The sequence below is a fragment of the Lissotriton helveticus genome, chromosome 7 (assembly GCF_964261635.1).
Source record: "Lissotriton helveticus chromosome 7, aLisHel1.1, whole genome shotgun sequence".
Taxonomy (NCBI): domain Eukaryota; kingdom Metazoa; phylum Chordata; class Amphibia; order Caudata; family Salamandridae; genus Lissotriton; species Lissotriton helveticus.
The window spans coordinates 524,498,874-524,787,231 of NC_136068.1; the positions used below are offsets into that span (position 1 = coordinate 524,498,874).

General features: G+C 44.8%; 1 protein-coding gene across 1 annotated transcript; it reads left to right on the forward strand.

Moving 5' to 3' along the window:
• The first annotated feature begins 106,033 nt into the window (after positions 1-106,033).
• Positions 106,034-241,037, forward strand: LOC144769140 (serine protease 33-like). The gene is made up of 5 exons (XM_078653149.1): positions 106,034-106,112; positions 125,553-125,718; positions 201,192-201,463; positions 236,557-236,726; positions 237,707-241,037. The coding sequence occupies exons 1-5, from the start codon at positions 106,034-106,036 to the stop codon at positions 238,037-238,039; spliced, it is 1,020 nt and encodes a 339-aa protein (XP_078509275.1). The 3' UTR covers positions 238,040-241,037.
• The last annotated feature ends 47,321 nt before the right edge of the window (positions 241,038-288,358 follow it).

Consider the following 288,358-nt stretch of genomic DNA (forward strand, 5'->3'; position numbering starts at 1 on the left):
TTTGCCCTGTTCCCATCATGCACTGGGACAGGAGCAGACTAATTTGCATACAGCCAGGTTCTGAAACTGGGATGATGCAGTGAGCTAAAAAACGGTGTTGGATCTAGCCCTGATCTCTTGACTGGGTGAGAGTTTTCTGCTTAATTCAGAGACTCTGTCCATCACCACCCCTTGTTGTAAATTATTTTGTCCACCCTAAGCGTGGAAGGGTATGCTCAGACATGAGTCCCTTGCTCACTGCACCATCAGGATTCAAGCAAGCCGGGCCGAAGAGGCTGAAATGCCAGAAACCGGTCCCCGGTAGCTTGTTTCCTTTCCAGTGTAAGAATTGGCTTTGTAGTTTGGTTTGCCCTGTTCCCATCATGCACTGGGACAGGAGCAGACTAATTTGCATACAGCCAGGTTCTGAAACTGGGATGATGCAGTGAGCTAAAAAACGGTGTTGGATCTAGCCCTGATCTCTTGACTGGGTGAGAGTTTTCTGCTCAATTCAGAGACTCTGTCCATCACCACCCCTTGTTGTAAATTATTTTGTCCACCCTAAGCGTGGAAGGGTATGCTCAGACATGAGTCCCTTGCTCACTGCACCATCAGGATTCAAGCAAGCCGGGCCGAAGAGGCTGAAATGCCAGAAACCGGTCCCCGGTAGCTTGTTTCCTTTCCAGTGTAAGAATTGGCTTTGTAGTTTGGTTTGCCCTGTTCCCATCATGCACTGGGACAGGAGCAGACTAATTTGCATACAGCCAGGTTCTGAAACTGGGATGATGCAGTGAGCTAAAAAACGGTGTTGGATCTAGCCCTGATCTCTTGACTGGGTGAGAGTTTTCTGCTTAATTCAGAGACTCTGTCCATCACCACCCCTTGTTGTAAATTATTTTGTCCACCCTAAGCGTGGAAGGGTATGCTCAGACATGAGTCCCTTGCTCACTGCACCATCAGGATTCAAGCAAGCCGGGCCGAAGAGGCTGAAATGCCAGAAACCGGTCCCCGGTAGCTTGTTTCCTTTCCAGTGTAAGAATTGGCTTTGTAGTTTGGTTTGCCCTGTTCCCATCATGCACTGGGACAGGAGCAGACTAATTTGCATACAGCCAGGTTCTGAAACTGGGATGATGCAGTGAGCTAAAAAACGGTGTTGGATCTAGCCCTGATCTCTTGACTGGGTGAGAGTTTTCTGCTTAATTCAGAGACTCTGTCCATCACCACCCCTTGTTGTAAATTATTTTGTCCACCCTAAGCGTGGAAGGGTATGCTCAGACATGAGTCCCTTGCTCACTGCACCATCAGGATTCAAGCAAGCCGGGCCGAAGAGGCTGAAATGCCAGAAACCGGTCCCCGGTAGCTTGTTTCCTTTCCAGTGTAAGAATTGGCTTTGTAGTTTGGTTTGCCCTGTTCCCATCATGCACTGGGACAGGAGCAGACTAATTTGCATACAGCCAGGTTCTGAAACTGGGATGATGCAGTGAGCTAAAAAACGGTGTTGGATCTAGCCCTGATCTCTTGACTGGGTGAGAGTTTTCTGCTTAATTCAGAGACTCTGTCCATCACCACCCCTTGTTGTAAATTATTTTGTCCACCCTAAGCGTGGAAGGGTATGCTCAGACATGAGTCCCTTGCTCACTGCACCATCAGGATTCAAGCAAGCCGGGCCGAAGAGGCTGAAATGCCAGAAACCGGTCCCCGGTAGCTTGTTTCCTTTCCAGTGTAAGAATTGGCTTTGTAGTTTGGTTTGCCCTGTTCCCATCATGCACTGGGACAGGAGCAGACTAATTTGCATACAGCCAGGTTCTGAAACTGGGATGATGCAGTGAGCTAAAAAACGGTGTTGGATCTAGCCCTGATCTCTTGACTGGGTGAGAGTTTTCTGCTTAATTCAGAGACTCTGTCCATCACCACCCCTTGTTGTAAATTATTTTGTCCACCCTAAGCGTGGAAGGGTATGCTCAGACATGAGTCCCTTGCTCACTGCACCATCAGGATTCAAGCAAGCCGGGCCGAAGAGGCTGAAATGCCAGAAACCGGTCCCCGGTAGCTTGTTTCCTTTCCAGTGTAAGAATTGGCTTTGTAGTTTGGTTTGCCCTGTTCCCATCATGCACTGGGACAGGAGCAGACTAATTTGCATACAGCCAGGTTCTGAAACTGGGATGATGCAGTGAGCTAAAAAACGGTGTTGGATCTAGCCCTGATCTCTTGACTGGGTGAGAGTTTTCTGCTTAATTCAGAGACTCTGTCCATCACCACCCCTTGTTGTAAATTATTTTGTCCACCCTAAGCGTGGAAGGGTATGCTCAGACATGAGTCCCTTGCTCACTGCACCATCAGGATTCAAGCAAGCCGGGCCGAAGAGGCTGAAATGCCAGAAACCGGTCCCCGGTAGCTTGTTTCCTTTCCAGTGTAAGAATTGGCTTTGTAGTTTGGTTTGCCCTGTTCCCATCATGCACTGGGACAGGAGCAGACTAATTTGCATACAGCCAGGTTCTGAAACTGGGATGATGCAGTGAGCTAAAAAACGGTGTTGGATCTAGCCCTGATCTCTTGACTGGGTGAGAGTTTTCTGCTTAATTCAGAGACTCTGTCCATCACCACCCCTTGTTGTAAATTATTTTGTCCACCCTAAGCGTGGAAGGGTATGCTCAGACATGAGTCCCTTGCTCACTGCACCATCAGGATTCAAGCAAGCCGGGCCGAAGAGGCTGAAATGCCAGAAACCGGTCCCCGGTAGCTTGTTTCCTTTCCAGTGTAAGAATTGGCTTTGTAGTTTGGTTTGCCCTGTTCCCATCATGCACTGGGACAGGAGCAGACTAATTTGCATACAGCCAGGTTCTGAAACTGGGATGATGCAGTGAGCTAAAAAACGGTGTTGGATCTAGCCCTGATCTCTTGACTGGGTGAGAGTTTTCTGCTTAATTCAGAGACTCTGTCCATCACCACCCCTTGTTGTAAATTATTTTGTCCACCCTAAGCGTGGAAGGGTATGCTCAGACATGAGTCCCTTGCTCACTGCACCATCAGGATTCAAGCAAGCCGGGCCGAAGAGGCTGAAATGCCAGAAACCGGTCCCCGGTAGCTTGTTTCCTTTCCAGTGTAAGAATTGGCTTTGTAGTTTGGTTTGCCCTGTTCCCATCATGCACTGGGACAGGAGCAGACTAATTTGCATACAGCCAGGTTCTGAAACTGGGATGATGCAGTGAGCTAAAAAACGGTGTTGGATCTAGCCCTGATCTCTTGACTGGGTGAGAGTTTTCTGCTTAATTCAGAGACTCTGTCCATCACCACCCCTTGTTGTAAATTATTCGGATTAATTAAAGGCAATGTTATGCCAGTAAGTATTGATTTTGTAACACACTGATAGTGTAAATTAATGGAGCGTAAACATTACCACGACTATTTTTGTGAGACCACACGGCAACGTGGGTCATGCTCAGAGTTTCAAACTCGTTAAAATGACATTCTCATTTGTGTGGGAAAAAGCAGTAACAGTGTGCGCGCCTGCCGCGCCGCAAACTTTCAAAAATTAAATGCCTCTCCCCTTATCATGAGGCACACACACAAACTGCCTGTAACCAACCTGCCCCATCGCACAGCCCGGTGTCTAGTGCCGGGCTCTGGTGTCTCAGGCGTCTGGCAGTTTGCAGTCAAGGCTCTGCCCTCTCGTAACCTCCCGGCTTCGGCCTCCAGTCCAGCAAAGGAGTCGCGCCACGCCAGTGACTGCAGTCCGGGCTCTGGTCTCACACAGCCGCCAGGGCGGCTTGACTCATACATCCGCCCTATGTCTGATGTAGGGCTCTGCATTTTCTCAAATATATGATGCAGTTAAAAGCACCTGCTACAGTGTTCCTTGCCGCCAGCAATTTTCTGGCAAAAATAAAAATGTCAATATAACTGGTGATTAATGGGGCTGATAAACAGAGAATGGACCTTTGTATAGTGGAAGTTTACTTTTGACTCATCAGGTAGCGCAGTTTATGCTTCAAAGCACTTGCACCATGCAGATCACAATGCGCGTGTAACAAAAAGTTCAGTGGGATACTGATTTGGGGGGGGGGGACTTTTATTACTTGCAGTTAATAACTTAAAATACTAATATAGAATATTGAGCTACTACGTCTAACTGTCACCTGGAGCTGCATGTGAGAGGGTGCATTAAGTAGATGTGGGTGGGGAACAATAGAGTAAGTGGGTGGAGCCAGAGGTGGAAGTGGGTGTGGCCTCCCACAAAAATTAGAGCACCTGCACTTCATATTTTACAAATTAAGCAGTTATTCGGGTAGAGACAGGACAGGAGTAAATCGGTGAACATGCGATAATACATATCAAAACTGGACAGACATGTTATTAACAGCAGGGCACAAGTCATAAAAAAAGAAGTGGGGGGACTAACCTAGATAGGCAGCACGCAAGTGACATCACCTCACGTGACATCTTGGCGTGCAACATCACGGCGCACGACATAACAGAGCATGACATCACAGGGATTGACATCATGGGAAGTTGCATCAGATCTTAAGCCCTCACATATATGTTTAGCAGGTTAATCATTAGTACATTTGAGCATAATTCTAGTATACATGCAAACCCTCCTGATTATAAAACAAGATTCAGACGTTTCTAAGCTACACATAAAACAATGTTGCCTTTTGTCAGCGTAAAGCTTCCTCTACCCGAGGATTTGAAGAAACTAACTCTACCACCAGCCTACTGAACCAGGAATAATATTCCATATGCAGCACTTCTCCATGTGGATCTGATTGCTTCAGCTGCATGTGCTCTGCAGAGGTGAGAACGCTCTACTAGCAAAGTATTCTTTCTCAGCCATACCTACCTGCACTAATTTTAGGAGATTGGGGCTAATTTTTCACCATCATACCATGACTCAAAGCAAGAGAGAAAGACAGAAAGGTAAGTTAGAAGACAGATAAGAAAAAAATGATGAATGCATAAAAAGGGCTGAAAAAAGAGCCTGAAAGTATAAACAATTTGAGGGTAGTAAAATAAAAAGGTTATTGCAACCTTGGCATTTAGCAATAGGACCCTAAGAAAAAGTTTGTGTATTTTCTTTCTTCTCAAACCATGCAAAAACTATTCTATGGGGCTATTTCCTTTATATGTGTGCTGCAGAATGCAGCATACATGCAAAGAGGAAATAATGAGGAGAAATTGATATATTTCTTCTTGCTACTCCAGCCTCTGGTTGATTCACCAGTTTGGTGCAAACCTATATTTACAAGTCTTTGTAAATATGGTCCTGCATCAAAATACATCGATGGATGCACAGGGCCGCCCTAGCACCTGCATATAATGCTTACCTGACACAAGGTAATGCAAGGCAGGGTAATGTGTGGTACTGTAAATCCCAAAACAGATTTTACGTCAGGGTTGTGCCAGAAAAGTGACTTAATCCTTACACAAAATCTGGGCCTTAACATATACATTTATTTTTATTTAAACTCTGCCACAACGAAAGTGAAAAACACCACAATTGATGGACGGAATGCAGAACAAATCAAAACATTCACCCAGAGTCAAGAGATCTGGGTTAAATCCATAGTTCTTTTGCTCACCATGAACTGGCAACAAGAAGAAAACTGACAGTAAATCTGTTCTGGTTAATTGGTTGCATAGACTGAATTTTAAAATATCTTATGGAGTTAAGTCTCCTGCTGCAGAGAACTATGTGTTCCAGTAAATATGAATGAATAATAATTGAAATATAACTCTGGATGGAGGTTAATGCAATTTCCGGAAAAATCTCAGTTTTGTCTAGCCTCAGTTTTAACTCAAAGTACCATTGAGTGTTAATGCAAAGCACATGTAACATGCAAATGACAGATTCTATTTTATGTAGCTATGTAAGTGGATTAATTGCAGTTGTATTGTATTGTATTTAATAGAGCAAAGTGAGCTATGCAAGATGATATGTGACTTCTACACCTTGTAATCCCCCTTGTTTTATGTAACACATCCTGTACAATGATTTACAAATACATATGATTTATTGTAAATCTAATATGTATGTGTGATGTAAAGAGTTCTGACACCATATATTAGGATAAGTAGCGCTAAACAAGAAAACATAGTGGTACTTAAATTATTTCAACGCCTCCCCAGGGGTAGTAAGCCCTATATACATTACATTTATTTTGTGTAAGTACTGGGAAAGACCAACATATCTGACATTCTTACAATGCATGCATATCTTGTGTTTTTGTATTTATCTCATAAACAGAGCCTGAACAATGTGAAAAGCTGCCTCTTTTAAGTATGTGTGAAATGCTACCAAGGTGTGAGCCTTTGTTTCTTCTCTGCTGGAGTTGCTTCTAGGTGTGAGGCTCCTGACTGCTCCCAGCCAGGAGACTCGAACAAAACGAGTCAGGATGACCCCCTCAGATTGGGCCTTTGTTGTGGGCCCAGCTGGAGTCTAAAATATGAACGCCCGTCCCCGCCTGCACATTGTTGCTGATCAAAGGCTGACAATGTGCAGACAATGCTGAAAGTGTCCCGGTGTTTGGAAATTACACCGGGATAAATTAAGCACATTATTCAGTGGGGCCTAACTTCTAAGCAGGGTATACAGAGTCCACCCTGTGAAAATAGTGGGTGGACGCCGTCCACCTGGGTGTACCCCTGACTTGTGCCCTGTTTAACAGGTTAAGCATATTGAAGGGTCTGTGCCTACCTAGTAGGATCAAAAAGTTATTTTGGTAATGGGGAACGCATGGTATGGATGCGAAAACCATTGTAGCATGTGTGTTGAGCAGCTATTAAATTCATGCTTTCAACATTCAAATGTGCATACATCTTGGACACTGCTAATGGACAGCGCAAATGTTATTGGCCGTTTATGTTATGGTACCGCAGATGTCTAAAGCGCTGCATTGCCAACAGTGGCCTGCAGTGCTTAATTTGTGCCGGTGCTTTCCAGTGCTTAGCACCGGCACTTATTACACAGGGCCAGGTCTATTGAATCTAACAACACATTGTGACTGCCAATGCTTGATGGCTGCATTCCTCAGTATTGTCTCTGCCTCGGAAGGGAAACAAGAGGGAAAGAGTAGTTCTGCTGCCCGGTCACGGCACTGTGCATATTTGGACAGAGCTCACTGACGGAGAGAAGAGAGCATTGCAACATAAGGCCCCACAGTGCGGGGAGGGGGTGGGGGTCAGGTCACCTAGCCCCTCTCAGCCTGTAGTGTGCATGGCAACATTTATTTATTTATTTGGCTCCTTTATAAAGCGCATGAATCGCCCCACATGGGGTATCTCCGCGCTAAAGACTATTTAGGTAAAGTCGACTAGCTCAGAACAGGAATGTCTTCAACTTCTTCCTGAAACTGAGGTAATTATGGGTTAATCGCAGCGTCTCCGGGAGTTGGTTCCTATTTATTTTACAATTGATATGATATGATACAATTTGCATCCGCTGCTGCCGGGCTGGATCCTGTTTTTTCAGGAACTGAAATGTATCTATTTCGTGAGGCAGGAGGCCCGGGCTTTTCTTTCCAGGAGTGTCTTTTCTTGATTTCTATCAAGCCCTGAGCATGAAATGGTGAGTATCATGTCTTTTGTGCATTTCTGTGAGAGATCAGTGGCAAGTCTGCAAAGGCTCGAGTTCAACTATATGTCTGTGTGCCAACAAGAATCATAGTACGCCAAAGGGATGTTGCCCTGGAGCAAGTCTTGTTTTCAGAATGATTCTAGTTGCTGTGTCCCTTTTGTCGTTCCCAATACAGACACCCCTTCTGTATGGTAGCTTTTTTTGTTTTTTTGTCTGAGAGTGTCATTGCTTTTGTTGCTGGCATGGTTCTTCTAGCATATGGGCTGATAAATATTATGCCTTTTGTACGTTTCAGTACGAGAACAGTTACTGCATAATGGCAAGGTTTGTAGGATGCCATGATGGTATTTTCTTGGGACATGTCTTTCGTTTCCTGTATTTCCTCTACTTATTGTGACACCTGTATCCATTTTGCCTGTTTTTTTATATAATTCCTTAAGGATTAAGTAATGGTTGCAAGGTGGAGAATGAAACAGCCACAGTAGTGTGGCAAACTAATGACACATCTCATTTTAGAGGCATTTGCGGTGGATTGACATTCCTGATAGCTTTTACATGTCGAGAATCAGCTTCAATTTCTTCAATTTAGTTGCATGTTTTGGAAAAGAAAGAACACTTGTTATTGGTCAGCCTGTGTTCTCAGATTCTGCATCCTTCCTGCTTTTAAAACAGGTTAATCAAAGTAGGACAACTCCGTCCTGCTGGCCTCATTTTTTCAGTTCATGTTTCTTGACTGCATTGCCAACGTTATCAGAGAAAAGTACTGATCATCTCTTCATGTTTTAAAATTCTGCAAGGGCCTGGACAGGATTCTTACGGAAAAACTTATATAAAAAGGTCTCTACTAAGTCTAACATGGTCTTTCTGTCTTCTTTTTACGTGAATTGCTAGTCTGGGTCAGTAGAACACATTTCTGCTTCTGGAGAAGTAGATGTTCAGGCCACACTGTTTTTTTCCACTTTTGGTGGTATTTGGTTTCCAGCTCACTAGTACTCACATTGAAATCAATGAAAGCTTGACGTAGCACCCAACGATTAAACTGTATTGTATGTCTTGTGTTATGAAAGCTATGCATGATTCACAGCAGCAAGAACATGAACTTGCTAAACTATGATACTTGGATGATGGCGCGTGGGATTTTCTTACTCACTGCTCATCTGCAGCAAGGGCATTAGGAAGGGCATTAGCCACCCTAGCTATCTTACCAGAAGAGCAAAGACCTGCTTCATGCAGACCAGTTGCTGCAAAGGGCACTTTAACCCTTTGAGCTAGTCAGCTACAGATTTATTTATGTTCCACATTGTACTGCTTGAAGAGGACAGCCGAAAGGTCGCACGTTTAAGTCTCGTTGTGGTAGCACAGCCTTTCATGCTTCTAGGATTGATAGTTGTGATTTTGGCAGTTGGATAATAATTTAAAAAACGATCATTTACACTGACATTCAACGGTGGTACTGCTTGCTATGTAAAAGAAAAAGTAGTGCCAGTGTGTGACTCACTTATAAATATTTGTATTATGATTGGTTTGTTTTAGCCCATTCGCAGCTTTGAAATTTACGAACCTAGGAACTAATGCTGGCTCTTGATCCAACTTTAATACATTCTGTTTTCCTGCCCTGGTCAGCTGTGTCACTGTATCTATGATCTAATTCTAACTAAGGTTGTAGTGCTAGAAAATGGCTAACCTCAGAAGTACTATATTAAGTCACATTGTGTTGCCAATAGTGTAGACTTTTTTATATTTCCAACTTATAACAGATAGAAGTACATGGGTGTTAGTAATAGATGATTTTGTTCTTCATATAATGCAGCACCACTGATGCTGCCCATTGAATGATCGAATTATCAGTTAGTGAAGCCTAGTAAATATCTCATCACTATACAAAGGATAATTCACTGCCACATTAAGGGGCCCATTAGGATGTCGGGCGGATTGCCTCTGCCAGGCTGGCGGTAGCCAACGCCGGCCTGGCGGAGGCAATCCGCCCAACATCGTGGCCAGAATTCCCCCCTCCCGCCATATTAGTATGGCGGGGGAAACCACGGCGGATGGAAAGACCGTCCGCCGCTTTTCCGCCCCGGTCACCTTGCGGCCGGGCGGAAAAGAATAATATGGTGGCGGTGTCTATCAGACACCGCCAGCCATATTATGATGGGGTGTAAGTGATGCCTTACCGTGGCGGCATTGCCACCACGTAGAGGCATGCGGTCTTCGCTTTGGGGGCCCCCTGCAAGACCCCAAAGTGAAGATGGGGTGGGGGGTGCACACAGATGGTACCTGCGGTACCCCCCTGCATTTGCATATGCAATGCGGTAGGCACCGCGCGGTGCCTACCGCATTGTGTATGCAAATGCGTGCATGCATTCATGGCATTGTGGCAGGCGGTGCAGAGTGCACCGCCCGCCACAATGTTATGAATGCAGGATGCATCCGCCACTGTGGTGACCGCATTCTTATGCCACACACGGGACCCCCGCCTTTATGGCGGGCGGCCCCTGGTCCCGATAGGATGGCGGGCGGACTAAGTCCGCCCGTCATCCTAATGGACCCCTAAGTGTGTGGACTGGGGTCTGGAGTGGGGTCGACTCAGGAGCAGTTCAGGGTGTGGGGAGGATGGACCTGTACAGGGTCCAAAGGAGATGAAAGGTAAAGCAGCTCAGGCTCAAACATGCAGCACAGGAGAGGAGCAGAGAGGGCAGAGAGTGGTAGAGAAGAGCAGAGAGGTTGGCACAGAGCGCAGAGAGAAGTGAGGGGCAGAGCAGAGCAGAGAGTGACAGAGAGGAGCAGAGAGCAGCGCAGAGGGGAAGAGAGAAGTAAACAGGAGCAGAGTGCGACAGAGAGAAGCAAAGAAGGCAGGGAGGAGTAGAGACTGCTGAAGGGTGCCAAGAGAGCTCAGAGGGCCGACACTAGCATGCTGCACAGATAACTACAGGGTCTAAAGGGGATAGAGAACATGGCCAGGTCTAGGGTGGTGGAGGGGAGAGAATACTGCATTGTCCAGAGGAGTGGGAGAGTAGCACAGGGTATAAAGGGAGATAGCGGACAGTGCCTGGCCTAAGACAGTGGAGGGGCGAGACCACTGAAGGGTTCTAAGGGGTGGGAGACCAGCACAGGTTGGATACGGGGTCAACGAGCAACGCAGGATAAAGGAGGGTTGGAGAGCAGTGTGTTTACAAGACAGGTGTTGGAGTGCTTACCATGTGTGCTCATGATGGGCCTTTGTAACTCTACTTTGAGCTCAGGGTCATAAATCTAAATCTAGGTGTGACCACCCAGTCTTTCATCTTTCTGAGGTCGCTAAGATTAGTGCAATTGAGTTGGATAAGAACATTTTTAATGTGATGTCAAGACCCTCTCTGGTGAATATGTGCTTTACAACATACATAGTGTTGTAAGGACACAGAAATGTATTTTGATATTTTGTTTATCAAAGTCTTTGCAATATTAAACTGTCATTATTCCCTCTGTCCCTCTTTGACCCAGTACCTTTCATACATGTATCCATTACCTTTACCGCCTTTCTTTCCTTCGTACCATCTTTTTCCTTTCCTTTTTCTCTTCCTCAGCACCTCACGCCATGCCTCCATTCTTCTTTCCATTCTTGCTTTCTTACATCCTCATTCTTTCCCCATTCTTCCTCCCTCATTATTTCCATCTTCCTTCATTCGTTCCTTACTTTCTTTTTTCCTGATCCTTCCTTAATCCTTTCTTTAATTTCTTAATTTCATATCCTCAACCCTTCCTTCTGATTTTCTTCCTCCTTTCTTCTCTCAATTCATCCAACACTCATCATTCACTGCCTTTCTCCCTCTATCCCTTCATTTCTTCCTGCCTTCATTTGTTTCTACCTTCTGTAATGTATTCCTTCCTTTCTTTTACACAGCACTGTACAAGAACATTTTCTTCAGTTTGCAAACTTGCCTCAGGTCCTCAAATTACCTTTCCAAAAGCTGCATTTTGAGATGTACACACATTCTCTAACTTGAGTTCACTTTTGATTTGTTGTCCATATGTTATATTATGTTATTTTATATTGATTCATATAGTACTAATCACCCAAGAGGGTATCCAGGGGCTTGGGCAGGTGTGTAGGTGTGAGGTTCCAGAGGCGCTTGTAGCGGGAATTATGCTCTCCTACAGAACTGTGAATAGAGATTCCGAACCTCGGTGAATCAGGGTGCCCCAAAACTCACCTCAGTACCCAAAATCCCCTTACCGAGCTAGCTACAGTGTCTCATTGGTCAGTATGACTTCCCAATGATTAGACAGACCAGAAAATGAACTTAGAATACTTCAGGCATCATGGAACACATGAACACTCTTTAGTTATGCAATCATTACAAACCAGAACGTGGAGTAAAAGAGGACACGTGCACGTTTGAAATATTTATTTACTAATTCAGGGTTCTCAAGCGCAGTATCTTAAATAATACTAGCAAACATATTATCACAAGCAAAGTTATCAGCATAGTTAACAGTCCATAAAATGCAAATGGTGATAGCATGCTAATTAGCTTAAAGGAATAGGTTTTAGCAACACCTGTATCTCACCCTCCCTAACTAGCATAGAATATTATTATTATCTATGAAGGTCTCATTGGGTTTTAGCAGGGCGGGCCCATACCTCAAAATCTCAGTGGCAGAGGATCACATCATCTTCCACCAGCTCTCTGTAAGCGAAGCACCATCAAGTGTGTTACGTGTGCTCCCAGCAAAGCAATATAAAACGCGCGTAAAGCCAGATCTTGGCAGCAGCTGCATTCATGTTATGTCTAGAAAGGTGCGAAGATCAGACCTTACAACAACACTGTGTCGAGTTATCCTGGGAAACTTCAGCACTAACTGTGCAGACATGTTTTACCAAACAAAGCTGATATCAGAGCAATAACATATTATTCTCATCTAAATCACACCGCTCTTCTAGGTTGAAAGCTAAAATAACAATTATGTGTTGTGTGCAAAAGCAGCTAAAGGAAAAAATAGCGTTTAAACACTTTAATAAGCTCATGCTAACTTATTATGGTGTATAGGTAAGCAGTATCTATATGACACCCCCCCAATGATCCGAGCACGGACAAAATAAAGAATGTAGCCTATGTAACTGGAAGTCATTCGACCAGAATAGGGCACTTAATGAAAACAGAGTTCAATATTAACTAGTCAGGTTAATTTGTAAAAAAAAAAAATCAAAAAGTAAAAGTTTTATTATCACTTAAGCCAATAGGTCTGGGTGTGTAATAAAACATTTTGGAAATATGAAAGGGACTCCAGCCAAAGTCTCGAACGTTTTTCAGTACAGGACTGAATATGCAAAATATGCAGCAACAGTCTCCATGAAATCATTGTCATCATCCGAAAACAGTTCAGCCACCCAATTCAATAGTGGGAAAGAACATACATGCTCCTCCAGCACCGGAGCCTCTAGCAACATCAGAGGACAACTCGGTGGGTTCTCCATATAGCTCTGTGCCAAGAAGTCTTGCGCCGCTGCAAGTACGTTCCATTGACCCATTAGTCCATGCATCGCTGCCAAGGCCATAATCCTTTCGCCAGGACAAACCAACTCGTGAGTAACTACGGGACCCATCAGGTGATTAAAGTCGACGTCAGGAGATACCATCTTGCAGAGACACAAATCAATGGCCCAGTCGAAATCGCAGCTCAGGCAATGTAACACAGGCTGGACACATGTGAAATAGGAAAATCGAAAAGACAATCCAAATGCCGTGCTTAAAGTCGCAAGCGGCAGTGTGCCATAGTATTCAAGCATCCGGTTGCGAAACAGCGCCAAGTGGGGCTGTGCGTTTTCTAACACATGAGGGGCATCCATTTTTAATAAAACAAAATATCACCAGGACGCCTGCAGCCAGCGCCAGCGCCAGCAAAACAGGAAACCCTCCAAACAAGCTTGAAAAGATACTGTGAAAGAAAGCAGGGATGACCCCCAAAATCTTTTCAAAAGAAGTCACGAGACCACTGCTAACTAATTTAAAAAAATGTGGCAGGGCACATAGGGTCCCGGGAGGAAAGCCTAAACCTGGAGGACCGCCGAGACCGATCCTTGCAAGGCTGTTCAACTTCAGAGACCGCGACGCCATCCTGCAGGCGGCGAGAGTGGCACCTGCAATTCAGATCCAGAACTCACGGATTGCCTTCTTTCCAGACTATACGGCCGAAGTGTCCAGAAAGAGGAGAACGTTCCTTGAGGTTAAAAAGACGCTGAGAGACAAGGAGCTGCCCTACTCGATGCTCTTCCCGGCCCGACTGCGAGTAGTGGCAGACAAGAAAGTGTGGTTTTTTGATTCCCCGGAGGCGGCTCGCGACTGGCTTGAGGGTTGGCGCACGGACGACCGCTCGAAGAGACGACAACGGTCCAACAACAGCCAAGGAGACGACATTGGAACTGGTTCCCAAACATCGGGCCGGGGGGGTGCGGGAGGCTCCCCGCCTCGCGGCCGTACCGGCAAAGGCGGAATAGAATGACTTGCTCTCATGGTCCTGGAACTGCTTTACTTGCTGAACAATGGTTGATCTATGCGATAGCCGCGAGAAGACTCTGACGCGGGCGGACCCCGGAAGCACGCGGGGATGCCGCCTGATCGGGGAGACACTCTCCCCCCACACGCAAGTACACTGGTTAAGGGGAGGTTTAAGCACTCTGCTCAGTTGGGGGGGCGGGCAGTTGTAAGTCCGTTAGGCAGGGGTGCAGGGAGGGGGGAACAGGGGTGGGGGTGTTTTGTTACAGTTAGGAATTCACATGTATGGTCAACACAAAAGCGTTGCTTTCACCTTAATTTTCAGATGCTTGGTGGGATGTACGACGACTGGCCCCCTTGGCCGAACCCCTCCTACGTCCTACTGCAGGTCCACGTACCACACGCTCGAGACTCCCACTCCCTCTGTCACGCATTAGAACTCACACCCCCAAATGGCTGGGAGCCAGATCCCTGAGGCAGAGGGCGTAGCCTCGGAGTCTCAGCACTCATCCCTGAGATTACTGTCTTGGAACGTGCGGGGGCTGGGGGACAAGGTGAAGCGGGGTCTGGTGTTAACCGCACTTAAACGACAGAGACCCACCATAGTGCTGCTGCAGGAAACACACCTGACGGGGGGGGCCACCAAAGCGATGGATAGGAAAGGATACAAAATGGTGGTGCATTCGAGTTTTACGTCTGGGTCGAGGGGTACTGGCATTTTGATACGGAGGGCCTCGCAATTCATCACTTTACAAACCAGGAAAGACGATCAGGGCTGCTTTGCCGCGCTACAGGGACAATGGGAAGGTAGGCTTCTTAATATAGTATCCGTCTATGTCCCACCGGCACTACACTCGGTGCAGCTTCCAAGGCTGGGTGATTTTCTGCTATCCCTGCCCGAGGGTGAGGTTATCCTAGGGGGGGACTTTAATGCCATAGTGGACGCACAACTTGACAGGTTCCCGGCAACATTTCACACGACAGGGACCCCCCGCCTACAGCGTTTCATTACGGCTATGGGCCTAACAGACGTGTGGAGATTCCTTCACCCTTCTCTACAACGGTACACGTTTCACTCCGCCGTTCACGGCAGTATGACGAGAATAGATCACTTTTTCACCCTGGGTGATGCGCTCCGACTTGTGGACGCAATAGAGATCCACCCCCGGGGTATTTCAGACCACTCACCAATCTCTCTCACACTCTCCTCCCAGGAAAGGTCCCGTAAACGCATTTACCCCATACACGCCACCTACCTAAAGATTCCCCAGGTCCGCAAGGCCCTGAAGAGGGCGACTACACATTACTTTACTGAGAATGAGGGTTCAGTACGCTCACCGGGGGTGCTTTGGGAAGCCTACAAGGCGGTCTTGAGGGGTCAAGCCATAAGCTCCATCACGAGACATAAACGGGACCAGGCACAAGAGTTGGATAAATTGGAACTGACACTCCAAACCTTGCAGACAGCACACGAACGCCACCCGTCCCCAGCCTCCTCGCATGCACTTGACATACAGCAGCGGCTATACAGCGATCATTTGCGCATTCAGGTACGGAAACAGATTACTGACACTCAGGATCGGGTTTATGAGGTAGGGGACAAGGCTGGGAGAATGTTAGCTTGGCTAGACAAAAGGGAAGGGAATTCCAAGGGTATCCCACGCTTAAAGGATGGTCAGGGACAGGTGTACACGAACCCACGGCATATAGTGGATCAGCTCGCAAGTTACTTTGAAGGGGTCTACACGCCAGCAACTGTGATCGCCCCTGAGACGGCTAGGGAGGCATTGGCGCCAATTGAGATCCGAACTCTATCGCCGGAAATGTCCAACGAATTGGAGGCGGACATTACCGCTGACGAAATCCAAATGGCGATAGCGGCTCTGAAATCAGGCAAGGCTCTGGGGCCCAACGGCATACCTATAGAATGGTATCAGGCGGCACCGGAAACTCTTAGCGTGCATTTGCTAAGAATGTATAAGGACTGTCTAGAAAAGGGCACGCTTCCTCCGGATCAGAGGTTGGCGACGATAGTGGCCATCCCCAAGCCAGGGAAACCACCTGAGGACTGTTCATCCTATCGTCCCATATCACTGCTTAATGCAGAGGCTAAAATCCTCGCCAAACTCCTAGCGACTAGGCTCTTACCGCATCTTGCGTCCCTTGTCCACCCGGACCAGTCCGGATTCATGCCCCACAGAAACACGGCGCTGAACTTGCGTCGGCTGCATGGGGTACTGGCCAGGGCAGATTCCATTCCGTCCCCGGCAGTGGTGTTGGCTCTTGATGCCAGGATGGCATTTGACCTAGTGGAATGGAACTACTTGTTTGAGGTACTGTCGCGGTTGGGGTTTGGTCCCAGCTTCATAGCATGGGTTAGACTGCTGTACACGGAACCAGTTGCTCAGGTGGTGGCGAACGGGCACATTTCGAGAACATTTTCCTTGGGGAGAGGTACGAGACAGGGATGCCCCCTCTCGCCATTGCTGTTTGCGTTATCCTTGGAACCGCTTGCCACTCTCATTAGGACCTCGCCCTTACTGAAGGGAATAAGTTGGAAGGAGGGTCAGGAGGATCGTCTGTCGCTTTATGCCGACGATATGTTGGTATATCTCATGGATCCGGATGAGGGGGTGCCGGCCCTGCTACGCCTCTGCGATGATCATGGGAGGGTCTCCGGGTACACGATAAACTGGAACAAGTCGGAACTGTATGTCGTGAAGGGACAGCTCCCCGTGCTGGCGGCGGACTGCCCTTTGAAGGTGGCAGGCTCCTCCTTTAAATACCTGGGTATTCACGTGACTAGAGACCCCGCTGAATTTCTGGACAAAAACTTGTATCCCCATTTGGATAGATTCAAACAGGATGTCAAATTCTGGGCGGGACTCCCACTAACGCTTTTGGGCAGGGCCGCATTATATAAAATGATGTCCTTACCCAGATTTTTGTATGTTCTTGATAACACGCCCTACCAAGTACCTCCCAGATTCTTTCAAAGAGTGGCAGCACTGGTCTCCAATCTCTTATGGGGTAATTTGCCGGCTCGTATTGCACAGCCCAAGTTACACAGGGGATGGTACGATGGGGGCATCGCATTGCCCAACCTGAAACTGTACTATTGGGCAGCGCACCTTAAACCCATCAACCACTGGCTCCACGCCCCCCAAACTGACCCAGCCTTTCAGGCCGACAGGGAACAACTGGGTACTGATACCATGCTGGCCCCATTATATGACCAACGCCGAGTCCGTAAATTAGTGGGCCCCACCAAACTAACAGTGACGCTCTGGCATGCCTCGACAGCGGCTTTGGGCTGGAAGGGGAAAATAACGAAACTCACTCCGTTATGGGATTCCCGAGCTTTGGGCAATATGAGAAATAGCCGGGGCTTTTCCCAATGGGATGCTATAGGGATCTCCACGGTGGGGGACCTTTGGGAGAGAGGGGAGGTGATACCTTTTACAAGATTGAGAGAACTGTACACCCTGAATGAACGGGAGCTCTATAGGTACATGCAGATAAAACATGCACTGCTCACTGTCCTACCCCCTCACGCGGAACTACCGGAATCTTCCCCGCTGGAAGACCGCTTGCTTACAGAATTCATGCCCGAACGGGCGACGTCCCTCACATATCGTAAATTACTCAACAACCTGCCAGACCCACTGATGTCTCTGAAGGAGAAATGGGAGGGGGACACTTGTGAAATGGACGAACAGGAGTGGAATGCAGCCGTAGCGTCGCCTAAAGAGGTGGGAATCTCGGCCCGGATGCGACTTGTACAGCTGAAGATATTACACAGGGTCTACTACACCAGAACTATGCTACACCGCATACGCAGATCACAACACCCTTATTGTCTTCGCGGTTGTGGGGAGGAGGGCACATTTTTTCATACCTTATGGGAATGCCCCCGGATCAGGGAATATTGGGCACGGATCCTACGCACCATATCACAGACACTGGAGATATCGTTGTTGCCCGAGCCACGGCGGTGTTTACTTAATGTATGGGAACCTAACGATCTATCCAGACACAGCCGAATCTGGGCAACGGTGGGTCTAATGGTAGCCAAGCGAGATATTGCACAGCGATGGGGGGCTGCTGAGGTACCGACTAAGAACCATTGGTGCTTAAATATGGACAGGGTGATGATAACGGAGAGGGCAGTTTACTCAAGTAGGGCCTGCCCGGGGAAGTGGAACAAAATCTGGACTAAGTGGAATGCCTACAGAGGGGATATTTGTGAGCCCTTAGCAGAGGAGGAACAGGAAGACTCTGAAGGGGAGGAGGACGATAGCTAGTACTCCCGCGAAACAGCATTAAGGGGTGCATACCAGTCGACAGGGACTCACTGGACAGCGTACTGCCACAGGGGGATGACAGGGGGGTGGTGTGAGGTCACGGGCCAGTTGAGAACACATTCTTAGGGACACTCGCACCGGATGGGACAGCGGGCGTGGGGGGGGGTACCAAGGGACTACATTACATGGGAAAGCTGTTAAAGCTTAACACTACTCACCATATGATCGGATTGTGATTCCGATGTTTTGGTTTTATCTGTTTCATTGTTGTCTTCGTGAGAGGAAAAAACCCAAAAACCTGTATATTCTTTGATTTAAATTGCATAACGCTGTACCTTTCATTGTGGCATAGCCATCTTTATCCTCCAATGCCAATTGTGACTACGCGACAAGTTGCATGCTACATACTGCCTATTGAACTGTTATAGCGGCCAGCCCGTTGGGTTGTAGGCATTCCGCTGTGTAACTTGGACGGTACAATAAAGGTTTTTGAGAAAAAAAAAAAAAAAAAAAAAAAAAAAAAAAAAAATGTGGCAGGCCAGACGTGGAGGAGGCATTAAAGATTTGATGGCCTAACTCGCTGAAATGCAATGGCAAATCAGTATTCAATAGCGCTTGCACCTCTGTGCGCATGTTAGCTATGTGAAGGACGAATGTTTCTCGAGCCGAACTCAGGGCCACTTCTTTTTGAGACAAAAGGGCTCTTATTCTACTCATACCATTGAACTCTGTTTTCAAGGTTGGGATACGCGCCAGATGGAAACATCCGGGTTCCCGTGTGTAGGAGGATACAGAACGTTTTTGCAACACACCACACGTTCAGATACGGTTACCACATAACCGACACCTTTAATTAACCCACAACATTCTTCGTTATTTAAAATTAAATAACTCCCATTCGCCAGCAATGTGAATGTAAGAACAACTGTGGGAACAGGAGTGCCTTTCAAAACACAGGCTAAATTAGGCCGGTCCTGGTTACAGGAGCCGTGCAATTGAATGTGTCTACAGATCAATGAGTGATCAGGTGATTCCGTGCACTCCTCCCCATTAAGATAAACCTCTTTCTCGCCCTTGAGGCAACGGTATGTGAATGGAAAGGACCATACCTCATGGAGGAAAGAACTGCCCAATGGTTCATATCTACCTATGGCAATATAACGCATACAATTTGTAAATTTATATAACGCAAACGGCAATGTAATTAAACCGTGGATAAGCCACGTCGCAGCAGTTGCTTCTGCCACAGAAAATGGCAAAGACTCCAACCTCTCAATGTGTAACATGGAAAAAAATGCATCCTGCATGGAAAGCAAGCGCTGCTTGTCAGTTAAATTAAAAGGGGCAAAAAGAGAGGAAACATTCATGTAACACCAAGGCACACGTCCAGCCTTCAGTGTTTGCAGGGTCCAGGCAAATTGCATAATTGAACGCAACTGATTTTGACCATGGTATAATACAGATACCCCATCCTGCACAATATCAACAACAGAAGAAACAATGTTATTCAACGTGTAAATGCGGGATGAAAGCATGTTAATACTATTATCCACAACTGCAAGCACTTTTTCCAAATTTGCTTGATCAATAGCTCTAAGTTGTGTAGCAGCCTCAATTTGAGAAGTCTTCCAGATTTCATCATATATTGCATATATCATCCTTTTAGATCTACCACCTGCTGGGCCTTTAATGAAATCGTTTAAATCCACATCCTCAGTGAGTTTGGACAGATGCTGCTTAACCGCAGTCAAGGTAGAATGTTTCGGCCAATTCTGGCATAATTTTCCTACAGAATAAGTGGTGACAGAATGGTCAGTACTAAATCGGGGGTCAAGCCTGACATGAGTAAACCCATCAGCTAAACCCAGAAAATGACGTTGGCACGAGTCCGAACTCCTGTGCCACATCAGCCAACCTTTTGGATCTAAACTGGAAATGTTAAAGGACTCATTTTGAAATAAGGCCTGTAACTCATCAATAGCAAAGCGCGTAACATTATACCAACCTGAATATTCCTCCAAATTAGGGATAGTCGGTGTATTTAATTTTTTAGAAGTAGCCAATCCAAAGCATGTAGTCTGTGAAATAGTAGAATTCAAAAACAACATATGATTTGGGATGAGCATTCGCTCTGTGCAAAGCCTCACTGCCTTGTACCTGCCAACTTTTAGAACCCCAAACTGATTTAATGTCAATGGTTTCCTTCCATAGCTCGTAGCCTTCTACAGCCAAATCGTCTAGAAAGGATTTCGAATACAACAATTTGGTATCGGTAAGTCTAACCTTGGACATGGGCTTCCGTGTCATTTTGAAATAAAAAGACTCGGGATTGGACTGATTAAAGTCGGTAAAATAAGTGTACTTTTTTAAAAAAGTACTTGAACTTCCTTGTATAGGGGCCGGGCAATGTTCCCACTGAGTGTAATTTACAGTATCCCTTCTGGAATTTGCTTTATGTAGAAAGTGGTTGCCAAAATGTTGGAAGCAAAACAATTCACCATAATTAGCAGAATCTAAGTATAAATCTTCAGCATCAAAGGCAGCATAATATTTCAAATCAGAAAATAACGTTTCAACGGCCCGAACAACCCAATCATCAGACCGTATGTTTTGTTTCACTACATCCCCCATGTTAACCCTCAGTACATTGGGGACATTAACCACTTCAGTAGGGCCATGAATCTGAAATTTAACCACATCCCACACAATCCCATCAAGAACAGGCCAAGCTGTGATGTTAACAAAATGTAAGTCTCTCTTCAGTCGATGTGCTGCATGGGACGAGGAAAGGGGGGCCAAAGTTCCATTAAGATGTCGAATGCATGATCTTTCTTCAACATAGTGTCCCTCAATAAGGCGGAAAAAATAAAACACAAAACCAACTGACATAAAAAGGTATACACCAAAAAGCACCAGCCAAATATATGTCCAAGGGGGGATCAAAAAGTGTTTTTTAAATAAAGTGGCATAAACTGCAAAACGTGAGGGCTTTACCGAAGTATGTGAAACAGAGTCAAAAGAGAACCTGGATTCTGTGGCCAAACGTGTTTGCAAATCCGGCATCGATAAGTCAGTAGGGTAAGTGTAATCCAGTTCATCAATGGAATCAATTGGTAAAGTACTTAATAAAGGACTGGAAACGGCAGGCATCTCAAGGGCCACCTCAGGCAAAGGATTAGAAAAAGAGGCCATAACAGAATGTCTCGCAATCGAAGGACAGGAGACTGTCGGAATTATACTATGAAGTATCGGCCACTCTGTGTTTCTTGACATTATCAATAGAGATAAACCTGTTTTCCTTACGACCAGGTAATGGTGGTAAAATGACTGTTCTTGTGCCCTTCACTCCAAGCACACGAACTGGAGCTCGATAGGAAGGACCAAATTCTTTCTTGTTATCGATCTTCTCTCGAACCAGTTCTCCAACTTGGGGTAGCCAGCCAACTACCGGGATCTGCAACGCATCATCCGATGTGGAGGGCAAATGTTCCTTTGCAAGACTGTCTCTGGTCTTTTGTAGATCCTGTAAAACATGGAAATGTTCATCTACGTCAAAGGTTGTGGCGCGGGACACGCCGTCTAGACCGTCAAAGTCCAGAACAAACATCTTCATACCAAAGAGCATTTCGTACGGGGTCCGCCCACCCAGAGACCTTATAGGGAGATTATTAAGAGCACGCTGCACACCATTGAGGTTGGCTAGCCAGTTTCTGCCAGTGCCTATAACTCGTGCTGTCAAAGATTGCTTTAAGTCACGGTTCATTCGCTCCACTACACTATTACCCTCAGGTCTGTAGGGAGACGAAAACTTGACTTGGACCTCCATCGAAGTCATGGCATCCTTATGCGCCTTAGAGGCGAAAGCCGGACCCTGATCCGAATGGAAGGTACCACAGGCAAAAATCCCTACAAAGACACGCAAATCTCTTATGACTGTACGTGAATCAGCGCTGCGATGGGGCCATACCCAACACAAAGCGTGTGCATGAATCAACTGCTACTAAGATGTACTTATACGCAGTATCAGAAGAAAAAGGACCGCAGTGATCTAAAAAAACACAGCCTAGCGGTTTATTAGATATGTACAACTGCGTCTGTGGCGGACGCGCAGCAGTTGAAGGTTTAATCTGCTGGCAGATGTCACATTGAAGGACATAGTCGCGCGTCTGTTTTGTACAGTCCCCGCCACCAGAATCGTAGTTGTAATTTTTCAACTCAAGTAATCTTTATTTCGATCATAACAGATCATAAAAGATATACAAATTGATTTTCATCATTAAGCAGTTAAAACCATTATAGAATGTACTATACATTTGAAAAAATTTCCCAACTCATGGTTAGGGTCTGATTACTAAAATAACACTTTGCTTAAAAAGAGGACGAAACGATCTCAAAACTGATGTGCAAGACAATTTAAAAAAAGAGAGAAAAAAAAAAAGAAAAAAGGTATTCACGCAGCTATGGTGTCCTTGATTATTTTTGTGCGTAATCGCCACATTGCCGTAAAAAATTTGGCCATTACGAACACTGTTGGTGCCGATAGGTCTGTCTTGAGCACTCTGTAGGCCGGAGCATATGTTCGAAAGCCCAAGTTCTTTAAATGAGGGACCAACCAATAACTCCTGATTCTGCTATAAGCTCTACAGAACAGGACCACGTGAAGATCACTTTCCAGTTTGTAGTTGCAGGCTGGACACACCCCTGAGTCCAGATGGCCGGCCCAGGATTTAGTAAGGGACCTCAGGGGGAGAGATCCATACCTCCATTGCATGTAGATCTTCCGTGAGAACACAGGTGTCATGCCATCTAGTACATGTTCATGACTATATGAGTCTTTTGCCTTGATGAATGTGTCGGTTAGGGATCCTTCCCGGATAGAATTCAAAGATTTCTGGAGCATAACGCTATAGAATAAATTTGAAAGTGCTTTTCTAGAAAGCCTTGCGAACGCAATCTCTGGCTCGGACCATAGCTCTGGGACTCCGAGGGTCGTACACATGTCCCTGATGTACTTTATTCAGGGGATTTTGGTGGCGTAGGTTGATCTAAGAAGTTCCAGCAGTTCGTTTCTGTAATTTACCAGATCCGGACTGCTCCACAAACGCCTCCAGTAGGTCAGGGGTTTTAGGCCCAATTCCTCAGTAATTGGTCGTAATGCCAAATCCATTCTTAGGGGGAGAGGCGGAGTGCTCGGGGGAAGTGCAGCTAATTGTCTTATAAAGTTATTTTCTGCAACCTGTATGGTATATAACGGAATGTGTCCCCAGAGCTCACCCCCATAAGTAATGCCCCCCCGGGCTTGAGCTTTGTAGATATGGATGGCAGGTACCAATGCGCGAAGAGGAGATTTTTTTAGCAATTCTTGTTATGGCGCCTGCCCTCTGAACTAATTTTGTTGTTGCTTTTGTTTTGTGTGGCAGCCATGTCAGGTTCTGTTTAAGGGTTATGCCAAGATATTCTATTACATGAACCCTTTCCAGGGTTGTAGATCCTAGGCGCGGGTTTGGGCAATTTTTGGGTTTGGGGTTGAGAATCATGAATTTTGTCTTTGAGGGGTTTATTTCCAGACCCCTTTCGTTGCAGAACCCCAAAAACCCATTCAGGACCCTCTGAAGCCGCATAGGCGTTTTTGACAGCAGCAGGGTATCGTCCGCGAACATGATCGCTGGTACCCTGCTGCTGTTCAATTGTGGCGCATCAATATTAGGGATCCTGTTCAGGTACTCTATCACCCCGTTCACAAATAGGCAAAACAGGGTCGGCGCCAATACGCAACCCTGCCTTACCCCTCTGCGAACGGGGAACCTGTCCGTCAGCCTGCCCCCCTTTCCATATCTAACTCGGGCATAGTTGTCAGTGTGCAATCTAATTAGGATATGGAGAATATCTCCTGGAACACCCAACTCAGCCAGGACCTCCCACAGTTTGGCCCGCGGGACCAAATCGAAGGCGGCACGAAGGTCCACAAAGACCGCGTACAATGTCCCGCCTTCGATAAGTACCGTCTTCCAGTAAATAATATTCAGTCTGAGTATTTGGTCGACTGTGGAGACTCCTTTTCTAAATCCCGCCTGGAGAGGGCTTAAAATGTCAGTCTCCTCTATCCAGCATTGCAGCCTGTTAAGTATTAGTCTTCCAAATAGCTTCTGGGAGACATCAATAAGGCTGATTGGGCGGTAATTGACTGGGAGCAGGGGCGATCCCTTTTTAAAAATCGGGACCACCTCCGCCCCCAGCCAAGTGTCTGGTATTTTCATTCCCCCCAGCACCGCAGTAAATAACACTAGGTAGTAGTTGTAATTGAGTTACAGTGGCCGAAACTCCCGCATGCGCAGACGCTACACCTTCATGCGCCGCTGTAATCAAGCTTGCCCTGCGATCAGAGTTGGGAATCAAACGTTCTCCAACATCAGGAATTCTCACGGAACCTTATCGGGACTTAAGTGGTATGTGTACTTCGAAGGGAATCCCACAGGATGTTTACTTCCCTTCTCAGTGGCAGCTACTGCCGCCAAGATGTCATTATCAATCTTTCTTCTGGACCATGTAACCGCTGCAACCAAATATGTAGATACCGCTGATTTCGCCGCTTCATCAGCAAGCGAGTTACCGACAGCGTGAACTCCCACACGCTGCTGGCCGAGAGTATGAATCACAAACACGAGTGGCAACTGCTCTTTGAGCTCAGCCACTCGAACCCAGATCATTTGATGTTTTATTGTGCTACCTTTGGAATCACGAAAGTCATTCTGAACCCAAAAGAACAAGTTCTCATTGTAAGACTGGACACAGTAAAAGGAATCACTCACAATAAGAGTAGTCACACCTGGATCTGCGTACTCCAATGCTAGCAAAAGAGCACGAAGCTCTGCTAATTGTGCGGTGCAGTCCTCTAGAGTCTGCGTGTGCACGACCCTGGACTTGAACTCATCGTTCACCATGGCACCGACCACAATGGCGCATGCGGAAACGTAGGCGTGTTTAGAGCCATGCGCAACCTGCACCGAACCATCAGTGTAAATGATGCAATGGAAACCCTCCAAAGGTCGTATTGCTAAAGGAGCCGGATGAACAAATTCATACTGTAAGTACTCCTGCGACCGTAATGTGGCGTCAAAAATAAACATGACATCTTGAGATGTCAAGGATGCAGCCCATTGAATCCACCGAGGGTGCAAAGCTTTTGAGTTTGGTACACTGGCTTTCGCAACTGCCTCCAGGGCAGGACACGGTGTTACAACCAACATGCGTTTTCCCTGCGCCAGGGCTCGTTCTTTAAGAATTGCCATCTGCACAGCCGTTAAAACTTTCTCCACAGTGGAAAATCGCATTTCAGCCGAAGTGTACAAGTGTGATTTGTAAGCAATAGGTACTGTGTCTCCTTCATTAAAAGTAAGGTACGTGTAACCCACCGTCCCAGGGATGATTCTTATCACCAGGTTGGTGTGGTTATCACGAGTCAGTAAGAATTTAGAAGCGAGCAGATCAGCCTGCAAGGATTGCAAAATGGCGGAGGGCTCAGGCAGCCAGCATGATTTGGAAAAAGGTTTTATTTATTTTTTGTTGCAGAGTTTTATATAGCGCGAACTAGAACCGAACTGAATCAGTTATCAGAGCGCTTTACATAGCACCAGTTACGTTACATGAGGACACACTTTCATTTTAGGCACGGGGAGATTAAGTGATTCACAGGGGGTTTTTGGCGTTGTTACCGAGACTCCAACCAAGTTCCCAAGGTCCGAGGTCGAGCGCCTTAGCCGTTAGGCCAACCCCTCTCCCCAAGATTGGTTGTATCAAAGCATACAAAGGCTTGATACGCTGGGCATAATCCAGAATGTATGTCCTTCCGAAATTCAAGAAACCCAGTAAAGACTGTAATTTTTTCAGTGTCGTTGTAGCGCGCAATTGTGCGCATTTCTCCAGGAAGTGAGGAGCCAAACCTCTACCTTCATTGTTGAGCTCATAGCCCAGGAACAACACTGTGTACTCTGCAATGTGCGATTTTGCAAAGTTAAACTAGTAACCCATGTCTGCAAAGGCACAAATTATACTGTTTACTTGACACAGATGCTCCCAAATTTTGTCGTCTGTGAGATAAATGTCATCCACATACGAGCATGCATCTGGGTCGATCCTCTCTAAAAGAGAGACAATGCGGGCAGTAAAAATTCCTGGACTATTCTTATAGCCCATCGGAAGACGCCGAAATTGTTTTTGGACCCCAGCGCAAGTGAAGCTGGTCCATTGGGAACTAAGACTATCCAATCTGTGGGCTTAAAAAATGTTAGAAATGTCAAGCGTGGTTTTAAAACGCTTACGCACAAGACTATTTACTAAACCAGAGCCGTGAGTATTCTATACTGCACAGTTACGACAATGTGAGTTTAAATGCCGGTAATCCAATACCAAACGATATGAACTGTCGGGCTTGGTCACAGTAAAAAGAGGGTTATTCATCGGAGATACACACGCTTCAATCACTCCTTGATATTCTAATTGTTCAAGGATGGCCGCGACGGAAGATTTTGCTTCACGCCGTATGGGATATTGAGGTTGAGGCTGCGGCTGAGTCCGTAACGGAATTTCGTGGCTTGGAGACAATTTATCTCAACCACATTGTTTGCGGTACAGAGCCGGTGCTAGAGACTTAGCCCACTCTTCTGCAAAATGCTGCGCATGCTCACTCGAGACTGTGTTCGCGAAACTGGGGAGGATTACCTCCTCCCCTCGCGGCGCTGCGAGCACAAAAGGTGGGGGCCAGTCAGCCTCCGAAAGCAAAATGTCATACGTAGATGAAAGATTTTCCCAAAATACCCCTTTAACGGTTAGTTGTATGTCACCTTCGATTAACAGGACAATTTCATAGAGTCTATCAGGGGGAGCAACTCTAGTATCAGCTGTTTCGATCACAACATAAATGTCAGTCGCTGTCACCTTCAGTAGTGGACGCAGGGCCTCTCTCACTATGGTAATCTCCACCGCGCTGTCCAGCAAGGTCAGAGCCCAAGTCAGATTCCGAAGCCGCGTTCTCACTATCTGTGGCATATCGGTGCGCTGTTAAAGCCGCGACTTTCTTTTTGGCAAACTGCGGTCTCTTAGGCGTTGAGCCGTCTTGTTTTCCTGCACCTTCTTTTGGGCAGGGCTAGTCACGTCCCTGCTGACCACCTCGACCCCTTCCGCCTCCTCCACCACCGGTCGTCGCGGCCGATGATTCCTGAAAGGAACGAGGAGGGCGTTGATCAGAAACCTGAAATCGATCAGGTGATTTAATCGTCGCGCGATCGCGCAAGTCATAAACACGCTCTGTTTGCGCAGGCAATTGAGACCCAGGACCAGAATCCTGCGTTTGTGGTTGTTGCTGCTTCCCCTGTTTCTGTTTTTTAGGCCAATTTTGTTTCTTGGACTTGGGCTGAACTTCCGTTTGCCCCTGTGGTTGCTTCTTCTCTTTGACAGCAAACGGTTTTAGACCCTTGCTATTGCGACCCACTGTTTTATACGCAGCCACAACAATCCTCGTTAACTGTTGGGGTTTATCCGCATCGGGAATAGCTGCCAAGGCATTGGCCACTTGAAAGTTCACTGCATCCCCCTTGACATTAGCAAGAATGAGATCGCAAACTATCTCAAAGGAGCCACACAGGCGCATACCCAATTCAACGGCTGCCTCCGGTCCGTGATCATCCTGAACACGTTTAATGATCGTCGGCAGGACAGCCATAGACGGAGTGCCATAACACCTCACGTAGACTGCCGCAAATGTTCTACCCCAGGTCACACAGTCAGCGAGTTCAGGAGCCAAATCCTTCGGTAAACTAATTGTTAAAATCCTGTGCTTGTCACCAGGAGTTGTGTTAGGAAATACTGCTTCCATCTGGTCAAACTGCTCGGCAAGCCAGAAAGGGAAATCATCTTTTTCCTGGGGACTCTTACCAAATACAGCATTGACCATTACGGGACTGAGCTTCAATCCGCCCTGTATGGCCGGAAGTGCCGCACCACCCGGGGGCCCACCCGGAAGATGACGACCTATGTATTGTACTAAGGCACGAATCACGGCAATAGAGACTACATGTAGTCTACGAACTTCCGCCAGGGTACAATTGCCTTGCTGAGGATGAGGAGTAAATCCACCAAAAATAGGCAATTTGCGCCAGGAATGGATAAAGGACCTAACCTCGGGGCGGTTAAATAATGGGGTAGGGCGCCACCAAACCAAACTCGATGATGCCAATGATCAATAGGAACTTCCTGTGCCCTGTACGGCGTATATTCAGCTGGCACCGGCGAGGGAGTGTAATTGTGGAACAAACCAGAGTTTGCGTCCACAGCCGGAAACGTCACCCACGAATAAAACAGTTCGTACGGGTAAGCAGCATCCGCACTCACCACCATTATCACAGCCAAGCCCTCCAAGGGAACCTGGTATGTCTGTAAATGATTGCGCACCGCAACTCGACTATCCTGCGGAATGTCAACTGGTTGAGTCATGACGGCACAGGAATTTAGAAAAGCAAAGCAAACTTTGTAGCACAACTGGGTAGGATTCAAGGAAACCGTTTAAGAAAGATTCAAGCTTGAAAAGACCTATTTCAATAATAGGTAGGTTTTTCCAACACCGCCGTTTTCCGGAAACGACCATGAAGGGGTTAAGGATTGAATGATAAAACTACTCGAGTGTCATGATATAAGACCGACAACGTTGGGCGCCATGTAGCGGGAATTCTGTTCTCCTACAGAACTGTGCATAGAGATTCGGAACCTCGGTGAATCAGATTGCCCCAAAACTCACCTCAGTACCCAAAATCCCCTTACCGAGCGAGCTACAGTGTCTCATTGGTCAGTATGACTTCCCAATGATTAGACAGACCAGAACATGAACTTAGAATACCTCAGGCATCGTGGAATACATGAACACTCTTTCGTTATGCAATCATTACAAACCAGAACGTGGAGTAAAAGAGGACACGTGTACGTTTGAAATATTTATTTACTAATGCAGGGTTCTCAAGCGCAGTATCTTAGATAATACTAGCAAACATATTATCACAAGCAAAGTTATCAGCATAGTTAACAGTCCATAAAATGCAAATGGTGATAGCATGCTAATTAGCTTAAATGAATAGGCTTTAGCAACACCTGTATCTCACCCTCCCTAACTAGCATAGAATATTATTATTATCTATGAACGTCTCATTGAGTTTTAGCAGGGCGGGCCCATACCTCAAAATCTCAGTGGTAGAGGATCACATTATCTTCCACCAGCTCTCTGTAAGCGAAGCACCATCAAGTGTGTTACGTGTGCTCCCAGCAAAGCAATATAAAACGCGCGTAGAGCCAGATCTTGGCAGCAGCTGCATTCATGTTATGTCTAGAAAGGTGCGAAGATCAGACCTTACAACAACACTGTGTCGAGTTATCCTGGGAAACTTCAGCACTCACTGTGCAGACATGTTTTACCAAACAAAGCTGATATCAGAGCAATAACATAATATTCTCATCTAAATCACACCGCTCTTCTAGGTTGAAAGCTAAAATAACAATTATGTGTTGTGTGCAAAAGCAGCTAAAGGAAAAAATGGCGTTAAAACACGTTAATAAGCTGAGGTACTGGGTTTTTCCGAACCGGTACTGAACCGGTAACCCAGCGGTGCCAGGGACAACCCCCAAAGACCTCGAGTACTTTCCTGATTCAGACACAGAAACTCAGAGTCTTCTAGGTGAAGTCAAAGCTCGAATTTATTGTCTGCAACCAAGTAACAGGCGTCCTAGAAGTACAACACGTGTATATTCTCAGGAGACTGCTCAAACTTACAAAGCCAGTCTTCTCTTTTTATACAAAATATTATGCTTCAGGCAAACATTCATAGATTTACAGTAGACCATTCACATATTTTCACTATAAAGAAAAAGCAGAGTCATGATGACAAACCCACATTTCAGTTCGTCCAGCCCACAACAAATTACCCGGCAAGGCCCAACATTTTCATCAGATATCGGTGGACCCCCAATAAAAACGGGCACCTCCTACCGTTAAAGCAAGTTGTAGAGAAAGAAACAGGGACAGGTGTGAGCAAGATTAGGCAGGGTGTGTGTGCGATGAAAAGGTTTATGGCATGTTGTGCCTTGATGCTTTCTCGCTCGGCCACTGGGAAAGGAACTGGCCGGGCAGGTTCGGCCAGGGGCAATGGTTTCATGTTGCCCAGGTCACAGAGAAGTCAATTAAGGTGTTTGTGTCCTTTGGAATCGAATTTGGCTGTAGTTATAAGCCTATGTGAGGGTAACTCACAAAATGGCTGTCGTACACAAAATAGAAGCCAAGGGTTCAGGACGAAAATGACGATTTCGAGGTGAAATCGTTACTGGAATATGACGAAAATGCTTGTACATAGTCTACTAGCCATTCTCGGTCTTTTAATATACAAATCGTCATGCTACGACAAAGTTTATTACACGAGTCCAGAATTTTCAGAACCACAAACCCTCCTTTTGCCCTTATATAGGCAATTAACCTATCCTCATGCTAATCTGAGTCCAGGTCTATATTCCTAAAGTCATTGAGTAGTTGCTGTAACATCATCCTAGTACTTAGCTCGTCTCTTGATACAGGTTTCCTTACACATGATGTAGCACAGAGGCCACATATTGCAGGAGCACACTGCACGCACAGACAGAACAGGAAAAGAATGGCTAAGACCATCCCAATGACCATCAGAATTTTCCACCCCCAGGCGGATATCAGTTCCCAGAACCATCCCATCAACGACCAATCTCCTTTATCCACATGAATAGATTCGGAAATCTTATGCAGTTTGGAGATGGTCTGGTACACTGTTGGAGCGTTATCTGGAATGAAAACACAGCAACTCGATTGGATCAATTTACATACCCCACCTCGGTCTGCAAGTATGACGTCTAATGCAACCCTGTTCTGAAGTGTCATGAGACGATCCGACTGGAGCTCAGGAGTCAAGTTACTAAGGGCACCGGCAGTTTCAACTACTGTGGACTCAACCTCCCTTGTCAATTGCCTTATGTTCCTGCTATTAAAAATTGGTCCCCAGAACGGCAGAAAACCCTTTACGAAGTCCCCAAATTCTCGTCCTGCAGTGTCTTCTTTACTCAAGACACCTCAAACTATCCTTGTCTTGTGGTAATCTGCCGCTGCTGTGTAGGTGGGAGGCAACAGGAACGAAACAAAACATGTGCCCGAGAAGTCAGGGGGCAACCATGTATAGGCTCTATCATGGCAGATGAAATAGGTACCCTTAGCTGCTAAAAACGAAGGGGAAGTCTGAGATGCAAAAACATATGTTTCAGTACAGATACTCTTCCCTAACTGAGCTCTGGGATTCTTGCCAGTACCTTGCAGACACAGGTGACCCTGATGGGGTACAATCCAAATCGGGGAAGATCTCTTAGCTTGCTGTTTCTCACTCAGAGTAGCTCCATATCCGGTCACGTTCCATCCTATGTATACTAGTGTTTCATCTCTCGGGATAGTCTCATAGGAAATATCTTCCTTAATCATATCTACTATACCCTTAACTAGAGCACTAGTCTTAGGATTGTCTGTTACAGAACGTAGGGGGTAGACTTCATGTGCATAGATGAACATTGTTCTGTATGCCCACACAGAACCATTGTGGCTGAAAGGCAGGACCAGATAAGGGATACCTTTATCCGTTGTGTGAGGCATAAGACCACACACCCAACAGTTAGTCATGTTCATTACTGGTTGGTGTTGGTGCAAAAGCTGAACGAAGGAGTTATTAATAAACTCTAATCTTCTGGCGGATTCATGTTCAGGAAGGGGCTGAAAAGAATGAGAGGAAACAGTAGAAAGAGGAGGTGTAGGCAATGTAGTGGGTGCAAATGTTACTCGAAAAGAGAATAAAACATATCCTATTAAAAAACATCATCACACTGAATAACATGAAAATGCACAATATCAAAAAGCTTTTCTTGGTCATCATTTTACATATTCTGCTTTTAAAGTTTGTTTCCTTGGCAGATCTCTCCATCTCGAAAAACTCCATCCTCTATAATATGCTGCTCGCGATGGTTGGGTGTTCTATGCTAAGGAATGCTTCTGTCAGTCCAGGGCAACTCCCTTAGACCAACCAGAACTGTCGACCTAACGTCTTCAGCTGCACCCCAAAGACTTTGGGCAACCGCGACCCTACAGCGGAACCCGGATGGTGGTTCGAAAAACAAAAAAAAAAAGTTTCTCAGATGAGAGAGCTGCACTTTCAAAAATAGTTCTTAGAAAGACAATTTTATTAGTCCATAGTTCTCGGCCTCAGATTGTATCTTTGCTTTCCAGGTATTGTTTGGTCTTGAAACAAGAGTTCAGGCTCAGTAGTGTTCAATCGAATTGACGGCGGCACAGCTACTTGCAAGAGCTTGTCACTTTCTTTCTCAGAAATTGTTCCTTTTATACGTGTATCACTGAAAGGCAGAAAACGAGGCACAGTTTCAGTCTCTGGTCGGCGACACCCTCCTGGACCCACCGGTCGTACGGCAGAGGCAAAGGCACCCTCTTGCAATGTACACCGTGGACCCAGTGCTTCTTTCCTTCCACTCGAACAGCTGATCTCGTTGAAAGAAGGACGAGGTGTGGGCCGGTCCACCTGGGCTGGTCGTTCTTTGTTCGCTGAAAGTTTTTCACTAGAACCCAGGATCCAGGATCGATCTGATGTCCTGGAGCTTTAGAGACCTGAGGCAGTGTATCATGCACCTGTTGGTGTAAAACACGCAATTTAGCCGTCAATTCGTACAAATAGTCAAGCAAAACAGGGTATTCGATTTCACTGAACTTTGTAGGCCTTGGCACTCCCCATATGTTGGCCGGGCGGCCAAAAACAATCTCATAAGGACTAAGTCCCACTCGCGAATGCACAGTCATTCTGGTTGATAGGAGTGCTAAAGGTAGAGCATCAGGCCATTTAAGACCAGAGCTCGCTTGAATTTTGGCCAGTTTAAGTTTTAACGTGCCATTGTAGCATTCTACTAGTCCAGCTGATTGGGGGTGATTTGCAGCGTGGAACTTCTGTTGGATGCCTAGCCCTTCACATACTTTCTTCATCACTCGACCCACAAATTCACTCCCATTGTCACTCCAGACCATTCTCGGCATTCCAAACCTAGGGAAGAACTCTTTCACAAGGGCTTTAGCTGTGGATAAGGCAGTGTTGTCCTTTAGGGCGTAGGCTTCCACCCATCGTGAAAAGGCACAAACAACAACGAGTACGTATTTTAAATTGTTGCACCTCTCCATGTGGATGAAATCTAGCTGCAAAACCTCGAACGGATACGTAGGAGGTGCAAAATGACCAGCTGGAGTTGGGGTTCCCCTACCAGGATTCTATTTTAGACACACCATGCAATTCTTGACCACATTCTCTGTACACTTAGGAATTCCAGCATTTTGCCATACTGGAGCCAACAACTTACAAATCCCTTTCACACTGATGTGAGCCATTCCATGAGCCATCGTAACCACTGAAAGCACGTACGCATCGGGTAACAACCATCTCTGATGCTCTGACAATTCAATCCAACAACCATTGGTATCCAATTTACCCATACTCTCTCTCCACACACTCAATTCTTTCTCTGTAGCTTCAGCTTGAATCGATTTCACACTCTCTATCGTGTCTTCACACATTCCAACGTCACCAATCCATCTTGCAGGGCCTGCAACATACATTCGGCTCATCACATTCCTCGCTGTTTCTTTTGCGATTTCGTCAGCAAATGCATTTCCACGACCAACATCATCAGTCACCTTCTTGTGAGCACTACATTTCACAATCGCAACTTGCAACGGCAAAGTAAGTGACTCGAGAAGCTCATTTACCAACTGACCATGCTGTATCTTAGCTCCATGCGAAGTCAGGAACCCACGTTCTTTCCACAATCGTCCAAAACTGTGAGCCACACCAAATGCATACTGGCTGTCGGTATAGATGGTCACTTTCATTCCTTTCGGCAACACACATGCTCTTGTAAGTGCAATCAACTCTGCTGCTTGAGCTGAATTATGTGGGATACGTGCAGCTTCAACAATTGTATGCAAAGTCGTGACAGCATATGCTGCAGTCGTATCACCATTCGGAAGCTTGAAGCATGAACCATCCACCCATAAGGTACCATCACACTTTGCAAGAGGAGTGTCCTTGAGGTCTATTCTCCCTTTTGTTTCTTCTTCTGTTCTAAGAAAACAATCATGCTGTTCAGAAGCATCTAATTCCTCTACAATCGGCAACAACGTAGCTGGGTTGAGAGTGTTGCATCTTTTTATGTGCACATGACTCGCTAACAATGTCAACTCGTAACCTGACAATCGAGCACTAGTCAAGTGCTGTGTCTTGGTTCTGTTTAACAACGTGTCCACTGCATGTGGAACCATCACAATTAACGTGTTATTCATCACTAAACCAGCAGACTGTCGAATAGAAACAGCTGCTGCCGCTGTTGCTCTTAAACAACTCGGCAATGCTTTAGCTACCGGATCCAAAGACGACGAAAAATACGAGCATGGACGCTGCTTGTCTCTAAACAACTGTGTCAACACCGACAATGCACAACCTTCTTTCTCATGGACATACAATGTAAACGGCTTTTTGTAGTCGGGGGTACCCAACACAGTAGCCGAACATAATGCACTGCGCAATTCAGTAAACTTTTCTGACACTTTTCAGACCATGGGACGGGATTCGGTGTATCTTTACAAGTTAATGCCACCAAAGGTTTGGCCAATAACGAAAAATTTGGTATCCATTGTCTACAGTACGATGTAATACCCAAGAAAGCACGCACTTCTCTCTGTGTTCTTGGCACACTCAATTTTGCTATTGCCTGAATTCTTTCTGGGGTCAGTTTCCTTCCCTCCTTCGATAAGAGATGACCTAAGTAGGTCACTTCTTGTCGACAATATTGCAATTTTGAGAGAGACACTTTGTGATGCAAATCACACAGATGACGCAACAAAGACAACGTGGCTTCTTTACAGATTTCCTCAGTATCTGCAGCAATAAGCAAATCATCAACATACTGAATGAGGGTAGCGCCATCAGGTAAAACAATCTTATCAAGCTGTGTTTTTAAGGCTTGACTATATATCGATGGGCTTTCACAGTAGCCCTGGGGAGCGCGTTTAAAGCGGAAGCTTCGACCTCCTAAACTGAAGCCAAAAATATCCCTACTCTCCTCAGCAATCAGGATGCTGAAGAAAGCATTCTTTAAGTCAATCACCGAAAACCAGGTGGCAGAAGCTGGAATCATAGTCAATAGGGCAGTAATGTCAGGAACAACTGGAAATTGTGGCACAACTATTTTATTCACCTCTCTAAGATCAATCACAAATCTGTAAACAGGTGGCTGGGAAGGGTCAGTTCGCTTCAAAACAGGCAGAACAAGACTATTGCAAACGTTGCCTCTTGTCTCTTCAATTACATCTTTTTCAATCAAATCGTAAATGATCGCTAAGAACGCTTTTTCACCTTCACTAGAGATTTTGTATTGGGGAATTCGTGGCAATTTAACATTGGCTTTCAATGTCACAACATATGGTGGTATTTCCAAAAGACCCACATCATTAGGACCAGTAGCCCAAAGAATATCATGAAGAAACGACAATTCTGTCGGAAGTTTATCCCTTGACAAATACATTGGAGAAACCACTTTCTTACCCAATGTAAGTTGTACTCCCGAAGGAGAACAATACAAAGTCGCATACAATCTTTTTAAAAGGTCCAATCCCAACAAGTTTTCCCCACAACTTGTTGTCAGAATTAGGGGTGCTTCGAATTCACAAGGATCAACAGAAAGAGACATAGGGTCAGAAATCGGGTTTCTAACTGGGGCGCCAGAAAAACCTACTGAAACATTCATTTCGCCAGACAAAGGTGCGCCAGGGAGTTTGGATTGCATAATGGAACTCTTTGTAGCACCAGTATCCAACAGAAAAGGTTCTGACACACCTGATGTAATCACCTCAACGTAAGGTCCACTCTGATCTACTGAAACTGAAACAACTCCCTCTCTTTATCTATGGCTGTCCTAGCAATCATTACCTTCCATATGCTCATCCTCTGCATAGTAATCATCAGCATAGTACTGAGCTGTCCTACCAGACACGTTATTCTGCTGGTCAAAACTATTCATTGAATTTTGGGGCGGAAGGGAACGTGCGTTCTGGGGGAAATTTCCACGTCCTCTACCTCTGGGAGCTTGCTGAACACCTCGACCTCTTGCTCCAGAAACACCATTTCCACGCTGTAACAGAATAGGGCAACTGTACTTAAAGTGACCCTCTTCCTTACAATATGAACACTGATTGGGACCTACAGGGACACGTGGTTGAGTATACTCGACTCTTTGCGAGTTCCTCTGAAACTGTTGAGGCTGCTGATAGTTATTCTGATAGTTACTCTGAGCACCACTATTTTGACCACCACGTGGCGGGTACGCTTGCTGTAACAGAACCTTCGTTTTCAACTCTTTCGTTTTCTTTTCTGCTCTATCTTTCTCATCTTTGTCTCGATTTTCGTAGTACTGTGCAGTAGCCAATATCTGTGCTGAAGAGGAAATTGCCCAAGAACTTTCTGAATCCTTTAACTTCTTACACAACTCGGGAAGCAAATTATGCACAAATTTATCGACGAACAACCGTTGACCACCTTCTGTACTCATATCTTGACCACTGTGGTCGACAAACGTTTCTTCAAACCTGGTGAAGAAATCCGACACCGTTTCATCTTTCTTCTGCTTACACGCAGACAACTTGTCCCAATTCACACGCATCGCAGGCATTAAAGTTTTCATGTAATTTATGATCCTACCAGGGAGATCTGCTACTAAAGGTTCGGGTTTAGCACCACCAACTTGTCGGGCATCTGCAGCAGTAATATTAGCCCATGAAATACCTAACTCTTGATCATGATCTGCATGACGAATCTTTCCCCATAAAGGCTGTGGAACAACATTCCCAAACAACATGTCTATATCGGCTAAATTCATAATGCAAGAGCCTGCAGTCCGTGACAGTTCCTTGTAATACCCTGCAGGATTCTTACGGGGATCAGGCAATGTCTGCTTAAGGGCTAAAACTTCAGCTCGCTTCCATGGAACATGTACCCAGACACGCTGAAAATGTGCTGGTACAGCATCAACGTGATTAGCTACATCAGCCGCAATGGCGTCCTTCCATACAGGAGGAACTTCTCTCATGGGATATTGTCTTCCCTTCTTCTTAACAGAGGAATCAGACTCAAACAATGACTTAGAAACACCTTCAGTCCAAAGCGACAACAACGTCGCAACTGCTTTCTCAACATCTGAACCTACAATTGCGCCTTTTGAAAACTCGAACCGTACATGGCTCAACTCGGGCGGATTAGATTCCAAACCATTGTCCTCTAAATCTTCACATAGAAAACCACACATTTTCTCAAAAACGTATCTCTGCTTCGATGCTTTCCACTGATGGAAGACATCCATAACAGACTCTAGCCCGTACCTCATCGGGTCGGTAACCAATTTATGTGCTAAATAATTCAACGTTTCCTTCTCCCTAGAATCAGGCAGTTGACTACGCAACTGCTTACGCTCAGAGGCAGGGGTTGCACTTGTTGCTCCAAAGAGAGGATACAGAAGACTAGTGACAGTACTAGCCACTCTCTGACGAACAGAAGGAGAAGTCGATGAAAAGACAAGCGGAAAAGCAGGGTGAGGCAAGGCAGACGCAGAGGCAGTGTAAGGAGGAGTACCAGGAGTGGTAGTCGTTATAGTAGTCAAAGTTGTAGGAAGTAAAGGCAGAGCAGATGTCAAAGCCGGTGGCCCTTGAGGAGGCTGCACCGGAGGAACAGGTGCCAACTGGAGAAAAGCTGGTGGCTGCGGAGGAGGAGCAGGAGGCAATACAACCAAAGGTTGCGCAGCTAAAGGTTGCGGAGGTGCCGTAGCATTCTGCGCATAAGGGGGTGGCAAACTTAACAAATGCGACATTAGGGGATCTTTTTCAAGTTCTTTTGCTGCATCTTGCTGAAGAGGCGGCAAAACTGGATAGCATTTATCTATTACCATTTTACGTTGCCTGTGCAACTGCTCACTCATCTGTTCCTCTTCGTTATCTTTAAACTGCATAGCAGCTTGCATTATCGAAATACCCCTTTGTCTCTTATTTTTCTTCACTAATTTAATTTCCTTCTGTTTGGCTTCCTTATGCCATAGGCGGAAAGAGTCAAACATCGCCGGCCGGGCTTTCTTCTTAAAAAGTTTAACTTCGAGGTTATCTAAGATTTCCGTATCAAAGCTACCATATTGGGTAAAACACCATCCTTTCTGGTGTATTTGATCCACACTTCATTATATGTGATGGGGCCTACTCCATGTTTCACATACAGTTCATAGGTTGGAGTTCCAATCGGAGGAACCGGACACGAGTCCTCCAATCGGGAATCCCTATTATTACAACCAAGACAAAACAAATTTCCAAGTCTGCTAAGACCAGGCATCTTCGCTCTCTAGTCTAGCTTCAAACTTCAAAGGAGTATCGATTACGATATTCTCGTGAATACACGAGTCCTTCGGCTTTGGTACTTGCAAGTTCCAAATCAAAGATCCCAAGGGGATACCCAAACTAAGACCAACTAAGGACTGGGAGACGCTCCACTTATACTTAACTGAGATATCAATGACGTCACTAGAAGACTCGTCTATCGTTTCGCTCTACCAAACATCAAGGGTCCAAATCAGGGCGATAGCCAGGGCAGCAGTCCTTCGTAGCCGTCGGGAAGCAGGGAACCTCGCAGCAAAGACTTTCGGACCACGTCGACATGCAGGGGTCGATGAAGTGGCGGCCTTCCTCCAGAATTTTCACACGAAGCTCCTCACGAACCTCTGGCTTGGACCGGTACCGTTGGTATCGCCCCACATTGGGCGCCAGCTGAGGTACTGGGTTTTTCAGAACCGGTACTGAACCGGTAACCCAGAGGTGCCAGGGACAACACCCAAAGACCTCGAGTACTTTCCTGATTCAGACACAGAAACTCAGAGTCTTCTAGGTGAAGTCAAAGATCGAATTTATTGGCTGCAACCAAGTAACAGGCGTCCTAGAAGTACAACACGTGTATATTCTCAGGAGACTGCTCAAACTTACAAAGCCAGTCTTCTCATTTTATACAAAATATTATGCTTCAGGCAAACATTCTTAGATTTACAGTAGACCATTCACATATTTTCACTATAAAGAAAAAGCAGAGTCATGATGACAAACCCACATTTCAGTTCGTCCAGCCCACAACAAATTACCCGGTAAGGCCCAACATTTTCATCAGATATCGGTGGACCCCCAATAAAAACGGGCACCTCCTCCTCGTAAAGCAAGTTGTAGAGAAAGAAACAGGGACAGGTGTGAGCAAGATTAGGCAGGGTGTGTGTGCGATGAAAAGGTTTATGGCATGTTGTGCCTTGATGCTATCTCGCTCGGCCACTGGGAAAGGAACTGGCCGGGCAGGTTCGGCCTGGGGCAATGGTTTCAGCTTGCCCAGGTCACAGAGAAGTCAATTAAGGTGTACGTGTCCTTTGGAATCGAATTTGGCTGTAGTTATAAGCCTATGTGAGGGTAACTCACAAAATGGCTGCCGTACACAAAATGGAAGCCAAGGGTTCAGGACGAAAATGACGATTTCGAGGTGAAATCGTTACTGGAATATGACGAAAATGCTTGTACATAGTGTACTAGCCATTCTCGGTCTTTTTTTTTTTTTTGAAAACCTTTATTGAGCCTTCACAGTTAGTACACAGCTTGTCGCCTACAACCCAACTGGGCCGGCCGCTAGGGAAGCGTTAATCAATAAAATACCTAGTACTACAATACAAGTGCACCCGCGGTCGCGAGGACGTGAAAGTAACGATCCAGAAAGAATTTGTGAAGAAAAATTGCGAATGTTCCATGCTGAATTAAGAGGTTTTCATTTTCAGTTTTACACCTAAAGAAAGAACATTCAAAACTTCGGGAAATTACATTACAATCGATACAAGAAACTTAATGCCAGGTAGGTGGAAGCGTACTTCAGAATCAGAGTTAACAGCACTTTGCTCCTCATGCTAGGTAAGGTGTGAGCCGTCCCTTTCCGTTATTCCGCCCCCTCCCGGTGCTGCCCCCCCCATCACTCAGCCCCCCCCCGCACATTCATTCTTCTTCGTCTGATTCTAGTGTGTCACCTTCAGGAAGTGGATCACAAATCTCGCCTCGGTACATGTTCCATGGGGACCATACTTTGTTCCACTTGGCCGGGCACCCCCTGTTCAAATACACTGCCCGTTCTGTGACCATGGCCCTGTCCATATTAACACACCATTGTGAGGCCGTCGGTAGATCCGCCACCCCCCAGCGCTGCGCGATATCCCTCTTGGCCATCATCATTCCTAGCGTCACCCAGAGGCGGCCATGCCGAGACAAGTCAGTTGGCTCCCACACATTGAGAAGGCAGCGACGAGGTTCTGGGAGCACTGAGACCTCCAGCACCTGTGATACAGTGTGCATGACCTGACGCCAATATGTTTGTATGAGTGAGCAGTCCCAGAATGTGTGGAAGAGTGTGCCCTCCTCCCCGCAGCCCCGCAAGCAGAAGGGGTCAGGGGCTCGCTGTATGCGGTGAAGCAATGCCCTGGTGTAATATGTTCTGTGCAGAACTTTGAGTTGGATGAGTCTCATTCTGGAGGATATGCCCGCTTCCTTAGGGGATGCCAGTGCCTCATCCCATTCATGTTCATCCATCTCCCCCACGTCCTGCTCCCACTTCCCCTTAAGAGGCACTAGCGGGTCGGGGGAATTATTAAGGAGTTTCCGGTAGGTGAGGGAGGGGGCCTTTTCCACCATGTAGTCGGTTAAGAGGCGATCCTCTAGCGGGGACGACTCGGGGAGCGTCGACCCCACCGGAATAACCGCCAGTAGAGCATGACGGATTTGGACATATCGGTAGGTTTCACGTGGCCCCATGTCATAGAGTTCTTTCAGGCGGTCAAACGTAATGATAGCCCCACGGTCCCACATGTCCCCCACTGTTGAGATGCCAATGTCGTCCCAGCGGGAGAACCCCTTGCTGGTCCGAAGGTTGCCCAGAGCACGCGAGTCCCAGAGTGGGGTGAGCTTGGTGATAGTATCTTTCCATCCTAGCGCAGCAGTGGCTGCATGCCAGGTAGCTACTGTGATCTTAGTGGGCCCCTTCAGCGACCTGAGTTTTCGTTTATCGTAAAGCGGGGCCAGCAGGGTACCAGCCCCCAGCTGGGCCCGATCCGCCTGGAATGCTGGGTCCGATTGCGATGCGTGCAACCATTGATTGATCGGTCGAAGCTGGGCCGCCCAATAGTAAAGGTGGAGGTTAGGAAGTGCAATGCCACCCTCGTACCAGCCCTTACAGAGCTTGGCGTGAGCTATCCGCGCCGGGCGGTTACTCCATAACAGACCAGAGACCACCGCCGCCACCTTCTTGAAGTACCTAGGGGGCACAGCAAAAGGGGTATTGTCCAGAATATATAGAAAGCGGGGCAGGGATTTCATCTTGAACAGGGCTGCTTTCCCCAGCATCGTCAGCGGTAAGCCTGCCCAGAAGCTTGCATCACGCCTGAGGCGGTCCAGCGGTGGCGTCAGGTTCAATTTTTCGTATTCAGCCGGGTCACCCGTGACGTGAATACCGAGATACTTAAATGATGAACCGGCCAGTCGCAGAGGGCAGGTGGAACCAACCGTTGGGTGGCTGCCCGTCAGGGTATACAGTTCGGATTTACTCCAATTGATGGTGTAGCCCGACACCTCTCCGTGGGCATTACAAATGCGCAAGAGAGCCGGAATGCCGTGGTCAGGATCCGTCAGATAGACCAGCATATCATCCGCATAGAGCGATATGCGGTCCTCCCAGCCCTCCCTCCATTTAATCCCTTGAAGCAAGGGGGCGGTCCTGATGCGGATCGCCAAGGGCTCTAGCGACAACGCAAACAGCAGGGGGGAAAGGGGGCAACCCTGTCGGGTGCCGCGCCTGAGCGGGAAGGAGCGTGAAATGTGGCCGTTCGCCACCACATGTGCTACCGGCATGGTGTAGAGCAGTTTGATCCAGGAGATGAAGACAGGACCAAAACCCATGTACTGGAGAACCTCAAAGAGATACGCCCACTCCACCATGTCAAAGGCCATCTTTGCATCAAGGGCCAAGATGGCCGCGGATTCGCCTATCTCATCCGCTTTAGCCAACACCCCATGTACCCGTCGTAGATTGAGTGAGGTGTTCCTGTGGGGCATGAACCCCGACTGGTCTGGGTGAATAAGGTCAGATAGGTGGGGCATGAGACGATTTGCCAGAAGCTTTGCTAGAATTTTGCTTTCCGCGTTAAGTAAGGATATAGGGCGGTACGAGGAGCATTCCTCCGGGGGCTTACCAGGCTTAGGAATAGCCACTATCGTGGCCGTTCGTTGGTCCAGCGGGAGCACCCCCGTAGCACGGCATTCCTCGTACATTCGGAGCAAATATGGGCTAAGAACATCAGTGAGGTCTTGAAACCACTCGATCGGAATGCCATTCGGTCCAAGCGCTTTGCCCGTATGGAGGGCCCCAATGGCGATCCGCAATTCGTCAGCAGTAATGGGCGCCTCAAGCTCAGCTGCCGCCTCCGGCAGCAGTGCCGGGATGGTCAAGTCATACAGTGCGCTTTGGGCCGCAATCGCAGTGACGTCCCGTTCCGGGGTGTAGACTTTCTCAAAGTGGGCAGCCAGTGCCTCCACTATTCGAGCTGGGTCAGTTTGGGTAATTCCCTTTTCGTCCTTAACCTGTTGGATCCCCTTGACGCTACCCCCTCTCTTGTCGAGCCAAGCCAACATTTTCCCTGCCTTGTCCCCCATATCATATATTCGATTTTGTGTGTCTGTGATGTGACCTTGTGTAATGTGCCGAGCGTGGTCTGTATATAGGCGCTGGGCCAGCACGAGCGCATGCAATGTGTCATCAGTGGGGTCTGCTTCGTGGGCAGCAGTTGTTTCGCGCAGTCGGAGCTCGAGCGCCGAGTGTTCTGCCGCCTGTTCTCGCCTATGTGATGTAATAGAGCTTATGGCTTGCCCCCTCAGGACGGTCTTATAGGCCTCCCAAAGTACCTCAGCCGAGGCTGTGGTAGGCTCATTCTCCATGAAGTAATGTGTCGTGGCAGTTTGCAGGGCCTTCCTGACCTTAGGGACCTTAAGATAAGAGGCGTGCAGCGGAAAGACTCGGTGGCGGGTTCGTGTTCGTGAAGTAATGGTGAGAGTTAGTGGGGAGTGATCCGAGATGCCCCTAGGGTGTATGAGCACCTCTTCGACGCGCTGTAACCCATCCCCCAACGCCAGGAAGTGGTCAATGCGGGACAGACTATTATGGACGGTGGAGTGGAACGTGTACTGTCGCAGTGTTGGGTGGACGTGTCGCCATACGTCTAACAGCCCCAGTGCCTCAAGGAAGCGCTGAAATCTGGAAGGACCCCTGGGGAGGGCGGTCGCCGGGAACCTGTCGAGTTGTGGGTCGGCAGGGGCATTGAAATCCCCCCCTAGCAGGGTGTCACTCTCAGGGAGGGACAGCAAGAATTCGCCCAGGGCAGGCAGCATCACCGAATGCAATGAAGGCGGGATGTAAACTGAAACTATAGTCAGGGGGCGCCCTTCTCATTGACCACTCACTGCCGCAAAACATCCCTGCGTATCCGTTTTTGTGCTAAGGGTGATAAAAGTGGAGGACTTCTTGAGCAGGATGCCCGTACCCCGGGATCCAGTGGAGAATTCTGAGTGGGTCAACATTGTATACCCCCGTCTATCCAGGGCCTTAGTGGCGGTACCCGTTAGATGGGTCTCTTGGAGGAGTACGAGGTCAGGTTTATGACGCTTAACCTCTGACAAAACAAGGCCGCGCTTCACTCTATCACCCAGACCGCGCACATTCCAGGCCAGAAGTTTGAGGGAGGAGCCGCCCAGTCGCGTCTCCCCTGCCAGCATCACGTTAGGTTGTTCGTCCACCACCATCGAAACTCAGAGACAGAAACCATCGGTACAGACCCCACCTCCCCAGCTTCGTTCCAGTGAATAGCACAGTACATGTTACATTTTGTGATCGATACCATGAATCTCCCGTAAAACCTAACAAATCCCCCCCCAACTCCCCCCACCCTGCCTCCCTGCCAAACGGACTCAAAACTGCCCGCCACCCCAACTTAGCAGAGCGCTTATCCCATGTCAGAAACAGAGTACTTGCACGTCAGGGGACAGCGTCCCCCAAAGCAGGCGGTCCCTTTGCAGTCCTCGGGTCACCCGAGCCAGCGTCCATGAACGACTCGGAGAAGAATCAGAGTGGGAGTAGAGTTCAGGTTTAACTTGGTAGCCCCTCTTGGCCGTATCATTCGCCTCCAGCAGCACCCAAGTGGTCCCGTGAAGGCGATCCAGTCGCGCTGTTCCTGGTTGGAGAACGCGAGCCCCGCCGGCTCCCGTCTCCCGTCCTGTTGCGTCGGCGGTTGGAGGTGCGGTCCACAGTGCGCCAGCCATCCAGCCATTCCCTGGCATTCTCCGCTGAGTCATAAAACCAGACCTTCTTGTCCGCCACCACTCTCAGCCGGGCCGGGAACAACATGGAGTACGGCAGGTCTTGGTCGCGTAGTGACTTCTTGACTTCTAGGAATGTTTTCCTCTTACGGGTGACTTCCGCCGTGTAGTCAGGAAAGAAAGAAATCCGTGAGTTTTGGATTTGCATGGGCGGTGCCACCCTGGCTGCTTGGAGGACCGCATCGCGGTCCCTAAAGTTGAAGAGTCTCGCCAGGATGGGGCGCGGGGCGGCCCCCGGGGTAGGCGTCCCTCCCGGGACCCGGTGGGCCCGTTCCACTGTAAAAAAGTTGGACAGTCCCTTCGGGGCCAGTTTAGACTTTATAAGATCTTCAACGTATAGGTCCATGGCCCCCTTCGTTTCAGACTCCGGAACCCCCAAGATACGGACGTTGTTGCGTCTAGAACGCCCCTCCTGGTCATCCAGCTTACTTTTTAGAAGTTTATTGTCTGCCTGTAGCCTCTCCATTGCCACTTGTAGGTCAGAGACGTCTTCTATTAAAGATTTATTCACCACCTCCACCTGCTTCACTCGTTCGCTCATTTTCTGGAGGTCGGCTCTGATAAGGGTAACCTCCGCCGCGGTCGAGCCCACCGTGGCCTGTACCTGCTCCAGCGCTCTTAGTACATCGTCCAGCGTGGCTTTTTTAGCACCGTCGGTATCAGCGCCCTTCCCCAGTGATTTGCGCTGCTCAGGTTGGGTGGAAGTCTGGTTATCATAGGCGTATTTCCCTAGCTTCGCCTGAGCAGCGGTCTGCCGCTGTCCCTTCCCCGCCATTGCCGTCCAGTGGGACAAAGTTTATAATGGAGCGGGCCGGACGCCCGTAAATGTCCGCTGGAGGGAAGGGTACGCAGGGGGGGCCCAGAATGGACGCGGGCCAGAGGCCGCTGGCGCCGGTAGAGCGCCGCCGGCCGCCGCTGAGCAGTGGCGGCCTCGGCTAAGTCAAGCAAAATGGCGACTGGTGCTGCACAGGTCCTCCGGCTTGTGTCGAGCGCAGCCAAGGGGCACAGCTGCCTAGCGTCACCGGGTACACAGCGTGAAGGATGGAGCGGTCGGCGGGGAGGATTGCCAGCAAAGCACCTCGAGTGATGGTGTCGTCGGCTGCTTCCGGATGGTTGCGCCGGGGAGGGTGAACTTCCGCCCGGCCCTAGGATTCACTCGACACCGATGCTCGCCTCGCGTCACCAGGCCCGTCCTCCGCGAGGGACGTAGATGAAGTTTTGCCCCGATACCGGGGTCCAATCGCTCCCAAATTTTCTGTGCCAGCGCCGTTCGGTCACCGCACCCAGGACACCCGCTTCGGACTGAGCAGTGAGCGGATAGGCATGCGGATTGATGCGAGAAACCGCCTCGCTACGGGAGCCTCTCTAGGTCGCTGCCGCCATCATCGGCTGCTCCATTCTCGGTCTTTTGATATAAAAATCGTCATGCTACGACAAAGTTTATTACACGAGTCCAGAATTTTCAGAACCACAAAGCTCATGCTAACTTAACATGGTGTATAGGTAAGCAGTATCTATATGACACGCTTTTATGAAGCGCCAGGTCTTCAGCTTCTTGAAGAACCCAAGGAGTGACGAGGTGGCTCTGATGTGCTGAAGCTTGTGGATGTGGGTGGAGCCATTAAAGGAGGTGGGAGGAGCCAGTGGAGGAAGTAGGTGTAGCCCGGGAGGTGGGTATGGCCTCCAAAAAATGTGAGCACCTGCACTTAATATTTTACAAATTAAGCACTGGTGGCCTGCACACATTCACCGAGTAGTTTCACATGACTCACAATAAAAATACGTGAATTCATCAGGTTACTCCACGGGGCTGCCCAACACCTAAGGCCAAAACCTGATGCAAATCGTGCATGTTAGCGCAGGGGCGCCATCGTTTCTATGTCTAATTCCCGGTTTATTTTAAAGGGAGACTCACTCCTGAGAGAGTCTCTAAAACAGCAACCTTTGACCTCAGACACCTACAATGTACTCATCTAGCTCCTGGAAAACTGTTGCAGAGTGCCAACAGTGCCAAGGTAAGCATGTCCATTTTAACAAAACTAACCCCCCATCGGACCCCTCAGAAACAGCAACAGTGGGGGGGGGGGGGGGACATTAATCAGTGCACTGCCCCCAGCTTCCAAAAGTAACCAATGCTGGGGTGGGGGTGCTAATATAACCCCCAATTGTCCCCTCCTGGTATGCGGTGGCATCTCCCCATTGGGGATTTTTTTTAAACGTCTCCTGGCTACCGATTTGCCAGGTATTTTTTACCACCTTTGGTGTACACTCTTTCCCGGTTGATAGGTAGAATCTCCCTTTGTTGCTGGGCAACCTGCAGCTGCCCAAACCATTTAGTTTTTCCAGGGACCTGGCGGCCTTTACGGCTCCTGGGCCGCAAGGCCACTTTCGGGGGCAGCCTCTGCTATCCACCATAGGTTTTACATTCACCTTTCCGTCTTCCACAGTATAGCAACAATATTTACTGTCTGCCACACCACTTTTATTATCCCCATTGTTTGTCAAAACCACTGTCTCTGTAACTAGCCACTTTCTCACTTCATCTGTCTCCCCTTTATATCTGCTAACCGGGTGCACTTTCTTTCTCAGCCCTCAGTTCCTGTCACAGCAACTGTGTCAGACATTTATCGTGTCTGTTAGGCTTAGCTGCATCTGTTCATTATTTACTCCATCATCTCGGTATTACGTGCACACCACTGGATATCACCATAGCCAAATTCCTTCACCCGCACTTCCTCTTACTTCAACCGTATCTGTTCCCATCCTGGGACTACCACAACATCTGGGTCTCTCATTTCATACTGTGTCTCTTGCCTCACAATGTTACCATTGTATTGTTAGGTCAATCCTGGGCAGCGAATGAGCTGCTCTGCGAGTCATGCTGTATTTGAGTATGGACTTGAAGCTCCGCTCACTCTCCGCCCATATTTTTTTAGGTTTGTGTCATTGGCCTTTGTAAATGGTGTCTTCAGATTCGTTAATAGACTTGATAGTCCCTCCTTACTACTACTGCCTTGTCTTCATTTGTAACCTCCCAAGAGGACAGGTCCTTTTACTTCTGCTGTTACATAGTCATAGTCATAGTCATAGATTCTTATATAGCGCGCAAATCACCAAAAAGGTCTCGAGGTGCTTAGCAGAGAAAGACAACGACCTTGAGTTAGGAAAGTGGCGCTGGTTAATGAGGGAAGAGCCAAGTTTTCAGACCCTTACGAAAGGCCTGATGGTTAGAGATGGATGACAAGTGAAGGGGCAGTCTATTCCAGAGAAGTGGGGCTATATAAGAAAAGGCCCGACAGCCATTTCTCGTGGTTCTGGCCCTTGGTTGAACCAGGAGACACTTGGAACTGGATCTAAGAACTCTGGAGGGATTATATAGGGCCAGTTTCTTAGCTAGATAAGAAGGACCAGTTCCTGTTAGAAGCTTGTGGACAATGCTGAGTATCTTAAAGGGGCTTCTTTGGCGCACAGGGAGCCAGTGTAATTCCCTGAGGCTAGGTAGAGCTGATGATCTAGGGGGCAAGCCAAGCACCAAGCGTGCTGCGGTATTCTGGACTGTTTGTAACTTAGTATGTTTTGTTTAGTCTGTAAGCACTATTTGCTTTAATGAGTTTCTCCTACTGCAGGCATGACCTGCTTTCCTACACCATTCAGATGCCATGCGAGCTTTCACTTTCCAATCTGAACGGTACAATGGCAGCTGCTTCTTGGAAATGAAATTGGTCTCGCATTTACAAGATTTTGAGCTATTGGCATTGTAAATGACAAAGTCTTTTATTTATGTGTTAATTATCAAAACAGATAAATGAAAGACATTGTCATTTACAACGCCAATAAGCTTAAACTCTTGAAAATGCAAGACCGATTGGATTGCAAATGCTTGTTTTTTGTCCTGCTGTTGTGAAATATAACTCTGCACTTAATGATGACTCTGGCCCTGTTTTTCTTTGGCTTGACTGAGACCAGCTATAATCTCTCAAATTCAAGATTACCACAGATTACACACACAATTCTTTAAAAAAGTGTAGTAACTGTATAGCTCTTTAGTCCCCGGTGGCACAGCATCCAGGATAATGTTCTATATGGCTACACACTTATAAGGTCCAAACAATCTCCCTCTCTAGACCAACTGTTGATGCTCATTTTTAAAGGAGGCCCGTGCTTTGTTTCTATAGGTGTTTAACAATCCCTGGAGTAATTGGAATGTGCTCTATGACAGGCATGGGTCGTTCATTATCATTATCCATTTTACAAAACCTGACTTTTGCCAAACTGACCGCACATCTGGCTAGACATAGTAAACAGACAGAATTTCCCAGGCTGATGTTATCTGGAAATTCAAGTGTGGTTAGAAAACATGCATAGATACAGTAGGAACATGTATTCATTAAGGACACTTAAAACGCGAGAGCTGCTGTCTTTGGAGCTGGGGAAGCAGGTTTGAATCTAAACTTTGCCAAACATTGTGTGATTATGGGTAAATCACTTTATCTCCCTGTACCTAAAAAAAAATATTTATATCCTTGTGTAATGAACCTGGTGCTCGTGTGTTCTAATACCTTCGGTTGACTTCGCTCTATATAAACAAGCATTTGCAATGCAATAGGTCTCGCATTTACGCAAGTTTGAGCTATTGCTATTGCAAATGAGAATGCCTTTTATTTTTGTTTGTTTTTAAAACATAAATAAAAGGCATTGTCATTTACAATGCCATTGCTTAAATTGCGTTAATACGAGACCTATATTGCAAATGCTTGTTTTATTCTGTTTTCAAGCACTCCATATGAGTGCTTGTGTTTTCAGACCCATCTGTGACTTCTCATACCCCCAAATTCTCCCTCATCCCTGTTTCATCTCCAAGCTGCCCTCGTTCTGGTTTTGTCTCCCACCTCCACCTGCCCGTTTCACCTCTCTCCACCAAGCAATAAGCTTCTTTTAAAAGTGTTTCAAGCTGCCCTTTCCTGGCATGCAGCCAAAGCATCGAGATACAAACAGTTAACAATAACATAGATAAGATGCTAGCCCGGTCAGAGCAGGAATCTGCGTCCCGACTCGTAGTGCCACTAGCCTGGAAGGCATTTTAAACAAGACCAGTTCTAGTTTTCGGCTACAGCATTCAGAGCATAAAATGAATTCATGGTGATTATTATAAGTGCTACAATAAACCAGTGAATATTAACATGGATATCATGCATAATGCATTAAACCCAATGGAAGCACAGTAAAAGGGAAGTTAGAAGTTACCCGCATTGTCTTTATCCAATGTACGCCAAATATGAACAGAATGTAGCAGTGCCATTTGTACTCTATTATAAACTTTAGACATAAACGTGTAGCACAAGTTGATCTACGAAATTGTCGTGCCCCACAGTCGAAAATATCACCCCTCGAAAAAGAACATTTTTGAATTATATTACTTAGCGAATTAATCAGTGTTACATGCAAGATGCACAGAATTACTCATCTATCCTTTTATGTCTGCGAATGTTAAATAGTACACATTAGAAGTCTACGGCTGGCTAGAAACTTGCCAAATGTGGGGAATCTTCTCTAATTACTGGTATTGACACTGATTTAATTTAGAGGGAACTCGAACGCCTACAATTCTCCAATGACGGTCCCTTTCACAAGCGTCGGCCATGGTCTATTCGCACTAGTGTTGTCAACGCAGATTTTCCGTCCTTTATAAAATCAAAATAAAGGATAATAATTGAAATAAAGGAGGATTACCGTGCTGTGAGGGTCAGCTGAAGGTTTCACTCCTGAGCCTCTCGAGGGTCGCTTCCGCACGTTTGCTGTTACATGTGGGCAGTAATCTGAACTCCTTTTGAGCCCAGTTGGAAGTCAGGCAGGCCCGCCCGGGACGTGGGCAGGGCCTTGAACCAAGCAGGAAGAGGCAGGCTTGAGCTGTGAGGCAGGGCTCCCATGCTCGAGGGAGAGCCCCGCGGTGGCAGCCGCCAGATGGAGGAGAGCGCCGGGTCCCAGGAGGGGGCCCGGGGCGCAGAAAAACAACTTTAAGGTACACTTCGGTGCGCGTTGACGGGCCGTGGAGCCGACGGCGGAGAGGGGAGGGAAAGTGAAAGTAACTGCATGAGGCTAGCAAGGGAGACAGGAGATGAACAGCGTGTGACTGTACGTGGTGAACGCACGCATTCACATTTCCAGTCCGGCCGGCCTGCAGCCTGCGCGTGCCCATCTCCTGTCTCCATTGCAAGCCCTTGAAAGCATAGTCGACGACAATAGGTCTCGCTGGCAATAGCGCTTCGCGCTGCATCCCCAGGTGCGAGACCTAAAAAGGAAAAATTACAGCAGAAAGCCTTGTTCCTTTCTAGTGTGCTTTAGCCAACTAATGCAACCCTGATGATCGCCGTACTTGATTTCACATGCACACTATGTTGGCTTTGGTTGGAATATGGGCCTGCGAGGTTCAGGACAACTTTTTATTATGAGTTTTATATCTTTTTTGTGAAATGTTTCTCCCCCTGAGACTGGCTCCAGTGGAAAATGTTGTGCCAAAACCATGAAATTGTTTACGAGATACATTTTCTGATTCAATCTGGTATATCCTGTGGCGTCACTAAAAGTAATATTATGGGGTGGGTACAGATAAAAGTGGTGGCGACCACTGATAAAGGACTATTGTAAGCAGTGTGTGCACATATATATGTGAATACTTACTTACATTTGCTTAAAATTATGAAATCTGAGTTTGAAAGCACCTGAGTCTGTACACAGCTATATACAGACATACTCGGGCACAGACAGAGTCCGAATTAAACATTTTAACCAAATATGGGTACATGTATTGCATCAAAATATCAGTCGCTGATTAGCAGGGAAAGGTAGTTGTACTTATTGTGCGTGGCAAGGAGCAGTAATATTTCCCCCCCCCCCCTAGCAAATCCGATAACTGTGGTGGTGAGGCCCATGGGCCATGGGGAAGGGTAGGGCTGGGCAAACAAAGTTGGGACATGCCACTCCCACCAACCCTGTCACCTTACGCTCACACTCTCATTGCCACTTCTCATCTCTCCCTCTCTCTTCCTCTGATCCTGTCATCTCTCACTCGCAATTCCAATGCCCCTCTAATCTCTCTATTGCTGTACCCCCTCTCGTCCCTTCTTCACACTCCCTATCTCCTATCTGGACTGCCTTCTCACACATGCTGCCTTCATGTACCTCCTCGCACTGTGTACTCATCCACCTCTCAGCCCCCCAGGTTGCTCCTCCTACTTGTCTTGGTACTGCTCTTAGTTATACTCAGATACTTGAAGTTGTGCAGAGCCTGTCTCTTTCCTTGCTCCTCTATTGGTTCACACACCTCTCTTGGTCTGGTGCCCATCCACGGTGGCCCACCAGCAGCTGGTGGGTGGTCATTGCCTCTTTGAACACCAGCCTTACTTTGAGGTTAATAAGGTGTCTTTCAGAAGAGCAACCAGTCCCCTTCTCTCTCTCTCATACTTTCTCTCACCACTCTCTCTCGATCTCTCATGCACTATTCCCACCTCTCTCATGTGGTTTACTTCAGGTCTTTGAGCATAGTTTCTTTCCCAAGGTTTCCATCCCTCAATTTTACGCCCTTCTCGTCTTCTTGGGGTGTCTTCTGTGTACACAGGCACGCCCTCTCTATGCTCTCCCCTTCTTTCCCAATTTCCCACACACTCTGCTCCTCTGTATGGAGTTCATTCAGCACTTCGTGCACAAACCACCTATTACTCTCTGTCTATCTAATTTGTGCAGCTCTCACCACTATCTATCCACCATGCCACAAAATTCACTACAAAAATCCATTCCATACCCCACAATTCTGTCCCCAAAAACAATTTCAATCCAACCCACATAATTCCACAAAACACCACATACATCCACTCAACTCCAAACCTAAAAACACGGGTCGAAGACATTGTCAATTATAACACCAATAGCTCTAAATCTCAGAAATAAGAGACCTATTGGCATTGCCAATGCTTCTATTACTACGCTTTCATTTTGTTGTAGATCTGCCAGTGCTTCCCATTCTTCCTTTTGTCATGTTATTCCAAGATTTAATCTTTTGATTTATTTCTTTGGATACTATTTTGGTTAATCTTCCCACCATGACTTCAAATTAATCTTGTATATATAAATTAGGCATGGGAGATATATATATATACATCCACAACAAATAGCGCTCCCTTTTTAGCTGGATATCATTGGCGCATCTATGGCGGTACGAGTCCGTTACAATGGCATAGCCACGCTGTATCTACATCAGCCACAATACTTCAAAAAGAAGTTGGATCTCACTTACAAGTGAAGGTAAGTAATTTTCTTTATTCCATTACTCCGTAATATCAAACAGTCATCTTGCAGAGACCAACAAATTCCCCATGTGTATTGGTCTTACTAAGACAGATAACAACCTACTAGATGAGGAGGAACATAAATATCTAACAAATGATTATCCCACAATACCTACTTTGTACTTTCTGCCAAAAATTCAACAATATCCTGCAAAAGACATGAGAAGACCTATATTCTCAGCCAAATGTGCCCTTCTGGAACCAGTCTCCAATTATAATGATTTCTTCCTGATGCCCTTTGTGCAAGACTTCAATTCATATCTTAAGGACACTAGGGATTTTCTGAGACATATTTAAGAAATTCCACGGCAAGATACCTTCAAACTAATAACAATGGATGTGATCTCATTGTACACAAACATTGAAAATGAAATAAGCATCACAGCATGTAAATATTTTTTAAACAAAAGAAACATTCAATATGCCTATCAAAATGAAATGCTACTCAAAATGATTCAACTTCACATGACCCAAAATATATTCTTGTTCGGGAATAATCCATTCCAACAAGTAAAGGGGACGGCTATTTGTCTTTCATTTGGGGACCAGACAGTGGCTAATATCATGGGTGATCACCCCAACATAACTTTCAGACGGACTAAAAACTTGAAAGACAAATTGGTATATAGCCATTTCCGAAAAGAAGGGTGTTTCAAATTAGTTGAAATAAACCATTTTTTTTCAAATGTAGTAACAAAGTGGGCCAAATCACAAAACATCAAAAACAGATTTCATTTGCTAATTATCAGGAATGGACAATAAACCAAACATCACATGCAAAAGTCAATATGTGGTGTACGTCATTGAAAGTCCTTGTGGCTTGAAATACGTGGGAAGTACTATATGCGAACTTAAAAATCGTGTTTTGGAACATGTGCCAACAACGACAAATAAAGATCGGAGCAACGCATGGGGCCAAGCACATGGGGTCCCATCATGACAGTGATTGGAAGAAACTAACATTCTTTTTAATTGAACAATTAGAAAGAACATTATGAGCAGGGAGGTAACAGTGAACACAAAGTAAGACAATGTGAATCACGGCACTTCTTAAACCTACGAACTCTGAACCCACATGGTCTGAATCAGAATGAAGAACTGTACATACATTTGTAATATATTGATTATGTTCTGACGTCTTTCACGAAAAAGACCACATGAACTGGCTGTTTTTATGATTCACCTTGCACATGTCGCTTTTAAATAAATGCGGCGGGGTTAACAAAACTTGACCGTATACATATATATGTAATATTATGAATATGATCCAATAATTAAGGCACTAGCTGAAATCTTATCCCTGCTACTAAAATGAATTGTGAAATACCTAGCAGTACGATCTAGCAGAGAGCGCTATCCACATATATATTTAATAATGTGAATGCGATCCAATAAATGGGCACTATCTTTTTCTAAGTTTAAAAAGCTTTATTGAGTATGATGAACATAGTAAAACATCAGTACAAGGAAAATATGGTATTAAAAGAAGATTGAAATGGTAATGAGAAAAACCATCTATATCTAACTATCCCGAAAAGGGAGGTATAAAGTGTACCTAAGCCAAAAAGCTTTTAAGGGTTTTTCAGTTTAAAGGGAGGAAAGGAAAGATAAAGGGAGGAAAGAGAAGAGGAAAAATAAAGGAGGAGAGAGAGAAAGACAAAAGAGAAAGAGAACGAGAGGGCAACAGACTAAATAGATAAGAGAATAGAAATTCAGACAGTATGTCTGGAGAGAAAATCGGTTAAGGCTAACCATGAAAGGTCCTTTTTGATTAATAAAAGGTACAGAGGTGACAAAAGCACGATCAAGTCTATGATGGTGACATACCAAGTTCCACCAGGAAGTATATGATATATTTGAGGTGTCCTTCCAATTAGATGTAATAATCTGAAAAGAAATAGCAATATACAAATCTATGAACTTACGTACATTACATGAAACATTCTAAAGAGGTGAAGACCCACCCATAAAGACATGTACAATTTCAAAAGGGAAATTAGTATTTAAGATATTATTAAGTTTGGACCAGATGTGAGACCAAAGAGATTTAACTAATGGACAGTGAAAAAACATGTGGAGGAGGTCACTATCAATGTGCGGGCAGGACCAGCATTTCTTGGAGTCAAGCAGTTTAAATTTATAGAGATCGGAAGGGGTGAGAAAAAGTCTATTATAAAAAAAAGATAACGTCTGTGTAGTGCTTGTAGAGCGGGAAGCAGTATGTAATTTTGACCATATAGAGTCCCAGACTTGAAAAGAGAACTCCTGAGCTAGGTCTTTTTCCCATAAGAGTTCTATTTTACACTTAGACCTTTCAACTAATGGGTGGGATAGTAATTTGTAGATAGCAGCATCTTTGAGAGGAATGGAGAAGTCCGGTGGAGGGAAAAGGGACGGAGTGTTGGTAAATGAAGGATTGTATTGAGAAGTAATTGAGGCCAGTGTGTTTGACAACAAGGGGTATTGGAAAGAATGTGTGTTTGAAATATGATAGGAGTCGCAAATGTCTGAGAAGTCTTTCAGGGAGTTATCTTTAAGTAAATGGTCATAAGTGATAATACTTTTATCAATCCATTCCTTCCAAAATAGTGCTTTATTATTGATTTTTACAAGTTTATTATACCATATCGGGGTTTGATGGTAGGAGTCAATCTGTGAGGTATAGAAATGAGACAGTGAATGGGTAAGTGTTTTAGAAAATTTAAGTATGCAAATGCTGAAGCGCTTTGGGGGTTGGGATAAGCGAGTAGCTGTAAGAAATGAAAAGGGCGAACTTTTTGCAAGCTCAATTGAGCTCCATGCTGTTGAAGGAGGGCAGGAAGAAATTGATAAGAACGGCCAAATTTGTTTTAACTTAAAAGCTGAATGATAATGGTTAAGATTTGGAAAGTTTACCCCACCAAGGTCCTTGGGTAGTTGAAGACGGGAGAGAGAAATCCTAGGTTTGAGATTATTCCATAAATTTTTCATTAAAATGCAGTTAATAGTTCTGAAGAAGAAGAGCGGGAGAGAGATGGGAAGCATTGAAAGATAAAAGTTGACTATAGGGAGGAACATCATTTTAATAGAAGCAAGTCTACCCCACCAGGAAAGGAAAAGAGGGGACCAACTTTCAATAACATAGATTCTTCTTGAGACGCTTGCCAGAATTAACTGTCATATCTTTACGACCTCCGGAGACAGCCCCAACAGCAGCCTGAAACTTTGGCGATTGCAGAGGATCCATGGTATACAGCCAGAGGCAAACTCAGAGCACAAGTCGTGAAAAAACACCAAAAAAGACAAGAAAGGTGTTTTGAGTATAATGAGCAGAGCGTGAAAGTATACAAAGATGGTAGTCCAAACAGGTATTGTATAAAAAAAATGAAAACAGACGTCCGTCATAAAAAGCACCACTAAATGACATACAATCATCAGGTTAAAGCAGCCAGCAGGCGTATATATCCTTTAAGATATTAATACAGTAGAAAATATATAGTGCTATTTATTACATTGATGGACTAGACTGCAGACTCCCCCACAAATAGTATAAACCAGGCATGTGCAGAGTGCGTCAGACCATGATTACGTGATGAGGCAAAAATGCACCAAGTATCAGAAAATGCTGCAGAAAGGAAAGCAATGCTGACATGGTGCGGAGGAAAAATATTTCCACAAAGCAGAGGATAAAACAGGCCCTCCAGTCTGTTAAGACAGAACATCCATTGGCAAGAAAACGACAAGCAGTCGCACAAATGAGGTGGCAGGAGGATCGAATTCCCAACAAATCCACCAACAGTCATTGAATCAATGGTGCTGAGGAGAAATATCCTCGATGTGCACAGGAGAGAACAGGACCTGCAACAGCCAAGAAGGAGCAACCATTGGCAAGAAAACGATGAGTAAATATACCGGTGAAACAGCAGGAGGGTTACATTCCTCTTTAACACAAGAACACATGGTCTTGGACTGCCGGCCACCTCCCCCCTTGAACACCGACTGAATTACCCAATTCAACCAGTCAACACATGGGGGTCTTTGGAAGTCAAGGGGGGGTACGGGGCCCCCCCCCCGGCCGTATTTATTAAAATATAAAAACAAATCAAAAATTTTAATCAAATAAACATTTCTGACAATTATTAAAATGCACACTTTTCAGAATATTAGATTGACATCCGTTTCGACATGGTATGATGGGCTAACCTTAACAAATAGCTAGTACAGCGTGTTTCCTAACGTAATCTAATCATCCTGAAAATTAAACTGCATTCTAATATTTTTAATAAAGTCCTACGGCAAGGTCGCCAACCGGTGTCAGATCCTTTTACAGCTGCGCTCTCACGTTGAAGATGCGCATGCGCAACCCAGGGCACGTTACACCCACGTGCGCTCCCTGAACTCCATTTAACCATAACAGGAGGGCCCAGACACTCGCGCACCTTAGTGACGTCATCGTGTTGTGAGGGGTGGCTACCAGCCTGAGGAAAGCGTAGACTCCCTCCCCCGCACCCTTTAAAACGGGATATCATATCCTGCCCCTGAAGTTCTGAGAGAGACCAATGGCCCCTCCCGCGGGCGGCCCCTTTCGTGAATGGGTCCGCCCCCCCGTAAGGACCTTAAAATGCTGCTCACCGATTAATGACCTTACCGCCAGACACACATAATAAATACGACATTGCTATTCTAAAAGGAAAAAAGGCCTAAGGATAAAATTGTTAATACACAGCAAAGCACAAAACATCTACATATACAGATACTCCTGTAAGCGGGAAAAAGGGCCTAAGGAAAGAATTAGTTAAATATCACGGTACTGCCCAAAAAGTTTAAATCTGTTCTACCGTCCAGTAAACGGGAAATTCAAGGCCTACTGGATCAAGCCCCCCTACACCTATATTCCGGCACATTGACAAACCTGATACTTACCATTTGCCAAGCCCCAAGGTCTGCTAATAAGGGATGGAGGGTGGGGAAAATTACACGGCCCCACGGTGGGGCGAGGAGCGAGCCTGGGAGCGCGGGCACAAAGAGGCCGCTTCCCGCGCTCCCCAGGCTTTTAACCCTTTCGCCGCCGCGACCCCGCCCCCTCGCCCCGGAAGCACACCAGTACTTCCGGGGCGAGGGCGCGGGGCAAGCGGCCCCGAAAGGGACGGGGTGTGGGAGGGGCCGGGCCCCGCCATGCTTGCGTGGGGGCCTATTGGCCCCCCCTTGTATCATGGTCTTGGACTGCCGGCCACCTCCCCCCTTGAACACCGACTGAATTACCCAATTCAACCAGTCAACACATGGGGGTCTTTGGAAGTCAAGGGGGGGTACGGGGCCCCCCCCGGCCGTATTTATTAAAATATAAAAACAAATCAAAAATTTTAATCAAATAAACATTTCTGACAATTATTAAAATGCACACTTTTCAGAATATTAGATTGACATCCGTTTCGACATGGTATGATGGGCTAACCTTAACAAATAGCTAGTACAGCGTGTTTCCTAACGTAATCTAATCATCCTGAAAATTAAACTGCATTCTAATATTTTTAATAAAGTCCTACGGCAAGGTCGCCAACCGGTGTCAGATCCTTTTACAGCTGCGCTCTCACGTTGAAGATGCGCATGCGCAACCCAGGGCACGTTACACCCACGTGCGCTCCCTGAACTCCATTTAACCATAACAGGAGGGCCCAGACACTCGCGCACCTTAGTGACGTCATCGTGTTGTGAGGGGTGGCTACCAGCCTGAGGAAAGCGTAGACTCCCTCCCCCGCACCCTTTAAAACGGGATATCATATCCTGCCCCTGAAGTTCTGAGAGAGACCAATGGCCCCTCCCGCGGGCGGCCCCTTTCGTGAATGGGTCCGCCCCCCCGTAAGGACCTTAAAATGCTGCTCACCGATTAATGACCTTACCGCCACAGGCCAGGTAGTTAACCGACTATCTGGCCCCCCCCCAACCGCCTACACTGAAAGGTCATAACTTCCTAAACCAAAACCCTCTACCCCTGCTATTTTGTTCCCTACCCCTATGGCATCCCTGACTCTGTCCACTGGACCCCCCACCCTGTGAGTAGAGCCTCTAATAAACGTCAACTCCTCATTATCAGCCGACTGTTAAACTACTTGGTCCTGAGATGACCCCTTGTGGGATATTCTGTCATTAATGTGTATGAAATAGTTTCTCCAACCAAGTGTAGATCCTCTTTATCGAGTGATTCTTCACCGAGTGACTCCGTGCACTCGCCTAATTCCCCCCCCCCCTTTTACGTGCAGCCGGGGGAAAATGCAGCCCCCCATGGTGCAATCTGGGTCCTATCATCGTTACCCCATGTGCTAAAATGAACGAGGGTGTGGGGGCACGCCTCTCGAGGGTCCCTGCAGATGCTGTGACCGGGGGTATCCTGGTACTCCCATTCTACTCTTCCCACTGGCCTACTGTACAGTCTGCTAACCATCCACACCTAGCCACTACGCTCTGGAAAGTGTTCAGTGTATGGTACTACTTTTACCATGGAAGTCCCCACTTCCTGAACCGGGGAAATGAGGCGTTGCATAGGCCTATCATTCCTGGGGTTGCCGAGGCTAGGAATGCACACCCTTGTGTACTGTCCCATCTCTACCGTTGTCACTTACCATTTGATGATCTATGCATATCATGCTGACACTGGTGGCCCTGCGTGCACAGGCGCGTTACTGTAGGTATACATTTTCCAGTTACGGCAAATACTGCCATTTTGTGAAACCACATCCTGCTACATTACTGCCGCCAGCCCAATATAAGGGCTTACACACCGAAACAGTCAACTCTGTGTTGGCACCTCCTGCGTCTTTTGATCGCTCGCCCATCACACTTGCGTTGTTGTTTGCCATCCTCTACCTGACGTCAGCATCCCTTGGGCTGTCCACCTGTAGCAGCTTTTGTGATGCGGAGCACTCCAGATATCCACCATGGACCCGGCCATACATAAATGAAAAAGATAAACACAAACCATTAGTGTTTCTGGCGATAACTGCAGTACATGTGCTAGTCTTACATTGCCATCCCTTGCCACGTTTGAGATACGATTAGCGTCAGATGCATACTCCTAAACACTTCCGCCTAAGTGTTGAGCATAGCCTCAGTTTGTGTCCCCTGTAGCGTGACTGTATTAGTGTTACGAAGAGTGCCCTGTAAAAATGGCCTTCATTAACAAATACTACCCAGTGTGCAGTGCAGTGACACAAAGCATGGAGTCCCCAGTGCATACCATAACGCCCTCATGACTCCTTAAGGATGATTAGGATATCAGTTAAAAAGGAACAGTCCGTTTGTATTGGCACCCACCCAATCACAACTTGATGAGATATACGTGTTCTAAGTATCGAACCCCTTGCGCCTGACTGTTGACTTGGATCGTGGCTGACAGTGGTAACGCGTTGTATAACTAAGGGGCAACCATAACCTATATATATTATTCTCATGATCCCAGCCTGAGCATCATTTCCTTAACAAGTTGCAAGTAGCAGGTGGCCCTCCCGCTGCCACACATGATTGTCCAATCAATTCATAGTATACCGCCACCTATTGTAAATCATGATGCAACCTTAGTTTCCACAGATCAGGGTTTAATGTGTTACCGTTCATCAACCCATTCTGCCTCCCACAGTTCAGCCCTGTTCATATGCAAATCTGTCTGACCCTCCTGCCCATTTAAGAGCACCAGCAGTATCAGAGATGGGACTTAGGCATTGTTACGACCATCCTCTTTCGATCCACTCTACTATAGTGAGTCCTTTGCGTGCTCTATGTCCTCTGATAAATTACCTGAAACAGGCCTACTATGGAATGGCAATTTCCTGGCTGATATTTGATACGGCTGACTTACTTAGGCAATAAAACAGGAGGGGAAGAATTAAGTGCCCAATGCTGTTAAGTAAACACGCAAGTGCACACAGGTGACCCAGAACTAGTATTGTCAATATTCCCGATAGATATATCCCTTACGTAGCCACTTTATCATGTTACCTGTGGTAAGTAGAATTACCTTGGTCCGGGGGCGTCAAAGGTTTTATACCCGGGGTCAGTGCAAGGAGGGTGTTAGACAGGGATCAGATTGCAGTGCCCGCCCAGCCAATATGGTAACATTGTCTAATTACCACATAAATTGCTACCACGACTGTCTTGTTGCTGAGTCATAAAGGAACAAGGGCACAGTAATTGTCATCCTAATTGCACAGCATTTAACCTCAAGTGGCCAGCTTTTCATGTTCCTTGCACTCAACCAATCTGACTTATGATCGTTTGAAGTGTTCTTGCCTCAATGCAGGTATACAATGGGCGGCATCTCTGAGATTTAGAATTAACATATTAAATGCCTTTAGATACAGAGCCTCTAAATATACCATATTTTAAAGCGTGTCGGTTATCCTGCAAATCTGTCAGCCCTCCTGTGCCTATATTGGACCTTCTTGATTTAAAGAAAGAGATAAAGATCTTCCCATTTCCGCAGGCAATTATTTATGGCCCTGACCCATCCTTTTGAGTAACTGGTGAGCTAAAGTGCCCCATTGCCATATTGTTATCCCCAGTAGCAGGTGGTCACCCTGGCCAACTATGTACTGCACCAACTTGTTTGTAAGCAGGTGTGGTAGGATGTGGGATAGTGCGTTGAGTACTGCATGAAGTCCAAAGAGAAGAGTTGTATGTTCAAGAGATAACCACGTGCCGCACCCCACATGCTAATTAGGGTATTTGAATGACGGTCCATCAACATCATAGTATATATCTGCCCTACCTCCTAACACCCGCATGAGGAAGGCGGGGAACTTCACATTTCAATGGTCCTCCTTGACTCAGTCTATTATAATCTCGGTGATATCACATACCAAAGCGCTACAGGATTTCAATAGTTAAAGGGAAAGAAACCTGGAAATGTAAGGACACCGCTAAAAAAGATGACATTAAACGTAACACTGTGCATTTCTCATCAGGGCTATAGGCAGTGCTTTTGCGTCACCCTCTATGCGCATTATGTGGATGCAGGATGTTTATCATTGGCCTACCAGTTGACACTCTACAGGCTAAGCCTAACCATTGTTTTATTTTGTATAACCCACTGTGGTAGCCACTCGCGTCTTAAGAGAGCAAAAAAGGCACACTCTTGTCTTATTATTTTAAATTGCGTATTTTTGTACCGGATCCTGTTCTGTAATTTATACGCCCGCATAGGAACACCACTACCTATGTAACAGCAATATTAACTGTTCAGAGGGATTCTGACAACTTTTTTGACTTGGCGCCACTGCACCATTCAACTCAGGACACTATCGTCTGCAAGATACCCGTACTTGTAACTGCATGTTCAGTAGCCAACTAAAGCAATATTAGGTGTTTAGAGGGGTTCCTAGAACTTTGGGCCCCTGTGTCACTGCACCTGTTGCACCATTTGCCATTAAAAACCTTTGTCTCCGTCAGCAAGTGCAGCACAGCCAATTAGAGTTCACTCTTTCCCATTTTAGTGTTTGTTTACTCATTCCTCTGCTCACTTGGCAGTGTGCTTTCCCCGCATGGCGCTCTCTAATAAACTGCCCATGAAATCCGTATTACCACATTATCTCTAAATACACCGTCTGTCACGTCCCTGCTTTTGCCACCATGTGTCCCTGCATCATCATTTCTGTTCAAAAAATTCCTCCCCCTGGCGGATGTGCTAGTTATATATTCACGGCATCATGGACAATTGGCAAAGCATGTGCAGTCTATTCCAACGGTTTCATTCTTAATGTCTTTTAGATAATTAAAACAAATATGCAGGCAAGCGGATTGCTCCAAGTCTAAATGCGGATGACATTAGGATGAGAGGAATGACTAGTGATAATGCATGGGCTAAACTTATTAATTCTCCACCGCTCTGCAAACATTCAGCCTAGATAATTAAAATAAATATGCAAACGACAAGCACTTTGCTTTGAGTCATCGTGGTGTAATTATTAGAAATCACTACAGTTATATGGAGGTATTCTGCACGTAGCAAGGGCACTACGGTATTCCCTGCAGTCTGAAATTAACATGAAGCCCTTTCCTAAGCAGGGCGAATATAAAACTGCTGTTTAGGTAAACTGTACATATTAACATGGAAAAACACAAACTGAAGAAGTTGGGATCGAACCCTGAATCCCTGGGCTGAGATGCATACAAACTGTACAGGAAGACTGCACACGATAGACAAACGTCTTTACTGAGTTACCTAAGCACGAGTCCGTTTTCCCCGCAAAGCAGCACCTCCCCTTCGTACAATTTCAATGCATCACGTCCCCTTCAGCGCGCGCCTCCGCAGCTGGACGCAAAGGCTGAAAACATATCCAGAGTGACCGAGGGGAGAAACCACTCCGTCCGCCCTCCCACCTACCCATCCGTGAATATGGAATCAATCAATCAATCAAGACATTTATAGAGCGCACTACTCACCCGTAGGGTCTCAAGGCGCTGGGAGGGGGGGGGGGTGCCGTTACTGCTCGAACAGCCAGGTCTTGAGCTTCTTCCTGAAGGAGAGGTGGTCTTGGGTCATGCGCAGGTCGGACGGGAGTGAGTTCCAGGTCTTGGCAGCCAGGTAGGAGAAGGATCTTCCTCCTGTTGTCGCTCTTCGGATGCGGGGGACGGCGGCGAGGGCGTGGCTGGTTGATCTGAGGAGGCGCGTGGGAGTGTAGAAGTTGATCCGGTTGTTGAGGTAGCTCGGGCCTTGGTCGTGTAGGGCTTTGTGCGCGTGGGTGAGGAGGCGGAAGGTGATTCTCTTGTTGACCGGGAGCCAGTGCAGGTCTCTCAAGTGTCCGGAGATGTGGCTGTGTCGGGGGATGTCGAGGATGAGTCTTGCTGAGGCGTTCTGGATCCGCTGGAGTCTTTTCTGGAGCTTGGCGGTGGTTCCGGCGTAGAGGGCGTTGCCGTAGTCCAGTCGGCTGGTGACGAGGGCCTGGGTGACCGTCTTCCTCGTCTCGGTGGGGATCCACCGGAAGATCTTCCGTAGCATGCGCAGGATGTTGAAGCATGACGAGGAGACGGCGTTGACTTGTCTGGTCATGGAGAGGGAGGAGTCCAGGATGAAGCCCAGGTTGCGCGCGTGGTCCGTCGGCTTGGGTGCGGTGCCCAGGGCGGGGGGCCACCAGGAGTCGTCCCAGGCGGAGGGCGTGGAGCCCAGGATGAGGACTTCCGTCTTGTCCGAGTTCAGCTTCAGGCGGCTGGTCGACATCCATTCGGCTACCTCTCTCATCCCTTCGTGCAGGTTGGCTCTGGCGGCGTCGGGGTCGTTGGTCAGGGAGAGGATCAGCTGGGTGTCATCGGCGTAGGAGATGATGTTCAGGTTGTGTTGGCGTGCGATGGTCGCGAGGGGGCTCATGTAGACGTTGAAGAGGGTGGGGCTCAGCGAGGATCCTTGGGGTACGCCGCAGATGACTTCGGTGGCCTCTGACTTGTACGGTGGTAGACGGACTCTCTGCGTTCTGCCGTCGAGGAAGGAGGTGATCCATTCCAGTGCCTTCTCCTGGATTCCGATGTTGCTGAGGCGCTGTACAAGGGTGCGGTGGCAGACAGTGTCGAAGGCCGCGGAGAGGTCCAGGAGGATGAGGGCCGCTGTTTCTCCGTTGTCCATCAGAGTTCGTATGTCATCGGTGGCAGCGATGAGGGCGGTCTCGGTGCTGTGGTTCGCTCTGAAGCCAGACTGTGAGGGGTCGAGGGATCCATTCGTCTCGAGGAAGGCGGCCAGTTGTTTGTTGACGGTCTTCTCGATGACTTTGGCCGGGAACGGGAGGAGCGAGATGGGTCGGTAGTTCTTGAGGTCGGTGGGGTCTGCTGTGGGTTTCTTGAGAAGGGCGCTGAGTTCGGCGTGCTTCCAGCTCTCAGGGAAGGTGGCGGTGTCGAAGGAGGTGTTGATGATGTCCCGCAGGTGGGGTGCGATGACAGCGTCGGCCTTGTTGAAGACGTGGTGAGGGCAGGGGTCGGTCGGAGATCCGGAGTGGATGGAGTTCATTGTGCGGATGGTGTCTTCGGTGCTGATCGGCGTCCAGGTGCGGAGGGTGGTGGTGGGTGGCGTTGTTGCGGTTGTGGCTTCCGTTGGTTGGTTGCTGAAGCTGTTGTGTATGTCCGCGATCTTGTTGTGGAAGTAGGACGCGAGGGAGTTGCAGAGGTCTTGCGACGGGGTGATGTCGTTGTTAGCGGCGTTGGGGTTGGAGAGCTCTTTCACGATGTCGAAGAGTTCCTTGCAGTTGTGTGCGTTGTTGTCCAGCCGGTCCTTGTAAGTATTTTTCTTGGTGGCGCGGATCAGTTGGTGGTGTTTCCGGGTGGCGTGCTTGAGGGTGGTCATGTTGTTCGTAGTTGGATCCCTCCTCCAGACTTTCTCGAGGGCTCGACAGTTCTTCTTGGAGCTCCTGAGTTCGTCGGTGAACCATGGTGTTTTTCTGCTGCAGGGTCCGTGGGGTGGGGTTCTCAGAGGGGCGAGTTCGTCTGCGCAGTTGTTGATCCACATCGTGAGGTTGTCTGCGGCCTGGCTGGGGTTCGCTGAGCTGGCGGGAGGGTGCTGGCTCAGGGAGGTGGTGAGCTGGTCGGCTGTGATCTTGTTCCAGCTTCTTCGGGCAACCTGTTGCTGGTGGTGGTGGATCGTCGTTCTTTTGAAGGTGAAGTGGACACAGCTGTGGTCCGTCCAGTGGAGTCCTGTCGCGTGGCTGAAGGTGACGTCTTTGCTGGATGAGAAGACGGCGTCGAGTGTGTGTCCGGCGAGGTGGGTGGGGGAGGTCACCAGTTGCTTGAGTCCGAGGTTGGCGAGGTTGTCGAGCAGGCTGATGGTGTTGCGGTCGCTGTTGTTCTCCAGGTGGAAGTTGAGGTCCCCCAGGAGGATGTAGTCGGCGGAGGGGAGGGCATGCGGGCTGACGAAGTCGGTGATGTCCTCGCTGAAGCGTGTGCGTGGTCCCGGGGGTCGGTAGATCAGGGTGCCTCTGAGGGTGGTCTTCGGGTCGGTGTGGATCTGGAAGTGCAGGTGTTCAGCGGTTGTCAGGGTGTCGTCGGTGTTGGTCGTGATGCGGATGGTGTCTCTGTGGATGATGGCAATGCCTCCTCCCGTCAGGTTGGCGGTGCGGTCCCTCCGGATGATCTTGTAGCCCTCTGGGATGGCGATGGCGATGTCGGGGGCTGAGGAGGCGTTCATCCAGGTCTCGGTGAGGAAGGCAATGTCAGGGGCGGTGGTGTCGGAATGACATTAGGGATGGTTTTGTTTAGCCCGCCCTTCTGCCGCCGCTTCAGTGAAGCCCCGATGGAATTTACAGTGGCTTCGGATTCCACGCACCAACTTATGGGCCGTTTTAAACCGCATGGTGTGTATTCAATGTCTGGTTACTTAACATATATTTTACACAAAAAATTGCCTAATCCACACCACACCTTCACTCTGTAAAACATTTTATGTATCACGTCCCCCTCAGCGGACAAAGCTTGTAGTCTTCCTTGTACTGCCCATTCACGCCATTCATGAGTATAGATAAGCTGCGGTGTGAACTATATTTATGCTAGTAAAAAGCACATTAATTTTTGAAAGAAAGTGCAACACGTATTAATCTGCACTCAATCCCCGCTTAAGATGCTATGCGCCCGACCAAGGACTTGAACCCTGGACCCCTAGCTTCAAAGGCTGATGCTCTACCGACGGAGCTATCAGGGCTTCGAGCACCGACCACTCCAATTAACTCAGACACACAATATCTTGTTAAACGGTAGGCAGATATCCAGTCATTTGTGAGTAGTTGTGAACAAGCGTAATTCCGGGCAAAAGCATAAATTATTTCTAAAACAAACACGCCAATAAGGTGTTATTTTAAATACCATCTCATATATGAATGTACATGCAAATTGGATATAGTTTTCCATGATTTCGAGTTACTGGCCCGTAGGTGGATCGAACCCACGACCTTGGCGGTATGAGCACCCTGCTCTAACGACTGAGCTAACCGGCCAGGCCACATGAAAAACACTCGAAATGACCAAAACAATGCAACATAAATTACGCTGCCAACCAGGCGCACGCTCACCATCAATAAAGGGGAGAGTTGGGTGGAGGCAGCCGCTCGCACCGCCGCCGACCGACGCAGCTCTTCCTCCAGGCGAGTTGCTTTCTCCGCCGACAGGCACATCAACTGTATTGGTCGCACGCCAGGCCCAGCTGCTCTCGTTATACCGCAGGTCGGGTCACTGCAAAAACGGGGGGGCAACCTCCACGCTCGTCCATCGAAGCAGGGATAAAGCACTTTAAAGGAGATCCGCGATCCGCCGGACGTCCAAACGTTCTCACGCCGCCCTCATAACCTGCAAAACGAAACAAGAAAAGAAAATTACACGGCCGCACGGTGGGGCGAGGAGCGAGCCTGGGAGCGCGGGCACAAAGAGGCCGCTTCCCGCGCTCCCCAGGCTTTTAACCCTTTCGCCGCCGCGACCCCGCCCCCTCGCCCCGGAAGCACACCAGTACTTCCGGGGCGAGGGCGCGGGGCAAGCGGCCCCGAAAGGGACGGGGTGTGGGAGGGGCCGGGCCCCGCCATGCTTGCGTGGGGGCCTATTGGCCCCCCCTTGTATTTCGCCAGGTTAAATGCGCGTTATATTGGGAGCACACAAAATGGCGGTCACCATTTATGAGGAGAGAAAATTGCGGGAGATAACAGAGAGTTATTTGTAGAAGAAATCCATCAGAAACTTGCCCGAGTGCTCCTGGCAGATTCGGAGGCACTTGCAGCCGTCCGCAGACATCAGCGATGCGGAAAAACGGCTCCTTCAGCAGAAAGTGAAGCTCAGTGTGTCAGAGCTTCTCAGGTTGCGGCCATCTTGTCGCCGCGCTCCTCATAAATGGGCACTATCTTAAACTTAATTTCAGCCCTAAATACCATGAATTCTGAGATACCTAGTAATACAATCCAGCAGAGGATGCTTAAAATCATTGAAAGATTAATGTCAAATTAACTAGTAATGTTGCGCCAATGAGAGCCTTCCATTGGTGTCAAAGCGTTTTGATCTCGCAATATCAATATGATAACATACCCTTACATTAAAGTAAAATGTATTGGTATTCTCTAATATAATTAATGGATTTTAAGTAAATCTTTCATCATAATAGATCCAGACCTCGGTTTAGGCAAAAGGCGCAAGGAACACCAGAGTATTTCAATGATCACAAAACCGCAGTTAATATTCATGCAGGGATTCACATTTCAATCGTCAAATTTTTTGTATAAACTTGAGAAATAATATCCTCGCCTAACTTTTTAGTATTGCATTGTTTGAATGTACACTTCATTTTGCATATTCAATACTGATTACCTTTGCGCACTACACATACCAGAATCCTGCATGAGTAGCGAACAGGAAATTATGTTATCTGAATTGGTACTTAACAGCTGTTCCAAATTATGTTGAATCTACCTGTGACCAAGGTCTTAGTAAGGGAAATTTTGATATTACGGAGTAAAGGAATGGAGAAAATTACATAAATATATATTTTATAAGCATGTGTGTCTTGAACTGTACAGGGAGTCGAGCCTTTGAAAAAGAAGCATTTGGCTTCGAAACGCATCGGCAGAATCGACTCAAGCTGTGGAAGCGGTTGACTGACTGTTGGCTGTGGAAACATATCTGTCTATGGAGAACATTTTACCAATAAAGGATTAAGCTCCAGTCAGAGGTCTGAGTGCATTCCTGCCTATGGGCACTTTGAGCTAAATATTTAATGCGGCCTCCCCTGTCGCGAGGAACTGCACCAGCCTGAAGTCAAGGGCGTCACGAGGCTCTGGATTTTCCGGCCTTAGATGTGAGGCCCCAACATGGAATGTAAATGTGACCCATGGACAGAGGCCAATCTATGGGCTCTGAATTATGCCAGCAACAGCGGGAAGAAGTGTGCACCCATTCAGGGTTCGATTTTCCAAACACACTACACAGACCATAATTCTTAGCTCATCTATGGCCGGGACTTTGTTTATAAGCAGGTGTGTCTTGAACTGCACAGGGAGTTGAGCCTTTGAAAAAGAAACATTTGGCTTTGAAACTCATTGGCAGAATCGACTCAAGCTGCCGAAGTGGTTGACTGACTGTTGGCATTTTACCCTATAAAGGATTAGGCTCCAGTCAAAGGTCTGAGTGCTTTCCTGCCTATGGGCACTTTGCGCTAGATATGTATATATATATATATATCTTCACCCAAATTGCCCGAAGCAGACAAAGACGCACTCCTCCAGCTGGTAAGTATACAACTTAATTCTTCACAAGAGCAGGGTTCCAGCTCCGCTTTGCTGTCTATTAGCCTTATGTGTTTCAGAGCGTTCACGCTCTTTCATCAGAGGCATTTAAAAACACTAGTATTTTCAGGCTCCCACAGTTCCCTGCGTGCTATCTTCAGTATTTATGGCCTCCGGTGTGCCATTTTAGATGACTTCTATTCTGATCCAAGCTGGAACTTGTAGTTTGATTCACGCCTAATTTCAAACCTCCAGTGGCTTAAGTGCATTTTAATTAGTTTCTTGGATCATTTACAGCCCTCCAGTGGGCCCCAGAGCTGCAAACCTGTTCCTTTAATTTCGGAACCTGCTGCTCCGTATTCAGAGTACTGATGTGTTCAGCTCTGACGATCCCTCTCTGTATTGAAGGGCGGTGCGACCTTTCACGGCTGGACCTGCCGTGTAACATATCTTCACCCAAATTTCCCAAAGCAGACAAAGACGCACTCCTCCAGCTAGTAGGTATACAACTTTATTCTTCACAAGAGCAGGGTTCCAGCTCCGCTTTGCTGTCTATTAGCCTTACGTGTTTCAGAGCGTTCACGCTCTTTCATCAGAAGAGCTCCTCTTTGCTGTCCATTAGCCGTACCCGTTTCAGAGCGTTCACGCTCTTTTATCAGTGGCATTTAAAAGCACTTGTATTGGGGCGTGGCTAGCAGCCAACAATGGCGGCCGCAGCTTAGAGAGGCTCCCGAGCAGAGGTGGCTTCCCGCATTATTCCGATATATTTATCCTGTATTTGAAGGGGCTAGAAGGGGTGGACCGGACCCGGAGTCCTTGCAGCATCCAGCGCTGCAATTTTGGGACGGGGACGGCGAGTCTGCAGACCCAGAGCGCCTGACGAAGCCTGAGAAGAGGTGGGGCCTAACGACAGCCTGCAAGCGGCGGAGTGGCAGACAACTTTTTGGCCGACCGGAAGTTGACCCTCGGCGGCAGCAATTGGCCGGAAGTGCCGGCTCATCGGGCGTATTGCCCAGGCATCCGTGACCTACTCCCCGAGAACCCGGTGGCACGGGCGGAATTCCGCAACCTCCAGCAGCGGCCGAAGGGGCCGTGGGGACGGACCCGAAGGTGCAGCCAACGCCGCAAGTCACAAATGCGGAGCCGCCATTTTAAGCGCTGGTCGCGCGTCGCCTCCCTGCAGCGGCGGCCCCCGTTTGGCGGCGGTCGGGCCGGAGTCCCGGGTGCTCGCAGGAGGCTCCGCGAACTAGACTACCTCACCCTCGACGGCGGACGGCCGGCGGCGGCCGCAAAAGGCGGGGGCTGGACAACTGCCACCCCCCCCTCCTAATAAGATTCTGTCCAGGGCGGAGGGACCGTTAACGATACACACGCCGAAGGGGCACCTCATGTCAGTGGAGCACGGGGACACAATCGGGAACTTCTCCGGACCCGCAGCACCCCGCCGAATATAGGATCTGTGGGCAGCATGTGTTGATAAACGGTAGGGGGAGGAACCGCACCAATTACCACTCGTGAGCGCAACGCCCGGCCTGACCCCGCATTGTACTTGTAGACAGACCCAGCAATCACAGGCACAAGAGGAATCACTGTCTCCCCTCACGGAGGACCTTGCAAGTCGGCGGGTGTCCAGCCCGCCCTGACCCGAGCACCGCTCCCCGGTGACTGGCTACTACGCCGGTGAATCGGTACGCACTGAATCATGGCACACAGAGGCCCCCGACAAAACACCACCCAGGCCAAACTGGACAAATTCGCCTATGAAAGGCACTCTCCTCCCCAGGAACAACGCAAGACGGCGGGGAAGACGGCGGAGACGGAGGGGACCAAAAAGGCCACTATCGAGGATGTCTTGGCAGCATTGGCGCAGGTACAAGCGACAGTGGGAGCTACAGCTACCGAGGTCACCTTGATCCGGGCAGACCTCCAAAAAATGTCTGAAAGGGTCAAACAAGTGGAGGTTGTCACCAAATCCTTGGTCGAAGATGTGTCCGAACTGCAGACGGCAATGGAGCGACTGCAGACGGACAACAAACTGCTTTGTGACAAACTGGATGACCAGGAAGGGCGCTCTCGGTGCAACAATGTCCGAATTTTGAGGGGTACCAGAATCGGAAGACACGGGGGCAATGGACCTCTATGTAGAGGACATGATCAAAACCAGGCTCCAGCCTAAGGGACTGTCGAATTTCTTCTCGGTGGAGCGGGCCCACCGGGTGCCGGGGGGGGAAGCCTAAGACAGGAGGACCAGCTCGGCCAATACTGGCAAGGCTATTCAATTTCAGGGACCGCGACGCCATCCTGCAGGCCGCAAGAGTGGCGCCGGCCATCCAGATCCAAAACTCAAGAATAGCATTCTTTCCGGACTACACGGCGGAGGTATCCAGGAGGAGGAGGACGTTTTTGGAAGTTAAAAAAACATTGCGGGAAAAGGAACTGCAATACTCGATGTAATTTCCGGCCCGATTGCGAGTTGTGGCGGACAAAAAGGTGTGGTTCTTCGACACCCCGGACGCTGCCCGGGACGGGCTGGAGGGATGGCGTACCGTGGACCGGCAGCGGAAACCTCACAGACAGAATCACGACCGAGGAGGGACCAGCGGGACAGGCTCACAAACATCCGGTCGAGGAGGAGCGGAGGGCTCGCCCTCACATGGATTTGCAGGAGCTGGCATGAGGAATGACCCCTACTCAGAAAATGGCTTCAGTGAAGATTGCTGACCGTCGACGCATCATTTACAAGCTGCTCTTGGACTCTGGCGAGACTACCCCGGAAGCGCGCAGGGATGCCGCCTGCTCGGGGAGACACTCTCCCCCATACACGCAAGTACTCTGGTTGTGGGATGGGTAAAGCGCTCTGCTCAGTTGGGGAGGCGGGCAGTTGAAAGTCCGTTAGGCAGGGATGCAGGGAGGGGGAGTTGGGGAAGGGATGGTTTTTTTAAAGTTAGGAACACACTTACACGGTCCAAGACAGAAACTAGACTTCCATATGAGTCGAGAAAAGGCGGGAGGAGCGAGCGGGGGTGTACAGCTCCCAGCAGTACCTTCGGCACTTGCATAAACAACTACACACCTGGCGCCAATACCGCACTTGCCCATAGATGCACTATGGACCCCATAATACCCAATGGCTGGCGTTCCAATTCTTGATGGGAGTGGAGTGGGCATTGAGACACGGTGCCCCTCATTGCGCCTCATGACCTGGAACGTGAGAGGACTGGGGGACAAGGTGAAACGGGGGCTGGTACTAACCGCGCTTAAAAGGCTAAAACCCACCATAGCACTGCTGCAGGAAACTCACTTAACTGGGGGAGCCACCAAAGCCATGGATAGGCGAGGCTACAAGATGATAGTCCACTCGGGCTTCACGTCGGGCTCCAGAGGGACCGGCATCCTGATACGCAAAAACACTCAATTTATCCCCCTACTTACTAAAACCGATGATCAAGGCTGTTTTGCAGCCCTACAGGGGCAGTGGGAGGGGAAACTTCTTAACCTAGTTTCGGTATACATTCCACCGGCACTACACTCGGTCCACCTCCCAAAACTGGGTGACTTTACTCTGACTCTCCCCGAGGGGGAGGTTATCCTTGGGGGGGATTTCAACGCTATCTTAGATGCACAACTTGACCGGTTTCCGACGCCAATACCCACAGGAGGGATCCCCCGCCTCCAACGATTCCTGACAGCCATGGGCCTGATTGATATCTGGAGACACCTCCACCCCAGTGCGAAACAATATACCTTCCATTCTGCGGTACATGGGAGTCTATCGAGGATAGACCACTTTCTGACCCTGGGGGAAGGTCTCCGACACGTAGATACTATGACGATTCACCCTCGAGGAATCTCGGACCACTCCCCACTTACTCTCACGCTCTCTTCCCAGACACGAACGCACAATCGCATATATCCCATACAGGCTACTTATCTCAAGATCCCCCAGGTCCGCAAGGCTCTTAAACAGGCAACAACACAATATTTCACTGAAAATGTCCACTCCGTGCGCTCCTCAGAGGTACTCTGGGAGGCATATAAAACAGTATTGCGGGGACAAGCCATAAACACCATCACAGGTTACAAGCGGGCACGTTCTCAGGAGCTAGATGGTCTGGACTTAACTCTGCAGAAATTGACGACGGAGCACGAACAACGCCCCACTCGATCCACCCTACACGCACTGGCATTGCAACAACAGCTATATAATGATCACTTACGCATCTACGTAAAAGGGCAACTAACGGACACTCAAAATAGGATCTACGAGGTAGGCGACAAGGCGGGGAAACTCCTGGCCTGGCTAGACAAACGGGAGGGGAGCTCGAGGGGGATCCAACGTTTGAGGGATGAAAATGGAGGGATGCATACTAGCCCGTAACAAATTGTAGAACTGCTTGCGTCCCACTTTGAAAGGGTGTACACCCCTGAGCATGTAATTACTTCTGAAATGGCCAGGGAGGTACTGGCGCCGATCGAGGTTCGGACGCTGCCCTCGGAAGTGTCGTGTGAGTTGGAAGCGGACATCACCGCTGATGAAATACAACTAGCTATTCACGCCTTGAACCCAGGAAAGGCTATGGGGCCTAACGGGATACCGGTGGAATGGTATCAAGCGATGCCTGAAACCCTCAGCTCACATTTGCTGGAAATGTTTAAGGAATGTCTGGAGAAGGGTTCACTCCCGCCAGACCAGAGAGCAGTGACTATAGTGGCTATCTCCAAGCCAGGCAAACCTCCTGATGAATGCTCCTCATATCGCCCCATCTCGCTGCTAAACGCGGAAGCTAAAATACTTGCCAAACTCTTAGCAATGAGAATCTTGCCCCATTTGTCATCTCTCATACACCCGGATCAGTCCGGATTTATGCCGCACAGAAATACGGCGTTAAATCTGCGCAGACTGCACCGAGTACTGGCCAAGGCAGACTCGGTCACGTCACAAGCAGTGATATTAGCCCTCGATGCCAAAATGTCTTTTGACCTTGTGGAATGGTCATATTTGTTTGAGGCGCTGTCTCGCCTGGGTTTTGGTCCCCGCTTTGTTGCATGGGTCAAACTGTTGTACACTGACCCGGTTGCCCGGGTGGTGGCAAATGGCCATATCTCGCGGAAGTTCCCATTAGGGCGAGGAACGAGACAGGGTTGTCCCCTTTCACCGTTGTTGTTCGCGATCTCACTGGAACCCCTTGCCACTCTTATTAGAACCTCGCCCCTATTAAGGGGCATCTGCTGGAGAGAGGGTTGGGAGGACCGGTTGTCCCTATATGCGGACGACATGCTGATCTACTTAACTAATCCTGACAGCGGGATACCGGCCCTATTACATCTCTGTGATACTCACGGCAGGATATCCGGCTATACACTCAATTGGAGCAAATCGGAACTATTGGTACTGAAGGGACAGGTACCGGCCCTAGACGCGGGCTGTCCCCTGAGGATAGCGGGCTCGTCGTTTAAGTATTTGGGCATCCACGTCACTAGAGACCCCACAGAATTCATGGATAAAAACTTGAAACCCCACCTAGAGAGGCTCAAGCAAGACGTTAAATTCTGGTCGGGACTCCTGCTGACGCTCTTGGGTCGAGCTGCACTTTACAAAATGATGGCCCTGCCAAGATTTTTATATGTCCTTGAGAACACACCTTACCCGGTAGCCCCTAAATTCTTTCAAACGGTTGCTGCATTGGTCTTTGGCCTTTTGTGGGGTACCCTCCCCGCTCGCATCGCCCAATCCAAACTGCATAGGGGCTGGTTTGACGGTGGTATTGCGCTACCCAACCTCAAACTGTATTACTGGGCGGCGCACCTTAAACCCATCAACCAATGGCTTCACACTTCCCAAGCGGAACCAGCGTTCCAGGCGGACAGGGGGCAGCTGGGCGCTGACAGCTTGTTGGCTCCATTATATGACCACCGTAAAATTCGCGCCTTAATAGGACCCACCAGACTAACAGTGACACTCTGGCATAAAGCGACGGCTGCTCTGGGCTGGAAAGGGAAAATCACCAAACTAACTCCACTGTGGGACTCTCGAGTCCTTGGTCACTTGAGGAACAGCAAGGGATTTTCACACTGGGACACTATAGGAATATCAACGGTGGGCGATCTGTGGGACAGGGGGGAGGTGGTGCCCTTCAATAGGCTGAGAGAACTGTATGAACTCAGCGAGAGGGAACTCTACAGATACATCCAGATACGGCACGCGTTATTAGCGGCTTTGCCCATGGATACAGACTTGCCCGAATCTTCCCCGCTGGAGGATCGCCTCCTCACAGAATTTATGGTGGAGCGTGCAACATCTCTTACCTACCGCAAATTACTCAACAACTTGCCAGACCCAACACTGACCTTAAAGGCAAAATGGGAGGGGGACACTACAGACATGGTTGAACATGAATGGAATGGGGCACTAGCGTCACCCAGGGAAGTAGGCATCTCCGCAAGACTACGACTAGTACAACTCAAAATACTACACAGGGTATATTACACAAGGACAATGCTACACCGTATTAACAGGATAGAGCACCCTTACTGCCTACGAGGGTGCGGGGAGGAGGGCTCATTCTATCACACCATATGGGATTTCCCCCGAATCCAGGAATATTGGAAACAGGTACTGCGAACAATCTCACAGACACTAGAAACTGCACTATTACCTGAACCGAAGAGATGCCTTCTAAATGTATGGGAACCTACAGACCTTTCCAGATATGGGCAACTCTGGGTTACAATAGGATTGATGGTAGCAAAGCGAGATATCGCTCAGCGCTGGGGGGTTCCGGAAGTGCCGACCAAATCACTGTGGTGTTTAAACATGGATAGGGTAATGCTGACAGAGAGGGCGGTGTACTCTAACCGTGCCTGCCCGAAAAAATGGAATAAAATCTGGACCAAATGGAATGAATATAGAGGGGAGATTTGCGACCCCTTACCGGAGGATGACCAAGATGAGTCGGATGACGAAGAGATAGTGGGCTAACGGAGGGTGCGCTTTAGGATGGGGGAGAGACCAGGGGATGGGAGAAGGGAATTTTTACGCATTGTTACGCAAGCTTGAGGGGCAGGGAATATGGGGGGCGCCACACCGAGGGCTTCCATACCGGCACATGTACACGACCCTTAGGGAAGGTACCGAGACTGGGGGGGAATCTACCATGAGAAGTCTGGAAGAGATGTCTAAACGCAATTAGTATTGATATATAAATGACCATATGATTGTTCCTAACAGTTCTTTTGTTTGTTTTTTGTTATAAACACTGGAAAAACCAAAGACCGTTAACTTCTGAGAAACTGATGCGGGTGCCACACCTCATTATTGTTGCACCGTATTACAATGTACACTATTGATAATTTCATCAAAGATTTTACAATGCGGTATTGAGAATGAACATATGCTATAGCGGCCAGCCCGTTGGGATGTTGGCATTACGCTGTGTAAACAATTGACGCAATAAAGGTCTTTGAAAAAAAAAAAAAAAAAAAAAGCACTTGTATTTTCAGGCTCCCACAGTTCCCTGCGTGCTATCTTCAGTATTTATGGCCTTCGGTGTGCCATTTTAGATTACTTCTATTCCGATGCATGCTGGAACTTGTAGTTTCATTCACGCCTAATTTCAAACCTCCAGTGGCTTAAGTGAATTTTAATTAATTCCTTGGACCATTTACAGCTCTCCAATGGGCCCCAGAGCTGCAAACCTATTCCTTTAATTTCAGAACCTGCTGCGCCGTACTTAGAGTCCTGATGTGTTCAGCTCTGACGATGCCTCTCTGTATTGAAGGGTGGTGCAACCTTGCACGGCTGGACGTGCCGTGTAACATAGCTTCACCCAAATTGCCCAAAGCAGACAAAGACGCACTCCTCCAGCTGGTAAGTATACAACTTTATTCTTCTCCTTAAGAGCAGGGTTCCAGCTCCGCTTTGCTGTCCATTAGCCTTACGCGTTTCAGAGCGTTCACGCTCTTTCATCAGAGGCATTTAAAAGCACTTGTATTTTCAGGCTCCCACAGTTCCCTGCGTGCTATCTTAAGTATTTATGACCTCCGGTGTGCCATTTTAGATGACTTCTACTCCGATGCACGCTGGAACTTGTAGTTTCATTCACACCTAATTTCAAACCTCCAGTGGCTTAAGTGCATTTTAATTAGTTTCATGGACCATTTACAGCCCTTCAGTTTTCCCCAGAGCTGCAAACTTGTTCCTTTAATTTCGGAAGCTGCTGCGCCGTACTCAGAGTCCTGATGTGTTCAGCTCTGATGATCCCTCTCTGTATTCAAGGGCGGTGCGACCTTTCACGGCTGTACCTGCCGTGTAACATATCTTCAGCCAAATTGCCAAAAGCAGACAAAGACGCACTCCTCCAGCTGGTAAGTATACAACTTTATTATTCACAAAAGCAGAGTTCCAGCTCTGCTTTGCTGTCCATTAGCCTTACGCGTTTCAGAGCGTTCACGCTCTTTCATCAGAGGAATTTAAAAGCACTTGTATTTTCAGGCTCCCACAGTTCCCTGTGTGCTATCTTTAATATTTATGGCCTCTGGTGTGCCTTTTTAGATGACTTCTATTCAGATGCACGCTGGAACTTTTAGTTTCATTCACGCCTAATTTTAAACCTCCAGTGGCTTAAGTGCATTTTAATTAGTTCCTTGGACCATTTACAGCCCTTCAGTGGGCTCCAGAGCTGCAAACCTGTTCCTTTAATTTCGGAACCTGCTGCACCGTACTCAGAGTCCTGATGTGTTCAGCTCTGTCGATCACTCACTGTATTGAAGGGCGGTGCGACCTTTCACGGCTGGACCTGCCGTGTAACATATCTTCACCCAAATTGCCCAAAGCAGACAAAGGCGCACTCCTTCAGCTGGTGAGTATACAACTTTATTCTTCACAAGAGCAGGGTTCCAGCTCCGCTTTGCTGTCCATTAGCCTTACGCGTATCAGAGCGTTCACGCTCTTTCATCAGAGGCATTTAAAAGCACTTGTATTTTCAGGCTCCCACAGTTCCCTACTTGCTATCTTCAGTATTTATGGCCTCCAGTGTGCCATTTTAGATCACTTCTATTCCGATGCACGCTGGAACTTGTAGTTTCATTCACGCCTAATTTCAAACCTCCCGTGGCTTAAGAGCATTTTGATTAGTTCCTTGGACCATTTACAGCCCTCCTGTGGGCTCCAGAGCTGCAAACCTGTTCCTTTAATTTCGGAACCTGCTGCGCCGTACTCAGAGTCTTGATGTGTTCAGCTCTGACGATCCCTCTCTGTATTGAGGGGCGGTGCGACCTTTCACGGCTGGACCTCTGGATTGAAGAGGAATTAATTCCCCAACTTAAAACGTGCCACAGGGCATGTTTGCACACATATCACCTCAAGCCCTGCCCCCTATCTTCACCACTGTGCAAACGCGCCCCGTAGCGCGTTCTAAGTTGGGGGATTAAGTCCCCTTGCATACTGGGGTCCCTGGGGGTCAACTAGCCCACCAGGAACCTCCAGTATGCGCCAGGGGACTGCATTGCAGAGAGGTGTGAAAAGGGGCATGGCCTCATTACACCCCTCTGCAATGCAGCCCCCTGGCGCGTTTGCAGAGGGGGAGCTAATTCCCCTTGCATACTGGGGGTCCCTGGGGGCCAACTAGACCACCAGGAACCTCCAGATTGCACCAGGGGGCTGCGTTGCAGAGAGTTATAGTTAGCTGAACTAATTATAACGGGGGAATTTCAATGGTGTTGCATGAGTGAAATGTCCAGCTAACTATAACATGTCTGAAACCTATGTTTTTTTTCAGTGAATTTCTAAGTTTTTTAAAATGCTAATTCCTAACTATAGCGTGGCTAAAACCTAGGTTTTTTCAGTGAAAATATATATTACCTACTGGCGATAGCCAGTAGGTATATATAGTTAGGATTGTTTTCTATAGGGAAATCGCAACATTCTATTGGGAATAACTTTGGCGCCGGTTGAGGAATCTTCCTGAAATTTTCCTTAACTTTGCCTCGCGGCGCTCCGGTCCTTCCCTGAAAGTTTGCGGGGGATTCTTCAAGCGGGGGCCGAGATAAAAGGGGGTCCCACAATGTGTTTTCCCCATGTTAATTTCCATAGGGCGGTTGGACAAACTTTTAGCCCGAAGGGCTGAATGGTTTTCCACCAAACTTGGCAAAATTGTAGGGACTGGTAGACCAATGTGCCTTTGCTATGTCTCAAGATATGTGCTCCAGTGGTTTTTACGAAAATTAACTTTGAAAAAATATATATTGGGCTACATTGGGTTATATATATGTTAGAGCCCAAATGTAGCCCAATGTAGCCCAAAGATGGCCACCAGAGAAAAAAAAACAAATGTAGCCCAAATATCAGCCAGATGTAGCCCAACTATAGCCCAATGACAGAATGTCCCAGAGTGTTCTAAAGAACAACTAGAGCGCTAACAGTCTTACTTATGACAAAAGTATGGCACACCTGAAGTCATCTTGATTGGAATAAAGTGTTAACACTTAAAACATTTAATTTGCAAAGGAACAAAATGAGGGGGTTCATTTTGCCATAGAAATTATGATTAGCGCTGAAGAAAGACAAATTAGGGCACATTTTGAGTGACTTCTCAAATCCTCTTATATTTCATTAAAAACATTCTGATATGGAGTCTCCTAAGATGGCCACCAGAGACAAAAGAGCCTGTGCTTAAAAACTCTGTTAGCAAAGCAGGCATTTGAGATTTAAAAAACGTTTTAATATATAAAAACATTATCCGCTAATAGAATTAGCATTTAAAAAACCTTGTGAATTCAATGAAAAAACCATAGGTTTCAGGCCTTATATAGTTAGGAATTAGCATTTAAAAAACCTTGCGAATTCACTGAAAAAACCATAGGTTTCAGGACTTATATAGTTAGGAATTAGCATTTAAAAAACCTTTGAAATTCACTGAAAAAAACCATAGGTTTCAGGCCTTATATAGTTAGGAATTAGCATTTAAAAAAACCTTGTGAATTCAATGAAAAAAACCATAGGTTTCAGGCCTTATATAGTTAGGAATTAGCATTTAAAAAACCTTGCAAATTCACTGAAAAAACCATAGGTTTCAGGCCTTATATAGTTAGGAATTAGCATTTAAAAAACCTTTGAAATTCACTGAAAAAACCATAGGTTTCAGGAGTTATATAGTTAGGAATTAGCTTTTAAAAAACCTTTGAATTTCACTCAAAAAACTATAAGTTTTAGTGTGATATAGTTAGCTGGACATTTTACTCATACAAAACCATTGAAATTGCTCCTATATAGTTAGTTATACTAACTATATTTCGCGCACCCGCAATCCACTTGATGATGTCACATATTAGATCATTCATGACATGGTCAGTGACATCACTGATGACATCTCAAATGACATCACTGATGACATCACTGGTGACATCATCCACGTGACAATCACATACACCTTTTCATACACTATTACAATTTTTCATCACTCTTTGTAAAATACAGAGTATCATATTTAAATCCATTGTCACAGCAATACAAGTATCTAAAAATCCACTCAGTGATTCATAGATGTATACACACATCTAATCACTTACCTATGGATTCACTCATACATGCTGTCAATGAACAATAGAACACTATCAAAAATACTTATACATCTATATCGACATTAAACAACAGCACGCATCCTATTCACATATGAAGTCATCCTACTCACTTATGCAAACAATGGATCATACTTACATATTTACATAGCAAAACACTTATACAAACACCACTTCTTCTATTAATTTAGATTGTAAGTCATACTTAGTGAATTATAAAATCATTATTACAAGTATACAGTTATCCATACAGTCACTCACACAATCATTGTGTCTTATGTATACTTATTTATATACAACAACTGACACATACACTGCCTTTTATTTTTCTAGTTTGTTGGACCTGTACCATTGAGAAATATATTTGCTCATCACCACACCCATAAAGATATTCACTCACCCAAACAACTGTTAGAACATGTAGTTTTAACTTCATATATCTACTGAATCAACTATTCACACATCTTTGGACAGTCACACCCCCCCCACCGAACCACACACACTTTCACACTCCCATACAAATACTCAGTTAACTAATCAATAACTAATATAGACTTTCACATAGCTAGTAACCAACTGTAGAATCAGTTTACACAACAACTGACAAAGTGATACAGATATTCACACAGTTTAGTCACTATCCACTATATTTAGTGAGACATTATAAATTGGTCAAGTAAACAGTCAATTACACTGCTACTAAATCCTCCATCCAAATATTTATTTATATATATCCACTTATTCTTCAATGCAAATTGCTATATATATAATGCATATTTAAGTAACGAAGCAAACCACATTCACTGGATGATGTCATCAGTGATGTCATCAGTGATGTCATTTGAGATGTCATCAGTGATGTCACTGATCATGTCATGAATGATCTAATATGTGACATCATCAGCAGTGGATTGCGGGTGCGCGAAATATAGTTAGTACAACTAACTATATTGGAGCAATTTCAATGGTTTTGTATGAGTAAAATGTCCAGCTAACTATAACACCACTAAAACGTATAGTTTTTTGAGTGAATTTCAAAGGTTTTTCAAAAGCTAATTCCTAACTATATAACTCCTGAAACCTATGTTTTTTTCAGTGAATATATATATGCATACATATATATATATTTGTATGGAGTCCTCCAAGAACCACAATTGTGGAAAGCAGGATGCAGCACACCAGAAGCAAGCACAATTATTTTATTGTTCACCAAAATAAATTCCTTTATTTTGGTTCACAATAAATTATTCGTGCTGTCTTGAGACCCTCACGGGTGAGTAGTGCGCTTTACAAACCCACTGGTTGATTGATTGATTGACTGTCTTCTGGTTTGCCGCTTCCTGCTTTCTACAATTGTGGTTTTTGGAAGACACCATACTCCTCTTTAACATGGCTGCTGTCCCCGTCAAGTTGGCACCTACGCCCCAGGCTGGGAATCGCTAAGTACAGCGACCGTTGAAATCCAAAATATATATATATATATATATATATCAATATATAACTGGCACAATCATTTTCTCTAGCTTAACTATGTGTAATGACCACAAAATTATTCATAGTTATGTATAATTGTGTAAGAAGCATAATCAAGCGTTTAGCGATATTTTCTTAGTAAAAATGCATCCTCACATTCAAAATGAACCGAAGGGTGCATTTTGGCCTAACAAAATATCACTAAATGCTACAGGACACAAACAGCAGAATTCAGCATCACTCGCTCGATCTTAGGTCCTGTGCAGGTTAGGCCCAAAAAACTCTTAATTACTCAAGCTAGCATAATAGCATAAAATGAGCAATTTCACATCACAAATGTAATGCATAATTACTAAAACTACACCAATTACACTGGTGTAATTATAATTTCTCCCATGCCTACTGAACACATGCTGACAATAGTTAAATGTTAATGTAAAAATCACTCATTATGGTTAACCTAAATTTAAAATCACATTGAAATGTAAATGAACAAAGATTATATGTAAAATGCAATAATGTGTGCTCAAATGAAAATAAAAAATAGTGACAACACATCACCAATTCTCCCCTCTGATGGCTCTCCAAGCTATCACACAAAACCTTCATAATTTCCCTTCATGACAGATTCAAATACCAATTGTTGACCTTTATGTTTAGACTCCTCTAATTCCTTCTACTCATCATAACAACGTTGCTGCCTCTCCTCTACTTCTTTCTCCTCTTGTTTCTTATCGAGTCCCTTCCTTTACTATGATCTCTCTCCTCCTCTCTATCCTGACTGCTTGTTTTCCTTCCTCAGCTTGAATCTCTTCACCATTAAAAACAAACATATCACATAAATTGCAGGGGTCAAGATGAGCCTTAATATAGCACCTAAAAGACCACTACCAATACTACTAAGCCAGTTCCCTACTACAGGAAATCCTTCCGCAGTTGCTTCCCAGGCTCCTGTCTCCTCCATCTTCTTTAAGTGCTTGGATATCTCTGTAATAAACTTTAAATACTTGTTGATCTTCTAGCTCATATCTGACACATATGTGCAATATTGCTGGATGTTTATCATTTTACAAACTCCAACTTCTTTAACAAGCAAAATGCCCAAAGCCAGACTATTTTACAAAACCATGGCCCTAATGGTTACTAATTTCTGTATTAACGGCTAAAAGTGCACCAGCAGTATTGTTCACACGTTTATACACAGCTTTCTAATCTTCACAACATTCAAAACTACACCTACAGGAGAGATTATAGTCCCCAAACCATCAGCTATTATTTGTGCAGCACTTTGCTTAGCTCTTCTATGAAGTTCAATTCCCTAGTCACCCATATCATGTACATGATACCTTGGGGAACACTAAGGCTAAATACCAGTCTCCAAGCTTGAAATATTAATACTTTTAATACACATAGACTCCAGGAATAACAGGATAATTCCTTCCTAATATCTGATTTGTGTATCATAAAACCTCAAATCTGTGAATGTATTCATCCAACCTATCATCTGAGCATTCCAAATATTTTTATTTCCCCCAAAAACATAATTTCCCATCCTGGCTGGGGTAAAATAAAGATTAAACACGGTCTTGTGTTTAATCTTTATTATACCCAGCCAGGCAGGCAAAATGGGGTGGGACAAATGATGGAAGATGTTTTAGTTGTGGAACAGAGGGCGCCGACATTGTGCATATCTTTTTTACATGTAGGCATTTAACTAACCTCTTTGGGCATTTAGAGAAGTTTTTAGCGGAAATTTTGGGAGGTCCAGTCAGACTATCAGCTGCTCAAGTATTGTTGGGTGTAGCTGTGAGAGATGGATCTGATCAGTTGGCTTATAAATACCGGTATCTGATTTTTCTGGCTACAGCCGTAGCCAGGCTATGTATTGCCTCAATGTGGCATCAGAAGGATGCACCATCTTTTGAATTATGCAGGGCTAGATTTCTATCCATTTTTAACCTAGAATATAGTTTATATGTGCTGAAAGATGTTCAAAAAAGGAAACTAGGCATGGAGATTTGGGGGCCGGTGATGTCCTATATGGATGAATGATGTATTAGGTTGGGGATATATCTACATGGTCCTATGCGCTTGCACTTTAAGGAACTGTCATGTATTGTAGATCAGCAATGTAATTGTATGTACCACTAACTGCTTTTCAAGTCTCTGTATTGTTTTAAACCATTGAATATTTTGATACATCTTAATGTATTGTAACTATCATGGATTAATAAAAATAATTAAAAAAATAAAATTTAAAAAAACATAATTTCCCAAGCTGCTGACAAGGCAAACTCAGTTTTGGTTGTATACCGTTTCATTTATATTTATCTTCTGCCTTTCCTCAAACATCTTTCGATTCAACCTTTCCATTCTTTGCTTTCAACACAAGTTCTTCAATGAAATCCTTCTCAACCAATTTAAAAGTAAAATTCTGCCTTTTGGCTCAAACAGTGTTAAGCTTACCTTGGGACCTAAAGAAGTGTTCCACGTTGTCCCTATATGGAGCATTGTAATGAGGCACCTCTGAGAAGTCAAAGGACTTGATTTTCATATTGGTGGAGAGGGTACTCCGGTACAACAGTGACAGAGTTGACAGAGTTACCGTCCAGGCAAAATAGTGGTCAGCCCATTATATTTAAATGCGAATGGACCTTAGGGTTAATCACGGTGGAGACTACTTTGTCCTGACTATGAATATTTCACTCAGATGGCCCTGGGGAGTAATGGCCATTGGACAAATGGCTGCCTGCCAGCTGACACAATTTAGATGGGTGAACATGTAGTCCATTAGACATCCATGAAAGCATCAGATTTAAGAACACTACATCACAGAATCATATTTCACATTTAATTTTAAACATTGCTGCATAAATACATAGGCGCCGGGAAACCTCCGGGTAGCTGTTTCACCATTTAAATGTAACAAATAAATAAATAATAAAAAATACTATCTGACAAATGCATCAAAAACATCATTTGCGATTCCTTATTAGCAAAAAATAAGGATGCGCTAATAAGGAATCGCAAATGCCTATGCATGTAGGAATCCCTAAAAAAATTGCGATTCCTAAACATTTCCTAATTGCAACTCGCAAATTGCGAGTTGGAATTAAGGAATTGCTACCCATTCAATTCATTCATTTTAAATTTTATTCGGTTATCAGATAAAAACAACCATAAAAGTACAGATAAATCATTACATTTCAAATATCCATAAAAACACCATAAGTTAAGATAGAGAATAAAATATGCTCATCTTATTTCCTTAGGTATCGATTTTCAAGATCTAAAAACAGATTTAAAATAGACAGAGAGGGATGCAACGGTTAATATATTGTCGAATCTTTGGATTACTAAGAAAGCAGGGCGACACTGATCACAATCCATAATCTTCAATAAAGGCACAATCCATCTTTTCCTAGGAACTGTGTAAAATCTACAGAAAAAAAGAATATGAATGTCTGGCTGCTCAGACAAATCATCACAAGGGCACTTAATAAGTTGTTTAGACCAAGTATTCATAATCGGGAAGCTAAGGGATCTAAATAACAAATTTAGCCTAAAACGCGTTAATAAAAACCTTTCAAAGTCACTCATTCTTAATCTCATATATGGTTGCATATGATCTGAGGTCATAATTAATTGATGCGCGACCACAGGTTTTTTTTACATTTCTGCGTTAGTTCTGAGGTCGCCCAAATACCCCATACATACATATTCCTTTCAGGACTTTTCTAGGAACATTGCTCATGCTTACAGAATCGTCATAGTATTCCCGGTGGCCTATATTTGAGAGAAACTTCATTACATAGCTTAGCCATCCCACCTTACCACCCTTCCCTAGCCTCATCACGTCCCTTAAAATAGAACGATTAAAGGCACACTCCTCGATGGTCAATACCCTATGCCACAGTAGAACCGGAGCAACCTTAATGATGTCTTCTAAATATGGCTCCCCTAGTTCAGCGTGGCAAACATATGTGGAAACACTGTCTGGGACTGCTAAAGGAAATTTTATAAAGGTGTTTTCCACCACCTGCAATGGTTTCGCGTTTACATATCCCCATACTCCTGCGCCGTATGTGGCTACTGCCACACAGGTCGCTCTGTACACGGTTAGAAGCTCCCCAATTGGTTTTTTGCCCATCCTTTTACTAAAAGTTTTTAAAGCCAATATAGATTTACAAAACAACAGTCTCCTAGTCTGTATTGCACCATCCCATAGGCCAAATTGGTCAAATAATACACGAGGTATGGGAAGGTTGGGGTATGCTCAAGTGGTCTTGAATCAATGTATATTATTTTTTCATTCTTATGTTGCCTACGGTATAAGTCATACTAAAAGTTTTAGTACAGTTGATTCTCAGGTCTAGGTTAGTCATAAATCCTGAGAACGTGTTAACCATCTTTTGCATGGCCAGTGGTGTCCTGGCCATCAGAACTGCGTCATTAGCGTATAAGAGCGCTGGAACATACCTTTTGCCGACCAGTGGTATGTCCCTACACTACTGTAACAGTATTCTTTCTATATCATTAATATAAATTGTAAAAAGAAAAGGAGTGAGGACACAACCTTGACGTACTCCTCTTGCGATGGTGAAAGAATCAGTACACTCTCCATTTTTCCAGTACCCGACTCTAGCAGAAGCCCCCGAATAACGTTCCCTGAGAAAACTAATTTTGTTTTTCTCTACCCCTAGTTTCTGCAAAATCAGCCATAATTTAGTGTGGGTGACGCAATCAAAAGCTGACGTTAAGTCAACAAAAGTTAAAAACATGCGACCACCCTTGACTTTAGCATATGTTTCTAAAAGAATGTGCAAATTAAGGCATTGATCAATAGAACTGAGGCCTTTTCTAACGCTGTATTGAAGATCGCTGATTATTGAGTGTTTGTCAGCCCATATTTGTAATCTATTTAAAATCACTCGGCCAAAAATCTTGATTGTGTAGTCCAACAGTGATATAGGGCGATAGCATTGACAACTTGATCTATCGCCCTTTTTAAATATTGGCACGATTATTGACTCACCCCATGAGGGTAACAAGCCATTGGAACAGGATGCATTAAAAAGTTGGGTAAGCAGCGGGCCCCACAGTTCCATATTATTTTTGTATAGGTCAACCGGGACCCCATCGGGGCCTGGGGCTTTTCCTCCTGCACTTTCTTTTATGCTCAAATTTACTTCATTCAGAGCGATACCCAAATCCAATTTGATCCTAGTGTGTGCCGTTTCCTTCCTCGTAATATTCTGGATGGGGAATTGATCCCGATCTCTCTCAGCAGGATACAATGCTTCATAATGCTTAACCCACTCAATCTCGGCAATGGCTATTTCAACCCTGGCCTTTGTTTTATCCATAAAAAGAGGGGCATTTACTGCTTTCAAGAAAGCCGCTGCATCTCTACTCAAGGATGCCTCACACAATGTATCCCATGCTTCCTTTTAAGGATATCCTTTCTCTTCTTCATAGTTTCCTTATGGTCCTTCCTTAGCTCCTTAATTAAGTTAATATCTCTGGCAGAGGCGTTTAAGGCATGCTTGAGTTTAGTATAGGCCTTTGTACAAGCTGTATCAAACCAGCTTGAGGAATTCTCCTTAAGATGTTTCCTCTCCACCCAAAGACTATTTTTAATGTGTGTGGCAATAATTATAACATTTTTAATAACTACAAGATCACCTGCGTTTTCATCCAGACAAGCTTCAATGCTAAAATTACATGTCTTTACTGAATTAAACAAAAAATCCTCAGAGACCACTTTGCTCCACTTTAAGGAATAACCATTCTGCCTACTCAGAGCAATATTTCCTACAAGTTGGCTCGGGCACATTTCTTGGACCGATCATTACCTAGGAGTAAAATCTCCAGGCTTAAGGGAAAATGGTCGCTTAAAGGATTATCGAAAGTTTTGGACGCATGAATCTCTACCCATTATCTGGCAGAGATCAGTACAAAATCTTTTATGGAATATGCACCTCTGCCATTGAACGTGGGGCAGAATGGGACATCACTGGGACAGAGTTTATTCTCAAAACCCATATCACTTGTAAAAATTATCTCATTTAGGTAGTCCCCACAGATAGTGTGTTCGAAATGACTTAAGCTGGTCTCGTTATCCAGCATTAAGCCACATATGCCCTTCTCCCCACGTTTACACAAGAAACAGTTAAAATCCCCGCCCCAGATGACACTGACTGCTTTAGCTCTCCCACCCAGCAAACATTTAATGTCCTTGCCCAGGGTTTTTAACACTTCTTCCACAGCCTCCAACAGTACGTTATTATAAAAATTGACAATAATCATATAAGAAGCTTTGTCGATGTGTATCCTAATTATGTGGTAATACCTGTTATTAAAAACTATCTCGATCTTATGACATTTAAACAGGTTCGACACATAGGTACAGAGTCCCCCTTTAGCCCTGCCGTATAATGAGCTAATTGCCGGCGAATGGAAGGTTTTAAAACCACAGAAGTGTAGATCCTCTATGGTCCATGTCTCTTGTAGACTGACTATATCGTACTCATTCACCAAATGTACCTAATTGCAATAAGACATTTCTGCTTTTAGGCCTGCGATGTTCCAAAACATTATTGACCATGTACCCGTTTTGGTCGGAACATCCGCTATGGCAATCGGTCCAGGGGTTTCTGATTCAACTACTGTCATTGTGTTTGCATCTTTACCACTATCAGTCAATACACCTACACATTCGCTGTTACTTTCCCCTGATCCTGCACCTTGGTCCGCCCATCTACAATGTGCTCCTTCAGTTGCTTTTCCCTGCCTCAATCTTACGTTCGCAGCGGGAGGGACCGAATTAGCCGAAGAATAGCTAGACCCCAGTCAATCCACCCCCTCTAAACCTTAAAGCATTTCAAAACGATTAAACATAGGAATACAGAACTCGTTTCTATATGCAGTAGTAAACCATCTTAGCTGCATTCCATTGACATTTGACAGAGCAAGAGATGGGGCAAAAAAAGAGGATGGATAAAAATAACTCGGGTCAAGGCTTTGAATACCGCCATTACCTATTTGATCTTGCCAATCACAAACATGCCTTACCACCCGTCTATCTCTGAAGTTCACAACAATACAATCACCTGTTAACTCTTTTATTCTATGGCCTATCCAACTCAACCTTCGCACGAATAAGATTTCTGCGTGGGTGTTACCCGGGAGTGGTCTGTTTTTGTTCAACCAAAAGATGACCTTTTTTTTTAACTCACTATGGGTTTCTACTTTACCGGTGTGCAACTCAGGCACACCTGCCAGTGTAACCGTATATGGAGCCGAGTCAGGCGGTAAATCAATACGTGGGTGGATAATTTTTTGTTTGTCAGGACTTGTGATTCCCTTTTCTATATATGTAGTTTTCCCATCCCGCTCCAGTGCCACAGAATACTTTCCAGCCTCCCCCCACTCTCTTTCGTTCCCTCTCCTGCCGTAGGCTTTGCCCTTTTAGCCTCATGACTATTCTCATTTTGTGGCCTGTTCAGTATATTTAATGTTAAAGGAGCTGTTACTGGTATGGTGTTATCAATCGTGTCACCTGTTCTAATTTGCGGTACAGGGCCATGGTTCTGCATGCTAACAGCAAGTTTTTGCAATATTTGTGAGTTAGCTGTGGCAACCTGTTCTAACTTCCTTAATTTCTCCGTTAAAACTTTTATTCTTTCCAATAAAGGTAACGTTAGGGATTTCATTATCTGCTCTACTAGTTCCAAAAAACCTTCAGGAATTTGAGCTAATAAGGGGGGTATCTGGAGCGGCTGTGCACTCTGAGTATTTGGGGCTAAAGTTGGTAATCATGAAGGTGTACCAATTTGTAATGGCTGAATAGATGTTGCTTGATTCACCCCTTTTTGTGATGTTTTAATTACTTTAGGGCATCTTCCCTTCTGTGAGCCTCCGCCACGCTTCCTTTTACCGGTTGGATCTGGGCCTGCTAGTTGTTTTTTAGGCTTTGAGTTGGATAAGGCATTGGGGGTACTCATTTCTACTGTCCTATTTTCAGCTGGTGAAGTGCTTTCTTTAGAAGTATTCAACGAAGCACAGACAACAGACCCAATGCTCACTTCCGCCAGAATGTCTCCATTACATGTCTGAGTGGATGGCTGTTCTGGTTTAATAGCTATCATAATGGGACCCAGTGACGATCGTTTAGAATATAAGCGTTCTAATGATAAACGCCTTTCAGTGAGGGCGATTTCATGTTCCAAAACTACTGCAGCTCTTGTCATAAATTGGTCCAAGGTCCCAGTAACGGTCCCCCCAATAGGATCAAGTGCTGCCTTTCTCCCCTTCCCTGATCGTAACGCCATTATTCCTAGATGTTATAGTACTTTATCTTACCCAGGCTTCTATATGCACACAGAGTAATCAACAACTAATAGAAATAATGCGACTTATTCACAATACAGGCTGCACTCCAAGTACAATGGGTAAGTAGTCTTACTTTGGCGGCAAAGATAGAAGGGTGGCGCAGCCCAGCCTCTGTCGGTTTACGATGGACTCAGATGGGCCAGCCCTTGGCCCGGGCTTGGCCCGGCGCACGCCCGCGCGCGTCCCGCGAAGCGGGGGCTGCGAGCCGCTATATAGCGCATGGGGGCGGAGCAAGCAGGCACAGTTGTGGGCAATATAGGGGCTCCTGGTCTTTGTAGTCCTTCCCCTTCAGCGCGAGTAGTCCCAGCAAAAAGTCCGTGGCTTCAAGCGGCACCCGCGAAGCAGGGGCCGCAAGCCGCTGTACAGCGCATGGGGGCGGAGCAAGCAGGCACAAGTGTGGCCAATAGAGGGGCTGCTGGTCTTTGTAGTCCTTCCCCTTCAGCGCGAGTAGTCCCAGCAAAATGTCCGCGCCTTAGAGCGGCTCCCGCGAAGCGGGGGCCACAAGCCGCTATATAGCGCGTTGGGGCGGAGCAAGCAGGCACAGGTGTGGGCAATAGAGGGGCTCCTGGTCTTTGTAGTCCTTCCCCTTCAGCGCTCCCCTTCAGTGCTACCCATTCATTCCTATGGGCCTAGAGGGGAATAGGAATCTATAGAAATTGCATGTGCAATTTGCGAGTCCCCAATAGGTACTCGCAAATTGCGTATGCAATTTCAAGGGAGCAAGGATGCCAAAAGGGCACCCTGTTGCACCCGTGAAATTTATATGTGAATACATGTTGCGCACACACATGCCCCAAGGGCATGTGTGTGAATAATCTGGAACTTTGAAAAATGCACTTTAATGCATTTCTCAAAGTTTCCACTAATTACCATCAGGTATAATTTTTCAGTAATTAGCACCCTAATAGCTAAATCTGTATTTTAAATGGCATCTTGCATTGTATTCAAGGCAACGCAGTTTGCGATTCCTTACATGCAATCGCAATTTGCGATTTTTGCTTTGGAATGATGCATTCCAAATGCAAAAATACCGGTCGCAAAGGGGTAGATTCTGAGAATCTGCCCATTTGCGACTATTTTTTTGCCTTGATGCATGTGGCCCTATGATTCGATAAACCGTGCATACACAGACGAAACCAGTAACATCATCATTTGAGATCTTCAATATTTCAGTCAACAGTTTTTAAATTAAATTTTTTAGACTGTAGCTTACAAAACAGGGTGATTTATAGTTCCAAGTTAACTTCCAATTAAAATCTCTTGCCTAAATCTTTTATGCTCACCTGGTGTATTAGCCCAGGGAGATCTGTTCCTGTCCCTTTCTCTGTGCCAAACTTGTTCTTAAAATATTAAAGACTGCCCAACAAACATCTCCATTTTCCAGGTCCTGTTAAGCGTAGGCTGTCCAGATGGGATCTAAAAGTCAGTTTCCATAAAATAGATTTTAAAAACTCTCGCCTTGGGGCTTCCTAAAGAGCAAAACAGGAACAAATGGCGTGTATTTTGTGCAGATAGTTGATCACAGCGACACTACGGTAAATCGTAGGACCAACAGTTTTGGATGGGGAAGGTGACTATAAGGGGGATCATGCAAAATCTAAAACGGGATAGGTACCGCCTATGAAGAGGGTTCGTCACTCAAATCCAGTATGGTTCTATACCGTTTGTTGTCACCAGTGCAATGTATCTTACAAGTGCTGGCTTGCTTTATGTTTTCTTTAGTCGTATATCAGAACAGTGATTTTGAAAAATGCGTTTTACTATATGTTTTATAATTGCAGTAATGGTGGATGAATTAAAAAAAATCTTTATTAATGCTTTTATATATTTCATAGTTACATGGTCTGGGTAGGTTGATAAGAAGCGGTAAAAAGAGATTACAGCATATAAAATAAGACACTCTTACTCTCAATATTATATTATCTTCTAGCAAAAAGCACAAAAAAGATATAAATCACACACATTTTCATTGCGTTCTTTCAAGCCTAATCATTCAATGGTTTAATTTTCTTTATTGGTATTGTTATCATAGAGAGCAAAATACAACAGCAAATCAAGGGACGTTGTTTTCTGGACCCAGTGCATTGGAATATATATCAACCCTAGAGGATGTGTAGTAGGGGGTCAGGGGACCCACATGGGTGCCAGAACTCAGGAGGTCTGGACGTGTTATACTTGTGCAATCCGTGGGGCATGTAATACCAATAAGGGACAATTTTCATCGCTTTTTCAATGCTAGCTATGTTGTAGCCAGTGTGTCATGCATGGTAAGAAATATCTCCCCACTCTTTCTGAGTGAGCTCTCTACCTTTTTCTGACTCTCAGCGCTTCTGGCTCATAGATTTGGGGACCTCTGCAATGGGGCCTATCATAAAATATAGCTTTGAAATAAGACGCGTGTTGGATGTCTCAGAGAGCAACCAATGTTCAAAAGGCACGCCAAAGGCAAGCCTGTCTGCCCCTGACTGTTCCCGACTGGGACCATGCGCCACCCCCCCTGCCAGTTTAACTCAAGTCATTATACTTACTCTTCAGAGCAACTCTGGAGATTAAGGGGCTCTCCTAGCAAAAAAGTCTACACTCCATCTGTCCAGCTATGGATGTTTGTAGCTGTCCACACTGTTTTTATACACCGATCCATAATCCCAAGCTCTGCCCAGTACCAGCAACGTCCTCAGCTTATAAAATGCTGTCTTTAAACTGCAGATCCTTACCCAAACACAGTACTCAAATCTCTACTCTGCTTCAAGAGGAGTGCCCCAATGTGTTATTTCTTACCGAAACGTGGCTCAACAATGAGTCAGAACCGGACCTGGTGCAATGTCTCACACTGGGATCCTATATCCTGAGGAGAGAACGGAGCAGGGGAAGGTAGGAGGCATCGCCATTATTTTTAAAAAGTGTTTTAAATGCTGTATTATCTCTAATATTTTACCTGATTGTGAAAATGTTTCCTTCTCCATCACGCTTTCTCCCACTCATACCTTTTCGGGTATTCTTAAATACTGCCCACTGGAGCCCATGGATAACTTTTTAAAGTCTTGCCAGAAATTGTCGCCAACTTTACAAGCCCCCCTCAATTTCACTGTACTAGGGGATCTCAACTTGCTTTTGATGATCCCTAGACCCAGTAGTGTCTGACCTAGTCCAGAATCTCCTAGCTATTCAGATGTAGCAAAATATCACTGGCCCCACCCATGAGAAAGGGCACCTCCTAGATCCTATCTTTTCTAATAGCAGGGAACTTTCCGTAGGTGGCGCGATCCCACTGTCATGGTCAGACCACTTTCTGATCCCCTTCACCTGGGATATCCCAACCACCCCTCCTCTTGTCAGTGGCATGACCAGTAGCTGGAAACACTCCTAGTCCAACCTTCCAATGGACTGTTGGAAATCAGCTCTGAAAAACTCTATGACTATTTTAGACTCCAATCCCACTGCCGTGAATGACAAATTTAACCATTGGATCGATTCTTCCCTGCTACATGAGTACAAACAAACTTGCAAGACACGTGAGAGGAAATGGAGAAGAGACTATAATGTAATAAGTAAACAGAAATACAGGGACTCCATAAAAATGTATCAATCCAAAGTGAAAGATGCACAAGCATCCTACTATGAGGAAAGGATTAAATCAGTCTCAAATTCCCTCCGCGAAGTTTTCAAGATTGCGAAGCATCTTTTAAAACTACCGGTCATGGATGCTCCCCACAAGGGATCTCATGCACGGAGCAAAGAACTGGCAGAGTTATTTTACAATAAAATTCATGAGAAATGTAATTCTTCCACACGCCTCCTCAGGTAATCTGTCATTTGTGGAGGACTCCGTGCCCAGTGAGCATTCTCTCAAGGAAATTCCCTTGATGGATTTTGACACTCTGGTAAACATCTCTGCCCTGGTAAAACCTGGCTCTCCCAGTGAACGGGCATCCCCTCATTTTCTAAGTAAGGCTGTGGAAGTAGTTCTCCCGGTGTTACGGAAGCTGATCAACTCCTCTAACATGACTGGACTAGTACCGCCACTGTGGAAACAGGCCATTGTGAAGGCGCTATTGAAGAAACTCAGCCTTGATCCTGATATTCTTGGAAATTATTGTCCTATCTCCCTTCTACCGGGGATCAGTAAAATGCTAGAAAAACATGTAAATTCAGTTATTTCTACCTTCCTTGAATCCCATAATATACTTCACCCCTTGCAAACTGAATTCCGCGCCCAACATGGGACTGAAACTGCTTTTCTGGCTGTGGTAGAAAAGTACAAAAAGATTATCGGCCGAGGAGCTTTCATCCTTTTGGACCTCAGTGCCGCCTTGGACACTGTCAACTATGACATCTTGATCCACAGGCTGAGGAATGTTGGATTATCAGGCGGTGTTATCACCTGGCTGCAGTCCTTCCTTCAGGATAGGACTTTCCAAGTCTTTGAAGGAGACAACATTTCAAAACATATCCCACTTAGCTATGGCGTCCCTCGGGGCTCGTCCCTGAGCCCCCCCATGTTTAATGTTTATATGAGCCCCCTGGCACAGATTGTGCTCCCTTTCGGGATTGAAATTGCCACCTCCGCCGATGACACCCAATTAGTGCTGGCCTTAAATCACCCTGAAGACACAGCGCACTGCCTGGAAAGAGTTGCTAAATGGATTGAATCCTCCTTTCGTAAATTGAATGGGGACAAGACGGAGCTTATCCTGCTGGGTGGTTCACCCATTTTTGACTTTGGTTCAGCAAGGCCAAGCTGTCTTGGCTCCCTGCCCACGCCCAAAAACCTGGACAAAAGTCTGGGCATGTGGTTAGAATGGTCATTCACATTTGATCATAAGGAGACAAAACTGGCTGCTTCCTGCTATGGAATTCTACAAAGGCTACGCAAAGTAATCCCGCTCCTCCCCTTTACAGCAATGAGACTCATGGTCCAGGCCTTGAGCCTCTTCCGCCTCGACTATGGAAACCCTCTGTATCTATGAGCCCCAGGGGCTACCACAAACAAATTGCAAACAACTCAGAACTGTGCAGCACGTATGCTTCTTAAGATTCCAAACAGCCACTCTGCAAGACCTGCCTTGAAGAACTTGAACTGGCTCCTGATTATAGACAGAATACAATTCAAGTCCTTATGTATCGCTCATAAGTCCTTCTGGAAGAAAAACCCTCCCATCATCCACTCCATCTCCCCCTATCATCCTAACACCTGCTTCCAATCAACCAACCTCAACTTAGCCTCGGTCCCCAAAATCAAAAGGATGAGAAGTGGTGGCTGGTCCTTCTACTACACTGCTGCCAAGCTGTGGAATTCTCTCTTTCTCCATCTACGTTCAGAACCTAACCTCCTGTCCTTCCGTAAACTTTTGAAAACATGTTTTTCCAAAACCCCATCTACTAAGTTGCTGTGTTCTGTCTGGTACCTCTGTAGGGGTGGGCGGACATTTCCGTTCCGCCCATGGAATGGGTGGAAATTTGCACTTTCCGCCTTCTGCAAAGAAGTCGAAAACACGGGGCAGATTTCCGCACATTCCACGGTGGAACGGAAGTTGGCTGCCCACCCGCCTCCCGCCCGCCTGCCTCCCGCCTGCCACCCACCTCCCGCCGCATTATTAAATTAAATTAAATTAAAAGGCTAAATAAAAGTTTAAAGCAAACTTACCTTATTGAGCCCCATCTTCCTGATCCCGGCATCATTTTTGTAAACTGCGCATGAGCGGGACTGTTTTCAAATGGGAGATGGGTCTTTATGAAGAGCAATGGGTTTTGTCCTCCCCAGGCTTAGGAAATTATCGATAAAATAAACTTATATTTATTGTTACCTCCAACAAAATCAGTGTTTTGACATTAAAAAAACATGGTGTATTGGATCCTTGAACATGAAAAACAATAATGTCAACAAAAAATTGGTACTTAGTTGGTAAATCTTACTGACGGAGATGGCACAGGCATTACATATACAAACAAACCTAACAAATTGAATTCAGGAACAGGATTAGGCTTATCATACCTAAGGATGAAAAAAAAACTTTTGCCTTTTCATTGTTTGCAGAACATACTTTTGTTGATTATCATTTATGTACGTTTTTATCGTTTGTCTTAGAGTGGTTTGGTTTCACTTGTGATACAGGGCACTTGCTTAATATTATTCTTTATGTATATTGCACTTTTTGCATACAATGCAATGAAATTTGCAATTTGGAGTGATGGTTTCATCTTTTGCAAAGAACATTAATTGTTTACAGCCATTATTGCTTACTAACTTGATATTTTTAGGAATGTTGATGCCAATGTGAACCTCTGTGATTTGAATATACAAATATCTTTATTGTTTGATTATTTAAAATCTTACAATGCACAATTACCATAATAAATACTTTCAAAATCTAAAACCAATAAAAAACACTTTCTTCATAAAATTCATTAAAGATCATTAAGATACTTCATTTAAGACCTAGGGCCAGATGTAGGTAATTCTATTTTACCGACTCATAAATACCGAATTTTACCGATTCGGTATTTATGAATCGGTAAAATAGAAGTACCGAGATGTAGGTAAATCCAGATGTGGATTTACCGAATCTTTAAAATTCGGTATTTACCGATTCGGTAAATACCGACCGGTAATGCCCCATTCATTCCTATGGGCTTTGAAGCCCATAGGAATGAATGGGGCATTACCGGTCGGTATTTACCGAATCGGTAAATACCGAATTTGACAAGGGTGCAGGGGGTGTCACTTTGACACCCTCTAGCACCCCCAAAAAAGGTTCGGGGGCCATGTGGCAGGCATACCTGCCCTAAGGGCAGGTCTGCCTGTCATATGGCACAGGTGTGCATGCACACATGTGCATGCACACCTGAATCGGTATTTTAACATCAAATACAATTTGATGGTAAAATACCGATTTTGTAGGCCTTGTGGGACTCAGAAGAGTCCCACCTACATATCAATTTTACCGATTCGGTAAATATACCGGTCGGTAAATTTACCGACCGGTATATTTACCGAATCGGTAAAATTACCGATTTCCCCTGTTTACCTGCCCCTACATCTCGGTAGCCAAATACCGGTCGGTAACGGCCGAATTCGGCCGTTACCGACCGGTATTTGGCTACCTACATCTGGCCCCTAGTCTCCTAATTTTGTTATTAATAAGAACTTTACAAAGGTAGCATCCATACCTATATCATTTGGTTGGAGACAACATTTCAGGGCTTGCCTACATGTCCGTATTCCACGTACATTAAAAGGGAATTTAAGTAAAGATTTCCTTTCATTTTGGAGTCCTGGACAAATACATAACAGGTGGACAATGTTCTCTTCTCCACTTTTACATAGTCTACATAATCTACACATTTCATTGATTTTCCAAGGAGGGAGGTGGCAAGTTCCCGGGAGTATTCCGAATCTTGCTTTGGGAAGGATTTTTTTTTTCTGTTCAAGGGGTTTCCAAATAGTCTTGTACCTTCTTTTTTTTATATCCATTTATTATTGTCCAGGCATGTTTTCTTTTTGTCAGACTATCTTTGTCATTTACGAGTGATAGATGGTTTGTAGTTCTATTGATTATTTTTTTGAATGATGCATTAGTTATAGTATTATTCCAAATTGATGTGACCGCAATCTCTTCTATAGCTTCTTTAAGATAGTTCCATGCTGTTGCCTTTGTGTTATTACTTATCTCTTTCCATAATAACTGCGATATTTGGATGTCGTGATCGTTTTTTATCCGATTCCAGGTTTTAATAAAGTGTCCCTTCCTCGCATAATATTGGTTGGTTAAACCAAACTCCAGTCTAATTTGCGCTGGTGAGGCATTAATTGGGAGGTGAAATAGTAATTTATATGTTTTAGATACAGCCTTATTTATTGTTTCAGTATCCTTTCCCATTAATGGTTCTCTGCCATATGTAATTGTTGGTAGCAGTCTTGCCCCTATAATCTTTAAAAGCGGCCCATATGTAAGGTTGGCCAGTGTTTTCTGCAGGATTCTAAATGCAGCAATTAGGGAGTTGGTCTTCCTTTGAATATCTCTTTTTTGCGGCTGATAATTACCCTTCTCATCAAACAGTACTCCCAAATACTTGTATACATCGACTTGCTCTAGTTGGATGTTTTCCATATACCAATTAAATTTTTGTCTTAATTTTTTGCTCTTAGAGACTACCAGGATCTTCGTTTTAGTTTCATTAATCACCATCCCATTTTCCTTTGCGTATGTACATGTTCCATTGATTAGTCGCTGTAGCCCAATTTTTGTGTGGCTTAGAAGGATGGCATCATCGGCATACAGCAAGTTAGAAATATGCCTATCAGCTAATTTCGGAGGGTGAGCGTTTAATTCATCTAAGGTCCCCGTTAAATCTGCCAAGAACAAATTGAAAAGAAGTGGGGCCGGTACGCAACCTTGTTTTAGACCTTCGATGGCTGGGATTTCCTTCGATAGCCTTTGGCCATCCCCCATCCTTACCCTAACCCAGGTTTTGCTATACAAGAGCTGGATCATTTGCAGCAGGGCCCTTGGAATATTAATTTCTCTGAGCTTTTTCCACAGCAGATTTCTTTGGACACAATCGAAGGCTGATTTGAAGTCTACAAAACATAGATACAAGGGCTGCTTGAGTCTAATTGACTTGTCCATTATAAGAGATAATGCCAGGATGTTTGTAGATGTCCGTAAGCCTTTGACGAAGCCAGTTTGGTCCAGTGGCAGAATCTTATTTTCTATTGCCCATTCGTTCAACGCAGTAAGCAGGATCCTAGCAAACAACTTAGCCTCAGTATCTTGAAGGGTAATGAGCCTATAATTTTCTGCGAGCGCCCAGTTCCCTTTTTTATAAATTGGCGTAATTAATGACCCTCGCCATGACTCTGGAATAACGCCTTTCTGGATAACTTCTTTGAATACCTTTTCTAAGTATGCTGCCCATAGATCTGGATTTTCTTTAAATAGGGCAAATGGGATTCCATTCGGTCCTGGCACCCCATCTTTCTGTTTTTTAATTTTTTTTTTTAGTTGATCCTTTGTTACTGTGATTAGGGTTTCCATATCACAATCATAGCTATCGATAGATTGTGTTTAAATTTTTGCTTTTGTTGTACCTTTCTGGTTTAAATGTTTTCTGAGAAATGTCACCCATTCTTGCTCAGTTAGGACAGAGGAAACAACCTTTTTGTTTGCCAAACCATTTATAATTTTCCAGAACTCTCTTGTATTTGTCTGATTACTTGCATCGAGTAATTTTGCCCAGAATACTTGTCTTGCCTGATTTTTCTCATTCCATATTAGTTTTCTCAAGTTTTGATTTACAGCTTTCAATTTGTCTGATATTTCCTCATTATCGACAGATTTCTTAATTTGCCTTATCATCCTGTTTCGAGATCTTTTTAATTTCGTAATTGTATACGGCAGGTTTATGTATGATTTATTTTCCTTTCGTTCATCATTTTGATTACTTCTATTCCGTCGCTTTTGTTGTTGAAATTGGGGTTTAACCAGCATCATAGTACATTTTACCCACTGTTCAAGCGAGGTTTCAAGTGTTCTTTCATTGAAGCAAATCTCTAGTATTCGCCTAACTTGTTAATTCATCACATCCTTATTCTTAGTAGTCCAAATCATTTTTTTATAGTTTACCGTTCCAATATGTCCCGGGACCGTTTGATCCGGTTGAATTGCCTTATTCATAATGTTGATTGTTATTATCTGTTGTCAATGATCACTGTCCGTAACTTTCTCTAGTTGGTATGCGATAATGTTCTGGAAGATATTGAGAGATATCATTGTGTAGTCAATCCTTTTCCTTGACTTGTGCTTGAAATATGTGTATGCCAGAGGCGTATCTTCTTTAAATCGACCGTTTAGTATTCGCGGTCCCATCGCTTCCATGTCTTTGACAATGGTATACCAATTTTATTTCTGAAAGGCTTAGCTTCTTTTCCCAGATCCTGTTGAGGGATTGACAAATGTCATCCTTTATAAATGATGGAATGATATTAAGGTTAAAGTCCCCAGTCATAATATATTCAGCTAGAGGGTCTGCCAACATTAATTCCAATAGAAGATTATTAAGTATTCCACAAGTTGACTCCCTACTAGCGCGTGTTGGCTGAATATAAACATTAATCAGATATAAGGACTTTGGTTTCTGATTCGTTGTTTTATGCTTCAAATTAATTATTAAAATATTCTCACTTTTTGAATCGAGTAGTTCGTGCTCAACCTGTAAGTCAGTAGAAATAAATGTTGCTAGCCCTCCGCTTAGACGACCGAATTTATGTTTTTTATTTGCATATTCAAAATGACCTATGTATCCATGTACAATAAATGGTTTGATTTCCCATGTTTCTTGTAAGTAAATAATCTGAGACGGGAACAATATTGAGTCTATGTGTGCATTATGAATCTTTGCTCCCAACCCATTTATGTTCCATGAACACATTCGCACTAGACCCATCTCATTTACTTTGGCTAAAGGGTGCCTAGCAGTATTAAATCATTGTTCCTTATTGCTATGTAATGACTTGGTGATCCATTTTTCATTTATCACCGAGTTTTTACCCATATTTCTTTGAGGCAAAAATTCTACCACTTTCCTCGGTGATCTTCCCCGGGTGTTTTTGAGTACTGGAACTATTTGCCTGTCTGTTTTAACCTGTTGGGTATTTTCTTCAGTGATAAGCGGTATTGGATAAACCTTTGGGACTTGTTTAGTAATTAGTATACCCCAGGGGCCTTATTTATGAAAAGTGACGCATCGCTGCGTGAAAACAGTGATGCGTCACTTTTCACTGCGCACTCCTTGCGACACCAATGATGCGTCATATTTAATGTATGACGCATCATGTCGCAAGGAGTTACAGATACGTCAGTATTTCTGACGCATCTGTAGGCGCAAAAGTGACGCATTGCTGGAGTGTGTCACAAAAGTGATGCAACTCCAGCAATGCTTCCTTTCACATGGGGAAAGCTCCATGTGAAAGGGCTTGCATCAGTCTTACGCCTGCTGTGAGGCAGGCGCAAGATTTTGACGCAACAGCGTCCTAAAAGTGACGCATTGAAATCTCATAGACTTCACTGCGTCACTTCTACGACCCTTTCTTGCGTCAATGCGCCCCCTTTGCATACATTATACCTGGCACAGGTATAATGTGGCGCAGGGGTTTACAAAGTGACGCATCTACATAGATGCGTCACTTTTTAAATAATGCGCAACAAGGCGCATGTTTTACGCCGCCGATGCGTCACAAAAAGTGACGCATCAGCAGCGCAAAACTGACGCAAGGCCTCCTAAATGAGGCCCCAGGCTTTTAATGCCTGTTGTTCGGTCAGAATCAGATCTGCTATTACCGGGGAATTTACTGTAATTAGCGTGGGAGCCTGTAAACTCATTTTTTCTCTCATAAATTCAATAGAGTCAATATCCTTGCTCACTATATTACACAGGGACGGAATTGACTTAAATAATCTGAGTATATTGCCTCGATTTAGGGTGTCTTGCCTACCTCTAGACTCAAATTCTGGTTTGAAAATAAGTTGTACTTTATTATTTGGTGGCTGATTATACTGAGGATCCTTTTCGTTTGCTTGGTTTGTTTTGTGAGTAATTCTTTTTTCCCCTTCACTGCTTTCAATAACCAACTGGTCCCATTCTGTCACTTTTGTGTTAACTTTGTCTTCCTCACTCATATTAGACTTAGTGGATATTTCAGTTTTTTCATCGGCGTATTGATATTGATGCTTAGTAGTTTTTATTATTACTTTTATTGGGGTCTTCTCCTTCCCTCTATGAGGACTATTGGTAAATGTATCAGTATCTTCTTCCTCCTCCCCTTGGAGAAGCGCATCCTCTGATTGCGATGAACCATCCAAGGCCCTTATGTCCTCCTGCTCTTTCATTATTCTCCTTACCTCCTGTTTTATTTTTTGATCTTTATTCATCCATTCACCTTTCAGCTCTAGATTCCTCCTAGTGCTGTTTTCATCCTGCTTAATTTGATCTTTCCTCTTTTGCGTTGTTTTAGCGCTTTTTGCTGGATCAATTCCCTTAGATAATTTTTGTTCAAATAATGGGAAGTATTTGTTATTTCCAATCATATTCGATAATGCGACCTTTTTTACTTCCTTTGATAATTCTACATCCTGCCTGTTCAAATCTAAGTGTTTCTGCCTTTCTTGGTCTGTTTTGATTACAGCACTATCTTTCCCTATCACATATACATTCACATCTATAATTGTTCTCTGTTCTTCATCTGCTTGTATTATAGCACAATGTTTAGTTATTACATTTTTTCTTGCTTTTCTTAATTTTTTTCTTTGGCGTTTTGACAGCATAGTGAAGCCATTAATGTCATCTTCCTTAGTTTCCTGTTCAACCCTTGATTCAGTGTCAATAATATCCTCCCTTGTGTGGTCCATTGAATGTACGTCCAATGAGTGTACGTCTAGTGGTGGATTTTTTTCAACTTGTACTATTGTTTTTGTCTGTGAGTTTGTTACTGATATAACTATGAGGCTAATGAATTCATTATCCAACTTATCGATTGACTTGATGTTTTTAGTATTGTCTTTCTTTTTTTCATAATTGGTACCATTTTTCATTTCCATGCTACGTTTAGTGTCTTCTTTTATACTGTTCAAAACCTCAGGTATTGTTGCAAGTTTGTCTATAATAGGTGAATAGATATGTTCTGTAGATGTTTTTTCATTATCATTCTGCGCTCTAATTATCAATCCATTTAGCTGGGCAAGTTTATTATCAATTCCCGCAACTGTATTTGCCATAATTTTTAGCAGTTCAATTTGTATTTCCATTTTACTGGATTGGTATTGCAGTGCTTCCAAAGTAAGAGTCGACGTTTGGTAGAAAATATCCCAACTTATCCCAATATTTTGTTGTTTCATTCCCAATTGGTTATTTTGTGTAGTCTTGTCATTTTGGCAATTATTTTTTAAAGCAATATTTTGCGTTGTCGTGTCAATCTGACAATTATTTTCTGCAGATACATAATCCACCAAGCTATCATTTATTTTCACATCAACATCATTATTTACATTCTTTCCTGTGTCCCCTTTTGGGTTGCCATATATTATTCCTTGATGGTCGTTGTCCTCATGTATATCTCTGCCATTTTTATGATTGTGGTTATTCCGAGGATTAGGCGAGATGTCATCGAGAGGTGTATATAAACTTTTCTTGATTTCTACATTTACTTCTATGGGTATCCTTGACTGATTTTGTTCCTTCCTACCTTCCTGATATACTAGGTTGACTTCAGGAATGTTGTGCTCAGTGTTGATTATAAGGCAACTTATTTCCTTGTTCATTACCTCAGATATACTCGTTCCATCCGATGTATCCACTTCTTTTGGTTTTTCAGATTGAGGTATCCCTGCCTCTGATACCCTCGTTGAATCGAATATATCTATTTCTTGTGATTCTCCTTGATAAATCATCCCTTTAGTTGTATTTACCCTTAGTAGGTCATGACCTGTGATTTGAAATTCGTTCCCCTTTTGCTCATTTAGCTCGGTTTGAGAGTTATTACACTGTTTGTTGGTTTGATAGGGGTCTGTAATTTTTTGTTTTCCCCATCTGGTTGTATTGTCAACAGCACCCCAGTCTGATCCTTCATGAATGAAACTTTCTCTGGTCTTTTACCTGATTTCTCAAACATCCTCGCTATTGGGGATATTAATGTCTGATTTAGTCCAACTGTATTTGATTTAACCTTTTTTAATACCCTAGATGTTGCATTTTCTTTGTGCGTTTTACCGTTGTTCCTGATATTCTCTCCTTCCCAGAACGCATAATTCCCCAACTTCCCCAGTCAAATCGCTTGTGCTTTTCTCCGGCTTATCACTGATTATCACTGATTGAATTAGATCACAGTAGTGAAAGAAAGGAAGAAAAAGCCGGATGGAACCTGGCGGACTGTTTTCCGTTTTACTTCAACACCCTTTACAGACCCGTAGCCGCTATTTCCACCTCCCCAGCCTGTGTGCTCTTTTCCCCTACAGACTCAGTCACTTATTTCTGTGGATGTCAACGCCCAGTCATCCCAAATCCCCCCACCAGCACTTAGGTTCACATAAGACAATACATTATTAAGGTGGCGTAGTATTGGGCCTTGGCGATAACAAGCAACTAGATGACTGCGGGTACCGGGAACACCAGCCGTCAGGGTCAAGCAGTGGAGGCCGGTAGGGGCCAAGTGGATGCAGATCGATTGAACGATGGGACGGCAGCCCAGTTGGGGAGGTCAAGTCAAGCTTCAAAATCAGCTGTGCATCCGTACGTAAACTCCTCCTCTTTTAGATATTTAGGTATTTAGATAATTGCTCGTACCCCCCCCCCACACTGCACCTGCGTCCTGAGCCCCCCTGCACAACACCACGTTTGTAAAATTATGCAGTTCCACTACATGGCATAAATGTACGTTATAAATTGCTGTTTAGTCTTGCTTTACTCCCCACAGTGTCATCTACACCAGAAGCCTACTGCTCACCTCAGTTTCAGTACGGTACAATGGGCTTCTTTCAGTCAGCATCGACTTGCTAATCAGAACAGGCAGGGCAAGACTCCTGGACACCCTTGAGGATACCTGCTTTTTCAATGCCGCCGTTTTTCTCCCTTCCCGTATGCCATTTTTACTTGCATGTCACCGTGTGTCTCACCGAGCTGCCAGTCTCCTAGGCACACCAGGACACCAGGCCACCAGGCCTTCAACAAAACTAGACCTCAGCTGTTTGTCCTTGCTTCCTTTCGTGTGTGAGGGTTCTGAGCAGCCGCCACCGCTGCTTTCTTGACGTTTCAGCCTCCAGCGGCTCTCGACCTGGCTCGGCTCACAGGGGTTGCAGGTCGCAGGTATCTCCAGCGCTACCCCCCACTCCTCAAATTTTGTTCTTATCGCTCCAATATTAGGGCTCTTAGCTCAGCTTTTAGCTTTTAGTATTCAAAAGGGTCCACAGGCTGCTCTGCTCTGCTAGGCGGGAGCTGTAGCCGGGACAACAGAACTCTCCTCGTCATCCTCGGCCAGGCACAGGGCACAGGGCAATTCCAGGACGTTGCTACTGACCATGAGCAGGGACCGCGGGCCAGGAGAGCAAAGCGTCCATGCCTGCTGCCCGGCTGCTACTGAACGCTAAACGCTACGAACACACGGACTGGATCCAGGAGAGCCACGTGCCACTAGGTACGTAAAGGAATGGATTGTCATGAGCACACGGTAACCGTGGCTCATGACGAGCTGAGCTGGTCATGAGCATGGGAGGGGTTAAAAAGGCTCCCTTGAGCCACTGAGCTGACGAGCTAGTGGAGATGCACCTGTGTGCCTGTGAGAGGTACTGAGACCTGTAAGAATTTTGCCAGCCTGCTCAGCAACCCCAGATGAAAATCATTTTTTGATCTCTACTCATGACGGATAAAATCCAGAAACTCATGTGTGTGGAGATGACAGCACTAATCTGCAACAACTTTGATGGAACCCCCCTGCAAAATACCAAGTAAGCGTGCACTGCAAACTGCATTTACCATAACGCTAAGGTGCGAACTGTGCTGGGAGGTCAGCAGTGTGCTCCCACCCCTTCCTGTTCAAGATTACAAGCTGTTACTCATGCAGCTGTTATAGCAGATAAGGCTGGTGTTTGCACCATGCAAAGGCTGGTGCAAATCTCGAGTCTCAACTGTACTCTGATGGATGGCTCTTTGACGCTTGGATGGTTTTAAATAGTTATACATTGCCCCGCAGGAAGCTCATTTTAACACTGTCTATTCCCGTTATTTTTTTACCTTAAACTCTTGTCTTATCATTTAGGCAGCCTGCCAACACTTGAGCATGCCTCAATGCGAGATAAAATAAGGGCCATTAATCTGTGCAGAGTGTCTCAACAAGTATCTGATACATTAATTATTCTTTTCTGCACCTGCCATCCTAAATGAATGGCGTAAATTGCTTAGACACATGTAATAGGAGGGGTATTTGCAGGTGTTGGCAGGCCATTATTGGTGTATTAATCCAAAGTGATCCCTTTTTAAATGCTCGCTTTTTGAAATACATGCTGTTAGTAAAAAGGAAATGAACGCTTGACTAGTCGAGCCTATAACATTTTTATGTGGCTTTAGTGTAATGAATAAACACAATGTTTCACTTTGTCTGATAGTCTTTTTAAAGTGAGTTGAAAACACTACTGTATTTTGATTGTATTATTAAATTGTATTTAGTATGTAAGTAATCAAATGAATAAATAACTTGATGGGATTTGAGTATCAGCTGTACTTCAGTGGATGGATCTTGCACTCTAATTTAAGATAGGTTTTAGTGCTTCACTGACCAATAGGAGTTGTTTGGAGAAGGTGTGGTGCGAGCAAGAGTCAAATGGGGCCCCTGAGTGGATGACGATTGTAGCAGTTTACGACATCGGCAATGGTGGGATGCAAGGTCATGGTTTGGTTCCCAGTGATGGGAAGTTCAGTTGCAACAGTGACAGGGTCTGGTTGAAGGTCAAAGTTTCCGTTTATGGAAGTGATTTTGTCACAAAACAATTCTGAGACATTTTTGGAAAGGTCTTGTGAGTGAGTGATATTGCTGGAAGTGACAGGAGGAGCAAAGAAATCTTTGATGATGGAAAAGATTTCCTTACAGCAGTTAGTGCTGGCATTGGTGTCATCTGCAGGAGCTGTGCACTTGGTGTTCCCTGTTTCACTGATAGAATATCAACAGACAAAATATCTACCCACAGAAATACTGTGCTCAAAATCCTATACTTATAAATGGTAAGAACAAAAATATAAAGAAAAACAATCGAAGTCATTAATATGGCTGTATTACATATCGTTTTTGAAAAATATATAAAATAAAATAATAAATAGTAAATATTTTAAATGGTAAAAATGTTTGATTTAATATATATTTTAACAAATATAACAAATTGTAACTTAATTTAATTTAAAAACATATATATTTATCAGCAAACTAATTATAATTAATTAAATATAAGTAATTAATTCACCACAGTTGATGTTCTTCCCACAATATACCCCCAAAACACACAGCACACACATACACTTTTACAGACAAGTATTTCCACAATTAAAATAATGAATTATCAAATGAATAATTCATAATATTCAAAAGTATTAGTAATTAGTTGAAGTTAATCTAGTCTACACCCTTTACATCTATGAACTCCACAACCTTCACCCCAAAAAATGAAATTAAACAATTAACATACTTGTAAAATAATTAATTATTAATAATAAAAAAATAATTATACATTAATTACAAATAAAGGACTTCCTACCCTTTAACCCAAAAGCCCAATAGCCGCACCTAAGAAAATGCACAATTAACATATTTAACTATTAATTAATGTTAATTAACTAATTAATAATTAATTAAAATAAATTACTTTCCACCCTTTACCCCTATGAACCCACAACCCACACCTACATTTTTTACACAGTGAACATAATTAATTATTAATTAATATAAATTAAAGGATTATTAATTAATTACACATACATTACTTACCACCCTGTACCCCTATAAACCCCACAACCTGATCTCCAATTTCAGATTAAAAAAAATGAATAGAACAATTAACATGAATATATATCAATGGAAGAACTAATAAAAAAACAAAAAATATGAATTCATGTATTATAATTAAATTATTTCTCACCCTATACCCCAATAAACCCACATCCCATACACAACTGAAAATCGCAAAATGTAATTGAATTAAATGTATTAACTAATAAAAAAATAACAAATATATATTATATCATAAATAATATCTAAACAAAAAATTAACATCATATATATTTGAAGAATATACTAAAATGCATAACAATAATTAAAAAATGATATTTTCCACAGCCAAATTTTTGCAAATGATATCAATAACTTTGATATTTTAAAAATTGATGTTACCTACCTTCAAATCGATATTCTTGACATCGATATTCTTCCTGGCGATATTTACATGTCACAATATTTGAAACTTAACATTTATGTAGGATGATATTTTAAACTCTATTTTAAACTCAATAGTTTGTCTGATTACTGTGTTCCCTATCCGCTGGTGCTACCGTCTTAGGGTTGCACTTGGGAGGAGCTAGGGTATTAGCGCAGAAGTTGATTCAGCTGTTAAAGTTCTTTATGGCTTTCAGCAAGTCCCTGGTGCGCTCTGGCCAGTGCGCAGAGAGGGCAGAAGTCTCCTCCTCGTCTGTGATGCTTTTCCATCAACAGTGGGGGGGGGGGTTCTAGTGGTGGTAGGTCTGTGGTGGTGTAAGAAGAGTATGCTGAAGTTGCAGAGGGCATGGTCTGACCAGCTCATAGTTGCTTCCTTGTCGACTGTGATGTTGCTGATTGAGGAGAAAACCGGGCCCGAAAGTTGTCCGGCGGTGTGAGTGTGTTCAGAAACGTGTTGAGTGAGGCCTTGGTTTGCAAGGTTTTCAGAAAGTCCTTAGAGTTTGGGTCAGTGTGGTCTTCTAGGTGAATGTTAAAGTCTCCGAGAAGGAGGATGGTGCAGGTATTGATGATGAGGGGTGAACGAAGTCTATGATGTTACTGAATGAAATTTGTGCAGGGTGCTAGAGGTCTGTATGTGTGGATTCTGCCTAGGGAGAATTTGACTGTGATAAGTTTTTTCGAACATGAGGTGTTTCTTGTAGCTGGTGTCGAGTGTCCATGTAGTTGGTGCAGCAGATTATATTGTTCAATATAATGGTGACTCCACCTCAGGGGGTGTGCTGATGTTCTTGCCTGGAGATTTTGTAGCCAGTGGGGATGGCTGTGATGATGTCTGGTGCACAGGATGGGTTTAGCCATGTTTTCATGAGAAAGAGCAGACCCAGGCAGTAGTTGTGAAATAGGTTTTATATCTCAGTGGCATCTTTAGTGGGTGAGTGGGTGTTGAGGAGCATGCATGCAAGTGTGGCGTGTTCTGTGGGTTGTTTCGCTCTGTGTTAGCGTGACTGGGTGGTTAGTTTGTGTGAGTGTGAGTGCGTGGGATGCTGAGTATTGTTGGTGCACGACTAGTTGGCATAGGGCATGGGACAGTGCATGAGAAGTTGCAGGAGGCATTTTAGGCATGCTTGTTCCATGTTTTGTGGTTTGGCGTGGCAGCATTACAGCAAGCAGCTGTCAGGGTTGAGAGCACAGAGAAGCATTGCAGAGTAGTTTAGAAGATGGGGAATACCAAGTTTCCTGTCTCTGGGTGTAGCCCAGGCATGGAAGGACGAGCTTGCCGTGCCAGGGTAGTGCTTGCTGAGTGAGTCCTCTGCATGCCCAAGCTGTAGCCGCCATTAAGCTGGTCCTAGGTGGCGCATTGGTTTATTACCAATGGACAATCATCTGAAAATGTTCATTATCGGGTATTTGGTGCCATGCAAATTGTGTTGGAGTAATAATGTAGCTTTCTTGACGGATGATACATTAATAGGAAATGTGGCCTTATGTAATGCAAGTGTATAAGTGTATGGCCATTCCGAAGTGGTACGGAATTCTTCATCTTCGTCAGACAGTTTAAGTAAAATTGTCTCATTCACTGCCATAAGCATAGACTCTGTGTATGAAGAATAGTGCTCTTGGTCCAATTTAAAGGATTAGATTCCTATAGAGATAGTCGGCAGGTCTTAGTGAGATTATGGGGCACATTAGGATGCCATCCCGATGCAAAATGGGACAGCCCGCCATACGGGTGGGGGTCCCGTGGGGGACATTAGGATGCACCCGCACATCCCGCATGTTTAGCATTGCAGCGGGTGGTGCTGAAAGAACCGTCCGCCGAAATGCTAAAAATGCACATCATGCAGTTCAATGGACAACGTGACAGGCACCGCGCGGTGCCTGCCACGTTGTATATTGAAATGCAGGGGGGTACCATAGCTACCCCCCTTGTGCACCCACAACCCCCCAATGGGCCCGCAAGTGATTTCCGCCTGCCTTTCCGTGGCGGCATTGCCGCCACGGAAATTGCTAATATGGATGGCAGTGTCTCCCAGACCCCGCCACCATGTTAGCAGCTTTTCCGCCCGGTTGACTCTTCGACTGGGCGGAAAACCGACGGACAGTCTTTCCGTCCTCCGGGCTCCTCCCCGCCATGGTAATATGTACATGTATTTATGTACATGTATTTATATAGCGCAAATCACCGACACGGTATCTAAGCGCTTGCTTAGGGAACCCATCCTGGTATTCCCCTGTGAGATACCCCGGCAGGGTATCCACAAGGTGGAAGCCAGGCATCCCGCTGCGAGGGGCCGTAGTGGAGATTAAGCAAGCTATTGCCCAGAGTCGCAGAGTGTGACCCCGTGAGTCGAGTAGGCACCGGAGCGAGAATTGTCGAGTCCGTGGAATTTTTTAGCCCGAGGTGGGGAATCGAACCCGGGTCCAAGGCCGATCTCAGCTTTCGGGTCTGCCGCCTCTAACCACTGAGCCACGCTTCTCCACAGGGGAGGGGAGGGCAGGGGAGAATTCAGTGCGGGCGGAAGTTTTCTGCGGGCGGATCGCCACCGCCATACGGGCGCTGGCGATCTGCCCGCAATCATAATGGACCCCTCTGTGTTTTAGTAATAAATCTCTTATCTGTCTGAAAATCCAAATCTACAAACCGAATGGTCATATTTATACTTTTCAGATCTAGTCATGATCCAAGCAAGCACGTCCCAGTTATTGACATGTTGTTGCATGCTGTGATAGACTCAAAACAGTCAATGAGTATGTGCCAGAAACCTTGCAGAACCATAATGTATGTAGAAAGTCTGATGTCCCAGAGCAACACCTATGGGAAATATCTGGCACATATGTTTATGTAATCTCCTCAGCACCAGAAATGTGCGTTGTAGGATTTTGTGTTGTATCAGTTTGAACCTCTGATTTCTCGAGATCCTAGCACAATGCTCTAGTGTGCATTAATCAGGTTCTTGATCAGGTCAACATTTCATCCCTCTTTCAATAAGTCTGGAGAAAGCTGGGTCATCCCAAGTGTGCTGAAAAATGGTGGCACTCTATCATTGTGCATTCTAAAGGCAGCCCTCTGGAGGAGAGAAAATGGGTCCCATAGACCCTTAGACATCCGTTTGCCAGTGGGTGTAGTCACTCACAGCACCCACCTGCAAGGGGACCTCACACCCCTCTTAAAAGTTCATGTGGGTTGCCACCTTTACAGTGTAACATAGAGCTGCTTTGAAGAAGCTGCTCCATATTTCACTTGATTCTGCTGCACCTAGGGCAGCACGAGTTTGTGTCTGCCCTGGGGGCAGTGCATTCGCAGTAATACAGGACACTCTCCCTTTTGATGCACCTATTTAAAGGTGCGCCGTGGCGCAAACAGGAAAAATGCACATTATATTTATTATGGCCCCTGGTGGCATATATTGGGGTGGAGGCTGTGACACTGTTCATGACTTAGCATTGGCCCCATCGCTGATGCCTCTGTTTTACCCGATACAAAGTCAGTCGCCAACATGGAGTATCAAACGTATCTCTAAAGGGCGAACCATTTCCCTTCCATCATCCTTACTTGGACAAGGCCCGTTCCCGTAAGATAAAACATTCCCGTCACGATTTGGAGGGTGTGATAGGTAACTCCTTGCTGCCGTCCATCAGTTTGGCTGGATCCGGTAGTTGTCGACATTGGTATCAGATGGTAATCACCCTGATGGTTCTCCTTTACCACTTGATGGGCATTGCTTTGCCACAAGTGGTATGAAGAATTCTGGATCATGCCTAGTATAGCAGAATAGGTTTTCTCGTCTTCCTATGTCCTGAAGGAGCCCAAGTAGATGGGCTGAAAAGAGTCGACGTCCTTGAATAGAGAAGTCTGATCACAAATGTTTCAATTCATTGGAACCTAGTGGGACACACTGCAAAGCTTCTGAGGGCTGGATATTTCCTCATGTCTGTCTCCCCAATGGACTACCTCTTATATGGACTACACTTGATAAACAAAAATCACAGCCATTTCCTGGAATAAAACACCCAGAAAAATATTCATTAATTTAAAGGGCAATTTAATGGAATAAGAGTCTCCTTGGTCCTTGCAGAATGTGGGTAATCAAAATAAAGTTCCAAAAAAGCACCATTCCAGAGAGAAAGTTGGGGCAACAAGATATATCACGGTAGGATCCTTTTACAGAGCTGCAGAATCTGTAGTCCAAGACATGTCTCCACTGCCCTATGTGTGATGACAGAGTTACCAAGGACGTTTGCTACATGATGATGGGACCAGCCGAGGTGTCCTCATGGGCCATTTGGTGGAAGGATCTCCTATTCTTTCAACCTTCCAGGGATATTTGGAAGACCAATAGTATCTGGAATAGGGGGACCCACTGAGAGAATGGCGGAATATGTGGACATTTTTCTAAATCCTTTTCTTAAAAATCTCCCGTAATACATCCAGGACACCGAACATGTCCTGAGTATCCTCAGCGACATGCAATGGCAGACGGGCATGACTTTGGCTACATTGGATGTGGTGTCATTATACACCTCCATAGACCCAGACAAAGGTCTAGTGGCCGTGTCCAAATATCTGTATACAAGACCAGCCAATTTATGGCAACACCCCAAAATGATTACCACCATGATGGATCTCATTCTCAAAAACAATTTCTTCATGTTTAACCAAAAATGGTACAGGCAAACGAAGGGGGTAGCCATGGGCTCTAGATTTTCCCCTTCGTTTGCGAACCTCTACATGGGTACATTGGAGACCACCTGGATTTGGAGCACCAATGGCGCAACATGGATAGATTCAATAGTGTATTGGGGACGATACATTGATGATTGTCTGCCTATCTGGTCTGGCACACACGTGAAACTGGAAGCTTTCTTTGAATACCTCAATATGAATAACATGGATATGAAGTTCACATGCAGTTGCAGCACCAGTAAAATCACCTTCCTGGACTAAGAAATCTACATACTCAATGACACGCTACACACCAAACTCTTCCGGAAAGAGACCTCATGTAATTCTATTCTTAGAGCCGACAGCTCGCATCCCAAACATCAGAAAGACACTATACCCTACGGTGAATGTGTCAGGGCATGGAGAAATTGTAGCGAAGATGGAGAATTCCCAAATTGCATAGAGGACATGAGAACACGCTTTCACAAACGTGGCTATAACCAACAAGTTGTGAACCATGCAGTGAAAAGAGCTAAGAAACTGGACCGTAACAACACTCTACTAGTGAAAACTAAACCAACTGTCAAGAACCCGCAAACAAGAATGATCATGGACTACAACGACATTAGTCCTGTGGTTAGAAAAAGTATCAACAGGCACTGGAATATCCTTTTGGCTGACAAAACTCTGTCTCCATGCATCAGCTCCAGACCTCAGATCACATACAGAAGAGGCAAAACACTACGAAGTAGGCTCAGCCCTACGGTCCTGCCTACAAACAACCCCAACACGTGGCTCACTCCACACACAAAAGGATTCTACAATTGTGGCTGCTGCGGTGTATGTAAATGGTCTAAAAACAACACCAAACACTTTCAAGGCTACCACAAACAAAAATATGAAATAAAGGACAACATAAATTGCAACACAAAGTTCGTTGTATACATCCTGGAATGTACATGCCATACCCAGTATGTGGGCAGCACAATTCGGCCCCTCAAAGATCGCATTGGAGAACACGCCAGGGCTATGCATCAGCAAGACCCCCGTTATCCCATGGCTCTACACATAGCAACGTATGCCAGCCAATCCACACACAAGAAATTTGAATTCTATGGGATTGACATTGCCAAACCAAATATATGGGGAGTAAATAGAGAACTCCGTATACGCAGACTAGAAGCAACCTGGATTATGCGTTTGCATACTGTGAAATACGGTCAGAACATTGATTCGGAACTGCAATATTTCCTAGATCCCTGAGTACTTAGACTGATACCAGCAAAACTCCTTTTCACGCTATCTACTGCGACCTTGCTGTCTTACACCTGCGCAGAGCAGTCTTGCTTCCTTTTCTTTTCTTTTTAGCACTTTCTCATGGACACTTGCTGCTCCATTATAGATAATCACACTGTGTCTCTTTCACACCATTACACATGATGTAATTCTTGTCACCAACAGACATCTTAGCTATCAATCGAGCCATTTGTAGGATTTTACAATCCTGATGTTGAAATATGTTACGCTGTTTTCTTTCACATAGGCACTAGACCAATGTATAAATCATGACCACTTGGTTTTATATTGCCGTCCCTTAGGAATTGTACATGTACAAACATGATCCCTATTTCGCACGCACATTACGGTCAGCGTTCTAGTTTCCAGCATGTATATACTCACTTCCTGATATGCGGCGCATGCGCACCACCTCGAGGAAGTACTTCTTACATTCACAGAGGAGTACCGCCCCCTCGAAGACACATCCCGAACAGAGCCTCATTGTAACCCATTACCATAGGTAAGAGCATGATTGCATGGCTGTATACACCTAGCTTTCCTGATCCGCTTTTCCAAGCATGCAGTGTCACTACACTGTGACAAACCGGCTTGTTTTTTCACTCCTACTACAGGTTACCATCCGCAGTCGTACCCGACTGTTCCACGGAATATACCCGATTCCCATTTATACTAATGACGTTCATCCTTCGGATTCACCACAGATAACTCTACCTTACCCGGTGAGTTCCTCGCTGCCCGCGACTTTACTCACAGCTGGTTCTTGGGCATTCCCGTTGTTTATGGTCGCTGACTGTTATTTTCCCTTTTTTAATTTTTTTTCCCCTTCAGAACAGGTACCACGCCATTCACAGGTATTTCTCCTTCTCATAATATTGAGATCACGCTGTTCTCCTCGTGCACATGATTTTTCTATCTCACTCGTACCCACTACTTTTCCCACGCATCGAGACATACGTTTCAGCTGCACCGGGATCATGTTTTCAACCATAGGCGATGTACACCGCTGGTTATATTATACATGTTTGAATGGCTTATGGAACTATATATGCGTTCTATCTATGTTGTATTCGCATCCTATGTCAGTTTAAAAATGCATACAAGACCATTTATCATCACGGATTTGCATGGCTCTCGTCACCAGACATGCGTTCTATCTATCTATCTATCTATCTATCTATCTATCTATCTATCAGGGAGCCGAATGCCTCCCTGGTGTGCTACAACGCCAGTAATCTGGCATTGTAGCACACTAGGGAGGCATTCGGCTTCTCCTGGTGGGCCCGATGATGAAGCATGTCACCAACCAGGTTGGTGAGTGAGGGCTTCCTAATAATCCCTAAGAGATTTCCAGTGTGTTCTTAGAAGGGATTCCTCTTCACAGTCTTTGCCTCAGTGTTCATACACATACCTCTTTTGCGCATGACACTCTCTTTTTGTTTGATACATTTAAACCAGGGGGACCGAGAGTGTCTCTAGCCCTCTCTCTCATATTGTTTCCAAGTTTTCCTCTATACTGTCAGCACCGTTTCACTAGAGTCTAACTAATTTCCATCATCACACCTTACCCGCACTGTTAGAGCGCCTTATACCTGTATACTCCAAACCCACAACTGAGCAGACAATATTTGGAGATATGTGCATGGATATGACACCCTGGGGCAAGCACTATTGGCTAGAACTAGGTACAGATGCTGCTTCTTGTAAATATGGTCGATTGTATAGGCCATAGATGAGATACAACTACATCACACACAATAAAACTTTGTGATTAACTCTGTTTCCCAGAAGTTTTCAGAAATCTATGGGTGCATTTATTTAAAGAATGTTCTCTATGTACATAAATCCATCAATATTTGTACTCTCAAGTTATAGTAATGTAGTAGTTCTTGGTTGTTAATGTTCAGTCTTTTATCCAAAGTGTACTTGTTATAATGAGTAGTAATTGGGAGAGCTCAGGCAACCCATGATTCACCCTATGGCGGCAAAGAAGCATAGAAATTTTTCAAGGCTACATGGACTGATAAAAACTTAGAAGCACAATGTTTTCAAAGTATGGCAAAGATTAGTGTGTGACCAATTGGCCGAAAGCACAAATACCACTCAAAAGGTAAAGATTCCAGAAACGGATAGTCATTGGTCATGAATATGAAAGTGGTGGGCCATCATCGCCCATGGAAAGCATCTCATGCATTTGTAGCATTTGCTCACTGGGTTCAAGAGTTGCTTTCCACTGGCCAATTTCTTTCCTTATGGTCATTAATATATCTTCTGCAATGACCACAGCTGTATCATGAGCATCATGAGCCAATTTTGTAATCATGAAGAGTAAAGAAGATTAACGATAAATAATTTAGGCATTACCTTTTTCATCCGTCTTCCTCGTTCCAGTCCATAGAGAAATGAGTGTATACCCAAGCCATTAAATTGAGGTAAATTGCTCAATATTAAAGATAAAAGAGTCTGAATAAACACCATATTGAATTTATTTCGGAAAGTATTATCAAACACAAAACCTATTAATGGGCTGCTCAAACAACCACATATCCAAAAGAAGAAGAAAAACATCTATCCTCAATCTGTAATGGGAGATGAAGGTGTGCAGTATTGATACCACTACACGTTAAAGTACTCCACTACTAGTCCTGCCGTAGATATAGGTTATAAAAACGGTAATCTAAAGAAGGGAATGGTAGAATGTCCCTAACAGAAGCATCCACATGAACAGTGGTAGAGGAAAAGACCTCTTCTTGTGTAATTTTCCCTCACACACCCTAGTGGTGTCATGCTTCATCATCGGGACACCACGAGCCCTAAAAGTCGTGGTGGGCTCGACCAATATTTCAGGGAGCTCTTAAATGATAAATCTGGCCAGGGGAATAAAGATTAAAAATCCTCTGGCAGACCCCAGTATCCCTTTATTCTTGGGTCTGACAGGGATATTAAAAAAATTACAGGACAATAGGGTTGTTTGGAATGTTATGGTCCTATGTCCCTAAGGCCAACATGTTTCAGTCATTTGGATGCCCAATCTTAATCGGTGCCGGACTTTCTTCAGGGCTACGTCCCCACTGGAAAGAAAGTGACAAAGGTATTTTGTTTGCCTCCTGCGGTGGGTGAATGTAAGAGCGGAGGGGTGCAGGCGGTCCCTTTGTAAAACGCATGTATCAGGGGTGGACCACCCCACCCTGACCCTCCCCTTGCTACGCCACTGACTAATTCTCTTGAGGTTTCAAAAAGTAGCAACACTTCCCATGTTAAGGTGCTGCCAAGAAACCCAATGCTGCATGGAAATATGTCCCATCTTAGAATGAGGTATTGAGATCACAAGAGATAAAATAAATTGTACCCGCACTATTAACCCAACTACATTCATGATTCAGTCACAGATAAACTCCTCCTTCATAGTCTAAACAGTATCAACTTCCTGTGTTGTCCAAGTTGGGGTGTTTTTCTCTTGATGGGTGAATTCTGTGCACTAGATAACATAATTCATTTCTGTAAGGACTAGGACGAGGAAGGTAATGTGTTTCCTTGTCTGGTGGATGAACTCAGGCATCCATTTCTGGCCAGCCTGACCTTATGGTTAGCACATTGACTACATCTGGGTCACGGTGAAAAAGATCATGCCGGTAACATTTAAATGGAGCAAGACGTGTATGGAGAACTATTACGAGTTGCTTGCGTCAGCCAAATATCTAGTGCGCATGCGCCACACGAGGACAGTTGAACTGAGCTGACCCTCCACAAGAAATTTAGTGCCATCCACTGCAAACACCAAAAGGACACAGATTTACAAATGTATGATTATGAAGTCAAATGAACACAACTGTCTTGTCATTAATGTCTTTAGATCAACAATTTAGTAAATGTACTTTTTCTAAGCAGTGTTATACTTATAATGTTACATCTTTCATCATTTCAGAACATTTAATCAGAGAGTTTTTAGTGCTGCTCTGATTTCAAAGATTTACTATATTCTGATTTGTCATTGTTAAGACCTCCGTCGTTGGGTTTTTGTTTTTCACTAAGACAACATGGTGTCCAAAAGATTTGCTCTCAATTAAGAATCTTGCAAATATCCCGCTTGTGATTGCTGCACCTGCTAGAATTAGACACTGCGGCACCATTTTGTAACTGCTGCATTCGTAAGTGACAGTACACATTAATGCCAGATTCCCCAACATCATGGGGAGCTGTACCTCCGTGAGATTCATCCTCCCATCTGTTATAATTGCTTCCATTATTTAGTGCTCTACAGATCACTGTCTTGCACGCACTAGGAGTTGCTGCCCTCATAACTGATTGGTGAATTCATTGTTGCGTTGAGATTTTTCTCTTCAAATTATTTGATGAGTAGATCAGATGCATTTACTCTAGGTGTACTACGCAGCTCAATGTCAAGCGAATTCTTGCATATGGCCGGGATGCCCGCCACCCCCTCCCAACACATATCCCCAAGGATGGGAAGTCGGACAATAGTTGAACTTTTGGAAGGCGGGAGGGAGTCACCCTCCCGGCCGTATTTATTAAAATATGAAATAAAATTTAAAACATTAAATAAAAGTTTCATCATTATGCATTATGTACAATTTGTCATTTATTACATTTCGATGCAGTCATGTACTTTTGGCTAACATCCTGAAAATGCATACACTCTAACTCAAATTGTACATCCTAGCATTAAGGGCCAACGGCAAGGTCTTAACCGGTGTCAGATCCCTACTACCAGACTCCCGCCCTCACTGTGTGAGCGGCGCATGCGCAGAGGGCTCTACCCTCATTGCCAACTGTGACTTCCCTTGTCGTGGTGGGGGCCACCTTACTACCCGACGCCATCTTAAGGGTCGTCCGAGTTCCCGTATGAGGTCTCTGTAGGAAGGACAGCGTGGACTCTCCCCCCATCCCCACACTCTCTATCCGCCGTCGCGGATATCCGGCCCCCGGGAAGTTAGTAGGAGGGGCATCTAACCGCCTCCCCCCCTGGGAGGGGCCCATGGCCATCTCCCCATAGGCGCCCCATCCTTAGTGGGTGCCGCCTCCCCGTGGAAGGGCGCTCCCATCCATTGTGGGTGGCGCCCCACTCTAGGGACCTTGAAATTACTGCTCACCGATCATGACCTTACCGCCACAGACCGGATAGTTGACCGACTATCCGGTCCCCCCAACTCCTCCTAAAGGTCATGCTTCCTCAAACCCCTTAGCCATGCAATGAAGTCTCCTATGAGTAAGTCATTCCCCTCCCTGGACAGGTGAACCCCATCGTTCAGATACATATGATCACCACGAATACACCCATGAGGAATGTTATGCAACTGTGCAGAACGGAACAATCTACCAATTTTATTATTGACCCGTTTAACTGAATGGTTCAGTGCTGACACCGAAAGGCCCCCCTGCCACCTCCTTCTAGGAATCATGTGGGACCAGGCAATCGTGCACCCCGGGACTCTTTTAGCCAACCAGCTAACAGCCGACAAAACTCGTTCAAGTAACACTCGTCTACCCAGTGTCACCAAGTCGTTGCCTCCCAGGTGTACTATGACTACAGATGGCGGTGACCTATGCCGCCCTAGAAGTCCCTCGAAAAATGTCTCAAAGTTGTCAAAATTGAGCCCACCCTTCCCATGGAAGGCCACTCTGAACCCGTATTCCCCAGGTGCGTGAATCGCGTCACCTTCCTTGAATACGTCACCGGCGCGCCTCACGTATGAGTGGCCCATGACCCATACCATCCTCTCTCCAGTCGGTGGCCTCTGACCGCTGGTCTCCTGATGCTGGGTCGACCTCCAATTCCGCCCCGCGGGCAGGCTCGCGAAACTGTAAAGTAAACAAAAGACAGAAAACATGAGTGCATGTCAATTGATCACTCACAACATGTGCAATCGCACATACCTCCTGAAGCAATTCGAGGACCAACGGCCCAATTGTTTCACCTCCTCAGCACTCTGACCCCTGGCTGTAGCCTCTGTAGCGGCCCCTATTCTAAAGGAGTGGGTCCCAAAATCGCACTGGTCCATGCCCGCGTCAGCGATTGCCAGTGCTAGCACCCTCTGAAACTGAAATCTCGTCAGTGGGGTGCCATCCTCATGTCGGAGCAAACTCCCCCCCATGCGGCCGCTCTTAGCGCCAAATAGTCTTCCACGCACTTCAACGGGCAGATGGGGGACCCACGTTTGCGCTGTATGACAACACTATTTCCCATAGCCCCCTGGTCAGTCTTGGACATGGCTATCACGATTACCATCGAATCACCCCTTATTTGGATGTGATCCCTGCACAAGCCTCCCTCCATATCTTTCTTGTTCCTTGCGACCAGTTCGCTCACCCTCATAGCCCCATGGAATGCCAATGTGAACGCTGCCCGGAACAGAACTGCTTCAAAATGGGAGGAACACGTCTCATCCAGCTTTGCTAAAAGCAGAGACAGTCTGTCTAAGCCAATCGGGTGCCTCGTATCTTGCTTGCAACCCTCAAGGCGCTTCCAGCCGCGAAGGGCTTTCTTCACCAAAAAGGAACCTGTAGGGCCCCTTATTCCGTGTACCTGGGCCATGAAGGAAATGGCCGCCCTATGCCTACTGGCCGTTGCCACTGATCGGCCCTCTCTGTGCAGTGCAATCAGGTACCCCAGGAAGGATTCCTCCTGACCCCAGTTCCGACTCTCTGTGGGACCCAAATATGTGCAATAGGAACAAAACGCTCCTTCGTATGCTTTCCTTGTCCTGGGGGCTACACTCGCTGCCACGTGGTCTTGTAATCCGGGGCACCGATTAGCCACATTGCTTCGGGGAATGGTGCTGCCTCTAGGTCCGCAGTGGGCAGATAACCCCTGAATGCCTGAATATGTGAACGAGAGAGTGCATCAGCCGCATGATTCAGTACACCTGGCACATGTTTCGCCCTGAACTGTACATTCCATCTCATGCAAAGCAGCACAATTTCTTTCAACAATCTTAGGATCAATTTGCAGCGTGCTGCCTGTTGGTTAATACACTCGACAACAGTCATATTATCAGACCAAAACACCACCGAGCGGTCCCTGAAGTCGTCAGTCCATGTCATCAAAGCAACCCAGATGGGGAATAACTCCAGGAACCCAATGTTACCTGTGAGACCGTTGGAGTGCCACCATGTTGGCCATGTTTGTGCCGACCATCGATTACCCAAGATGGCGCCAAAACCCACGCTCCCAGCCAAGTCGGTCCATAGACCTAGTTCCTCCGAAGACTCTGGCGGGGAGTTCCACACGACTCGACCGTTGAAGTCCGCCAGAAATGCCAACCAAATACGCATATCCTGGCGAACCTCCCCCGACAGTCTCGTACGGTGGTGACCCTCTTTGAGACCTACCATTGCTTGCGCGATAGAGCGCGAAAAGGGGCGGGCCATAGGCATCACCCTTAAGGCAAAATTAAGCTGACCCACCGTTTGTTGTAACTGGTGCAGGGTCACTTTCTCCCCATCCATGCATTGCATCAAGGAAGCCCGGAACTTGACCACCTTTTCCATTGGTAATCGGAAACACCCCTCCACAGAATCGAGTTCAATTCCCAGAAACTCCAGTGAAGTAGATGGTCCAACCGTCTTACCTGGTGCCAATGGGACCCCAAATTTACTCATAAGAATGCAGAAATCATACAGCGCCTGTGCGCAGTTCGTATCACCAGCTGCCCCCAGAAAAGGAAGTCATCCAGATAATGCATAACATGTCTATGCCCTGTAGCCTCGGTGAAGGCCCATTCCAAAAAACAGCTAAACATTTCAAAATAAGCACAAGAAATGGAGCAACCCATGGGCATGCATTTATCCATGTAATAACTTCCCTGAAATGCAAAACCTAGCAGGCGCTGATCCTGCGGGTGCACCGGAAGCAACCGGAACGCTGATTCAATATCACATTTCGCCATCAGCGCCCCAGGGCCTAGGTGGTTCAACATGGCCACGGCATCGTCGAACGATGCATATCGTACTGAACAAACTTCTGGGTCAATGGCATCATTCACCGAGGAACCCCTAGGAGCAGAAAGGTTATGTATGAGTCTAAACTCCCCGGGATCTTTCTTCGGGACAACCCCTAACGGGGAACAGATGAACTCGGCCACCGGCGGGCAATGAAAGGGCCCAGCCACTCTCCCTAAACTGACTTCTTTTGCTATTTTCTTTTCTGCCACGACTGGGTTGTGCTGTACCGATAACTGGTTTCTACAAAAGGAGTTCCCCCGAAAATCCCCCACTGGGATGTGGAAGCCATGCAAGAATCCCTTCCTCAACACCCCAGCGGATACATGATCAGGGTATTTGTTTAACCACGGAATCATAACCATGAGATCAACGGGTGTGGGCAATCGGTCACAAAGGTCTACCTCACTCCTGCTTAGACCCACCTTTTCCCCCCGTCCCGCCATTTTTTGATCTACATGCACTTTCCGGGTGTGAGGAATTCCCACAGCCGGCACACACATGCTTAAACTTGCATGTCCCCTGTGATCTGTTACAGTTGCCTCGATTGAAGCCCCAACAGACCCCCCCTTTTCCGCCATTCCCGCCAATTCTAGGCTGGTAGCCCCCACCTGTGCCTGCTCGAAAGGGCACCCCGGGCTTTTGGCGGACCACTCCGGACCCGCTCCCGCCTGGCGAGGACGTACCTGTCGCCCCTGGCAGGAGTTGCTTGTGCCATGACACCGAGTCCAAACAATCCCAAGACAAAGAAGCATCATATTCTTTTGCTTTACGGAACTTCATGTCATAGCCTTTCCATTCTTCTCCCTCATACATTGAATAAAAATCCATAATACGATTCTGATAGCAAACCAACTCTGTCATAACCTCAGGTTTACGTTCCCCCATTACTGCGGTAAATATCGAGAAGGCCTTAACCCAGTTCGTCACTGTCTCATCCACCCTGAACTCGGCCATCTTGGCGCGCCAAACACTCGGGTGCCACAAATCTTTCTGCGTTTTAGCATACTCCAACTCGCGATGGTCAGTTAACAATGAAAACATGTTGACATACTTGTCTCCCCATATTAACTCTTTCGTGGCCATGCGAATGTGCTGTGCAACCTTTTCCCGCCTTGAGGGTATTGAACCCTCCCCCACCACCGGCAATGCGAGCTTACCCGGATCGGCCGTTGCTGCCGCCATCTTTTCTTGACCAGCTGCTGGTACTCCAGGTGCCACCTGTGGGGGAACAAGAGGAACACTCGCCTTTGCGACATCTCTCGATTGCCGTAACTGCTTTATTAGTACTCTGGCTTCTTCGGCCGGATCTCCCGGGCTCACTGTGCCCCCCACCTTCGACTTAAGCCATGCCGTCAACTGTGCGGCCAATTCTGGGGGCATCTCATCATCCTCGGCCGGGGTTATCACCACCGGGATCGGCTGGCCTAAATCTGGGTTCTCAGCTGGTACGAGGGGGGTGATAGGGGGTACCGCTGAGACTGGGACCCCCCCCGAAACAGCCCTCTCCTTTACCCGCTTCCCTCTAACCCCGGGGACAACTCCCGGCAAGGCCGGGCCTATTACCTTTTTCGGCTGACTTGGGTCATTCAATGCGGCCAATTGCTTGTTCACCTCCGCCAAACCTCTACCGAGTGATTGGACCTGACCGAGCTTTCGGTCCATACAAGCCATCCGGTTCGACAACAGGCGTAACACCCTTTCTGTCTCGGAACCCTTTCCTGCTTTCTTGCTAGGCATGGTTTCGAGTCCTCCGCCCTTGGTCGATCCACAAGGTCCTTCGAAACTGAAAGAGAAAAAACAGGATTACCACGTTCAAAATTGCTGCTTGTTCCGTCGAGGGCTCACGAGCAACGAGGGGGTGCAGCCTTCCGATCCGAGGAACAAGAGGACGATCTTCTGGATTCCCGCTCCTTTATCCTTCTGCGGGAGGGCGTGTACCCGTCCCCGATACGCCTACGGGGCGTGGTCTTCCGTCGAGGTGTCTAGGACAACCTCTCTCGGGCGGGGGAAGGCGCGCCCCGGCTACGCCACTTCGGGCATACCAGCCGGGCTACGCCCACCCCGCCCAAAATGGTTTCCCGGGAGGTTCGGGGCACCCAACCATACGTTCGGGGGGACCGAGCGGTCGCCCCTTTTCCATTCCTGTCCCTGAATGTGTCGGCTCCTTATGAGACAGAAGAGGCAAATCCTGTTTTAACTTTTTGCCGGGGTAAAATTGTAATTTCGAATGTCGTAATCTTGCGTAATTTTAGAACTTTTTCATTATTCTTGTTACATGAAAGTCCTGGAATTACACAATTACACAACTTGCGCAATTACATCAACGTCCTATAAAAAAATGGAGCGGGGGCAGTATGAACAACCAAAAGGCGCATGGTAGCTGTTGCTTGTGGCAGTTGTGATTTGTGTGCTTCTTTAGAGCAAGACGCCTCCTCCCGTCAAAAATTGACGCAAGGACACATTTTGCTATAAAATATAGCCCTAAATGACACATATACATTATTACACATATTTCAGTGCAATTTTCCTGAAATGTCGCACAGTTACTCAAAAGTAAATTATGCAAATTTCGCACGCACCCTGTTATTAACAGGCATTGTGATTAATACCGCTAGAGCTCTTGAATGACTCCAATCCAGAATGCTGTAAGTTTGTGAATTTTGTTCTGCGCCCTCAGCTCTGCCTGAATTGCCAGAATGTAAAGTTAAGTAACTAATCTCTGGTTTGTTTTCCTCTAGAGTGTGGGAGACCAGTGGTTTCCGACCGTATTGTGAACGGACAGGATGCCGTGAACGGGGCGTGGCCATGGCAGGCCAGTGTGCAGGTGGATGGACAGCACATTTGTGGAGGGACTATCATCACCAATAATTGGGTACTATGTGCAGCGCACTGCTACTACGGGCTGTAAGTAAAGTTGTCATGACTTTAAAACTCCTTTCACAATCACGTACTAGACAGTTTCATGAGCAACAGACTGGGTGATGGGGGGTAGCAGGTTCAGAGTACATGTGACTATTACAGGCTTAGAAGGTCATTTCAAATTTGGCAGAATGCGAGGACGTCTAGAAATCGGGTGCTCCTCTCCTGCCAGGTTTGGGCTCACCCACTCTCTGTTTAGAGTTAAGGGACGGGCTGGATTACTGATGGTGGAGCTTTGGTTGGGTCTGTAGTGTCGTGCGAGACACGTTCTAGTGTCTCGCCAGGCACTAGTCTAATAACCACTCCCCTTATGGGAGTGGGCACACACACCCCACACTCATCCACCACCGGCGTCACGAGTGACGTGACCCGGCTAATAAAAGAGCCCGGGTGCACGTGCTCATGGCCAGTTTTACAATACAAGCAACTGTGTCTGTGTATGTTCTTCTAGTGTGCACGAGGGCCTAGGGCCCTGCACAGAACATAACATTGGTGACGAGCTGGCTAATCCCGCGTGTCTAGCCGCCCTCTTGGAGGTGGTGGAAGAGGGAGTATGTTGCCCGTGGCGAGGGCACCCCCTGGAGCAGGTGAGAGAAGCGCCTGATCGCCCGCATGGCGTGTGAGGTGCTCGGGCCCACCCCCACCGAAGTGAAGACCCGCGGGGGAGTGTGAAGTGCCCCAGGGTGAAGGTGAGGAGGTCGGGAGCTCACCCCGATCCTGCAGTGCTTGCATCGGCTGTGCCCTCCTGCCAAAGCGCTGGACAGTCCAAGGGCATGAGAAGAGCCCCGGGGGTGTAAGAGGTCGAGAGGGAGCCCAACCCGCACAGGACGGACCGGCTGCCCGTGAATCTGGCGATGGGGAGGGCAGAAGACCAGGCGGGAGGGACCGGACTGCTGAGACGGCAGCCGCCGCCGCCGCAGACTGCTGCTGTGAGGCCGAGTGATGCCCGACGAAAATAAATAAATAAAAGGTGAGCAACGGCGGGGCGTGCAAAGGGAGCCACAGCATGCATCTGCAAAAGTCCTTCTAGAATCACAAAATGGAAGCGGAGCCCACCCGCATGGACAGTGAATAGTATCCCGCTGTGACACTACGCAATTCCCAGCGGCAGCTCCTACCGCCCCCCCCCCCCCGCAGCCTATGAACTGTGAGAGCTGCTGCAGTAGGGGGTGAAGCAGTGAAAGGAGACAGCGGGCGGCCTGTGGTTGGTCAGAGCGGCCATCATGTACTGATGCCAGCCCCCCAGCAAAGACTGCCTACAACAACGCGGGTCCCAGCGATGAACCTGCTGCGAGAGGCAGAGTACACCGAGGGACAGTGTGCGCCCAGCGCCGCCCAAATAGAAAGTACAAAGACTCCCCGCAGGGGGCGTGTACCTCCGAAGGCTTGTGTGATCCTTGCCCTGCCCGGAAAATAAAGAGGCAACAAATTGAGGCCCGGTGTGTGTGAAGCTGCTGGGGCCGATAGGAGCGCTGCCGGAGGTGTAGAGGAGTGCAGCGTCAGTGCCCAGGGCGTGTGTGTGCGGAAAAAATAAAGGAAAGAAAGTAAAATAGAGAGGTCTCACCCGGGGAGCCACGGCAGGAGTCCCAGCATTTTGCAAGAAGGACCTGGAGGAAAGCAGCCATACCCCTGCAAGTTTCCATGTCAAGAAGCGGCTGTGGCCGTCTGTAGCTCCTAACCAGCAGAGACAGAAGGAGCATGCATAATCTGGTCACCCGGTGCACTGGACAGGTCCCGAAAATCACACGAGGTCTGCAGCCCTAGGAAGCTGTTAGAGCCTCACTGCCATCTAGTGGCTAATTTGTGGTATTACGCCCCTAAAGAAAAGAGAGTGGAACAGAAAAGGTACACAGCAGAGAGAGACTACACTAAAAGCAATGAGCCATGGGACGGAAAGGTCATTGTGTGCCAGGAGGATATTAATGCAGCACCATGAGAACTGCTGGAGCCCAACCAGTGATAGAAGGAGAGCGCCAATGTCCTTGACCAAAACAGCAGAAGGGACACCACGAGAGACACAGCCAAGACTGAAGAGTGCACCACATGCACCAAGGAGCTGCCTATACCTTCAAACGAGGAAGACTGGCACACCTCGCCAAGAGCCCCAAGAAGCCCAAAGCTACACCAGCATCAAGCAGAGAAGAGCACCAAAGCTCAAGAAGGAAAGCAAGCCCCACTTGAAATTACGAGGTGGACAGGCACAGAGCGCTCAACTCCCACTGGCTGCCCGATGCCACCTCAAGCAAAGGAATTGTCACCCACCCTCAGCAGTGAACGGACATCACCACAAGAGAAAAGAGCAGGCACCAAAAGGAGCCAGCAGAAAGCACTGTCTCAAGAGACACAGGGACAATGCAAGACTGCATACAGAGGGAACCCAGATGCAAGGTATACAGAGACAATGCACCCCTTAATGAATGGAGCAGCACCACAGATGCCCTTCTTCCAACACCAGAAAGGATTAAGTGCAAAGAGAACATCTACGGCGTGCACAACCCTCAGTGGATGTGAGACACCACTGCAAGTGAGGAAATTGCGCTGCATACTCCCAGTGGTGAACTAAGATCACCGCAAGCCAGGAAGATGAGCATGCAAAGCTCCACAAGAGGGCGCCCTAGAAGAATGCCCGAGATGTTCAACGCAAGTTCCCAGAAGTTTGTCAGAATGAGCGAATGCCCAGGAGAGAGAGACCTCTCCAAACAAAAAAAAAGAAAAGAAAAGAAGCACTGCTGGAACATGCCGGGAGAGTCCATACATCTCCACAGTAGCAACAGAGCCCGGAAAGGGCCAGAAGCAACACAGTGTCCTCCCTCCCACTGTCTCAAGCAGGAGTCGTCCGTGACCCAAGGCTGACAAGAGGAGAGTCGTACACCACAAGTGGCTAGCCGCCACCACAGCTTACCACCGTCCGTGGAAGCTATTCCCTGGAGAGGGAACACCCAAAGAAGAAGCACCAAAGATGATTGGCTGCCCGCCATGCAGCCGATAAGAGCGACTGAAGGTTTGCCGGAATGGTTCAAAGACCATTGAAGTTAATAGGCCCGTTGGCCTTGTTGGAACATGTGGCATGTCACTGCCTCAGAAGAAGAAAAGTGGAAATTGTATTACCCAGAAGAGCTGGACTCCCACAGGTGTGTCAAAGACAACAAGAGGAGAATCACAAGGACTCGTAGCACCACAACCCAAGAACACCTCCAAAGACACCAGACAGACACCAAGGTGGACCGACGGCCCTGGCGACAGCACCAAGGATAACCACACGAAAGCGGCAGAAAGTGAGAACCGAGTCTCATCCCACCACTGCCCCAGGTGAGCGTCAATCGGCGTCCCTGGATACAGTCTCACGGGAGAGCCGAACACAAGCCACAGCAAACGCAAACCGTGTATCATCCCAACGCATCCCCAGACGATTGTCCATCCCAGAGTGTCAGCAGTCTAAGTCAAACGGCATCCCTGCTCCTGACAGCAGATGCCACGGGTGAAGATCGGTATCAAGTGTCTTTCCTCACACCGCCTCAAGACGGAGTCGTCAGTGATCCCAAGCCAGGCAAGAGAGGATCCACACACTACGTGTGACGCCGTCACTGAAACTCAACCTCAACAAGGTGAGGCACAGGGCTACCAAGTCCCTCCTGACATCCAACTCTCCCAGCACGTCACCACCACCTGTCATCCTGAGTCACCACATGGCTGGCAGCCGCCATCACGCCAGCCATCACCACATGCGTCAAACACCACTCCCAGAGTATCGATGAACTGGAGTCACACGCTGTTGCCACACCAGCGGAGAGAAGAGACCAGAAGCTACTTGTGAACTGGGCACACCCCTGAACCGCGGTAGTGAGAGCAAGCATCGGCCAAGACACCTCCACCCTAGAGGGTTGTGCGTGCTACCAAACAACGGCTCCTAGGTGGTCCTGCAGCTGCCCCAGTCGGCACACAAGTGGCCCCAGTGTAGCCTTCCTGCAGTCCCGCAGCAACCCCGGGAATGGGCCTCTCCAGACAGGAGAGTGAAAAGAGACTTTGCCCCACCGATGGCTCAGTGGGTACAGCCAAAATGGTCCACAGAGATAAGTGCTCAGGCAACACCTCCACGAACCGTCACCACTCCGTCCATGCTCACAACGCATCCCATTGAAAGAACTGTTTGAATTCACCACAGACCATCACCGACGTCAACAAAAGGGAAGTCATGCAAGACATGCCATCACAAGTGAACTGTCGCTATGCAGTGGATGTCTCCAAGCCTGCGGTAGTGTCCTGAACCGTTCAGGTTAAACTACGAGTGCCAACCATGAAGGTCCAGCTGCAGGCAGAGTCATCAGCACACATCTGGCGTCTTCCTGCCACCTGTCTCAGAAGACTGATGGACCCTGTGGTGTTTTAGTTAATTGTTTTGTCCCCACAGGGTGGACCAACATTTTGTTTGTTCTTTAACAAAGTTGGAAAGGAATGTAGTGTCCTGCGAGACACGTTCTAGTGTCTCACCAGGCACTAGTCTAATAACCACTCCCCTTATGGGAGTGGGCACACACACCCCACACCCATCCACCACCGGCGTCACGAGTGGCGTGACCCGGCTAATAAAAGAGCCCGGGTGCACGTGCTCGTGGCCAGTTTTACAATACAAGCAACTGTGTCTGTGTATGTTCTTCTAGTGTGCATGAGGGCCTAGGGCCCTGCACCGAACATAACAGGGTCCACAATGATAACGTCTAACCTAATTGCTTGGAAGGGCCTGGGCTCATTCGTTCAAAACCCTCTGATGGCAATCTTCAATGGTTCTTTTAAGCAGCATTGACGTGCAAAGTGGGGACACCCAATAATGACTCAGTTTGACATCCAAATGAAGGTTAGTCAAAAAGTGTTACAACGCACACAATAGCTGCTTATATACCCCTCTCAGCATGAGGGTATAGAAATACAAAGGAAACAACAGGAACCTGAAGCATCAAAATAGATTTACATGAAGATGCATGAAAAGGACAATACGTTTGATAATCAATATGCAGGTAATCAGAAAGCAAGAGTCTAGGTTTCCCGGCAACGATGCTTCATGCGAGAAAAGCATTAGTAACTCTGTCCCTACCTTATCGTTAAAAGTAACAACCCTAGTCTTGCATTTGGGCAAACTTTGAAATACAAAAAACGGTGTCAGTGATGGAGTCTTCCTAAGAAGTCTCTTCGCCATTAGATGGGTCAAGCAGCATGAAGTCACTACTGGAATGAAAAGAACACACCCCTGGGCCTGGGTACAAAGGCTATACAAACAGGCAGTCAAAATGTGTTCACACCTCTGCCTCCGAGACCACTTCAAACCCTCCCTAAAATCATTCCCCTGACATTCAGTACTCAACAGCATAACATGTATGTCCTGTGCACCATCATTAAAGTACACTGGGGCGAAGGCAGAATACCTGCAAGAAGTGCAATACTAATACATACCTACCAGAAACCTTGATTTATTGTCTACCCATCCGATGAACCAACTGTTCTCCCAAAAGTAGAAAGCATGATTCCGGGGAATTCCAGGATCAAGAATGTGGAATGCTTTCAACACAGATATTAGATGGGGTCCTAAACACACGTGGTTCAGGAAACTTTAATAAATAAACTATTTATACACATCTAACTAAATGCTGCTGTGAATCGAGTCGGGACTGACGAACATTAGGCACAGTTACTAATACATCCAATCGGACTAAACCATCCCTTTACCTGTCTTCTAGGCCTCTTTTTTGCAACTATCATCAGCACCCTGAAGTAATTAAATATTTACAAGATGTGGTTTAAAAAAATCTGTAGAAAATAGGGTCACGCGAATATACTCTTTAATATTACATTATGTCATCAGTCTGGACAGTTTCAGAACTATCCATGGTGCTGAACCAACAAAAGCCCACTGTAGACAGAAAGAACGGATGCGTTTTCCTAGATAAGTTTACAAATTATGAATGTATTGCATTTATAACTCAATCTGCTAACTACTTTAATCCCTTTCATGCTCGTGTGCTGATGACGGCTCCCGGGAGTCATGATCGAACCCGCGATCAGAATGCGCCGCACAGGTACAGAATCGCGGCCATGTCCAAGGGGTTAAGGACATGTATTTATTTATTTATTTATTTATTTAGTGTCTCTTGTATAGCGCGCAGCTACCCCAACGGGGTGTCCCGGCGCTCCAGAGGGTGAAATGACTCTTGCTCCATGAGAATTTGCAGAAAAGGTATGTTTTTAATGCCTTACGAAAAGGGAGTTCTTCCTGGATTGAACGGATGGCCTGCGGAAGTTTATTCCAGTGGGATGCGGCGCATGTTTGGAAAGTTTTTCCTCCCGATCGCACCTTTTTAAATCTCGGGGTGGTGAGGAGATTTTTGGAACTGGATCGCAGGGATCTGATGTTTTTGTAGGGGCGCAGACAGAAAGAAAGATAGGCAGAGCCCTTCCCCTTGATTGCCCTGTGAGCCAGTGTAAGGGCTTTGAATTCAGCCCTTTTCTGTATAGGTAACCAATGAAGCGAGCGGCGATGTGGAGGGATATGGTCTCTGAGGGAAATTCCACATACTAGTCGGACTGCCGCATTCTGTACTGTTTGAAGCCGGTGGCAGAGGCCTGCGGCAAGTCCGATATACAGGCCGTTAGCATAGTCCAAGTGAGATGTAATCAATGCTTGGACAATGGTTTTCCTGGTATTACTGGGTAGGAAATTAATAAGTTTTTTGACCATCCTTATTTTTGAAAAACAGGCGGCGGAGACCGTTTGAACTTGGGTGTGGAAGGAGAGGTTGAAGTCCCATCTGACTCCAAGGTTTTTTACAGATTCTTTAGGGGTGGGGGGCATGCTTAAATCGTGCGGCCACCAAAGATTAGAATCCAGGGGAGATGATTGGTGGAAAAAGAGGACCTCAGTCTTTCCAGCATTGAGTCGGAGACAGTTGTTGTCCATCCAACGTGCGACTTTGCGCAGGCAGTCTTTTAGTGGGTCAAATGTAGACTGAGGGAGACTGTCATAAGAAAATAATAGTTGGATATCATCCGCGTATGAGGTGGCGTTGATTCCAGACTGAGCAATCAGCTCGGCCAGAGGAGAGAAATAAACATTAAAAAGAAGGGGGCTCAAGGAGGAGCCCTGAGGGACTCCCCACTTGAGTGGTCGGCTTTCTGAGGTAAAAGGAGGGGTGAAAACCGCCTGTGTACGGTTAGACAAAAAAGAGGACACCCACTTCAAGGCCTGGCCTTGGATGCCTTTGGAATGGATACGATCGAGGAGAACAGGATGAGAGACGGTGTCGAAAGCTGCCGACAAATCCAGCAGCACCAACACCGCCCTCGATCCTGCGTCAAGTTTCCATCGACCCATGGGCTTCAAAGAAGTTCGCCAGCTGCTGCTGTACTAGTTTTTCAAGTACCTTGGCTGGGGCTGATAACAAGGAAATGGGCCTGTAATTAGCTGTATCGTTAGGATCTGCGTTTGCCTTTTTAAGGATGAGAACAATACGTGCGTGTTTCCACGAGTCTGGGAAAATGCCAGTACTTAGAGAGTCATACCAGATACTATTCAACACGGGATTAAGGAGTGGGGCCAGGGCTTTGTATTGTTTGGCCGGCCAGGGGTCAGTTGGCGAGCCAGATCTGCACTTTGATAATTCTGCCAGAGAACGATCAAGGGAAATTGCTTCAAAGTCTGAAAAGACCTGGAAAGGTTCTGGACAGAGTTTAGGATGAACTGTGGGATTATCAGTAGGGTCAGTGCTGTTTTTGCAGGGAAAGGAGTCATAAATGGTGGCAATTTTTTCCTCAAAGAAGTCTGAGAGGCGGTTGCAGAGGGATTGTGATACCGAGGACTGTCGTTTGAGGGCCAAGGGGTCGGTGAAAGATCTCACAGTATTAAAAATTTCTCTTGCGGAACCTTGGGCTCTGTTGATTTTTTCCTCTAAGTAAAATCTTTTGTGATCAATAATCTTTTTTCTATCATTTTTAAGGGCTGATTTATATTTCAGTTTGCTATCTGGGGAATATGATATTCTCCACCGTCTCTCCAGGAGTTTGCAGGCAGACTTCCACTTTCGGAGTTCATCCGAGTGATGAGTTCAGGCCTCAGCAAGGCCCAAAGGTACCGAAAGGGTTCGCCCATCTGTGTACAAAGTCCTTAGACTTACAAATGAAGTTGGCAAGGAAACTGGAAATACAAAAACATAGTTTAATAAACCTTTAAAGGTGGTGATACAACCTCCACAACACTTCTACAGTATTGTACAGACTAGCACACTGAATACAAGCACATGGCCCCTTTTATACACAGTGGAAGGGGTTCAGTTTACAGCTTAGACAGAGGTTACAACCACGTAAGGACATTTCCAAATATATCAGTGGGTGGAGCTAACAGTATTTCTAGAACATGGGAGGGCTATGCTAATAAGGAACAACTGTTACTTCTGCTTAGCATGCGCTACACTCTCAAGAAGGACTAATAATAACAGTTGCTAGGTAGAATCCACAGTGTAACTGGCAGAGAGGTAGGACAATCAGAACATTGAGCACATGGCAATGTAGGGCATGAAAAATGGCGGACTCGAAATACAAAATGGAATCCCTATACTAGATATTTGGACTGATGCATTATGGCTTCAGCTAATGCTTAATAATACCGTTGTTTTATTTACAACACGAGTACCAGGGTGAGGAGGGGGCAGAACGAAATGTTTTAATAGGCCTAATGGGAGCAATCAAATCTATAGCAGAGGAGATCCTGCAGTTAAAATTGTTCAACCTGGAATCTAGGTCAATGGCCTCCCTGGGGCAGTGGTGTTCCAAGGCTATCTGAGGAGATCTTGCTCCAGTTACGACCAAGAGTTTTAGCTTGTACTCGAGATCTTACTTGATGGGGTAAAGAAATAGAAAAAGGAATAAATAAGTGGTCAGACCAAATCACTGGGTAAGGATCACCTGTAGTAAGGTCTGCAAGGTTGGAGCATATGAGATCGAGAGTATGACCAGCCTTATGGGTAGGACGGGAGATCAGAAGATTTAAACCGCCATCTGAAAGTGTGGAAAGAAAATTAGTATTCGTAGGGTCAGAGACGTCCTCCACATGGAGATTAAAATCTCCGAGTAGAGTGAAATTGGCATAGCGGGAGCTAGCCTAGAGGACGTAATCTAAGAAATCCGGAAGGATGGAAGCCTTGGATTTAGGGGGGGCGATATACAAATAAACCTGAGAGGGTAGTGTTTGCTGCGAGATGGATGCAGAAAGGGAGAGCTTCAATGGATTCTATTTGGGTATAGGGAAAGGAGGAGATGGTCCATAGTGATCTATAAATAATAGTGATGCCTCCGCCGTGGTTGAGGCTTTGTCTGTTAGCACAGAGAATGTGATAGTCAGGGGGAATGGCAAGAGACAAGGCGGGATTGGTTTCATCCCCTAACCAAGTCTCCGTTAGAAAGAGGATGTCCCATTTGTTATCTAATAGGGATTGAGCTATATCTAACGAGTGTTTAACGAGAGAGCGGCAATTAATAAGGCCCGCTTTGATGGTGATGTTTTTGCTAGTGGTTGGAGACTATTTAGGGTTAACTTGGAGAGGGCAGTGAATCATAGAAGTGCTTTCTGCTTGATCGGGATTACAGGGCATACACGGGAAGGTGAAGGTGGTAAGGTCAGAGGGAATAGAGAGCAAAAAGCCACAATGCTGTTGCCTTAAATTGAGTAAAGTTTTCCTATCATACCTGAATGTGGGATGTGTGACAGGATCGGCATAATGGATGGCCTTGGCCTCGTCCTGGTCGCGGACTGGCGCAGACGGGCAGGACTCTGGCACGACTCCGGCGCAGATCCGGCACATCCGCCGTACGCGTCCGCTGCGCGGAGACATGCCCTTCCCTTTTTATACGGTCCGCTAGGGTGCATGTTGACGCTTCCTCTAGCAAAGATGGCCGCTATGGAATTCAGCCCGCCCGGGACACCGCTGTCTCAGCCCTGAGTCGGCTGATGCTGGTCCGGGTCACCAGGGGTGTGGGAGTGAGTCGGTAAGATGTTGCGCTTCGTAATCAAGCAGGGGGCCAGAGGGGACAACAGTGAAACCGCTTTTTAATCAAGCGAGTGGGCAATGAGGATGAAAGATACGAGTTTAAAATAGTGCAAAGTTTCAGGCAAGATTTGTGCAATGTTTAAAAATACAAATAAAATACAAATAAAGCAAAGTAACACAACCTCCCGGCTTCCGCCTCAGGAGGGAATCACACACACGCTAGGATGAGCGCCGGGTTCTGGGTGCCCTTTTTATACTGTCCGCTAGGGTGCGTGTTGACGCTTCCCCAAGCAAAGATGGCCGCTATGGAATTCAGCCCGCCCGGGACACCGCTGTCTCAGCCCTGAGTCGGCTGATGCTGGTCCGGGTCACCAGGGGTGTGGGAGTGAGTCGGTAAGATGTTGCGCTTCGTAATCAAGCAGGGGGCCAGAGGGGACAACAGTGAAACCGCTTTTTAATTAAGCGAGTGGGCAATGAGGATGAAAGATACGAGTTTAAAATAGTGCAAAGTTTCAGGCAAGATTTGTGCAATGTTTAAAAATACAAATAAAATGCAAATAAAGCAAAGTAACACAACCTCCCGGCTTCCGCCTCAGGAGGGAATCACACACACGCTAGGATGAGCGCCGGGTTCTGGGTGCCCTTTTTATACTGTCCGCTAGGGTGCGTGTTGACGCTTCCCCAAGCAAAGATGGCCGCTATGGAATTCAGCCCGGCCGGGACACCGCTGTCTCAGCCCTGAGTCGGCTGATGCTGGTCCGGGTCACCAGGGGTGTGGGAGTGAGTCGGTAAGATGTTGCGCTTCGTAATCAAGCAGGGGGCCAGAGGGGACAACAGTGAAACCGCTTTTTAATCAAGCGAGTGGGCAATGAGGATGAAAGATACGAGTTTAAAATAGTGCAAAGTTTCAGGCAAGATTTGTGCAATGTTTAAAAATACAAATAAAATGCAAATAAAGCAAAGTAACACAACCTCCTGGCTTCCGCCTCAGGAGGGAATCACACACACGCTAGGATGAGCGCCGGGTTCTGGGTGCCCTTTTTATACTGTCCGCTAGGGTGCGTGTTGACGCTTCCCCAAGCAAAGATGGCCGCTATGGAATTCAGCCCGCCCGGGACACCGCTGTCTCAGCCCTGAGTCGGCTGATGCTGGTCCGGGTCACCAGGGGTGTGGGAGTGAGTCGGTAAGATGTTGCGCTTCGTAATCAAGCAGGGAGCCAGAGGGGACAACAGTGAAACCGCTTTTTAATCAAGCGAGTGGGCAATGAGGATGAAAGATACGAGTTTAAAATAGTGCAAAGTTTCAGGCAAGATTTGTGCAATGTTTAAAAATACAAATTAAATACAAATAAAGCAAAGTAATACAACCTCCCGGCTTCCGCCTCAGGAGGGAATTACACACACGCTAGGATGAGCGCCGGGTTCTGGGTGCTCTTTTTATACTGTCCGCTAGGGTGCGTGTTGACGCTTCCCCAAGCAAAGATGGCCGCTATGGAATTCAGCCCGGCCGGGACACCGCTGTCTCAGCCCTGAGTCGGCTGATGCTGGTCTGGGTCACCAGGGGTGTGGGAGTGAGTTAGTAAGATGTTGCGCTTCGTAATCAAGCAGGGGGCCAGAGGGGACAACAGTGAAACCGCTTTTTAATCAAGCGAGTGGGCAATGAGGATGAAAGATACGAGTTTAAAATAGTGTAAAGTTTCAGGCAAGATTTGTGCAATGTTTAAAAATACAAATAAAATACAAATAAAGCAAAGTAGCACAACCTCCCGGCTTCCGCTTCAGGAGGAAATCACACACACGCTAGGAATATCTTACATATGGGGGTAGGTGGCGCCTGCTTACGTCCAAGGTGTGTTTCTACCACGAGACATACTGATAAACAGACTCAAAAGCAAATTTTCAAAATAGTCTCCTTTAACATTAGGGATAGTAAACAAACTGATAACATATTGACCTATGTGCGATGTGGAGATGTTATTCACATCGATGTTCTTCTATTTTATTAAAAAAAAGTTCAGCATTATGAAGAAAATGCACCATATACATTCAGGAATTTTAGAGGTGAGCTAAATTGAAAAATTATTTTGAAAAGCTCCCAAAGCTTTTTTTAAAAAGAAATACAAGCGACAATTTTCGTGAACTCCACGAAGTTTGCAAACCTTTCAAAAATATGATGAAGTCGCCACAATGTTGGCCTCTTTAGGGAAAAACACCGCAATTGACTTGATTTGCCGTCTGGGGAATCCAGATGGTAAATTTCTTTGGGACTGGGTTGAAAGTGCAGTCAGACCCTTGTCCCCAACAAGCGCCCGATTTCCTTTTAAAGCATGGGTGAGCGTGTAATGCTTCCCCTGCCAGGACATGCCCTCCCCACCCTAAAACATACGTTCCATTCACCACCCACCCCGCACAGGTCCCTGCTCCCATTTGCAGCCTGTTCAGCAAAGGTTGTAAATGTAAGTGTTACTCACCACAGAACTGTGACTTCCATGCATAATACCACCTGTAAAAATGGGACTGTACAGTTATTCCCTATTCTATGGGATTATCCCATAATAGATGGATTTTCTTCAAAGGATTGTTTTGGGAAAAATGAGTCAAAGAGTTCAAGTCATATAGGTCAAAATGTTACTGGTTATATAGTTGAGCTTGATGGGAAGTGTGAGGTCTTTTACCTGTGTTCTGGCCAGTAAGGCTTAGGATTTCTGGACCTTACCTTGTGTGGGTAAAGTTGTTTACCAATGCTGTCTCAGAGCCGCAATGGGATTGCACTCCAGTTGAATGACCCAGGACTCCCTTTAAGCACTTGGCTCTCTAGGGGTTTTATTGTTGAGTCGCCATTGCTTATTCCTGGACATAGAGGGGCATATTTATAAGCCCCTTGCACCACTGGTGCATCACTTTTTGTGATGCACCGGAGACGCCTTTTGCTGCCCCATAGCTACTTACTGCACATAAACAATTATTTAAAAAATGACGTTTTGCAAGTTTTATGTGTGCTAATGCAGCACTAATAGAAGATCTAAAACACCATTTCAAATAATTTGTGTGTAAGAAGGGAACCCTTCCTGCACATAAACAATCATCCCCATGACGCAGGCATCCTTGCACCATGATGCAAGGGTGCCTGCATCAGCGTATTACAGCCCATTGTGCGCCAGCGCAGGGAAGAGCTTAGGAATGCAACATATTATTGTAAATATGTTGCATCCTCATGCTCTGAAAGTGCTGCAGCAGTGCGCAGCCAAAGGGCTTTCGGTGCCTAGCTGCGGCACTTTCTTGTAAATGAGGCCCAGAGGGCTTTAGAGACTCATACTGATGGGTAATACCATAGATAGCAGTTCATATATTAGTCAGTAATGCATTTATTTACCAAAAAGCACTTTAATACCAGGTTATATAAAGGGTGGACTTTCAAATGGGATCTATAATGAAAATCAGAAGTTCCTGGCGAGTGTCTGCGGCTTCTTTGCATTATACACGATGGCCAATGTTAAAGAATGTTTTGAGTTCACTTGGGTAACTTTGATAGTTAGTGTTCAGGTTTTCGGTCACAGTCAAAAGAGAAGACAGGCACGACAAAAAGACAAAATGTGACAACTATTGCTGTGATATCTTTTGACATCAATTTCGTGGACCTATAAAGCCTTGTGCTGATGTGTTCCTATGTGTATTTAAATCACAAATCTCCACGAGTCCTTGGTTGATATTTTTTCATACACATTATAATTCAATAACACAAAGAAAATGTCTTACAAAATCACCAGTTTTTCTTGCTTGATTCTTTCAATGGATTGAACACGCGTTTCGCGATTGCTTGATTATCACTTCAGCAAGGCAATCACGTATTCAAATAATTGGTGTGAAAAATTCCAAGTATGTTACATCCTGGGTTTGAGTATTCCATGAACAAAACAAAAGAATGGAGAGCAACAAAAAATAAAAACTGTATCCTAGTCTCAAGGAAAATATTGTTACTTGATTTCAATTGATCAATCATACTTTCCGATCCAATCGCAATTGTTATCACAGTGTTTAAAAGTAGCACAATAAATCCATGTGGATCCTGATGTAACTGTGAAGTATCATGGTTAGGGTGACCACCCTTAGTCTCATCTTTGAACGCACTTAGAGATGACATTAACTGGAAGTTAATTGATCTTGAGAACCAATCCAGGAGAAACAACTTACGTGTCCTTGGCATCCCTGAAGGAATGGAAGGCAGTGACATTCGAAAATTTATTGAGGAGCTGTTCTCAGAAGCCTTACCTGAGTTGACCCAATGGAGATGGGAGGTCGAACTTCAAAGAGCGCACCGGTTCCCTTTTCACAAGCAGAATGGCACTAGACCATATGATGGGAAGCCTAAAGCTATATAGATCTGTTTAAACAACTTTTTGTCACAAGAAGCTTTGTATGATTTAACTAGGCCAGACCAAAAGAGAAAGGGGAAGGGGGTAGAGTTTTTTGTACACCCAGATTTTTGTCAGGCGACGGTGCAGCAGATGTGGCATTTGAGGCAACTTATACCATTGTTTCAAGCCAAGGGTGCCCAGGCTTATTTACTCAATCCTTCCAAGTTGAAAATGATCCATAAGAAGAAAACGGTAATTCTTTGTATCTGAGATTGCCGCTAAGGACTTCCTAGGAACAATATGATGTAACATTATGATGTTTGATTGATTGATATATGGATCTACCTTTAGTGTATTTTCCCCATGTCAGGGGGGGTGGGGGCGACCGTGAAGGGCATCTATCCTTTCTCTCCATCACTAATGGGGACTATTCAGTCCCTTTGCCTCTTGTGGGTGGGTGGCTGGGAGGGTGAGGGTGGTTTTCCGGGTAGGAAGGGTGGGGTGGGTGGGGGGGATGGTGCAAGGAACAGCAGAGAAGTGTTATTAAGAGTAAATTGCAGCCAAGACTTGTTGAATAAAGACTTCATAATTTCATATTCTGGTTTAGAAGTGTTAAGCAGTATCGGGGCCAGGAATCGTGCTCTAGCTTTGTTAAACCATTTTAATTACGAGAATGGGTAAATTTAAGGTGTTCTCTTGGAATATTTGTGGGCTAAATGAAAGGAGAAAAAGAGTGATAATGGCCCAAATGCTTAAGTCTATGAGAGTTGATTTATTGTGTGTACAGGAGACCCATATTGCATGGAATAGTAGGAGTTGGTTCAAAGGTCTGGGAATCGAATTAGTGGGGTGTACACGACAGAGTACAACAACAAGAGGGGTGGCCGTGCTGAAACTTATGGCTGGGGCACATGTAAACATGTAAAAGCGGTCGCTGGGTAATTATCGAGCTTTGTCTGGAGGGCTTTTTCTGGACTATATGCACAATTCAGGGCCCTAATCTGGATGATCCAGATATGATGAATCAGCTTAGTATCGAACTTGCGGACTGGCCATCTCCTCTAATTTTATGTGGTGATTTTAATCTCCAGTGGATGTAACCAGTGATTCCATCTATGAAGGGAAGAAAAATAAAGTATTTAGGGCAACTAGAGGGCTAATCAAAGAGTATGGTTTAGCTGATGTAGGCCACGCAAAGGGGATGGGAGCCCCCGGGAGTACCTCTTTTCTGCTCCTCATCAAAAATATGTCAGTTTAGACAATTTTTTTATTACCACTGGATATGTTAACAATGCCAAGTTCGATATCTTACCCAAGATAATCTCCGACCACAATCCTATTATTTTAGAGTTAGATGTTAATATTAGTCCTTCTCCGAGAGTGTGGACTTTTGAGCGTAAAATACTGCTTGACTCGAAGTATGTGGAGCAAATGGAGAAGTGGATAGTTGAACTTTTCAAAATAAATTAGAGATCTTCTGTTTCAATGGTTTGGGATGCTTTTAAGTCAGGGGTACAGGGAACATTAAGTTACTCGGTCAATAAGCAATGCTGATATAGAAATTCGACTTATGGGGCGGTTGGCAGTGGGCAGGATACTGATCGAATTCAGAGTGACTTAGCGGCTCAGAAGGCAAGGATATATCAGAATTGTGCTACAAAGTTAGCTGCATAAATTGCAGTATATAGATCAGAAATCTATGAGGTGGGAGAAAATTCGGGGTGAATACTGGCGAAAAAGCTACGCCAGAAAGCGGTCGCCAAAGGATAGATAGTATTCAAGATGAAGCAGGGAAAATTTATGATAAACCTGCAGAAGTTTTGGAGGCCTTTCGGAAATTTTATAGTCAGCTGTATAATATGTGGTAATAAAGATAATGTAACTGATTTTAGTGCTGGTATCGACATTTCTAAATTAACATTTGAACAGACTGGAGAATTAGATACAGCCATCATATGGGAAGAGGTTGAGGCAGCTTAAATATCATTGTCAGTTGGTAAGGTGGTAGGCCCAGATGGCATTCCTCTTGAATTCTTTAGGGTTTTTTTTATCTGTTTTGAAAGAAGAACGCATGGCAGTTTTTTTGAAAGCTCAGAAGGGGAATGCACCCTTGTCGTGGCGGGAATCTATAATTACAATCTTCCTAAAAAAAGATAAACCACCTCTGATGCCTTCCTCATATAGGCCTATATCACTTATCAACGCCGATAGTAAAGTATATTCTAAGATCCTAGCATCGCGGCTATCTGGCATAATTACATCCCTTGTGTCAAAATTCCATCATGGATTTATTCCGGAGCCTGATACAGCTGATCACGTTTGGCGATTGATTGCTCTTCTCGACTGGGCGCAAGCAACTAATGCAATAATGGGGGTAACCCTGTTAGATGCTGAAAAGTCATTTGACAGGGTTTCCTGGTCCTATATGTGTGACGTCTTAGGATTAATGGGGTTTGGCCCCGGAATTCTACATGCTTTGAAGTCTCTTTATTTTTCTCGAACTGACTGTATTCAATTAGCTGGCCAGAAGTCCGCCGTGTTTTCAATTTCTCGTGGAACACGGCAAGGGTGTCCGTGTTCCCCACTTTTATTTGCCTTATATATTGATCTTTTGTTGAATAAGTTAAATATGGCTGAGAATATTAAACCTATTCATTTATGTCATATAGATTATCAAGCTCTCGCTTACGCGGATGATATTGTTGTTGTCACTAGGGATGTAGGTAATGCACTCCCATCTATTGATGAACTGGCGGCCCAGTTCGGATTGTTCTCGGGTTATAAGTTTAATCTTTCCAAAACCCAGATTCTTTGTGTTGGAGAAGATCCTCCGTCAAATGTAATTACTGTTCCAGAGGAATTAAAATCTCACTACCTGTATGTAATATTCCTGAATTAAATATGAACTCCACGATGACTAAAGTTAATTCAATGCTAGAAAGACTAGATCATCTTCATCTTTCTGTATATGGTCGGTCCAATGTTCTAAAAATGTTGGTATTACCCACATTTTTGTATATGTTTCGTACAATCCAGATTGAATTTCCAGTTATATGTTTTAAGAGATTAGAGAGGATCTCCTCTAGATTTTTGTGGGTTTATAAGCAGCAACAAAGAGCGTATAAAAAAATGGTATTGCCGAAAGATCGTGGTGGCTGGGGCATACCTTATTTCTTGTTTTATTATATAGCAGCAGCACTGCAATTTATTAGCCCGCTGGTAGTGGGGGACAGGGCTCGAACTCTCCCCTGTCATGGGATGGGTGAGGTGATTAAAGGCTGTCTGGTTAAAATACTAGAACCAAGTTATTTAAAAAAAACACATTTTTAAATTCTAAAAGCGGTTTACTCGGTATGGAGATTGATTAGGCGACAGCTAGGAGTCCCGAAGTTAAATGTATATACCCCATTTGCAGCATCAGGATATTGCCTTTTATCTTTCGAGAACAAATTGCTAATAGATGGTCTTCTAAAGGAATTCAATGTTTAGGTGATTAGTTACAAGATGGCCACTTAGCTTCATTTATTAAGCTACAAAGGAAGTTTGGCTTAGACCAACATGAATTTTTTAGGTTTCTTCAAATTCGTAGCTTTTTGCAGACTTTAGGCCCGGAGTTGGAACACCAATGGAGGAAATTCTCCCTTACCGAGAGTATGGGGAAAAAAACTCCTATACGGCAATTTTACTCTTATCTTGTCAAAGTAATGCCAGACGATTTGGAGAGCTGTCAAATAAAGTGGGCAACCAAGCTAAGCTTAGACGGAACCAATATTGTTGAATCATTAACGTTAGCTAATCGGGTTCTTTGACAGGGAGGATGCGTACGCAGCATTATATGGCTTTTTATGATTTATATTATACCCCTAGAAAGATATCCAAATTGAGTACTACCGCAGGAACCAAATGTAACAGATGCGACCAGTTTGCTGCGGATGCTGTTCACATGTTTTTTTCTTGTCCCAAACTGTCACAATTATTTTTTTCAATTGAAATGTTTTTAGGATTAATAATGGGACTACCAGTGACTATTACTGGGGAAATGGTCTTGATTGGCGTTAGTTCAGAAACCTCTGCCAATACTAGATCTAAGACTATGACATATTTTATATTTATTTGCATGGCAGTAGCACGTGCTTGTATTACCAATGACTGGATTAATTTGGATCCTCCTTCCTTCTTTAGCTGGCGTGCGAGACTATTAACTATGTATAATTTGGAAATGGCAATATACAAAACTAAGGGAATAAGAAAGAGGACTATGGAAGTTAAGATTTGGGGCCCTATAACGGATTGGATTTAAGCAATCTTGTATATGTTCTGCATTTTTTTTATTTCCTCTATATTTCTTGACTGTATTTGCTTACTTGAATTGACTTGTATGATTTGTACTCTGCATTTCCTTGCATAAAATAGGATAACATCAATAAAAAATAAAAAAAATTAAAAAGGGTGACCACCCATCCATAAATTTCACAGACCATCCGTGATTTAGATATGACAACTGTTGTCCGTGATGATCTCTTTTACGGCCGCCATTTTTCCATAATTTTCGGCATTGCAGGGAGCAGCACTGTTCCCCTGTGAGAAGCCTCGGCTCCATGATGGGTCCGCCTTGTACTCCTTCTCTGAGCACAAAAGCAGCCCCAACCGCCTATTGTCATTCTTTGTTCTGGCTGATTGTCATATACAGAATGAGGATGGGCCAGTCTGGGCTGTTACTGCATTTGGTGGGCCTACTCCTGCCTTGGTGTAGGGCAGGGCATTCTGTTTTTTTTTTTTTTAAATAAATTTTCCAATATTTTTTGATTACATTTTTTTGTAGGCACACGTATGGCGTTACACAGAGTACTAATACAAATAATAATCAAATATTAAACAAATTATAAAAAGAAATTTATAAAAACAGTACATTGATTACGGTACAGTTTACGAAAGGAGAAATAAAGAACACAAACCCTATAGCAAATTGCCTCAGTTTACAAAACAAAACATAACTTAAGGAGTTAAATCAATTATGACTTTCACTTATCCTCTCTTTCCATTGATGAATTGGTTCCCATATTTTCCTTCCCAACCTCCTTGCTCTTCTACCCTTCCTAGCATAGATGCCTTTTTCTAAATTAAAAATCCCCAATAGCAGGGCAATCCATTGTTGTATTACTGGAGGTATTTTGTCTAGCCAGGCTCTGGCGATCAACAATCTATACACCGCCATCGCTACAAACAAAAATTCATGATGTACCTCACCATTGAACCCTCTAACCCCTAACAAAGTTACTGTTGGTGTTAGCGTCACATCCAACCCAAATGTACGACCCAGGAAGTCTTCCATGCCTTTCAACAAAGTTCGTAATTGAGGGCATGTAGCAAAAATATGTATGCTATCTGCTGCTGGAACGCTACAGCGTGGGCAGGTGATCCCTATAGTTCCTCCCCACTGTGCAATGCGAGCCGGAGTGTAGTAGAGTTGGTATACAGTTTTGTAATGTTGGGATTGAAGCGGAGCAGAGCAGAGGACAGAATATCCTAATTCCAGTGAGTCCGAAAAGAATCGGCCCTGTATTCTTAGTTTTTCTGCCCATTTATTTTCATATTTTTCAATATCATCCACCTTCAACTCTACCAAGATAGCATAAAAACTACGAATAGAACACTCCCCACCCTGTTCTATCGCTCCCAAGATACTATTTTTAGCAAAACCAGCCTCTCCCCCTTTTTTCCTACTGAGAAAACTCCTGACCTGCAGATATTTTAAAAAACTCTGTCTGGCGATGTTAAACTTTGCCACAAGGTCGGAGAATTGCAATAAGTTCTCGTCTACGCCCAGTAAATCCCATATTTTTATGATTCCTTTTCTAGCCCATTCTGCCATAGTAGCATCAGCAAAAATTGAGGGTTGGAGGGATTTATTCCTATAGAGTCTCGTGTATCTGTTAAATCTTCCCAACCCACATTTTTTTGCTACGGCTGTCCAGATATTATGCGCCGCTAGAACAGTCTTAAACCGTGTACGTTTGTAATATGAAGAGTCGGCACATCTCAAGAAGGCGTTCTCGGTTTCTGGACCCAACACAATAGAGTATACCGTAGTCGAGAAGGCATTAACTTTCAAATCTGCACCACTCGCACCAATCAAACCCTGCATATATTGAAGAGCAGAAGCCCAATAATATAATCTAAGATCTGGGAGCCCCCACCCCCCTTTGCCCTTGGTAAGGTCATACATTTATTGGCCCGCCTGGTCTTTCCATATGCCCAAATAAACTTATTCAAGATTGCCTCAACCTTATTAAACCAGGAGATCTCGAACATTAAGGGTATCGTTCTAAAAAAATAAAGAAACGCAGGGAATATAAGCATTTTAATTACGTTGGTGCGACCCACCAACGTGAGTCTAAGATTATTCATTCTAACCAGATCCAGGCTTACTTTTGTCAATAAGGGGGACATGTTCCGTTCTACCACCGTCTCAAGTTTAGCCGATATTTCAACCCCTAGATAGACTGCCGCCGGAACCACCCGTATATCGTCGCAGCTAACCAATGAATTCTTAATTATTTGTGTTTTGGTACTATTAAGCTTATAGCCTGAGATTACGCCAATTTTTTGGGCCTCCTGTTCTATTTCTCCAATTGTCGTGGATGGATCCGGGGTAATTATAGCGACATCATCTGCGTATGCCAACACGTTCATTTGTAAACCATTCAAACAAAGGGGGAGAATTCTAGGGTTAAAATTAAGATGCCGTAGATAAGGGTCCATATAGAGTGCAAAAAGAAGAGGAGAACTCGGACAGCCTTGCCTTGTCCCCCTTTTTATCTGTACCGCAGCCGTGAGTTATCTGTTGATCTTAATTCTAGCTGTTGGTGCCTTGTATAAAACCTGGATTGCTCTTATATAGCCTTCACCTAACCCAAAGTGCCTCATTATATCCCATAGATACCCCCAGGCGACCCTGTCAAAAGCCTTCTCGGCATCAAGGAATAGAGCTGCGTCAGGGCCGCCCGAGACCTCCATGGCGTCGAAGGAAGTGATCACTGTTCTGACATGTTCTGTGGTGCCTTTCCCCGGGATGAACCCATGTTGGACTGGAGAGACCAGCTTCTCTATGACTGCTGCCAATCTTGTTGCCAAAATTTTCGAGTACAGCTTCACATCAGCGTTCATTAGAGCTATAGGTCTATACGACCCGGGGGCTGTGGGAGGTTTGCCTTTTTTCAGAATAACTATAACTTCAGTGCCTCCCCAGGAGTCTGGAATCGAAACCCCCCTCTGAGCTTGAATAAGCATGTCCATTAACTCCAACCTAAGGGCTGCCGGAAATGTTTTATAGAACTCCACAGGGATCTGGTCTGGGCCTGCAGCCTTTGAAGATGGGAGGTCTGAAAGGGCTATTGTTAATTCTTCTAATGTTATGCTAGATTCCAGTTTTTCCCTTTCAGCTACCTCTAGCTGGGTCAATTGAAGATTTTCTAAATAGTCCCTAATTCTTTCATCACTCTCCTCTTCTTCCACGTCATACAATTCTGAATAGTATTTCCTAAACTCTTCTCTTATGCCTACCGGGTCTGAAATCAAATTGCCTAATCCATCTTTTATATTCTTAATATCCCCTGCAGCAATCTTCTGCCTCGTTCTAACAGCAAGAATATGCCCCACTCTCTCACTCAACTCGCAAGCCTGTTCCTTCCTTGCCAGGTAATTTGCTGCTATTTTATTAGCAATATTTTCCGCTATTTCTGCCTTTAATACCACAATTTCCAGCAGCTGTTGATCCAGGGGGCATCCATTCACAATTAATCTACCCAGCTCTTCCTCTGCAGCTAAAAGAGAATTAACTTGCTGCTCTACCCTTTCTCTTTCCACTTCCTGTCTAAACATTGTAAAACTAAGTGTCTCACCCCTTATCCCAGCTTTAAACGCATCCCATGCATTACCAATACTGGTGCTCCCCTTGTTAATACTCCAGAACTCCTTAATTTAGATATCCATATGCCTACAATAACCTACATCTTTTAAGAGAGCTCTCTCGAATGTCCAACTATATAATTTCCTTATTATCCCGCTTAAGCGAACTGTCAGGATTAGGGGGTTGTGGTCTGAGACCAGGCGGGGCAGTTTCCTAACCTGTGAGCTTGCAAGTAAGGAGTTGGAGATCAAAAAGTAATCTAGTCTTACCGTTATTCTGTGTGGAGCAGAAAAAAATGTGTCACCATCCACCTGAGGGTAGAGGTTAGCCCAGACATCGGTCAAAGCATTATGTAGTGCCATATCTACTACCGCCCTGTGCACCCTCTTCTTCCTCCCGCTATACCCCAGTCTCTATTGTAGCTCAACACCAGAAGGACGGTTGATATTAAAGTCCCCGCAGCATATAACGGGCTCGGGCCAGGTTGGTAGCTCTTGATCCAAGAAGTCAAATATGTCGGGGTCATCGCCTGTCGAGCCATACACCGAGACCAACGTAAACTTAGTCCCTCTAAAGCCCACCTCAATTATGACCCACCTCCCCCATATATCCTCTTTTTTCCTATAAACTATACAATCTCTACCTTTCCCTAATACAGCTACCCCATGGGTCATTGAACCTTGTTTTGTATATGCTAGTACATTAAAACCCAACTGCTCTAACAAATATCCCTTTCCTCCCTCCACGTGGGTTTCTTGCAGGCAAATCAAATCTGGATACATTGATTTAAAAAAAGCTGATACACGTAATCTCTTCTGAAGATCATTTAGACCGCAGACATTCACTGTTATAATTCGGCAGGCCATTAAAAAACATCTAGTATTGGTACCAACTCTCTATTCCATTTCTAAATTTTTTCCCTTATTTCCCCCTGCCACCAAGTGAATAAGCCCTGTACCTGTACCTGTATCTTCATATTGTAACTCTGTGTGTGCAATGTGTGCCCTGTTTCCCCCACAAACCCCCTCCCCCTCCCCGAACCCCACCCTCGCTACCCCTCCCCCACCCTCCCCTACAGGCAAATAGGTCACACATGACCTATGTGTGGACACTAGGGAAGCAGCCGTCGCCACCCCCTCCCTAGCACTATTCACGCCCCTGAGAGACCCACTTAGCTACTTCTCCTTGTACCCCAAAGCCTCCACCATATACGCCTTTGCTGTGATTTCAGGGAAAAACATTTTAACCTGGCCTTTGGTAACTATTTTCAGCTTGGCAGGGTACAACAAATAAGCCTCTGAACCAAAGGCCTGGATGGGGGAAATCAGCTGCCTCAGTCTCCATCTGCGCTCAACTGTGATATGGCAGAAATCCGGCCTTGCGAAAATAGTAACATTGTTAAATACACGTTTAGACTCTGGTTTGGCCTTATCTAGTATAAGCTGTCTCAATAGAAAATTCCCTACATAAATCAACAATGCTCTGGGTCTCCCCTCCTGGGCCCCCGCTTGCCCCCTTTTAGCTACGAACGGAAAACGATGGGCCCTCTGAATCTCCGTTTCCCATTGCCAGGTTGCCAACTCCTGGAAAGCCCCTTTTAGGAGATTCACCACAAACATTCTAGGGTCTTCCCCTTCGAGACCTTCTGCCACTCCTAAAAGTCTAATGTTGTTGCGGCGCTGCCTATTTTCGTAGTCCTCCAGCTTCCAGTTAACGTCTTCTGCCACCTTTTGGTGCTCTTGCTTATACGTTTTCAAATTTCCCAGCTCGTCTTCCAATCTGCCAGTTCTTTCCTCCACCTGTGAAACCCTCTCCACCACCTCGTCATGCCTTTTACTCATTTTCCTTAGCGTATTCTGGATTTTCCGCGCTTCCTGTCTTGCTCTCCTACTTTCTCCCCTAGCCTCAGACTGCATTAATTTACACGTGTTAAATAGCAAGTCCAGCGTGACCGGTGGCTGGGCTGCTTGTGCTGAACCTTGATATCCGGTCGACAGGACAGGGCTTTCTTTTTCCATAAATGATAAGGTGGTAGCAGAGTAGTCCCAAGCTAGTTTTTTTGAGGGGTCAGTGGTGCTGCCTGTTGTAGAGGGCTTTCTTTTAGATAGTCGCTTCTTCTGCGTACTTCTCTGAGCCGGAGAACTACTGCCTGTATCAATACCAGTGGACTCATCGGAACTTGTTTCATCTGAGGGCACAGACTGGGACTGGGAGTCTTCATTAACCGAAAAAAATGTATCTGGGGAAACAGTGCCATTGCCAGTACCAGCTTCAACTAAAGCAGAAGTCTCTTCCCCTAGTTTGGCAAAACCATTTGCCAGGTCCATGATTTCTGCCCAGTCTGAGGTACTCGGATCGGCCGATAACTCCACAGTGAATGGCGCCCCTGCATTTCCCTTCAGTGACATCTGGCGTTGCGGCACTGCCCCTTCAGCTACCCCAGCAATACTCCCGCTTTCTCCACTTTCACTGAGCAGCCCAGTACGCGTAGAAACGCTATCTGCCTGCCCCTTACTCCCACTTGCCTTCTCAGCCGGTCTCTTGTCCGAATTAGCTGTCTCGTCCTGTGTTTCCTCCGGTATCGGATCAGGCGCTTGCTCTGACCTCTGTGCTGTAGCTGTTGCAGGCACTGACTCTGACAGCTTCGTCTTCGTCGGTCTTCCATGTTGCCTAGCAACCACTGATCCAGCTACGGAATCCATGGCAGCACTACGATCGTCTCTCACAAACAGACTCTCGGAATCATTACTGTTTAGCCCGCTGCCTACAGGTATGTTAGCAAATCTCTCTGCAACTGTAGGTTGGCGCAAAACACCTTCCTTTGATTTGAGCTTACTAATTGCTCCCGGCTCCTTCGGGGTAACCACGGCGGCGTCAGGGCCATTTTTCTTAGCCGTTATTCTCTTGTAGCCAGCGGTCTGTTTTTGAAAACCGCTTAAAGGATTCCTCGAGTCCGTTTTGTTTCTCTCTTTAAGGGTCGGATCTCTCTGGGCGTCATTGTCTTTGGTACCCCCTTTTCCATCTTTCGCTTCAGTCCCTTTTACTATACGGGGAGGCATCCTAAACCAGATTCTCAGAATCAACCTGGCAACACCAGCCACCTTCCTCCGTATACGGGGCAGTACTTGCTTTAACACAATTCTGCTGGGGTGCTTTTTCGGTATTACTTCGTCCGCTCTCCGGTCCTTGAAAACTTGAGAATCGTAGTAACCGGACTCAGCAGCATATAAGGGGGATACCACCATTTAGACCCAGGGTAGGGAGGAGGAGAGAGTGCGACTCACTCACTGCATACCACTAGCGGCCATCTTGCCCATCGGCAGGGCATTCTGTTTTAACAAGATTAAAGAAAAATGTTGCGCCTCATCAGATGGAAGAAATGTACAGACTCCAGTTCATGAAAATAAACCAGCGAAAAAAGTTTAAAAGAAGGGGATAGAGTTCTTTCATGGGCTCATCAAATTTTAACAGAAGTATTTCAATATCGTATTCAATAAAGGAATAGTTGCTGCTTTTTTATTTTATGCATCTAACAACCATAACAACCATTGGGAAAGCCAATAAGCCTGGCTTGTTGTAGGTGTAATGTATTATATATCTGGATGCAATAACAGAAGTAGCAGCATAAAAGTTGGGCAGCACACTATGCTAAACACCGAAATCTAGCTTATGTATTTCAAGTCACACCCTTAATTACATCGGACATGCCATATGGAGAGACCCCCAAGTATTTTCAACACACTTAAAGCCCTGGAAACAACACCATGTCACAGTCGCTTCATGTTCTGCACTGTGCATCATGCATGACTCATGACTTCCAAGTTTTCAGATTGCCTATGTTCAGGGGCACAGTGAACCCTCCCGCCTCACCACTTGCTTTATGAACTACAGCAAGGGTGTAGTTCTTGATGGGCCCCTTCTGTCTGCAACTCTGCAGACAAAGGCTCAGCTCATAATTAATGGGAGAATGACATAGTGGAAGGATGAATGGGTGAGTGAAGGGGTGAATGGATGGATAATGAGAGGATGTATGGATGAGGTAAATTAATAGATGAAAGGGTGGAATGGTGGATGTATGGGTTAAATAACTGATATATGGGTAAGAGTGTGGCTGGATGGGTAAAAGGTTAGTTGGATGAGTGAAAGGATGGATGAATGAGTGAAAGAGTGGATGGATTAGTGAAATGATGGATGGATTGATGAATTGATAAGTGAAAGTGTGAATGGATGAATGGGTGAGTGGAAGGGAGGGCAGATGGACAAAAGGATGGTGGATGAGTGAAAGGATGGATGGAGGAGTGATACGGTCAATGGATGGATTCTTGAGTAGATGGGTGGTTGAAGGGATGGCTAAGTGAAAGGGGATGAGAGAAAGGGATGATGGATGGCTGAGTGAAAGTATGGATGGATGATTGACAGGTTGAATGAAAGAATGTGTGTGATTGAGTGAAAAGAATGCATAGATGAGTTAAATGGAGGGTGAAGAGCTGGGAGAAAGTATGGATGGATGAGTGGAATGGTGAATGGATGGACAAATGGACAGATGAGTGACTGGGTGAATGGATGGATGGGTGAAAGGCTAAATGGTTGGATGGATAGGTAGAAGTGTGAAGGGATGAGTGAACGGATGGATGGGTGAAATGGTGGAAAGATGGATGGAAGAGTGAAATGATGGATGGAAGGAAAGATGATGGATAGGTTTGGAATTTGTTGAATAGGTTTGGATATGGATGGGCACACAGATAGAAGGACAGAATGAATGGTAAAAGAGTAAATAATGGATGAAAGAATAAATGGATGCCACCCCCTCGGTTGACTCAACCCGCCAACCCAAACAACACATGACGTCAGGCAGCAAGTGTGGAACTCATGCTTGAAATGCTCCTTCTGCCTGCCATGAAGCAGAAACGAATTCCTTGTGCTGCGCCATTGCACCACAGGAGACATTCTGCTGTTGTACTGCTAGGCGGTGCTGCTCCCATGTCAAAGGGAAGCAGCACAAGCACCCCCCACCTGCCCTGAGGCCTTGAGAGATGTGTGTGTGCATGGCTCTGTGCGCCCTTATGCAGGGAAAGGCGGGCAAGACAACATAACCTGCACTTGCAGACAACCGATGTAACTCAAGTCCATTCTAGGGGTGGGCGGAATTTGCGAAGTTGCCTTTCGCAAAATTCCGCAAAATGTCAAAAAATCTCTGCGAGAATGTGGAATTTCGTGTGCTTGTGGAGATTTCGGGGGCGGGGCTTCTATGCGAGTTCACATGCCTCTTGGCACAAGCCACATCTGTATCATAGCATTATCTATGTGCCCTCTCGTGCCAGGAGGGCCGTGCGTGCATGTGTTAGAAGACTGTGCGCGCGCACCACGATGCCCTCAGCCCTCTCAGAAGGGATGCTGCATGTTCATATTACACAGGAAAAGAGCAGTGACTGCTCATGGATGGTATGCAACGGTGGTTATGCATAGGAGGGAGGCTCCATGTTCATATCACGTCAGCTGCTTGTGGCCAATTTATTTTATTTATTTTATGCGATTTTTGAAGCGCGCAAATACCCAGACGGGTGTCTCGGCGCTAAAATCACGTTAAAAGAGCATGGTTAACTGAACCAAACCAAAAGAAAGGATGCGAGTATCTTCTTATGGAAAGAGGTAATGTATGTGCTCCTTTAGCGTGAGGAGAGATGCGTGCTCTTTAATGAAAGGAAATGACATGCATGTGACATGCATGTGTCCTATATGAAATGAATAACGTACGTAGTACCGGCACTTCTCAGAAGAAAACAGATACTATGTATAGTGAGTGCCAGCACTTCTATGTTTCCATTTAAAGCACCAGATGTGTGTGCCCACATTTGGCATGAAAACAGATGTAGCTGCCTCTCAGTCACAGGAAAAGTGATATATGTGCCCAGGTATGGCACAAAAAACAGATGCAGGTGCCTTTCACCACAGGAAAAGAGACCCACGTGCCCACCTGTGGCATGAAAACAATGCCAAACCCTCTATGGTGTGAAAAGATGTGTGTTCCACGTCATCATAAATCGTCATAAATCCCCAATCCTGGCAGGAAGGGAGGTATGAGAGATTATATTTATCTACATAGAGAAAGTGATCTTTGGCAGTGATAAACGTAACAGAATGGCGCCATGTGCTTGCGAGAGAAGTGACCCCATCGATATCCTATTTAAAATACCAGGGCAGACTGGTAGATCTCGCAGTCCATCTCTGTCGTGAATAGAAGCGTGATTATGTGGGCAATTACCCTCCCATTGCCATATAAGCAGCCGAAGGTGACGCTGTCTTCTTTGCCAACATGACCGATCAGAGCAGCAGATGAGGGGAAAGCAGCCTCCTGGTCAAAGGAACTACACGGGGATTGCCCTCGAGAAACTCATGGATGCAAAGACCTCCATCAAGGATTACAGCTAGTTTTCGGTGGCAGATATAGGGAGAAAGCACACCTGCCCAGCCTCGACTGTGCTCACTAATGGTTGGGGCTGATTAATACTTTACTGTAGCACAAACCCGACCAGTAGTTATTGGAGCACTTTACATGAACACCAGATACATTACACAATGACACATTAACTTTTGGTAGGCAACAGGAGATTATGTGATTTACACAGAATCACATGATATTGACCTGTCGCCGAGACTCATACCTGGTTCCCAAGATCCAAAGTTGACAGCTCTGACCATTATGCCACATCCTCTCCCCTTTATTTAAACTTTAATAAAGTCTAATTATTGTAAGAAGTGAGCTAAGATCATACTTCAAACTTTAAAATGCATAGTTTTTATCAATCCAACAACTTGCCAGGGTTAGATTTATTATAACATTTACAGGAAAGAAGTTATACAACATGTTTTTCTGTTGTGCTAAAATCTAGCCTTCTAGCAGGCTCTTCTGTCTTTTAACAGACTTAACCACACTGTTCTGATGAGGTGTGAAGTAGCCTGCACAGATACAAAGGATATCTGGTTGGAAGAGATCGGCAGCTCCAGAGGGAAGGTACGAAGCAGGCTGGGTAGCCAAACTACTCATCAAAAAGGGAATGACACTTGGGACAGGCCCTAGGCTCATCCCCACTACCTTCACCACCAGCAAGAGAGAACCCCTAGTAATTGAAATAGCAGAGGGGCTGGAAGGGGAGTGTTAGGGAAAGTTAGTCATGCCAGTGGGTTGGCTTTGCCAAATTCTAACCTCTAGGAGAGAGCTTCTCCATTTGGGATTTTAAAGTATAGTGCCTTTTGGGACAAGAAAATGCCACACTTTTGAGGAAGCTGTCATAATTCTGGGTGGCACCCTGTACCTCATTGGTCAGGGGTGCCCCCGATTGTCACCTCCAAATATTAGATAAATATGGGAGAGCTGCACAACAACTCAGATACCTGCTTTAAAACTACAAGAAGAACGAATGCCCTGCTAGGCCCTTGAACTGCACAAGAAAGTACTGCATTCATAAGAACTACACCTGCTGCACACTTTGTTCTTCAGCCTACGAAGGACTTTGCTTTGCCTTGAAAGTTGAAGTAGTGGACTCTCAGAAAGCAACAGGTTAAATTAGCTTCACCAGGATCCTCTTCCCCAAAAAGAACCCAGCTGGAGAGCGTCTAAAGGGCTTTTAAGAATTTGGCCAGGTGCATTGTGGGACATAAAGTTCCAATATCCCAAGGATCAACTTAGAGATTCCGAAAGCTTGGATTGGTGTTGTGGACATTTTGGAAGCCCAAAAGGTTCTTCTGGAAGAAGTTCCAGAATTTTTGAAAAGTTTGAAGAAATGTTGGTGAAAAGCTCCATAAGTTGACCAACCCGTTTTCGAGAGTCAAGCTGCCGACGTCGACCTGGCCTGGCTTTCAGGGTTGTCCCTCTGAAAGCCCTGGAGCTCAAGGCTTCCAGGATTTCACTGAGGCCTCGTGCTGAACCAAGCCGAAATCATCAACTTGAAACACCGTCAGCGGAGGAGCCTCACTTGACATAGCGAGATAAAGATATACTGCTCATTGTATCCAACTCGCATTCCATTGTGGTTGGAATGAAGTTTTGACACCTGTCCCGGTCTAGTGCGACCAATTGTCACAAGTTGGCACTTTCAGGTTTTATGCACTAAAAGGTATTTAGGGCCAGATGTACGAAACTTCTAGTTTGCATTTCCTAAGAAATTGCTATTTATTAAATGCAAAATGCTATGTACAAAAAGAGTGATCCAACAGAGTAGAAATTGTTATTAGGAAATTTCTATTTAAGAAATGCTAAACCATCCTAATAGGAATTCACAGGTCTAAGACACCCTTGATGCACCCCAAAAGAACTGGTGCATGTGCATGCTACATGGCACTTTATAAATGCATTAGGGATGCATTTTTTTAAATTGCACATGGTTACCATAGAATATGCTAATTGCATTTCCTAAATTGCCATTTTACTATTAGGAAATGCTTTGTACATGTGCTTAGGAAATTGCAAATAAGATATTCCTATTCACGATTTCCAAAGTGGGATTCTCAAAATTTGATTTATACAAGGTAGACATTGCAATTTGTGACTGCTATTGGACTTTCTTCACACCAAAAGGCTATTTAACATTTCCTAACAGCCCAAAATTGCAATTCGGTCCGTTAAGATATGGTAAATACCTTCATACACATGGCCCTTAATCTTTCAAAATTCTTATCTCAGGTACTCTACACTGGAGGTTTATCATTTCAGTGTCATTTTAATCATAAAGATATTTCCTATCTTTATAGATTGGTGTTGGATTTTTATTGTGGGTTGTGTCTTACTTATTTAATGTATTGGTATTTGTAAATGTTTTACATGCCTGTCTCGCAGCCAGATACCAAGGGTTATGCAAGGGAAAAATCTATTGAGACCTGGTGGCGGGGCGTGCACGTGTTGGGATTTTGAGAGAGGAGGTTGCTTCTGTGTTCTGTAGGAATTGGAATAATCTGCTTAGTTGAGTGAGAGAGTAATTCAGTATTGGGGCGAGTGTGGAGCCAATGGGTTTGAATCCATAGGTAAAGATGAAGTGCTGGCGTGTTTATCTGTATAGCCTTTACTATCTGCATTCTACCTACTCAATATCCCATGAACCCACGTCTACCCTACCGTTTTCATACCCATTCATGCCTCTGTCCTCATAAGAGTCCTGACTAATCCTGTATACTTATCAAGTGAACCTATACTAATGACATCCATCCGTAGCTACTTGAAGGTCAAGAAAACATTTTTCATGTGCCCTCAGTGCACCTACCCTGCTTAATCCAACTCCTTCTAATTTGTGGAAATTGAGGGTATCTGAGTATGCATTCCAAGAGTTCAATTCCTCAAACTGAGCAAGCATATCTACCATGGAAACCAAGCAAACATGTTGTGAAATACCGCCTAACTTCTCTGAAGTAATAAGCCAAACATATGTCCAGTGTGACTAATTTATTGGACCTTCTACTTTTGCTTTGAAAGTGTGAAAACTCAATTAGTAACTTGTAACATACCAAATGTCTTGAACAGTGATTGTTTTCACATCTTTAGTATAAGTACAATATACATTTCCTTATATATCCATATTAGTGCAGAAGATGCAGTGCTCAGACAGTGAGCAAGTAGATATGCTGTTTCCTGTGTGTATACCTTTCAGAACTTGATCAGAGTTGCTAATATTTGTCGCATGATTAGTAATCATTGCATACTGTGACATTGCTAGCAGGGATCTGCTAGATCTGTACAGAAAGTGCCAACGAGGTGGCACCCTAAAGGGATTTGAATTATTCATATCCTTAATTGTATATTTTTTTAGATTTTTTTGATGTTCATCTTTATTTTTTATTTGTAATTCTATTCATGTGGTGGCAAATTCACTGTGGTATGGTCTAGTCACAGAACCACTAAACACCTTTTGAGGTATTTGCACACTGGGGCAGTATTTGTCTTATCCTTTGGTCCACATGATAACTGAGATGCCTATTTATTTTATCGCATTGATGTAGATGTATATGTTTGAATGGGACATGCTATTCTTTTTATGTGACTATAATTCTACATGGCTATACTAGGTGTAGTGTGCAATGATGTTTTCTTTAATATATTTATGAGTAAATGTGCAAGACAGTATATGATCGAACTGATTTGTTTTATGTTAACAAACATACAACAATATAATTAAGTTGTGTGGTGAAATGTTATACAATTATGCAGTCCTGTGACTTGCTATAGATTTATTTTAGCCCCTAGAAGGAGTTTATTTGACTCACACTATTGATTTGGGAGAAGAGCACCATTTATGTCACAATTACATCTAAATTGTTTAACAATTTAAAATGTATCAGTTTATAGCAGGTTCAAAAACCATTACAAAATGGGCAAAACATTCCCTCATATATTGTCTGCTTGAGCCCTTTGCCGATTTTTGTGTCCCGTGACCCGTGATCAGGGCGTGCAAGATGCCAAAATGTGTTGGATGTTTGTATGGTTCACATGTGCACTGAATAAATCTATGCATTGAACTTTGGCTGTGGTCTTCCTGGCACTGGAATGAATGTCGCCATTTTTAAATTATATTTCATACTGGTGCCTCACCCTAACCAGCACCGTGGCCGCAGGGTCCCAACCCAAAGGACTGGGTACCGTATATATAACTGTATATACGCTGTCAGGCATAGAGTGCAGCTTAAACTATGCAAAAAAGACGCAGACTGCTACGGGTAGTTCCCAAGTTTAGGTGGAGAGCAGCTCCTATATAGAACACTGTACAACACCAACGCCACTCTAAATTTGCTCTCCGCAAATGTCTGCTTTTCTATCAAAGTTTTTAAGCATAGGAATAGCACAGTGCCCTCCATGCCAAGATAGAAAATGACAAAGTCTTTTGCCATTTCCACAGCAAAGTCTTTAAGCATAAGATTAGCACAGTGCTATCAGAGCTGATCTTTAATATGACAAAATACTTTTACCACCCAGACACAGTAGTACAGCTTTGGATTGGTAAAATACCATCCAAGCCAGCCTGACACGAATAAAAGTAACTCCTGACACGTGTTACACCACCATTATAAGTTTTGCATATGTATATCTATATATATTCACTGAAAAAACGAAAGGCTACAGGGACGTAATAGTTATGCACAGTCTTCACCCATACAAAACCATTGAAATTCAGCAGTTATATTTACTCAGATAACTATAACTTACGACCCCCGCAATACACTGCTTATGATCTCACATATTACATCTCTCATTACATAGTCAGTACCATCACTAATAACATCTCACATGACATTACTGCTGACATCATTGAGTGACTGCAAGTATTTCGTAAATGTTTCAGAGAGTTAAAGATATATACTAAGCTACTATATAAGTTAAATCATTCATATTTTTGTACTACTAATGAGTGATACTGTTTCTAATGTATGCCATCTGAGTGGCTCTGTCTCCTGTGGGAGTGGGCATTGTTCTTGCTCAAAGGGAGCTGCTAGTAATGCCGCTCCCTCCATGTGAGAGCAATTGTTTCATCTTTTTCCATGTCTGTGTGCAGTGAAAGAGATGAAAGCTCCACTTCCAGCAAGCAGGACCTGTTTGCCTTTTTCTCGGCAGGAGCTGTCAAAGCTCCCGCCAAGCAAAAGTAAACAGCTATGCCCAGGAGCTGAGCGCCCAGGAATTAGCAGGAGCCGGCCCTGGGAGGGTGGCGGTAACCAGGTCTATGTATGGCTTCAGAAGTGGGGCCCCCAGTCCCTCTCCTTTCATGTGCATGGGCCATGCCAGGGATGTGGTGGCCGCCGAGGCCGTGCATCGCCCTCACATTATTCTAAACATTGTCCGGAGAGTTAGTGGTCCCAAGGGCCAAGGAAAGAACCAGACAAGTGTCTGCATGGCCCCACTTCTTCTAAAATAAAAAAGGAAGCCTCAGGGAAGTGGTCGTCCCTGGAGCCTAGGGGGTGTCCAAATGGTCCCCCATATTTGTTGTATTTACAGCTCTAGATAGGTCGTGGTCCCCGGGTCTCAAGCTGATCCTAAGATGGCTTGCAACAATTCCTGTTTAAAGTGTTGGCAGCCAATAAGGGCTCTGCAGAGCTTGTCATTATTCACTAAGTCATAGCGGTCCTTGATAAACACATTTGGATTTCCTTACATTTCTCAATAACCACTGAACAGATTTACACGAAACAAAAAGCATGATCTGTGGAACAAAATCTACTTTTTCTGCCAACATTGGTGTAATTCTGCTCAGTAGTTTGGGCTGCAGGTGTGTAAACACTCTATGGAAATAAACATAGGAAACACACTTTTGCTAACACCCCCTTTTTCTTGCACCCCACTTGATAGATCGCTCAGAAGCTTTCCATGCACGCCAAGAATCAACAAGCACGTGCTTCCAGGAATTTTTGTGAAGATTCATCAAACTGTGCTAAAGTACAGGAAAGTCAAAAAATACTTTCCTATGGTAACATGGTCCTAGCTAGTGGTGACAGCCCATAGATAATATATATAGTTCCTCTATGCTGGGAACCCTATATCCAATCAGCCGTGGTGCACATGCTAGTGAGGAACCAGTACAGAAACCCAAAAACTGAGCTCTCACCAAATTGGGAGCCACATATTCTGGTACGGCAACAGAAAAGGAATTCAATCAAGTAAAGTTGTACTTTGAATATAGTTACATTCTCACTGTGCAGAGATGACTATGTAACTAAATAACCAGCTATATAAATGTGTGTTCACTGAAAAAAACAAAGGTTACATGCATGTAATAGTTAGGTTGGGTTCACGTTTTACCCACATGCAACCATAGAAATTTGGCAGTTATAGTTATGTTAAGAAACTAAAACTTGTGGCCTAAAGCTACTTAACCGCATGAGTTATAGTTTACTCAAATAAGTATAACTATAAGTATAACTATAAGTGCTGAATTGCTATGGTAGTGTGTGGGTGAACCTAACTATAAGAGGCAGTGCGTGGTGGGGTTTGTAGGCCGAGCCTACTGCCAAACGTCCCCTCACATACACCAGGCCCCTTGCTGCACATGGCCTTTGGTTGTGTTCATGGCTGAGTTATGGTGTATGCGTGGGTGAAGTTTTCTTTTTCCCGCTAGCCCTGGGTGAAGTTTGCTGAGTTCTACTACCTGGTGCTCTGCAAAGTAGTAAAAAAATGCCTGCCGCGCTAGGTGGAGTTCCACAAGTAGCGGAGTGCATTAGGATCATTTCGTTTACGTTGATTTTCTGCTGCTCAAGTCGATTTTCTACTTGAGCAGCAGCTTTCTCAATGCAAACAGGAGGTTTCTCCATGCAAGCGGTCATGACCATTCACGACCACATTGAGAAATCCGATCACCCGCTTTGAGAAATTTCTCTGGGAGGTTCATTTTCCTTTCTTGCGCTTTCTAACTTGACGTTGACGAGCGTGAGTGTGAAAAAAAACTCCGCTCCACACAGCAGAGTTTTTTGCAACTGAGCGAGGCCTGCAGAGTGTGGAAAACTCTGAAATCCCTGTGAATGGAGCAGAGTTCACTGCTCAGGTCTAGTGCCATCTGATCCTTGGAGGATTTGCATCCCTAGATATCTATTGATTTCTTTCTTTAATAACTCTAAAACTACTTAAAAGATTTACACTAAATTACAAAAAGGGCTCTTTCTGGATTAGGAGCTAACACTCTGCCACATTTGGTGCAAATCCATTCAGCAGTTTGGGCTGTTGCCGGGACTAAAAATTGCAAGATTTCAATAGACATTGCACAGGGAACAAAGTTTTTTTAACCCCCCTTGTACTTGGCCCCTGCTTGACGGACGACCCTGAAACTTTCCATGCACAACTAAGTATGCCACTGTTTTGGGAAACATTTGTGAGGATTTGTCAAACAGCACCAAAGTCATATCCCACAGAGGAACAACACATTTCCCCTCACACACTTTGGGGTTCAAAGGGGGCCCAAATCCCGTGACAATTTACCTTAAAACATATTTTTATAGTCCCTTGGGTGGTGTGATCACCCTCCCAGGGAAAGAAAAACCATTAAAATATATATGTCTCCCCTAGTGGGGGCCGTCAAAGCCATGAGGTCCGACCCCCATTAAGACTCCCTGGTGGCCTAGTGGGGATTCCTGCTTGTGAATCGCAGCCCGATCCTGTGTCTCCCCTGCCCTTTCCTTTAAAAAAAGTAATTCTCTGGTCCTTGGTAATTAGTCCTTACAGGTGTCAGCCAACAGCTGACAGATCAACCAGGGAGGGTGTGCATGCCATTGGCCGTAACACGCACCTAAGGGGTAATTAATGAATCCAGTGATCCTTCTTGAATTTCTGGTATTAGATAGGAGATATGCAAGAGGGATCAGCATAACACATTAAAGAATGTACTAAAATGCACAGCTCTTGCCTTTTTATTGCTTCTTCATTCATTAGTTAGGAGGAAAGTTGCCGGATTTGAGACTCATCTATGCTTTAAGCACCATGATTCAAATATTCTTGATGCTAACCCTCTGCAAATGACTGATATGATAATAATTCGAATCCAGTAATTTGTAGGACATTAAGTTGAGAGTTCGGTCCACTACATTTCCTTGATCATACCTCTTGACTGATTGAACAGATCAGTTTTGGCAACTACTTATTTGCATAGTACTGTAGTGCATTACATTTTTCAAGAGAAAACGCACTTACTATAAACATCGTTAGGAGGCCACGTATTTCCTCTACAATTCATGTGTTAGACTAATATGAATTAATGAAGAACCTGTTTTGAATAATGTACTGCATTGAATACTTTTATGTAAGTGTTAGAAATTGGGTTGTTGGTTGACTGGGGTGTGAGCTTCGGTCGCGCAAGTGCCACAATCTCTTTGCAGGTGAAAAAGTCACTAAATTAACCTGTGCAGAACTCTGTGTAGGTTGGCACAAAAAGCAGTCAGGCTTAACCTAGAGGCAATGTGTAAAGTATTTATGCAGCACACAAACAGTAATAAAATGAAACCACAACACAGGCTAAATCCCAAACCAATTTAGAAAAATAGAATACATTTTAATAAATTATGTGACACCAAAACAAACAAAATACAATTAGAACTGGGGTTAATAATTTTTAACGTTTTTACTAAAAAACAAGCACCCAAAAGATCAAAGCACCAACCTTGGCCATCTAATCGTGTGAGATGGGGTTGAATAAAAAAATTATCCCCAACAGCGATTCAGATACAAGAAGTGGATTGGGACTTGTCAGCGCACACCTTTGGAAAATGTTCTGACGAGACAAAGTTCAGGAGGGAATGGCTGCAGGAGGTGTCCAATGAGGAAAAGTCATTGCTGGATAACCTTGGGTTAAAGTTGCGGTTAAGATTTCTACATTTTGACCTAGGCTGTAGCCAACAACAGTTTTACATGGTCAAATACTCCTTTGGCAAAGGACCGCTAAACAAATTTGCTGTTGCAGGGAAGAACGTAGGGGGAGAAGCAGCAAAGTGAATCCGACCAGCAATGTATCTTGAGGGATAGGTGAGCAGGTTTGGTCTCTGCCTCCTCCTGGTTCTCAGAGCAGTTTTTAGTCAAAAATGTAGTCCTCAATTTTGGCTGGTGGCTATCTGGATGTAGGTTCAAGATGAAGGAAGCTTTTTGTATCCCTGGGGGCCCGCAAGCTAGCCCTTGTGGGTCACTCTGATAGCCAGTTATTGCCACCGGCAGAAGGTAGTAGAGCAGCAGGACACACAGGGTAGAAATCCAGGTAACAGTCTTGTAGAGCAGCAGAGTGGCAGTACTTTTAGTAACAGATCAGTACTTTTTTCTGGCAGAGTATCTACAGGTCAGGTAGTAAACTGAAGTGTTAGGGTCTGAGGTCCTACTTTGATACACTGGTGTCCTGGTTCTGAAAGGGGGGAGAAGCTTCTAGATAGTGGCTTTGAAGTGTCTGGACTTCTCTGCCTCCCCTGCCCTGGCCCCAGGCTGGCTGTAATGACAAAGTAGGATCATTAGGCCCTTAGTGTGTAGGCAGAGCACAGGCTGTTTAGCTGTAAGTTGGGCTGTGCTCAACTCCCCCATCCTGCTAACAGTGAGCCCATTCAGGCACACCTAATTCCTCTATCATTTGACTGTCTGTGAGAAATGTACAAAGTCTTTCAATTACACTCAGTCATGTGACCCAGGCTGGGCTATAGGCACAGAAGGGCTAAGGCCAGAAAAATGCAAACATTCTAAAAGTGGCATTTTTATAATTGTGATAAAAAATCTGTCTTTACTATTAAATTGGGCTCTTCGCCACAATTCTAAAGACACCAAACATGAGAAACCACCAGCTCCCAATTGAAAATTACACATTATTAAGCATAATAAGCTATCCCCAATGTTAACCGATGGGAAGGGTAGGCCTCACAGTAGTGAAAAACAAATTTAGGAAGTTTTCACTATCAGGACATGCAAAACGTAAAAGTGCATGTCCAATCTTTTAATTACACAGGACCCTGCTCTATGGGCTACATGGTGCCTGCATTAGGGGTGACATATGTAATAAAAGGGAGTTTAAGGCTTGGGGGGTTTAATGCCAAGTTGACATGGCAGTTTAAAACTGTATTCAGGCTGCAGTGGCAGACCTGGGGCATGCTTTAATCTGCTACCTAAGTGGGTGGCAAGATAACTGTTGGTTGCCCACTGGTTGCATTTCATTTACATGCTCAAGTATATGGTACACCACTCTGCTAGTGTCTTATAAGTAAATTAAATATACAAATTGGGTATAAGCTAATGGTTCGGTGTTTTAGTGGAGTGAGCACAAGCACTTTAGCACTGGGTAACAGTAGTAAAAGGCCTAAAGCCAACAAAAATAAATGCAGCACAAATGGAGGAGGTGAGGCAAAAAGTTGTGGGGAAGACTACCCTAAGGCTGACAGGTGTAACAAATTTGCCCTCCAACTGAAAGTGTACAGAATGTCTTAACCACTTGGGAATTCTCTTCACTAAGGGGTAAAACCCTGGATAGACCATCATCATTGGCAAGGTCTGAACAAGGTCAGTGTTCCTCCGTAAAGTCCAGTCCCTGTAGGGAGATGGACCACCTCAACAGTCTTGTATTCTTGTCCCTCTTACCAACCTGTGGGGCCTTTGGTCTGTCTGAATCCAGAATTGAGTCTTAAACAAGAATGATCTTAGCTTCTTTAATACCCAGACCACATCAAAGGCTTCTCGCTCAATAGCACTTCACCACTGCTCCCTGGAAAGTAACCTCCTAGAGATGAATGCTAGAGGTTGTGATAAACCTTCCTCCTTTATCTGTGATAAGACTGTCCCTGTTCCATGTTCTGAGGCATCTGTTTGGACAATAAATGCCTGGGAATAGTCAGGGGCCTTGAGCACAGGAGCTGTGCATATGATATGTTTTAGGGAATCAAATGCTTTCTGACAGGCCTCAGTCCAGATCCCTTTTTTTGGGCTGGTTCTTGAGAGTCAGCTAAGTTAAGGGGGCAACCATAGTGCAATATCCCTTGACAAATATCCGATAGTAACTGTCCCCAGGGTCTATGACTACACAAGTGTGTAAGCCCAAGATTGAGGGAGAAAAAGGAGGTACACAGTTTAGGTAACTGGCGTTAGTCCCTCTGCTTCCCTAAGGCCAGGATAGGATAGTGGTTGAAACTCTCCACTGACACATGTTTCTCTTTAGATGAACACAAATATTTTTGACACATTGTCTATTCCTTATTGGAGATCCTGCGGAGTTTATGAACTATCTGCATCCAAATGAGCCCAAAGTAATGCATTACACCAAACACATTTGTTGAGTCCATGTACATAGTAAGAGTCTTTTTATGTCTAACATGCATGCTTGGGCATGTGCAATGAGCACTACAACCAGGGTAGGTTTCACACTGGGCAGATTACTGCTTTCTACCACCTGCTGTACAGTGTAAACTGAATTACCAGCAAATAGAGTGTGTTCATCATTTCTGAGGCAGGAACCATCAACAAAATAATTTTGTTCACATTCATTGAGGAACATATCAGTTAAATCAATAAATGGTTTTGTAACCTGTGCAGTTGTTAAGATACAATCATGTGGGTCTCCATCCTAACTGTTAGACATCAATGAAGTAACTTTCAGACCAGGAAATCAGGTCAATGTAATACGAGAGGCAGACAATATTAATACTTCATACCGGAACAACTGTGCCATGGAGAGATGCCGAGTTTTTGGTGTGAGAAGAAGTGCAACCAAGGAGTGAGACATGTCAACAATTAGCAGAGAAATTAAAAAAATATTTTTAGAGGTTCTGTTAGTGAACAATGGCACAACTCTCAATCTAACTTTGCCCCCACTGCCAGTGGGTTATCGCTAGTATGCTCATTCAAAGTCCTCATAATGATGACCAATCAGTTTTTCATGATTTGATTGGGGTCTTAAAAACATGGCTTCCCCAAATCAAGTTAAGGGATGGTTTCAACCAGTGTATATAGCCTGATATTAATCTCACCCACACTAATGCACATCATCATATGGGTATCTGCTAAGCTGCAACTTTGTAGATCTTAGAAACGTTGTAGCTTAATGATGTTCAACAATAGCAGTATCGGTTCAAAATGGCCAGTACATATGGATACATTCTTTGCACCAACCTCTACTCCGGAAGGTGGTTCGGTGTGTATTCATCTCAGACAAGCTTTGAATCACTCTTCTGTCATCTTAGTGGTTATACTAAACAGGAATTCATCTTCTCTATGGCGGTAGTTCTGTGAAATGAATCTAGTGTTCATGACTGTATTGGGGCCAAAAGTTATCTTTTTCATAGAATGAACAATGGCTCTGCTCCTCCCCTCACATTGTGGGAATAAAAACATGCACCTTAGGATTGGAATGAAAACTGGTACACCAACTCCTTGCAGACCTAGAGATTAAGCATGACACTGCTGTTCCTGATAATTGGCAATTAATGGCATGATCTATGATCATCTGATACAAACCAGGGCTCCGTACAAGGGATAGCTGCCAGATTAAGCTGGTGGCACTGCTACACATCAACAAAAACACATTCCATTCTACACTAATTTATGAAAAGATTTGCTGCTCCCATATTGCATCTTTTTATAATGTATCTAAGACTCTAATCGTCAAACCTGAAGTGATTCAACAGGTATTTCAGAAACACTCTGCTGATTTTTTATTCTAGAGACAACTGTCAGCAGGCCCTGCTTTATGCTGAGGATAGATATGTAACAGATGGCCATCGCATCAGCCAGGTAGAAATGTTTTGTTATTTGGGGTTCCGACTGGATTCTGGGCTAAATCGGCACTCAGTTATAACCTAGAACATTTTGTCCTTTAATAGGGCTATATTCAGCATACAAGTTTTTTACCGTCGGCTCGGCGCACTCATATATAATAGGTCCTGGAAAGTGCATCCCGTTAGTGAGCTATGGCAGCAAGATATGGGGATATGGCCGGGTTACCTCAATCCAAGTGGAAGAACATACATTTTTAAGGGGCCTTTTAGGAGTTCCACAAAATGTACCCTACGTAATAGTCCATTAAATTGTTCATGAAGAATTGGGCTTAGATTACATTATTGACCAGCTCTGTCTTAGCCCTCTAAAACTTTGGCATTCTATCTGGCTAAAAGAGGAACTGTGGGGCATATTATCAAGAAATGGCGTTAAAATTATCGCCGTTTTAGCGTCAGGAAACTGCCGCTAAAGCGGCAATAATAGGCTTGATAATATGCCCTTGTGAATTCCCATAGAAGACCATGTTCTGGTGTGAACATGGGCTTCTATTGGAATTCAATTATTCCAATTAACAATTATTCAGCTATTGTTTATGAAATATAAGTCTCGCATATGAGTCATTATGATACTTCCTGAACATCTGGGCCACATGTAGCTTGTCTAAGAAATTGTACGCTAGGGTAATTGCGCAACCCATTAACTATACTTATGCCTAAATGATTAATATCTGGACCAACACGTTATCAGTAAGCTGCAGCACGCCATAGACCTCACAATGTTTTTTGTGTTATTAATGAGTTTTTGCTAAATGTCTATCGTCCAATGCTTTGATCTTGTGTTTACCAAATGGAACTATGCGGGACATTGCACGTAGACACATATACGTATAGAAATGCTTTTCCATCATGTTCAGAACACTTTAATTCATTGTTTGTACATAGATTACAGGCACAACGCTGTAACATCCACGGTATTCTTGCCCGCCCCCGCTAGTCCGGTCCCAAACGTCCACCAAAGTGCAGTCACTGAGCTGCTGCACCCGACGTGCGCGGTCATCCATGCATCTATTTAATGCAACCGGACACCGGCGGCTCACTCTGCTGCTGGATCTGGAGACAATTAGATCGTATTGTATAGCAGCAGGTAAGGGAATCCTCTGTATATAGTCTCTCGCACTAAGTTGTTCCAGCGCAATGCACTTTATATTTCCACAATCTGCCTGCAGCGGACCCTTCACGGCCCCTTTGTGTCATTCTTTTATTCTCGACCACATACGCGGCTGCACTTCCAGTTCAGCGCCATTTTTCACATACCTTTTCACTTAAAGCACAGTGATGCCCTGGCATACTTTAACTTTCAGGGACCTTTCCCAGACGCTGAATTAAATATTCATTATTTTTAACACGTGGCTGTGCGCACAGACCGGCGCCTCTCATAATACCCTTTGGCCCTTGACTCCCCTCATTTGCTGCTTGACAGCTGAACCCTCGGCGGACGCCAGAGGGTCCCCCTGGTCTTCCTATGGGGACTGATCTTTTTGTAAGCATTTCCTCTCCATCAATGATGTGATGGTTACCATCCAACACCGATTTGTCAATATCACAGAACCCCTTTTTTGTCCTTTAATATTACAGATTCATCTGTATGATGACAGTGATTTTCTGACCTGCCATTCACCACGTACGTGCACGTAAGGCCGTACTTTCAACCCTTAGAGTAAGTTCAATTTTACATAAGGTACAGAGTCTGCCATGTATTGCTTCTCCTTGCTCCATACTTACCTTGGTTTTTCTCTGCATTTAGGAGCTTTTTCGAGCCCACATCCTGTCTAATTAGGTCATTGATTTTACATATTCCTTTCACACCCTTTACCACTAGATAGTATCACCACCTTAACACGTAGTATTCCATTACCTCTAGGTGTTCTATCACAGTCCTGATGAAGACTCCACCCTAAGGTTGGATTCACCTAGTTCTATATACAGGGGTCGAAAAGTCAATAACTACCTATCTGATTACAAGCGAGGACAATTGTAAATGAATAATGGTGTCCATGTAAAGCTATGTAATATATGTCGAACAACTGACCTATGTTTAAGGCCGGATCAGTATCACCATGCAAATTTGATAGATATATTTCACACCACCCTGTCCATGTCCACTACCCTCACAACTCCACAATGTTCACAAGCATTCCTTCTCCCATTACCCTACCCTGAGCACCAAATAGTGTAAATATCTGTTTATGCTATTACCAGTTTATGGACATTGAGCAACTGCGTTGCTATTAACAAGAACAATATAATAAATTGGAGTTCCAATTGATACGTAACAAACTCTAAATCTGGCCCTTAGTTATCAATAGTGTAGCAGGTCCAGGGGCACCAGAGACCAGGGGTTTGAGGGGCCCAGTGCAATCTGATTACATGTTTCTACTATCAAACCAGGAGATGGCGACCAAATTTCTTTCCTTGCTTTGAGAACTATAAAATGGCACTGCAACTATGCAACTGGATTACTATTTACAATATTTTAATTTTGTAAATATTAGTTTATAAGACCAGGAATACACCACCTTGTTCTTGGCTTGTATAACTTCTGTAGTGATTTATGGGGTCTACTTATTCTCTTTTATCAAGCAAAGCTACAAGATAAGAGAAGACTGCTTCACTATTGAATTTAATAAACTTTTAGTTTGACCTTGTTGCCAATTTAGCTAGATATTTTTGTTTACTGTCCAACATAAGGTTATGCCGCTGTCTTAGATTTATATCGATATAAAAAAAACTTCAGACTGATGTTGCTAAAACTGCCCTACTTCTTTAAGTAATGAAGGCATAAAAGTATGCTTAAGTGGTACCTACGATTCACTTATATGTCTTGAAATGACAATATCTTTTCGTCCCTGTTTGGAATAAGACCACTCATGCTAATATGGCAATCATGTTAATTGACCTTACAGTGTCTGAGAACGAAACAATATTTATGATTTTAATGGGCATAGAAAAGGCCTTTTAGTAGGGTGTGATGGCCAAATGTATGGCCTTTTCTTCTTCAGTTTGGCATACATGAGAAACGCACCATAACAATACAGATTGTTCCACATCTACTGGTAGTAAACGTATAACAGGATTCACAATGTCTCAGATTCAGATGCTTTTTGAAAACAACAAGGGAACCCAAAGAAGTCGGCAAGGGACCTTGGGAGTCAATATTATTAAGGCAACAGTGGTCCCTCACAAATAATAATGCTTAATCAATAAATATAGACAAAGTCGTTGCTATATTTGAAAGTGACATGCCCAGCCGGGCAGAGGTCTTGATATTTACTTTTCAGTCAATGTAAAACATGAATAACACACAATATATAAGACAGGGCACAAGCCTGTACCCAGTCAATCACCAAGAAATATCATGACAAGGAACAATTAAATGGAACAAACAAAAGGGCTTAGGCAAGAGCTTAACGTTCTGTAAACTTGTTAATCGCACAGTTTTGATTATAAAACAGAACAATACTGACACCTTCACACTTTTAAAGGGCAAATAAATCATTCCATGTGTGTAAGGTGCTCATAGTTGTCGACGGCGATTCGATCCGTTTAACACATTCTACGGATCTCATCAGGACATTTAATGTATGCCTAATAGTAAAGCAGCCTACCGGCACCCGCGATGGAGCAGTACTGCATCCTTACTACCGGTTATCGTACCGGACTATCTTGAACGTCCCTATATTCCTGATTGTGGTCCGCCTAGCGTTCTTTGACTGACCAAACCTTGGCCCTTCTTCAGTCTTACACAAGCGCATTGTTACCGGAATCGAATCCAAGCTGACCCCAACAGGTCACAGCAACAGCCCGCCTGGAAATTCCTGTGATCGGGTACACAATAAGCCTTGAACCCCTTGGCTTCCCTCTTGGCAAATGAGGCTGCTTTACTGGGCATGTCGCTTTCAAATATAGCAACGACCTCGTCTATATTTATTGATTAAGCATTATTATTTGTAAGGGACCACTGTCAGATTCAGATGCAACAATGAACACAACACAGGCGCCATCCATTCATTGCCCTATATTTAGCACCTTTTATTTAATGTAGTTTTAAAAATAGATCAATACTGCAAATCCTTTAAAATTAGATAACAGTTAAACTCTTAAGGTATACAGCTGAAGCAGCTTTCAATAACCCTGATCTGATTTTTGCTTTTCTGCGCATCAATTCCGATCTATTCAGGAGCACTCACTGGTCTACTGGTCAGTGTCCAGATATCAATAAAACACATCTGAACTGTAGATCATAGTGAAATATGACATCACGGACAATACCTCAAGATGTGATAGCTTACTGATCTCCATTATTAGTCAATGCAATTTGATCAAATGGTTAGTTTATGGTCTGTTATGGGCATTCCATATTACATTCCTTATTAGTAGTTTAAAGGGTTTAAATCAGTGGTTTGTATTTTATATGGGTCTTCCACAAGCCATGGGGAAGATAGCAATATCTTTGTCTCCCATTTATGAACGATGGGTAGGCTCTGCCAAATTTTAAGTTATACTGATGAACATGATTAAACTAATACATGGTGAGTCCTATACCATTCCTCTTTGTTCCATAGTTCTGAAAGGCTCTTTTTCAGCACTATCTTTTTGAGCACTTTTCAGAGTGAAACTTCATACCATATTATAATTAAATATGACCTGGAGGACTACTACAGCTCACTACATATTCACAGATTACAAGAAGATGCTCCTGTCTAATAATAATTTATTTCATATTTCATGTAATAATATTGCTTTTTGGACTATGGCTAAAACATGGTTAGAGTAATTCTCACAACTCAGTAAGTCAATGGTGTTGTGTAATATTTTGGTAAGCTATCCTTAGAGGACTTGATCTCCATAAGTCCATGCTTTTTGTTTAACTTTGTTTTATTGATTTTGTCAAAAGGCAAGTACAGTACAATTCTCATATATGCCCCAGGAAATACAATGAAGATGTGTTTTGATACCCGTGCTGTCCCTTCATGACGCATGAGTTTGTGTGCCCAGCAGGTATCCTTGAGTGCTGCTTGGTTCAGGTCTCTTGCGCCCAGTCCTGTGCCCGCTTCGGAAATCACTAACAAGAACAGAACCCCCTCCTTGAATCTCCCCCCTCCCCAACCAGTGTGCCAAGCATATGTCTCTGCGTGTTGTTGCGTGTGGAAGTAGCGATGCATCTACGATTCAGAGTTGGCTGTAGGTGGCTGTGCATCCATGAGTCGCAAGATGCGGAGGTACTTTGGGCAGGTTATTTCGTTAAATTCCTTGGATAGTAATGACAAGATAGGTTGACACGTCGTGTGAATGGATGCCGTGGATTGCGTGAGAGTAGCTTGGATGCGTTCCATACCCAACATGTATCATAGCTTGTGCAACCAGCCTGTGTGAGTAGGACGTTTGTGTGTACCCCATAGAAATAAGATGTGTTGAACCGCTGCGTGCATGACCAGGCCCATTTGCCGCCCCCGGGTTGATTTAAACGTGAGTGTGTTAGGGAGCCCCAGTAGTGTGTAGGCAGGGAATCGGGGAATTTCAGTATCAAAATGACTGTCGATATCATTGAGGACTGCCGTCCAGTAGGCCATGACTTCCCTGCAAACCCAGAGAAGATGTTTTAGTGTGCCTTCTTCGTCACACCCTCTCCAGCAAGTCGGGCTGTAATTAGGATTACCTCTATGCAATCTTACCGGAGTCAGATGCTAGTATGTCACTAGTTTCACCACTGACACCCTACTGCCTGTGTTCCTGGCTGTGCGAAGGACCCTATAATATATAGATTGCCACTCCTCATTTGTGAGGGCTCTCTCTAACTCCTTCTTCCAGCGTCACTGGCTAGCTGATCGGTGCTCACCCAGGGGTGGGCATATCACCTTATATAAGTCTGTGATAAGTTTGCGGTCTGTCTCTTTGGTAACTAGCCATTTTTCAAATGTTGCCATTCTCCTGCCGACCAGGGGGACGTATTTCCGGTTGTGATAGCCAATGTCGGATTTGAAAGTACTGAAATCATTGCGGGCAGTAATGTCGTAAAGCTTTGGTATCTCAGCGAACTGTATGAACCCCTCAAGGTCAAAAAGGTGACCTGCAAATCTGCAGTCTGGGTTCCGTCATTGCTGGAAAGCATTTGCATCCAGCCCAGGGATGAAGTCAGGGTTGTCGAATAGTGGTATAAGCGGTGATGGAAAAGTAGTGAGTCCTCTCTTAATCACCACTGAGTCCCACACCCTGAGCACCGTTTGCATGTTTGTGCCATCGCTCTGTCTTGGAAGAGCCACCTCTTCTCTGACTCCGGCCTTTGCCCCTCCACCAAGTATCTCAATTGTGCTGCTTGGAAGTATTGCTGTAGGGTGGGGATCCCCAGACCCCCCTCGTCCGGCGCCCGATAGGATAGGTTCCTTCCCATCCTTGGTTTTTCCCCCGGCCCATATGAAGTGTTGCACCATGTCTTGCAGTTTCCTAATGATACCCGCTGGGGGCATCAATGGAATGATCTGAAATATATATAAAAGTTTGTGGAGAATTTACATTTTTACCGCAGCGACTCGCCCCAGCCGCAACAGGGGCTGTTTCCTGCCACCTCCTGAGGTCTCCTTCGATTTGGGAAGTGATGTTTGTGTAGTTCAGGGTGACTGTTTGCTCTGTGGAAGGGGTGAGGACAATCCCTAGGCACAGGAGTGCCGTTTGGATTTGTAGCCCCCATAATGCGGAGGCACATCCTGAATGGTTTGTGGATTGCTGCCTAATGGAAGGAGCATCGATTTCCCCCTGTTCATTTTGAGGCCCGACAACCTCCCAAAGGCCTCCACCTCTTCCAGAAAGGCAGGCACTGACTGCGAAGCATTGTCTAGCGCCGCCAATATATCATCGGAGTATAAGCTGATTGGGTGGAATTCCCCCAAAGGTGGTACCACGGATGTTAGGGTTGTCTCGAATTCTCTGTGCTAGGGGTTCTATATACAGCACGAATAGGAAGGGTGAGAGCGGGCACCCCTGTTGTTTGCCTTGCCGGATGTCGAAAGGTTTTGAGCCCAGGCCGTTGACACAGATCCTCGCTCGGGGTTTGTCATAGCAGCTGGCGATCCATGCTCTAAAGTGTTCCCCTACACCAAAGTGTACCAGGATCTTTTCTAAAAAAAAACAGTCCACTCTGTCAAATGCCTTCTCGGCATCTATGGACAGGAGCATGGAGTCTGACTGCACGTAGTGGGCTTTTTCTATCAAGTGAAGGATACGTTTGGTATTATCACTGCATTGTCTGCCAGGGATGAAACCGGATTTGTCCGGCTCGATGATGCCCGGAAGTCGTGGACCAAGCCGGGAAGCCAGCACCTCTGTAAAGATTTTAAGGTCAATGTTGAGTAGGGAGATTGGTCTGTAGGCAGCGCAGCGGGTGGTACCCTTACCCAGTTTGGGCAGCACAATGATATCGGCCTGTAACATGTCAGTGGGATTGAGCCAGGTCCCTGAAAGGAGTTGAAAAGTCTAGTAAGAAGTGGTGCTATTAATGGGCAGAAGGTTTTGTAAAACCCAGAGTAGAAGCCGTCTGGACCAGGAGACTTCAGTGGTTTGAGGCGGGATATTGCGCTAATCACCTCTTCAATTCTGATAGGCGCATCAAGTGAGGCTGCGCCCTCTGCGTTGAGAGCTGTTGTGGCCGCTCTTCCCAGGTAGGCCTCCCCATCCTTATCAAGCAAAGGGTCTGCACTGTATAGGGCTGTGTAATATTCTCTAAAAGTCCCGGCTATCTGTTCGTCATCGTTTAGCTTCTCGCCTCAGGCATTGTGTATGGTTGTGATTTTGGACCTTTGGACTCTAGCTCTAAGCGCACTTGTGAGGAGTCGTCTTGTTTTATCGCCCCCCACTCATAGTATTAGTGGCGGAGCCTCAGTGCTGCATATTCAGCGCGGTCTATGTCTAGACCCGCCTGCTGAGCCCTGGCAATCTTCAGCTGTTTCCAGATCCTAGTAGCCCCTGTGCGGCTATGTACCCTCTCAAGTTCAGTCACCTGCACTGTTAGGGAATCCCGTTTGTCTTTATGCTCTTTGATTTCTGCCGTTGAGATGGCTATCAGTCCCCCCCTCACCACAGCCTTTAATGCTCCCCAAATGGCTGACACAGGCATGCCCAGCTGGACATTGAGTGTGAGGTAGTCAGTGATGCGTTTGTGTAACTGTTGGGTTATCTCCTTACGCTGTATTAGAGCCTCCTGCAGTCTCCACCTCCCCCCTGTCACTTTGGTGCGAGGGACCCCTATGCTTGCCACCACGGCATCATGATCCGATATAGCTGCTGGGGTAATGTCAACTTCCTCCACTAGCGAGCGAAGCTCCGAGGAGCCTATGAAATGGTCTTACCTGGCGTATGTGTGGTGTACGTGAGAGTAGAACATGTAATGAAAGCTCAGGGGGTGCATGTCCCGCCTTAAGTCCACCAGTCCACTTTGGCGCAACCAGTCCCTCCCGTCTGGGGAGATCGCCCCGGTATTACCAGAGCCGTGGCCAGATCAGTCCGCCTCCCTGTCCATGATCAGATTAAGATCACCTCCGATGAGTAAGTGTTGTTCCTGGGAGCGTAAGGTCTCTGAGAAGGCGCCCTTAAGAAATGGTACTTGACCAGCGTTAGGGGCGTATAGGGATCCTACAACCATAGACATGACGCCCACCCGGATGTGGTTAGCTAGGAGTCTGCCCTTGATCTCTTTCACCTTGTCACCCAACTGCCCCGGAAATTGCTTAGCAAACAGAAATGCCACCACGCCTTCTTATCTGTAGTAGAGAAGTGGAATTGCTGAGGGAAGGCTCAGGATCGCATCCGGTGCCAATCTTTGGTTAGGAGATGCGTTTCCTGTAGTAGACATATGGATGCGCCGGTGTTCTCAAGGTATGATAAGACAGTACGTCTTTTAATGGGATTGTTGAGCCCTTTCACATTTAGGGTGAGAACTTTTAGGGTAGCCCCTGTCATTATGTATGCCGTTCAAAAGGTAGCCCCTGCCTGATGTCTCCCTCGAATCCAACTCCCCCATGGCACACTGGTTCCTTCCCCCCTCTCCTCGTCCCAAGCTCCTCCCTGCCCTCCTCTCCTCCCTGCCTGCCCTAACCCCAACATTGACTGGACCCCTTACCCAACCCCTCCTCCCACCACCCTAACCCCAACTAGAATACCCCAACATGTTACCATAGTCCCAAGCCTGTGCATCCGTGTTGCAGGCCTGTGGTGAAGTTTACAGGTTGAGTATGTAGCCTCAGCAAACCCCCGGACCCCCCGCCCCACCCCAGACCAGCGGTGTTGAAATGCAGTAGAGTCCCCATATTGTAATCAGTTCATTCTGTAGACGACATGTGTCTGGTCACCGCAGTGAGAGCCGAGGATCTTTCTAGTGACATGGTGGCTTGGCCTGGTTTCAATTCTGCAATTGGTGATCGTCGGCAGCCAACTCGTTGCCGCCCTCCTCTCGAAGGTTTCAGGGAGTGCTCTGGAGAGGTAGTCGTCTCACTGTGTTCAAGACCCAGCAGTGCACAGGCTTCTTGAAGGGACCTCAATTATTGCAGTGCTCCATTCCATTTGAAAATGAAGTGGAAGGGGTGACCCCAGGAATATGGCACCCCTTTGTCCATTAGGAACGTCGTGTTTGTTCTGAACGCTTTCCTTTTTTGGTGCGTGATGGCTGACAGACCTTGAAATAGTGCCACTGAATGCCCTTGATATTGCAGTGGTTGCTTCTGGCATGCCTCTCGAAGGATCGTCTCTTTCAGTGGAAAGTTAAGTAGGAAGGCCAGGATGTCTGGAGGGGGAGCAGGCAAGCGTCTCGCCAAACCCACTCTGTGCACCCGGTCGATGCTAATGGGAAAGTCCATGGTGGAGTTCTGGACTTTTTGGTTCCGTCCAGAGGTGTCAGGGACAACACCCGAAGACCCCGGAGTTCAACCTGTCTCGGTGCACAAACAAACAGAAACACGGGCTTCTCGATGGTGGCGTCAAAGACCAAAGGTTTATTACTGCAGGGACACAGAAATCACAGAAACTGCACAGGGGCAGTGTCTAGGAGCCTGTTCAATTTGTACAAAGAGGGTTGTTCCTTATATACTGAATATTCTGCTCGGGGCAAATTCTTTACATGTTACCACAGTTCAAAACATTCGTGTCTTAAACAATAAATATTTGGCGTTGCACAGGAATCGTCAACAGTATCTGATGTCAAAACATTACGAATGAGGGGTTCCCACTATTCCATCATAATCCCATGTCAATTTCTCATTCAAGACCCGGACCGCCTCATCGTAAATTTTGTTACCTCCCCCTAATAAAGGCCCAGAAGGAAAGGAGCAGAGCCAGGTGCAGAAGATAGAAAGACAGGATAAGAGATGTTTGTGGGTCGTAAATGGGCACGGTTACCAGCTTCGGCCGCCTAATCATGATCAGGCCAACGAACACAAGAACCAGTATAGCAGGACTGGCCTCAGGCTGGGGAGGCAGTTCTTGCCGAGTCATGCTGCTACAGCGTTGCTGGCCTAAGGTGCACGTGTCACTAGCAAGGTGAATCGCCGGTTAAAGCCTACGTGTCCTTTAATGAAAAGAGGTCATTGCGTGTCCATTGACTATGTGAGGGCAAGGAATACAAAATGGCTTCCGTGCTCTAAGATGGATGCCATGGGTAGAACAGAAATGTGTTTGTAACTGGAGTGCTCTTGCTCGTAGCATAGCGAAAACACCAGGATATACTAAATGGATCATTTGCGGTTCACTGATACCAAAATTATGTATTTACGACAATGTTACAAACACGAGTAAAATCGTCACGGAACCTCAGACCCTCCTTTTGCCCTTACATAGGCAATTACTCAGTCTATGTCAGAGTCAGAGTCTAATTCTATGCTCATTAGGTCAGTGACATGTTGTTGCACCATCATCTTGTCTCGTACCTTTTCTCCAAATGCAGGTGGTTTTCTGAAACAGGTTGCAGCACAGAGACTACACAAAGCGGGACCACATTGGATAATAAGGCAGCACGAGAACAGAAATACTAGGATGACACCAATGACCATCAGAACCTTCCATCCTCACGCTGATACCAGAGTCCAAAACCACTCCATGAAGGACCAGTTTCCCTTGTCTACGTGTATGGAGTCGGAAATCTTGTGTAGCTTAGAGATCGCTTCATAGACTGTTGGAGCATTATTTGGAATAAAGACACAGCAGCTCGATTGGATCATTCTGCATACCCCACCTCGATCTGCAAGTATTACGTCTAGAACCATTCGGTTCTGCAACGTCATGAGACGATCCGCCTGAAGCTCAGCTGTTAAGTTACTAAGGGCACCAACAGTTTCTGTAATAGTAGATTCAACTACCCGTGTTAGTTGACGTAGATTTCTACTATTGGCCATAGGCCCCCAAAACGGAAGGACACCTTTGAAGAAGTCTCCAGCTTCCTGACCAGCGGTATCTTCCTTGCTGAAGGCACCTCTTGCTACTCTGGTCTTGTGATAATCTGAAGAAGCAGTGTATGTCGGAGGTAACAATCGAGCAATATAACATGAACCTGAAAAGTCAGCAGGCAGCCATGTATATGCTCTGTCCTGACAGATGAAGTAGGTACCCCTAGCAGTCAGGAAGGCAGGGGAGGAGTTAGACGGAAATACGTAAGTCTCAACGCACTCACTCCTCCCTAGCTCAGCTCTCAGATTTCTCCCATTTCCTTGTAAACAGACCTGACCTCGGTGAGGCACGACCCAAACTGAAGTGGAGCTTTTACGCTTGCTTTCTCCCAAACTAAGGCGATACTCGGTAGAGTTCCAGCTCAAATACACCCGTAATTCATCTCTAGGGTAAGATGGAGTATTATTGACGTCTTTAATCATGTCAATAATTCCCTGGACTAAAGCTTTGTTGGCTGAGTTGTATTTAGTGGACCGTGGTGGACGCGGAGGATAGGTCTCAAGGGCATATGAAAAAAATGGTCTGAAAGGCCTGAAATGATCCATTGTAGCTAAAAGGCAAGACTAGATAGGGAATGCCTTTATCCATAGTGTGAGGTATCAAGCCACACACCCAGCAGTCTGTAGTATTAACTACCAGTTGGTGTTGATGCAAGAGCTGTACAAATGTATTGTTAATAAATTCTGAGCGTCGAGCTTGTTCGTGTTCAGGAAATGAGTGAAAAGAATGCATAGAAGAAACCATAGAAGTAGTAGGATCAAGGGGAGGTACTGTAGTTACTGGCATAAAAATCAAATGTACACCAAAGACGATTCCACCCACCAACGTTATCAAAACAATTAAAAATGTAACTGCACATTGCATTAGAAAGCATTTGCTGTGAAGTATTCTGTACAGTCTATTTCTGCGAACATAAATTACATTTTCTCGTTGCAGCTCAGGAAGCTCCATCTTCTACAATCCGCTCGTGACCACTGATGATGTGTACGTAGATGAAAATGCCTCTATCAGCCCTGGGAGTTCCCAGAACTAACAGAAAGATCGACCTTGTGTCTGACCCCCGCAGATTCAACTAGGCACACAGCCACGACCCTACGGCTACCCAGACGGCAAGGCAATTTTAAAACAAAAAGAAACAATACAAAGTATTAGCAAACTTCCTGGCTGGAGGCAATGTATAGAAAATTCAAATCTGAAAATAGGCAGTTTCCTGCTTTATTTGTCCATATTGCGAGGTCGCAAGTTGTATCTCAGTTTTGCAGGAGCTGTCTGGTCTGGAAACAATGTTTTTTCAGCCGACTTTGCAATGTTCACGTTTTCAGATGACAAATGTTCTTTTGGTGCAGATGGCAAATGTTCGTTGGGTGTGGATGACAAATGTTCAGGGTTCAAAAGAGCAGTTTCAGGAGGAGAGTCAGAATTTGGTGAATCCGTGATCAGTTCTGCATCGCTGAAAGGTATGAACCTGGGGACTTGTTCCGTTTCAGAGGCACCGATTCCTTTCTTTACCCAGTTGTCGTAAGGAAGTGGCAGAGGCACACGTTTGACATGTGTCGTATGGATCCAGTTCTTCCTTCCGGCCACACGAATAGCAGTTCTCGTTGCTAGTAGGACTTGGAAAGGGCCAATGAATCTGGGCTGAAGATTTTTCGTTCTTGCAAAATTTCTAATGACCACCTGATCACCCGGTTTCAGCTGATGGCCTGGACTCTCCGGTGGCTTTGGCAATGCATCGAAAACCTGTTGGTGAATAAGACTCAATTTAGCAGTCAAGTCGAAAAGGTAATCAATTAACATTGGGTATTCCAGCTGCTTGAATTCTTTTGGTCTAGGTACCCCCCAAACATTTGCAGGACGACCGAAAACTATTTCATATGGACTAAGCCCTACTCTAGAATGTACAGTTGCTCTTGTTGATAGCAAAGCCAAAGGCAATGCGTCTGGCCAGGACAAACCCGTGGATGCTTGTATCTTAGCAAGTTTCAGTTTAAGGGTGCCATTGTAACCCTCGACCAAACCCGCGGACTGGGGATGATTCGCACTATGAAACTTCTGTCTAATCCCTAGGCCGGCACACACACTCTGCATAACTTTCCCTACGAACTCACTTCCGTTATCTGACCATACAATCCGTGGCATTCCGTATCTGGGGAAGTATTCTTTAAGAAGAATTTTGGCAGTGGATAAGGCAGTATTGTCCTTTAGCGGGTATGCTTCGATCCATCTGGTGAAAGCACAAACTACCACTAGGACGTATTTCAGATTATTACAACGATCCATGTGAATGAAGTCTAGCTGGATCACTTCGAAGGGGCAGGAAGGAGGAGCGAAGTGACCTGCAGGTGTGGGGATTCCCTTGCCAGGATTATGCATCAAGCATACCATACAATTTCTCACCACTCTCTCTGCACACTTACTAATCCCATCATTCTTCCAGACCGGAGCCAACATTTTACAAATCCCTTTTGAACTGATGTGCGCTGTTCCATGTGCCATCGTCACTACTGCAAGCACATACGTATCAGGCAACATCCAACGCTGTTGTTCTGACAAGTCAATCCAACACCCACTCGAGTCCAATTTACCCGTGCTCTCTTTCCATGCAAGTTTTTCCTCTTCAGTCGCCTCTTTCTGAATTTCCTTCACGCTTTCCACTGTGTCCTCACACATTCCAGACTCAGAAATCCATCTTGCAGACGTTGCAACATACATTCTACTCATCATATTTCTAGCTGTCTGTTTTGCAGTCTCATCAGCAAAAGCATTCCCACGACCAACATCATCCGTGATTGCTTTATGAGCACTGCATTTCACAATCGCAACTTCAGTCGGCAAGGTTAGAGATTCCAACAAGTCATTAACTAGCTGACCATGTTGAATCTTAGTCCCATGGGACGTAATGAAACCTCTCTCTTTCCACAAACGGCCAAAACTATGGGCCACGCCGAACGTGTACTGACTATCTGTGAACACATTCACTCTCTTTCCCTTAGCTAAAACGCACGCTCTTGTTAGCGCGATCAATTCTGCAGCCTGGGCAGAATTCTGACTCACTCTTGCAGTCTCCACAATCGTACTCAAGGTCGTTACTGCATAAGCAGCAGTCACATCACCATTCTCTAATTTGAAGCAAGACCCATCAACATACAACGTTCCATCTGGATCTGATAACGGAGTGTCTTTTAGATCAATTCGTCCTTTTGTTTCTTCCTCAGTTTTGAAATAACAGTCGTGTGGTTCGGAATCACTCGACTCTTTGCTAGTCGGCAACAATGTTGCTGGATTCAATACATTGCATCTTTTGATCTGAATATGACTAGCTAACAGTGTCAGTTCATAACCTGATAATCTAGCACTGGTAAGGTGTTGCGTCTTGGTTCGGTTCATGAGTGTATCCACCGCATGAGGAACCATAACCACTAGCATGTTGTTCATTACTAAACCAGCAGATTGTCGAATGGAGGCTGCAGCTGCGGCTGTAGCTCTCAAGCAACTAGGCAATGCTCTAGCTACTGGATCTAATGTTGATGAAAAATACGCACAAGGGCGTTGTTTATCACCAAATTTCTGCGTCAACACACTCAATGCACAACCTTCTCTCTCGTGGACATAGAGCGTGAATGGCTTACTGTAGTCGGGTGTACCCAATACAGGTGCTGAACACAGTGCATTTCGTAACTCAGAAAAACTCTGCTGACATTCTGCAGACCATGGTACCGGACTCGGAACATTTTTCCCAGTCAAGGCTACCAATGGTTTTGCTAAAAGAGAAAAATTTGGGATCCATTGCCTACAATATGAGGTAATACCTAAAAAGGCACGTACTTCTCTCTGCGTGCTAGGAACATTCATCTGTGTAATTGCTTTTATTCTCTCTGGGGTCAACTTCCTTCCCTCCTTTGACAAGAGATGACCTAGGTAGGTCACTTCTTGGCAGCAGTATTGCATTTTTGAAGGTGACACCTTGTGATTCAAATTTGACAAATGATGCAATAAAGAAATCGTAGCTGTTTTGCAAGTTTCCTTGTCATCAGCAGCCACTAGAAGATCATCGACATATTGTACTAAAGCAGAACCAAGAGGAAGTACGAAGGAATCTAACTGGCTTTTTAATGCTTGACTGTAAATGGATGGGCTTTCACAATAGCCTTGTGGAGCGCGTTTAAACCTGAAGCTTCGTCCTCCTAGAGAGAAACCGAAGATATCTCTGCTTTCTTCGGCTATCGGAATGCTGAAAAAGGCATTTTTCAAGTCGACAACCGAAAACCATGCTGCTGTAGCAGGAATCAACGTTAACAATGCAGTAATGTCTGGAACCACAGGAAACTGTGGAATCACAATTTTATTAACCTCTCTAAGATCAATTACAAACCTATATACTGGAGGTTTTGTAGGGTCAGTTCGTTTCAAAATAGGCAGTACAGGACTATTACAGACATTACCTCTAGTTTCTTCTATTACGTCTTTCTTAATCAGATCATGCACTATCAGTAGGAGCGCATGCTCACCTTCACTAGAGATTCTGTATTGTGGAATTCGTGGAAGTTTGACATTTGCTTTCAAAGTTACTACATAGGGTGGAATTTCCAATAGACCTACATCATTAGGACCAGTCGCCCAAAGAGTGTCAGGGAGTGAACGCAGCTCTGGTGGGAGCGCATCCATCGACAAGTACATCGGAGAGATTATTCTTTTACCCAACGTAAGCTGTACTCCTTCTGGAGAACAGTATAATGTCGCATATAGGCGTTTTAACAAGTCTAAACCAAGCAGATTTTCGTTACAACCTGTCGTCAAAATCAGGGGTGCTTTCAATTGACAGGGTCCAACAGAAATAGCCAAAGGACCAGAAACAGGGTTATGAACAGGGGCGCCCGAAAAACCTACTGAAACGTTTGTTGAGCCAGACAAAGGTGCGCCAGGGAGTTTTGCATGTATGATAGAACTTTTTGCTGCACCAGTATCCAACAGAAACGGTTCGACTATACCTGATGTTGCTACTGCGACATAAGGCCCACTCTGATCTACTGGAACTGATACTACTCCCTCTCTTTGTCCATGGCTGTCCTAGTACTCACTTTGCTGACCTTCCTCACTAGCTTCATAATAGTCTTCAACATGATACTGTGGAGACCTATTCTGTTGGGCAGATTGTCCATTTCGCTGGTCGAAATAATTAGAAGGGCGATCACTCGTCTGCGGAGGCATAGCACCTCTTCCTCGACCTCTAGAATTTTGCATAGAACTACCACGACCTCTCTGAGCTGCCGCAGCATTATTTTGTGCCCGAACTGGACACTCATTTTTGTAATGACCTTCCACTTTGCAATAAGCACATTGATTCCATTGGTATTGTGGCCTTTGAAAATTATAATCCGTTCTTTGATATGACCCTTGCTGCATATTAGTCTGATTCGTGCGAGGCGGATAAGCTTGCTGTAAAAGTACTTTAGTTTTTAAATCTTTCGTCTTTTTATCTGATTTTTCCTTCTCTTCTTTATCCCTATTTTCATAGTACTGGGCAGTCGCAAGTATTTGCGCAGTCGTAGAGACAGCCCACGCACTTTCAGAATTCTTTAATTTACCACTAAGTTCTGGCAACAGATTGTGCACAAATTTATCAACAAATAATCTCTGGCCTCCTTCTGTGCTCATATCCTGACCACTATGATCCACGAAAGTCTCCTCGAATCTTGTGAAAAAGTCGGAGACGCTTTCGTCTTTCTTCTGTTTGCACGCGGACAATTTGTCCCAGTTAACGCGCAATGCTGGCATTAGGGTTTTCATTAAATCGATTATTCTACCAGGCAAATTAGCAATTAGGGGTTCTGGTTTGGAACCACCTATTTGTTGACCATCCGCTGCAATTATAGCTGCCCAGTCACCACCTAGGGCAACTGGATGATTCTCTTTACGAATTTTAGCCCAAATTGGTTGCGGTACTACATTACCAAATAGCAGATCTATGTCAGCAAGATTCAATACACAAGCGTCAACTGTTTGAGCCAACTCTTTGTAGTACCCTGCAGGATTTTTACGCGGATCTGGCAAAGCCTGTTTCACTGCTAATACTTCAGCTCGCTTCCATGGAATATGTATCCATACTCTCTGGAATTGGGCCGGAGCGGCTGCAATACCAAGGTTTGCATTAGCTTGCACAGCTTCACGCCAAATTGGTGGAACCTCTCTCATTGGGTATTGACGATTTTGTTTCGTACTACGTTTCTCTAACTCTCTCGGTGAACGAAGGGATGGGTCATTCCTATAACTTAAAATCAGTTCCATCGCTTCTTTTATATTTTGACCAACTATCATACCTGCAGCAAACTCTTTCTGTACATTAATTAATTCTCCTAGATTTGATTCAGGGTCATCCTCTTCCAATTCCTCACGTAGAAGGAAACACATTTCATCGAACACATATCGTTGTGTCGGTTCATTCCATTGCATAAATGTATCTAATACATCTTGTACATTATATCTTCCAACTTTTGAAACCCATCTAAGAGCAGTGGAATCTAATATTCCTCTTTCTTCAGTACTGGGAAGCTGGCTACGCCTCTGCACAGAGTCAGAGGTAGGAGTCTTAATCAGAGTTTTATAGAAGGGAGATAGAATATTAGAGACAGAATCAGTGATTCTCCGACGAACAGAAAGTGGAGTCATAATATTAGCAGAGGCAGTAAATAGAGTAGCAGTTGGAACAGATAGATTAGGAACAGTAGGAGTAGCAGGAAAAATAGCTTGTGAACTAGCAGGTGTGAGCGACACAGGCATAGGTAAAGAAACCGGCAACCCTGGAAGAGGGGTTGTCGAAGGAACATTAATATTGACCACAGGGGGTACAGGAACTTGATTCAGGGGAGCGGGAACAGGGACACCAGGTTGTCCAGCAACCGGTAATTGAACATTCGGTATAGGTGGAGCCGTAGCACCCTGTGCATACGGTGGGGGTGATCGTAACAAGTAAGACAACAGGGGATCCTTTTCAGGGTCCTCTACTATCTTAGCCGTACTCGATGGCAAAGCAGGATAGCACTTGTCTATCGCTAAATTACGCTCTCTATTGGCCACCTCCATCGCTTTTTCAGACTCGTTGAGTTGCAGCTGCCTAGCAGACTGTTCTAAAGTCAACTCTTGCTCTTTCTGTTCTTTCTTCAACTTTTTAATTTCTCTCTGTTTAGATTCTTTTCGCCAATAACGGAAAGAATCAAACATTGCCGGCCGGGCTTTCTTCTTAAACAACCTTCTTTCTAGATTATCGAGAACTTCAGGTTCAAAAACTACCATGTAGTGGCCAACTAAGGACACCATCTTTCTCTGTGAAGCGGATCCATACCTCGTTATAAGAGATAGGGCCCACACCAAATTTGCAATATAGATCATAAAGGGGAGTTCCAATCGGAGGAACCAAACACGAGTCCTCTAACTGGGAATCACTGTTGCAACTAAAACAAGACAACATACAATTTTTCCGACTTACCATTTTATAATCCGGAACACAGAACAGACAAAATACAAACAAAAGGGTGCGCACTTGAACCAAGAACTTAGGCCTACCAGAACTGATAAATGTATCGATACCTGAACTGAACAGAATGATTATCGTAACCAGAATAACCAGTGATAATCTTACAGAACTGAACTGAACTGAGAACTAAAAAGGATTATCCAAACAGGAGCAACCCTCACAAAATACTTAACTGAGGCACTGAAGACGTCACCAAGGAGAAACCCGTCACGTCTCGCCGTACTGAGGACTGCACCTCGGGTCCAAGACAGGGCGACGGTCAAGGCAACGGACCACTGCAGCCGTCTGAACGGGAACCCTCGTGGAAGAGAACGTCGGGGCCACTTTTGCGATATGCCGGGATCGATGAAGTGGGGCGCCTCCCTCTGAAATCTTCCCACGAAGCTCCTCGAACTCTTCAGGCTTTTGGACCGGTACCGAATGACGTCGAGCCCCACGTTGGGCGCCAATTGGAGTTCTGGACTTTTTGGTTCCGTCCAGAGGTGTCAGGGACAACACCCGAAGACCCCGGAGTTCAACCTGTCTCGGTGCACAAACAAACAGAAACACGGGCTTCTCGATGGTGGCGTCAAAGACCAAAGGTTTATTACTGCAGGGACACAGAAATCACAGAAACTGCACAGGGGCAGTGTCTAGGAGCCTGTTCAATTTGTACAAAGAGGGTTGTTCCTTATATACTGAATATTCTGCTCGGGGCAAATTCTTTACATGTTACCACAGTTCAAAACATTCGTGTCTTAAACAATAAATATTTGGCGTTGCACAGGAATCGTCAACAGTATCTGATGTCAAAACATTACGAATGAGGGGTTCCCACTATTCCATCATAATCCCATGTCAATTTCTCATTCAAGACCCGGACCGCCTCATCGTAAATTTTGTTACCTCCCCCTAATAAAGGCCCAGAAGGAAAGGAGCAGAGCCAGGTGCAGAAGATAGAAAGACAGGATAAGAGATGTTTGTGGGTCGTAAATGGGCACGGTTACCAGCTTCGGCCGCCTAATCATGATCAGGCCAACGAACACAAGAACCAGTATAGCAGGACTGGCCTCAGGCTGGGGAGGCAGTTCTTGCCGAGTCATGCTGCTACAGCGTTGCTGGCCTAAGGTGCACGTGTCACTAGCAAGGTGAATCGCCGGTTAAAGCCTACGTGTCCTTTAATGAAAAGAGGTCATTGCGTGTCCATTGACTATGTGAGGGCAAGGAATACAAAATGGCTTCCGTGCTCTAAGATGGATGCCATGGGTAGAACAGAAATGTGTTTGTAACTGGAGTGCTCTTGCTCGTAGCATAGCGAAAACACCAGGATATACTAAATGGATCATTTGCGGTTCACTGATACCAAAATTATGTATTTACGACAATGTTACAAACACGAGTAAAATCGTCACGGAACCTCAATGGGTTCCCCTGGTATCTCCCGAAAAAGGTCCTGTAGGTACTTGGTGATGTCTGCGCCTTCTGCTTTGGATGGAACTCCTCTCACGCCAATGTTATTGCGTCTTGACCTCTTTTCCAAATCCTCTGCATGTGCTTGTAAGTCCACTTGCTGATCTTTAAGATGGAGGAGTTCTTTTTGGAGTTGCTTTACTTCCTCGCTCCTGGTTTGGTCTGAGTCTGGACGCCACCCGTTCGCCTATCCGTCCACGACGCAGCGTATTTCCTGCACCTCCCCCGCCACTTCTTCCTTGTGAAAGTCCTTGCGCAGAGAGTTAAATAGGGTTTCCAAGAAGGACCTGGTGATGGGTACCTCCCCGTCCCCCGGTTCCATTTGCTTCTGTGATGTCGTAGGGGAGGAGGGCCCTTGAGGAGCATGTCTGTTAACGTGCGATCTCCCCTCTTCCTGGAGGTGGCCATGATGTGGCATCTTTCACCGCCGCTCCTCTCCTTTTGTTTGCTGAGGACTGTTGGGTCTCTCAACGTGTGTTGTGTTTGCTGAGGGCAGGTGCGTCAGCCGGGGGGCTTCGTTTGGGGATTCGTGGATGCCCCACTTAGGTGTTGTTGGAGAGGGCGCGGTCTTGTGACTGGCCCCAAACGCCAGCCCAGGTTCACCCTGGTCCGTGTAGTGCCAGGCCCTGTGTGCAAATGGGGCTCAAACTGCTGCTGTGCTGTTGTCCAGACCTGCCCACGAGGATTCCCGCCTGTTGACACTAGGCCGTGTGTGTGCTGCAGCAAGTAGTATTGGCCCCCTCACCCTGACCCGCCTTTGCTTAGGTATCTGATCTACCTCCCCCCTGCTCCTGGGGGAAGTATGGGCACTCACTCTTCTCCGCGTTGGCATCTGTCGGGTGTTGCGGTCTTGTGCCCCCTCCGCCGATTTACATATGTGGGTCCCACTGTGCGTGCCGCGCTGCTGGTAAGGGCAGGTCTGGCGTTGTGCCCCCAACCCCCGCAGCGCCAACCGGGGTCCAAGCATCTTATCACCTAATTGCGCGTGGGGGGAAGGTGAGAGTTCCGGGCTGCCCCTCGACCCTGCGCTCCTCTGCACCTCTAGATGATGGGCCTTTCTTTCTCCGCTCCATGGGCACCCTCAAGGATGGGCGCCGGTCCCTTGCTCGCTTTCCTGCCGCCTTGCGCTCCGCGGGGTGGTCGCATTCCGCCGCCTTTCTGTTTCTGGTTCCAGTGTCCCCCGCAGCAGACGGTACCTGTGTGCTGCTCCACTGGGGGTCCGGTCCACTTCGCTAAAGTTGCAGCTCCAGGGGGGGACCCGGGGGACTGGTGCCGAACTCTTCAAAGTGGCGCCGGGAAGGCCGCAGCCGGGTCCAGTCTCTTAGGCCCAGGAGCCCCGGCTTCGATTATCGCACTCCTGGCAGGGAGTGATATGCCCCATAGTGTTGCCTGTGTGCTGCCTGACCCCTGGGCTTTCCGTCGAACAGCCGCCTCCGCTCTCCTGCAGTGAGGTGAGGCTGGGGAGACGGGGACGGTGAGGGCTCAATCAACACCGGATCCGCGTCGCCGTGCACCGCGGAGCTCCTTCTCTGCGCCGCGCCCTTCAAAGCAGTGCCTGGGAGGCCACAGTCGGAACCCGGTTTCGTTGGCCAGGGAGCCCCGGCCTCGATTTCCACGCCCCCGGCAGGGAGCGATGTGCCTCACTGTGCTGGCTGTGTGCTGCCTGGTCCCCGGACTCCCGCCGAACAGTAACCGCCGCTCCCCCGCAGTGTGATGAGGCCGGGGATCAGGGACGATCGTGCCACAGACACCGCTGACTCCACGTCGATGAGCACCACGGGGTTTCTTCTCAGCGCTCGATCGGTCTGGGTGCCATTTCGCTGCCTCGGGGCTGAAGTTACTGCGAGGTTGATCGGAAGAGTCTCACTCCTCGAGGCTTCTACCGGGTAGAGTCGTTTTGACTCCGCACCGTCTTCCACCAATATCCAAGACACAAATGGGGGAAATCTGCTCAGAATTGGCCCGGAGATGGGTTCAATGCAGGGAGCTTCGAGGTCCTGTGTCTTCTCAGGTCGCCATCTTGGCCACGCCCCCAAGTACATGCTTTTTGCGTATTTACAGACTTGAATAAAATCCATAACAAAATCAAAAAATCCAAAATTCAGTTAATCATGCAGATAATAGTCCACTTTCTTCTCAAGATGGAGGATAGAAACAAAGGAAAAAAAGGGGGAAAAATGTAAAAAATGCTGGAGCTGGTTGTTTTTTTCTTTGTTTCTATCCTCCATCTTTTGTTACGGATGTTATTTAATTGTACTTCTGAACGTTATATACTCCCTTACATCTTTGGGATTTATGTGTAACTATTTAAAAAAAAATGTTGGTCTGTCTCAGAGTGATTCATGTTCTGATTGGATGTAAGAGTATGTCCGGTTATGTGTCTGTCTGGTCTGTTTGAGAGGTTGTGTTTATATGACTCAGGATGCGCTTGAAATTTTTATATTTATCTCATCATGTTGTCTACCACTTTGATAAAACAAAATAAATATATGTAATTTTTTCAGTATATTATGTTTATTGCATCGTAATTTGGAAGGCCTGGACTGTTTGGCTGTTGTAATGCGTCAGTGACTTTTCAGCACTATACCTATTAGCATTTAGGCAGACAGATTTCTGTTTGATTATACATCTCCGAATGCAGAACACCATCATCAATATACCGTAACCAGAGGACGACATGTTGCTGAAAGGACCCAATATTACTGGTCACCTGCTCCTCCCACCAGCCTAGTTATAACCCTGCATAACTTGGGGCAAAAGAAAAAAGAAAGAAATTATTAGTCAAACATCTATACATCATGTCCAATAACATGTCGGTGTGCAACAGATATGACATAGATAGGGGGGTCATATAGAAACTGACCTGGGAGTATCGCAGGGTGTCAGGAGCGCCGTAGCCCTTCCGCGCTGTTTCAGCGAGACCACCAGCCTTCCTGAATTCCTGCCGCCTGCCACTGCACCATCTGGCCATCGCGGCACGGCACGGCGGACTACACTTCCCAGCAGCCTACGCGACCGGAAGTCGCGCAAGCCCTGTCCCGCCCCCGGAGGTGCTCTTAAGTCCAGCTAAAGCCCCGGAGGAGCGGGGGTCATACAGAAACTGACCTGGGAGTATCGGAGGGTGTCAGGAGCGCCATAGCCCTTCCGCGCTGTTTCAGCGAGACCACCAGCCTTCCTGAATTCCTGCCGCCTGCCACTGCACCATCTGGCCATCGCAGCACAGCATGGCGGACTACACTTCCCAGCAGCCTACGAGACCGGAAATCGCGCACGTCCTGTCCCGCCCCTGGAGGTGCTCTTAAGTCCAGCTAGAGCCCCCGCGTCGCGGGACGCGCGCGGGCGGCGCCGGGCTGAGCCCAGGGGCCAGCAGAGATCGGGTCGGGCCACCCCACCAAAACCCGCCATGGGGAAGCGAAAACAGACATGTCGGGGCGAACAGGAAGGTAAGGTTGCCAAGGTTCCTAGGAAATCTGAATCTATCATCTCATAGTTGACTTCTGTGGTGGGGGTCTTGACCAAGGAAATAGCTCATGCTGAAAAGGAACTTGGCCTTGAACCTACTAATATTAACTCAGTTATAGACCCCGCACCCATCCCTGAACATACACAGTGTATACCATTGGAACCCATTGTCACCATAAAAACTCCCCGCCCAGCAACTCTGGTGCTTGCCCCTCTAAGTCCCCCACCCCCACCCCCACATCTTCCGTGAAAGGTCGCAGTCCCATTGGCCCCCTCGCTCATGACCACGCGCAGACGAAGATCTCATGCAAAGGGTGCCAAGAGGAGAATTGCTCAAGGGAAATCTATCCATCAAGCTGCTACCCTAAAGGACCATGTTTGTGACATCATGGAAGAACTGTTCACTAAAAGACTTGAACCAGCCCTGGAAGCAATAGCTAAGGACATAGTGGACACTTTAAATGAATGTGTCGCGGGTCTACTAGCTAAATGCAAGAAAATTGATACCCTTCTCAAACAATACTCAAGCCATAATGAGAAGTTGGTTAACCGCCCACCTGGTAATACTAGCGATCCAGGTGGTAACAATGTAATCAATCATAGGGAAGTTTTATGTGAGAGTACTCAGGTTCATGGGGGCACTGTGGAGGGGCCAGGACACACTAGGTTTGGTTTGAACATCAATAATCAAGTATCTAGTGGGGCTCATTATAGAGCAAAATGTTTGCATCAGCCCCCAGATGCAGCCCCTCTGGTGGCTGTTTTTACAGGGATTCCACCAGTAAGGGCTGGTGAAGGTGAAGCAAGCAATGATCTGATGGTTTTGGCTAGGGAATATTGCGCAGAGTTCAGTAGTGGAGGTACAGATATTACACGCACTGTTATCGCGGCAAGGAGAGTGAGCTGGGTGGGGCACCATACAAAAACTATCCCAGGGGACTGTCTGGTGGTAAATTTTAACAATTATGCTAGCGCACATAGGCTGTTCTGGGATGCCTCAGACTTGACAAATGATGGGATCTCTCAGGTAGGCCAATAAGACCTTCTGGCAAACCTTTGGTGATACACCGGGAGGGGCCCGTCTGCATCACCTCACGCCCATCTTACCAGCAGCACTTTAACACCGCACAACAAAGATCTAGTCGAGAGCTGTCTGGTAGGGTGGTTAGAGATTCCTCTAGTTCAGTTGGCCCTGTGGTACAGGATGGCTCAAACCCAGCAGTAATTAGCCTTACTAATCGTTTTTCCCCCTTGACCCCAATGGAGACGAACGAATGACTGCTGGATACTTTAGCTGAGGATAGGGGGGTGCCTAGCCTTCAGAGGTCCCGATGTAAAATTCTCACCTGGAACGTGGCGGGAGTCAGTTCTAAAGCCTCTGATCCAATTTGGCAGAAGTTTGTTAAACAGTATGATATACTAGCTTTTCAAGAGAGCTGGGATACATCGTCAAGTTTTTTATTGGATGGTTACCTCAGCTTCTCTACTCCAGCAGTACCTGGATTGGTGGGAAGACCTAAAGGGGGCCTGCTCACCTTGTTCTCATTAAATCTGGTAGGGGTATTCAAGAAAGTAGAATCTGCTCCTAGGAACTCCCTTATAATCGAATGGTTTATTTCGGACCATCAGAAATGTTTATTTATCAATTTTTATAACTCTAGTGAGGGCTCATCGTGAAATGAGCATTTGATTACCCTAGAACATTTTTGGTCAGTTTATAAACACGATTGCACTTCTGTCCCAGAGATGGTTCTCTTGGGCGATTTTAACATTCACCCCTGTCTGGGGGATTGCTACAACGACGGTTATGGAGGTTCACCTGTGGAGGGGATGTCCCATTTTGAGCATAGTAAGTAGGGAGAAGCCCTCGAGAGCCTCCTCTCCAATTTAAATTTACTCAAACCAGGATTGGGCAAAGGTGAGGTCAGAGCACCTACATTTATAGGTAGGGGTGCTAACACCATTATTGATTATATTTTTTTATCTCCTGGGTTGTTGGCTAAGACTTTGGCTTATAGGGTAGTGACCGCAATCTTTAGTGACCACAATCCGGTTCTGTTGGTAGTGGACCTTGGTAGCTTCATGCCTGGGAAGGACCTAGGAGTTGAGGCACCAAGGCACCTGCTGACAAGTGATCAGGGTAGGCGGATTAAGTGGGATAGGGTCATTCCAGAGGCCTTTTTTGAGGAACTCGCACAAGAAACAGAGGCTAAGATGGTCATCTGCCTAGATCCTACTTCATCAGGGGCCGAGGTTGTGGCTGCTTATGTTGAGGTTTGTATGCAGATCTCTAAGAACTTAGAGTCCGGTGTTAGCGCACACTGTGGGAGCGCTCATAGATGGTTCGACAAAAAGTGTTCACTTGCCCATGGTGCCCTACTTAGAGCACTGAAACACAGACCCAGGAATAAAGCATTAGTGGCGAACCTCCGTAAGGAATATAAATCCGCACTTGCATTACGCAAGCACCTAATTAAGGAAGAGGCCTGGGATAGTCTGCAATCCACAGATGTGCTAAAGGATAGCAAGAAATTCTGGGCCATTATTAATCAGTCGTTTTTTACAGAGGATGGGAAATCAGATATGGACTGTGTAATTGCAGATGTGAGTTGGTTTGAGCACTTTAAAAACATCTATGACACAGAGAATGCGGCCTTAACCCCCCCCCCTGACACTGTTGTGGCTCGAAACACTATGCCCATCAATTTTAATACTTCTGAGGTGGAAAGGGCGATAAAAGATACAAGTAAACATAAGGCCCCGGGTCCCGACGGGGTCCCTGCAGATCTGTATATCCTGTACCCACAATTCTGGTCTAAAATTTTAACAAATGTTTTTAACGCAATACCCACCGCAGGTTTCCCGTCTTCCTGGTCATCATCCATCATTGTTCCGTTTTCAAGAAGGGGAATAGAGGGGACCCCCGTTTGCCACAGGCCAATCTCCCTGCTGGACTCTGCCTTTAAGATCTTGGGCAGAGTTATTTTACAGAGAATGGGGGATTGGCTTGAGGGGAGTGGGATCCTCTCTAATCTGCAGTATGGTTTTCGATCTCACAGGGGGACCATGGACCAATGTTTAAATTTGCATTTTATTATTAGTAAATATACAGTGGTGAAGGAAGGATTGTTATATTTAGGTTTTATGGATTTATCTTCTGCATTTGATTTAGTTAATCGTTCAAAACTTTGGTTTATTTTGCGGGATATGGGTCTTGACGCCTCCTTGGTTAATTTTTTATGTGATCTCCATCAGAACCTGTCGGCTTCCGTCAGGATAACAAGGGATGGCAGGTGTACTGAACAATTCAGCTAGGGTAGAGGGGTCAGACAAGGCTGTATTCTGGCCCCTCTTCTATTCACTATCTACATCAATGACCTGGGCAAATCGCTGGACCTGGCCACTTTGGACGTTCCGCATATGGGCGGGTCGGGCATCCCGGTCCTCCTGTACGCGGGCGATGCCGTCCTATTAGCACGCACAGGCATAGGACTGCAGAGATTGTTAGATCACTTTGGTACTTTCATGGAATCACTGGACTTAAAAATTAACACCTCAAAATGCCATGTAATGGTGTCCGGAATACGTCAAAAGAGCATGAAGGTTAAAACCTTCACATGTAATGGTTCAGAAATTTCAAGGGTGCCTTTCTTTTGTTACTTGGGAGTCTTATTTGATGAAAGGGGGAACTGGGGTCCCCAGTTGAAGCTTAAGAGTAATGTGGTTGCAAGATCTACCACAGCTCTCCTGAACTTCTCCAAGAGACTGGGAGCAAGACCCATGGAGGCTATGATTGGGATCTATAAGTCCAAATGTATGGCAATTGCCTCATACGGGTCGGACATCTGGGGCTATGTGCCATCATCCGGGATCCAAATCGTAGAAAACAAGTTTATCAGATCACTCCTGTCACTCCCACAATCATCCCCCACAATTTCCATTCATTGTGAAGTAGGTTTGGGGTATGTTTCTGACCATCTGAAAATGGCCCCGCTGTTACTGTGGGTTAAAACCTGGTTGAACGAGGAGATCACGTTAAACCACCTGATACTCAAGGACTGTGTGGCCTTAGACAAAGCGGATAGAATACCCTAGCTTTCATATGTTAGAGCGGCATGCGATAGGCTGGGGCGTCCGGAAATTTATTTATCACCACAGGGCCTAAGGAACGAGGATGTAGGGTGGATTAAACAAAATTTTCGCAATCTGTTGGAGTTAGAGAGGGAGGAGGTTGAACTTCGGAAAACAACAGTGAGATCAATCTATAGTTTGGCAATCTCCCCAGTCATGGAACCGTACTTGAAGTATGTGACCAAGCCGTACCATCGATTCCTTCTGGTCAGATTTAGGTTTAATCTTATTCACCTTACGTTGGGCCTTTATCCTAAATGGGGGACTCCAGAAGATACTCCACCATGTACCTGTGATTTATTTTCCCCACAGGATACGCTCCATCTAGTGATGTTCTGTGAGCATTACTCGGTGGCCCGTAAAAAAATGTTAAACCCTATCCTGCGGGAATTAAAATTTGTTCAGGTGAGGCCTGCCCTCCTTCACCTACAAATGCTCGAATCTGTCCAGGTCACCTACAGTGTAGCCAGTTTTTTGGTAGCGCAGCGCGTATAAATAAAAAGAGACTCCCCTAACTGAATTCATTTGTAGGGTGTAATCGCCCAAAACCAAACCTATTTATTCAATAATGCACTGTGGACGGTCTTAAATTGCGGTTGGTTTATGGTTTTATTATACTCATTTATTCTGTTTTTTATATCAATGATTTTAAACATCTCATTACTGTAAATATTGAACTGTTATCATGCATATAATCTTCATAATTTTAACAAGTGTAATAATGAATTTTGTATTGCTTTTATGGTTTTTATTAACCGAAATAAAGAATCTTGACTGACTAACTGACATAGATCATGCTTTTAGAAAATGATGACAAGCGTTCAATTCCAAATCATGGTGTATACAGGTATACAAACTATTGACATCCAAAGCCTTCAATAGTAGGTCACTCTCCCATACAACATCATAGATGAGTCTTAAAAAATCACCTGTATCTCTGACATAGGACGGGAGTTGTTGCACAAAGGGTCTCAAAAAATAATAAATATATTTGGACCTGTTTTCATAAGTGCTACCTATGGATGTAACTATAGGTCTCTCTGGTAGGTTTTCTTTGTTCTGATGTATTTTGAGCAGCATATACATAGCTGCTAATTTCTGATGTTCACAGGTCAAAAACTTATATTCATCATCATATATTAGGTCCATATTCCTCCATTCAGTCAGATTAGCCCAATACATTGCATTGCTCTTTTCATAGGTCGCTCTGTCACTTTTCTCATAACTATTGGCATCATTTATGTCTTCCAACCTCTTTCAAGTACATCTTTAGGGGTCAGCAAACCACGTTTTCCCCTTCATCATATTTTTAATCACTAGTGATTTGTTTTCTCGAAGTTCCTTAATCACCTAATCGTGGTAGCAATTCTACCGAGGTGCGGGCGGTTTAGTGGAGTGGGCGGTCCGAGTTGGCCAACGGATGTGCGTAGCACTACGGAAGTAGTGTTCGCGACGGCCGTTGGCTGACGAACGCATGGAAGGGCTTAATTACCTTTTGTTGTTCATGCGTCAGGTTATTGTGTTTCAACTGGGTGATTTTACCTAATCTTTTAAATTCATTTTTAACACCTTTTTCAAACACTTCAATGGCGTCATTATAAATTTGAGGTAAAAACATGGATTTAGGTCTAAACCCACTACTAGTAGCCTGGTCAATTATCAGATCTTCATTGATCAAACAAAAAATTTGATTTCTGCTCAATCCTTCACCTCCCTCCAGTGATCTCATGGTGTGTTAAAGGTCTATATCACCTATCGTGAAATTAGATTCCCTACTACTGAATGGTGGACTTCCTTTTGTTTATTTACATACCATCTCTTTAGTTTGAGTTTTCTAGTGAAATGAAATAGGTCAATTCTACTTTGAGTGTAAATAAATCTGTTAGTAGGACAAAATGACAAACTCAGTGATAAAACATCAATCTGACAATCAAAAAGTCTAATATCTGATACATTTACCACAGTCATTGTGTTCTTCATTTTGTACCTGCTTTGCCTCTTGTTGTCATTCCCATATATCCATCTAGATTTCCTTGCTTTTTTGTGCCTCGCTTGTTGCCTCTTCTGGTGCTTCATCGTCGACCTTTGTGTTCCTGGGATCCTCCATTTCCTGGTCCTTGTCTCCCCTTCGCCATCAGATCGAGTTCTTTTAAAATTCTGGATTTTACTCCAGATTGTCTTGGTTGTGCTGAGGTATCCATCCCACTTGCTCCACCTTCCAAGTGTTCAGCTGAATCTCTATTTCCTTCAATTCCAACTTCAGATCTACTTGTGGTTTCCTTGTTACTATCTACCAAAAGAAAAAATCTGTCCTGTTTCATAGTCAATTTGATTTCGATGGAACTTTCGTTGTTTTTTTTAACCTTAATTTCTTCCTCAGCCTTATTCAATCTTGTGTTTAATTTATTGATTTCCAAAGCAAATTCTTCATCTGTGCATTTTTCTTTCAATACGCTTGTAAATTTCTCAATTTCCATTGTTAGCCTTTGTGTGTCCTTAATGGCATATTTGATCAACAGTTTCAACATGATGGTGGAACAAGTGTGAATGTTGTCCACCCATTCATCAATCAAGTCAGGATCTGGGTTGTTGAACGTCGGGGTAATGAAAATTCTTGAACCTCTCGGGACTCTCTAATGGTACACATACTTCTGAAACGCAGTAGCCTCCCACCACTTTGCCTATTCTGACCTTGCGGCCTTCCATAATTTATCCCGTAACTGCCACTTTGTTTGTATTTCGCCCGCTGCGCTGCCACTTGCCTTGTCAATTTCAATAGTTTCTTTTGATATATGTATAAATAGCAGCTCCGCACGAACTTCATTCTGATTGGCTGCCAATTATCCAAACCAAAATGTGTTGGCAGCCATCTTGTGACTCGGTAGAACCAAGTCATAAGAAAATAGTACAAAACAAGAAAAGGGGGCATGGTAGAAACACCCTGACCCTCTAGGCCTGCACAGGGGGTCCCACAGGGGCCCACCAGGGCCCAACTAAGCATTTTTCTTTTTATATTGTTGGCTGAATTTGCACTGGGTGCACGAATCTGGACATAAATGTTTTTTTAAAATGAAGCCCGGTCTCCCGTGCTTTTTTTCTTTGAGCCCCCAGGTGGGCCAGGTTCCGGGGCGATAAGGTAATTATATGCGGGGGCATGTGGTGGCCCCTGCAGCCCCGGGGTCTGCTACCCTAAGTTTATCATATGTTTGGGGCATGCACCACCCACGCAGCCCCAGGGACCACCACCACCCAAGGGCTTTTCAAAAATTGTGTGGAGGGCTCCTGCCCTGCCCATGCTGACCCGGGGACTGCCACCTCCCAGGGACTTTAATCAGTTGAGAGGGAGCCACAAGGCCACCCTCCTGGAGCCCTAGATGGCCCTGGGGACTGCCAACCCCCAGGGTGGGCTCCTGCAATGTCCCGGGGTGCCCACCCCTGGGACCTTGCCATTTGCTATGCACTTATATGTAAATATATGTAACTTTTTTTTACAATTTTTGGGTTAAATAAAAAAGTTTGCTGTTCGCTATATTGTAATATCTGGACACTTCATAATGAGGGTGTTGATCTCAATATCATGAAGTTTAGGGAAAATGAAAACAATATATACATTAAATGTTTTGAGAAATTATTAAAAAAAATTATAAATAAAAAAGTTTGAATGAAGTGAAAATAGTGTAATTATGTTTTAATACAATTGAATGTTACTAAATGTTTTAAAGGTTGCTAAAATAATTTAGAATCTAATAAAACATGTTTATTTTTAGTTTTTTCTTCCATTAAACATTGTAAATAATTTGATTTAATTTATCAGTTTTTCTTATGGAGTTTTGTTTTCAATACATACTTCCATTATTTTCCATGGATGGTGTTGTAGTACAAGTGGTTGGTCATGTGCTGTGCAGTTCATAACTGTTTCTTTTAGGCACCTATAACTATGGATGCACCCCCTGTTTTACGGGATGAAGATGTGTAAGTCTATATTTTTTAGTAACTTTACACTCAGATTTTGTGAATAACCAAAAATAGTAAAGTTACTCAAAATTGTAAGAGTAAATACACATGTAAATTACACACAAGTGTAAGTTACCTTTTTGAATAGCCCCCAAAGTCCTAAGGGAGATCAATAGGACACATCCTATTTTGGAAGGATGATCACCCTATCACTATTGGTAAAACGGGCAATTTATACATGTCACTGAATGTACCTGATATAAGTCAGGTGGTGGCCATGTGGTGTTACTTTATCATAGATATTATCACACAAGAAGAGCCTTTTTATCCATATCATGTTTTCAGTCTATTGCTAAAATGTTTTACCTTAAAAGGCAACAATACGTCATGATTTTCCAGCTCTATTAGTCGCCACTTAGGGTATATAATGGGGTTCACTGGGATAATGCGTGATACCTCACTATCAATCGGACAATGTAAATTACATGTACATGATTGCATCTTGATCCCAACTCAGCCACCACTGACAAGCGATTTTTCTATTTCTGTAAATGTAATGTAAATGTAATGTAATTGTAAATGTAATTTGTACTTGTAAAGCGCACTAATACCCATGGGTGTCCTGGCGCTGTAACGAATACCGCTGTGGAACCCTTCCTGGCTTTTCCCTGTAAAAATGTCTACTCCTGGGCACCCCCAAGGTGAAGCCAGGCATCCCAGCGCTGTTGGGGCCGTTGTGGAGATTAAGCAAGCTATTGCCCAGAGTTGCACAGTGGGACCCATGATTATAAAAGGCACCGAGGCAAGAATTATCTGGTCCGAGGAAGTTGAGCCCAAGACCCGCCAAGGCGGTAATTGAACCCTGGGCCCGGGCCAGACCTCTGCAACAGGGTCTGCTGCTCTAACCATTCAGCCACACTTCTCCACTGATTCCTAATTGTAATGTAAATGTATTTCCCATGGGGTGTAATGTTGGGGCTAAGGAGTCGGTTAGGGTTTAATATAAAGGACTTTATTTTTTTTTGGCATGCTTATCTGTTACCAGTTTGTGGCTCGATGATACTCACAAAGCCTATAACCAGAGTCGCAATACCAGAACAGAATGCTACTATAAAAAGCAGCAGTCAAAGCAAAAGAGTACATTTCTTGATCACTTTACCCGGTTCCTTTTTTATTTACCTATTTATGTATTTATGTTTTACTGCTCTCCATTCATCCATAAGTATTAACTCAATATTAAGGCATTTTTTTTCCAAGATGTGACATTTGCGCTGTTTATAAATGTACGTGTTAAGTGCTGTATGTGGTCATGGTTGCTGTAAATGCTTATTTGACTTCTGTGTCTCTATTTTTACTGTCTTGATAGGGAATACAAATACAAAAGAAAACAAAGAAAGTAAAACAAACATAGCCTCAGCTATGCAAAAAAATGCATTTAGGTGTACCCACTGTCAAAGATGAAATGATAGAAGGAATGAATGCTTTCCAGTGGCACAGAAAAACATTGGGTCAATGTCTGATCAAGACATTTCCACCAAATCTGATTCACGTTATACACATCACATGATGATCAAATCAGGTTCCCTTTTTTATCGATTTCCTAATGCTTTAATTTTAGGATTTTTCATAATTTATTTTTGAGTTTGAAAGCAATGAAACACACACCACCAGAGAAGAGATGGGTGGTAGAAAAATCTTTCTGAATATCTGGCTGGCAGTGAAAACTGATTTCAGGTTGAGAACTTGAGTAGGCTCTGGTGGAAGTAACAGATTGATGAAAAGTTTAGCCTGAACTTCACAAATTTTATGTCTGATTCTCAATTGTTGTCACTTGACGTCTTCTCATCCCTTTTCAGGGCAAGACTGTCCTTCATGTTTGTGAAGAGCAACACAATACGGATTGATGTGACATTTGATCCATTTCTCCATTTTGATTACATTTTCTTTGTTTTACGTTATTGTTTTCAGAAACATAAGCCAGTCCTCCTACAGTGTCTGCTTGGGGATGTACCAGCTTTCGAATGCCAACCAAAACTCGGTGTGCTCTCCAGTCAAGACGATCATTGCCAACTCATTATTCACGCACCCAGGCACACCAGGGGATATTATGTTACTTGAGCTGGAAACCACAGTGACCTTCACTGATTTTATCATGCCTGCCTGCCTGCCGACCTCTTCTGTCCAATTCCCTTCTGGGTTAAACTGCTGGGTTACTGGCTGGGGAAACATTTACTCTTCAAGTGAGTATGGGTTGTTTGCCACAATAACAATGGACCTTCTTGTTAATGTATTTCATGAATTGACCACTTTGTGACCAACACATATAATTCCTGCCATGAGTAATGCTGTGCACCAAGGAGGGCTGAAAATGTTAACAGAAAAGGTTCCTGCATTGAATGCACCTACTGGTAAAATCTAATTTTGAGCCACATACCATAGGTAATAATATCCTTTTGGGGCTGACAGAGAATTTCATATTTTAGAGATTGATAATGTGAATAACTTTGTGTTAAGCAATAACAGAATCTATTAGTAAAAGCATATTATCATTACTTATTCACTATTATTTGTATTCTCTACATTCTGAAATGAATCACCCTTTGGCTGAGGAAAAATTGTGCAGTTTAAACTATTAGGTAAAATTACTGCACAGGAAAAGTTGTTTGCTAATGCAGGTAGGTAAGGTTGAAACAAGCGCTGTCAGACGCTGTGTGCAGTGGATGTTTGTTGCATAAAGAGAATGGGGCACAAGGAACTCTTGGATTTGGTATATGATTAAAAAAATGAATTCACTAAGACAATGTATAAAGCACAGTTATGGTCAGCTTTGATAAAATCTAAACCTATGTTTAAAAGAACTTCAAAAATATACATAAAGAAACAAATAAAAACAAATAAAGACTGACATTTGTAAATGATGGTTAGGAGCACAATCCACAACTCATACTTTATTCAGGAAAACTCTAACATGTACACCAAATGCAATGTTTATGACCTCACAATATTTATACCAAAAAATAACAACACATAAAAGCAAATTGTAACTAAGCAATACAATATAATATAACCAGTAAATGTTATATGTAATCTCATCTATAAGATTTAACACAACATTTGCAGTTGCATCTGTTGCATTAAGTGTGAGCTTATGAATATTATGTTTGCTGTGGCTGTTGTATTGTAGATGAGACAAGGACTTCAGAAAAGATTGGCTGCTTGATTTCAAAGAAAGAGGATATATAAATAAACTATTGATTAAATGTCAGCTTGAAGAAAAGGAAGAAGCTACCCTGATATGTCTGATAATAATAATCTGTAATTAGGAACCCAGTAAACGCTCCAAGATAATCAATAAACATTTAGATATTTTGAGAATGGATAATATTGTAAAATGACTGAAAGATCATTGGGTAAACATGTTGAGGGTCTCAGTCCCTCGAAGATGACTTTGTTCCCAGTCATCTCAAAGGGCTGACAAATAAAGAGTGGCTGACTAATATTATAGCCTTATAGCGGGCTATACCGGCCAATAAAGGTCCACTCCAGCATTCGGCTCGGGCCTTTAACAATGGAGCAGGACTTTAATGGCCGGTGTAGCCGAACTGCGAAGGGCTATAAGGCTATTAGAACATTCTGCCCTAAAGGGCAGAATGTATTTATAAATAAAACAAGCGCCTCTCGTAGTCCAAGGGGGTTTAGATCCCCTCAGGCTCCGAGAGTTCTTTGTAAAACAACATTGAATTTTTGCTTTGTGGGCTTTTACCAGCCAGTAGAAGCTCAGAGCACTCTATTGTATTCAATGGAGTGCTCCATATTCAAATGTTCCGTTAAAAGTTCCTTCCCATGTATAACCTGAAAGTGATGTAAAAACAGCATTAAGAAAAAAAAGATATGGTTTCCTATCAAACACAATTCAAATAATACTTTCATAACCTGCAAAACTGATATATATTATATGATACATACACACAACAAACAAGGACAGATGTCCCATAAACAAGTCAAGATTTATTTCACCTATCCGGTTGCTCAAACCTTTCACCAAGAATTACAAAGCAATACAGAATTACTCAAATTTTATGGCATACACACCACGAGAAATTACATTCAAGGGGGTAACAGGGGTTTACAAGGCTGGAATCTGAACATATTTTATATTGGGAAAGCAAATATCCATAAGGTTTGAACTGAAATGAAGAGATACGTGTACAATTGGACAGAGATTGAGGTCAAGAGGCTTTGTTTTTAACTAATTCAGACTCAGATCTCTTTCAGTGTAAAACTTTTCCATCCCCCTCTCTGTTTATGTTCATGTCCATTCACCTAGTATTGATTACTTCTCTACTTAATGCAAGCAATAATAACCTCAAAATATTAGCAGAAACAAAATGTTTTTCCTTTTCCTAAATTTCACCTTTTTCTTTTCTTCTTTATTCTTTGTCCATTCTCACCATTTTGTACCTTGATTCTCTTTTATCAAAGGTTAATTAATTGCAAACATTTCACTGTTAGATAAGACAACAACACACACCAGATTCAGCAGATGATATTTGGTTTAGTATGAAGTGATATTTTAATTTGATGCTATTCTAAAAATGTTCTGTTGATATTTGGATTTGTTTAGCTGTCTTTCATAGACTAAATTTGCTACCATAGACATATATTACTGGAATACTATTTCGATGTTATGTCTCCTATCATCAATTTCAGAAACGTATTTATAGGTGAATGCCCACTTGGTTTAGTTACTAACATCAACTGACATTTGTATCATTATGGTAGATAGACATCCTGGCTTACAAAAATCAAATGTGGCTAATTTGTAACTTCTGGAATCATATTATGCTAAATAAATAGGCTGTTTTAATGAATATTTTCTTTTATAGTAATTCTTTGAATTCAGGAAATGATGCTGATTTCTACACCAACAATCTGGTTTTATGATTGTACGTGAACTAAGGCTGTAGGTAGCCTCTCTTTCTTTGCACTTTAATCGCACATTGAAATATTTAATTTTCTATCAGGAAGTGGGTTGTGGGTATTCGTTTGAAGAAAGTTTGCAGTAACGAAAAAAAGCATAACCAGCAGCAAGTTTTTCATTTTAAATGATGTAATTGTAGGACAATGCCTGACTTTCGACTGGTGCTGCTTGCGTTTTGACTCCGTGCACTTGGAATTTGCTAATTAGGCCCCAGTGTATGTACTCTGGCTCCTAAAAGATGTCAAAATTGTCTTTACTCCTAATTGGCATATTTAATCTATCTATAAGTCCCTAGTTTATGGTACCAAGTGTGCAGAGGGCCTGTAAGTTACAAGTCACTAGTGAGCTGTAGCACCCATTATGAAATCTACTACAGTGACATTGCAAACATGGCTGCAGGCCTACCATTGTAGCCTGTCTGTGTAGTTTTAAAACTGTAAATTCAACCTTTCTAAATAACTTATTTCGACAGGTCAAAACCCTTCTTTCAAATATGTCATCCTTAAATACGCTGTAATGCCCAAAAAGCAGAATGCATGGTATTTAAAATAAAGGCATGTAAAAGTTTAATGTTAAGTACTGACAAGACCCCAAAACTATTTTCACTGCAGCACGGTTAGCTGTTCCATGGGAAAGCATTGGGATGCAATATGAATGTATAAATGTCCACTTTACATAGGAAACACTCCAAGATTTATTATTGGAATTTTTAAAATATATATGACAAGCCTAATTCTCTAGGGAAGTCAAATTTGTAATACATGTTTTAGCAAAAGGACTTTTAGGGACTCACCCTTGTCCTGCATAAAGCCCCTAGAAGCACATTTGCATGAGCTTGCAAGTGTCAACTAGAAGCTGGATAGCAACTTGAGGTGTGAACTTGCTCCCACAGCTGAGACAAATACCTTGGGTGTGGGGAGGTGTTCTGTTCCTCTGGCAGGGAGGCCACCTGAGCTGTGTACAGGAACTTAATTAACTACAGAGCCCAAGTCATAGACAAATCTTAGCAGAAACCTGGACAGCACCATCTTTGGTCACCTAGTTGGGCAGGAACCAGTCCTAGAGGGAGAATAACTGTCCCCAAAACTAGATTGAAGTGACGCAGAGGAGGGCTAGCTCATTTCCATTACCACACCTCTGGGGTGGGCACTAAAGCTCAGCACAGACGAAGACATATTCTGCCATGTCAGAATCAGGTAGAGTGGGGCACTGTGGGATTGTTTGTAGTAGGACACATAGGAACTGCTGCAAAAGTCGTTAGGGCTCCCCTGTGGATCTTCTTCCCTATTGGTTAGGAAGGGGGCAGTAGTTACCCCAACCACAGGCTATCCTAGTGCCAGGCATACATTTGGCACACTAGGCACCCTCTTAAGAACACTAGTGGCCCTGTGGAAAACATATTAAGGACTACACCTGCTGCACAATCTTTCACTTGTACCCAAGACAAAGAGGTGAGATCCAAGGGTCAATTGATCAACCTCCCGTTAAGCTACAGGGCCACAACAAGCTGCTAGAAACCTTTTTCCTGAAGAGCCCAGCTGACAAGCTCCACCTGGACCTTCCCTGGACCCTGCTGGTGGCTTCTGCTGTGTGAAATGAAATGAAATGAAAATTGCACTTATATAGCGCGTAACTACCCGGAGGCCTCGCAGGGCTTTAGATTGATTACTTTACAGCGAGCACCGGGCAGGTCAGCATGCTTGAGCATACAAGTGCGTTTTCAGGGCCTTTCTAAAGGACATGAGATTTTTGTTTTCTCGAAGGGAGAGGGGCAAGGAGTTCCAAAGTTTGGCCGCAGAGTGGGAAAAAGAGCGGCCACCCCAACGAGCCCTATTGATTTTTGTTGTGGTTACAAGCTGAAGGGAGCCAGAGCGTAAAGCTCTAGGTGGAGCATAGGGTGTAACCACAGGATACAGAATTGCCGGGCCAGTGCGATGAAATGATTTGTGGACTATGCACATGGCCTTAAACTGTACTCTAGCCGCTACCGGGAGCCAGTGAAGCTCTTTAAGAGCTTTCCTCTCTGACTGCCGGCGGGGGATGTTATATAAGAGCCGTGCGGCACAGTTTTGAATAACCTGGAGCCTACGGGTGACTGCTACTGGAGCTCCTAAATAAAGTGCGTTCCCATAGTCCAGGCGAGAGAGAATCAGGGCCTGGACCATGATTCTCCTGGCCCGGAATGGGAGTAAGGGGAGCACTTTGCGGAGCATTTTCAACAGTCCAATGCAAGTAGAAGCAGTTTTTGTAGCTTGGACTGAGAAATCCAGCGCCTTATCTAGCCAAATCCCCAGGCTCTTAATCTGGGATTTGGGAGGGGGGGGCAGGCCTAGACATGGAGGCCAGGTGGATGCAAGGGCAGATGGAGAGGAATTGCCCAGCAGCATGATGTCTGTTTTCTCCCCGTTTAATTTAAGACAGGAAGATTGCATCCACCTGGCAATAGCCTCTAAGCAGGGGCCTAAGGTGGAAGACGACCCTTCGGGGTGGTCAAGGGAGACCACCAGTTGGGTGTCATCTGCGTAGGTCACAATATGCACACCAAAGGGATGGGCTATCCCTTCTAGGGGTTCCATGTAGGCATTGAGGTCTAATGCTGACGGGGACCTGCACCAGGCCTTGGTGCTATTAGATCTGTCCGCCGCGTTCGACACAGTTGACTATACCATCTTGGTCAACCGTGTCGAACAGGCTGGACTTCGAGATTCGGCTCTGGCCTGGATCAGGTCCTTTATTTCAGAACGCACTCAGTCGGTTCGCCTGGGTTCTTTTACAGCTCCTAAAAATATTTCCTTCTGTGGGGTTCCCCAAGGATCCTCTTTGTCCCCCTTATTATTTAATTTGTATATGCGGCCTCTTTTGTTTTCCTTACAACAGTTTAATGTTGAGGTTTACAACTACGCCGACGATCTGCAGTTGGTCTTTGTTTTAAACTCAGACAACGCGGCTGAGGACTTTCGAGCAACCATGTCTTTTATTCAAAGGTGGATGTCCTTAAACCACCTTAAGCTAAACCCGGGAAAAACGGAGCTCATTCTACCTGGGAAGAGTGAGGTCAGTTGGAACCCTTGTTTTTGGCCATCGGACATGGGCTCGCCTCCTAAAAAATCCCGTACAACTAAAAGTTTGGGAGTGACTCTCAGTCAGGATCTCTCCTTGGAAACCCAAGTTGGAACAGTGGTCTCTACGGGGTTTTTCCAACTGAGGAAGATCAAGAAAATAGCACATCTCCTCACAGGTTTGGCTTTAATTCAAACAGTCAATGCTCTCGTCCTTTCCCACATTGACTTTTCAAATGGCCTCTATTTGGGGGCTCCTGTTGGCCAGTTGAAAAGATTGCAATATTTGCAAAATCAAGCAGCGAGACTTATCTGTAAAGTCCCGAAGTGGGAATCGATTAGACATGGACTGCAGACCTTGCACTGGCTGCCTGTGGAGCAGAGAGTAATGTTTAAGGTGGGTTGCATTGTGTTTAAGGCTTTGGAGGGCAAGGGTCCCATGTTTCTTAGACAACTGCTGCGTAGATATCAACCTTCACGCAGCCTGAGATCTGCCCACAAAGACCTACTTGAGGTCCCCCGTTTTAAAAGGAAACGGCAGGGAGGCAGCAGTTTTCAATTTTTAGCTGCCTCGCTGTGGAATTCACTCCCCCTGACTTTGCGACACAGCAGGGACCTCCTTACCTTTAGGAAGACATTTAAAACTCTTCTTTTTTCTCAGGTTTACTGTAAGTAGCGACTTGTGTCTTTTATATACTGTCATGTTTGACTCTCTCCAGCGCCAAGAAGCCCTCGGGCGTATGTGCGCTTAACAAATAAAAAATAACATAACATAACATAACATAACATTGAGTCTTGAACCCCCAAGTGCTGCTCCTGAGGTCCTAGGAAAATGTATCTGTATCAATATGGACTCTTCTTAGCATCATGAACAAACCTAAAAACCTTTTGGCTCCAAAGGCCTTCAGAGAACCTAGACAAACATGCCAAGTCAATCTGATGAAGGTGCATTATCATTGGCCAAAGGATTCATTGTTTTCCCTCTGTGAGCTTTTCTGCAGCAGCAAATCTGTTTTAGTGGGCTGTAGCAGAGAGAGTATCCAGACCTTTTTTCCTAAAGCTTTCTTTGTTGCCCTGTTGGAAAAAAACAAGCTCCAAAATAGTGACTAGGGGCCCAATTTCGAGGTTGGACCTGCAAACCCATGGTGGATGTGTGGTGACTATCAGGGACAGCCTTATAACAACTACGGTGCTCAGACCGTCATACAACCACTGCAACCACCGGGGATCCCTGGCGGTGGTGAGGTGGTGTGAGTCCGCAATATGCTTGGCAGTGTCGCAGTGGCACCGCAAGCATATCACAAGTTTCCTGACCACTTCACTATTCATGGTGGTGAGCTCGGCATGAAAAGTGTGACAGTGATGAAACAAAGAGGGCAAGTCCATGCCGTGCAGGAACCCATTGTGGTGCATTTTCAATAGGCACTGCTGTGGGAATGCCAAAGGACCACCTGTCAGACTACAAGACAATTCATAATCTGGTGGGTGGCCGGCAGTGAAATTTTGCAGTGTGAGTGTGGGGCGGCGGTGTGGTGGCCCACTGGTACACCACCAAACTCATAATCAGGCCCTAAGTCCGAAAGTAGAAAGCTGTATCAGACAAAAACACAAAAGTATCCAACTGGGAAATTGTGAATATCTTCCACTTGGAGCTTTCCCACCAAAAGTCAATAGCTTTTCTGTGATGGGTGTCCAGCCTCATGGTGCATTTCTTGTGTACAGCCGGCTGCCTTACCCCACTGATGATTTTTGACTTCCATTTCAGAGTCAAAGTCAGAGGTTAACACATCTAACACAGTCAAATCTGATTTGTGAATCCAACCTTCAGTCAGCCTTAAATTGCACTCAAGTACTGGACAAGCACAACCTAATGACTGCAGTGTCATGTAGTTCCTATAAAACTATACAGGCTCTGCTCGTTTAGACAACATACACTATAAGACTGGTGTCAGACTGATTCTAGACACCCCTACCGGGCATGTTCACCTGTATACCAGCTAGCTCACAGTGCCACTAGAAACCCCTATTATCAAGGAGAGAATAGTTTGTGGCAACTATCGAACATGACAACCCTGATTTCTCAGGATCCTGGAAACAGTGTATTACTTTCCTCTCAGTCACTCAGGCTCACTTCGTAAACATTGGGGATGTTTTTAGATAAGCATTTATTGAGCCAGCTTCATTCTAGTATAAAATAGGTGTGCTGAAACAACTATTAGAAAGTAACATATATAAATTATTATAACAACTAACAGAGTAAAAGGATGGTAGATTTCTACCATCGTGCAAAGCCAGTGAATAGAGGCAAGTAAATGTAAATGTATGTGTCTTGTAAAGCGCACTGCTGCCCTGAGGCGTCGTGGCGCTGTAGACCGCTGGGGAACCCGTCCTGGCTATCCCTTTGAGATGGTCCCTACTGGGTATCTCCAAGGTGAAACCAGGCATCCCCGGCGAATGTGGGGGGCTGTTGTAGAGATGAGGCAAGCTAATGCCAAGATTTGCCGAGTGTGATCCCTGGTTAGAGTAGGCACCCAGGCGAGAATTATCGAGTCCGCTGACCCTGGTCCACGACCCTGCCGCGTCGGGAATTAAACCCTGGTCCCGGGCCGTTCTCTGCTTCCGGGTCTGCCGCCTCTAACCAGTGAGCCACACCACTCCAAGTACATATAATACATGACAGTAAAATGCGTACTCATATAATGCGACCCTAACTAGATGTACATAAGTGTACCTAGCATGTATGTAGGTGTAGAGCCAAGAATCCCTCTAGGATAAAGTCAACCCCAATACCTGAAGTGAGAGACTGTGGGGGCCCGTCTTGGTCTCAAGATGGACTACCCACAAGGGATGTCAGACCACTGGGAGCTGGAGTGTCTGCATGTCGGAACCTCAGCGCTCGTGTCATTGTGTCGGCATGGAAGGCCTTTTCTCCTTTGACTACCTCGGCAAGAAATTGTGTTTATATCCCTAAAGTGGTACGCTTCGGATTCTACCTTGCTGTGTCATGTCGGACTTAGGATGAGAATGACGATTGTACATAGTTATTATGCAGGAGATGGTAGTTGTTAGACCTGGTACCATTGGCCTTGGTCTCCCTTCCATTTTTTCTGATTGCCTCCTCTGATTTTGATCTGTTTGCTGGTTTTAGATACTTTGGGCACTGTGCCACTGCTATTCAGTGCCACAGTGCAAGTGCTCCCTATGTTAAATTGGTTTATTGATTAGTGACTCCATGATTGGGTTATTTGATTTACTTGTCAGACTCTAGTACACTGGTTGTGCCACCCACAGAAGCAGCCTGTAAAGTGTGTCTCAGGCCTGCCATTGCAGAGCCTGTGTGCAGTCTAGTACTGCCATGTCGACTTGGTAAGTGCACCCACTTGCGAGCCCCTAAACCTTCCCTTTCCTTCATATCAGGCACCCCTAAGGTGGGCCCAAGGGCAGGGTGCATAGTAAGGATAAGGTGGGTCAGGCCCTGGTGTGTGTGACATGTCCCAATAGTAAATTACAGCCATTTTCGTTTTTTACTATTGCAAGTCTACCAGTCCCCATAGGCCAGAATGGGCAGCTTGATTATAACACCTTATAATCCTAACTGACCCAGAGAACATGGTAGAAATTCGAGTTTAGTATGCCTGAACTCAGAATGATAAAATACACGTTTTAGTGAAGTTGGTTTTAACATTCTGTGTTTGAAAATACCACTTTTAGAAAGTTACTTACCTAACCATCCAACCTGCCTCTGCTAGCTTGTGTACTGTGTGTCAGGTTTTGTGAGTGACAGGGGCTGGGGATTCCAGGAGACAGGGTGAGTCAGCACCGGCCTGAATCGACCTATCTGCATGTAGAGTGGTGGGAGGAGATAGCACCTGGGTCTGGATAGGGCTATGCCTGCCTTCCACAATTCTAGCTCCACCTCCTGTGGTGCATCTGATGTCCCTGGCCCACCCTGCCAGAGGAAAGAAGGAGTCCTGTCAACAAAGTGCTCCAGGACTGCACAGAACTGGTTTGGACAAGGTACAGGCCCCTCTGCCTTCAGAGGACAAATGATTTGGTAGTATAAATATGGGGACCCAGACCCCAAGATTTTAGATAACTTCTGGAACAACTAGACAAACCTCTGCCAAGGAGAAGAACCAAATGAAGCTGTGGGAGTTGACCTGCCCCCTGCCAGTGTGCTTTGTTGTTGGGCTGGCCTGCAGTAGGTGTCTTCATTGCCAAGGAGAGGAGAAGGAACGTTTAAAGAACTTTCATCATCTTGCAGAATATTACTCCAAGGGCTTGAACCTGTGCTTGCCTCCTGCTGAAGTCTCAGGGACAAAAGATTTCACCACCAGCTCCCCTCTTAATTTCCTTGCTGGGAATTCTGTCTGCAGAAGCCTGTGTGTCGCTGGGAGCTGGAAGCATGACTCAACGAGAAGAAGCGTGTCGCAGTCGCAGCTGTTGCTGTCGCATCGCCGGAGAACGTGTCACCGCCACAGAGGTCCCCGCCGCATCACCAGAGAAGCGTGCCTTCGTCAAAGCAGTTGCCCGACGCATCACCGGAAAAGCGTGTCGCCGCCGCAGAGGTCGCTGTTGCATCCCCGGAGAAGCATGTCGCAGTGCCTGTCATGGCTCCAAAGTTTCAGAGTCGTCGCACGGCCGCCGGGCGTGCATGCATCGTCTTCACGTCATCGAATCAAAGGCACCATCTCATCGCACCGGATCATCGCATCACTTCAAGGCCCCATCTGGTCGCATCCCAACTGGAACGCAGTACGAGAAACTGCGAATCACCTCCTCCCCGGTAAGGACCAAGACGCATCCCCTACTCTGCGCAAGCATTGAGGCGCAACTCATCGTCTCCCCTGAAGCAAGGAACTGACGCATCTCCATCCCTGCGAACCTTTTGTCTGGTTTGCATTATACATCCAGGTAATTTTGTGAGAACTTTGTCGCATTTATCATCAACATGAACTAAGTAACTTCTACCATCTTTTAAGTCTATTTTGAGTACAGTATTGTGGATTTTTGTTGTTTGTCATTTTGTGTTAAGTCTCTATAAAGAATACTTATTTTTATAAAACCTGTGTTGTGTCCATCTGTATTGTTTTCACTGTATTACTGTATGTGATCATAAATGCTTAACACATTGCCTCTGAGATAAGCCTGTCTGCTCGTGCCAAGCTACCAAGGGAGTGAGCAAGGGTTATCCAGTAGTGTAATCTCCTTTCCCTGACTTAGAAGCAAGGGTCCTATTTGGTCATAGGTACCTACCTCTGCTATCTAGAGATCCCCCAGTTGTAACAGTAGTCCTGCTGAGTTTCAAAGAATCCTCATGCATAATGAATTAGGTTAGTTTTCACGGGAAACCCCACGTCCTGCATGCAGTACCGTAAGTAGGTAAAAGGTCAGTCCCAAGAACCGTTATGTAGTGTAATGGTAGGGGAGAATATAGGTGAAAGGTTGAGTTGCTACTTGAGCCTATATTGGGGTACCTATATGAAACATAACAGCAGTTGGTGTATAATCTTCTTTGCACTATCTTCTTTAAAACGTTTAACAATTCATATCCCTGGTACTCCTTATAATTTTGTTGTTGTTTTAGTGGTATTTTGTTCATTAAGTAAGTTCTCTATTTTATAAATGTGAGTAGAATTTTTATTGTTTTGCGTTTTTTACTTTTTAACTGGTTTGGTACCTTCAAGAAGGGGAAATAATAAGTTAAGCAACTCCGAGCATCCTCCCTTAACCCCAAAGTAGGAGAAACGTAAGGTGGTAAGTCAAATTTGAAACTTCTTGATCAGTCCCTACCTGAAAGAGCTGGACACTACTTCTGAGCTAGCCGTAGCTCTGAAAGAATGGCAAATAGGGTGGCCAACCACCTTTCTGAGATAAAAATACAAGCCATTTGATTACGCTTTGCTGTACTGAAAGGGACATGGACATGTATTGAATGGTAAAAAACAACTTGTGTAAACCTCTGACTGTTCTTTTGCAATATGGCAATTTCCCCACTGTTTGCTTTAATAATCATGTACTTACACAGCTCACAAACTCTTTTAAGAGATTTTTTCATTTGCTTGCCTTTAGATTTAGATTTCAAAAGATGCAAATACCAGATTTTACTACTTTTTCCAAAGTCTGTTACGTTATTGGGCATAACAATACAGGTCAGGATGATAAAAATCATCTCAGGTGACAACCATAAATGGAGTGTGATCTGGCACTCCCTTTCCAAGAATTATACATTCCTTTCTCTGTTGAAAAGGAATCATGAATATACAGTGTGTTTAAATATTCAAAGACATTGCTGTTGGCCCTGTACATTTGAGTATTATTATGATGCATGCATCCCTGGATTTTCACGAAAGTAGAGGTCTTCACATAAGTTTAGGTTGGGTTCAAATGTTCAGTTACAAACATTATTTCAATAGTCTGGTATTTCATAGAATGAATTAAATTATTTTAGCAAACAACTGACAACCTCTTATAAAACAAATTGTCACACTTAATGACAACTAATGCCAGCTACAGGTGAAATGCATGTTTAAAGGAGGCAGCCAATTATATTGTTAACATGATGAACTTGCAGCAACTGCACCATCACTTTTCTTTGTTGACATTAGATGTACAGTAATACCTGCTAATGTTCTATCAAATGGTGGTATATTTGTATTTATGAACATTTTCTTAGATTTGAGTTGAGATAAGCTTTGCATAATGATTTCTTTAAGCTTCAAAGCAGGCTTTATTGCCAAATTTGTAGACAGAGTTTGGCTCTAACATTGCTGTATGCATGCCAATGTAATATAGGTGGATAACATGTTTACATTATAGGCTAGATGACTATTGTTTCCCAATTACAAGATAAAACAAAGACATTCATTATTAGAAAACCTTTTTTTGATGTTATATTGAAGAAACAGATTGTTGTAACATATTATTCGTTAGAAAAAATTCTCGAACAATGTTTGTAAATTCTTTTAGGAAGGAATTGATACCGAGCAATAATGTATTTGTTTGTCAAAGCAAAGCATAGATGAGATTTGTGAATATTCTAATGCAGTACATACATTGACGCACACTTAGCACAGGTATTTGCTATGTTTTTTTAGCCCCTCATTTTGTCCCAAATAGTTGTTTTTTTGTGCCACTCTGCCTTTTTGCTGTGCCTATTGTTGGCAGCATTTTTTACACTGTAGACTGCAACCTGGTTGTACAAAGTCTGCCAAATGTCCTACAAGTGAAAGAAATGTACCTTTAGGTTGATTAGATCTGAAATATAAAAAAAGAAGATCATCAAAGAGGATACATGTTTTGTACCAATTCTGGCCCTCATCAAGGAAACCACTGTATATAAAAAATAGTAGGATGAATCCCATGATACAGTAGAACATGTAGATCCCAGATATGATCAGCCAAGGTGACCACCACCTGAAATAACACATAGTCAATGAAAACTCCAATCAAACATTTGTCACTGGTTTAAAGAGGTCATTGGAGAGCCATAGTATGAATTGGTGCCTACCAATGTAGTAAAGGAGAAAGCCTGAAAGGCTGATAGAACTAAAATCATGAAGGAGCTGACAAACCAGAGCACCATCTGTGCTTACAGGGTGTGAATATCACGAGCCTAAAATTCCATCAATGAAATATATCATCTAGTTCACAGACCATTTTAGAAAAGCTAACGGTTGAATGGCTGAATTCATATTCAACCATTCCGTTGAAGATCTACTTGTTTAACCTCTAGAGCATCAGCTCTTACTCTTTTGATTTCTGTGGACCCTCACTGAAACACTACTATGAGGATGGGGCACTGGCCTAAACTATCCCTATGATATGAACTTGAACAAATACAAAAATGTAGAAATTAGTATGAATCAAATACACAAGCTATGAAATACAAAATGTGGAATTTTAATTTTAAGGGGAAGGATAACGCTTTTCAAAATGTGTTTGATTTCGACAAGATGAAGTGATATGCTAGGCACTAACATATGTTATGCTTGTTTGCTTTATTATTCAACTAATAATATTTAACTTTTCTAAACTGATGTGGACACTCTGAGCAGACATTGTGGACAGGTTAGAGAAACATTACTCTAGAGCAGTGCTTTCCAAACCTTTTAGAACTATGACCCAATTTTTTGAACTCCATACATTTGCGATCCACCTACCTTTAATGGACATGAGGCGGAGCAATTTTTTAATATAACTGAAACATTGTGTGGTAGAGCATTGTCATTTACAGACAACACATTTTGCATTTAAATACCCACTAAATCTGCACAGACATTCAGTTTTACTGATAAAATTTAATAGCACACAAATGGTAATGTGTAGAAATCGTGTTTCTGTGAATAGATATGTTTAAACCTGCCAGCCTAAGGGTAGTCTTTCTGCAAACGTTTTGCAAGCTTACTTCCTCATTTTGCTGATTCTTTTTCTGGCTTTAAGACTCTGAGCACTTTACCACTGCTTACCAGTGCTAAAATGCATGTACTTCTCCCCTAAATATTGTCACATTGGTGTATACACAGCTGATCTATTCAGTTTACCTGTATGTTTCCTGTAAAGTGGCATACCCTATACCCAGGGCCTGTGAACAACATGCTACTAGTGGGCCTGCAGCACTGAATGTGCCACCCAAATAAGTACTGTAAAGACAAGAGGCCTCTGATACTAATGTGAAGTACACCTAGGCAGGGAAATACATGCTGTGAAATTCCTGGGGCTACTTCAACAACAATACTAAAACATGATTACATAAATAATAATGGTGACACTAGGAATAGAAAAATAAAAAAGTATTTATTGCAAAATAAATTCATTACAATTTTACGTTTTGTGTACATTTTGTTAGAGAAAAAGGCTATATACACAACATACTAACTTGAATTAATCATCCATTCACACATACCTCACTCTAAGGTTTTTTACACATTGTCAGCATAATAAGTTGATTGAATGTCTGACCACAAAACAGCACATAATGGTAATCGGAACATAGAATCTCATGGATTAGTATAATTGTAGGGTGGTTTCCAAGATGTCTCAACTGGCGTTTCGGCAGAAAACTGCCTTCCTCAGGAGAGCCACCTCCCCAAAAAATTTCTGTAAAAACAAAATGTTATCTCAACTGAATTCCATAGTGTCACTGCTCTATATAGAACCTATCATATATACATAATTACACAATTACATCATTTTATAAAAATCCACATTTCGGAGCCAAGGAAAAACAGTGAAAGGAGAAGAAAAACCCTAAAGCGTAAAGATAGAAGGCCTTGTACCTAGGTGTTATACATTTACAGGCTAACAGAAAGGAACACAGAACTTGCAAAACTGATAAATAGAAAATAGAAAAAGCCCTGCCCAACAGTGAAATAACCATACAGTTGGTGACAAGAGGAAGTGTTTAACAGGTCTATACCCTGACTATCTTACTGGGTAATGATATCACAATATGTAAGACAAAAGTCTTACCAGCGAAGCCCGTGGCCTTAATATTAACACGTCCTAGTTAAATTATACGGTCCTGAAAAGGTAAACAATGCCATCAATGTTAATGTATGGATGGAAGACATTATTTATATGCAATATGTAGGATAACCAAGCACGGCCATTATTAAAAGAGTGCTAAAAGGGACATGAACCTTAATGAGAAGGTGATGAAAAAATCTAGGCAAGGATGGAAAATGGGGACTGAATTATAAGATAACCCCAGACGTTAGTGTGCCGATCATTTAGGCAGCTTGTTTGTTGTGGGGTTAGGGACAGATTTGATCGGCACGCAAACATGTCCTGGTTGGGTGACAGCTACACTTTGTGCATTCCCTCTAGACAGCCACAAACACTGGAAGGGTAGGTGTGACAGAGAACTCATCTGCATTCTGATAGCTCTTCTGGGAGAGGACGAATGGGGGGAACTGACACTCCTGAATAGGCAGTGTCCTGTTCCCACACAAAGGGCTGAAGACCCCTACTTATAGTCTGGAGCCAGTTCTGGCAATAAAGGACATATATGCACTTTAATGGCCCTTCTTTGAAGTTACCCCCACATCAACTTATCAACCCTGCATCTCGTGTTTGCAACCAGGATCAAGGTACTCTGTTCCCTGGGCCTACATGCCTCCAGTCCCTGGCCCAGGCTCCATTGCAGTTGGCTTGAACTGTTGAATTTGCCCCGGTCCATCGCGACCTCAGTTAAGCCCTAAAGTGCTTATTGCTTCTAAGCACTAGAACTCCTTTTATTCTTCAAAAATGTATATCTCAACTTCCACTTATTAAATTTGTGTCATTATGGTCTTAATTTATTTATATAATCATAATCAATTCTTCTAAACCTTTGTGGAGCCTTTTTGTGGTGTTTTCATAGATTTACTGTTGTTGTATTACACAAATACTTTACCCATTGTGTCTATAGATTAGCCTGACTGCTCTGTGGCAAGCTATCACAGGGCAACCTCAGGTTATCTTTTAGTGTGTTTCTGACGTACCCTAACTAGGATTGTGGTTCCTGCTTGAACAAGGTGCATACCTTTGCAAACCGAAAACCCAATTTCTAACAAAGATCAGCCGCAGAAGATATAGATTGTAAAGATGGTAGTGCAGCCTTCATAAAGAACTTAGTCACCCCAGATTACACCAGAAAATGTAGGGCATCCTCATGTGCCTCAACCTGTGAAGTGTGACGAGAGCATGCCATATCTCAGAAAAGCCACTTACGATTCCTAGATTTCCATTTACCTACCACAGTTACTATGTGAGTTTGTGCAATTGAAATGATTGAATCATACCAAAAAGACATCTCCGATAAAGCAATAAATACATTCATCAAAGTCCAGGACATTGTGGGGGTCCCCTTTGTTTCACCTTATCACCATTGACCTTGATCACCACAGACCAGCATGGGGACAAGGTCAGAGGCACATGTAATGCAGGCACAAGAAAATTATAAGCTTAATTGCTGTTTACAATAATTTGCTTTCTATCTAAAACAAAATACTACAGTTTTGTAATTTCCAGGTGTGGATTAAAGACTGTAATTCTATACAATGTAACTGTAGCCTGTTGGAACTGGGGTCTCTAGTTGGCTGAGGAAGGTACCTTAGTCCAAATAGGGACCCTTGCTTCTAGTCAGGGAAAGGAGGGACACACTCTTAGATTACCCCTGCTCACCCTCCGGTAGCTTGGCACAAGCAGCCAGGCTTATCTCCAAGGCAATGTGTAAAGTATTTGTAACCAGACTCCCAGTAACATAGTGAACACACCACAAATGGACACCACAGTGATTTAGGAAAGTAGCATTATCTATTTCAAGAAGAAATACAATGAGACCAAACGATAAAAATATCCAGCATATCCGCATATTTCACTGGGCTGCTTATTAGGCCAACAATCACTTGTAGGTTCTGGTGGTATTAATGAGCAGTTCACGATGATCTAATGCAGTTCTAATGCAATGCAATGAGGTTTGTATTGCAGTTTCTAATGTAGAACTAAGATGCAAGTAATAATGTAGTCCGTAATGCAAGTACTATTACAGATCGTAAAAGCAAGTAAGAATGCAGTTCGTAATGCAAGTACTAATGCGGATCGTAAGGCAGGTAACAATGCAGTTCATAAAAACAATCCAGCACTGATTGCAGTGCTAGTGAAGGTCTCTATGCCACTCTTGGCTGACTCAGGGTTAGTGGTTGCCAAAATATGCCCCCAATACGGCTACGGAGGAAAGAAAGTGCAGCTCCTCAATCTGACCCCGGTACTGCCACTCCTTGGCGAGTACATGCCGCGATACTGACTTGAGCAGAGGCTCGTGCTTCAAAATGGGAAAGGCCGAGAGCAGTCTCTCATAGCATTCACGGCTCCCCAGGCGGCGACACATGCACGCTCGCTGAGCATTACCTGGAAGGGGGTGCAGTCTCTCTCTCCTGTCTTTGCGGCTTGGGCATCACGCTGCGCGGCTTCGAGTTGGCAGCGGCTGCTCCTTGTAGTGAGAGTCGGGCTACCAGGCGACGGTCTCGCAGCTGATCGGCTTTCGGAGCGCCTTCATTGATCTTGCGCAAAGGACTACAGGCCCATGATGGTGAAGGTTCACAGGTCTCTCCTTGGCAAAGGCAGGTTCGGGCCGGCAGCAGTGATTTCTCACAGCTCCCCCTTGGGATGACGGTCCGGGACGATGGCGATAACAATCACTAGTCACTCTGTCATTCAAAGCAGAGCGTAAGGCTGCTCTGGGCCACACGGTCATGGGGCAATTCTCACACAGTTCTCAGGCTGCAAAAAGCACACAGCCTAGCTGAGACACACTTGGAAACTTTTATGTTCCGGAGTTTCCACAACAGGGAACCAGCTCCTCTTGGGCCCTTGGAGATAAGTTACTTCAGGACACATCACACAGCAAAGTCCTTTCAAGCAGGGGGACACAGCACACAGGAAAGTCCTTTGTCCTCTCCATAGTTAAATCAGCAAACTGCAGGTCAGCCCCAGAACACACAGCAAGGCAGTCCTTCTCTTCAGTCTCCTCAGCTGTTCTTCTTTGGCAGAGGTTCCTCTTGATCACAAAGTAGTTTCAATCCTTTTTCAGGCTTGAGTTCAGTCTTGAGTTCAGGGGTTTCAGCTCTCACATTTGTACCCCTAAATGCCTTTGAAGTCTTTGTGTTGAGGGGGCTCTCAGACCAGGCCAAACCAGTTCTGGATGTTTTCCTGCCAGTGCCCACCTTCTTTTTTTGATAGTGAAGGTCTGGGCCTCAGACACTCCGCAGGAGGTGCAGCCATTCTTTTGTGGCAGGAGCACAGGCCTCTTCGTATCAAAAGAGCTACTCTACTCCTCCCACTACACATGCAAGCCAGCCTGTGGCTGTGTCACCTACTCCTCCCTGGGTTCAGGACACTTCCAAGACCCTGTCACATCCAGACCCAGACAGTCAATACACAACCAGGCAGAGGCACGCAGGATGGTTAGGACAAGAAACCAGCCACTTCTATAAGCGTGGTTTCTAAAAATACAATTTAAAAACCATCTTTACAAAAAGATGTGTTTTTCAATTCTGAATTCAGGCGCACTAAACTCCATCTCTTCATTCTATGCCTATGGGAAGATATGCTGGAAACAAGGGACACAATATTCCCTGTTCTGTCCTATGGGCAAGATGGCCTTGGAAAAGTGAAACATGAATTTGGCAGTATTTCACTGTCAGGACAAGGAACACACCTCAGTACATGTCCTAACTTTCACATACACTGCACCCTGCCCAGCGGGGTACCTTGAGCCTACTATAGGTGTGTATGATGTGCGTAAAAAGGGAAGGGTAAGGCCTAGCAAGTGGGTGCACTTGTCAGGACAACAAGGCAAATTGCGCTCAGGCAAAGCAATGGCAGGCATGAGATCTCTTTTTAGGGCTACTTGTGTGGCTGGCACACTGAGTGCTGCAGGCCCACTAGTAGCATTTGCATTACCAGTCCTGGCACGCATAGTGCACTATACTGTGGACTTAACTAGTAAGAGAAACATACCAAATATTGACAACCAATTACCATAACACTTTATACAGGGAGCAATTGCAATTTGACACTGATCAGCAGTGGCAAAGTGCCCAAAGCATCTACGCCAGCAAAATTAAACCCATCACAGCATCAAAAATAGAGGAAGTAGAAGCAATAGGTCAGGGGTAACCACCCCAAGAAATGCCAAGTCTAACATAGCCAATTTATCGAGTTTGGAAGGATGAAAAGCTTATTTTTCAAGGCAAAAGTTGGTTGTGGATCTCTAGAGAATGACTGCAACATTGAGCACTTAACCCTAAGAGCACTTGACCATTTAGGGGGAGCACAATGACAGAATAGGCACAGAAGTGTTAGATGAGGTATAGTTTATAAGCCACTTGTGGACTTAAAGGCAAGGGGTGGAAAACATCCTTTAAGTAACCCTTGCACTTATATAGAAGTAACATACCTAGCTCTATTTCTATGAAAATATTTCTCTTTTACACATACCAGACATGTCATAACTTAAGATCACAGATATGGGGCTACTCTTTAAGTTAATGTAGCAGGACCTAATATTGTTCATGTCAATAACACTGAGTAGTTTATCTAACTGCATGCTAATGATGGCTTATATGAACAATGAATAAATTAGTCTGCAGAATCTAACACAAGCTTACACGAAAGGATCAAATACATTATTCTATCTTTCTCATTATGCCAGTCAGATCCATAATGCATCATTTAAAAATTATTGCTAGCTGCGTTCAAGTACTGGTGAGTGCTAAGCAATTCTAAAACCACATCTGAAGGAGCCCTCTTACATAGCATTCTATTGCTCTGCACAATCTTAACCTGTGTGAGATTTGAACCTCTGACCTGTAGGATGTAGCGTGGCACCATGTGTTCCCTTCGTAATAAGCATGATTCCTGTCCATACTGATTGGTCACATTTATATGTTTTCAAAGCCAACCAAATCCCATGTCAGTCTCCTTTTCTCAGACCCCAACAGACAAAAACTCTATTCGGTAGTCCACATTCTACTCACACCCTACCACTTATAAAGGTAGGTTTTAAACCTCATCCAGTTTTGAGACACATAAGCATCCAATATACCTAAATATGCACAATTTACTAGAACTTGTTCAACATTGCTTGTAGGAGACCCAGTGACCCAGTGGAATTTCTTTTAATCTGTCTATTTATGACCAATGCTGCTAATCCAGAGTACTTTAAAATACTTATCCCATGTTTTGAGGGACACCTTCAGTCCTCCACCCTTCTTTAAATGTGTTGATCAACAACACCAGCTTTAACAAGTGGTACAGTCCCATCATGCCACTAGAGATAATGCGTCCTAGAAATTCCAGAAAACCCAAAAACCTCTGCCACGTCGGTTCTAAATCCAATCCTCTTTAGACGTGTTTTGCTGGCGCATTGTTTTGAAAAATTTCACATTTTCGCAAATATGCAAGGGGAAGAAATCCCAAACTACCCTATCATTTAGCTTTTACATCATATTCAGCAATGGCCAATGTTATTGCTAAAGTGTGTTTTTAAAATCCTGTTTTACACAACCTTCCTTAACAATTCCTTTAGGGAGAAGAATGTTTAACTGTAAAATTACCTTTAATTCCTATTAAAGTTTTTACCGATTTGCAGAACAAGAATTTTATAAAATATTCCATTCCTCAATAATTTCTCCAACTCATTGCTTGTGTAAAATCCCCACGTACCAAGAGTTTTTCCAAATGTATCCATCACCTTTGTAAGCAAAGGAACATTTTGTCACAGTCCCATCAGTAAGCCAATGGTGGCTACATCCTTCTTTACCCCTTCAGTAAAGCAGGATAAAAAGAAAGGTTAGCCATACTACTTTTAGTGGCTGCTCTTTAGCTCAGGGTTCTTCCTTGTAGTGGGGCCTGCTATGTAGAATCTGGTCAAACTAAACAGCACATTTAGCAACAGTAAATCTTGAGGACAACAGGAAAATGTCTGCTGATGTGTACTTCAATTGGCCATTAAAGTATTGATAATAAATGGAGTGATGTGTGTCACAATTGTTTATCAGTAAGTGAAATTATACATTTCCAGGGGGGACATGGACGTACTTCAAAGGGGGCTGATTTTACTTTTCTGACGTTATAATTCTCACACACAAGTAATTTATCAAAACAATTGAAAATAAATATCTATTTCTAGGGATCAGCCTGCAATAACCTATTACCAGTAGCAGTGGTCACAGATGAAGGTCAAAGTACACCTGTCATCCAGAACCTAGGCAAACTTGCTGTCGAAAGGGATTCTAATCAGGGTTTGGAGGATCCTGAATTAGGTACATCCAATGTCGATGGTAATGCTACATTTTACATTAATCTAAAAAAACAAAATACATTATTTTCCGTTTGGTTAAGTGACATAAACACAGTTTATCTATGAATTCCCATCAAAAGATTCACTGAAAAAATATAGCTACTGTTCATTTAATTTGCATTATTTAAAATGCAGTTTTGTTAAAATCAAAAACATGCTGTACCTGAAAAATCATTATTACAAAAAAATACAATTTAATTGAGCTCCAAGTGCAAACATGATAAGAGAGTAAAACAATTGTATGATCGTAATATAGTTGTACACAAGAGTGAGGATGTCAATCCAGACCCTATGACTTGACTGGAATTGATATCTTCTATCATGCAAATTGTCACATACACCACATTGATAGTGACGTGGATGTAAAGCACTGTGTGCCCAACAGCGTGACATCAACACTGAATGGAGTGCTCCACAAATGTATGCAGGTGCACTGTAAGGTCATCAATTATTCTACATATGATAGAGATTGTTGATTGAACAATGAATGATACATTGTGTACACATTTTTGTTGCTTATCCAGACCTAAAACAAAGAAACAAACGTAGCAAGAGGGGTGATAGGGGCAAGTATTACAATTCTTTTTTCCTTCACATTTTATTTAACCTAATGTAGGCTTCTTAAGGAGGGCATTTTGTGGGCTGAAACATGTAGACTAGTATGGAGGATTGAAGTATTCCTCTTCTTCTGTATTAGTTAACTCCAAGCGAGGACACTAATAAAAGCTGTTGGTCAATTGTCAGGTACTTTTACCTGACTACATATTTCTGTACCACATGTGGGAGAACCCTACCTCTTACCTCCAACATCACCTAGCTAGGGTATTCTCATCACACCTGTATATCATAAGAACAACACACCAAAAAGCATCCATAACAGTTCCCGTTGTATGCAAGGTTGTATGCCACACTGGTGGCAATCGTCACAAGTGTGGTAAGGTGCCCTATAATGAAGCATACCACCCTGTTAAAGGGAATACCACCTTCGGATCCACTCTGCTTTTAGAGCACAGCTTCTGCAGGAGTCTACTTCCAAGGGTACTTTTTGTAAAAGAGTATCTATATTGCAGGTTGTACTCTACAACTTTTGAATTCTTGTCACACTGCTGTGCTATAAATTCATTTTTTTTCTTTCCGACTCTGTCCTTCAGCTTGATATAATTTTGCAAAGCACAACCAAAGAGTGTGTCCTAATCATGTGGGGCTTCAATTGTGATTTCTTTGATATGAGGCATGAATCCTTGAACTTATGTAATGGAGCTTTATCTCATTGAAAGCGAATATGTTTAGACTCAAAAAGAATAAGAAGACTCAGGAGTGATAACAGGGTATTTCTGAGACACATTCAGGAACAAAAGTACCAATATAAACTTGAAGATTAAGTGTTCAATGTTGTAATATAGGAAGTATCCTGGCAAAAATTGTTTCTAGTGTCAAAGCAAAATATCTTGGGGCATATTATCAAGGGGGTTTATCTCCGCTTTTTTGGCTTTAAAAGCCAACTAGCGACAGCTAGTAGGAGATAGCGACCATCTTGGGCCCCACTTTGCATGTCAGTGATATTTATCACTAATGACATGCAAAGTGGGCGTGCCAAGATGTTAGCGACTGGAAACAGTCGTTAACATTGCTATCTCCTATAAAGTCTATGGAGAACTGGGTTTTTTTAGAGGTACAGGGAGATACTGGGCGCACTGCACACGTTAGTGTTGGGAATGGATAGGTCTGGGTGCAAGTAGGCGAGGGGAAAAGGCCCTAAACCCCTCCAAGGGTGTGCGACGCACACGCTAAACAATGTAAGAACAAATACCAAATGCACACCAAATTACAGTACAGAGAGAGATGCCTCAATGGGCATAAATGAGTACAAGTAACAGAGTTCAGAACAAAAAAGGGGAAGCGATGTAGTACGATTCCTCTTTATTTGCATGGACGGCCAGCCGACACGTGTGTCGTCGTCAAGCGGTAACAATGCTTGCACGACTCATCAGGGCTGGGGAAGATACAAAGTACATGATGGAATATGATGTCCACACGATATAAACATAAACGATTTTAAAGAGATTCATAACTGTGTCCAGTTTACTAGTGCGCGTGAAAGTGCAAGTGAAGGTCGTGGCAATGATGAATTGTTTTAAATAAAACAGATTGCATGGTGGAAGCACAATGTGCCAAACAAAGTGAAGGTGAAAAAACGTTCCATCGGACGCCGGAGGTGAATGGATAGAGGTGCGTGAGAGAGTGCTGGTGCTGTGGATACCGGTCGCCATGTACGTTTGGTGATCAGGTTCGCTGGAGGAAGACGGTTGGTAGTGAGTATCCCGTGATCATAATATGGGTGGTGGTGCCTGATCATGAGGATTAGCAGTCCTCTATTGGTGGTGCGAAAACATGCCAACACGGGACGCAGGTAGATTCAAACAGTAAAAAAGTGCATGCGCACAGAGTCTATTGAGGAAGTGAGGCGGATTGGCTAGGCGCTTCCTACCTGTAGCGCGAAGGAAAAGGACCACAGGTCTGTGGAGTGGAAAAAGGGGGGAAGAAACAAAAGGGCAAGACAAAGTATCAGGACCAGTTCAAACATAACATGGAGCACTGTACACCTGTCTTAGATCCCAAGAACGGGTGCTGTTACTGTCGAGAGAATAAGGTAGAAACAATTAATAGAAACTCACCGCTAAGCCGGTGATACTTCCGACCCGGCCCCTGCTCGAGACCAGGTAGACGTAGGTAGGTGGATGTGGCTCCAGATTCCAAGGATCATGCAGTGTGAACGATGCTAATGGGAAGTATAAAAAGAATGCTGCATTTGTAACAACCCAAACTCATGTGCTGTCCTGGGTTAAACTATGCCCCATAGGATCAGGGCGGAGCGCGAGTGAGGTGACGGGACCACTCAAAGTAAATGTATCCCAATGTAAGAGTGAAGATTCTCACCTTTATGTAAAGAAAACAGTACTCCAAGCGACTCCAGTAAATGGATGCCACCAAATGAAATAAAGCATCCGCTTCGAGGTGCTAGCGTGACTGGGTTGAATGATCGGAGATAAGTGTTCCGGAGTCTTTTGATCGCTCCAAAGTGCGGGATCTGTAGAGGACGAGATAAGGAAAGGCGAGCGTTGGTAAGCTCGTTAATGAAGACCGAATTGTGCGGTCTTGTTGGGAGATTAGAGGATCGGACTATAACATATCTGTATGGTGACAGAAGAAAAATATCTTACCGGTAGTTATTGCGAGACCTGCGGGATGGGTGCCTCCACGCAGCGGTTCCGGGTGCGGACACGTGGTTCCGACCCGGAAGTGAATTTATCTGAATCTGGGACGGTGTCCGTATGCGGAGAACTAGAGCGTAAACTCCCCCGGTAGGTGGGTGTGTCTAGGAGAGCGTGGTGCTCGCAATGGAAGGTGAGCAGATAGGGCAGAGCATGACACGTCTGTCAGATAGTTGCAAAGTAGGCAAGCGTCTAGACTGCGGAGCCCGTATGTCGGGGGAGGCAATGACAACAGCCCCGGTTGGTGGGTGTGTCACAGGCAACATGTGGATTGCAGCGGAAATCCCGTAGGGGGTGTCGAAAAGTGCGATAAATCTGTCACACAACTGCAAAGTTGGCAGACAATGAGATATAGGTGAAACGAAAACGATTTTAGAATAGGGAAATATTCAGGATGTGACATCAATGTATGTCAGAAAAAGTGAGATGGTCATGAATGCAGTAAATAAAAACAACATGCAAAAGGTGGTCATGCATCCGATCCACAACGTGCAAAGGTGGTTAGTGACACATTGACTTAGACGGTAAACAACGTAATATATCACATTGGTCTTATCACATCAATCAAAATGGCATCGATGGGCATGGAAGCAGTTGATGAGCATATCTCGTCCCAATTCCCCTGGAAGGTTTTACAAGAAATCCAGTATGGGCATTGAGGCACGTGATTAGAAAGATGTTCCAGCAGGTTAATAATATTACGCATCTGATATGACATGAAGAGAAGTGACATGGGTGATGCAGTATCATTTGTGGCATGAGATAAACATTCATATATTGTAGTAATGCATAGCGAAAAAATGATGTCATAACCAATGGTACCCCATGGGAACCTCATTGTGAGATGCCGCCGCAAGGGTGGTATCAGAGGACAAAGCAATGAGGTCTGGTACAATGTTCACTACAGAAATGACAAGATTACGGCTAATAGAACTATATGTGCAGGAAATGAATACAGGGGTTCAATCTCCTAAAAAGAATTGCATCTCCTGGTCATAGTTGAGCCCCTGTGTCACGGTACGAAGGCGGAGAATCCATGTCGCCTCCAGGCGTCTCAGCTTAAGTTCTCTGTTACCGCCTCGTGCACCAATGGGGACAGTGTCAATCCCATAGAACGAGACTTGTTTGTCCAGAGATTGTTCCCCACACGCAGCCGCATGTAGGGCAACTGGATATCTAGGATCCTGTTTGTGTAGCGCCCTTATGTGTTCTGCTATTCTTTCTTTTAGCGGACGGATGGTACTCCCCACGTAGATTTTTTTGCATTTGCATTCGATTATGTATACCACATATCGTGTGGTACAATTAATGTTGGTCCTGATGTTGTAGGTTTCTCCCTTGGTGTCGTGAAATTCAGTAGTTTTGTGTTTAGCCCACCGGCACATGGAGCAGAACCCACATTTGTAGAAGCCAGTATTGCGTTTGGTCAACCAATTTTCCTCTGTACTGCTTCGAGGGATTGAAGGGCTTAATCTGTTCCTCAAAGTTCTGCCTCTTCTGTAGGTGATCTGAGGATGTTCTCCTATGTAATTCGAGATGTTCTTGTCCTTCTTGAGAATGTTCCAGTGTTTGCTGAAGGTCCTGCGTAGTGCCTGGTGGTGGTTGCTGAAATCGGTAATCATGCGGATAGTCCCAAGATCGTCTGTGTTTTTGTTAGGCTTGTCCTTCAGAGTGTCTTTTCTTTGGATTCTCATGATCCTAGATGTTGCTTTTTTGATCAGGTCATCTGAGTAACCTCTTCTCTTGAAACGTTCCTGCATACTTTTCAATGTTTTTTCGAAATCTTGATCGTTACTGCAGTTTCTTCGAGCTCTTAGGAATTCTCCAAAATGTATGCTGCTGATCTGGTGGGATGGGTGAGCGCTGTTTGCGTGCAGAATCGCATTACAGGCGGTGTCCTTCCTGAAGAGTTTGCTATACAGTTTGTTGTCTAGGATATAAATCTCCAGGTCTAGAAACTCAATCCTGTCTAGGCTCGCCACCATGGTGAACCTCATGTCCCACGTGTTGTGGTTGAGATGCCTGTAAAAATCCATCAGGTGTTCATGTGTGCCGGACCAAATCAGGAAACAATCATCTATGTAACGCCCCCAATATACTATTGAGTCAACAAAGGTCGCTCCTTTGGTGCCCCAGATTAGGTCGTTTTCAAGTGCGCCCATGAATAGATTGGCAAACGAAGGGGAAAATTTCGAGCCCATGGCGACTCCTTTAGTTTGTCTGTACCATACATTGTTAAACATGAATGAGTTGTTATTCAAGATAAGGTCCATCATGGAGATGAGCATGTTGGTGTGTTGCCACATGGTGGCTGGACGCTTCTGTAGAATTTTAGTGACGACTTCGAGTCCAAGATCTGGTTTGATGCTGGTGTACAGGGCTACCACATCCATAGTGACCAGAAAGTTGCCAGGTTGCCACTGAAGATCAGAAAGAATACTCAGTATGTGTTTGGTGTCCTGGATAAAGGATGGTAGGTTACGCACCAGGGGCCCCAGGAACAGGTCGACGTATTCAGCAATCCTTTCCGTGGGACCACCAATCCCGGAAATGATGGGACGACCGGGCGGAAAAGGGTGATTTTTGTGTACCTTTGGAAGGGTATACAACCATGGGTATGAGGGTTTAATCACTTTCATGTAGAGATATTCGTCCTCATTGATCAGACCACTGTCTTTCCAGGTGATGAGAGATTTGTTGATCTTAGTCGTGAGTGGTGCTGTGGGGTTGTGGTCAAGAAGTAGATAGCACGTGTTATCTTGTAACTGATTAAGGATTTCTTCATCATAGTCCTTTTTGTTCATGATAACAACGTTCCCTCCCTTATCCGCTTCTCTTATAATGATCTCATGATCCTTGATGAGGCTGTTCATGGCTGCTCGTTCTCCTGTGGTTAGGTTGTCCTTATATCTGAAGGTGCGTTTAGTGTCTTTCAGTTCTAGTTTATCAATGTCCTCCAAGACTCTCTTGTGAAAGTTGTCTATGGAGTTCCCTCCCGGTAGTGTGGGGATCCATTTAGATTTAGATTTGAGCCCACTGACAATACTGAAATCTGATTCGATATTGAGTTCCTCTAGTAGAGTGTCCATGTCTTGAGGAGTTCGTTCTACATCCGTGATAGAGAGAAGGAGGTGTGTGGCTTGAATGTCATTGATAGTCAAAACATCAGGTTCAAACTCAGTAGGGATATTTGTAGAGTTTTTATTAGACATGATTTTGTTGGAAAAATGCTTTTTCAATTTTAATTTACGAGTGAACTTAAACAAATCAATTTTAAGTCTACATACATCAGTGTTTGAGAAAGGATTGAAGTTGAGGCCTTTGCTCAGAAGGGAGATCATATTAGGGGTGAGGGTTTTGGATGAAAGATTGATGACCTGTACCTCCCCCTCCTGTGTGTCGGTTACTGTTGTTGGTTCCCGGATCTGAGTTTCTTCCGGTAATCTTCTACCCCTCCCCTTCCTGCCCCTGCGGGTTTCGGTTCTATTGCGCGGATACCTCTTCTTATCCGCTGGATCTCGCATAAAAAAGGAGATGTTTCGCTGTCAGTGCGGGTGGACTCATCTTCACTGATGCTGATAGTGCTCAGTGAAGTACTGCTGGACGAGATAGAGCTGGCATCAGTAAGATTCGCTCTGTCTCTGCTTTTGGACGTTGGTTTATTGATCATATAGTCGTATTTCCTATCATATGTGAAAATTCTGCCGTCAGTGTAATCAGCCTCATCCCTTTTCAGCTGTCTGGCTTTACGGCTCTTTATCTCATTCTGATGTTTGAGAAGAATCTCGTCTAGTGTTGTGTAATTTTTTACAGTGGATTCAGGACGATTAAGGTCTTTGATCTCCTGCTCCAAAATGGCAATCTCGGCTTGAAATTTTGCGACCTTACGGTCAGAGCTCTCAATGAGAATATCCATGAGGATATTGGAGTTGTTAGTCAAAGCGTCTTCCCATTTGCTTAAAAGATCAGGGTCTAAGTTATCGTAGGTAGGGAAGATCTGTGCTCTCAAACCTCTCGGTATGCGCTTGAGTCTAACATACTGTTTCAAGGTGATGCCATCCCACCACTTTGAATTTTCTAATTTTTTCAGTTTTTCTAGTCTCACAAATTTGTCCCTCAGACCTTCTTCCTTGGTGCTGCTAGGGGCATTGATGGTGGTGGCTCTATGTGTGGACATTCCTTTGGCAAGATTGTCAAAAAGCTCTTCGGCAGCTTTGTCTCGATTCATGGTGAGGAATAGAAAGTGCTATCCTAAAATTGAAAATGAAAGTACGTGGCGGCTGCCCCCCTGTTCAAAACAATAAAGTCTATGGAGAACTGTTTTTTTTTTAGAGGTACAGGGAGATACTGGGCGCACTGCACACGTTAGTGTTGGGAATGGATAGGTCTGGGTGCAAGTAGGCGAGGGGAAAAGGCCCTAAACCCCTCCAAGGGTGTGCGACGCACACGCTAAACAATGTAAGAACAAATACCAAATGCACACCAAATTACAGTACAGAGAGAGATGCCTCAATGGGCATAAATGAGTACAAGTAACAGAGTTCAGAACAAAAAAGGGGAAGCGATGTAGTACGATTCCTCTTTATTTGCATGGACGGCCAGCCGACACGTGTTTCGTCGTCAAGCGGTAACAATGCTTGCACGACTCATCAGGGCTGGGGAAGATACAAAGTACATGATGGAATATGATGTCCACACGATATAAACATAAACGATTTTAAAGAGATTCATAACTGTGTCCAGTTTACTAGTGCGCGTGAAAGTGCAAGTGAAGGTCGTGGCAATGATGAATTGTTTTAAATAAAACAGATTGCATGGTGGAAGCACAATGTGCCAAACAAAGTGAAGGTGAAAAAACGTTCCATCGGACGCCGGAGGTGAATGGATAGAGGTGCGTGAGAGAGTGCTATCTCCTATTACCAACTTTTGGAGATATTCGCGCTAAGCGGGAATATCTCCAAAAGCTAACACCTGCCCCTGAGAAGTTCTTAGCCATGTTATCCAATGGGAGGTGGATAATATGGCTAAGAGCATTAGCTCGATAATGCATGAATATCGCTGACTTTTCAGCAATATTCATGCATTGCGGACATTTTTTATCGCATTTGCGATAAACCTTGGTAATACCAAGGTTTATCTGCGGTAAAAATCGCCGCAGCTTAGCGGTAAAATTTCCTCTCTAACCAAGCAATAGCGATAATTATCTCTATTGCTTGGTAATATGCCCCCTTGTCTTTTTTTCTAATCGTTATTTAGTTTATCAAGTGGTAATGGCATATCTTTCTCACAATACCATATTGATGCATTTACGTGGCAAAGGTATATTTGAGCTTTTTATAGCAACCAAGTAGCGAAGAACCAATTTCAGTTGAATATCGAACATCTTCTTTTGCATTACAAAGAATGTAGCAGAGGATGGAATTCTAGAGCCCATAGGTTAAATGGAATTCCTATTTCTATCGTGCATTAAAATCCGAGTAGTTGAACAAAAGCATTATTACCTTTATACTAGAAACATTCTTAACATCTGGAATATTTTGCCTCATTAGAAAGGTTCAGAGCCTCATTTATGAGGTTTTGGCACAAGGCAGTGCAGTGCCACAAGGAATCTTGCTGGGCTGCACTGCATAAAAACAAAGGGCATGAATGCATAGTATCTATCAGATAAGGCGCATTCCTGTCCTTATCTCCTGCACCGGCGCACAATGGGCTGCCATGTGCCAACTCAGGCACCCTTGCACCATGCGGCAAGGTTGCCTGCATTGTGGGGCTGATTGATTTTATGCAGGAAGGGAAACCTTCCTGCACAAAATTAACCAATTCAGGCGAATTTCTCCATGTGTGCTGCAGAATGAAAACATTTCTCCTCGTTGCGCCTCCCTAACACCACCCCTGGGGTGGTGTTAGATTCTAGCACAATCCCAAGTTTACGATTTCTTGTAAATCTGGGAATGTGTCAGGGTGTTACGTGGGAACACCCACAGCAACAACCATGGAACATCCCTTTCACGCAGTAAATGCTTTACGTGGTTGTGTAAATATGCCACTGCACATTGTGCCACCGGAATGTAAGAAAAGTGATGTTCCAGCAGCAAATGGGCCTCATAAATGAGGCCCTCAATATTTTCCAATCTATTCACAATAGAGGGTCCAAGACTGAGCCTTTGAACTACCAGTTGAAAGCCCTTTTGGACTTTGAAGATAGTATTTTTCAATGAATCATGTTTGAGGTTTTTGAAAAATGAACAAAAGACAAAGGCTAATATGATTTTACTCAAGCCAGTTTTCAAGTAGGCTGTTCAGCGTCTGATAATATCAAGGCATTGCTGCCCTTGTCAGAGAAAAGAGGAGCTGGCAGAAGTTTCTCACTGCCTCTCTAGGGAATTATGCTTTGTTAAGTGGAGAGTGCTGAGAGTCAGATAAACTTGACAGAGAATCGCTTCTCTGTAGGTGATGATAAAGGGCGAAATCCCTGCTCTGTTATCCCTAAATCAGTAAACTCTGATTAATTTAATCATTCATCCCTATCATATCCTATCCCATGATTAATTGATCTAAATGTTGTCAGTGTCTACCCATGTACGGCTGTATTAGTGGCAAAGCGATATTTATGTTGTGGTGTATGTTGTGGTGTATTGTGTTCCCACATTCCTTATGCTATCATTGGTTCAGCAGAAATAATTTAGCCTTTCTGCATCTCCCCTTAGCAATCAGTCCATGTGTCCGGCCCCATCCCTGCGTTGCTAGCTTTATTTTATCATCCTCACATATCTTCATTATCAATGACGTCTAATGTGCTCATCTCCTGTTTTGCAACACAAATATAAATATAATGCCCCTTTGCAGAAGAGTATAGAAGCTGCGAAAGGAGATGCTACTTCCCTCTTTGTCCTCCCAAGTCGGATCTTTGCAAGGTTATCATCACTAGCATTCACGGTTACAATACAAGCCCGAGAGAAGGGGAAAGTTTACCTTCTTTGTCCTGTTAGTTTGAACAGTCTCAAAACATGCAGGTGTTCATTTATGAGCCCCTTGCGACACTTTTTCGCTGCCATTATCTCACTTTTTGTTATGCAGCAGATGCGTAAATAATACGACATGTTGGGCCAATATTACAAAGTGACACATCTATGTAGATGTGTTACTTTCTAAACCCCTGTGCTACATTATAACTGAGTCAGGTATAACGCATGCGTGGTGGGCGTTCCCTCACAAGAAAGCCTCGTAGAAGTGGCGCAGTGAAATCTATACCGATCCTTCACTAATAGCCACGAGCAATGTAGTCTCGGATACGACACATCTTACTGAATGTGTTCCCATTACTCCCTCTGAAGCCCTGGAAGGCCTTAGAAAAATTAAATCCAGCTCTTCCACTGACCTCTTGTCCCCCCGTAATTGTTCGAAGATACTGCCGCTATTGGCGACCTCTCTCACCAGCATCTTCAACGCCTCCTTTGAGCTAGCTCTCATACCCAGAAGTTGGAAGCATGCCCTGGTCAAACCTATTTTAAAAAAGCCATCTAGCGACCCCACTCTACCTAATAATTATCGACCTATTTCATTATTGCCCTATTTTGGAAAGGTATTAGAATATTTGGTGAATAATGGTCTCACTACTTATATTGAAACTCATGAGCTCCTGGACCCCTCTCAGTCGTGGTACCGGGCTGCCCATGGCACTGAGACAGCTGTAATGGAGATAGAGGACAATTTCAGACTCACTCTTGATAAAGGTGATTCCGCTATTCTAGTCCTATTGGATTTATCGTCCGCCTTCGACACCATCTCCCACAGCCTTTTGAAACATCGGCTGTGGGAGATAGGTGTCAGAGGTAAGGCCCTATCCTGGTTTGAAAATTATTTGGCGGACCGCTTCACCTCCATAAAGGTTGATACCCTCGCTTCCAGTAGTCTGCCTCTTACTGTAGGAGTCCCTCAGGGGTCAATTCTAAGGCCCTTGTTATTCAATATTTACCTTACTCCGTTGGCCAATATAATAAAAGCTCATGGCTTCACAACAGTATCGTATGTTGACGATACGCAGGTGCTTGTCACCTGTAAGGCTGACTTCCATGAAACTTGTATTAGATTCAAAAAGTGTATGCTTGACATCAGCAATTGGATGTGTGACAATAAGCTTCAACTGAACAACAGCAAAACAGAAATCATTTTGTTCGGTAAGGCTCTCGAAGTATGGTCACAGGACTGGTGGCCCCAAGAACTAGGACGCTGCCCCGCACCCAAGGAGGTGGTTCGTAACCTGGGAATTATGATGGATTGTTCTCTCTCCATGAAAACCCATATCAACCAACTATCCGGCACATGCTATGGAATCATGCATAAGCTGCGTAAACATTTTCAAATGGCTACCCCTGGAAACTAGAAAACCACTTGTGCAAGGTCTAATCATAAGCCGTTTGGACTACGGCAATACCCTAATCACAACAATCAATGAATGTTTTCTCTCTAAATTACAAACACTGCAGAATGTTGCGGCGAGACTAGTGCTCGGCCTTCCCCCTAGATCAGCCGCTTTGCCTAGCCGTAAGCAATTACACTGGCTGCCAATCCGTCAGAGAAGCCATTTTAAAGTTCTTAGTTTGACTCACAAACTTCTTTAGAGCACTGGGCCAGCTTATCTTGCTAAAAAACTAGTCTTGCATCGTCCCACCAGATCATTAAGATCAAGCTCAAAATCTCATCTAGTACAACCACGGGCACGGATGGCGCGGAATGGATGCCGGTCCTTTTCCTATGTGGCTCCATTTCTTTGGAATAAACTTCCCCCCATCTTCTGTCAATTACCAAGCGCCAGCTGTTTCGAAAAGACCTAAAAACCTGGCTCTTTCCGAAATAACTGCTACCTAGCAGCTCTAGCTCATATCATGGTTGCTGTTCTTAACTGCAAAGTGCCCTGAGACCTTACAGTGATTTGTGCGCTATATAAAAGCATTTGACTTATGACTTAACCATGAGGGCCAAATTTACTAAAACTTCATGCAACGTAGGCTGCAAGGCAACTTGGCATCCATGATCAACTTGCGCTGCCTTGTGTTATTCCAGATTTACTAAAGCACACAGAGTCATGCAAAACGGCTCTGCATTTCTAAGTAAATCTGATTTAAGGTCCGGCTGCTTTGCACTTGCAAATCTGGGCCTAAATGTATCAAAGCTGAAAAAAAACTTTCTAAAGCTTGAGATTGAGATTTGATACTCTATAATGAACCGTAATCTATGCTTTGGTGGGCTTCAGATTACAAACTACCTAGCATGAGTTAAACAATATACTAGTTTGGGAAATTAAATATTTTCTGAAATCCCAAACAAAACAATCGTCCTACACTCATGGGCTTGCTGCGCTTCAATATGAAAATGTTGTGATTAGACCATAAACACCCCTTTGAGCATCAGAAATCATGACATTGAGCCTAATTTACCAGCCAAGTTGCAAAGCAATTCTTAAGATTCAAAGTATTCTATTTCCCAAGGCAATAATTTTCAAATTCCAATGATTTAGAAAGTAATCCACAGAGGTTGTGTCCGTTATGCAAACAGTGACAAAAAGATCATCCAAAATATTATATAACATATTATGTGTTTATGTGAGTCTTTGGATTGTTAAAGAGACACATATCATTCAATTATGTTTAACTATCCAGTGTCAAATATCCAGTCCCATTGAATTATTATGGAGCCTCCAGTGACTTTCATGTTTATCTAATGTTCCAAGAAGCTTTTGAAAGCTGGTTGTTGATTTGCTGGGACTTTTTCTGGTCTGTCCTCTTGGGTTGTATTATTTAATATGATTGACATGTTTCTGTTTTCAATACAAATTGAATTACACTAATGATGCATCTGATAATGATTTTTTTATCAAATAATAAAGAATATTACGCTGATAAAGTACCTTGCTTTCATTGTAAAAACACAACTCATGGTAGGCAATGCTATTTGTAAAGCTGCTGTCCAAGTAGTAGTTAATTCCTCTTACCTCATCACCTAGGGTTGCATAAAGTGTGCTTGTTTGGATTTGAACCTACCAGATCCGGCTTGCAGATCATGACTATGGCTCATGAGAAACTTCTATTGGATATTCTTAGCTGTCATATGATTTTTTAAGCAGTTTGCTCATATTAAATTATTACTAAAATTTTATCAATGTCTATGTACGCAGTCCCTCTCCCTGAACCAATGACTCTACAGCAAGTGATGGTCCCACTCATTGACCAGTCGACCTGCGATTACCTCTACCACATCGGGTCACCTGTGAACTCCACAACACCCATAATCCTCGATGACATGATATGTGCTGGCTATGCATATGGTTTTCAAGACTCTTGCCAGGTGAGTGAATTTGAAGTATCAGTTGGACGGTTACCAAGCATTGGAAAGAAAATCTTTACAGGGGAACAATTTCAATAGAACAAGTAGGCACATTCAAGTGTGGTGATTTTATCTAACACACACATCTCTGTACAGTGTCTGGATTTTCAACAGCCAAGTTTAGGTGGAAAGCACATTTTGATCAAAATCATTAAAAAACTAGCTATGAAAATTTGGTTTTGCTGTATACCCTATATTGCAAGATTAGTTGTGTGTGTGTGTATTAAAAATATCTAGCACAATAAAAAGAAATAATCAAATTTCAATAAATTGAGATAATATATTCAATAGTTATAATAATTTTGGAGAGTGTAAAATTAATTTCAAATTAAAAAGTAATGAAAATAATTTTGCCGGTCAACAGAAATCAGGATTGTTGTCAGTAAGATAATATACCGGATCCTGAAATTTTTATTTAAATGTTTACCAGCTGCTAACATTTCTTCATACAACACAGAAGTGACTTTACTGATCTTTATTGGATTGACTTTCAACTAATGTTTTGAAAAAAATCAGATCTGCCAGTATTGGGCAGCAGCTGCCCATGTGCTTTTAAATTCATAGAAGTTTGTTTTTTAAATTCAAACACTAATAAATACAAGCAGAAATTACTTTAATTCGGCCTCTCTAGTTTGTGCTGCGGGATGGGTGAGGGGTCTACAAGAGAACAACAGGTGATATGTCTTAAAAACACTTCCATTCCACATTGTTCGGACAACTCTGCATTGTACTGCAGGGATAGAGCAATGGCATTAAATAGGCCTTTTCAAATTGCCTGCAGTGAAGCTGTAGGGTGGTGGGTCTACGTCTCCCTTTCCATTGCGCTAGCAGGTCACAAGAATTGGGATCTAAGCCTCACTCATGTGTCTGTTATACCTGTTCCAGTTAATATTATTTGCCTACAGGTTTTTCTAAAATTCATTCTGTTTTATCTCATCTAGGGAGACTCTGGAGGACCTCTGGTGTGTGCAGCAGATGGCGGCAACTGGTTCCTGGCAGGCGTTGTGAGCTGGGGAGACGGTTGCGCTTTGGCCTATCGCCCCGGAGTCTACACCCTTGTCACGGCTTACACCGAATGGATTCAGCAATATGTGGCAAATGTGACATTCTATCAGGGGAGTTTCCACACCATTAGCACCAGCATGAGTACGACCACAAGACGGAAGCCTTTTACCCTTCCCTTCACACCTCCCAGCAGCACTACCATGATCTTCCCTATCATCTCCTCTTTCGTTCTCCCATTTCTCTTTCTTATTCTATTGAACACATTCTAAATGCAGATCTGCTGTGCACACCTTATAGCCCCGATTCTCTAAATGTTTAGTATCCACAGCCTTAGCCACGCTATCAAAATGATGTCATAAAACCGAAATTCTCCATTATGAGCCACGCCCAATTAATAAGATTTGCCACCAATGGAGCAGCAGACATTTTGGTGTCTTGTTCTCTGGCCAGCCACTTAATGAAAAGAGAGGACAGAGCATTCCTATATGTTCAAACTGATCTAATGAGGACCACAGTGCACAACTGGGTTCACTTTCAAGAGTGTGGGAGTGTTACCATTTCCAAAATATTGTTGTCTGTTCTAGAAAATTCCTGGTGATTTAATTGACCCAACACACCACTGTGGAACATCACGTACGACATAACACAAAATGAGGGGCATTATGGTAAACGCCAATACACTACCCAAGGTCTTTCGCTCAAAAGGTAACAAAGATCAGGGCTACAGCCAAAAACCTCTTGGATTTTGTATCAAAATGGAAGAGAACAACGTCTAATAGGTGAAGTATTAGCCACTGTATTAAGTTTACTCCTCCAATGTACTAGCAACCGAGTAGAAAATTAAAGATAGGAAAGATGTGCTTGTATACAAATATCATATACTCAACAGAGAACTGTGGACTAAGGATCATTCCCAGCTTCCTCTTAATAAAAACACTTTAGATTTTGCAGAAATGTGTTTCAATAAAGATGAACTTTGAACAACCAATCACACACACGCATACACGCACACACACACAGCGGAGGCATTATGTGCATCAGCATTGAAAGCTTTCACTCACACACAAGAGTATACATTGCTATTTTTTCAATTTTTTTATTTTTTTTCGAGAGAAAATAATTGCCAACACCCACTCAGTTTCAAAGTGAGAAGGAGAATGGTATTAAAGTAGACTCCTTAGATAACAATACACGTATGCCCTGCAAAACCTATTGGATTTCACTAAAATATGTTGCCAGTTTGCTGGGAAAAAATAGATGGGTACTTAAACAATTGCAATCTGGAAAATCTACAAATTACGGGTTGGCCAAAGTTCATCATCTGTACAAGACTTCCTCAAAGAAGATGCCCATAGCTGGCCTGAAGCACATTTGGGCTGGACCCATTCCACTCTGTGAGCTAACCTTCAGAACTCTTCCATATTTCTTGAAAACAGGGAGAGGTGTTCTTTGGGCATCTCAGTGACCGGAGGGGTGGGATTCAAAAGTGCGGAATAGCCAACAGCCTGCCTCAAACCATAGGCAAAGGAAGAGAAACAGGTTCCTGCATTAATCCCTGTCTGCACGGTAGGGTGTGCAAATTGCACTCGGACTGATTTGAGAACAGGGATGCAATTTGAGATGCAACATATGTCAAAGAAGTCACGTCACAAACAGGCATCAGTAAAATTAGGCTGATGAATTTCACGTCGTACATTTTTGCATGTTTGTTAGGGAGTGAGCACCTCTCCTAAAAAATAAAAATGTATTGTAACTTGCTGTAAGATACCAGTGGGAGACACGCTTGGACAGAAAATGTCTAACCTAGAGATATTTCTGCGAAAACAAGTCTCCCGCCAAACACTTATGAGAAGTTTTTATGGGAGGTGTGATTTTTTGTAGAAAATTCAAGAGTGATTCTGTCAAAACCAATTTCGCTATAAAAATCTAATTTCGTTAAGTATTGGAAAAAGTTAATGAGAAACAATTAAGCAATGTCGATCATCCCTAATGACTGCCCATTGTTACAGATTTTCAAAATGCCCTGTCTATTAAATATTAAGCAGATCACTGTCCACGACCCTGCGATTAGTTACAAATGCAGGGATGGTGGCTTGTAAGGGACACCAGCCTTCCATCCGTGAGTTTGCATTCCTAAATGGGAAATATGTGCTTTAAATAGTGGTCCAGGTCCCTTAAAGGGACACTTGAAACTTTAAAAAAAAGTTTGTCCCTTTAGGAGGGTATCAGCATGATCATTCATTGGTCCCTTTGAGGACTGGCTACTCCCCCTCTGCTTATCCGACATGATTCATAAAGGGCAAGCTGTCCCTCTGGGGGCAGATTCCTCTTTGTGATTCGAATATAGCACCCTCATTTCAGGTACCTATAGCTGATCAGTGGTTGGTATCTATAATTGCAGTCACACACTATTGACACCTATCATTGGGACTTGCAATTAGGAGGGAACGCACCTCCCACACCCCATCCTAATAACGACTGAAGTCGCAGAACTACTCTCACAAGCTGGAAATACTTTTTTGACACACAAGAGTTTTGTGCATCACAAAACTCTTTTTACTGTTCTGAACCCTGTGATTTTGCAAACCACAGGGTTTGCAACAGAAAAAGTGTTTTGCTCATCAGGCACTAGATTTCATGGTGATAGGTATTGTTGTGTGTTCCCTGCATGGCCCTTGTAGTTTTCTCTATGCTATCCTAACTAAGCACGTTGTAGGATTAACTTTTCCTTTGCACACCTTACTAGATAAACACCCTTGGCCATTGTACTTTCAAACAGAACCTGCATGTTTTTGCTTTCTGTTCTTTTACTGGGATTTACTCTGAACACCACCGACAAGGTCAAACAATAAAGTCCCTTGTTATTCTTTCAGGCCAGGCACTAGCACCTAGACATAACACAAGAAGGAGGCTGTTGTTTATGTGCTCACATGTCCTATCATATAGATGAGCATATGAGCCAGGAACTCACACATGGAATGAGAATTCTGAGGCAACAGCTCTGAGTCTGCTGAGATGTAGAGTGTCCATCTGTGTATGCTAAGGAATGGGGTCTGCCAGTAATCCCAGAGATCTTTCATATATAATCATTTAGCCTTAGTAGCAGGGGTAGTGGGTTAGGTCACTGTTCTATAAAATGACTGGGCTTTTCATGCTATGTGCACTATTAACCATGCTAACTGTATTTTTATTATGCATTGATTTTCTAATTGTGCCACATATACTGCATTTCAGAGCACAATAGCTTAAATAAATGTTCTAAACTTCCTTCCTGTCTCATGGTTACCTTATTGTAGACAAGTATGTGTGTGAGACCAAAAAGGGGTGTCCTGTTACCGGGATCCCTGAGAGGATCATGAGTGTTTTGTTCCAGGGTGCCAATTCACCTGTTTCTCTAGTAACGTTAGGAGGGTGAGGCACCTTAGCTAGTCAGACTCAGACTCCTAGAAACTGAGGAGATATGGTGACTCAGGCCATACATACTGATTTTCTATGGTTCCAAGCAAAGTTCTGTTCCAGAGCAGAATCCCTGCAACAGTAGGAACTGGGAGAGCTGTGAGCAGAAGTGCAACTCGACTGAGCAGGCAGCAAATAATATAGTATATACTGACCCCGTGCCATTTATGAAGAAGGAAATAGAATCTGAATCCACTCCACCACACTACCTTTCTAGGACCAAACCACCAACATTAGGAATATTGGTGCTGGACTGAACCACAGAGGGCAAAAAGGAGAGTGGTGCAAACAGGAGCCACTGTATCTGGGGAGATGGACACATGCTCTCAATAGTGTATTTGCTCTAGAGAAGCAGATATGTGGAGAGGATGATCACAGAAAGGCATCACAGCCTAATGAAAGAGGCAGAGTAGGAGGCAGCAAGGACCAGGTAAGTGTATTTACAGTATACAAATATACTCTGAAGAGTAGTAAGCTTACCAGTAGTAGTGGAGATAAAAGCTCTGACTAGTCCCTGGGCATACCAGGAACTAAGCCCAGAACAAAGAAGTGCCAGAAGACTAAAGGATCTGTAGAGCCAGATAGTACGTAAGTGAAGGCTGAGAAAAGGCCCTGAAATAGGAGGACATGAAGGAAGCCTGATGGAGCGTAAAATGGAAGAGGGACAATAGCAAGAAAGGAGTGGGATGACAATTACAGACAAGAGCGAGAGACTAACGCCGTAACAACATGGAATGTCATACATTGGCTTAGAAGTGAATTGGTTTCTCTTATTGATACTGCTCTACAAGTCCTAGATGTACTGAGCTCTTAAAGTATTTGAGCTATTTCTAAGGTGCAGGAGCTAGTGATGAACACTTATCATGACCCAGAAATACTATAGTCCATAATTCTACGGCCTTTTGTGAGTTTGTGTTGCTAATTTTTAGGGCCCTGTGTGCCATAGTTTCAACTGTTTCCCCTAATGAATCTTAAACCTCTGTGGGAGAAAATAACACTTTTATTATAAACCAGATGAGTTGAATGCATTGTTTTTGCCCCTGGCCTTACATTGGTATCTGAGAGGTTGAATACTATGTGTACACACTTAGATTTACATGTGTCATTATTTTTGGTACGATATTATGGTAGCATGATATTAAAGTTGCAATATTTAAGACATTATATATGCCAATACTTCTGAGAAACAGATTAATTACTAACTACAATTAAGGCTGTGCAGTAAGAGAATCTTTTGGCTATACTTTTGCTATCCTTTGGCTATACATTTAAAGTAAACGTAAAATAGCCCCAAGCAGTATAAATCCTGTTTCCTTACATACAGTAACCCACATACAACATAAAATAGCTAATTCAAATAGGACTAGCTGGGAGTCATTTCAAATGCTTATTTAGCACATCCAGTGGATTTAATAGCAGTGCTTGGCTGAAGAAACTGTGCTGTCCAGATAGCAGATCAATGAATTAGTTACACTAGGTAAGCCACACTTATATTCATAACAAGTTAATTATTCTTTTAAATATTTGGGGGCGGTGGGAGAATTTGAGGATCCTGAATTTTCAATGGTGTGACATTTGAGAAAAGAAGCTCTGTAAGCTAGTCCAAGTTTTATATTTTTGCGTATTTTTGAATTTATTAGTACTATTTACTATTGTTTTAATATTTTCAAAATTATTAAAATTGTAGCCCAAAAATAAATGTACTTCTAGACATGGGTGTTAAACCTGGCATCCTAGGTGTAGTTTCCTCCTGTAGTGTCTCTTTGCCTCCACTACATTTTTTTGGCACTGTGTGCTGGACTTCATTTTTGCTGGTTAGTTACTCTGGGCACTTTGTCACTGCTGATCAGTGCCAAAGTGCAAGTGCTCCCTGTGCCAATTGTGACTATGATTGGCTATCCATGATTGGCATATTTGATTTACTGGTAAGGTCCTAGTAAAGGATATTTTGTGTGCTCAGGGCCTGTAAATCAAATGCTACTAGTGGGCATGTAGCACTGGTTGTGCACCCACATGAGTAGCCTTGTAACCTTGTCTCAGACCTGCTATTGCAGTGTCTGTGAGTGCATCTTTAAACTGCCATTTCGACCTGGCAAGTGCATCCACTTGCCAGGCCCTAACCTTCCCTTTTATTACATGTAAGGCACCCCTAAGATAGGCCCATGGTACCACATAGGCAGGGTGCAGTGTAAGGGAAAGGTAAGACATGTGCTAGTGTGTTTTACATGTCCTGATGGTACAAAACTGCCATTTTGTTTTTTCACTATTGCTAGGACTATTTCTCCCATAGGCTAGCATGGGAGCTGTCTTGAAACAATTTTACAAGTGTAACCTTCCATTGGGAACAGCTAGAGATTTGGAGTTTAGGCTCTCTGAACTCAGAATTGAGTAACACATCTTTCAGAAGATGTGGTTGTTAAATTGTGTGTTTGAGAATGCAACTTTTAGAAAGTGCTCAACTAGAAAGGGTTGAGCCCATAATCCGTAAAGCTAGGCCTACTTAACAGTCAAACAACTACACTTGCCCATCATATAGTCATCTTTTGAAAGTAATGGCCTCACAATTAATTCATGCACTTGCATATGGTTTGGAAATATGTCACGGCTTGGAATGTGAAGTTTTATACAAACTACAGACAAAGGTGTTTAAAGCCATTTTTACCCTTCCAAAAAGTGCATCACCTGCACAGATCCGTCTGGAATTCGGTCTACAAAATCAGGAATTCCAGCGTCAATCGGTTTTTATAAAATTATGCTGGAAAGTCTGTGCAGCAGATCTTGGTTCTCTGAACAGCCTTTGCTGGTCCGAAACAAAGGCTCAGTTTGTTTCATGAAAATCGCACGGATGGGCAAAAATTCACGATCAGCTCTAACTACTCTAGACATACAAGAGGCATTGGATAGTAAGATGGAAAGGGCGGCAATTAAGGGTGTAATAGTGCTGCAAAAGATAAAAGAGCTTTGGTAAAACGCAAACACTCCTGGTCAGTTATAAACTCTTATGTTAAACCAAAACTGCAAGCTTATTTGGAGGAACATTTTCGATTGTTTTAAAAAAAGAGTTTTATGATTTATCGGTTTGAAGAATATGAAATAAAGGATTTGCGACAATCATGGAAAGTAAAATTCCCAAATGAAAACTGTTGTTCATGTGGATACCACACCAAATCTTTATGTCACCTGATGCACTTTTGCCCTACATTGAAAGAAGCAAGAATGAGACTCTTAAAACCAAATTTAAATGATCTTAACATTCGCACCTGTAGACAAACTGTGACTTGTTGGCTGGGAGGTGCATCAACTATTCTTATCTGTCGAGGAGTTAAGTTTCTTACCTTTATTGACAACCTCTTATGTAAAGTGACAAAACAAAATTATTTAGGCTATAAATGAGTTGGAAATATGGATGAATTGTAAAAATTGTATTTCAAAGGTTTTTTAATGTAATTTAGTTTTAAATCATTGAAATTGATTTTTAAACAGGTAATGTATCTTTAGTATTAGTCACAAACCATTAAACAACACAGAGACACAAAACAATTTTTAAATTAAATGACATTCCTTACAACAATACAAAAAATGAAACAAAACATTAGACAGTACAGTAATATGAATCACCTAATACAAAAATCTTGATTGCTCCGGTTCTGTAATTCCAAAGACAATTTGTCATTTTTTGCAGAGAAAACAAACAACGCCCTTCAAACCGGCGTTACTTGTATATTCCTTTCACTAGGGCGACGCCAAACAGTGTACCATTTCGGTTCATTATAAACCATCCGGGTTGTAATTTAAATTAATTCACATCATGAGCCTCAAAGGTAGATGCTTGTGTAGAACACTTGTTTGGTAAAACAACAGTCAGTGCATTTTGAACCCTATAATATGTCTTTCAGGGTTCTCCCCAGGACTCAAAAAACACAATGAGCTGAACAAATAATAAGAAAACACACTCATATCAGCAGACGTCCTCATTCTTATTCAACTCACATCTATCATGCACCATCCACACCGTATTTACATCTTTCATCCAAAATAGTCTCTCCTGATTGATTGTCCTTTTCAACTCAGGTTTAGCCCCAACTTCGCTATGCATTAAGACAATAAAAAAGAAAAAGTAGAAAGGCAACCTAACAACCATTTCCTACTCCTATTGTTAAAAACGTCTACCCGACTGAACACACAAACGCTCACTTATAATGGGAAAGTCCTTCCAATCCATGGGAGACGAAAAATGCTTCCAGGTCACAAATAGAAATTGACTGCAATTCAGCACTAAAAGAAATAGTAACAATCACTCAGCAGTTTGCCAACTAGCTCAGGTACAAAACTGTATCAAAAATCGCAATCGACATGCAGCGTGGTTTACACATAAAACTTGATGCCCGATCTTCACATACCTTCTTCTTAAGAGGACACCGGATGGGGCTTTAATCTCCGCACTGTGGGTTCCTTGCAGCATGTTGTATGCTGGTATTTGGCCAGTTGTTTTCAAGCAAATACTTCCGGTTCTGCACAAACAATTCATTACGGGTCTTGCATCCTCCACTACTATTGTGAAGTAACTCTATTTCTTAGAAAACACTTATTCTAATAAACATGAAACATTCAAAAAAAAGAATGAAGTGCAGAAAAAGAGCAAAATGGAAATTCACTCTGACACATTATGGAAGCTTGCAGGTCAATTGCCGCTTTGAATTCTGGGAATTGAAGTTCAAATTTGTGAGCTATTCTTCAGTGGGCTCGAAAGCCCTCAAAATTGCCATGACTTTATAATAAACATCAATTCTCCCTTAAAAAGGGGTCATGCTGTCCAAACTCCTACAAAATAGGTATTATGTACTCAAAGACTTTCGTGGGACATGAAGTCCTGATGAATGGCCAATTTTATACATGTACCTCGTGGGAGTGGCCTAAATAAATCTTTATAAGTTATGCAACTCTGTCATTTCATTTAGACCATCAATGGCAGTGTTACATTTCAGTATTAGCAATGCCTGTCTCAGGGCCAATTGTCTTTCCAGATCACCTCCCCGGGTGTCTGTTTCAAGTGGTGATATTATAGTCCACCGTAACTCACTCTCTGTGTGGTTTTGATTAATCCAATGGCTGACCAATGGGGCAGAAAATACCTTTTTATGAATTTGAGATTTATATTGGGTCATCCGTTGCTGTACTTCCTGATTTGTTTTGCCAATATACAACTTGGGACATGGGCACAGTATTGAGTAAACTACATTTTTTGTCTTACAGTTAGAAAATAAAATGTGCTTCCAAGTTGATGTTTTTGGGTGAAACAAGGCTCCTTCAATGATTTAGTTGCAGCAAGTATATGTGCCACACCTATGGTGTCCCACAATTGGTGGTAAATTAAACTGGTTTCACAATGTATTTTTATCTGATACATTAGGAAGTGATGCACATACAACTTGATAGCTGACACTTTTTTCTGATTGGTGATTGATGACCACCATTATTTGATTGGTCTTTAAACAAAATGTTGTAACACCAAAAAGACAATCTACTTTCAGTTTTTCTCTTTTATGTAAAAGTTCTTCCCGTGGTGTCCACCACGCTCTCTTCATGGAATGTTTTAAGAGTTTTTTAGGATAGCCTTGTGCTTTTAATGAGGTGTGGCTTAGCCGCCTAAGATGGCGGACAGATCTTCCTGAAGCTCCAGCAGCCGGCCCACCTCAAATGCCTGACACGAGATCCCCCAGGGTGTAGCCACAGATCAACAGGCGGATATCGCCGCCGGAACCACCATAGCCGGACCGGAGGCGCTCACCGTTGTGAATAGCGACCCAGAACGAGCTGGAGACGCTGCGTTGTGCTCCCCGGGCGCTCCCGGGCAAAATGGCGGCCGCGGGCTGCAACGGTGGCGATAGAGCACCAAAGTGACCGATGAGCCCTGCGGAGGTGCCGGCGTGTGGATGGTGGCAGCTGGAGACAGGCTCGGCGGAGAAGAGGTGAGGGGCCGCCGAGGGCTTGCAGCACGAGCGAGGTGAGCGGTGCGGGGACGGCCGATGCTTGGGGGAGGCCCATCCCCTGCCGAGCGGGTCACTCACTCCAATGTCCCTATAAGTCGGCAACGCTACCGCTGGTGAGGCGTAGGCAGTGGACCCAGATCACAGCCTGATCTGCCCCGGAATACAGCCTAAATACGGGACTCCTGGCGGCATCAACGGAAGCTGCTCCTGACCCGGGAGACTGGGACGGGGACAACGTACCCCCGGCGAGACACCTGGAGATAGTCAACGGGGAGGAGGCAGACTGCCGGGAGAGAAAAGCGGGCACCAGAGATACGGCCAGCCTGAAAGCACCGCAGGGCCCAGATGGCCTACGTGACCGTGGGTGCCCCCTCCCCAACTGGAGGGGTCCCCCGCCCCTCCCCCCCCTACGACCGCGGCCTCTGGGGGACAGATGGATAGAGCGCCACCCCGACGTCTACGGGGGTCCTGCATAGCGCCCAGAGGGGGGGTGAGCTCTGTCCTCCGAGCCTCCCCTCCCCCACAACATGAGCACGGGACAGGACCGGACAGTCGGGTCACCACGAGCATCCACCCGCTGGGAGACTGCGAGCCGCGGGGGGTCTGAGGGCCCTGAAAATTGCGACAACCCCTACTGAGTCCCCGGGGCACTCACGCCGCCACTGCCGTAGGCTTACCCCGCACGGAGGCGGAAAATCATCGGCTCCCGTCACGGGCCTCGGAGCGCCCCACCTGCCGGGCCACCCCCCACCCTCCATCTGCAGGGCCTTATCACCTTGACGCCAGAATCAAAGTCGAGCGGCAGCCAGGTACACCCGGCCCGGAGCATCCTGACTCTGGGCCCCAGCAAGCGACTGCCACCACAGGGACACCTCCCGAGGGGCCCCCTCACCCATTGAGATGGGTCGCCGAACGGCGCCAACTCTGCCAGGCGCAGACCCTCTGAAATTACAATACCAAGCGCCTACCCAGGTAGCACAGCGAGACGAACAGGACACAAGGGACCTTACATCTAAAAAACTAGACCAAGTACTCGCAGCAATAGAGAACTCCAGGGTGGCAATGGAGCAGAAGTTTGACTCTTTAGCTACGGACCTTAATCTCCTCCAGGACGACCATAGAAAATTGGCTGATAAAGTGTCCCAGGGAGAACAGGAGCTCCAAACGATGCACCCGCAGGTGCAACAACATCACCGCGACATTGCCGACCTTCAATCTAGACTCAAGACCCTGGAACACAAGACGGATGACTTGGAGGGGCGCTCTCGTAGGAGCAACATACGGGTCATGAACTTACCGAAGGGGGCGGAGGGGGCCGACCCTATTAAATTCATCACTGACTGGATCAACACCTTCACACCGTCCACGGACCTGATCCCCTTCTTCTCGGTGGAACGGGCACATAGAGTTCCAACACGCAAGCCAAAGCCGGGTCTCCCCCGAGCCCGTTCCTGCTGAAACTTCTCCACTACCGAGATAGAGACGCAATCCTAAGAGCGGCCAGGACACATGGTAAAATACAAGTGGAAGATAAGCAGGTCATGCTGTTCCCCGACTACGCTCAGGGGGTGCAACAGCAGAGAGCCACTTTCCAAGTTGTGAAACGAACACTTTGACACAACAACATCCAGCATGCCCTCCTATTCCTAGCCAAACTCAAGATAATCCATGAGGGCGCCACACACTTGTTTACCGACCCAAGAGCAGCAGACACCTGGGCAGAACAGCATGCTCTGCGCCACCCAGCACCGGCGAACTCGCGACACAATCCACCAGACCGACGGCCCCGTGGCCAGAGGCGCAGAGTCACCCTAACGCAACTCAGCACTCCCTCCACCCCACCGGGGAAAAGCTCTCCGGATCTCACTCAGATCCTGGCGGAACGAAGAAAGGCACTCAAGGCAGTGGCCGCGCTCGGCCCACCTGCAGAGGCATCTGACTTAGACAACGGACCGCACTTGTTCAGCTCAGAAAACGAAACCAGCGACGCCCGGATCTCCAGAGAAGGATCTCTAACACCCCCGAAGGTGACACCCCAGATCTCGGCTTACTGATGTAACAAAAGACGTAAGTACAGAGGACACTCACCACAGCGACCAGACCCGAAACACTCCATCCTCGTAAGGCCAAAGTGGCCCAGGTCAACCGGACAGAGATTGGGACGGACGACTGAACCCAGAGCGCAACTGAGTCGATGTCGTACTCCTCCGGAAATGTCCGGCAGCACCCTGGTGACCTATGGGGCCACTTTCAAAACTGAAACACATTTTGGTGGTGGAGCCGGCAGCGCCAGAGAAGGAATCTGGCCCCCACCCCCTCAGTAACGGACTAACAGACTTCCATGAACTACAGCTTGGACGTATCGCCCCGCGCGTAGGTCCCCCTAGTTGGGAATGTTTCCCAAAGTTGAATTTTACTCCCCCCGAAAGTTATCATTTTCCTAGTAATATTGCAACCAGTGGACACAGCTATGTAGAATCTGAGCAGGAGTTTCCGGGTCAACGGGAGGCGGGTGGACCGAGGGGGGGGGGGCGTGGGAGAGGGGGGATGGCAACGGGGAGTCCACAAACTCCGTGCATGACGCAACCTTATCATGTCATACACGTCACCACACTCAGAACTTAAAGTCATAACGTTAAACGTCAGGGGGATGCACACAGCCGCCAAAGGATACTCCATATATGCCTACATAAAAAGACAACAAGCACAAGTGGCCCTTCTCCAGGAGACTCACTTGACACACCAAGAGATAGGCCGTCTCCACCGGAAATGCCGGGGAATCGTATGCGCCACTAAATATTCAGCCTTCGCGAGAGGGGCGTTGGTATGGATTAGACCTGGAGTGCCTTTCAAGGAACACAGCCGTTTGGTAGACAGCTGTGGTCGATATGCCCTCATTAGTGGTCTGCTGGAGGGTCAACCGATATTGCTTGGTAGCATTTATGCCCCAAACACAGAGCAAGACCGATTTTGGGAGGAACTGACTGGAATTCTGGCCCGCTATACTGAGATCCCCTGGCTCCTGGGAGGAGACTACAGCTGTGTGTTGGCTCTGCTCCTTGACAGGTCACACCCGCCCCCACAAAGCTCCCCAGTACACAAGCAAACAGAGAGTTTCCGCAACTGGGTGGGGCGCTGGGCGCTAACTGACATCTGGAGGTCGCGACACCCAACGACCAGATTGTATTCCTTCCACTCTATTCCTCATGACCTTAGGGTGCGCTTAGACAGATTCCTATGCTCCCCTACGATCCTACCGACAATACACCACACCGACTACCTCGGACGCATGGTCTCGGACCACGACGCACATATGGTAACCTTGCGCTGGAGGCCACCCCGCCCTCCGGTCCCCATATGGCGACTCCCACAGGAGTGCCTTCCCGATCAGGTTTTTTGCCACACACACGGGGACTTCATAGAGGCGCACTTCCAACACAACGCGGACTCTGCTTCCACTAGAGGCTTCGAATGGGACGCGTACAAAGTCAAAGCGCGCGGACACTGCATCCAACAGGTAGTGGGAGTGAGAAGAACATTAGAACAGGCGTTGAGCGGCGCGGAGCAGGCACTGGCAGAGATATCCCGAGCCTCGGACCACGGTGGGGTCCCCCAGAACGCATAGGGGTGGCAAAGCAGACTTATGCGGAGACACTCCGAGACCTGCGGAAATAGAACTTCCGCAAATACGCAACCCGCACACACAGGGAGGGCAACAGGGCGGGGGCCCTACTGGCATGGATGGCTAAACAAAACACGGCCTTGCAACCCATCACGGAGATCAGAGATGACACAGGCCAGATACAATACTCCCAACCCGGTATTCTTAACATATTCCGCACCTACTACACAGAAATTTACCGTGACCCTGCGCCAGCTTCTCACGACCCGTTACAACGATTCCTAGGCGAGCACAGACTTCCCACCATATCCCCGGAAGACAAACGCGATCTAGATAGAAAGATCACAGCGACAGAGATCAAACATGCTATAGGGTCCCTAGCTCGCAAGAAGTCCCCAGGGATGGATGGGTTCCCACTAGAATACTATAGCAAATTCCAAACCCAATTGGTGCCCCGCCTTGCACTCACACTTGAGGAGGCCCTGACAACGGGAAGCCTACCTGCATCGTTTCGGGAATCCATTATGGTGACGTTTTTAAAACCCCACCGAGACCCCACATCCTCTTTCTCATACAGACCCATCACGCTCCTCAACGCGGATTGTAAAATCCTGGGCAAAATACTGGCCGACCGTTACAGTCCACTTATACCCACACTAATTCACCCCGACCAGTGCGGATTCGTGCCCAGAAGCAATACCTCACACAATTTACGGAGGCTTTTCCACATCCAGGACAGTGTGCGTGACAGGTGCCCCCGTGCAGCATGCCTGATATTTGACATTGAAAAAGCATTTGACACACTGTGGTGGTCACATCTATTCGGGGTCCTCCAGTCCCTGCAATATGGCCAGACCCTATTGGCATACACACGGCTCCTATACAAGGGGCTCACCGCTCGGGTGAGAGTTGGTAAACTAATCTCTGACCCCTTCCCTGTTGAGAGAGGTACCAGGCAGGGATGCCCACTTTCTCCCCTGTCGTTCGCACTGGCGGTCGAACCATTGGCCATACGGCTACGCAGAGAGGGTGAAGCTTGGGGGATACCGATAACGGAGACAACGCACTGTGTCTCCCTGTACGCGGACGACCTATTGATCTATGTCCGCGACGTCGCGGAGGATCTTACTCCAATATGGGACACCCTGCAAGCTTTTGGCGCTATTTCTGGACTCAAAGTCAATTGCGAAAAGTCGACTGTCTACCCACTCCACCCCACTTGGCGCCACACGTGGTGACGCTGGGCACGCAATCGCTGCATTGGGACGGAGCAGCCCCCCGATACCTGGGAGTGCGACTGTATCAGTCCCCGACAGACCTATACGAAGGAAACCACAGCAAGGTGCTGGCTGGTCTACTATCGGCGGTGGCATTCTGGAAAACTCTGCCCCTAGCGCCCATAGGCCGGGTGGCACTGGCGAAAATGATAATGCTGCCCAGACTGCTCTACCATTTCTCCAATCTCCCTGTGATCCCACCCAGGTCCTTTTTTCGTGAACTGGATACGTTGCTCACAACACTCATATGGGGCTCTGGCCAACATAGAGTGGCGCTCTGTAAACTGCAGTTGCCCACCACAGTGGGGGGCCTGGGGGCCCCGTCCTTCAAATCATACTTCCTGGCGGCGCAGCTACAGTGGTTGTCCCACTGGACGGCGGAGCGCTATGTAGTGGAAACCACCACGGTAACCGGTAAGATACCTGTACCGGTCATTAGGCGTCTGCTACTACCGGGTACCAGGCCTTCCCGCACCCACCCGCTTCAGGTATCCATAGCACGTAAATGTATGATGCGGGTTCATCGTCTCTCCAGGGACACGCTGCTATACTCCCCACTACTGCCGTTGGTGGGTCTACCTCGCGGGGAACACCATTTCACAGCCAGGAGTTTGCAAACCTGGACTGAACATGACGTGACAGAGGTGGGGGAGCTGATCCAGGATGGTCAACTGTGCACCTATGATCAGATGGTCGAGTGGTATGACCTCCCGCGGGGCCAATTCCTCACGTATAGACAACTCCTAGTGAATACTCGACAACACTGGGACCTGAGACACGGGGAACCTCCAACGCACCCGGTACTCCATACCATTCTTCGTATCGGATCCGGCAGACATCTCGTGACATGGCACTATAAAGCCATAAGGGAACTAACAAACGTCTCTTTAGACCCCCTGCGACAGGCTTGGGAGGACGACAAAGGCAGGGTGTTCCATGACTCGGAATGGAAACGAGCTCTGGAATATCCCAAAAAGGTCTCCGGAAACGCGAGATTTAAGAATATTCAATTTAACAATCTTCACCGGGCCTACCTCACACCAGATAAACTGCAACGCTACTACCCGGACACACGGTTCCATTGCCCGCGATGCAATATGCCCGAAGCGCACTTTAAACACATATTTTGGGATTGCCCCTCCCTTGACCCATACTGGACAATGATCCATAGAACCCTTCGCACACTAGTTAATCTCCCGCAAATTGACTCCTGGGAAGTTAGCGCATTGGGAACCTATCATAGGAAGACATCGGAGAAACTACAGTGGAAATTCACATCCTTTACCCTACTATTGGCAAAAAGAGCAATTGCAATGCACTGGAGGGCCCCGGAAGCAGCCTGGATAGGCGCGGTGAACAAATGGGGGGCGGCGGAGGAAGAGCTCTTACGGGACGAGGAAGTGAAGGGAATGCGAAAGAACCCCATCTCTTTAGAATGGGCACAGTTGTTCATCCAATTCAAACACGAAACAACCCCAGAGGTGGTACCAGACCCATCGCCCCCACACTCCCAGGCCTCCCCGCGACACCCTACTCAATTACCCGACACCTGACCCCCCGCACACACGCATTACGAGACGGACCGTCTATAGACCCCCTCACACAGTAGGGAGACGCTGACCCTCGCAAATCTTGCAGCCCCCCTGGCACACTACGCCCGCTGACCCCGATTAGTGTACCGCAAGTACCCAACACCATATGCTACACTAGGAAAAGTTTCTCCCCCATGGTTCCGTGTTTTTCTTCAAGTTACAGGCCGGCGGTTCCGAGACCGACACCCATCACACTCACCAGCATCGATCACGGTATTACAAGTTGCAGCGACACACGTGGGGAACAGACCCGCACACGCATCCATTGATGTGCAGTGTCATGGTATTGAAGTTGAGGGACCTAGTGCAAGACACCTAAACCTCCACTTTACATGCAAACAGATCCATCAGATGCAGGACAATCAGACGAGGTCGGGACTACGTATCCCTAGCAGTTTGCGGAATGTACTTCTCCCCATTGCAATGTAACCTTCTAATGTTTGTAATAATGTGTATTCATTTTCTGCCTTACCCCCCTCTGGGGGGCGTGATATGTGAAACCCTAATAAAAACATTTAAGCAAAAACAAAAGCCTTGTGCTTTTAATTTATCCACCAGATTTGTTGCATGAAAATTGTAGTCTGTTTTGTGCAAACAATTCCTTCTTATCCTTAAAAATTGTCCGAATGGTTAATTGTCTCAAATGCTATGGGGATGATGACTGGTATGATGTAAGGCTGTATTCCTGTCTGTTAGTTTTGTGTGAAGTGTAGTCATTAAAACTCCATCTGAAGCATACATTTCAACATCCAAAAACGTCATTCTCCAAGGGTTATCATGTAAACAGAATTTGATATCTGCCGTCCTATCATTTAACCAACCATGAAATCGCTTGAGTATACTGACTTGACCTGTCCAAATGAAGAATATATTGTTCCTATATCTGACCCAGAGCCGATATGATGTTGGAAAGTATTGTTGTTGTACTTTTCCTCAACTTTTGCCATGTATAGTGCTGCTAGCTGCTAGCTGCTAGCTCCGGCGGAAATTGACAACCCATAGCCGTCCCCTTAACTTTCAAAATAAAAGACATCTCCAAATTGAATTTTTTTTTAAGGGCAAAGCAGGCTAGACTCATGATAAACTGCGTGGAAACTCATTCTGGTTTTGGCCTTGTTTTCAAGAGCATTTCAATTGCTGCTAATCAGTCTTCTTGTGGTGTCTGGGTGTAGAATGACACTACATCCATAGTAACCAGTAACTTATTTACTGCTGAGAACTCCCTTGTTTCTATTTTGGTTATGAAGTCCATAGTGTCCCGTAAGTATGAAGGACCATATTCCAAAAATGGTTTTAGAAAGAAATCCACATATTTTGATATTGGTTCTAAGACCAACTCGCATCCAGACACTATTGGACGGTCTTATGGATCTTCCTCACTTTTAGGCACCCTGTTGACTATTGTTTTACCAAATAAGTGTTCTATGCAAGCATCTACCATTGAGGTTCATGATGTGAAATAATTTAATTTACAACTGGGATGGTTTATAATGAGCCCAAATGGTACACTGTTTGACATTGCCCTTGGAAAAGGAATATACAAGCTGGGTGTTGTAACGCCAGCTTATAGGGCGTTGTTTGTTTTCTGTTCCAACAATGACAAATTGTCTTTAGAATTACAGAACCGGAGCAATCAAAAATTCTGTATTAGCTGATTCCTATTACTGTACTGTCTAATCTTTTGTGTGATGTTTTTGTATTTTTGTAAGGCATGTCATTTAATTTAATATTTGTTTTGTGTCTCTGTGTTGTTTAATAGTTTGTGACAAAATGATGTTCTAAAAGAATGAATAATTCATCTTGATATTTTTTGATAAAATGATACGAGCCAACTAAGAAAAATAAAATATATGGTCATGTTAAGTGTCATGTGTGATCCTGATGTGTGATGGTGAATTGGTATTAGTATTGGCACGAGTGTAGTTGTTTGACGTTTAGAAAGTAGGCATTTTCTTGTGTAACCTTCCTGTGTGCCTCTGCCTGTTTGTGTATTGACCGTCTGGTTTTGGAGTGATAGGAGCTGGGGATGTGCATTCACTCTAGACAGTTACAAGGGGGTTGAGGTGTTTCCAGCCTTTTCTGGGTGACTGATAGCCAGGCTACACAGACCTTTCTACATTAAAGGCCTCATCTATCAACATTAGGAACAGCAATTACCTAATTGCTATTTTCTGTGAATCACAATTAGGTAATCGCTATTCCTAATGTATGAAACCCCCAAGAGTTGTTTCTTTTAGCAATTCCTAGGGTGTCTCAAATTGACCTACCTCATTAACATCAATGAGGTAGGTCGCAACTTGCGACCCCTAGGAATCACTAAAATCACTGGGATGGTGGCCTGCTAGGGTCAGCAGACCACCTTGTCCTTGATCGATTTTAAATAAAGTAATCTTTCTTTTAATATGTAGCCCGTTTTCTTTAAAAGAAAAGAGTTGTGTTTAAAAAATAAATCAATTTTTTTAGTGCAGGCAGCGATGCGTGAGACCACTGCCTGCTCTTAAAAAATGTTTTTGTCACCAACCACCCTTAGGAATCCCTTCTCATTTGAGAAAAAGTCACCACCAAGTTGAAGTTGGTGGTAAATTGCTAATGTTTTGCGACCTCATCCACGGTTGCAAAATATTCATATATACCGTTGCGATTCGGTATTTGGAATGGATGACCTAAACACGCACCTTCCAAACAGCGAATAGCTAACCCATTTTGCGATTTGGTAACAGATTAGCAAATTGCAAAATAGGGTTTGATACATGGAAAAGGCATTTTTTGTATTCGCAAATGGGCAGAACCAGCCCGTTTGCGAATGCAAAATTGCTTGATATATGTGACCCTTAGAGCGGTGGAATGTGTTTTTCATTAGCACCTTAATAGGCTGTGTCTGCTCTGCACAATGCTGTCTCCACCTCCTGTAGTGAAGCTGGACCAGGGAGGACAGAACTGATTTTTACTGAGCTCAGAGACTCTTGCAACAAAGACTACAAAGAGAAAATGGGGTAGAATTATTATACCCAAAACCCCAGAACTTTAGATTACTTCTGGAATCAAGAGGAACCTCTGCCAAGGAAAAAGAGCTGAAATATGTGATGAGGAGACTGCCCTTTTGTTGTGCATTGCTTTGCTGGGTTGGCCTGCAGTTGCTGCTTCTGCCACCGAGAGGACAAAGACTGGAACTTTTCTGTGAACCTACTTGTGAATAATCTCCAAGGGCTTGTGTGTGCTTGCCTCCTGTTGTGGAGTATATGGGACACAAAGACTTTCCCACCAGCTCCCCTGAACTCCACTGCTGGGCGTTCTGACCTCCCAGGAGGTGTCTATTCCAGTTCTGAGCTTCTGGAGTTTCTTTCTGTGGCTTGGAGCTGAAATAGCTTAAACAAACCAGAAAAATAGATGTGTCGACCTTCCAGCACCCGTTTTTCTGATGCAGCACTGCCATGATGGGAGAATTTCCACACACCGCCACCATGCAGACCAAGAAATGACACAGCACTTGTCAGCAACTAAAAGATCTGCCACAGGCCAAGTCCAGAGCATCGCCCTCGTAGTCCCAGATCACTGCACCTATTCCGATGCAAGCCCTGCTGTGTGGATAAAAGAATTGATGCATTGTGGGACCGTGGCTGAAGAAATCGATGCAGCGCCTGTTTGCTGCTGCCATATCGACCTCAAGCATGTTCCAGATTCCCACGCATTGCACCTGTGCACCACATATCCCCAGTGTAGCACCCTCAGACTAGAACCATCACTGCCCCCTACAGTCCAGATTCGACACATCATTTCTTGTGTATGCAGCAAAACTGTCGCATTGCCTCCCCAGGGACTTAGGGACTGATGCATCGCTGGACAGAATTTCTCAAACCCTTTTAAAAGTCACATTTTGAGTAGGCCTGGGAGGAGCTTGCAAAGTTTCACTCCACAGAATTCCGCAAAGTTACAGAAAAACTTTGCCAAAGTCCACTGAGTTCCCCAAGCAGGTGGAGTATTGTTTGGCCATCCCATTAAGGTATTAGTTTCAGGTGATTGCAATGTATTTAGGTTGGCCTTTTCCTAGGCATTCCACAAGGAAACCTGCAATCTCCTCTGTGTTGGCCCTTTATCCAGCGTGGGACTCCTACTCTCCAGAGATACCAAGAAGCCTGCATCATACCTCACAGCACATCACATGCCACGGCCCTTTGAAAATGGCACACAGCTCTAAGCCAAAGGGGAATAATTAGAATAAGCCTGCTTACATTTATTACGAATTCTGTGCCTCTAATTACATCGCTAATACATCAGGAGGCTTTATGCTACATCCAAGTGTTGCTCTGCTGTCCCAAGCGTAGCAACAACGAGGTGCGCCCCCACTCCAAGACTACAAAAGCAGGGGAAGACCTTGAGGTAATATGAATTTTTATGCTCAATTGTGTCCCCTACTATGTACCCCAACGGCTCCATGTATGTGCTTAAAGTGCATGTAAGTTCCCTCCATAACCCGCTATGAAGACGCAAATACATTTGCGTCCAACATTAACATGTCCTCTTTCTGATCCGCCATGAATGGATCAATAATTCAGTTCCTAAGTGTGCCGGGCCACCGTCTTTACATGGTACACATTCATGTTTTCATGGCTCTGGCGGAGGCCCTGATTTCTGCCATCGAGCCTTTTCCTGACTTCTGCCTCTAAAAACTGCAGCGAGGACCTGCATCTGCATCCCTGAACTTTGACTTACTCCCTGCGCGGCAAGTGGTGCCCGGCTCTGTCTGACTGCCTGCCAAAACTGTATTCAGCCTTCAAGTTATCTGCTCCGCTCCTCGAAAATACATTCCTGTCTAGTAGTTTAGGTAAACATTCCCCCAGCTGCAGAGTAAAGGGCCCGGTTTTTCTGTCTCCATGTACGTAATTCATAGCTCCTGTTGCCATGGTAGGCCCATGGCCCTCGCATTACACGTAGACACACATACACGCATTAGCAGTCAGTATAGAATAGCCTCTGCCCGAGAGACCTTTTCTTTTAAGATAATACAGTTCTCCAAACACAAGATACCAGATATGATTTAGGAACAAGTTGATCTGACCCACCAGACTTCTGTCTCTAATCCTAGCGTTAAATGTCAAGTCCCCTTCACCCTCCAGTTCCACGTCAGTCACACGTCATGCATGCTGCTGCGTGCGCATCTCTGCCATATATTTCTGCTGACACTGCAGGATTCTTCTAGGGATCCACCCACTTGCGTCACTTCTATGATTGAAATGCTGAAATATTTCTTCTTCTATGTGACGTTTCTGGCACCCACCTCCGTGTTCACCCTTGTGCACGCCTTCTGATTACATATTGTTACGCACATGTTTCTTATCTTGTTTTTTTTCAGCCGTTACGCCTTCTGAACCCATCACCACTGTAATGATATTATATATACTGCGTGCTGTTAATAAATCATTGTACATGTCCATGATTCCCTTCCTGAACCCTCGTGGTGATGGATCATGCTACCTGGTTCGAACCAATTCCATTTTATGGAATAAAACCCCTTAAAACTCAGACGCCACGGACTCTGTGTCTCTTATTTTGATTGAGCTATTTTATTGAACTTTACCGCATAGAAATTAGATACCAGGTAATTTAATTTACCACAGTGAATGGCACCCCAGATGGGACACTCCCCCACCTTACGCGCCGGCGGTGCGTTGCAGCCCTAGTCCCCTGCCACAGCCGGACGGACACTCATGCGCATCCACAGGATTTCCTGTATCTCCCTCAGGCCAACGGAGGTGACTGAGACTGCGATTGATAACCAGACGAGGCGGTGAGGAGTGCGGAGGATCCCGACCCGAGTCCAGCCGAGAGTGCAAGGTCCGAGGTGTCTTGAGGCCCACCAGTTCTGAAGTACCTACGTCACGAGTCGAGTCGAGTCCAGTCCAGTGTCGAGTTTTCCGAGGCCTTCTGTTCCGTGCTTCCCGGTGAGTACCTTTGCTGGGGACGCATCTAGACGGGTGCATTAGTTTGCCCCGGTCGAGACGGGTTTTGGGTACATAGACCCGGTCTGCACTGTTTAGCAGTGTATCTGTGCTGTTTAGCAGTACATCAAGTAAATGTTACTAGTTAATATATGGTTTTAATGTCGTGGTATGAGTGATTGTTTGATCTGCATTACTGTGTATATTGTATTTATGGTGTTCGAATTCGAGTAAGTATCAAGTATCAAGGTTCAAAAATGCCGCTGTTCAGTAAGTTACGACAGATAGGAACTAGAAAGGGGATTCTAGAAGAAGCAGTGCCTGTTCCACCTAGGGACACACCAGGGCACTTTATGTACCACAAGCATGGCTTAGGTGCCATACTGTACTTAGACTTGTGGGTCGATTATACCAAACACTTAGAAGAGCAATATAGATGGCCTGTTTCAGGAACATGGGATGCCGAGTGCATCATGAGAGTAGAGGAAGCAGTATTGAAAAAGAAAGCCCGACAGTCACAGAAAGACGCCATAGAATTATGGCGTAAAGAATCACATAGACGCACAGAAAAAGAATTCAGAAAAGCAGAGAAACATAGAGAAGATTCAGAGAAGACTCGAGAAAACGAATTAGTCAAGGAAGGTATACGAGTTCGAACAGAACAAGTAGACCGACAACTGAGTACGCTTAATAAAGGCATGTATCCAGTTCGGGCCGAGGGCCTGCCCAAGGCGACCCCAGAAGTACCAAAGAATCTGCCCCTTCCATTGGTTCCGACTAAATTACGTCACAAGACCGCAGCAGAGATTTTTCTTTCTTCCTATTTGGATGATGCAGCTCCAGCTTATACTCATGCACCTGCCCATGTACCCGTCCCACATGTACCTGCACCCCATAATCAGCAGCCCCCGGGTCCGCAACAGCAGGTCCTCCCACCTAACCCTCCTGTTCCGAATCTTGCACCCCCTATAAATACTCTTAATCCTTTTGGGATGGGCCTAGTTCAGGTCCCAACGCAGCCAGGTTATGGTCAAGCCTCCGGCTCAGGAGGCGCATCCGGAGGTTTTCGAACCCCGCCGCAGTTACATCGAGTGACAATGAGAGATTTCGCAATGGCGCGGACACCTAAAGGTGCCGCAGCAGAACAGCTCAGACAACAGCTTACAGATTGTAGATACGACACTGTGCCTGGTACGTCAGGACCCATGTTGTTAGCGTCCTTACGCTTAAGACGAGTTACAGATTATCTGATAATGTTACCAGAAATGCCAGAACATCTAGACAAAATGTATCACTTTATTAGAACAGGAGAAGGACCCGAGAGTGTTGGTGACGCCATGTCACGTCAGAAAATTGAGAACAAAGGTTTAATTATGCGATTTTTGGTTAATTGTTTGATAAGAGAACAAGATCAGGCAGGATTTCCACAAAGTGAGATGGATAAATTGAACAGATGGAGTCAGAACATGGCTGAGGGTAAACATGATAGAGAGAAAAGTATACATGCTATGGTTAGAAAGGTCCGTAAAGAAATCATAGATATACATGCTCGTCGAGAAACTGAGGAGCCACTCGAATCAGACGATCTAGCCTCCTCCCAGGAGGAGGATGAATCAGAGAAAACAGTAGAAACATCGCAGCATATAAGTCAAGACACGATAGCCTATGTAGGTAAGGGTAGATCCTTTGATAAAACGTTACGCCCAGAAAGCAAGCGACTGTTTCACTCTGCTATGTCAAATCCGAAAACGCCTGAACATCTATTTCAGGCTGCCGATAAAATACTACAACATCGGATGGGGTACCACGTACTCAATTCTATGGATGAACAAGAATTAGCCAGGTCAGCAGTGCAATGGGCTGACAATTCTAGTATGTATAATGATGACACAGTAGCACAAACCTTTTTGAATCTGTCCCCAGACGAACAGCGACTGGCTGGTATATACATGATACAACACCTTCTTTTATTGTATAAATGCCAACGTTCTGATCCAGGTCCCTTATCTGATGTACTAATAGAACTACTCATGAATAAATGGAGAGGTCTAGGTACCGATCTAATTAAAGTAATTCTAGAACAGCGACACAGATATAGTGCTTTCTTGAACCCACAGTTTGTTTCAGCCCCACCCCCAGAAAGGAAAATGTTTTACTTCGACCGACAGAATCCCTTACGAGAAGTACATCCAGTCCAGAATGCCGATGACACCCTTAGACGTGTTTTCGTGTACACACCGTTATCTAAAATGGAATTATTAGAAATGAAGAAAATAGTGCCTAGTCATGATAAAGATCCAACAGGTTTTCACCGTGAAATAAAAGACATGTTACTTATGGGAGACTATACATATCCCGACATTATGAAAATATTGAAAGTATTACTGCCTGCCGGTATTTACGAGAAACTCAAAGAAAAAGACTGGGAGGTGGGAGAGCAAAAGATTGATTGGGCTGCATTAGAGAATGAAGAAACGGCTCGAACCCCAGGTCTAGGGCTTGGGGACAAAACTAAAGCATTACCAGGATTGTTAGTACAGGTTCTGCCAAGATTATTGTCTACTAAAAAGGAAGACTGGGGTGCAATCTCAGCCTGCAAACAGAAACCCGATGAAGACACTAGTGATTTTTATTCTAGGTTTGAGAAATGTTTTATTATTAATAGTGGCCTGAAACCGAGTAGCGAGTCATACCCACATCTTTTTGTAATGAAACTAGTTGAGAATTCCTTGCCTCAAGTTAAGAATCGTGTATTAAAAGTCGAGAGCACATGGCAAGCAAACACGCCTTCCCAGATGTTACAAATGTTACAGTACCACCAGAACAGAGTTAGGGAAGAACATGATCATGAACAAAGACGTATGAAAGACACAAAAATGAAAATGTTAGTTGCTCAGTCAGTTCCAGCTGACAGTCAGAAAAACGGCATGACACAGTCCAATAAGTCAGCAGTTCCCGTTAAAGGGACTTGCAACTACTGCAAACAGCCAGGCCATTATATAAATGAATGCACTGTTTTAAAATACAATATAGCAACAGGCAAAACTAAGGAGAGACCGCGTCCTCCTAGACAGGATCAGGTCCACCAACACGCACCCCAGAATGTACAGCCTATGCCTGCTCCACAATAGACAGTACAGACCGTAGCAGTACCCCAGCCACAGCCAATTGCCTCAACACAACATGCAACTCAGCAGATGTACCAGTATGCACAAACTGACTATCCCGAGTATCAGCGATACACATGAAACAGCCTAGAGAGGGAAGTTGGCTTGCCTCTCATTGAGATTCCTGTAGATCAAGAGGGTCCTTATGTACATAGCCAGGTATTAGGGAAAGATAGAAAGTTTTTGATTGATACAGGGGCAAGCAGAACAACGATAAGTCACGACGAGGTTCCAGGGGCACCCCTCTCAGGCTCACAGAATGTTTCCCTTGGTTTTTCAGGAAAACCTATTATTAATGAAGTATCAAAACCAGTTCCTCTAGCAGTTGGTCCGTTATCACAAACTACAGACTTATTGCTTACGAAATCATGTCCAGAAAACTTGTTAGGTATCAAGACACTGAAGGCTCTAGGAGCAGTCATATGTTGTTCTCCGGAAGGAGTTAGATTATTTTTACGTGACTTTAAAGGTCACTATGTGTTGAGAGATATTGATCCCAGGTTACAGAATGTTCCTGCACAGTTATGGGCACAAAGCCCAACTGATGTAGGTTGTATGCACATTACACCATATCGAGTTACACTCAAGCCAGGAGTTGTCTTACCCCGAATTCGCCAATACAAGTTACCACCAGATGCTGTAGTGGCTTTACTGAAAATCATTGACGAGCTCATTGCCCAAGGAGTGGTTGTAGAGACCGACTCCAATATCTGCAATTCCCCTATCATTCCGATTCTTAAACGCACTGATCCAAGCGCACCACCAGTTTATCGATTAGTGATCGATTTGCGCGAATTGAATAAATGCATTGTGCCACAGTATCCTGTGGTCCCAGACATATCGTCTTTATTGACTGCAATTGATTCTGAAGCCACGTTCTTTACTGTAATTGATCTGAAGAACGCCTTCTTTAGTGTCCCCATTGATCCGGACAGCCAATACCTTTTCGGATTCTGTTTAAATGGTCGAAGTTTTAAATTCGCACGCGCACCTCAAGGATTCACAGAAAGCCCCAGCATCTATAGCCAAGCATTGAAAAGACAGCTTGACAGTATCCACATGCCTGACAACACTACCCTACTCCAGTACGTCGATGATCTGTTGATCACCGCTCGAAGTGAACACGAATGTGAACATGCCTCACTGACAGTCTTACATTCTCTGGCTGACAAGGGACACAAGGTGTCCCCTTCGAAGTTGCAATTCTGTGTTCAGCAAGTGGTTTACCTTGGGCACTTGCTGTCCAAATGGGGGAGACAGCTAACACCCGACCGTATCCAGTTAATTGTAAATATGTCACAGCCCAGAACACAAAAGGAGGTGCGAGCCTTTATAGGCCTCACTTCTTATTGCAGACAATGGATCCCTCAGTATGCATTCCTAGCCAAGCCACTTATACAGTTGACAACACAGGAGGCAGCGTCATCGACTGTCCTCCCTTGGACTCAGGAACATACACAGGCTTTTGACGAATTAAAGAAAGCTTTATGTCAAGCACCAGTCTTAGCGACACCAAGTTACAGCAAACCTTTTACACTTTTTGTCACAGAACGTGAAGGTACTGCATTATCAGTCCTCACTCAAGACCAAGCAGGGTCACACAAACCGTGTGCCTATTTCTCCAGCACATTAGATCCAGTAGCCCAGGCTTTGCCTGCGTGCCTTAAATCAGTAGCAGCAACAGCTCTAGCAATCAGACAAAGTGATTCTATAGTGTTAGGACACCAATTGACAGTACAAGTTCCACATTCCGTGGAAGTTCTTTTAAACCGTACACAAACTCAACACTTGACTATAGCACGACTAACAGGTTATGAATTGACATTATTTCAGCCACACATAGAAATCAGACGCTGTAACACATTAAATCCAGCTACACTTTTGCCATTAAATATGACAGACCCTTTGGCACATGACTGTGTCGAAGTCATTACCATCATGACGAAACCCAGACAAGACTTGACAGATACCGCATTACCAGATCCAGACCTGACACTTTATGTGGATGGTTCATGTATGAGAACAAGCACAGGAGAGTTAGTGGCTGCGTATGCAGTAACAACAGAAACTGATGTCATAGAAACACATCGTATTGACACCCTGTCAGCCCAAGCGGCAGAGCTCATTGCTCTGACCCAAGCTTGTACTCTAGCTAAGAACAAGAAAGTTAACATATACACAGATTCCCGTTATGCATTCGGAGTTGTACACGACTTCGGAGTCCTCTGGCAAGAACGAGGTTTTTTAACTTCACACGGTGCCAAGATCCAGCACGGTCCCCTCATTCAAGCTCTGTTAGAAGCAATACATTTGCCTACAGCAATAGCCATCATGAAGTGTAAAGCACATATTAAAGTCACTGACAACATTTCCCAGGGCAACGACCTGGCAGACCGAACAGCCAAGCGCACAGCACAGACTCACACACCTGACTTGACAAAGACAATAGTCCCGACGCCAACTCATTGCATGACAGTTAGGGATCCCGCCCTAGATGTAATCGACATACAGACACATGCTACACCAGACGAAATCAGGAAATGGACTGAACTGGGAGGGATCCAGACAGAACAGGGATGGATGACGAAGGGAAAGGCCATATGGTTTCTCCCCGACTCTATGGTTCAGGTCATTATTACCACAGCACATAGTCCTGCACATTTAGGAGAGAAAGCCATGTTAGACAGTATTCAAAACCTTTGGTTCAATAAACATTTACGAGCAGCAGCAAAGCAGAAAGTGCGTACTTGCATGATCTGTTGTCAGTTCAACCCAGGTAAAGGCATTCCCGTAGAGCAAGGTGGATTTCACCCTCCCGATCACCCTTTTGAAGTCCTCCAGATGGATTATATCCAGATGGAACGTTGTCGAGGATTTAAATATGTCCTCGTAGTTGTCTGTGCACTTTCCCGTTGGACAGAAGCATATCCAGTCCCAGATTACACTGCTCCGACCACTGCCAAGCAGCTGGTACGTGAATTTTTCCCACGGTACGGTTTGCCCCGTGTCGTGTATTCAGATAACGGTCAGCCATTCTCGTCCGAGTTAATGAAACAGGTATCACTCCTGCTCGGCTATCAATGGAAGTTTCACTGTGTCCGACATCCCGAGGCAGCAGGTCTCGTGGAACGTCACAATCAGACTCTGAAAATTCGTCTCGCCAAGATTTGTAAAGAAAAGGGCGTAGATTGGATAGTTGCATTACCCGTTGCCCTCTTCTACATGAGGATGGTAGCGCACTCAAGAACAGGGCTATCCCCGTATGAGGTGGTCTTTGGCAGGCCACCGAATATGTGGGGGACTCCTCTGCCTAGAAAAATCACAGATGTTGACTGTAATATGCTGACAGATTACCTTGCCTCCTTGATGTCTGCACTACAATCATGTCGTTCACAGGTTGCTGCAGCCTTTCCCGACAACACCGATGTAAAGCCACATGGGATTATTCCGGGGAATCATGTCCTCGTCAGGAACTTTGATCGGAGGAGTCCGCTGGAGCCCCGTTGGCAGGAGCCGAAACTTGTCCTGCTAACCACGAGGACTGCAATCAAGGTCGAGGGCCGCAAAGGGTGGCTCCACTCCAGCCACGTCAAGATATTTCATGGACTGCTTCCAGTTACAGACTCTCAGCCCTCCCCCTCTAAGGACTGCCCAGATTTCAGTGACTCTAAACTTCCCCTGATAGAGAAAACTCCGTCCGAGGAGTATAAATCCAAACTGAGGTCTAGCAAGTCAGACAGTTTAATTGTTTAAGTCCTCCCCTAGGTGAATCGGTTAGACCTGATTCTGACATGTTCCCGCTAGACCCCGATAGAGAGAGAGATAGACAGAAACAGCTCAAGAAACGTGAATATTGTAAATCTCTCCGCAGTCACTGCATAGTGACATTATTGATTATGTTTTTTCTGAGTCTTATGATTATTGCTGCAAGTATACTGTTAAACTTGTATTACCCTATTTTCAAGCATGCACATTCTTCTTCAAATGTCACTACCGAGCACACTTTCAGTGAATTACCCCCGCATGAATTGTCATACAGACTTGCGCTGCGCAACAATACATTCATTAGTATGTTACAACATTCCCATCAGGCCAGCAATGCTACCAATTGTTGGATATGTGGCCGACTCCCCCCCTATCAGAGATACAAGGGAGTTCTGCCCCTCTTTCCATACCCGTTCACACACAATGGTTCCTGTGGTGCATGGTTTAGTTTAATAAATTCCTTAGATTCTGATTCCGTAGTTTACCAAGGCAATTGGGTATGGGGAAATCTGAACACTGTTCTGCACAAAGTATGTTTCCCTGACAAGGAGGGTCTTCCCAAAAGGACAGGGACCGATCTAGAAAACGAAGTATATGGATTAGGTAATTTTACACTTAACCTCATGATTCTGAATGTCGAGTCCGAAACCAAGCCAGACTTACCCTCTATGTCAGTATTACCTGTTAAAGGTGAATTATGTGTCAGAAAGAATGGTTCAGTACACCTAGGTCATAGCGAATGTACCACTGTAGTCAAATTCAGTGATAAAGGCAAGTCTACATTCAAAGCTTCCCGTCATTCCTATTTTGTTTGTGGCCATACAGCATACATACGTTTACCCCTAGATTGGGATGGTACTTGTTACATTGCATTCCTTCTGCCACCTGTTTTTCTAGCCCCACCTGACTATCATAGGAACTCCCACCTAGTACATACTAGACACAAGAGAGAACTCCCGATTGTCGATTATACTGAAACTACATGGGGGCAATATACAGATTTCAATAAAGGTTTCTTTCCCTACTTAGGTACTGTCTCGAATAGTAAACTGATACGTAGATTGACCAGAACCCTTGAAGCAGTAGTGAATGAAACTACTTCCGCCCTAGGCAATTTAACAGAGGAACAGTCTGCTATGAGACTTGTTGTCCTTCAAAATCGTCTTGTTCTTGACGTCATCTTGGCCGATAGGGGCGGAGCTTGTAGAGTCATCGGATCGAGTTGCTGTATTTTCATTCCACAAAACGCACCTTCAGTATATAAAGCCATTACCCGTCTTCACCAAATTGCTAGTCAGATACACCAGAATCCAGGCACCTGGACTTGGTCCGGTTGGTTCTGGAGCGTGTTATCCACCTGGGGATGGAAAGTCCTATCCTTCCTAGGGATAGCCCTTCTCATAGTATTCAGTTGTTGCCTATGTCTACAATGTGGGCCGACGATATGCGGTTTGTGCGCCACATCATGTATTCCCCATTCAAGTTCAAGTTCAAATTCCCGTCAGAAAAAGGAAGAGCAAATGATGTTATATGAACACATAGATGGATTAATGAAGATTGATATATCATGAAGGGTCCGTAGGGGACAAGGAGGGAATGAGGTAATATGAATTTTTATGCTCAATTGTGTCCCCTACTATGTACCCCAACGGCTCCATGTATGTGCTTAAAGTGCATGTAAGTTCCCTCCATAACCCGCTATGAAGACGCAAATACATTTGCGTCCAACATTAACATGTCCTCTTTCTGATCCGCCATGAATGGATCAATAATTCAGTTCCTAAGTGTGCCGGGCCACCGTCTTTACATGGTACACATTCATGTTTTCATGGCTCTGGCGGAGGCCCTGATTTCTGCCATCGAGCCTTTTCCTGACTTCTGCCTCTAAAAACTGCAGCGAGGACCTGCATCTGCATCCCTGAACTTTGACTTACTCCCTGCGCGGCAAGTGGTGCCCGGCTCTGTCTGACTGCCTGCCAAAACTGTATTCAGCCTTCAAGTTATCTGCTCCGCTCCTCGAAAATACATTCCTGTCTAGTAGTTTAGGTAAACATTCCCCCAGCTGCAGAGTAAAGGGCCCGGTTTTTCTGTCTCCATGTACGTAATTCATAGCTCCTGTTGCCATGGTAGGCCCATGGCCCTCGCATTACACGTAGACACACATACACGCATTAGCAGTCAGTATAGAATAGCCTCTGCCCGAGAGACCTTTTCTTTTAAGATAATACAGTTCTCCAAACACAAGATACCAGATATGATTTAGGAACAAGTTGATCTGACCCACCAGACTTCTGTCTCTAATCCTAGCGTTAAATGTCAAGTCCCCTTCACCCGCCAGTTCCACGTCAGTCACACGTCATGCTGCTGCGTGCGCATCTCTGCCATATATTTCTGCTGACACTGCAGGATTCTTCTAGGGATCCACCCACTTGCGTCACTTCTATGATTGAAATGCTGAAATATTTCTTCTTCTATGTGACGTTTCTGGCACCCACCTCCGTGTTCACCCTTGTGCACGCCTTCTGATTACATATTGTTACGCACATGTTTCTTATCTTGTTTTTTTTCAGCCGTTACGCCTTCTGAACCCTTCACCACTGTAATGATATTATATATACTGCGTGCTGTTAATAAATCATTGTACATGTCCATGATTCCCTTCCTGAACCCTCGTGGTGATGGATCATGCTACCTGGTTCGAACCAATTCCATTTTATGGAATAAAACCCCTTAAAACTCAGACGCCACGGACTCTGTGTCTCTTATTTTGATTGAGCTATTTTATTGAACTTTACCGCATAGAAATTAGATACCAGGTAATTTAATTTACCACAACCTGCTGCTCTTTTGCGTTCACCAAAATGAAAAGAGAAAAATACTCAAGTTCTGCAGTTCTCAGCAATGGCTGAAAAATGCCGAACTTGATTATGTTTCTCATTTTATTTTACCACTTCCCAAATCCTAATGGCATAAGTGACAGTCTTAGTTGCAGTGAGCGATGCGCATTTCTAACAGTGACAGTGTACAGAGCCATTGTCGGCTGAGGGGGATTTTTAAACCCTGCAGGAGCTTCCGGGCACAACACATTGCCTTAACATCAAGCAGCATCTATCGCGCTCTCTTTGCACCCCCAGCCCTTGCAAGTACACCTTCCATTAGGATGCAGCCCCACTGAAGGACAGTAGCAAAGTGGGCTGAACAACCCTCCCCGACACGGGGATAGGTTTTGGGTGGTTCACATACAGCTGTTTAGTTCGTTTTTAAAGTGGCGGTGAGTACATGGGGTTTACTTGCTTGCTTTATCAGATAAGACCACCTTTCCACGGAGAGGTGAAGTAATGTGCCGGAGATCACACAGTTTATTCAAGTGGTGATTTGTGGATTTGTTGCTTCACAACAACCAGAAGATAATCCAATGTTCATATCTTCTCCTGTTTCGTTCTCTCCACCTACCCGCCTATTAACAAATATGGTTTTAACAGTGTTTGCTTGGCCAATGTACCTGCGACATCAATCTTTTATTGATCAGCCAAGAGAGGTGACAGTAGCCTTGGGTTTCATTGTGCATAATAATGAACCTTTATTTGTTACATGCTAATTAGTCCTCTCCCCTGCTCCCTTCCACGCATCCACTGGTGAGCTTAAAAGAGGATGCTGTCGCATGCTATGGCCATGTGCCTCGATTCCCCGTCTTTGTTATTCAACGATGGTGTTAGTGCCTTGTACTTACTTGCGAGGTGATGGCTTGGACCCTCCCTTTAAACAGGTGACAATAGGCAGCTGCTGTTCTATATGTGTGTTCTGCTGTTCTGTGGATACTGGGGATAATCCACCTGTAAAACGCAAGATTTACAGGCTGACTGACAAGATCACAGCCAGCATCAAGGAAGAGGTCTCCAAGATGCTAGCATTAGGGGTTATAGAGCCCACCAACAGCCCTTGGGCCACACCACTGGTCTTGATCCTAAAGGCTGCTGCACTCTGTGCCACACCAGAGCTTCAGTTTTCTGTCAACTACTGTGGGCCCAACGCTGACTGACACACACCCCATCCCCAGAGCTGATGAGCTCTTTGATCATTGGAAGCTGCCCAGTTCCACAGCATGCTTGACTTAACGTCTGGGTACTGACATATTGTCTTGCCCATGGGGCCAAAGAGAGGTATGCATTTTCAACACTAGAGGGGCACTACCAGTACCAGGAGATTACTTTTGGGTTGAAAAACCCCCCTGCCACATTTTACAGGTTGGTCAATCAGGTGCTGGCTGGGCTGGAGGATTTCAGTGCTGCCTACCTGGATGAAATGTCAGTGTTCAGCTCCAGCTGGGAGGAACACCTGCAACACCTCTGGCAAGTTTTGAAGGCCTTACTATTAAGGCCAGTAAGTGCCAAATAAGGCAGGATCCCTTTGATGATAGTTCAAAATCCCAGTTAGCCTCCCTCTGAAAACAAATGACTGCAATGCCTTTTTGTCAATCAATAATTTATATAGTACAGCTTATGGAAGGGACATTATCCCAAGAAGAATCTTAGTCCATTTGATAAAACTTCTAAAACAATTGGAAAATAAGCACATGTTATAACGCAAGCAAAATGCTCAGTCTAACAAAACACTCACTATATGCTACTGTAGTCTGTCACTGTCATGAGCCAAGGGTGCAAAATATTTAATAACATGCATGCAGAAATAAGTGAGTAGTGTGTAGTGTCTTGGGTTTGTTTTGGAACGTTATTCATTAAGAATGCTCCTGTCAATGTGTTCTGTGCTTAATGTTCCATGAGTGTCAGTTGCCAGCTTTCCTCTGTGACTACAGCTGCCGTGCTCTGATGGTCCAGCTTAATAAGAATAAATCTACTAACTGACCGTGAGCCTGAGTCTTCATTCCCTCGTTACCACATCTTTTTTGGCGATGGGTGCTGGGCCGTCATCCAGAACCCACAAGCGGCGGAATCGTGAAAGAAATCGCAAGAGGTAAAATGTTCCATATAACGGAGCCCACCTGACGACGAACAAAGTAAGGAGAGACTTTTTTTCCTACTTGCGAATTTGTTTTTATAAAATGGGAGCAGGGGGGAAGGAAAATAAATAGAAAAACAGGAGCTGGAACGCAGGTTGAAACGTTGTTTGCTTTATGCGTTTCGCTGTAACGAACTCTGCGCTTGAGATTGGAAGCGCGATGAGGTCATCACGGCAGAAGCGTCTCTTTGCGTTCCACGAATGAAACGCACGTCCATCATCAGCGAGTCACCATTGACTGTGTTTTTTGGCTCTTGGAACGTTCGTGTAGAAGCATTCTACAGGTGTCACAATAAGACAAAGGGAGCGGCAGATGGTACTTAAGTAGTACTTTCATAGACTTGCATTAAGAAGTTTCCTTTTATTCTTCGAAGAGAATATTGAAGTTGGGCACAATATTAACATTTATATATGCTGTGTGTCAAGTGAATCTTTTAAAAGCGCTGATGTGCACAGCATTGCACATAGCCTTTAACAACAATACGCTGATGTGCACAGCATTGCACATGGTCGCTTATATAAGTGAAGTTCTCAATATGCTGATGTGCACAGTATTACACATTGTAACTAATATAAGTGAAGTTCTCCGGTGTATTTGATTTAAGGAGAGTTATTACAACAGCGCTGATACACACAGCACTGCATAAAATTCATTGGTGTATCGATTTAAAAAAAATAATTGCTATAACAACGCTGATACACACAGCACATCTTTTGTTTATTGTTTTAATTTTCAAATTTAAGGCTCTATATTATGGAACTTTGCTCAAATGTATTCTTACACTGACATCTTGTGGATCTTTTTGGTAATACTGCTACAATTATTAAGATACTACTTTATTGGCAAGTTATTTTTATATAGATAAAAATGCAGAGTGTAGCACCTCCTTCACCATTTTTGGAAACACCTGGTGATCCACCTATTAAATGGAAACAGTGGTATGACGGATTTGAAACTTATTTGGGTGCAATTGGTGCGTCAAGGTTCAGACCTGAAAGAAGAAAATATCTTCTCTTGTACTCGTTAGGATATAAAGGAAGAGAGATCTTGAAACATCTTCCTGCAATTACAGTTGATGAAAATAATCCTTTGGATGAATACCAAGAAACATTAAAAAAAACTTGAAACAAGGTTTGATGTACAACCTAGTATAGTTATGCTCTGACACAAATTTTTTTAACGCAAACAACAAACAGGAGAAAATGTAGATGCTTACATTACAGCACTTAGAAGGTTAATTACTGAATGTCAATTTGAAAACTTTACTGATCAGTTGGTTCGGGACCAATTTATTTGTCATTGTGTTGATAAAAATATAAAACAAAAACGTTTGTCACTTGGAAATCCAACGTTAGAAGAATCTATTAAAGTGGCTGAGAGTATCGAGACATCTCAGTTGTCAACAAAAGAGTTGGAGGAAGAGAAGAAAGAACCAGTTTCTACAGTTAAAACAAAAGATACTAAAACTCTGGAAAATAGAAGTTATGATAGACAAAATTCATGGAATAATGCTAACCCGTTTTTTTCAAGAACCAATATTTGTTTTAGGTGTGGTTTTAAACCGCATTTTGGTGGTGCAAAGTGTCCAGCATAGTTAGTAGTGTGTAAAAATTGTAACAAGTTAGGCCACTTTGCAAAAGTATGCCAAACGTTTAAGAGTAATATGCGTTCTAAGCCTGTTCATATAAAATGTGTCACTGAGCAAAATGTACAAAGTGAAGAAGAAGACTGTGTTGCGAAAGATTTAAGCAATATGGTGGTTGTTGTTAGAGATGATGGTGTCATTGTGGGAAATCCAGAGTTGTGTGTTGAACCTTACGTTGACATTTTGTTCGGTGATCGATCTTTACATCTTCTTGTTGATTCTGGTGCTCGTATTTCAATGATTACTTTGGAACTGTACAAAACGATTTGGCCTGACAGATCTTTATTACCTCCGGATCGAAAAGCAATATCCTATGAAGGTTGTGAAATTAATCTGTCAGGTTACATTGAAGATATCCTTGAATTTAAGAGGAGGAGAATTGCTGGAAAAATGTATGTAGCACACAAAGGCTTAAATATTTTGGGCTGGTTCCACCGAGGCTTGTTTGGAATGGTACTTAGGCCAGGATCAAAAGAACAAGTTTTAGCCATAAGAGATCATCCAGATCTAGAAGATCTTGTGAGCCAATATCCACATGTGTTCTCTGGTTAATTGGGTAAGATAAAAGGTTTCCAACATGAAATTATTGTGAAGGAAAGTGCTTCCCCAGTCAAACATAAGTTAAGAAATGTCCCTTTTAGTATAAGACAGGACTTGGAGAAAGAATTAGACTATTTGTGTGCTAAAGGAATAATCGAACCTGTTGAGTCTTCTTTATGGTTATCTCCTTTAGTAGTGGCTCAAAAACAAAATGGTGAGTTGAGAGTCTGTGTTGACCTTCGTTGCCTGAATAAGGAGATATGGATAGATTCCCATCCTCTCCCCAATATTAATGAAATGTTAGCCACACTTAAGGATGCCAAGATTTTTACAAAATTAGATTTAGCCTCAGCCTACCATCAGGTTGAACTTGCCCCACAATCAAGGAACCTCACTGCTTTTGTTTCACCGTTTGGAACGTTTCAGTATGTACGTATGCCCTTTGGCCTCTCTTCAGCAGCATCAGTATTCCAACGTTCTTGTGGCAGGTAGCACTCTTGGATAATTTCTCGTGTTGTATGCATATCTTTATTTTCCACTACATCTTTATCATCTTGTACCATTATCCATATCGTTTTTTCATGTTCACATTTTTATTTGGTTCAATTTATTATTTTATCAGGCTTTATGTTCCGTTTTTCCGTTTGGGGGATTTGTTTATTATTTGATATTCTCCCTACTTGCTGTACCGGTCTTTTCCTTTCCAATATGACGGCCACTTCATCGTTTGGTGCCTTTCTATCTCCCGACCTTTGTGGTGTAGTCCGCTTTCTATGAGCGTGTTTTAGCGAGTGCAGCTGTTTCAGGTCTACAGCCACCTCGCCCCTCTACATATATATATAAGTATGGCGAGCCTCTCTCGGCATCCATCTTCGATGCCCGGTTCCTGCGTGAGAGGCTGCCGTTGTCGACCGGAATTAACGTTTCGAGCCTCCTGCTGAGGTATGTTCCATTTATCCCCCGGACACCGATTCACCTCTGTGTTCCCGAGCGGTTTTTCCTTTATTGTTTTTTTCAAACCCGACCCGCCATAGCAGTGTCCCTGTTATGTCTTACAGGCACAGTGATGGGATGCCGCTTGTATCACCCGGAAACCTTGCTATGAAACACCTTTGCACTCCTCCTGTGCACCTGTCTTTCTGAAAAACAGCAGACGCTCTAGGGGTAAGATCTGGAGCATTCACATGTTTTCATGTGTTTCCCTCTGTATTCTTGTAACGTTTCCATGTTATTTGTTATAGTTTTCTAGCTTCTGCTGACCTAATTCTTGTCCCAGATCTTATATAAATTTTTTAATATTCGTGTATATATTTTTTGTTCCCTCTAGTAATAAGAAAAACGCGCTACCATTCATAAATTACTGCCCTGAAGTACAACCCGGGACTGCATTCTCACTGATTTGGTCGACACCAGGCGCTTTTTGCAGTCTCACCTTTATTCTTTTAAGAAACGAAATTATTACTTTGGACCGGACCTTCTATTCCATTAGGTACATATATTTTCACCGTTTAGCGTTGTTTAGATTTATGTTGTGAGGCATTTGTACATCTTTTCCTGTGTTTTCATTATTATTTCTCTGCTCATTTGTTTAGGGAATTTGTTACCGCTTGTTTAATTGAAGTCCACAGCAGATTCTTTTCTGCCCTCTGTCATTTTTTTCGATGGGCCACTGAATAGAAAAACGGACCATCTAGAGTCAGCCCAGCTCTATTATTTCAGGTAATCCTCAGGCAGTGAAGGCTACCTCACATCCCTCGGATAGGGTGCCTTGTGTTTTTCTGTAATGCGTTGTATTATGTCCCAGTTTATCATTTTTTATTTATGTATGATTAAAATGTCTGTATGTAGACTTGTTGTTTATTTAGTATTCTCCCCGTTTGCCTAGATTTATTATTATTGGGCCCCCTGGATGTCATTATTTTTCTGTGTTTCTAGTATATAATTATCTTGTACCCTGAACCCGTGTAAGGATTTACTTTAAAGTTAAATTTATGGTTTTAAAATATATATTATTACATTGCAGAGTTCATGCCTACCGTGTGGTTCTTCCTGCTCCTCCTCACTCTGCCCTGATGAAGGTGTAGCCCCGGACGGGGCCACACACCGAAACGCGCGTTGGCGTTTTGTTCCATCTGTGGAACCCTCCGAACGAATCTGGATTTTTCATCATTTGTTCCCATTCCACATAGAACCATCTCTGCATTGTGCTGTGTGATGTATGAATGCTGTAGTATGATTGGAGATTTGCTGAGTGTGTAGTTGGAACCACTATTTATTGTGTCTTGTTTCTTTCTTTGGTATTACAGTATATATAGTTATTATCTATTTTGTATTAAAAACTGATAGAAGAAAAATGAACTTTAAAATAAAAAAAACACTTTTATAAATCAGAAGCTATGGATTCTTGAAGTGTCCTTCATGGGTTCTGGGTACTATTTAGAATATAGCGGACCTCGTTGAGGCCCTCCTTTAAATTGTATTGGGCAGGTTCCCTTTCCTTGCTTGAGCTTTACTTTCCCCGTCTACCTGCCTTATATAGATGTGGGGTCCCCCTTTTGAATTGAAAATTCCAACGTCTTATGTCAGAGATGCTGAAGTGTATCAAGGGTCTATCAGTGTTTCAAGATGATGTTCTTATCTTTGCTCCTGACAATGGAGCACATGATAATATTTTAAAAGAGGTATTGTCCAGAGTTCAAGAAAATGGTGTTGTGTTGCGTAGAGATAAGTGTGTTTTCAGAGCAAAAGAGGTTGAATATTTAGGGCACTTGGTGAATGAGAGTGGTATTTTCCCAAAGGTGAGTTTAGTAGACTCAATAGTTAAATCTAAAGCTCCCCCTGACAAGACAACTCTTAAGTCTTTTCTTGGCATTTGTGAGTTTTATTCACGTTTTTTGCCAGATTTTGCGAGTAAATTGAGACCACTCTCACGTATGTTAATGAAAGGTGTTGTTTTTGAATGGAATAAAGAGTGTCAGGATGTGTTTGATTGCGTTAAACAACAATTGACATCTCCCAAAGTCCTTAAACAGTATGACCCGTTTCTTTTGTGTACTCTTACAGTAGATGCCAGCAATGTAGGATTAGGTGCGGTTCTGACTCAAAAGAAAAATGGAGAAGTTAGGACAATAGGATATGCATCTAGGGTATTATCTACATCAGAAATTAAATATTCTGTTATTGAAAAAGAATTGTTGGCATGTTGGTGGGCTGTCATGAAATTTAGAAATTTCATTTGGGGACGAAAGTTCTGTCTCCAATCAGATCATAAACCTCTAATTTTTATTCTTAGTGGAAAGAATGTCAGGGCCTCTACACCTAGAATTTCTAGATTATCCTCTAAATTGCTTCAGTTTGATTATGTAACTGAGTACATCCCTGGTTTGAAGAATGGGTGTGCGGATTTTTTATCTTGTTCTTCTGATACAATTGAAGTTGAAACAGATATAAAGGAGGAAGATAAAGAAGATTTAATTGTGGCAGCTGTGGATGTTCCTCATTTGTGTGCAGTGTCAGAAGAGATGTGGCACAAAGCTCTTGCAGATGATTGTTCTTTAGTTAAAGTGATGAAGTTTGTAGAAAATGGTTGGCCTAAAGAAAGGAACTTATCTTTTGACTTTAAAACGTTCTTGCAAGTTGCAGATGAGTTAACAATTGAAGATGGATTGTTGTTTAGAGGCGATAAATTAGTTCCTCTTATTACATTGAGAGCGAATTTAGTTAAAAATTCTCATGAAGGACATTTAGGAGCAACTTTGACAAAAAAAGAGTGCGTTCCTCTTTTTAGTGGCCTTCTATGGATGGTTTTGTTGATGAATATGTAAAATCGTGTGTAATCTGTTCTAGTTGTGACAAGGCTACCAAGTTGCGCACTCCTCCACTAACTCCCATTGAGTTGACTTCAGCTCCATGGATTAAGTTAGGGTTGGACATTGTAGGTCCTTTTCATGCTCTTGATTCATCTTCGAGATTTGGTTTAGTCCTCATGGATTATTTTTCGAAGTGGCCAGAAATTAAATTTGTGAAGGAAGTGACTTCTAGGACAGTTATTGAGTTTCTTAATTATGTTTTCTTGAAAGAGGGCTATCCTGAATTTTTAATTACAGACAATGGTACGCAATTTATTAGTTTAGAGTTTGAAAGTTTCCTTCAAGGTTGTAGCATAAAACATTTGAAGAGCTCATTATATCACCCTCAAACCAACGGCTTGGTTGAACGTATGAATAGGGTGTTGGGTCAATGTATCCAATGGGCTTTGTCTAATAAGTGTCTGGTTGATAATACTGTGAGGAGTATGTTGTGGTTTTACCGCACTACGCCTCATTCAACTACAGATGTGCCACCTTTTGAATTGCTTCGCGGACACAAAGCTGCTTCTATATCATGTCCTGCGTGGATGTCTAAATGGGTAAAAGGGAACTATTGGACTGATGAGGGTGTTAGGAAACACGTTGAGTCAGTTCAGAACAAACAGAAATCATACTTTGATGAAAGAATGAGAGTTAAAGATATTAGTGTAAAGCCAGGTGATGTTGTGTGTCAAGAAACCTGTTCACGTACAAAAAGGTTTTTCTAAAGTTAGTTCTCCATCAAAAGTTTTGGATGTGAAAAGAAATGCTGTTAAACTCAGCAATGGTCAATGGTGGAATATATCTCGGGTGATAAAAACATCTACTCACTCCACTCTAGTGAATGATAATGATACTCATGCTGTAAGTTCAAAGTCTTGTATGAACAATAGTGTAAACCTAGACTGTAATGGGAATGATACCTTGAGACGTAGCCTGCGTGTTAAACGTATTCCTCTTAGATACAGAAAGTGATGTTGAATATCCTACTTATATCTTGAGATACATTATTGGTGTCTAATTCATTCTTTTTAGATTACATGTAATGTTTGCTATTTTATTGTTTTTTTTAGTTTTTTTATCCTCTTCAGTATTTTGTTTTTGTCAAGTTTTCATTTGTGTTTTTTTAATATATAAAGGAAGACCCATGTCGTGTCTTGGGTTTGTTTTGGAACGTTATTCATTAAGAATGCTCCTGTCAATGTGTTCTGTGCTTAATGTTCCATGAGTGTCAGTTGCCAGCTTTCCTCTGTGACTACAGTCGCCCTGCTCTGATGGTCCAGCCTAATACGAATAGATCTACTAACTGACCGTGAGCCTGAGTCTTCATTCCCTCGTTACCACATAGTTCCAATAACGTTAATTGTACATGTTAGGTCACTACCCAACTTTTTGCCTTAACCCTCTTATGTTTTTTTACATTTGTTTTTGTTGGTCTTAGGACTCTGTGCACCATACCACATCTAAACAGTGCTAAAGTGCTCGTGCTCTCTCTCCTAAACATGGCAAATTTGGCTTACATCTGATTTGCATATTAAATGTACTTATAACATATTCCCAGGACCTGTTAATTAAATGGTAGTTGTGGGCCTGCAGGACTTATTGTGTAACTCATTTAGGTTGCCCCTTAGAACATGTCCCAGGTCTGCCACTGCACCCTGAATGTATTTTTAAATTGCCAATTCGACTTGGCAATAAAACTCCTTTGGCAAGCATTAAACCTATAGGTCACCCCTAAAATAGAAAAGGGTAGTCCATAGTGAAGGGTGCATTGTAAATAAATTATTGGGCATGTGCTTTAAAGTCTTATATGTCCTAGTAGTGAAAGTATCCTAAATTCGTTTTTTACTACTGTGGGGCTTACCTATCACTTAGGATAACATTGGCTTCCCTTACTACAGTTAATACGTGATATCTTTTGATTGGGGAAAGACAGGTGTTTCATGTTTGATATCTATAAAATTGTAATTACAAATCTTCATCTATGGTAACATTGGATTTTAAACTACAATTATGAAGATGCCACCTTTAGAAAATTGACATCTTCCTGCTGTCTGTTATTTGATGCCTTCATCCTGTCCTAGGCGGCATGACTGGGTGTAGCTGGCAGATGGACTTTGTTTATTTATCCTAGACAGTCATACAGTAGCGGGATTAGGTGTGCCTGAATGGGCCATCAGCTGGTAGGATGAGAAGCCAAGCTGGGCACAGCCCTACTTGCAACTGAATAGGCTGTGCTTTGCCTTCATACAAAGGATATTTGCTACCACTGCTTTTTATAAAAAAGGGCCCACAGGTCCACCCTTCAGTTTACTTTCTGGAACTGTGGTAGGACTCTCAGTGGATTGCCTGCTGCTCTGGCCTGCTTTGTACTTGAGAAGACTGCTTTGCTCCACCTGAAGGACGTTGTTGCTGCCTGGAGTCTTTCTTGAACCCTCAGGGGCTGTTTGAGCCCTGCTTTAACACCTGAACCCAGGACTACCAGAGACTCCAAGGGTTAGTTTGGTGGTGCTAAAGGTGCCCAGATAGCCAAAACTTGCTAAAAAACTACTCTGATAACTGAGGGAAAACCGGGACCAATATGCTCATGAATCCGCCCAAGGAGCATCTCCACTCGGCCTGACTTTGTGGTAGCTTTCGCTACACTACACTAATCTCCTCAGCAACAAATTCTCATCAGCAGTCCATCACTTTCAACAGCTTCAGCCTCTGCCTCAAACCACGGGAGAGTTTTGCCTTTCAATCAGTGACTATGGGTCGGATTTAGAGTTTTGTGGAGCAGGTTACTCCGACAAAAGCATGACGGATATCCCACCCTCTGTATTGCAAGTCAATTATATCCTATGGCACTTGTAATACGTCGGATGGCGATCAGTCACGTTTATGATGGAATAACCCATCTGCCAAAGTCTAAATCAGCCCCAAGTTCAAACAATTAAATCTTCACCACAGCTTCGTCCAGCAGCTCCTTGATGATCACGCTTCCTCTTCGGACACCACTTGCAGTATTGCCACGCTGAACTTTACCTTCTCAGAACTGTTTCTCTAAACTTTCTCCTAAATCAGAAGATAAGTGCTGACCTGGCACAATACACGTTTTGTTTCTGATGCATACTCTATTGTGGTAGGCCATATTTTTCGACTTTGACCCGGTGTCGCTCGACTAGATGCCTGCAGTTGGTGCTTTCATCTTTTCTGCACTACATTTTTATTTAAACTTAAAAATGCATAACTCTGGTTTTGCTGATTGGATTTTTGTCATTTCGGTGTCAAAATGATTTACTGAGATGTACTTATTGTTCTAGATTGGTGTGGGTGTTTCTTGTGATGTGTTTTCACTTTGCTACTGTTTATGTGCAGCATAAATACTTTACACATTGCCTCCAAGTTAAGCCTGACTGCTTTTGTGCCAAGCTACCAAAGGGTTAAGCACAGAATAATGTATTGAATTTTGTGGTTCACCCTGACAGGTATTGTGGATGTTGTTTGAACAGGGGCCAACCCCGCTTCAACTAACAACCCAATTTCTCACTTTAATTATCAGTGGTGTGGATAAATATATAGTGGTGGGATTAGCAGGTGGACAGCTAAGTGGTGGGTGGATGCTTGCATGCCAACAAGACGAGTGGCAAATAATAAAAAAATAAAGTCACTTACCTTGCCTGATACACATCCGATGCCCTCCTCTATCCCTCCTCTGTTGGGGGCTTATTTATGAAGAGGTTGCGCCGTCAATGCGTCAAAAATAATGACGCATCATCGGCGCAAGTCATGCGCCATATTAATGAAGTAACGCATCTCCGACGATGCGTCACTTTCAACCCTCTGCGTCGGAAAAACCACTGCGTCAAAATGCCCTGCGACACGTAAGTATTAAATTATGCAAGGTGGGTGTTACTTCGGAAAAACCTGCGCAAAAGTGACGCATCCACATTTATGACTTTTCCCACTTTTGACGCATCCGTAGCTGAAATGACGCGTAGGAAATGACGCATCGACACATATAAAGAGGAGAGGTTAGAGTGGACATTGCTGCAACTATCCCTACACCATGGAGGTGGTAATGATGCGACTAGCAGCCAGACGGAGACGACCAGCACCAGGAAACCCACCCCGCCCCACAAAATCACCCACCCCCCAAAGGCAACGCAGGAGAAAGGAGCGATTATTCCGTCAAAGGAGCATCCTGAGACACCTCAGGGATGAGGAGGTCATAAGTCTATTTCGCCTCAAGAAGCGGACCATAGAACACCTCCTACGACTCATTGGACCAAGGCTAGAGGTCACAACCAACAGGCCTACCAACATACCTCCACAGGCAAAGCTCTTGGCTGTGTTGCATATGCTAGCGTCGGGCTCCTTCCAAACAACAGTTGCCAAAGTGGCAGGAATATCCCAGCCAGCTTTCTCAGCATTCCAACCCACTGTCCTGGATGCCATCATCCATCTGACACCCCGCTACCTCCGTTTCCCCAACAACCCACAACAGCAGATGGAGATCAAGCAAGGTTTCTATGATATAGCAGGCTTCCCACATGTGCTGGGTGCCATGGACTGTACACATGTGCAATTAGTACCTCCAGCAGCAACTGGACATCTGTACATAAATCGAAAACATACTTATTCCATCAATGTACAGGCCATTGTGGATCACCGTGGACTATTTACAAATGTGCTGGCAAAATACCCTGGCAGTGTACATGATGCCTTCATATTCCGGAACTGCATCATTAATGACCGCTTCAAGAATGGCCAGTATGGCAATTGCCTACTTGTGGGTAAGCAAAAGAGTATGATACCATGCACCATTCATGCTGGCATACTGGTAATATTGCTTGAATGACCCATTAATGAGGTCATGGATGGAATAATGTTGTACTAGTATATACATATACATAAATGTAAGGTCATGTAGAGCCACATAGGGTGTCAATCCATGTCCTTCAAAATATGTGTCCATTTTCATGCATTAATATGTGCAAAAGGTGTCTTGGATGTGTGTTACTGGGTGTGTTCTCTGCAACATTCATGCCCTATGGACACTGCCATATGAAATATTGCACACAACATATGGCCTGTAGTTTACCTGAACCATTTCTAACATTTCATTATACCTTTTCAATTTTTTTCATTTCAGCTGACCAGGGATATGGCATCCAGCCGTGGGTCATGACACCTCACGGAAACCCACAGTTGCCACAGGAAATAGCCTACAACCAGGCACATTGCAGGACAAGAAACATCGTTGAACGAACATTTGGTCTGCTGAAGGCCAGGTTTAGACGCTTGGACATGTCTGGTGGACGTATGTTGTACTCACCGCAAACAGTCTGTAAAATCATATTGGCATGTGCAATACTGCACAACATATGTGTGCTGACAAAAGTCCCCTGGGATGAGGAACCTGAAATAAATCAGCAAATGGCGGAGGATGACCAGGAGGATGGCCATGCTCCAGCAAACCAAAACACAGCAGCAGGCGTCCGCAGACGTGCCAACATAGTGCGTAATTTTTTTTCATAATGTGAAAAATAACATTATCATTATGCATCTTGAATTTTGTTCACACAAATAAAAATACATCATCAAACCTTTTCTTGCCTGTGTATGTATATAACATAAAAATGTACACTGCAAGTTGCATGAGAAACTCATATGTGGAGTATATACATCAAATTGACTCTCATGTATGGAGGCTGGCATCAGACACACATCAGCCAACACATCAATTTACATTGTACTGCCTTGCTATTCTACCTGCAATGGCCACACTTAGCAGTGTCTGGCCAACAGAGGTACCCTGGCACCATAGTGCATGTGTGTCTGTGTGCAGGGTAGGAATGCATATGTGTATGAAGGTGACCCTTCCTGTACAAAAATATACCTCCATGCAACCCAGCAACCATAGTGCAGGCAGGCAGGCCGGCCATTGTGCGTCAGCGCAGATGAAAAGGACAGGAATCTGCCGTATCTCATAGATACAGCACCTTCCCGCACTATTTGCTTGCTGTAGGGAAGTGCAGCAGGAATGCATGCTGTACTTTCCCACTGCAAAACATCATAAATGATGTTCAAAATACACAATTGTCAATAATCAACATTTAGCATCAAGATTTTGGGGTTCACAATATGAAAAATGCACAGGTGAAGATGAGCCCACATAATGAAATCTCACACAGCAGAACAAACAAGAAAAATATACTTGTATGTTGTAAAGTCATGCTGAACCAAAAGAAATAATAGGACAAACATTACATGTATAAATATGTTACAGAGTGGTTGTCTGACAAAATATCAACATCAATGAAAAAGTTGCTCTCAGTGCTCACCCAAGTTTGCATAGTTACAAATATGGGACAGGCACATAAATGAAGCTTGTGTATCATACTTCAGAATCTGACCCATGCATTCCTGACTCTAGGCACAAATGTGTCGTTAGGTCCGCATACGTCATAATCTGACCCATGCATTCCTGACTCTAGGCACAAAAGTGACGTATTGATTCCATGCATTCCTGACTCTAGGCACAAATGTGATGTTAGGTCTGCATACGTCACAATCTGACCCATGCATTCCTGACTCTAGGTACAAATGTGATGTTAGGTCTGCATACGTCACAATCTGACCCATGCATTCCTGACTCTACTCTAGGCACAAATGTGTCGTTAGGTCTGCATACGTCACAATCTGACCCATGCATTCCTGACTCTAGGCACAAATGTGTCGTTAGGTCTGCATACGTCACAATCTGACCCATGCATTCCTGACTCTAGGCACAAATGTGTCGTTAGGTCTGCATACGTCAAAATCTGACCCATGCATTCCTGACTCTAGGCACAAATGTGTCGTTAGGTCTGCATATGTCACAATCTGACCCATGCATTCCTGACTCTAGGCACAAAAGTGACTTATTGATCCCATGCATTCCTGACTCTAGGCACAAATGTGATGTTAGGTCTGCATATGTCACAATCTGACCCATGCATTCCTGACTCTACTCTAGGCACAAATGTGTCGTTAGGTCTGCATATGTCACAATCTGACCCATGCATTCCTGACTCTAGGCACAAATGTGTCGTTAGGTCTGCATACGTCACAATCTGACCCATGCATTCCTGACTCTAGGCACAAATGTGTCGTTAGGTCTGCATACGTCACAATCTGACCCATGCATTCCTGACTCTAGGCACAAAAGTGACTTATTGATCCCATGCATTCTTGACTCTAGGCACAAATGTGATGTTAGGTCTGCATACGTCACAATCTGACCCATGCATTCCTGACTCTAGGCACAAATGTGTCGTTAGGTCCGCATACGTCATAATCTGACCCATGCATTCCTGACTCTAGGCACAAAAGTGACGTATTGATTCCATGCATTCCTGACTCTAGGCACAAATGTGATGTTAGGTCTGCATACGTCACAATCTGACCCATGCATTCCTGACTCTAGGCACAAATGTGATGTTAGGTCTGCATACGTCACAATCTGACCCATGCATTCCTGACTCTACTCTAGGCACAAATGTGTCGTTAGGTCTGCATACGTCACAATCTGACCCATGCATTCCTGACTCTAGGCACAAATGTGTCGTTAGGTCTGCATACGTCACAATCTGACCCATGCATTCCTGACTCTAGGCACAAATGTGTCGTTAGGTCTGCATACGTCAAAATCTGACCCATGCATTCCTGACTCTAGGCACAAATGTGTCGTTAGGTCTGCATACGTCACAATCTGACCCATGCATTCCTGACTCTAGGCACAAAAGTGACTTATTGATCCCATGCATTCCTGACTCTAGGCACAAATGTGATGTTAGGTCTGCATACGTCACAATCTGACCCATGCATTCCTGACTCTACTCTAGGCACAAATGTGTCGTTAGGTCTGCATACGTCACAATCTGACCCATGCATTCCTGACTCTAGGCACAAATGTGTCGTTAGGTCTGCATACGTCACAATCTGACCCATGCATTCCTGACTCTAGGCACAAATGTGTCGTTAGGTCTGCATACGTCACAATCTGACCCATGCATTCCTGACTCTAGGCACAAAAGTGACTTATTGATCCCATGCATTCTTGACTCTAGGCACAAATGTGATGTTAGGTCTGCATACGTCACAATCTGACCCATGCATTCCTGACTCTAGGCAGAAATGTGTCGTTAGGTCTGCATACGTCACAATCTGACCCATGCATTCCTGACTCTAGGCACAAATGTGATGTTAGGTCTGCATACGTCACAATCTGACCCATGCATTCTTGACTCTAGGCACAATGTGATGTTAGGTCTGCATACGTCACAATCTGACCCATGCATTCCTGACTCTAGGCACAAATGTGATGTTAGGTCTGCATACGTCACAATCTGACCCATGCATTCCTGACTCTAGGCACAAATGTGATGTTAGGTCTGCATACGTCACAATCTGACCCATGCATTCCTGACTCTACTCTAGGCACAAATGTGTCGTTAGGTCTGCATACGTCACAATCTGACCCATGCATTCCTGACTCTAGGCACAAATGTGTCGTTAGGTCTGCATACGTCACAATCTGACCCATGCATTCCTGACTCTAGGCACAAATGTGTCGTTAGGTCTGCATACGTCAAAATCTGACCCATGCATTCCTGACTCTAGGCACAAATGTGTCGTTAGGTCTGCATACGTCACAATCTGACCCATGCATTCCTGACTCTAGGCACAAAAGTGACTTATTGATCCCATGCATTCCTGACTCTAGGCACAAATGTGATGTTAGGTCTGCATACGTCACAATCTGACCCATGCATTCCTGACTCTACTCTAGGCACAAATGTGTCGTTAGGTCTGCATACGTCACAATCTGACCCATGCATTCCTGACTCTAGGCACAAATGTGTCGTTAGGTCTGCATACGTCACAATCTGACCCATGCATTCCTGACTCTAGGCACAAATGTGTCGTTAGGTCTGCATACGTCACAATCTGACCCATGCATTCCTGACTCTAGGCACAAAAGTGACTTATTGATCCCATGCATTCTTGACTCTAGGCACAAATGTGATGTTAGGTCTGCATACGTCACAATCTGACCCATGCATTCCTGACTCTAGGCAGAAATGTGTCGTTAGGTCTGCATACGTCACAATCTGACCCATGCATTCCTGACTCTAGGCACAAATGTGATGTTAGGTCTGCATACGTCACAATCTGACCCATGCATTCTTGACTCTAGGCACAATGTGATGTTAGGTCTGCATACGTCACAATCTGACCCATGCATTCCTGACTCTAGGCACAAATGTGTCGTTAGGTCTGCATACGTCACAATCTGACCCATGCATTCCTGACTCTAGGCACAAATGTGATGTTAGGTCTGCATACGTCACAATCTGACCCATGCATTCCTGACTCTAGCCACAAATGTGATGTTAGGTCTGCATACGTCACAATCTGACCCATGCATTCCTGACTCTAGGCACAAATGTGTCATTAGGTCGGCATCCGTCACAATCTGACCCATGCATTCCTGACTCTGGGCACCGCTCCCAAGCCAACAGACCACACACGCAACCTGGGCTTCATCCTGGACTCCTCCCTCTCGATGACCAGACAAGTCAACGCCGTCTCCTCATCATGCTTTCACACCCTTCGCATGCTTCGCAAGATTTTCCGACGGATCCCGACCGAAACCAGGAAGACGGTCACCCAGGCCCTTGTCACCAGCCGACTGGACTACGGAAACACCCTCTACGCCGGTACCACAGCCAAGCTACAGAAAAAACGCCAACGCATCCAGAACGCCTCCGCCCGACACATCCTGGACATCCCCCGACACAGCCACATCTCCGGCCACCTGAGGGACCTGCACTGGCTCCCCGTCAACAAGAGGATCACGTTCAGGCTCCTCACCCATGCACACAAGTCTCTCCACGACCTGGGCCCCAAGTACCTCAACGACCGCCTGACCTTCTACACGCCCACCCGCCAGCTACGGTCCACTAGCCTCGCCCTCGCCGCCGTTCCACGCATCCAAAGAGCCACCGCCGGAGGCAGATCCTTCTCCTACCTGGCGGCCAAGACATGGAACTCCCTCCCCATCCACATTCGGCTGACCCAGGACCACCTCGCCTTCAGGAGACAACTCAAGACCTGGCTGTTCGAGCAGTAGCGGACCCCCTCCCCCAAGCGCCTTGAGACCCTTCCGGGTGAGTAGTGCGCTATACAAGTGTTATGATTGATTGATTGATTATTGATCCCATGCATTCCTGACTCTAGGCACAAATGTGTCATTAGGTCTGCATACGTCACAATCTGACCCATGCATTCCTGACTCTAGGCACAAAAGTGACGTTACCCAAGGCCCAAAAGTGACTTTGGTCATCATATGTCATAATCTGACTCAGCTGAATATACTAACACCACAAATTTACGCACAAACATTTAGTGTGCCTGTTGAGACACTTTCATGACAAGCGTAAATCACGCATCTTGTGCCCTGCGTCCAAAATACAGCAGTAAGTTTCAGCAACTGTACATTGACAGATAAAAAGAGCGATGCGCCATTAATGAAGATTGTGACGCATGCCAATAATGTCGCATCTGCGAAAACTGGTCGCACCTTAAGGGGAAAATATGTAATCAGTCTGCCATGCTTCAAATTAACGATGCGACATAATAATGATTTCTTCGCATGCCAATAATGACGCATCGGCGATAACTGGTCGCACCGTAAGGGGAAA

Coding starts and splice junctions, on each gene's coding strand:
- LOC144769140 (XM_078653149.1), top strand. CDS start 106,034: ATGCCTGCTGCCCGGCTGCTACTGAACGCTAAACGCTACGAACACACG. Junction 125,719..201,191: donor GCGCACTGCTACTACGGGCT/GTAAGTAAAGTT, acceptor TATTGTTTTCAG/AAACATAAGCCAGTCCTCCT. Junction 201,464..236,556: donor GGGAAACATTTACTCTTCAA/GTGAGTATGGGT, acceptor CTATGTACGCAG/TCCCTCTCCCTGAACCAATG.